Source organism: Mugil cephalus, chromosome 14 (genome assembly GCF_022458985.1).
Source record: "Mugil cephalus isolate CIBA_MC_2020 chromosome 14, CIBA_Mcephalus_1.1, whole genome shotgun sequence".
In the NCBI taxonomy this organism is placed as follows: domain Eukaryota; kingdom Metazoa; phylum Chordata; class Actinopteri; order Mugiliformes; family Mugilidae; genus Mugil; species Mugil cephalus.
The window spans coordinates 7,777,922-8,066,279 of record NC_061783.1 but is presented as its reverse complement, the minus strand read 5'-3'; the positions used below and the strand labels follow the sequence as shown (position 1 = coordinate 8,066,279).

The 288,358-nt window shown below is 41.9% G+C and overlaps 1 protein-coding gene and 2 long non-coding RNA genes across 3 annotated transcripts; all 3 read right to left on the bottom strand.

Moving 5' to 3' along the window:
* Window positions 1-24,728: 24,728 nt before the first annotated feature.
* On the bottom strand, window positions 24,729-40,329 carry LOC125020331. Its single transcript, XR_007114194.1, has 3 exons — window positions 40,267-40,329; window positions 40,039-40,168; window positions 24,729-24,999 (listed from the first exon to the last, which is right to left on the bottom strand). It is a non-coding gene; the product is annotated as an uncharacterized LOC125020331 (long non-coding RNA).
* Window positions 40,330-45,119: 4,790 nt separating this feature from the next.
* On the bottom strand, window positions 45,120-50,130 carry LOC125020262. The gene is made up of 3 exons (XR_007114186.1): window positions 49,664-50,130; window positions 48,496-48,616; window positions 45,120-45,313 (listed from the first exon to the last, which is right to left on the bottom strand). It is a non-coding gene; the product is annotated as an uncharacterized LOC125020262 (long non-coding RNA).
* A 1,368-nt stretch (window positions 50,131-51,498) lies between these two features.
* csmd2 (CUB and Sushi multiple domains 2) lies at window positions 51,499-288,049 on the bottom strand. Its single transcript, XM_047605624.1, has 72 exons — window positions 287,165-288,049; window positions 268,324-268,540; window positions 244,174-244,286; window positions 215,174-215,368; window positions 209,974-210,181; window positions 174,114-174,226; window positions 171,809-171,886; window positions 167,817-167,904; window positions 166,329-166,453; window positions 161,915-162,036; window positions 158,788-158,891; window positions 156,677-156,789; window positions 151,768-151,950; window positions 150,223-150,413; window positions 149,807-149,942; window positions 147,107-147,196; window positions 144,950-145,088; window positions 143,862-144,049; window positions 143,185-143,373; window positions 142,497-142,613; window positions 141,250-141,465; window positions 140,602-140,790; window positions 139,047-139,216; window positions 138,763-138,919; window positions 138,450-138,641; window positions 134,097-134,223; window positions 124,523-124,725; window positions 124,176-124,367; window positions 123,020-123,158; window positions 122,662-122,849; window positions 119,211-119,405; window positions 118,313-118,429; window positions 116,345-116,458; window positions 111,779-111,874; window positions 110,725-110,928; window positions 109,922-110,046; window positions 106,409-106,505; window positions 105,619-105,723; window positions 105,334-105,452; window positions 103,521-103,590; window positions 101,790-101,906; window positions 101,387-101,596; window positions 98,814-99,002; window positions 95,939-96,116; window positions 93,932-94,077; window positions 93,759-93,839; window positions 93,082-93,195; window positions 87,347-87,535; window positions 86,459-86,605; window positions 84,005-84,193; window positions 82,976-83,161; window positions 82,605-82,799; window positions 82,268-82,441; window positions 81,993-82,166; window positions 81,467-81,640; window positions 77,860-78,048; window positions 77,357-77,530; window positions 76,061-76,243; window positions 72,593-72,769; window positions 70,536-70,715; window positions 70,237-70,410; window positions 69,855-70,028; window positions 66,579-66,652; window positions 65,802-65,913; window positions 65,365-65,544; window positions 63,898-63,963; window positions 62,026-62,187; window positions 61,344-61,456; window positions 60,677-60,764; window positions 57,949-58,081; window positions 57,306-57,483; window positions 51,499-56,927 (listed from the first exon to the last, which is right to left on the bottom strand). Exons 1-71 carry the CDS (start codon window positions 287,337-287,339, stop codon window positions 57,324-57,326), a joined length of 10,701 nt encoding a protein of 3,566 aa, XP_047461580.1. The 5' UTR covers window positions 287,340-288,049; the 3' UTR covers window positions 51,499-56,927; window positions 57,306-57,323.
* Between the last annotated feature and the right edge of the window lie 309 nt (window positions 288,050-288,358).

The following is a 288,358-nucleotide window of genomic DNA, read 5'->3' as shown; positions in this document are numbered from 1 at the left end:
TCCCATATCTCCAGCTGATCTATTCCTCTCTCCCTCGCTCGCTCCCTCTCTCTCTCTCTTTCCAGTGCCCCATGGCTCTGATTGTATTACTCATTCAGAGAGATCATCAGTCATTTCCAGTCACCATACAACATGGCTGTATATCATAACAGTCCAGTAACGCGGGAGGAACGGACGGAGAGATACAGAGTGAGGAGAATTGGAAATGGTGCACAAGCAATAAGCAAATGTACAGTCTCCAGAAACACTCGTAAGGGTAAGAGGAGACCTTTAAACCTCTAATAATTAGAATGGCTTTGTTAGGGAGATAGTTAGAAGCTTGTCATAGCTTGCAAAGTTGTAACATACTGGTACATATATTATACTTCTGTGTAAATGTTGAGGAACAGTGTGCGTGCGTTGCTCATCTCTGGTATCACCGACTCTTGCTGAGAAAGGATTCATTCTGATGGTCTGGACACTGTGCTTCACTTATGTAATACAGGCACGAGTCCAAATTAAGACTTCTGAGCTTGAAATGTGACACCAGGCAGAATTCCACAGTGAATAATGTGCATAAAAAAAAAAAAAAAAATCTTTTGAGCTTCACTGAGCCTCGAGGGCTGGATGTAATTACAATATATCAGACTGCTCCTGCCTTGTCTGGAACGCGGTTGTGCTCAGTGAACATCGCCTGTCTATATCTGCACGTGTGAAAGAGTTCGCACGCCACAAACATATGCGTCTGTCAGGCACTGGCGCATCAATGTGCAGAAGCCGTGCTGAGATCAGAGCGTCCACGCACAACGGCAGCGGGCAGAACGGCACTGGCGCCGTCAGGGCATCACAGCGACGTACGGCGACGGTGAAAGTGACATTGACGCGTGCGAAGTTGTGAGAGTGACCGCGCGTGGACTGAAGAAGGTGTCCTCACCAGAATAGCAACAGCACCACATCCAGATGTGACGATGACATTCGGATGACAAAACTCTCTCCCGGCTGAATGAACTACGAGGAGAAATAAGAGGAGAGGGCGTTTTGAAGCATCAGTCCACGTAGAAAGGAGGTCAGGGCGGATGGACGGGTCAACAGAAGTTAGAATTTGACATCGGGGATCTCATTCGATGTTTTTGGAGACCCCTAACCTGTGTGACACGCACATTCTCCAGAACACATTTACCTACACACAATTTTGTCCAGGCAAACTTTTCGACTTAATTTTGACCAAGACAGAAAAAAAGTCCACCAGTTGGCGTTCAGCTGTCAGGGAGAGTGAACCTTGGCAAGAGGAGTGAAATGTTGTTTTAAACAGGCAGACTGAGGACAGCCTGCCACCGAGGTTGGGTCATCAGCGTGGTCATTAAGCAGACGGTAATGGGCCATGAGAGAGGCTGTTCTGCCCTGGCACCGGGCCGGCCGACCTGCGGATCACACCACCATTATCGGCCGACGGATCGCGCCATTATGCCCTTGATGGAGGGGAACTCTGGATACGTCTGGAGGAGACCGAAAATAGTCACAGTGTGCTGCAAATAGGCAAACAAGCCACAAGCAGGTGTGAGAGTGGGCGCACTCATGCGCATATTCACAGACACACAATCTCATTCTCACACACAGTGAACTGTGTGGACGTCCTCATTATGGAGTTGGTGTCTATTCGTGTTTAAAAGTCTGGATTTAGTAAAATATCATCAGGCTGAGCTCACGCCCACCACAACTTTGTTTGGTTGTTTTTTTTTTTTTTTTAAATTTTTTTTTTTGTTAGCCTCCTCTCCTGCAGTGGAACACAGGTGCAGTTTTGTATTGCACCTGTGTTCCACTGTTCTTTTTATTCTGCTCTTATATTTCATACCGGAAAGGTAAAGGTTACGGACATCTGCATGCAGCCGGGAAGCGCCGAACGTGAGGGACTGTGGAGAGAAAACAACACAAGGGCCGTGAGTGAGAGGATGACAGGGAAGCGCTCGCTATTACAAATGCTAATCACAGTAACTGTCAACCCAGCCACTCACTCCTGCCACTCTTTCCTTATTTATTTTATTTCCCTGCCACAGACTTGTCTTTGCGGGTGACTTCCTGGCAAGAAATGTATTTCTTTTGTCTCGATGCCTAATGAGGCAGTTGCATGAGAAGCAAGAAGCAGAAGAAAACAGATTTGAAGCTGTAAGATTGTCTCGCGAAAAGACATAAACCATCAACCCAGATCTGTGGTAGTCTAGTGTTCTAGCCTTCTCCATCTGCTCATCATGTTCCCATCCCATCCTCAGCATCAAGCCTGTTGATAGGGCAGTAAACATAGATTTTCAGATTTTACATAAATCAGCTGATCATCCCTTCTTCAGTCAGATATAAACAAACCAGGCATAACATTGTGACCACCTTCCTAATATTGTGCAGGTCTCCCTTGTGCCTCTAAAGCAGTAGTGACTCATCAGAGAATGGATATGGGTCTTCTGAGGGAAAAATCCACCCCCAAAAAACATAACCCGCGCCCCTTATCTCGCATAATATCCGTCCACATTTCTGATGGCCAAGCATGTAGCCAGCAGACACTGCAACAGTCATTAATCTTAGAGTGACTTTCCTGGTGGGAGATGGGGAATTGTAGCCTGTTATGTCTCTCTCCACAACTACTGAGTGCTTAGTCCCGCTGCCAGCCTTGGTCCAAAGAAGCGAAGAGGAGGCCGGTCTCGATGGAGAGGGATGTGGGCAGCATATGCCCACAGCAGCTCTAGGACAGCACACAGCGCGGCAGTCGGCCAGACAAACTGCGCCGAGAGTCGTACCCGCCCGGCCCACCGGTGGAGTTCATTGATTTTCCGAAGCATGCGCGAGGGACTCTACATTTGGTGGGGAGATGATACGCACAAGGGGTGGGGCATCTCTTTTCCATTTCCGAGTATCAAAAGACGGTTGATTCCACAGAGCTGTGTTATTCCTTCCCATTTGATCCGAGCCTCCCCTCATGCAGTTTGCTTCATCTGTTTTCCTCTTTGTCCCTTATTAGGCTTTCATAAAGCACACGCTAAATCTTTTACTGTAATTGCCAGCCAACCAGTCAGGGCAGGAGGTCTGGACGTGCCACCATCCGCAGCCTTTTGGCCAACTATTAAATTACTTGCCAACGGAAACTGAGTTAGAATAGAAAAGTTTCAGCACCACAAGGAACGACTCCAGCTCATCTTCAAACTCAAGGAACAATGAAAATCAGTTAATATCATCCAATACACGACACTTTAAATGTGTGAATCCCTTTTAATAGAAGCACAAATTTACCTATTTGCCCATGATTTCCTTAAATGCGGATTACCCCGTATATTTAGAGTCCTGGTGATCTAAAGGATGCACTGTAATTTACACACATGGGATCAACATTTGATTTATATGGCCAAACATACAATCTGTTTCTTCAAATTAAATTAACTCCAGACTAAATGTTTTAAAATGCCCACGTTAACAGTTTATGGGAGACCAAAATTAATCATGCATGCTTTTTTAGTGTTCAATCAGAATGACTGATCTGTCTGTCAGCGGCGGAGACGTTCAGAGGTGAAGCGGTCTTTTTACGTCGTAGTCCCACCATGCCCTTGTATTCTGACCTGTTGTTCAACCCATCAATTACCTCCCTGTTTTTAAACTCATCCACACTGACCACAGAATAATAAAAAAAAGACAGGACATACTGTAGTCCAGTGCATGCACGCACATACGAACATGCTGTTGCATACATGTGCTGTACACACGCTTATGAAACATGATTAATGATCAGGCTAGAATAGGTTCACTCCTCTGTATCTCGCTGTTCAACCCCGGACTGATTTCCCCTGCGTGACTAGAGTACTTTTAAGCTTGTGTGCAGCCGCACTCGTGTATTCATGTGGAAAATGTTCTCTGCTTAAATGTTCTATTCACCCAACACTATAATAAGGGTGATTATAACAGAACAAATCCCTTTCTATCTTTTTCAGGGTCTTACCCCAACATAAATGCTGCTTATGCCTAAAAAGGTCAATAAGACCAAAACAAAAAAAAAAAAGAAGCATTAAATATGATGAATTAATATATAATATATATATAAAAATTGGTATTTGATTTCTCAGCAAGAATCAGCTCTGTACTCAGCTAGCAGTATTTTCCACTTAGACAGGAAATATACATCTAAAAGGAAATTAACCAATCACTTATTTATGAAAATAAAGAAGAACTATAACCAACGTGATTTTTTTCCGACGTTGGATGAGAAAACCATTGGAAGAAACTAGTCTGATTCAGTCTGATTCGAGTAATTGTAACCTATGACTTTAGAAGTCTGAATGTTTTTTTACCTTTTTACCAAACAGTTGTTGCTGTTGCTGCTGTTTCCCATGCCTCCAGTCTTTATGTTTGCTAAGCCAACAGGACACTGGCTGTAGCTTCATAAATAGCATTAGTGTTACTAATCTACTGAAGTAACTCTTAAAAAGAGAATATTTATTCTCCACAACTGCAATTTAAATTAATAAAGTCTTGAAGTCAGATGTTACAAACACATTATGCATTACAAAAGTCCATGAAACATGAATCAATAAACTGGCATAAAAATAACATGGAACATGAACTCTTATAATTTAGTTCATCATTTTATCTGCATCTCTTTGCGCTAGAGGTCTTATGTAACAACTTACCCACATCCTTGACCCTCACGCAGCAGAATGCTTCCACAATTTCCAAAGGCATAGAAGAGGCCTTCAACACAACTGATCCTCGAATCTCACCCACAGTATGTGCAAACGGTAAAGAATGGGAATGAACAGATGGACAAATATGAAGCGAAGCTGTGAACTGGCCTGTGCCCAGTATATAATGGATCATGTCAGTCATAAAGCGACTCCAATATACAATGAACCGAGGTCAGGTTGTGTCAATTCACAAGTGAGCAGCTTGCATTTTGAGCAGCATTCAGCCACAGCAAGCTCACAGCTGTTAGAGTAAACTGTTTTCCTGAGAAGGTTTAGCTGAAGAATTAACTTCCCCACTGATGCATTTTGTTGACCTTTCGTGGTGAGGGTGGGTGATTTGTGTACCGCGTGTCAGCCATCTCTTTCATTCTCCAACACAAACATGACAATGAACAGCTAAATTAAGACAACTTATTGTACACGTATATACAGACACAGAGAGACCCATGGCAACTTGCCACATACTCACACTCTATAAGTGGACCTTTAGAAAGTCTCTGCGAGAAAGCCATTAACTGAGCTATGATGCTTGTCACCCCGCATTTGATCAATGCTCGGATTTTAAAGCCTCTTTTAAAATGTCACATCTACTTAATATCACATTATTCACCAGATTGAGTCCGGGCCTTCAAGGTTTTTCATGGCTTCTAAAGCGGTGGATATTCTCTCTCTTTCGTGAAAATCTGCAGGCAAATGTCACTGGAATGATAATTTGTATATTGAGCATTGCATCGGGGACTCCGTGCCATTTTTAAATGTCCTTTCCGAATGCTGAATGGAGGTAAAATATGTTTATGTCTTGAGGTTTTTGCATTTCATACAGAGTAATGAATATTTGTCTGGAAATGTATGTTAAATCCAGGCCTTCAATCACTCCATACGGCGCTGTTAAAGAAAAACGCACACAAAAATGAGAAAAAAAAGAGAGTCTGTTTGCTGCTTGTTTTTTTTTTTTTTTTTCCTCATACATAAAACAACTTAACACTAGAGGGCTCACATGCATTGCTACAGTAGAGCTACTCTTACTTTGAGCATTGGAGCACTGGTTACACGGAAGACTGTCCAACTGACTGCATTACTCATCATGCTTTATGGTGCAAAAACACCGCTTTTATAGACCTGTGGACAAAGAGTCCAGAGATCGGACAGAATGCATCATCTGAATTCATGAGCGACGCCGCGTCATGTCTCATGAAACAAGTGTTTTGGCGGGGAGGGGCACGCAGAAGAGAGAGGCGTTTATTTTTCGTGCGCGCACATGAGGGAAAAGGAAGGAACACCTGACTATATCCGTGCATGTGTACTCCCGTGTTTCCCCGCGTCTAAGCCGTGTAAAGTTTGTGTTTCCGTGTGCACGCTTTACCACACCGCCAAGCCAATCCTACGCGGAGGCTTCGCATGCGTAAAGCCTGAGCAGCTGGTCTCCCCTGTGGGAGTCATTAGCAGTGAAGCTCATCCTTTTGTCACACACTCCAGTGTCTGTCCCTCACCTCTCAGCCCAACCTCAGGGCCCGTCACGTCCCCCCCCCCCCGCACACCTGGCTTTGCTTCCTTCTCCTGACTTCAAGGCTCCGCTGGCTGGCTGCTCCCATAGAAACTGAGCTAGATAACTAGAAAGAAATGGGAGAGAGGAGGGGAATGAGCAAGATAGAGATGGGATGGAAGAAAGGAGAGCTCAGACAGGGGAGGGGCAGAGGGAGAGAATGAGGTCTGTCAGCTCTGTGCAACCTATTATCTCGGAGTCCTGGAGGATGCTACCTCCAATACATGTACCTCTCTTTTTACAGTTGGAGACAAAAAGGAAAAGAGCTCATTCTCATTTTCTTCATCTGCGCCAGTTCCCATGACATTTCCCCAAATCCCTCGCATCCCTTCCACATTCATCCATTCACCCATTTATCCATTCATCGTGACTGCCGTACGTTCGCCAGCCCCCGCTCGCTGCTTCTCTGCACCACGGGGAGAGTCAGTTATATGAAAGCCTCTTCTTCTGTCCTAATCTCACCATGGCAGAGAGGCTGGAGCTGGCTTCGCTTCAGATACACAGACCCCTACTCGCTCGCGTCGGCCCAGAAAAATCTCGGCGCGTAGTTAACGTTGACAGCACGCCAACGTATGCTCCACAAGACCCGGCGTAGTCCCCTTTAACGTCTCGGCTCTGACCCCACTCAACCTTGCGTGTACTTAACGGGATGTAAATTCAAAGAGTTCGCCCTGCCCTTCAGCATTTGTGAAATAGCCACTTGAAAATAGGCTGGTGTGCTAAGAGCCGGGTTGGAGATAAGATCGAGAGTAAGCAGAAGGCTGGGTTCGGGGAGGAGTGCGGTTCCAGGAATTCAATAGTTCTCCAACGGAGATGTCCCTAGTCTTGTGTGTCAGACAGAAGATGAAGTGCAATTGATCCCGGGGGATGGTAGTTTAAGAGAAAAAAAAAAAATCACCTTTCCCGCTGTAGTCCGAATTGAGGGAAATTAATGGTATTTCTAGGCAGGGCTGCTTGTCATTTCTATCTGCGGGACTCATTTGGGATGCTCTAGCGTTCCTCTCAGCAAACCAAGAACATTCATTCCTCACTGGATCCAACGGAAGTCAGCGCAGATTGGGAATGAGCTCCGTTTATGGATTTTCACTCCGAATAAAGTGGCTCATTCCCTCCGAATGGCCATGACCCCAACACAATTAACCTGGCAATTTGTCACTTCCAAGGGCTCCAGCGGGGAGTTTGGGGAAATTGGCCGACTCGTCATCATCCTTCACTCCATGATCAGTGATAAAAGACAGCAAGGATAATTCACATTATTTACCACAACTGAAGCATTATTCCGTTCTCTTCCACAAACTCCTCATCTTCCCTCGTTTCGATTCGTTATGTTTACTCATCAATACGCTGACGTATGAGCACACAGTTTGGTGTTAACTTAAGGATCTCGGTTTACACCCCTTGACAAGCCTGTTAATCGAGTCTGCAACTGCTGCAGGTGGAAGAAGCCGCGCAGGCCGCCCCTAGTGAGTGAATGAAACTACCATTGATTTCCTATGCAGGCACAATGCCAGGCCCAATGCACTGGCACACAGGGCAGATCAGGTGTTAATGAATATCAATGTTAATCTAATGAAAGAGCAGGAGAAAGTAGGGGAGAAGGGTGCGCTAGAAGATGACTGGAGGGAGATCTGCTTTCCAAAGTTACTTTTTAAGGAGTTGAAGGATGTGTGAAACACACATAGAAAAATACACAATTCACTGGTCATTAGTTAACATAACGGTCATGACATTCTAAACAACGAGCTGACAAGTTTCTCTCTGCTGAGAACTTTCACAGTACTAATAATTGCCTGCACATTTGTCTTCCCTGGCTTTCCCTGTTCTTTGACTCAGACACAGAGGGGCTTTTAAGTTATCACTTCATTTTTGTTTGGCCTTATCCTCCTCCAGTGGGGCGATTATCAGATGACAGGGTGAAGCCTGTCGTCTCAGGTCAAAGCAGGCTGTCCTCCCCTTCCTCTCCAACCATTGTTAATTCTCCCCTATTTTACACCATTGATCTCCTGCCTCCCAGCCCAAACATCCAAGCCTTTGTGGATTTTATTTGAAACTGGACTTTTTTCACCCTATTGTTGCAAACATGGTATCGATCCCAATGAACTGCCGACTGCATAAAAAATGAATAAAGAAGCAAAGTTGAGGCACTTAGACAACAATACCATTTACAGTAATTTGTTTCTGTCCACATCCAGTAGTCCAATGCAGTGTAGTCCCAATATGAGCTCAAGTTCTGGTTTATTGTACCAAATTTATTGTATCAAATAACCGCTGGGTGTAAAAAGACTTAGCACATAAGCAGTGTGTGAGGATGTCTGCGAAATAGCAAAAGTTTGATTAGCTTCACAAGGAAAGGAAGTGCTGACATTCCACCAAGGTCCCTCTCTAGACCTGAACTCACAATAGGACACACACAACACTAACACTTAACAATCAGGTAGGTTAAAATAATGAAAACATTGTCTAGTGGGTGTAGAATAGTTAAAGTAAGGAATGTTGATCTTTTGTGCTTTTTGAGATAATGGTGACCGTCATACGAACCAGACTAAAAACCTGAGTTCAGCCACTGAATCATCCCTGAAAGACAATACTAGCCACACTGTAAGCAGTGCAGCTCAAACAAGGTTGAAACTTTCTGCCAAATAGGACAGTCCAAAGAGAACGGTCATGCACAACTTTAAATTAACCTTTAAAGATACCCTGGTGGGACTTTGCTGTTGGTTTTTGTGCTTTACATCTTTTTTCTGTGAAGCCAGCATTCATGAATTAATTACAGGCCAGTCAGCAGATCAGTGGAATTAGTTAAATGACAAGTGGCAAGTGTTTCCAGTCACCCACAGTTACATGTTCAAGCTAAATCAATAGAGACTCACTCGTAAGAACGGCGCTCAGCGGTGCTGCTCCACAGTGTACAGTTACATAAACCTTTGTCCTGCACTTTTTTTCAACTACAAGATATGGTTTAAGATTCTCTGACCAACTACAACATTTAAACCACCGTGGCAACTCGCAAACTGATAAATAAATCAATGAACAGCAACAACTGAACAGGCTCTCCTATCCTGCGAAGGAAATAAATGAGTCTTTGTGGGTTTCAGCATCCCTGGAGAGGCATCCACCACCCCCATCCCTTTTCCACCTGCTTATTTAGCACATGGCTGCAGTGGCGACAGAGCGAGCAGAGCAGCCCAGACATCCTTCTGTACAGTGACGTCCTTCAGCTCCTCCTGGGGTACAGCCAAGCACTTCCAGGTCAGCCGCTAAACGTCCTCCTCCTGGAAGCAGAGAACCCCTTCTCACTACTTCATTCAGCTTCTCTGAGTACAGAGGTGAAGAGGCTCAGTGCCAAATAAGGGTGGGATGAATAGATCATAGTGTCATCTGAAAGCATAAAATAAGCTAGAGCAATTACATGAACATTTTACCTGGAACGTTGTTTGCCAGGCAAAATAATTAGACTTCGTCCCAAGGCAGGCATCAGTGTCTGTAATACATTTCATGACGATCCATCCAAAAATTTTTGAGTAGAGTCTAGTAAGCTATTCAGACAGAATGACTGGACTTTCTGAAAAACAGTCTGACTCACTGCCAAGACCCGGACCCCATCCAAACACACAATCCCACACCTCCCACATGAAATGTTCAGTCTCAAATCAGCCTACCTCATCCTTGAGATCAATCAAGTAAAATGTTCTCAGAGTCAAAGCCTGCTTCGTCCTCCAACACAATCAAAATGCGGCGCACACATCTCCTGCTATTTGTTGGCCAGTTTTTTGGAGGGCAGGCTCAAGTGCTCTGTAAACAGATTAGAATTCCTAAAAAGGGCTCTTCTTTGACTCATAACAGACTGTAATTAGGTTGAAACAACTTCTTCTAAAAACGTATCAGTTGAGAGATCACCCCAGACTGCAGGAGAGAGGAGGTCAGACCTCAGATCGCCGATTAAGGGATGGGCTTATAGCGAGAATCTGCTATTCTGCAAGGCTCCACAAAATTGTTGGTCCATGGAGATGAAAGATGCGAGAAAAATAAGCTGCTCTTGCATACATGCTGCCTTTCTGATATATCAGCTTTAAATCCTTCATAGAGCTTTGGGACATTCACCAGCATCTCATTTATCTAGAGATTTTGTCCACTTTATCCTCACACTGTTTGTGTTAGCATTCAACCACAGCAGGGAAGTTACAACAGGGCAGTAACAACAAGATGTAGATATTCGAGTTTGTCATGAAGCTTAAGTAAAATCTGAGTTAGACTGTAGGTACTAACCAGTGGTGGCTTCAGCCAAAGCTCTCAATTTGTTTCAAACATGCTAACTAGACATTGCATTGGATTGCAATACCAACAGTAACCACTAGATGACCACTAGCATTATTAGTTTACTCAGAGCTGTATATTTTAGAGATTCTGGCCAACTCAAGTCATGAGCACCATGTTTGCTACATCGTAGGGAAGATTCTACAGTATAACCCAATGGGGTGGATGTGCTATGTTGAAATAAATTGTTTATTTTCACCATCAACGGACCTATAAATGTTATTGCTAATGCCTGTCGATATGTAAAAAGCCCTCACTTAAATATCCCAGGGTCTACTTACTTTAAATATCTGAATTGAGCCTGTAAAATCCTTTGTAGCCCGATCGCCTCATCAGTCACAGAGCTGTTTACCTTCTCCTCTGTCTCCCGTGTTCATCTATCGCTGTTAAAAGAAAACAATAATAAATACTCAGAAATAATGAAAATTAAACTGGCCCTGCTGTTATTTAGCATTACCATTATAACATTAGCACGCTAGTCATAATAACTTAGTAGTAACCGAGACAAAGTTATGTGTCAATTAAATTTGTCTATCTACATGGACATAAATTACATGCACACATGGGTTTCACAGTAAATATGACGGTAGCTGCTATTTTTCCAAGCCTTTAGTCTAGATAACTAGCTAGCATAAGGCTAGGTTAACTTCAAACTTCATTCATTTGTAAAGCGGTGTTGGGTGTATCAAGGTACACATTCATGATGGTATGACTTTATTTTTCCTATATAAAATCTTAACAAATGTTGAAGGGGGAAACTGACATTTACCTCACATAATAGGTAGAAATCAGTTGCCATCCAGTTCTTCCGTTTAATCTTATACTCCCATAACTTTCTCCGTTTTTGTTCACTCCTCCATTTCCCCCATGTTTTCCTGATCCTGTGCTGGAGCCGTAGGCTGAGCACTGTGGCATATTTGAACTTATAATCCAATTTTATTCTTTGTTATTGCCACATCTCTGTGGGTGAATAGTGGTTAGATGTATCTAACATGGCACCCATGAAACATGTGACCAGCACAGAACCAATCAGCATGGTGGGAAAGCTCAGACGGTTTATTCCCTAGTTGGCTAGACTCTCTCTAATATATGGCTCTGAGATCACTATTTTTATACACCGTGTCAACTGCTGACGTCACCCAATCACCAGATTCAATACAACCCGTGCATACTTATCTATTGAAACTTTTCTTGTCTCTCTTTCACCGAAGCAACCATTTTGTCCCTACATCAACCAAAGGTCAAAACTATTCTATGAAACATAGCTCGTTTCTTATTTGATTATATTTGGGGGTTCAAGGACAAAATGTCTACAACAGTCACTGACAGTTAGCCTAAAAACAATCGCTTTCTTCTTCTGGTGGTGGCGCATTGTCCAAAAGCCCCAGTGGAGAAACTAACTGAGGTTGGTGGTTGCCTTTACAAGGATCCATCTGTCTAGTCTTCCTTCACCCTATCACCACTGCCACTCCCAGCTTTCACACAAACCCAAGGAAAGAGTTTGGGGATTTGACTCAGCCGAAAGCTCTCCGGATGAGGAAGTCAGCGAGTGTACTTCTTGACAAGGCTGTACCCCATCGTACCCAGTCGCCCCACCCCACCGCATGCACAATCCACCCTCCATTCACATGCCTGCATTATCCTAAGCCAAAGCATCCGAGGTGTGTGTAGCGTAAGTCTCCGCAGTGCCTTCATGAACAGATAAGGGCCACTAAAAATAACCGCTGTGTGTGGAGAGATAGCCAGGCATTAGGAGAGGTATCTACGGCGAGCAGTCAGCAAAGTACCGTCTCCTTTAATTCTAAGTACAGTAAAAATAATAATAAGAAGAAGTCGGATTCCACAGACCCAGTCACAGACACCATTTTACACAGAAACAGATTTGATATATTCACTTAGAACAGTTCTGTGTGGATGTATTATCAGTATTAGTCTGCCCCCAAAAGAAATAGAAAAGGAAATACACAAGAAAGTGACAGTTCAACTCACAGAGTATGTTAGTGGAAAAAGCCCAGCCATAATCAGGTTCATGAAGATCATGTAAACATACATTTACTATGGTATTCTGAAAATAAAAATTAAGTTTAATCCACCCATATTTTAACACAAAATGAATCCCCACCTACCCAGCTATGAGAAATAGTATCATCTCTCATCACTAGTAAAGTCAGCTGTCACGCGAGCCTATCCAGGTAGTGGTGCATATTATTTCATCCAACTTAGCTGTATGTAGGATCATATCTTAATACTCAAACAGCAGAAGTGTGTCAACAAGTTTCCCGCTGCTCTGACGTATGTTAGATCCTTTCGTTAAACAGAAGTTGATCCTCGGAGGGAGGCGTGTACCGTCTGCACGCACAGGGCCGGGGCGCCGTATGGGGAGACTAGTTGCGCTACGGTTTTTACCCATGCATACAAAATACCAGGAGCACAGCTGTGAGCACGCACACGTTCTAATGTCCCACTAACTCACGGGGCAGCAGCTATTCTACTGTACCCACATAACCTTAAGTTACATGGAGAGATAAACTGTGAGGGAAAGGAAGGCAGATCAGAAATGTCAGGCTCTGAGCACGAGTCTTGTCTTTCTTACCCATCTAATTCCCCACACATTATCCACTCTGCGTTCTGTTCTCTGGAAATATTACATGGGCAGACAGACATAGACTAAAACTGTGGAATGAGTGAAGCAGCTGAAGAAAGAAAACAAACTCGCTTTATCTAGGGGCTTATCAGGAGAGGAAAAGTATGAAATGTATCGACTCGTTCCATGGGAGTCTTAACCTCTTTGGACCTCATGAGGCCAAATTTAATCCCACATTAAAAATGTCATCTTTTTTTATTTAGTTTAAAAGTGGCCTGACCCTTTATCAGCAGCAATCAATTATTCACTGTCAAACACGAAGTGCTGATTTAGCTGACTATGTTTTACTTTACTTTAAAATCCTCCTTTCAGCGAAAAACATACTTTTTAACGGGTCACAAGAGGTCAAACCCTGGTAAAGACTCTCCTGACTGAGTTTTATCTTCACTTTTTTCCCACCTGTTTTTGTTTTTTACTGATCCACTGCCATTGCTGCTTCTACATCAGTTCATCTTCCTGCTCCACTTCTACTGTTGTCTCTTCCGTATCTTCTTTAAATGCACTTCTTCGGCTAAATACCTTCTTTGTATTCCACGTTTTACCTGTTCTCCCATTCCCCTTTCAACTCCCACTTCTTAATTTTTACTTCCATTTCATCTACCACCTGCTCATGCTTATTTTTATCTTCCCCAATTTCTACTTTAGATTATTAGCATTCCATTTTCTCTTCCACTTCCATTATATCTTCTGCCAGTGCGCCTCCTTCTTCCTTACCCTCCTATTCTAATTTATTTGCTTGTCTTCAACTTTTAGCTGTCATTTTCTTGTTCTTCTGCTTTCACTTCAGTTGTTTTACCTTGTTTTCTTCCACTCTTACTTTTTCTACTTCCTTTTCCTTTTCTTTACATCCTACTTTCTGTTTCTCTTGTTCCGCTACTTCCACAAGTCACAAGCATCATAAAACCGATGAATGTAGTTTTACTGTGCTTCTCTAAATCGCTGCACCCCTCCAAACATTACATTCTCGTGATAATAAGGTACATTTTCCCTCCAAATTGTTCCTTTACTGTTCTTCTTGTAAAGGTACAGACTGATTGCACATTATACAGTTCTAGCTGGCACAAACAAGGCTTAAACTTCCATTTGACAGGAATCAGATTAGGTCTGCCGAGGCAAACATTTAAACTATTTCCATTTCCTTCAGATCTTATGTAGACCTCCACTATTTGGATTCATATCAAGCCAAAGTGGGTGTCAACTCATCGTTCACTTTTCATCTTAGCCGGGATATGGATGGAAAAAGATTACTGCGGATGCACTCGCCCAGCCTTCCCCGCCGGTCCGGCATTTCATCTCTCAGTGTGATTAAATGGGAGACATTCACACCCGATTTGTTAATTCATCAAAACCGTACCTTGTGGGATACAGAGGTTGTATTAATCACATTTTGGGAAAATTCATATTGGCTTGCATAAAGCTCAAACAGGCATGCATTACAGATTAGTCTTGTGGTGAAGGTGCCTCACCAGAGACTCATCGTGTTAATATATTACCCCAGTTGCAAGGTCTGAAGTGAGAGAGAGTGCATGTGTCTATTGGCGTCAGTGACAAGCTTTACAGTGAATACAGATGATGAACTTAGAATACCAACCAGATCTACATATGCCCTTTTGGGAAGTAGCTACAGCCAATTTGTGACACAATAAATGGAGTCAGAGATGTGAAACCTCCTGATAGGTGAACTTTCACAGCCCTCTCTCCTCTTTGGCTGCAAACAGTTGACTGTAATCAGACTTGGAAAGCAGCGCCTTGCTTGCATTCAAGGAGTATTTAATTCCCACAGAGTAAGACAAAAGTGGGGAGTTGTTAGCCATCTTGTTTTCCTGTCTGTTGTCATCTAATTTGTCTCATAACTAGGTTTTATAACAGTCATTAGAAGGTAAATCCCCTTGGCTCAACTTGCCACAGTAAAGCAGTGGCATTCAGGGCGTGATAAATGGACACTCAACACTGGTTATTATGATGAATGGGAATTTCACACTGGTAACAGTGCCAGGTATGGGAGGAAAAAAAAAAGTACCACTGAAAGAAATTCCTCCTAAAAGTGCTGCCAATGGCAAATTGGAAACTGGTGCCTACAGGGTCAGCTGACATGCACAGTATTGGCTTTTATTGGATTGTTGGACCAGCTTGAAGTTAGGCCAGAGTCCAGGGGGTGGCTTTGACAACACATACACTTCTTAAAAAAAGAAAAGAGAGAGAGAGAAAGAAAAAAGTAAAGTAAAGCCTAATACCTCTAAAGATAGATGGGCGAAAGAGTCAATAAACAGATCAACTGTTACCATGGTAAGCACAGATTAGTGAGGGTCCATGGTCATTTAGCTGGGCCTTGTGCTGCAGACATGGATGTAGCCAACCAGCCAACAAATACATTACACCAACTGTATCACGATTAGATAAGTACATGAAGGAGGTCGAGGGTCGGAGGGCTTGTGGTGGTGGTGGGAGGGGGGTGATGATCAATCGGTGGTATGAAGCAGTGGAGAAAAAGAAGAGCAAGAGGAGCTAAAGGAAGAGGAGGAGAGGGAGGAGCAGCGTAGGGCAATTTAATCACAACCATCTCATCTGGATAATAAGAGAAAAGCGAGTATAAATAGTGAGCGAGAGACTAATGGAACTCATTTTAGGAGAGTATTTAACCTATTTCAGAGAGAATCCAGGGTAATCAATTAAAATCGCTTTTAGCTCAGGCCCCAACTTTAATTACTCTTCAAATGTGATTATTCTCTGACATGCTACCTTCCTAGAAATAGATACAGTATTAGCTACATAAAATGTTGGCTCTTAACCAAGGCTGTAACTATAGAACAGATCCAGATATTGCATAAGGCTAACAAAGCGGGATGTATGCTATTAGTGACTTTGGTGAAGTTATTTTTAAGTCGCCGTGTAGAAGATTTGTCACTGTGCAGGACTAAGCTGTCATTTGTGTGGGGGTTTTCCACTGTCATGATTCAGAGGCAGTCTGCAAGAGTCGCAAAGAGATGGAGTTAATCCGTCAGCAACAAGAGCTGCAGGGGTTCTCAAGTCCAACATCAGCACTCTTTGGCCAACCTGGCCTAAGCAAGACTAATACTAATAATCCTGGTTAGAAAATATCAAGCCACACAATAAAGTCATTTTCAAGAAAATATGTGATTAGTCCAATCAGTAGTAAGTTGGCATGCTTCCATGTTGTGATCCTGTAGGCTGAACTAGGTTTGTTGTACCAGAAAACCTGAACATAAAAATAGTTAGCTAACCTGCTTTTCTTGCTTTGTGATAGAAGTTATTGTCTTCTGAGGTTACCCTCAGTTTTCAATTCACACACCCAGCAATATAAAAACACAGGCAATATACCATACACAAAAACACTTCCAAAGAACCAGAAATAGCAGATGAAATAACTTGAAAGAGTGGGAATCAGTAAGAAAAAAAAATAGGATTAAGAAGTATCTGACATCCTTGCAAAAATTGCAAAGGGCTAAGTACATAGATAATTAAAGAAGATCCTAAAGAAGAGGTAAATAAAATGGCTCAGCCATCCATGAGTCTGGTGGATCTGGGAACGGAACTTGACTTGGTCATGAAAATGAGTGACCTATGTGTCTGGCCTGAGGGGTGTATTGGCTGTATTGGCTGTACAGTGTGTGAGTGGTATCTGAGGCTATCTGTTTTCCTGGCATTGTGGTAACTGTCAGCAGCTACTGGATTGTTTGGGAATAGTGTCAAACACTTGTGTGGGAAAAAGTGCAGATATGGAGAGAAGCTCTGTTTTAATATTATGACTGTGTTCAAATCATTTTCTCCTTAAAGTGTGAAACTTAAGTCCTTAAGATATCCTCTTCTTTTTGTATCTATCACCTTGGTTTAGACTGAAAGATCTCAGCATGTAGTGGATGGATGGCGTTAACACATTGCACATCGTGGTCTCCTGATGATGAAGCAAACTGACTTAAGCTCTGACATTTTCTGCAGCAACAAAAGTGGGTCGACAGGTTGGTTGACATAGGACATAGGGATATCGAGTGGATTGGCGTAGAATTTTGTACAAACATTGGTGTCCCACTTAAGATGATTTGTCCTTCCCATCAACATCAGCATGAGGTGAACATTTCATTGGTCCATTACTGGTTTTGATCGGCCTCTAAGAAGCACGCTAACACACTGAACCAGCATGGTTAAAACATGGTAGTCATTTTAAATGGAGAACAATTTGAGCAAACTAATGGCCATAAAATGTCTCTTGAATTCATTACTTCTGAGATGCTGCTTATTATCCCATAACCAATCTGGGAAGCGATGCATCTGGGGATAACAAGCAGTGCTTTAGAACTCAATAGAAATGTGGATATTAAATAACAGGCATCTGGGACAAGGCTGCCATTAAAAACTAGCACTTCTAACACTAAAAACTAGCAACTTAAGTCGAAGAACGAAGAGTTGAGAGACTTACTCAACAGTTTAAAATCACTACATTGGCTTTGTTTAAAAGGTGTCCGTTTACCTGCATGCAACAGAATACAAATGGAAAGAAGAAAGATTCTTGTAAACAAACCTTGCCATACACATTCTGTATATTCATATATCTGTTAAGAGATGATCCCATAGCATAACAGACCGAGACCCTTTTTTTAATAGTAATTATGTTTGACCTGAGCATTCATATTTAAACGCAATTACATGGAAAAACCTAAGGACTTTGGACTCAAACTCTTCAAATATTGGGTTGAGTGGCAGCCCCTGCATGAAAGCTGACCTGTGTGAACTGTGACAATAGAAAATCAATTCCCCTCAGAGGATGTCACCAGGCAGTTAAAACCACAGCCTACAGGTGTTTAGTCAATATGTTCCTGCTGTCCCCTGAGCACAAGCAGAGGCCTGTTCGAGCCACAGTGCCGCCCCAGCTGTACGCCGGTTTGTTTGACAGTCACCCCGACGCTAATCCACTGCTCTTGGACTCTCTCAGAAGAGGGAGGGGGGGCTGAAATGGTTGGAGGGCACACTCGTGAAAATATGCAACTCCGCACTCACATACAGTCCCAGAGAGACTGTACGTAATCCAGAAACACGTGTACCAACATAAAATGCACCACTCCATCTCGGTAACCCGCATACGCAAACACGGCTGCAACGTGTACATATTAGAAAAACATCATTCTGTCTCATTCGATGGATAAAACAAGACAGCAGAACGGGAGCTTTGATTCAGAGTTTTTAGCCTTGTAAAGCTCCCTGTCATCTGTCAGATGTGATGAATGCGAGAGCAGAAATTTCACTACAGGCTGGATCGTCCCGCATCGTACATCTCTCATGCAAACCCAGCTCGCCCCCCGTTTCATTCCGTCACAGAGTGAACGAATGAGTGATGCGAAGCTAAATCACTGACAGTGAGAGAAAGAAGTTAAGGACACCAGCAAATACACATCTATAATCAATATTTATATATTAACAACGAATCAAATAACTGCTTCTACATGAAAGATGGTCACTTTACTGACCAACTTTAATTTACTGATCCCATGAATGCTACAGACCGGTGTATGTTCTGGAGGCAGCTTTCAACTAGCAGGCTTTAAAAACAGACCTCTGGATGGAAGTTCACTACACGTAAAGTACAAAGCCACTACGATCAATACGGGTGATCTGCAGGCATTATTTGGAATTTGTATAGATTATTTAAAACTCTTTTACAAGGGGAAGAGGAAATATAAGGATCGTTTGAAGTAGCAACCTCATGGACCCGGGAATGAACAGATCTGGAAGAAAAAAAGCACTGCAGTTGTGAGACAAGACAGTCCAGAAAAAACAAAAACTAGAGAACAGAACATATTGAAAACACAATCTAAAATTTTTTATTTATCCAATATTTTGTGAGGACACTGCAACCACCAACTGGTTGTTGTGACCACTGATGAACTCATCTGATTCTTTTTACACACTCCTGGCTTATGGAGCAAAGTTTTATGTCATTATCCTATCGTGCTTTTATGTGTGCTCATGCCAGATCGCATGTGAATCATGTTACCTTCCCTCTGTCTGCAGCAGATCACGTCACTCTTGGGACAGGAAAAGGTTGCTTTGGTGTGGGATTTCTCCTCCTCTATGACTGGTGGAAGTCGTCTCGGTGGTCACTGGTCCAGTCCCAGGTCAAAATGGTCTTTAAAGCACAACTTTAACAGAGGAAGTCTGGAAGAGCTTTGCATGGTGCGGCCATTATATTTTCCACGAAATGTGTTTTCAATCCTTCGGTAACCTACGGTGTTTCACGTTACTCCGGCCTTCACCGCACAACCCATGTTTACATTCTTGCAACAACTAGAGACTTACATTGTAGATACATTTCTAAGTCTGGAGGAATCCTGTCAATTATGCTTCCAGACACTTATATTATCAGTATCATCATGTCAGATGCAAAAGCTCTTAGTGGACCGCAATCAAAACCTCTGTTTGGTTAAGTTCCAGGCGTTCCATGGTTGTCGGTAATATCATTCCCGATCAATACTGGAGCAATTCCCAAAGATCTTTTGTCCCTATTCATTATTCAGGCATGAACTGCTTAGAAATAGGGTCTATGTTTAAAAAATACCCAGATTTACCTTTACAAAGTTTGAGCCATAACTACTTGGTTAAGTTTTGGATGAAGTTTTTAGCAGTGGATATACATACATATATCTTTTTTGATTATAGCATATACACAGATCAGCCACACCATTATGACCACTGACAGGAGCATACAACATTGACCATGCTGGCTGCACACATATATCATTGATCAACTTGTGACAATACACGTTCTGTTGGGAAACTTTTGGCATGTATGTGGATGTTACTTACTTGCTGCAGAAAAAGTTACTTACTTAGACAGAGTAGCACCCACCTAGACCAGACCAGACCAGACCAGACCAAACAGTTCAAAAATGAAGAACAGCACAAGGTGTTGACCTTGCCTCCAAATTCACTCGATCCCAAAGTGATCAAGTATCTGTGGGATGCACTGGAACAAGCCTGATCAATAGAGAACTCTCCCCTCAACAAATAAAACTCAAAGGCCCCACTAACAGCATCTGGTTACCACAGAACACCAAACCCTCAGAAGGCCTGTGTCCATTTCCTGATGATTCACGACTGTTTTGGAGGGAGATCTACACAATATTAGGAGGGTGGTCATAATGTTATGTGTGATCGGTGTATATAATCAATATATAGTATTAAGTGCCATGGCCAATGGGAATAAATAAAAACATGCCTTATGGTTCCAATGAGTAATTTTTGCAAGTGTAATGTGTTGCTCTCCGAGCCTAAACCCTCGACTCCCTCCAGCCTCGCATCAACTAACTCCTCCTAAAACTGATTTAAGTGAACAACCATGGCTGCAGACACACAGCTGTCCACACCCATCCCACCAAATGAGCATCCTGTGACTCAGAGATGGCTCGACAGATGGATAATATCCCTGCTGTTGGTGCCTCGCTGCCGGCCGTGGGGTAGGAGTGTTTGATAAAGGCATGTCAAAACAGCTGTAGAGTTCCCGGACTAAGAAGTCCACACTGGGGAGGGCTAAGATGATGTCTGCCTCTGCGCCGCCTCATGCATGATAACAGATTGTGTGTTTTCCTTCGAGGTGCTGAGAGAAAGAAAGAGAAATAACACGCTTTTTTTTTGTTTTTTTAAACACAAATAATGTATTGTTATGATTCCTAGAAAGAGTAATGTCATTAGTTTGGTTGGAGTCCTAGAAAAACATGCTGACTAACTGTCTCAGGCGACCTTGCATCCAGTTTGAGTGTGTTTATGTGTGTGTGTGTGGGAGGGGGTGATAATAAAGAAAAGGTGGGGGCTTCTATAGACGCAGAGCAGCTTAAGTTTAATTGCTTGTGGTGGCAGTCAAAGTCAATATGCTGGTCAATGGCCCGTGCATCCCGCAGGTTCATTTCCCCATAATTACTCTACATGCGCCTGGTCAATGCATAAGTCTGTCATCATTAAAATAATAAGAATGGGGTGGGCAAGGAGCAGGGCAGGAAGAATGGAGGAACGAACGCAGAAGAAATGCATGAATCAATACTGCAGACAAGAGGAAGGGATGGCCTGGCACAGCACAGGAGCTGAATTAAGCGTTTGGCCGGTCTGTGGTTTCCGCTCGACGCACATGATCCAGGCAATACAGTGTACATGTGCCATCACACACATGTGACCAGATGCATTTACATGACACAGTTTCAGAAAAGGGTTTGAAAGAAAGAATGTTTTTTATTTTTTCAATAATCACTTTATGGCAGTATCTGCTGTTAGCAGCTTTATTTTATGCCTTTTTATTATTATTTAAATGGACCTAAATGAAAAATCGCACACACCGCCGACCCAATTATAATGGCTGGAACTTTGGTATATGACGGCACATACTGAATGACAAGACCTCGATAGACATTGCTATATGAATAACAATCCATGATGTATTTTAATGTAACTGCCAAAAGCGTTTCTACCAGAGGCAGCGAACTGAAAGCCCCTTTTTCGTCTGGTGATAATGCAGAAATTTGATCAGATTTGCTTCCCTCCATTCAGCCCCCTATAATTGATTTCATATTTTGGATCAAAATACTTGGATGGAAAGTCGTTTATTGACAGAAACCTAATAAGCATTCCACACAGCAGCAGCTCAGCTCATTACAGCTGAACCTGCTGGATTGTGGCATAATGCGGAACAAATAAACAAAAAAAAAGAAGGAGAAAAGAAAGTGAGTCTGCACACGTACACACCTGCACACGTGCACGCCTGTGGGCGTGAGGTGGCGCGTGTCCTCGGTGGCGCAGCCATGTGTTCTACAGTTGCTGAGTATAATCCTCGGCCTTTAGCGACTGCCCACGGGTCTTTCAGAGACGTCTCACTTGATTTAGAAACAGGTGGACACACTTTGATTAGCTTGTTAAAACACACCTGCTACTGAAGGGCGAGGCATTAAATGTGCGCACACACACACACACACTCACACAGGTACACACACACATGCATAATACACATGTGCACACAGGCACTAAAAACGTGGGCCTGTAGAGCCAAGATAATTATTATTGGTGAAAATATTAGCTATATTAAAAGGTTTTAACAGTGAAATAACTGCAACACTAAGCTCCCTAATACCTATGAGGCATAATAATATGCGGGAAATAGAAAAAAATGGAACAATATACAAGGGACTTGCTTCATTTTTTTGTGCTCTGCTTAGAAAAAATGTTGGTGCTCCTTTTTCACAAGTTAACTATTCAAAGCTCAGCTGCCAGGCTTTAACCAAAACCGAAAAAAAAAAGAAGCTCGCTCCCATTTGAGCAGGTCCCCACTGGCTCCAAGTACGTCTTAGAATTAATTTTAAGATCTCACTAATCACTTTTAAAGCTCTTCGTGGTAACGCCCCTGGCTATATCAACGACCTTTTAGTACCACACAGAGCAGCATGCACCTTAGGATCGACTGTCTGCACCAGGGGCACAGCTGAAAACAAAAGGGGACAGGGCATTCAGTATTAAAGGCCTCACGGCTGCGCGGCGATCCGCCCGAGGAAATCAGGTCAGCTGACTGCGTGACCTCCTTTAAATCTCTCTTTGTGATGTCAGCTCCAAAAGGAGAACAGAAATAAAGATTTTTATCATTATTGGTCTCTTAAACTTCCCTATGAGTGCCACGGTATTACTTTTATTTCCTGTTGCAAGAAGAATTTGCCCCCTGAATGCTGGATAAGCTCTCATAATTCTAATATATCTGCGCTGACAAATTGGAGGAGATAAAAAAGACATCTGCTGACCATCTTTTTGAACAAGTCACGTCATGATTTCTTTAGCAGTAAAACAAGTGTGAAAGCAGAGGCAGTATAGCTGTTCAGATCAAATCAACATGCATCAGTACTGCGGGCTTTAGAAATACAGCATACGGCTTGTTTTTTAGCCTTAAGCCTTTCGGTCTTGTTTTTATGATCCTTAATATCCCACTGATGGCTTCAGGCAGTTTTACATATTTATTAAATTGGTACTACTACACCTATTTTACCGCATTTCTTCCTCACATATTGGAAACGCTGTCCTTAACTGCAGATAAAGAAAACGCAAATTCATGAATTATGCAGACTTTTGCAGTCTGACAGAACGGAATCAAAACTGCAGACACCAGGCCTCACGATGGCGGCATTACAATACGTTAATTAAACTAATAGATGGTCTAATGATTCAGCACGCACCGTGCGGTTTTTATGGTGAGCCGTGATGTTCCCATTGGCTGCCTTTAAAAGGCACTGGAGACATTCTCTGCAAAAGCATTTTATGATATGCCAGCAGGTTAACAGCTATTTGAGAGCCCATTGAGTCACTGTTACACTTAAACGTTCTCAGACATGAAACACTTCAGTCGGCCTTCACTTCAGTTAGCAGCACGTAAATGGCCACGTGTGTGTGTGTGTGTGTTTTTGTGGGGCTAGTTGAGCTTATACAGTTTTGCAAAGTAATTTCCCACCATCACCAATGGGATAGGGGCAATTGAACCCTGGCACTTCATGTTTTAAATGCTCATTTGTGCATCAAATGTTCCTTCGGAAGATAATAAGACACCATAATAGAATTATATGGAAATGCATTACATGGGAGGGAACCCGGCACATGCAAATGTTCACCTCTTCTCCCCGTGTCACCCTACAACACATCCTGTTTCTCAGCTATGTGCCGGGTCCGTAAAACCTCTCCGCATGAATATTTAATGTAACACTCATGTAATGCAGATTCAATTGTGTTTTATTTTCCCCTCTGCCCGGGCCATTATTTTGCCAAGTGCTGCGACTGATCTCGGTGAGAGTTGAGACTCACTGGTGAGAGTCCAAAAGCTTTGGGTGCACACGCACGCATGCACGCGCACGCACGCACGCACGCACGCACGCACGCACGCACGCACACACAGCAATTACCACAGTGACACAACTTGAGTGTCCCAATGCAGAATATACAAGAGGGCAGAAAGTGATTTTATGCATGGTTTAGCATTGTTTTTAACGGTCAGATGTTAATGTTAATGTATTAATCATCATGCAGATGCTTTTTGGGATGGAAGGAATTAGATAAAGCCATCTTTTATCTACGTAAAGATTCTTCGTTGTTCAGGTTAAAGGTTTACAGGAAGTAAAGGCAGCATCTATCTATCTATCTATCTATCTATCTATCTATCTATCTATCTATCTATCTATCTATCTACCTGTCACTGTCATAAATCCTCTTTTTTGTTTCCCCCAGTATGCAACCCTTTATTTGATCAGACATAACGAAGAAGAGTGAATATGCCAATGACGCACTTGGCAAATCAGGTAGTTAGGATGTGGAAATCAATTTTTAGTACCCAGTTTATTTTTTTTAACTGCAGTCACGAAGGAGCTGCTACTGACTAATCAATGACACTGATCACGCGTCTGTGGTAAGGTGTTATTTCTTTATTTGTTTATTTTTTACTCTACAACATTTTGGTTGGTATTTTAGTTGGTACGTGTGTTTTTTCTCCCAAGATAACGGATTCCCAAATCCGTTATCTGCAACTCTGAACTCGTAAGCCGTGAGCAGGTGAATGCACGCCACAGAAGAATCGCATTTATATGCTAGCCTGCGATTTAGGGCTTTGAAACAGCAGATGGGCAAAATGGTGGACCCAGGTCTGTCCAGGTCTCTGACCCTCTTCTTCTTTCTCTCTGCCAGCGCTCTCCTTGCCAGATTAAGGAGTGCCAGGGAGTTTGCCCCTTCCTCCCCCTTGAGGGGTGTCTCTGTGTGAGGTGGCGAGGGCTTGGCACGGCAATCTGTGGAGCATTGGAAGCAGGGGTCAGCATGTGCAGCTAGTGCCCTGCGGCCCTGCTATATCCAAACCTCTGTCTGCTTTGGCAAAAGAAAAGAAAGTGTGAAGAGGAGAGGGAAGAGGGGAGGGGGACGGATAAACACAGAGTCTACAGCCATGCCAGCAGCTCTGTGCTGCTGCACATGGGCACATTAGTGCTTTGAGCTAAAGCAATAATATCAACATGATAATATACTCGCAGTGGCAAGGCTGCGTTAACCCTTTACCGTATGAAGGTCCCTGTGATGTCACCTATAGGAAAACTGGAGAAAGGTTTTGAAGCTCAATATGAGTGGCTGTTGCTGGCACCACCTTGGCAGGACTTGACTATCTAACCTAACTTCTGACTGACTCAAAAATGGGCAGGCAGGCAGGTATTTGACACCAAGGCAGTCAGCTAACAACCCGTAAGAGCACCCACCCGTCACTCAAAGTGTCCAGGCTGTAAACATGTTTTTTTTTCTTTTCTTTTTCTCTGTGGTGAAGTTGGGACTGCAGTGCTAGCTTCAGTTTAGTTTCTGCCACAGACATATATGACCACTGGCAGTGTCCACATTCAGATGTTTTTTGAAGGTGCGAAATGTGTCACGTTCATACACGTGCTGAGGAATAATTAGAAAAACTGAAGATCTGACCACACGGCAAAGCTGTCAACGTGGAGGCAAAATCAAAGGAAGGAAAAAATTGGAAGGGGTAACCCCTGCAGCCCGTGAGTGACCACATTTTTATTGACTCTGACAGCTCTTGATATATTTCGTTGCCTGGGTCTACAAACAAACAAACAAACTTATTCGCGGATAGCCCCTTGAGATGAGCCACCTCGTTTTTGAGGGGGTCAAACATAGAAACATAATACAACGCAACAAGACAATCACAGTACAACACACACAATCACATACAGCATGCATAAGGCTCTTGATCCCCAACTCCTTATTTATTCTATAGAACAGCAAAAGAAGACATTACCATCAGAAGCAGTTGCAAGATTTTTTTTAAGAAAGTTAAATAGTAAGTTCTTGAAGAGGCGTAATAAAACCATTGATCTAATATTGGGTATATTGTTCCAGTCCATTGGAGCTTTAAACTTGAATACACACCTGCCAATATTTGTATTGGTTTTAGTAACAGAAAAAATAGTTGTTGAGTGTCAAAGAGTATATGGATATATGTAAGGGATCGGATATTGTTTTATGAATACGCATTTGCACCACCCATAGTCATGACAGGCACACTCCTTGATGGACTGCTTCCATCAAGGAGTGTGCCGGAAAACCACAGCCAGACCCCCTCAGAAAGGCCCATGTCCATTCTCTGATGAGTCACAACTGTTTTGGAGGCACAAGGCAGACCTACACAATATTAGGAAGGTGGTCATAATGTTACGCCTGATCTGTGCATGTGTAATCAATATTTTTTTTTTTCATGAATACATCAATAAATTTGCTGGAGGAAGCCATTCATGTAAGATGTCTCATGATCTCTCACTGACCAGGGAGGTCTCGCACGTCTCATTACCGTTAAATAATGTGAACATCCCTTGAGGCCACGGTGCTATCCACCGCTTTACGGAAACATTTACCTTAATATTAGTATGCATGTTTCTGTGTGCCCCATTTGGAGCTCTCCATCAGCCCCGGGGAGCAAATCAGTAGGTCAACTGGTTGCTCTATATTATCTGCAATGAGGCACGCGTACGGCTTCTTGGATGTGGGTCTGACAAAGGTTGCAGCAGGGTTGATGCGGTAAAGAGCTGCACCATTTTTGAAATGGGATCAGCTCCAGTTATCTATTCGCACCACAGCACTTTTGCAGGGCTGGAATGAATGACATTAGCTAAGCATGTTGCTAAGTCATATCGTTCCTGGGCTCGCTGCCCGTAACAACGAGAAGCTTTTGTAGTTTTAACGGGTCTTTTTTGATGTCGGGGGAGATTTTGGAGAACTCTTCTTGAAGAATCCCCTTAGCTGTCCTGAATACAGTCTAAAAATAAAAATCACATAATATAAAATATAATAATAAAAAAAAAACATTTGTGCTGAACTCATTCTTAACGTGAGTACAAAAAGATGAATGCTATTTGAAGTATTTGAAGTCATTAGTGTAATGATTTAATTATTTATGAGTGCCTAGGCATAACTTTGGATAGGAAGAGCTTTCAAGATATTATTGAAATGAAATGCAAATGGTTTTTTCCTCTCGGTGCACGAAGCACCCGGAAAATAGGTTTTCAGTCTGCTCTTTTTGTCTTGATGCATGGGAGCGAATATAAGATTTGTGTACATCTTCCTTTGTTCTATTTTCATTTCTCCTGACTTTAGCTGTCCCCCTCCCTCTGTCCCAGTCATCCCCAAGCGTGTCAGACCTTTTTTTGTGCCACTTTACTTACCCCCTACTGCCGTGCCTGCGTGTCAACACGACTCTACATCTTGTGTCTATATATATATATATATATATATACATACATACACACATGCAAAACAAAACAGAGCAGATTGGACAGACATGTCACCGTCTGAGAGATTACCTCCATTTAAATCCAAAGAGAAGGAGTGACTCTGTTAAGTCTTCTTGATTTCTCCTCTCTCCAGCAGAGCCTCATCGTACGGACAGACATGCTGTGCTGAGCCTTTGCCGTGATATCCTTCATTTTCTGTGCTGCTGCCTGGTACTTTTATTCCCAGGATGTCAGTGAAGTTGCCAGTCAGCCTGTACACATGCTGATTCCTTGGTTTTCTGCCCCTCCGTGATCGAACACTGGGCATAATCCTCTGTGTATGTCGCTCTGGGCTCAATCATCTGGAATGACGGAATTAGAGGGGAACACGGCAGAGCACATTACCTGCAGGGTAGAAGAGCAGCCTTCTAACCTGCACAGCACCTGCATGTGAGCCTCAACACCGGTGTGTATTTTGCTGTTTCTGCTTGCCTTCTCTCCTGAGTACAGTGTTATTCTACAGTATATTCTTGCTGTGTGTGCGTGAGAGAGAACTTATTTCCACCTGTGCCGTAATCACAGCATAACTTACTCCACAATGTGGAATTATTACCTTAACCACCACTCAAAGTCATTCACTGCGCCCGTACGTGGCAAATCCATAAGTGACATGGGCGGGTGACGGAGTGATGCACGATTTGCGCGGAGGTCACAGAACGCGCCGCAGAGAGGATACGACAAACAGCATAATTTCCACATTTCCTCTTTCATGCCGCCTCCTGATGTGAAAAATGCCTCTCTGGAATACATTTGCATTTAAGATAAAAGACAAAAACAAAAAGTAAACCTAACTACTTACAATATTTCCACTCAGGTTTCTCAGTTATTATCTGAAACAGACAGTAATAGATTTGTAAGAGAAGCAGACCTCTCATTTCTAAACAGCGCCAGTCAGTTTAGCCTACGGACATGTCAACTATTTTGCATATTTCCTCGCCCTCAGGTGATTGTAGGAGCATAAATATCCAAATGGATCATCATATAGCATGTAGCCTACATGCTATATATACAGCATCCTACATGCTATATATACAGCATCCTAATGCTACATGTCCCAAGCGAAAAGTGCAAAACTTCGCTAGGTCCAGGTCTTGACACAATTTTCATTATTATGCAAATGCTATTGACATTATATAAATAAAGCTTGAGCTCCTCCAATTGGATTATTGGAAACAACATAAGAAAACATTCTATTTTGTCTTTTTTCTCAAAGTGCATGATCATTTTTGTTCTTCTTCTCCTGGGTGGCCCTAATGCTGTTCCACCTCCACCAGCTACAAGGAAATGTTGGATTATACACTGTACTTGTTTTTTATCTACTTATTTATTTATGTTTTTACAACTCTCACTATCCCACGGGATCGTTTCAGGGACATGGCAGCTGGGTACGAAATGTATCCAAAAAACTGACACTTGAAAATGCATCACCATTACATGAACTACCTAAACACTCCTGGTCCATAATTAAGTACAACAGGCCTTAAAGTCAGATATGTTTGGGGACAGAGCAGTTTTGGAGTAACTGCCAAGCTTTCCCCAGGTTCTCAGCTTGATTCAGCCCTCACTCCTTCCCAGCTCCAATTTTATTCAACCGTTTCTAATTATTAATTATACTAAACATGGAGACAGAATCAGTCAGGATCTAATTCCAGAATTCTGCACGTCTCTAAACCACAGGAAACGTCAAGTGTTTAAAAGCTCCGTTTTACTCTTTGTGAATATCAAATTTGCTTTACTCTGGAAATTTGTTCTGTCAAGTTTATTATAACAGGAAATATGCAGCGCTGCTGCTTAAATCCATATTCAAATTAACGGACAAATGGAAACAGGAACAATGAAAGCATCTGTTGTTGCAGCTGGATGAACCATTTTCTTTGAGGATTTAAAAATAAAAATCATTATATCCCGTGATACAAAAAGTATTTTGTTATCGGTCCAGGTAGAATATTTGGATTTCGTCCAGGCTTTGTAGATGCGAAGATGAATTGAATTTCATTTTTTTTTTCAATGACGCTTGCGGCATTGTCCAACACAATGAAGCCGCACAGATATACTACAGAGAACTGAATTTTAATTGGAAATTTGCACCTCCATGGTACCCAGTGAAATGGTGTAGTTAGCCATTATAATTCTCTTTGGCTGTGAAAGTATGGATAAATACAGCACGATGGAAGCTAGTTGGCTGGACAGGCTGTTTGGAGCTTATGATAGAGCAGACAACCTAGTGCTTATAATATTGATCTGACTTTTTCCTTTGTTCCACAAAGATCATTAAAACTAAAATGAGCCCAGTGCACACAGTTATACTGGATCAATTCCGAAGCTTGACAGCACAGTAGCCTCATCTGATAAACAAATGCGAAGAGGCATCAGAACAATTCACTGCAAACACATCAAACTAACATCAAATTAGATCTTTGCATCTGTGCAATATCCTCAGCACTCAGTGCAGCAAACCGGACTCTGTCGGCATCCAGGACATCCACAAATTAAGCTTGAGAATCTACGAGGAACACTTGATTATAAGGGGGAGGGAAAGGTCAGGCCATTCATCACTCACATACCTGGTCATTACAGCAACACCAGTGGAAGCTGTGACAAATGAACCCCTCTCTCTTTAATGGACCTGGTATTCTGGTATTCCGAACGCGCGATCCAATGCGACTTGGAGTCAACAAGTCACATTCATTCACTGTAGAGAGCTGAAAACACTCGTAACCTCTTCAGCCATGATCTGGTAATTAACGAGCACCTACTCAGAAGCAAGGCTGTGCAACGCATGAGAATCTGGGAGGAAATGGACGAATAAGAGAATAAGCATCGTGTCGTTATGGAACCTTTAAGAGGCCCTGTGGAAGGAGTGCATGGGGAAATTTCACACATTGTTCTGCCGCTCCACTCGTCTGTCGTTTCACGTTTCCTTCTTATTTCTCCCGGTTTCCATCTGTGTGCAAGCTCGTTCCGAGCTCGTTACCGTGTGTGTCATGTCAATTTGCATTTTGTGTAGGCATCTGGAAAAATAAAATAAGCAAGTCTAATGCTTTTAAAATTGTAGAGCCGCAGATCCTGTTTCACCTAAACATATCCCGAAATCAAGTGGGAAAAAAAAAAAAAAAAAAAAAAATGCAGTTATTTTGGCAGTAACTCAAGCCGTTCACACAACGGGCGAGTTATCAATGAGTGGACGGAGCAAAGCGGTTCCTCCTGGGAGCTTGCATTTTCCCAAACTCTCCCACTGCTTTCCCGTTGACAGCGCTCTTTGCTCTCTGGCCAAGCCCCAAACACAAGAGCGAGCCCCCAGTGGCAGTAATTACTGCACCACTCAACCAAAATGACGAATGAACTAATGTCACAGTGGCCCGGCTTGCTCGCTCGCTCCTCTCTTCGCTCCGACGGCCACACATTAGAGCGCAGAGGTCCTCTCACTCCCGTCCACACACAAACATAATAAAAGTTTTTACTGCAGGAAGTCAGTTGTAGAGAACAGGTGAAGGCTATGACGGCTGAACGCGCCACCTTTTGGGGACAGAGACTCGGAGACTGTTAAGAAAAAGAGAGAGGGGAGGGAGGACGGGAGACTGTTAGATAGCCTGTCAGAAAGCAGGCAGCCATGTCCGCAGCAGCAGGGTCGTATGCCGAACGCTAATTACATTGATGAATGGCGTTGGCTTCATGTCACACTACCAGCGATTTACAGCCCCGGTGACCCTCGCTACCACCATACGTGAAGGACAAAGCACGCAGGGCGCAGCGGAAAACAGAAAGGGGGGAGACAGATAGAAGCTCTTCCTCTAAATAAAGAGAAGAAGAAAGATTTGATTCTTGTTGACATTACCCGCCTGTATTATCGCCATTTCATGGCGCCCACAAAGCTAATTGAATCCGCGCCTCCACCCTGCACTGAATCCTCTTTACTGCCGACAGAGCCACCTTCATTACATTTTTTTTTTCTCCCTTTTTCGCAACAGAACACTTCACATTTGACATATGACTCATTCAAACGCGCACACAAACAGAAGATGAGACGCGTTCACGCGGCTTCATTTCCACCGTGGCCCACGCTGACGAAAAACGCATGATACATGTGTACTGATCATGTGCGCGTTAGATAAATGGGGAGGGGTGGGCTTCTTGCAGGGGATAAATTTGCTCATGCCATGTAAGGACTGAGATGGGAAAGGCTGGGATGTGTGATTATATGAGAGTGAACCAGAATGAAAAAAGAGGGGAAAATAAGAAATAGAGAATACAGAAAATAAGAAAAAGAATACTATTCATGCTGATGTGTGTGTGCCTGCCTTTTGTATAGCCAAGCGAAAGCAGGGGTGCCCTGTGATTGATTCTCCCTCTGTTTCCTGGCATACGTATCATCAAAGGGAGACGTGGTGATCTTGAATACAATTAAGAAGGCTCAGCTTTGACACAACTGTAATCAAACAGGCCACGGGAGAAGAAATGAGGACGTCAACGCCGACTGCTGCATTCGCACTTTTATCTATTGCCCTTTTCCCATCCCGTCAGTTTTCTGCCGATGTGAGGGATGCACGCACAAAATGGGCTGGGTGACAGGTCTAACTTATCAGCTCTGAGGCATCTAGCATCTGCTCTGTGAAATACCTTTTGGAAAAAGTGAAAGACTCTTGATAAGTTTTTAGTTCACGCCATGCAATAGATGGTGTGTCTAGGGTTGGTATGTGGTTCTTGGTTCTTAAAACAACATTGTATTACTTTACAAAAGGGCCATTTCCAGCAAAATAATTATGTTTTATGTTGTATATTTGAAAGATTACACATTATACTGTCATTTAATACACCTTTTAAATATGTAGTTACACAGCAGTTAATACTATTGACAGCTAGTCACCGCCAGACAATTTTCCAGATACATATCAGAAAACAGGAACAGAGATGCTGTGATCCAAGCCTTCACTGCACAGCTCTCCATTTTGCCATTCTGACATCCACATACCCCTGAATGAGCCCATTTACAGAGCGGATCACAAGCTAAGATAACGCGGAGCTCTAACTCCAACTTATCCCAATGGCAGCAGCAAGCTTCACATTTAATGAAAGGTGAGAGATCACAGACAGGAAATTGAGCTGAGTTAGCTGCAGGAATTTAAACAGAAGACAGTTGGCACCGGAATATTCACAGCAAAATATAGAGAGAAGATTCGGTGTTCATCCTCTTTGTTGGACCAACATTTAAATATGAGAACTACAGTACTCTGGATGAAGTGCTTTGGGCTTATAAATCACTTTGTAAACTGATGTGCAGTTATTGGCCAGTATATCTAGTTGGCAGAAAAATAATGAAGAAAATCGTACTCAGTGAGATATGCATAAGATCAAATTTGCAGTCTCATTACCGGCAAGAACTCAATAACAATCTATGCCTATCAGTAAATGTTCAAAATGTTCTCACTTTGTAGATGATAGTAAGTTGCTAGTGTATCTAGTGTAACAACATGTTGTTTGGCTGCCAAGTAGTGGCGATTTTGCATTGGAAATTCTGGTGGGCCAGGCAGGAAAATCCAGATCATAATCAATACCCTCACAAAAAACACAGTAGAAAGTGAGGGGACAACAGCACCTGACAAGATGTGACGACAAAACTGCAGCTGAATAACGCCATCAGACAAACAAAGCCAATCTGACGACATTATAATTATATCAATAGCGCCACCAAACGGCAGTGTTCAAAAACATGACAACAATAAAAACACAATGCAACACTCATGGTGTGAATGGCGCACATCCAATACACAGCAATCAGTATACAAAGTTACTAAACACAAGATACTACAGCCAAACATACATCTCAGCTCCAGACAGGTGAACAGCGCTGTATACGAGCATGCACGCCCATCAGTTCACCAGTGCACAAAACTGCAGGCCATCTCAGCTGTGCCCCACTGAGTGGAAACAGAGACGCAGCATCAGGCACAACAAACTCTTCACACACAACTACACTACAAAAAGAGTCTACAGAGGAAATTGCATTCATCAGATGTGGACATTTTATTGGGAGCAATCTTTATTACTTATTAACTTATGTGCAACAACATTTTAAACACAGGAAAACTTGTAAAGCTTATATTCCTCGTCTGCACAGCAGCGCCCTCTGGCACCTAATGCAAAAAATTGTTTCTCAAGACAAAATGAATATTGAAAGCAAATTTCAAGACATCATAGCCCGTCATGGGTCACGCGGCTGGTAAATGAGACAGATGAATGAACCAATTTATTGATCTACGTTATTGCCTGGGGTGAGCGAGCAGGTCACCACCCACTTGTCAGTGGTCATATTGAAACCATTCATCAATTGTTTAAAAGGCTGAGGTTAGAAAATGAATTAAATATGCCTCTCTACCTTCCTCTTGGAGGAATCTCCAGCATTCACAGACCAGATGAAATATGGTCCCTCCAGTGAACTCTCGGTCTACCTATGGGTTGCCATGCCTGGTAAACATCCATAGGGAAGAGCCCAAGAGGCATTCTAACCAGATGCCCAGACCACCTCAACTGGCACCTTTCGAGCAGCTACTCTACTCTGAGCTCTCCGTCTGAGCTACTCACCCTATTTCTAAGACTGATCCCTTCAGAGGAAACCCATTTCAGCCACTTTAATCCATAGTCTCAGTCCAAACTGCTAGCACATGTCACTTGTCAACAAGACCCCAAGATACTGCAGCAACTCAAATCAGATTCAGAAAGAGCCATCCACCATTTATCACATTAAACATTTTTTTTCTTCTCAAACATGCATTAACATGAAGTGAGCAACAGGCAACTTCCTGCTGGAGTATAATGGCAAAAAAGACTACAAATCTATATGAAAGGTAGATCTGGGGAACAACAAAAAACAAAACAAAACTCCACCATAGAGGAAGAGGACAGCCACACCAGACTAAATCTGTTTTTCTTTTACCAAAGCAACAGGCTACATAAAAACTGACTCAGAAGCTGTCTCCTCTCCTTGCAGCAGAAAATTCTGCAGTAGAAAAAGAGACTGTATCTTAATTCACTGACCAAGCAAGAAATGATGTGAACGCTTCAAAATCATCCCCGAGATGATGTCTTTGCCTCATCTTTTCCAGTCGCTGCCAGAGTGATAATGATTAAAGAGACAGACGGACCACTTTGGCAAAGGGTGGGACACATAAAATAACAGTAATTAATGCATTTAATCAATACGGCAAATAGCCACGTGTAAATCATGTACAATAAACCTCCACATACTGTGTGATTATTGGTGGGTTTTGGTTTACTATGTAGCTTGACCGTGGGATTTTTGTACAAACTGTGCACAGTTAGCTGCTTACATCATTACTTAAATGGACAGGGAGAAATCTGCACGGTAAGGAACATGAACATGGCTCATGCTGCTACTATGCAATTTCTGTTTAGCAGTTTAAAGCCTCCGCCTCTATTGTTTAACAAAGGAAATACTTGTAGTCGCACTGCTCTAAAAAGCAAAATGATGACTCCTAATGTAACCGTTCTTTTGTAACTAAAGGAGAAATGAAAGTGGCACGGCGAGTTTGCTGTACACACAAGATTGTCAAACTAATCATTAAAAATAAGCTGAGCTATATTATACATTTACTCAATTTTACTTTTTTTTTTGCATGGTGAATGCAATATATTAACATTGTTTCTTTTCTTTCATATTCATTCCACTCACTTCTCAGAGTTTAGCACGGCCTCCCCATGCTCACTCTGTTTGGCTCTTCATCTTCTTTCCATCTTTGCTTCTCCTCAACCAACAGACAAGTTCAGCAAGGGAAGGCCCGTTGCTAGGCAACAGCACAGAGTGTATGATTAAAACTTTGATTTCCAATCTATCACCTGAGAGACTGATGTGGCTTCCTCTGATGCACTGTAGAGCCGCTGGGATGGACTCGTGCACAGCAGCTCAACACGTGCCAAATGAATCTTTACTGTGAAATGAAACATTTGGTTCTCATGGAGCCGAACTACCTCATCTTCAACCAGCCTGACATTAAACTGCTACACGTTTGGAGCGCTGAGAACTCGTGGCCAACTAACTGGGTGCAATTTGGGGGTTTGGGAGGAATTTGGTTCCTGCTGTGTTAGATCTGAGCTTCAAATGCTGCTGAAAATGTGACATTTTGTCAGTCTGGCATGCTTTGTCCATTGTGCTTTGACTCTAGAAAAAAGTAACGCTACTTAGGTTACAAGTCAAGATAAAAGACTGTACAAAAGCCTCACTCAAGTATACTTTGTTGAACGACAACAGCCACACCGATGGAGGTGTTACAACCGATTTCATCACTAGGACTGATTCTAATCTTTCTTATGTTCTGCTTGACTATTTGAAAGAGGAACGGAGGAGGAAGAAATAGATGTAGGTGTGTGTGTGAGAGAGCGTACATTTTCAGGTTCCCAGATGATGAGCAGTGTCAAGGCACCCTAACAGTTTGGCCCCAGGTAATTTAGTGATACATGAATGACATATTTATCCCTGGCAAGGGATGTCTGTTTAAAAAAAAATGACAGGTGTGTGTGTGTGTCTGTGCGCTAGCCATCCAAAGTTCATCTAAATGCTCCCCTCTGGCATCCCTGGCTCTGCAATAGGTGGGAAATCTAATCTACAGGCCAGAGATGATAAGATGGTGGCACACAGAGGTATGATGAGCCAAAAACTCAGATGAGTTGTTGAGTTAAGAGGAGTGAACAGATTGGGACAGGGCAATCTTATTGGATATATATATATATATATATATATATATATATATATATACACACACACACACACACACACACACACACACACACACACACTTTCGTATTGAATTGAGATGATGTGCCATCTTATTGTATATCTTAAATATGACGTGTTAGACGTTATTGTATTATACACCACCAGTCAAAAGTTTGGACACATGATTTTTTTTTACTAAAAAAATAAATAAAAAAGTTTTGAAAACTTGGTCCGAAACTACAACCACAACTGAAGTGCTGCTGTTAGGAGGATGCCAAACCAACAGGCAACCCTAACCTTTGAGCTATGCTGACCGATCAGAAGCCTCAAAAAATGAGCTATTACCAGTTCCAGCGGGCTACCGACAGTAGTGGGAGTTTTGGATCAAGTAGCACTGACTACCAGAACTTATGTCTGGCAGTGTACAAGACCGCCTCATGTGAACAAAAGAAAGCATGGCATCCACTCTGACATTGTAAGCCCAAACAAAAGGAGTTTCTGACTACCTCCACCCTGGAAGGAGTTTTCCAAAGGTCTTGGATTCGGGGACCTAAATCTGTATTCATGTGTGGACAAGAGTATTAGCAGGGCTGTGCAAGTGCTGAAATCAAACAGGAAGGAACCTGGGCAAGAGGATGAATGAACTCTGGCAATCGCCAACATCAGTGACGTGTGTGGTCATGGTCGAGTGGTCAAAGCCAGCAACCAGGAGTCAGCGGGAAACTTTAGAACGACAAAGAGGCCATTCAGTTTGCTGAGGAAGGCTGTGAGGTGGAGCCGAATGCTCCCAGAAAATAGTGAGGAGAACTTTGAGCATTTCGTAGAACACCAGCAACGAATGTGGTTTGAGGTTTATTAATGTTATGCAGTAGAAATACTAACAAGCTTTCTGGTCATTACTAGATAGCAGACACCTTAAACTATGAAGTGATGTGCATAGCTTTTCACTATTCTGAGATCAAGATCACCTTGGTGATCAGGCTACAACAGAGATTTTGGCATGTGGCCAATCAAAACAGAAAAGTCTGTATGAACTGTCTTATTAACTATAAATGTTATTTTTTATTTTTTTTTTAAAAAGTACACATCAATGCAGAGGAAAATAATAAAAGTTTAAAGAGAAATGTGTGAAACCCAATGTGATTTTATGTCATAAATAAATGTTTCTAGTGTTTCTATGCTATACCTGTCTTGTTGCTTGCAGTCCTTTGGTCTGCTGCGCTAGCCTGCAGTTAGCTACAGCTGCGTTTTGCTGAAGGAAATTAACTTTTCTGTTGTGGGCTGACGCGCAAGTTCGTTTTCACACATCAAATTCTGTTTTTCACTCTATGTTGGTTGTATCTGTTGGGAAGATATACAGAGATCAGTGGAGACAGTGGACAACAGAAGCCTTAGGCATGTCTGCGGTTTTCACTCAGTCAGTCGACTCCAGGGAGCGGGACAGGGAAACCCTCAGCAACACAGGAAGCCGGAAGGTGAGAAAGGGGGAGTGAGGACAGGCAGAGAAATGTCTGCAATCACTTTTTTATTACGTGTTTTCACTGTGGGCTTCTGTCTGGGCCGTGCTAGGGGAGGAAAAACGGCAGATGTATCAACACTCGGAAATAGCCTACAGACAAAGATGAAAGAAAACCCATTTGGACATGTTCAAACACACAGGCCTGTATTTACAGAGGCATGCTCCTGTGTATCTCTGTCTAATTCTCAGAAATGTTTATTTAATTGTGTATTGATTTAAAGGTTTCTTGAAGGCATACACAAACCAAGTTCACCTAAAGGCTAAAAGGAGTGTGGGCTGCCAATACTTGGTCATGTGATGCTTTACATTAGTACACTGGAGATACGGATGACGTATTTTTCTTAAACTTACATATGTAAGTTTAAGAAAACCCCAAACCTTTTAAAATCTGAAACATACAGTATACTAAAGTAAAATAGCTGCCTGTGGTTTTACTAAATGGGATTGAGGTAAACCAGCTAAAAAAAAAAAGGCAGTTGACTGACTCTTCAAAGTTTGTCACTGTCTGAACGGTGCTTGCATGTGACGTGTGATGAAGACTTGAATTTGTGGCTGAGATTGCTAAAGTTACTGAAAAGAGGTGTGTGTTAAGTTTCCATCACCACTGACCAGATCTGGAGCCCATTACTAACCGTGACTACAGCAGTTATTTGACCCACCTTCCAAGTGGAACTGATAGCAGATGTTGGAAAGTGTTAGTAGGTTTCTATTCCACTGTGTAAGGGGCTTTAGATCAATTTATAAGACAAGTCACAAGCGAGAGGTTACCTAACTGACTGAAAAATGAAGCCAGTGCCGAAGTGACAAAAACTGCAGACAGTCCCGTAGACTCCCGTAAATGTTAAAATACTCTTTATAGAGTAAAGAGTTAAGAAATAAACATGTTTGCAGCCAAAAAAATTGGCTTTGGTCTCTATAGTCGAATTCCACGCTCATGACAATTGTTTGTGGGGTTTTATGTAACATGCCCATTTAAATTGAACCGAGCCTTAAATGTAGGCATGGCATTTTAGTGACAGTTAGGTGCCTTGCCTCTCTTGTGATCTACCTCGTTGCTAATTAAGTCAGTAGTTGGGCGGAGTCAGGGACTGCCAAGATGGCAGCTACCATAGCCACCACTATAAGCTTCAAAACTACCCGTCACATCTTAACGCACACTGTACTGTCACAAAGGCCACCAGAGCTTTTGGTTTGTCAGAGTAATGAAGAAGTTGCCTCAGGGGTCTTCAGTGTTTTTCAGGCCAAGGACTCCCAAACGGATGCTGAGATTAAGAAGAGACCCCCTACCTACTATATGTGTGTGCTATATTTAACTCGGCCTAGTGCTACATGTGCAACAGTAGGGTGGCCGGCCATGCAACAGTCGTAAACATGAACATACCTGACATAAACATACCTATATATACCATGCACTGTTAGCTTCTCTTCTGCTAATATTGAATCGAGGGATTTCCCCTGGGAACTGAACAGGCTCTTGGGCAATTGCGGGAAACCTGTCAGAGTCAGCGTGTAATATGCAGCCTTGTGATTGGCTGCAGTACCTCCGTGGACCCTTTGGGGGTCGCGGACCCTCTGTTGAAGACCTATCCATTACATTCAAGTGCAATACACTTCGCAACACGTCTACTCTGAGATGACTGGAGTCGGTGGAGTTTGCTCTCTTTGATATCTGCATTAATATGTGATCTGCAATCGCAACTCATGACTCATTCCCATTTTTTCCATGCTTTTAATGCCATATAAACCCTTGTAAAGAAATTCCTGGTACCATCCTTTGATAATAAGTTTAAACCAGTCAGCTGACTGTCAGAGTACTTTTTATAGAAGGTAATATATAAGATACAAGCTTGCGTGTCAGCTTGATCAAATCGTCATTGTCCACTGGCTTTAATCACAAGTTATTCATGTCTCAGAAAAATGTCCGCAATAAAAGTCCTGTAAAGTGGAACTGTTGGCTCATCAGGTTTCTTTAGGTGCTGCAAAGTATATAGCCTAAAAGCACTGGTTTCACGGTGACAGTAAAACACGGTCAGGGTTAATGCCTTTATTTCACTGCAATTACACGGTGACTTTTAACAGTATCAAGATTATTTCTTTGCTCTACCTATAATGCTTCTAATATGTCATAAACTCTTATCCCTTGGGAAATTCTTACCTAGATATGTAGAAAAAAATGACAATATGTACCAAGAAGAGAAGCCTTGTTGTTATTCCCTCTGTGCACAGTAAGCCACATACGTAAAAGAATGATGGTAGGTCTTACCTGTCCCGTAGGAACTCTGGGGTTCGTCTTTCACTCCCGGCCAATCCCTGCTTCTGGAGGAAATCCACACATCTTTCCTCAGGCCTTTCCTCAGTACTAATGAAACTGCAGGAATGCAATTGCAGAAATGCTGTTGGAAAACAGACAAAGAATTAAACAAAGAAGTACGTTTATGCTGTAAGAACATTTTTGGTAGACTTGAGTACGAGTGAACGAGTCTTTACTCACACTTGTTTCGGGTGGTTTGAGTAGTTGCTCTGCTGCAGCTGTTTCATCCTCACTGGGGCTGACTGGTGGCAGAGTGTGATTGAAATGGAATGACTGATAGTTTGATTTTAGAAATACCTAGAGCTGAACAAAGCACCATATCCAGCGGGCGTTGCTCCCTTAGAGATCGGTGTTTATTCGACCAGCCTCTGACAAAAGCAGCTGGCTGGAAGCTTTTTCATTACAGCGAGTGTGGTTGATTGTATTTTCTCCTCCACTTTCTGAAGTGTCTAAATGGAGCCGCTACAGCGTATACAGTACTCATCGCGTTAGAGCCATCACTAGGCGCCGCCACGAGTCTATTAAGCTTGTCAGCTTCGACGAGACAAGTGGAATCTACGAACAAATCTGATTTTTTACCTTTAAATATCTCTCTTCCTGAATGCCAATCTAAATACAGACTCTCTGTAGTTTACGGATTGTTCTAAATCTGTCATCAACGTTTAGTCGCCCTTGCCAGACGAGCAAAGAGAGAGGCATGTAGTCACGGTTTAAAGGCACTGGGGAAATCAAAGGCTTGGCTCTATCGATGTGGATTTTGGCCATGTGAGAGGTTGTAAACACACCAAACTGCCACTCTCAAAGTAACTACACTTAAAAAAAAAACAGTTAATCAGATGTAATGTGCATTAGAGACACAGGCAGAAAAAGAGAAAGAGCAGTTCATAAGCCGTCTCATTTAGGAGCGTTATATTAAGATGGAAACTGACCGGTAGTATCATGGAAACATTTCTCAGTCAGCTTTCTCATGGCTGATATGGATAACGCCAGAAGACGAGTGTTCAAACATGGCGAGGCTTACTCCGGGAACATCTGAGCTCCCCTCTGTTCGACATCGCCAACGAAGTATTGGGCAGAGCGGAAGCCCCACAGTGTGTCCTCACTTTGCTTTACAGATTTATGCATGAGCACACAGAGTACGGTGCACTGAAAAAAACATGCATTGTGCCATAAAAAATGCATAGATGAACATGAAGTATACATGGAGAAGCAAAAACACTGTTTTACATTACAGTATGGTCATTGAGATAGAGTCACATACCGCACAAAATATAAGCAACACTACGCATGGAGACAATCAATGTTGCCTGAAACCATGCTTGAATATTAGAAGCTATTTGTCAATTATCAAGCAGGTTTTTTTTAGCAGCGGAGCACAGAGAATTAAGATGATGGACAGTAACCTGAGGAAAAAGAAGAAATCCACATTAGCTCAGATTTAACGCCAACAGGAGGCCGCCAGGGGTCATAAAAGGCAACGCGTAATAACAGAGGAAAACATGCAAACTGATTTCGTTTGCTCGAATCTTATAATCACCTCCCCACTACAATACCTGAAAAAATCCGTAGCCACAGGGATTTCTCGCAGAATAGCTTGGATCAGCTGAATTTAATTAGAGCTGTCTTAAATATCCCCTAATCTCCATAAATAAGTGCACGCTTTACGAATGCTTTATTCATAATTTATCTGTTCTCCACTGTGAGGGAGCACAAGTGCCGAGAAAGCCTCATCAGGAACGAACAATGGGGCTCATCTGATTATGTGACTGACCCTACACAAATCTGATTACTAACCCCCCGACGCCATTTCGTTCCCTCCAAGTCGCGCATTGTGCGAAAGGCACGAGAAGTGAGGCTGGAGAACCTGGGGAGAACCCCACGCAGACACAGGGAGAACATGCAAGAAAGGCCCGAGCTGAACCCAGACCTTCTCACTGGGAGGCATCAGCGCTAACCAGTGTTTACATATGCAGAAAATATTAAACGCAATCAAATACACAAATTATGCAGATATACAGTAGTAGTAACAAATTTTGTTCTTGTTATCTTAAAATGAGCGTTTCATATTAGCAGAGGAGGCAGGTCCTCTTCCACTGATCCCCCCATGTTTTTACAGTAGCCCAGAATAGACTTGCTAAACACTCGCTCTGCAGACGTGTTTTGTCTCCTACATGCATGGAAGCGAGAGTTGAGAGAAGACATTCAGATGCACTCCATGACCTAACTGCAAGACGCCGAGAAATCCTACACTCTGGTTCTTTAAATACCAAATCAGAATAACCCCACGTGCTGCCACGCAAGACAGAAGGAAACACAGGCAGGAGAATATTTATCTTTTACAGAGCAACAGCAGCAAACTTATTTTAGGTAATGGTGTACACGTCATTCTGCACCCCGTGCTCCTCGCTGTAACTTTTCTTTTCCAGTTCCTCTTAAATGGAAATACTAATATTAAATGATACCGCGGTGCGTTTGGAACACTGATTATTCAATGCAACCCATTTTCAATAGTGGAAAGTTGACTGTGATGGATGGCCGATGGAGAGATGTGAAATAACAGACTAGCGGAACAAGTGATTCACATACTGTAGAAGCGAGTGGTTGAGGTGTGCACTAAGACAAGCTGTTACATGGATTCAGACTGAGATTGAGTCCGTATTTCATGATTCATTCTCAACGTCAAACTGTTCATTGCCTTTCTTTCCTATGAAAACTGCATAATTGACACCAACAATAACATCTGCAGTTAATAACCAGCTGAACTGATTCCTTATGCTCCTCCCCAAATGCATTCATTTATCTTTGTGTATTTCAGTGTTTATTCCAAAATTCATTTAATAAATGTCATTATTTCATAATTCATGTGGAACAGCAAGTCTTCTCAATTATCTCCTTGGCTGCCAACATACATGCAATTTTACACCGGCTCTACGAGGACACAGGAGCACATGCAGCCAGGCAGCATCTTAATATCCTCTTCAATTTTTGTTGTCGAGTTTGTAGTTTTGTCATGGACTGGCGACACCTGGATACAGGTGGTGGTTGGTTTGGTGGTTTAAATACACTTGTACTGACCGTTCTGGGTTCTCTGTCTTTTGGATTTGCCTTTGCAACACTTCTTCTGTGTATAACTTTGTTAAAATGGTAAGATATATTTTCACCAAAGTCTTTTTAATTTAACTAAAAAAGAAAAAAAGAAAAGAAAAACTAAAATTAAATTGTTAATTCATTAATTAATCGTGATTGATTTAAAGAGTTGTTACCTGACTTTTGCTAGATGCCCAAACCAATACTTCAACTGCTGTCTCTTTATGTTCATCTAGTTAACAGAAAATTTATCTTAAAACATGTTTTTCAGTTTCCTGTCGATAAGGCGTCATATGATTTATCTGTGACTTTCCAGGGGGCACGGTGTCAGCTGTCGCTATAGCAACATCGCTTTGGAAGCCGTCTTGTTTGCAAAGCTATTCTTTAATCCACTTGTGAAGTGGGACGTAGCGGCATGTAGCGCCTCCCTGTCGTGTGCATATTACCCGACTGAATGAAAAGGCTCTTGCCGTGTCAGAAATGTCACGAAAGGCTGCTGGCTGGGGACGCCGCGTGACACCGACGAACCCGTTCCAGGTTCCAGCCGTGGTAAATAAGAGCTGCAACAGTTTGTGGTTTGTGAACATTTTTAGATGTGATAGAAATACATACAAACAAAAAAAAAAATATCGACTCATGTAAAACAAACAAACAAAACAAAACAGTGCTGTATTGGAATATTAATACTTTGCAGTGTTCCTTGGTTCTGGGCGCCCCAGGCAAAGGAGAACATGTGACTGCAAGAGGGGTTTCTTTCCTTGACTAATTCAAGAACACCCAGTACTGCATGGCTGGATACTGGGGGGATGCATTTTGGCTGTTGTTCACATACTGTATTTATTTTATATTTCTATTAAAAATCAACACATATCAAATTAGCACTGTAATAGTACACTTCAATGTATTCAAAGAATTCTTTAAATGCCCTAAAAAAGCCAATAACATTTCTGTTGTCTAATTTGCAGCTTGCATTGTTTATTCTTTTTAATTGTTAAAAAAAACAGTGTAGAAAAAGAAAGAATATCCCGCAGCGCCGGAAGCCTACAGATGTGATCCGGGCTCACTTGATGCCACTGGTTTAGTGTTAATGGCTGAAGCTGTTTGTCATTCTGTCACTGATGCCAGAGTCAACTTTAATGTTTAAGACGCGCCGATAAGACGAAGGATAAATATTGCACTTTCGGTTTAGATTTACCCAGAGTGCAGTCAGGTCTCACCTCTCCTCCCGCCCTCCTCTCCAGACCTCATTTACTTACAACGCACAACTTGTCGGCTGATTTCCGTGACTGGGCCGACTCGTGCAGCGGCAGCCGTCGGCCGGCTTGTCCCTACAATCAGGCCCGAAGTGGAAGAGCGTGAGCAGAATTGTCGCTTGGTTTGACCCTCATGTGTGACCTCTCGTATGTGTCACAGTCTTCCCCGCGGGACATCTTCCTCCCTAAGCATAGGTGAAGTTGATCAGCGACTCCTGCTTGAATTAAATGGGCCTGCAGAACAATAGGACCCTTCTCTCTCATGATGTGACCTTTTATAGTTGTCAGAGGCTGATTTTTTTGTCGCCTACATCTTCATCATCAGCAACCTTTTCCTTCACCCCTGGTCTGAAGGGGGATGTGCCGATGCCTTGGTGGTGGGTTCGGGACTGGTGGCTACTTTAAATGGATCTTATCCGGCTGCCTCTGGAAGAGGACGGACCTGCTGCACAGCTTCATCCATCCAGACATCAACGCTGACCGATGGATTACCTGCGCTGAGAGCCAAACCCGTCAGCCTTGACTCCTTTTGACAGATGAGATGTCCTGCTTATACTCCCATCTTCCTCATCAATGTTGTGTCATGTTGGAGCCGACTGAACTTGTAGCCTGCGTATTGGTGTGAGGATAAGGCTTCGCTAGTCTGCTCCTCCCAGCAGACAAAGGAGAAGGGTTGTGTCAGACAGGATAGACGATCTATGTTCTTCCTACACCTTCATATGGATGATTAATATTTTTATAAAGCATCCAAAGAATCCAGATTCTTAGAAATCCTTCTAGGGGTGAGTTCAGTTCCATGGTACAGAGAAGTGGCCATGCAATCCAGCAACAATGTACTGCATCCACAGCCTCTTTGAATGGTAGCCCACAAAAGAATCTCTATAGATCTAACAAGATAAACAAACAAGATTGTAGTGACTTCAAAGACTCCTTCAACAATACATTCTTATTACCCAGAACTTAAAAGCCACCAGGGATATGCTGGAGGTTTGCGTGGAAGCACAAGATGCAGGCCGGATAAAATATAGCCCCAGTTACTCACCTGTATGGATAGATCTGAATTTACGAGCCCAGCCTGCCAGCCGGGATGTTACAGGACAGACTGGAGTCAATCACTTTGCCTCTATAAGGCTCCCGTTTATGATTGTCCAACATCACAACTTCTGGTCTACATGTATTATCCCCACAGACTTAAAGTAATAAAGAGCTGTGGCAACCTGACAGGTGATTACAGTAATGAATGCAGTAATAATATCAGCCATATTTCATATGTATTCGTGTTCACCTAGACAGCGAGGCAGTTGAATGATAGGTCTGATTTCAGGGAAAAAAAAGAGGTTGAAAGTGTCTTTCTGTAAAATGTCAAAAAGAATTTGGTCCATTTGGTCATTTCTGAGCTTTAAAACTGTTTGACAACCTCCCAACACCATTTTCTCTCTGTATTAGGTCTCCACCAAGCCCTGAAGGAAATATTTGCCATGTCGTCCCCTATGACACAGTATCATCACAATACACAAATATTACAGATGCAAAAGTGTCACAATATGTTGAGTATTGTGATAAAATATATTGTCATTTATCACCTTAATGTGGAAATCTGGTACTGCAAGTTATGTCCCCAAATAACTAGGAGCCCGTAGGTGTTTTATCTAGGCTGCACTGATACAATATTGTCTACTCTTTAGCTCACACGACCCACCAGCTTGTTGCAGCCTGCGCCTGTCTGCTGTTTGACGCCGAGCAGCATAAAAAGCATCTGTTTAAGTTCACTGTGTGAAAATAACATCTCATTCAGCTTCCTAGCCAATAGCTCTCTTAGGCACTGATTCGATATTAATTACCCCGATAATTACTCAAATGCACTAATGAATCAATTTGACAGTCACACATGGGAAGCCTGCTTGTTTCGCGTTGAATGCAAAGGGAGAGCGAGGGAGAGCAAGAGAGACAAAGGAGGAGCAGAAAACAATACTTCTAAGTGCGCCTCCGTATTTGTGCATATTCTCCAGATGAGCTCCGGGTATTATTATTATTATTATCCCATCATGCCACAGAGCACTGACAGTTCCCTATTAGTTATTGTCCCATTGTTATGAGCCAAGCGTGGCAGTAATTGGAGATTCACTGTTGACTGTTATCATGGAGCCGGGATTTTCTTTTTACTCACTCATTATTTAAGATAATGAGAAGTTTTCTCTCTTTCTAAGACTCACGCGCACATTATCAGTCTGTTTTGTCTCTACGTTCTTTATTCATTAAACCACTATATTATCCAGAATAAAGAATGAATGAGGGAATTATTGTCATTTCTGTTTTTTTTTATCCGCACAAGTTTCAGCCATTTCAGAACGGGTAATGGCCGGAAACAGATGTGTGGAGTGCATTTAGATCACACTGCGGGAGAAAGGCTGATGTTTGTGTTATTTTATGTTCTTAGAGGTTTCAGGACGGAAACATGAACATGAATGTCAGATTAGAGTGTTTGGCTGGAAGATGTTGCCGGCGAGGACTGAGCCCTCTGATGTCTGCTGGTAATTACAGTGAGTTAGCTGTCCCAGGGTGCACTGGATGCCGGAAGTAAGCCAGCCCCCCTGCTGACAAATTTAACTGACAGAGCAAATATATACTTCCTCTCATCAGTCAATCCCTTCATCCTTGGTCCAATGTCTTCTGGGACGGGAGAGGGCGGATTGTGCCTGATATTAGCCAAGGCCCGGGCCAGCACGCTCGGGGGATTTGTGGGGGGTAAACCTCTTGCTTTGATGTCTTCCTGAATATCCCAGCTTGACACAGTAAAACACTGGAAAGCAGGAAATTGGGTGAACTGATCCAAAAGGGACACTCGTTATAACCTCGCTATCAATCGCTCAACAGTAGTAAAACTAACAGATCGTAAGCTGCGCCCTTTACAAACAAGGTTACTATCTGTATTCACAACCAAGATGTTCATATTTGTTTGTTTAAACACCGCATGAGCCTGAAGCTGCAATAACTCAATCCATAATTTCTTTAAAACCACACACAGCCGCTCGGAGAGGAAATCAAGTAAACAGTTCATATATAGTAAATTGAGACGGGGACCTGCGTAGTCCCACACGATCTTTAGGATGAATTGTGCAGGCTTGTTTTGCAGCGCAGCATAATAAGCTCCTCTTATTAAAAACGCAACAAAGGGAACATGGCTGCCGGACACCTGGGTAATTGGAGGAGGCTCAGGCAAAGCTCACTCAAAGACGGATGAATGTACGTCTGTCAGAGTGACGCGTCAGACTTGGTGAGGCGATTCGAGCGTCAGACCTAATTGTCGTCTCGCATCTCTCCGCTCTGAGAAACTCAGGAGACTTCTGAAAAGCTTTTTCCACTTCTCTCGTGATATTAAAAGGCCCCAGGAACGCAATGCGGTGGGGCTGCGAGAGGCCGATGTTGACGGGAAACCAGCTCCTCGGTAAGCAGAGTTAGCATGCTAGCGCACGGACTGGGGGGGTGGGGTGGGGTGGGGGGGTCGGCAAGTGCAATTTACGGTTGGAAATTCAAAGGAGCAGCGATGCAAATAAAGAGAATCATCAGCGAACTTGCGCAGCACTTTAATTCCCAACCCCAAAACCCAAGAGCAAATCCTCCTCACAGCATTCCACTTGATCTTACAAATGACCTCAGATGAGAATAAACCATTACACAGTGCATTTGAGCTCAATCAGATTAGAATATCTGATGAGCTCATATTCAAGACATGGCAGAACGCGTGATACATCAGTGAGAAATCGACAGCCTCTTTTTGATCCTCATCGTCAGCTGGTAATAAACTAGGGCGGCCGTTAATATATATAGTTAACAGCCCACATTAGCTTGGGACACAAACACTCTTTAGCTAACTGGCTGATGTGAAGGAACACTCTTAGTAGGTCAGACAGGGTGACAAGTTTGGATTAATCCCTGTAGGAAGCATGATTGAGAACAGGAGTGAGTAATGACCCTTGTTGGGCTGTTGATTTAATTAATCAATCAAGAAAAAGGCTCTAACCTTGCCAATAAACACACACTCACACACGCATGCATTCATTCATCTGACCTGGGAGGAGCGGTCCCTGAAGCGTTTTTTGATGTGCCGACACGAACAACTGAGAAGATCCACCGCAAGATGCTGTAACAATTTTTTTTTATAACATTTCGGCATAAAGGACCAAAATGATCTGTGAAGTGAGAAGAAAATCGAAAATGAGACATTTGTTTTCCACCAAAGTTATTACTTTACGCGGAATGATCAGCTTCCTCACAATGTATTAGAAATCCCATATATGTATAAAAGATTGGAGCATTTTCACAGCAGGCCATTAGTGCGCAAACACCAAGACAAAACGGGCTGCGAGGCATTTTTATTTTTATTTTCTTGCTGCCATTACCAGCTATGCAGCAGCAAAAATGAGATCTAAGTGCATCTTCCGGAGGCGTACATTTACGTCTATACTGAACATACCACGCATTAAATGATGAAATACAAAGAAGCTTAAACGGTTTTATGACCGTACTGTTGACATCAACGATGTATTATTTAGTGAGTTGGCTTTGAAATTTCTGTTTCCCACTGTGTTTGGAAAACTTCAGATTTTCAGTAACTCAAACATCACCATTAAGCATTAGCAGTAAGGGCCCAGCCCCCTTATATTAATCACCCTAAAATCATAAGACAAACTCTAATCACTTAGTTTGTATAGATATATTTTTCTAATGTTTTATCTGTTTTCCAGTAGATGGCTTTTGCCTCTCTGCTAACATGCACATTCATAACATGACTCAAGCCAGATGAATAAGCAATAACTTACTGCTGCACCTGCAATGTGAACACTATAACCAACATTAGCTCATTGAAATTAAGGCTGAGCGATGTACCCCAATAAACACGTTGATTAACCACTCTTTTAAATTACAGTGACGTGAACTGGATCTGATTTGTCTTCGTGGTTATGTACCAGACAAGTCAGGTCACGGGTAAGTGGGAGAACAGGGTGCACGGCACTGTTTGTGTCTTAACTATCACATCGCTAGCATTGGCAGAAATAATGAGCAATGTCATTAACTCTAGAAGAAAACACCAACAAAGTTTCACTCTTCCCTGCACTTCGTTTGAGTTATGTAAGATCTTTCATGTGCAGATTTCACAAGTTATCTTTTGTTTGAATCTTGTGTATATGCTGCATACACTGTATGCTTTATCCAGAACAGAAACACAAATAACTTACCTCCATTCCTTCCTACTCGTCAAACCAACCTTTCCTTTTTTTCTGTTCCTTCCTGGTCAACCTCAAGCAGCTGTGCCCCCAAGACTTAGTGAGAGTTTTGACTTAGTTGTCTTAGTCACTTAGTCAGTGCGTTTACACGAGACACCCAGATAATGCGAGTGCGCATGCTCCACAACCACTGCGCTGGTGTTTGACCCGGAACAAAAACGTCCAAAAAGGACGTTTTTTTTAAAGCTCTGCGTCTACTGCGTCTACTTGTAACATATCACGATGTTAATTCTGCCAAATAACAGGTGGAATTATCATGGAGCTTTTACTAGGATTTTTTTTTCGGTTATTGTGGTGCATCTCGATTTGAAACTTGCCTGAAACTGGTTGCGAAAGTGCTAATGACGTAGACACCAATTTAGATTTTCGAATCGCTCGTGCACCACAAGTCAATGACGCGACGCGTGGCGACGGATTGGCCGCCATGATGCGCTGAAAAATGTGCAGTCAGATTTTCCACACGCCACGAAGCGACGCGTGTAATACAATCCTTCACCGTGGGAGGCGCTGATGCAGGGACGAACTTATTGACCACTTTGTTACACAACAGAAGAAGACTGTAGGTAACATAACGGGAGCGGCGGAGAAACTATGCGAGCTCGTATGGTGCACCCGCGCATTCATTTCACATCCCTACTCTTATACAAGATTGACAAAGATAGTGCTTGGATAGAAATTGCTGTCACGATGAGAAAGATCGTAGGAAGTGTCAAAAAAGACTGGAAAAATGTGAAGGACAAATTTGGTAGAGCACATTGAGCAACAATTGAATTTGTTTATTTCGAACATGACAGAAATACATTTAAAAGCCGAAAGAAAACCAAAGTTTATTAAAAGGTGGAAGTAAAACCTCGTATCTAAAACGTAACCCATTTCTCACTTGTTTATAAATGTAGGTGAAAACTCAATAAAACTTAAGATAAAGATGTCTCACAAAATGATACACTCATCTTTAGTAGATGTATATAACGTTACGGCTCGTGCGTCTCGCTTCCACTGTTTGCACTCTGGACAGACGCACGTCGCTCTCGCGTCATTGCGTCTACTATAAAGTTATTTCACTGTCAATATCTTATGCAACTTGATAGTGGACTCTAAACAGCTCGCTTATCTGACGGCTGCCACGTTGGGTTTCAAGCTCTGGTTCTGTATATCACCAAGAGATGTGTGTTTTATGTGTTGCTTTGGGTGACAGTTGGGTGCTGTCATGCCTCATCAGCTATCTGCTTAGGTAACACCAGCCACCCTCAGACTCAGACTCCACCTCTTCCTTGGTTTTTGGATGAGGCAGGAATTGGTTGGAGTCAGTCACTGTCGATCACCACAAAAAGCCCAAGTCAGGCAGATCTGTTCCCAACGTAGGGGTTCCAGACCAATGTCTGGCCACTAAATATTTGTGGGTTTACAGGCTACACAATGAATTTGACATTGATCTTTTTGACTTACTTGTACCACACATGACAATGAGCAAATATTCAATCCAAGGATGGCAGTCGAACGTTACTATAGGTGCGCTGTCAACATGTGTTAAGTAGGTCGGAAATGAGCCTAAAACAAATACACAAATACAGTTATATAACAGAAATAAATGAGTGCATACAGTATGGGGACATCTTAAACTCTCATAACGAGTGGAAAGCAGATGCCCTGGCCCAGAAATGAGAAGCTGCACCAGGAACACTGGCTATATGGAACGTCTCGTTACCTCTAGAGGATAATTAAACATGACTTACTGATAATTATGAGCTTGAAACAGTAAACACATGCATTCAATAAACACCCAGATGGAGAGTAGGTTTTATATTTTATTCCAAAACCTTCAAAATAAGTTTCAAGTTCAAGAAAGTAGAATAAGCTTAGACACAATGCAAAGCATCATATACAGACGGATAAAATACATTTTATATATTGCAGACAAGCCATGGTGGGTCTTACATATGTACAGTATGTATGTAAACTTTTATGTACAATCTTTTTTACATATAGAAAAAAGCCTTGTTTCTATTTTTCTTTGTATATATTTATATTTATTTATATATATATATTTATATATATAGATTTTTCATATACTCCCCACTAGCATTTGTACTACAATAATGAAAAAGAAAAACATTTACATATATGTCAATCCGTTTTTTTCTTTTTATATTACAAATGTATTTTCATAAAAATATATCTCTGTACAAAAAAAGGTTTTATATTCGTTAACATATTCTGTTTTCTTAGAGACACGTTCCGTCAGTAGTCGCTCGGCCGTTACAGTCTGCTCAAGTTATGAGTTTGTTTGTTTAACCCTTTTGGTGTACAGCAAGGCAGTGACGCCTTTTACTGTTTTGTGGTTTTGTTGAGGCGCCTGCTGATTTCTCTTATAAGGGGTGGCCATGAGATTAAGTCTCAGAGAAAGATCCACTGGGCTAACTTGAAAATACGTTACAAAGTAAATTTGTGGGATCTTGTAAAACTTTACCTTAAAAAAAATAATAATAATGTTAAATCTCTGGCATCGAAAAGTAAGTCTGCAAATATTTTTGCAATATTATACTCTGGATAAATTTGATTATGTTTTAATTCCAAGGGTAACACACACCGGCAACATCTTTTTTTTTTTTTTTAACCCATTACTGCATACAAACTCTGAGAGAAGCTGTGGGATTTGCAGATATCGAACACAATATAGATTGATAAATCCTGATGCACTCAGTGAAATGAAATACATTCAGTGGTTGTTTAGAAATAACTCCAGTAATCCCATCACAAATCCTTTATCTTACCAGCCCACTCATACTTTCATATACAGAATAAAGTTCACCTAAGCTCCAAGGCTTTTCAAAACACATCTTTTTCCTCTTCTCGTGCTGAAATGGGCTGAATAGTGAAGGCAAATTGCACGGAACGAGCCTGAAACACAGTGTTTTTTTTTCTTGTTTTTTTTTTTTTTTTGCCGTATCCGTCAATATGCGGTGACAGTGAAAGATGGGAGATTACAAATGATGGCTGATGCAGAATAAGTCACCCAGAATAACTGATGGATGGCTCGGGTTTTCAATACATGCACAGCGGGGCCTGTGCCGAACAACGAAAGCTGCAGAAAAATGGGAAGCTTTTGGTCAAGTCCCTGACTGTGTGAGGAAACTCAGCGAACTCAAAGACCATAGCTGTGGTGTGTTTCATTATAGAAGAGATGGTGAGCAGGAGAGAACTCAGAGCTGTGTCTGGCTGATAACGAAAATGAACCTCGCATGAGCAGAGTTTGTCTTAAAATATGCAGCGAGAACCAGGAAGTAGCCGGCCGCTATCAAGAAAGACTCAATTCTAACCCTTATAGCTGGGCTCCATCCACAACTCACTGATCTCCTTTTTAACTGTGCTGCACTTTCTTTGAGAACTTTCTTGGCAAAACCAGATGGGTTAAAAAGGAAATATTTCAGTAGATGCAGCTCCCATTAAGTGAATTACCAGCATGAATTTTCAAGAATGTCTTATTACCTATTAAAAACTTTTCCAACGAGCGGAACTAACACCAAGAACTAATCTTAATTTTGTAATTCTGCCTAATTTGGTTGAAGTTGGGTGATTTTCTTTGGTTGAAAAGGCAAATTTTTAAACTCTGACATACGCACGCAACACAAATCTTTATCCGAACATTTAGGCAAGCACAATCCTTGCATGCTAGAATACAGTACTAATGAGCACATTGCGTATTCAGAAAAAGGAAAAAAAAGAAAAAAGAAAAAGAGCACAGTAAATGGATGGTTACTTGGAAACGATGCTAACAAGCTCAGGTTTTTTCTCAAAAGATCAAAAGCCATAGATGTAAAGCTCGCAGTCTTTCAGTAGACGTGCGTGTGTGTGTGTGTGTCAGGGTTACTTAGCCAGACAGGATAATGATTAGGGGCTTGACCGAAAACCTCAAAAGGAGCTCTAATTTCTAATATCCGACATAACCCCTGAATTTTAGTAAAGAAATGATGAACACAAGCTGTTTCACGATAACACGGGGTTGTAACAAGGCACTGTATTGAAAATAAAGTGCTTATTGGAGATAGAGAATAGAGGAGATAAAAAAAAAATATGCATGTATGAGTTTGGCCCTTTGGAAACATTTCCAAATTCCTCATGAATATGAGCCCTTGTTGATTAAAAAATAAATAAATACAATGTGAGAGTTTCTATATTGTGTTTGTCCACATGCACACTGTAGTCAAATAGAATCACTTCCCTCCAGAGATTGTTGGGGAATCATGGCATACCACGAGAGCTATCCACATTTATTTGCTTAATACTCAATCCGGGTTAATAAAGTGTTGCTCAATGACCGGTAAACGCCGCCATGGGAAGAATGAATGCCGGGGTATAGGCCTTAACAGGAACTAACTGGAACCTAATGAAGCTGTCCACTCCGTTGAAATATTTGGAGCAATTTGAGAATCTAAATAAAAGAAACGCACCGTGCAACAGCCGCATTAAAAAGGAAAGAAAAAAAAAAATACTATGAGAACTGAGTGCAGTGCCTTCCAGATAATGTGAGAGCAAGTGCTCCCCTCCCCCTCCCCTCCCCTCCCCCTCCGTGAAATCTCCAGGGTAATTCAATCGTTTCCTTTTCCATCAATTCACGACCAGAGCAGGCAAGGGGCAATATTCTATCTGTGCTGTCGAGATAAACGGTAGCTTTAAAAGTAATAAAATTGTAAAAGCAATTACCAACCCACGGTGAAACTGATTGAAGGAACAATACAGTGATTGGTTTCAAAAGCCTGGATTTCTATGGGAAATTATGTACTGTAGGTGATTTTAACGACTTCATAAAAAAAAAAAGAAAAACTGTTGATATGGAGGCTGACTTTGACGGCGAAAAACATTCAGCTGTACACATTAATGCGTGAAAACAAATCTATGTAAATTTCCCTCCTGATCTCAAGCAACAAAAACGCTAAAAAGAAGCCAAAGAATAAAGAAGTATCGGACTGATACTGTTGGAGTCAAGCACTGCATAATTGAGGATCTGCCTTGTTAGTGGTAATGGTAAAATGAATTTGGGATTTGCTATGGGTCTGACAATGGAGCACAGCTAAATTCAATTTAATGGCTCAATTTGTTCCACAGAAATTCAAGCACTATTCACCCCACATAGCATCCCCAGGACAGACAGGTATGGGGGTATGACGTGGTAAACAGGGCTGTTTCAAATTCTCATACATGTTTTATACACATAATAAAGGTCACGAAAGCATTAATGTTGTGAATCCTCTCTCTCCATTAGACATGTCGTTCACCAAACGAGGTGGAGAGAGTCCCGCTGTTCCATCCGCTGACAGCTCCCTCCAGTTTTGTACTTTCCAAACAGTATTTTCTCACTATTACTCCCTGGATGTGAGGAGTGTTAGCATTAGAGGCATAAACACCTGTTATTTTTTCTCCCCATATTATGTTCATCATTTTCAGTTTAATGCATGGGAGTAATCGGTATGCCAACGACTCCCCTGTTGTCACAGCTCAGAGGACGCCTTCTGCAACATTTTTTACGACGAGCGGAGACGAAAACAAAACAGTGCTATTTTATTTCAAAGGGATGGAGCTGTCAGAAGTTAACTTGGAGGAAAAGACCTGAATGTAATCCAGAGGGAGCACACCACTCACAGATTCACCGATGCCTTTGACTGAGGGAGTGAGAACATGACCGCACTTTGATCTTAGTTTTCCTAAGGCCAGGTTTAGGGAGCGCATGCTGCAACCTGATCTCAGAGAAGAACAGTATGTACCACCTTTACCCTGGAGAATCAGAGATGCATCTAACACCAGCCTTTCTAAAGAGACTGCTCTGCTGGTTAGCACAGCATTCTGGAGGAACAGATGTGATGAATGTGGGTCCAAAGAGTTTGTCTATCCCTTCCTTGACCTTGATAACATCTCTTTCCTTCATTAGCAAGTTTTCACATCATTTCTTCTCGTTTACCATTTTGATTTGGGTGCATCAGTTAGAGATGTAAACTTGCCTATCCACACGTCCTTTCAGTCTCTGCAAAAACAAAGCATGTAAAAGTGACTGCGTATGAAACACAGCAAACAAAAAGAAAGTGGATGAGAGTTCTCTGTGGTTCAATAGATTGTCAATATTTGTTCTCTGTATATATTTAATCTACTTGTTTCTCCAGGTGAGACCTTCTCATCCTTTGCATTTCTTAAAATAAAAAGAAATATCAATCCAGGAAACAAAACGAACAGAGGAGCTTATTGTATTGTTTGGTTGAATATCTGAGGCCGGGAGATATTTTAGGGATGTGTGCAGAAATACACTCACACGCACTCAAATGCTCCGTCTCACTCACGTGTACACATAAATTCTCTCTTACAGCCCCACTAAGTGCTTTTTTCAGCTCGAGCTACGTTTTAACCCCTGCTCTGGACCTAGCTGCATGGGCAAGCAGAATTTCATTCCCCTCACACATACACACAGACACACAAAAAAAAAAGATATGAGAGTGAGTTAAGCTCAGAAAGTAATGATAGAGTGTGTGTCCGACACGGCCTTCAAAACTCACTGAATGTTTAATTCATCCACAGCCTGAAACCTGAGGCCTTGGAACCTTTCAAAAGCCCCAGGATCAAACTCCATGGGAAAACCAGTTTGGGAGAAGCTGGGTTCCCAATTACTCATCACACAAAGCAAGCTGCGTTTAAAAAAGGACGCAACAAAAAGCGAATGGAAAACAGAGAGAAGGATGAAAGCAAACAGTCCGCACTGTCTCTCCCTCTTTCTCTCTCTGACTCACACACAGGCCAAAGCGAGGCTGTCCGCAGAGCAGTCCACAGAGATCTCCGTTAGCTACAGGAACATTTCCCGACTTAAAGTTGACCGTAAAATTCCCTTTGGGTTTTAGACGGAGGGCGGTGAGAAAAGTCCTCACAGCTTCGCGTCCAGCAGTGCTCCTGCCGGGCCGTAGTTTCAGGTGGAAGCTTTTCCACAACAATGGAAAATGATCAGGAAACCATGTAAAGTTACAAAAAAAGCATTTTGTTGTTGGCGTTTGTTACAGTTGTCTTCACATGGTTTCTTCTTTTTCTTTTTTCTCGTCTCCTGCAGGTTAGAGCCATTGGAGATGTTTCTCGAATGTGTTTCAGCAAATAAAATGATCTTTGTCTTGCCCTCTGCACAAGGAACTATAGATGTCCTCTGTTGGCAGGTAGACGAGGATGTGGTGCATCTCTCTCCTCGTAACTGAATCAAGGGTGGAACACAGGATGAGTGTGTAGAGGAAGGGAGACGGGTGAGGAAAAGGGCAAGGAAAGGATGAAGAAAGGAAATAAAAATACAGAGTAAACCAAAGATGAGAGGGAGATAGATGTAGAAATAACCAAAAGGACGGATGTGATAAAGATGAAGGAAATCAGAGAACATGTAAGTATTAATATAATATTCTAAAAAATACTATTTGTATATATATATACACACACACACACACACACACACACATATATATATAAATGTCTTCAGGGACGGGATTGTGAGTGTTGTCAGTTTTAATACCTTACATGTACGATGGGTTAACTCTTAGTTGTGTGTAACTGGGTCTACTCTCAGAGAAAGGTAACTTACCTGTGGAGGAAGCAGTTGCTATACAGCTGTGCACACTGTGCTGACTGTGAACTCTGTCTCGTTGGCCATGATGTCAGTAGGTTGGATGTTGCGGTCATACATAGGGTTCTCGAACGTAGCTCGTCCGTTCGTGTTCTCATGGCCCACGTAACCGTTGAAGGGAACTTTGGGTCTTCTTCTGAAATGAAAAGAAACCACAAACAATGAGTGGGGGTAGATACTCTAGTATCCCCTCTGCAGCACAGATAAGTGTCATATTATGGATTTGGCTATGCTGGGGCGAAATCCATTTTAATTGTCACATTAGAAGTGAGAGCAACACGCATGGAAAGATTTGTTCCTGACTCATTATGACTTCAATCTGTCTTGCTGTAATGAAGCAGTTTTCTGAGCACGGAGGGGACTTCTCACTATATCACAGAAGCCAGTTCCGAAGTGATCGTATACCTTAGCGGATTACAAACAGATCTATATAGATTTAATGCATTTCAGAGGATTAAAACTTTTACACAAACTTAAGCAACAATCTCTGAAAACAGTCGACTGAAATGGACTCAAATATGCTTTAAATCATCTACAGTATTTCAAGTATATCAGGAGCTGTACACTCAAATAAAAGTAAAGTATAGTCAGTCAACCTCACCTGTGTTTGTAGAGGTACAGCGCAAAGCCTGCAATTATCATGGCTATGAAAGGCACTAGGATGGCTGCTGCCACTGAACTGCTGTTGGAGGCGAAGTTGTAGCCCGGGTTGTCTCTGCTGGGATCTAAGCTCTCTGGAGGAGGAAAAGAAAAGACATGAAGCCATTACTTTAGCATTATTTCAGCATAGGCCATCAGCAGCAGACACCATAATCCAATCTCATAAACACAATTCAAACAATAGGAAGTGGAATCATTCTCTACTCCTTGGGCCAAGAAGGTTTGACGGTGCATTAAGGCAAATAAATAGGAAAACAATGAAATAAACGGACGTGCTTTGGCTGAAGTGGACTACCTGGAGCTCTCCATTCATAAATACAGAACAAGCAGAGCAGCCTAAACGGACTTTTTAAAGTTACATTTTTAAGCTTTCATTTTATTACCTCCTGGGAATGTCAAACTTCATTATCCCAACAATGACTCTTAATTACTGACATTAAAGACTGACAGCTATTAAATCATATCAGATACATGCTCTAATTTACGGAGGTGAAGTCGGCAGCAGCAACAGAGGAGGAGGAGTGACGGCCCACCTGTTTGCCTCGGAATGCCAAAAAACTCCAATAAAGGGCGAGTGACAAACAAGAAGAAATTCAATTAGTGCGTTCAGCGGTGTTTGCCAATCAACCCCCCGCTGCATAAGCGCGAGCACACAAACAGAAGCACAAACGCTCTGGCGCAGGCTAACCGCACTCGCTCCGAGATGAAACAGCAAACGAAATGTCGACGAATTAAGTAGGATTATTTCCAAGACGGCTAACGCACCTCTCTGACTCACGTCCGCAGTTGTTCTTACATGCACTTAAACCCACATATGCACAAATCTCCCGGTGTAGGCCCGGCCCTCTGTATTAATGAAGAGCTGTTTGCTCAATCAGTGTGCTGTGGCAGGGTGACTGAGGGGGGCTGCACCTGCTGTTCAAGCACCGCTCTCATTACAGCAGATTTTCACATCCACTTCCACCGCGCATACACACACTTAATCTATGTTAACACAGCGTACCTTCATGCTCAATTCCAAATTCCTGCTCGCATGTGATCTGTCTTTGTACCCACACTCGTGCTCTTCCGTTTGTCTTGTAGCCAACATGGAAGCCTCCACAGTTGGGGTTTTGCTTTTAAAAAGCTGCTAAATTCCTGTGAAATATGTTAACGTCAGCAGCATTGCCACAAAGGAAGCAGGACTGCTCTGGCATTAGCTACTGAACTGTTCACATTAATTATTAATGTGAGATCTCTGCAGATAACGAGCAGATTAAAGATCTGACTGCAAAGGACTTCTGATGCATTTCAGAGACATGTCACAGAAAATTATTTTTCTTGTCTTCCTTTTCTAGCATCGTTGTCTGAGGAAACTGAGCTACAGCGACATAATGAGAAAAGAAACCAAAAACAACCACAGAAAAAAAACATTTCTTTAATTAACCCAACTAATGACTGGAGGTTGGTCTATTACACTACATTTACTGTATATCAGATTACTATTAAATCTTGAGATGTGAGATTTTGACATTTTAGTGATTTTTTTCCCACTAATTAAAACAGCACAGAAATTATGGTGCATTCGGAAGCTTCCAAGTAATAGGAAGGATCTAAGAGTTTTGAGCAGGTCTCTAAACTGATGTCCGTGGAAAGATAAATAATCATTTAACATGTGCTTTCGGTGAGAGAGACTTCCCAGCTTGTTCCAAAATATGCAATTAATAAAACACACACACACACACAACAAACAGCTGCTCTGATACAGTGGTAGAGATCCATTAGAAACAGAAGCTGTCATAATACTCTACTGCACCCTCAATGATGCTGGTGTTTATTTACATACAGATAGAAAGTGAGATCAGACCTGAAGAGCTGGCAGCGAACACACGGGGAAAAGCATTTTAAGTCCAGGTGTGAACATAACTACTCATGTTACTACCAGGTGTGAACACCAATACTTACGTATACAGGACCTTACAGTTACATATTCTTTTATTTTTATTTTGTGTATCTTATTAGATCCAAGGTGTTTGCAGTTATATGTGCATTAAACCAATATAAAAACAAGGCAGGGAGTGCGCGTGCGCTGACAATCACACATGACTACTTGACTGCAGCAGCCATGCAGCTCCAACAGTCAGGATGTAAGGGTTTCCCTTTACATGAGCTGCAGCAAAAGTTGGAGCGAAGGGGATCACATGGGTAAGATTTCTAGGTCACAAACATGGAGCAAAATATATGGAAAGCTGTGTCTTTTTGAAAATGTTCTATAACTGACAGCGTAGCCAAAGTCATGGAAGGAACCAAAAAGATTGAAGAAGAGATGACATTTACTGTATCAGAGCTGCCGGAAGGAGGGGAAGATGACGCATGCTACACGCAACAATCATCGAGGAGAGAAAATCAGTAGCTGTGTATTTGTGTGTGTGCACATATGGATGTATTTGATTGACTATTATCCATATTTTTCAACCCTTTGCTTCTTTATGCTTGTTTTACGGTAAAAGTGATTTATTTTTCATTTGCAAAAGTAAACGAATGTCAACTCACATCAAAACAGCACAGTGCTATGAAACTGTGCTAAGCTTGAGGACACATTTACGTAAAAATAGTCTGTGATTGACATATAGTGGTTTCCCGGAAACCACTTGGTCAGGTTTCTATTACTAAGTGGACAGCTCACTCACCCAGTCTCTGGAGACCGAATTGGCCAAAGCCCTTCCCTCTGACAAATCCCTGGTACACAAAGGAGTTGGATGAGGAGATGTAGGACACCTAGGGAGAGAGAGAAATGGAAGACAGACACTTTATGTGTCATATCTAGGCTTTACAAAGAAGTGCGGCATCAAAGTGTCAGCAGCTGGTGCACACAGAGAATGAAATATCATGTCAAAGGCTGCTGAGAGGTGCTCTTACAGCTGACATTTAATGTGACGTTTTTCAGCTCAAGAGCACAAACGTACACCCACTAAACCACGAGGCACGTGTGCATGCACAAGAACACTACAGCTTATGGAACTTACACGCACACAGCAGCACACAACCACATAAACTGTGACCTGCTTTTTTTAATTAAATCAGGAATGTGCACATTAGAGGTGCCTGAGGTTGGGGGATAATACGAGAGGAGACGAGTGAATGGGGGTCGGTCGAGTCCTGATTACCAGCCAATGATTTAACTGACATTTTAATTAAAGAGAAAACTCTTGGTGGGCCCTCCATCTCCCTCGAGTGACAAGGTTAGCGTGTACGTGTGCCTCACCGATAAAGGTGGGTGTATTTGTGTGTGAGATGTAACAACGGAGGTACAAAGGAGAGGTGCTGTATTGAACCTGACCCTGGTCTTGTACTTACATGTCCATCCAAAGCCCAGTTGTCTATTTTGAACTTGTTGACAAAGATCTCCACAGGGCCTCTGATCTGGTGGACCTGTAACAGCAGCTGGGCTTCCTCCTTCTTGTATGTACCTAAAAGAAGGTTTCACAGTTATTTGAACAGATAATGTGATAAAGTCCATTAAAATTGTGTCGACCCTTTCTACTATTTCCGGCTGCCCTTCTTTACCTGGTGAGTACACAGGGGGATATTGAACAATAAGTCAACAATACTGTTTAAATTATGCATTTATGACATGTTGTGATAATGAAAACATCAAGCTACACTGACAACAACTTAAATAAAACAGCATTTCCCATTCTTATTCTACAGGTGTGAACACATGAGATTATAAGACTGGCAACAATTATTAGTTTTTACATCCTTAATAAAGCTTCTAAGAACCTCATGGTGCGTATGAAATCAACAGATGAAATTTAAAACTGCTGTAATAAAGTTGAATGTCAATCAGTGTTGCATCAGCCTTAAAGCTGAGTTGTGTGTGTCTGTGTCAGGCTGCATCCTGCTTGGGATGGCTGCTACCATCGAGGCATGCCCAACGATGTTAAGAGATCGGAGACAAACAGGGACGAGGGAGGAGGCAGAGTGCGTCTATGAGTGCGCATTCTTTGAAGATATGATTTGTTTTTGGGGTACAAACCTGCCAGTTTTAGTTCCACTCCACTGTGGTCAATGAGCGTCCCGTTGACCCGGTTGCTAAAGGGTTCAAAGGCAGTGATGCTCAGCATAGCTGGCTGCTTCTTCCCCAGGTACTCGTAGGATCCCCTCCAGAGGGAGTTCTTAGCAAACACACCACCAGGGACTGAAAGACAGACACATGGCAAAAGTTAAAATTTAAGACAGGGGTGCTTTGAAAAGGGATTGTCCTCCTTTGACTCCTTATATGTGTGTCTATATACTGATAAATATGAAGTAAATTTGAAGTGAATCTTAAAAAAAGGAAGCATAAAATAAAATGCAAATTAGACGTGGTTGCATCATCTGGTTTGGAGCAAATAAACTATGTTGCGTAGTATCTTCAGAAGATGGCGGTATAGGCTTACACATGGCTGAAATTAATAAAGAAGTAGAAGAAATAAAAATAGATTTGGCCAATAACAAAGGAAAACTTAGAGGGCTTCAGGGTGTCTTTTAATACAATCAGGCTCAGTACTGTCAAAGAAATTCTAATGCAATATTACAATACACTGCCTGGCAAAAAAAATATAGTGGCCACTGGGATTTAACTAAGCAAATAGGTACGAGTCTCCCATTGGATAATTACTGAATGGCCAATTATCTTTCAGCTGGCAACAAGTTATTTAAGTCCAACTGGTGCAATAAGTAGCTCTCATTTCTTAAACAACCAGGTGGACAAACATATGTCGTAGTTGTGGAAAAGATGGTAGTCTGTTTGAGAAGGGTCAAATCATTGGCATGTATCAAACAGATAAAACATCTAAGGAGAATCCAGAAACTACTAAAATTTGGTTAAGAACTGTCCAACACATTACTGAAACCTGGAAGGATGGTGGAGAACCATCGTCTTTGAGGAAGAAATGTGGCTGGAAAAAAATTCTCATTGATTGTGATCATCACTTTAAATGCTTGGTGAAATCAAATCAAAGAAAAACTACAGTAGAACTCAGCGCTATGTTTAATAGTGAAAGTAAGAACATTTCCATATGTACAATGTGACAGGAACTCAAGGGATTGGGACTGAACAGCTGTGTGACCTTAAGAAAACCACTAATCAGTGAATCTCACTGGAAAAATGGCTTCAATTTACTGGGTAGACTATAGATTAAACTCTGGAGCAATAGAAGAAGGTCATGTGGTCCGTTGAGTCCAGATTTACCCTGTTCCAGAGCCATGGGGCATCAGGGTCAGAAGAGAGACAGATGAAGTGATGCACCCATCATGCCTAGTGTATCCCTGTTGGCACGGCCATATTCCAAGATGAAATTCATGGGATTCATGGGGCTCAAATTGTGACTCTCCCATCATCAATACAGGATTTTGGTGAAAAATTAATGCAACTCTGGATGTAAATAAACCTTGTGACATTGCAGAAGCTTATCGAAATGATACCACAGCGAATGGATGGTGTAATCAAAGCTAAAGGCTAAAGTCTAAGGAAATATTTGAGTGTGAGCCCTTTTTTTTGGTGGCAACTTTTTCTTGTCTTCTCTAGATTCTGAAACAGCTGATCATGTGAGCTAAAAGTAGTGCTCTACGTTAGACCATATTTGTTAAGATGTAAAAATGCTACAAGCCTTTTCTATGGTGATTTGACAAATATTATAAGGAAATCTTATAGAAACCAACAATAGGGAATGGATTATTAATGCCAAGTTTTAGATTTTATGATCACAACACTTAACTAATCTTAGAATGGGAGCTAATAAATACTCTAGATAACAAGGTGCGGTGTGACTTATGCTGACTTGGAGATGAACTCACCAATGGAAATAACTAGAGATGATTTAAATCTGATGTGAAGACTTTAAGTCAGCCTTAAATTAAATCTTACCTGGTAATTTGGAGGGTGGCTCCTGCACTGTCCCCACTGGGCTCTTCCCACTTGGGCGATTATCAGCTAAAATGCAAAACACACTATATCAACAATAGAAAATACTAAACACCATGTGAATTATGTAAAAACATGCAGTGTGTGCCTTTGGATCTTAAGATCTAATTTTATTTAAGGCGTAGGAGCATGTCGCCATCGGCAATTCCTGACGCCGATTAATAACCCCTGAGTCGGGCAGAGTGAGGTCTGTCTGCGACACGACTTCACTCACATGTCAAAAAGCAGCCCAAGTATCCCTGTGGTGTTACAACTAAATCAGAGACACCACTTCAATGGAAGAACTTTAATAATGTCTTACTGCTCACACGGGGCTGCAAGACTACATCACAATAGTAAACATACACCCACACAGGTAAACAGAGTGAAGGGGCTTTACACACAACAGCAAACAGAGACAGGTATATGGACAGTAGTTTATGAGAAAAAAAAACACCTTGTGTAAATGTATACTCGCAGAGAAAACAGACACACACACAAACACTCCCACAAAACTTTACTTTATTAGCTGCCAGTCTTTTGAGCTGCCCTTCTATCACTGCGCCCACAGGCCCTGTTAATATCCTGAAGGTGCTACAGCCAGTTCTTGTCTTCACTCGTAATGGCATGGCCTTAAAATACCCATCACCCTATATATTTCAGGAGCAGGTTGACATGAAATCCATCACACGGATAGCCACCACTAGTACATCTTTGTAATTCGGCCATTAGCATTCCTTTACCCCAGATAATTGTGCGTCAATTACTCTATTTTTTCCCTATATGTATTTAGGTCAAAGCTCGGGGGTGTCTTAATGGCAGCCTATTTATCTGAGAGACCTTGTTAACACAGCCTCACCATTTATAAGAGGTACTTCGCCCAACCTAATCAATGGGATGCATTGGCCTCATCAAGTTTTGCACCCTTGTTAATGTTTCAAAGCTTGTGTGTCGATGTTTGACTCGGAGCGTGGGCAATTCCAACTGTTTGATGGATTGTCATTTAGTGTGGTATGTGTCTGAAAATAAGCAAGTGTTAGCAGAGCTATTCATCAACATTAGTTGAATCACCATTTTCCCAACTCGAGTCAATGCTGACTTCTGGGCTGTGAATCCCAGCAGTTTATGACAATTATGAAAACTACTGATCATACATATGAAGTGTTTAATACATCTGTGCATATTCAAGGGAATGTAGCCCATGTCTGTAGTCCAGGTGTGTCTAAAAGTGTGTGTGTGTTTGTGCTGTGCGACACATCCAAATATCAAGTGGATATGTTAACATGGACTATTATCATTCCACTATTAATCAGAGCAGTAGAAAAAGCAATGAGGGAAAATGCGTGTCCCTGCCTTTGCATATTTTACATCAAGTATGAATCCATGCTCATTTGTGGATGTAGTGTAACCATGAATTTTTATTTTTTTTACCTGCACACAGCGGTGGTTTTCCTGACCAGCTACCATCGGACCTGCAGGTCCTGTGTTCTGATCCTCCAGCCAAGTAGAAACCAGGCTGACACGTATAGATCAGCGTGTAGCCAAGGGATGGCAGTTCAATGGCTCTCACATCAGACTGGGCTGGCAGCTCTGGCTGGCTGCAATGATGGGCTGGAGGAAAAAGGGAAAAGCGACCAAAAAAAAAAAAAAAAAGAAAAAGACAGAAGCGACCAAAACCGAAAAAAGGAAAAGAGAGAGTAATATTTTAGAGAGACAAGTTAATTAGAGATGTCAATATGAGTAGATAGAGAAATAAAAGAGTGACAGATAAGAAAGGAAATTTAAAAGTGAAATAGAGCAGTGGTTGGAGTTATGTTCCCCAATTAACTATGTTGAGTTTATTTTTCAGATGAAGATTGTGTTCTCACCAATGCACTCAGGTTGAAAGCCACTCCAAGTGAGGTTGGGCAGACACGTGCGAGAAATGGAGCCCTGCAGTAAGTAGCCCTTTCTGCAGTTGAAGAACACAGTGCTGCTGATCTGTAAGACAGCACACAAGGTGATTGGATATTACATGTGACACAGAAAGACTTTAATGATATTTGTGGATGTGTTGTATTTCAAAGGGGAAAAAATATATATGTTATCTTAGTTTTAACTCTCTTCAAGTTTGGTGGTATTATGTTATACAGAATTTGTGGCGCAACATGTCTAATAATATATTTTTTAACTTGCATGGGATGGAATTTTTAATATAATGATATGGGGAAAAAAATGAGTAGACATCAACAGCAGGCCCTACTGAGAAGAGAAATCTTGTACGTGGAGGAAAAGAACTAGTAACATTAACAAGTGCTGTATTCAATCCAATTCAGCCACAACAGTATGATGTCAAACCAATATGTCCTGCACAAGGACACTTAAATCACAACAGCTGAATGGAAATCAGTAATGACGCCTTTAATTATTGATGCATTTCTGTCATTATTTGACATGTGGGCACTTCTCATTAAACTCTGTACAGAAAATACATTTGCAATATCAACAGAAATATTGAGCTTAATACTGGTGTCCGTTCTTGAAGCATTAACACTATCCACACGGGCCAAATAAGGTACAGTATTAGAGAAAGGAAACACAAATTGCAGTATATCCATAAAAGAAAAAATGCAAATTCAATTTCCTGTGCGGCTGCATTTTCACACCTGGTAGCCTTGGCTGTTGTTCTGATTTCCAAACAGAGGAGTGCCAGGGTCCCCGCAAGTAGTGTGACTGGGATCTGAAACACAAACACACACAAACATTGTAGTACTCTCCCATTAAAATGGCTCCCATTTAAGATGCAGTAGCATATTCACTCTGGATGTGAGGCTTTTAAAAACATAAACATACAGTGAAAGACATAAAAATCCATCATCCCTGGCAAGAAGAACACAAGGTTCTGCAATGTATGATATGGCCTTCACAGGGCCTTGATCTTATCTTTATGCCGTCAGTCAGCGATCACAGTGCATGAAGAGACACAAGATACAGACGGCCTAAATTAACAGCATAATTGGAAAGCATCCACACTTTACTTAGTAGAAGTAGTAGCAGTAGTAGTAGTAGTAGTAGTAATTAGTCACAGGAACCACTCCCACCTGATGGTTCAGATGGGTTAAAATCTAAAGACAGGAAGTGGAATCTTTCACACCACACATTTATTGGACAACAACATCAAGTTCTCTCTGGAGGACATCAATGGAGATAGTTTGGCCCTCTTGGACTGCACTGTGTTCGTGGAAGAAGACAGAGGCCTCAACATTGAAGTGTATAGGAAACACACCCACAGCGAACGACATCTATTATTCGATTCACATCACTCCCTGGAACACAAAGCCGGGGTCATCAGAGCCATACAGCACTGAGCATAGACTGTACCCACGAGGACAGCAGGTAAGGACATCAAGACATACGCATAGCCCAACTGGGCCTTTGTCAAAGGCTCAAAAAGTTGTCCCAGAATAGACAGAGAGGAGGCGAACAACAACAGGAGGAACACTGTCATCCCCTATGTGGCTGGGGTTTCAGAGAAACTCAGGGGAATTTTCAGGAAAGATTGCACTCCTGTTCATTCCAAACCTGGTGACACACTGAGGCAGAAAGATGTTCACCCCAAAGACAGACAAAACAGAGCAATCTAGTGGTTCAGTGCAGTGAGGAATGTACAGACTTGTACATTGTGGAAACAAAACCACTCCTCAACAAGCATATTCCAGCAGAGGAGAGCCAGCTCATTGGGAAACAACTCAGCGGTCCACCTACACCTGAAGGACAAGGGACACTCCTTAAAGATAACAATGTCCACATTTTAGCCAGAGAGGACAGATGGTTTGAATGGGGAGGAAAGGAAACCATCTATGTCAAATTGGAAAATCCTTCTCTCAACAGGGAGGTGGACTGAGATGTAATATGCCATCAGCCCACAATGCGGTCTAACATCTGTCCCCAAGAAGTATCCCCCCAGTCACAGCTTGAGACTGGAGCTTCGGAGTGACAATGGGTCACTCAAATACCATTCATTGGAGAAAGAAGACAAGGTCAAATGGTCTTGTGCCATGGTCCATCAGGTAAGTACTAAGTTGTTACCAGACACACTAGTCAGAGTGTTGTTTTCTTAACAATGATGAAATTATTTTCTTGAAGCCCCTTTTTATCATGACGACAACGAAACGATAACGAGCTAAACACGGCTCTTTGATGACTAAAACGTGACGAGACGTGTGTGAGTTTTCGTTGACGAAATGCATGACATTGCAAAATGCACCTCCCCACCCCTTGTTTGAACTGAGGAAGCTAGGAAGCTAGTGGAATGAGTGGTGAAACGTCTTGGGGTGAAAGAAACTCTGCAAGTCCAGTTCCCTTTCTTTAGAGTACTCTTAGTGCTTTAAAGTCACATTCACTGTATGGGAAATACTGTTTTTCACAGACTTCGTGTGACTTACGGACTGCCGCAGTGAAGCCCATACATTAGTGTCCCTCTGTATTTCTGCTCAGAACAGCTTATAGCGTAATTATCAGTACGCACCCTCTCTTAATCAACAATTAACAACTGATACGCAAAAACTAATTTCATTATTTCATTTAATGTCATTATCATTTTTTTTATGACAACAAAATAAATCAGTTGATTGCCGAAAATTCATGTGATCTACCCCCCAAGTTGCAGCAACAATTTACAAAGGCTCTCAACATTTTTGGTACATGACATGACGGACCACAAAGGAACCAAAAGATTAAAGTAAGAAAATGTTTTATCAACCTCTGATCAGTCACCTTTAAGTTTGAAAGTTTAACAAGAAGCTGCAACAGCAAGATATTATATTATTAACGGATTAAATCTCACTAAATCTGGGTTTAACCTTTCCTTCTTGTCAGGCATTATGGTTCTTCGTGGATGGTTAAATAAAGCTGCTGATAAACGATGGGTAGGCAGTGGAATTACTCCTGATTTTTAACATAATGAATTATACCTACACTAACCGTTGTGCGGTCAAATGTTTACACAAGGGCATATTCCACAGCAGTTTAAATAACGGAGATTTTTTTTTTTTTTTATTAACGTTTATTTCAGAACACAGTAGGGCGAGTGATTTTAACTGCTTGGCATTACTCTTCATTGTTTTAGGATGCTTAAGGAATGTTTATGGTAGAAGAAGACAATTTATTTTCATGGCGTATGTCCAAAGCAATACCAGGCTGTTGGTACTGGAGCCAGCTGTGTTTTTTTGTTTACCTGCAAGCTGTAAATGGTGCTAGAATCACATTTCAGCAATATTTGCCACATATAAGATGCTCAAAGGGTTATACTATACATGATCATAGACTAGTCATGCGTATGGTGTTTGCCTCAGTTAGTGAAATGTGGCAAATGTGTAGGCCCATGTGCTTTTAGCCAGTTTTTGCCGTGTTTAAAGAAAGACTTTTTTATGCTTTTTTCCACCACAGAGTGCCTTTGCAATCTTGGAGATGCAGGAACTATGTTGTAAATTTGGTGAAAAAAGACCCCCCGGTGCTGAGTTGCATTTCCTGAACAATAGCTTTTTCTACACAATGAAAAACAATTTAATTGAAACTACACATACTTTGCAATCGGTAAAATAAATGTTCAGGGTTGCTTTAATTAATTACAGAAGTTAGAATTGAAAAAGCAAATCGATACAGCTTGTTATCTGGGTCAAATGGGCTTTACATATTTTATGTTTCGGTTGCAAATGCCAATCAGGACGACAAGAGAGCAGAATGCAACACTCAGCCAAAGAGAAGCTTCCCTCGCACTGATCCCTCGCATTAGTGTTATGTAAAAGATACACAATACTTTTGCTTGTCTGGTCTAATTACAGAATTATAGCATAAACATTTATACTACCATTAACAATATTACAACAAAAACATATGATGCAACAAAACACAACAAATGGAAGAACAAACTTAGAGCTCACCTATACAAGAAGGCTGAGTGCCACTCCAGGTGCCGTCATACTGGCAGTATCTCCTGGTTGAGCCAACGAGGACGAGGGGAGGGTAGCAGGAAAAGGAGACAGAGGAGAGATAGGTGAAACCTCGGTCCTCCCTCCTCCCCTGGGCTGGCATTCCTGGGTCTCCACAGAACACAGCTGTGTAGATAAGGGAGGATGGACGAAAGACAGGAAGATGGTTAAATGAGGTAACATCCTACACATGTTGGAGTTAAATTGAATATTTTCCAGTGAGGGAAAACTACTCGACAGGAGACACATATGCTAAACATACTAGGGTAAAGCAGTGTCAAAGATTAATCATGACATGTAATGTAATTGGACATTTCAGCATGGTTCCACTTACGGAAGCACTGCGGTTTCTCTCCACTCCAGTTGCCATTGCCTTGGCACGTTAACACAGTGGGAAGGGACAGCTGGTAACCTTGGTTGCAGGAGTAGCTGATGCTGGAGCCCCAGGTGAAGTCTGTACCAACGACCTGTCCATTAGGGATGGCAGGTGGTGGACCACATACGATCGCTACAAGGACACGAAGCCGCATTAGAGAAAATTTGATAAAGCCAAGACATACACTGAACATGTGTTGTGTCATAAATCCACACATCGGCCCAGGTCATCATTCAGTATGTCCTACAGAAATGTACCTTTGCAGAGCGGTTTGGTGCCATTCCAGGTGCGGTCCTTGGTGCAGATGAGAGAGGACGCCCGGTCAGCGTCCATGGTGAAACCAGGAGAACACTGGAAACTCACTGTGTGGTTGTAGGTGAAATCATTCCCAAATCTCACCCCATTGGTTGGGATTCCTGGGTCACCACAGTTGATTACTAGAGAAAAACATATATAATGAGACACAATTGATCACTGAACACAGACATGAAAGAAAAGGGAAATAGATGAAACCGTCTGCCTCCTCATCATGTCTGAGACATACTATTATTTGATCACTTCATTTTTTTGCATATGACTATACTTATGAGAGCATCAATATTCTGACAAACTATTTAGACAAAGGACATAGCGCATGAATTAATGAAGTGTTATATGCGCTTGACCCAAGTAGTTCACCTCACAAAATTAGCAATCTAATAAGCAGCATGGTCGATGTGTTTTCATGGGCAATTAGCGCTGCATTCACTCACAGAGACCCTCCTTCATATAACACATGTACATGCAGTATATATGTTTAACCCTTCAAGAAAAAAAAAGCTTGTGGTATTTGAATTACCGTAATTCACCAATGGCCACAATTTAAAGTGTGGCTGAAGAAGTTGCACTTAAGTGAAAAAAAAAGAAAAGAAAAGAAAAGCTGCCATTACAGTAATGATGACGCACCACTGCTGCTGGCAGCTGGTTTATTCTTCCGGGGAGACCCAGGAAGAGAGAGTTGTTTGGAAGAATTTTGTAAAAACAAAGTTAGTTTTAACTTGAGATGTCACAAAGGTCTTCCAGACAAAAGCACAACTTCCCAGTGTTCAGCCACATTTTGAATTTTGTTGCTCAAATCATTGTGAGTTGTGGTAATTCAAAACCGTGAGCTTTACAAACAAACAACATGTGCCGTTCCAAAGGGGGGAACAGATTATGCAACAACTGCAGCAGACAATGACTGTGACTATTTCAGCTTTTAGGGTGGAGAAGCATCATTGCTCAGCTGTGCTGTAAGTAGAAGGAAAACCCGGGACATATGACAGTGTGTGATAAGTTGCCTTGGGACAAAAAAGGCATTGTTTAACACAGACATCCAATGTGTTCCAGGAAAATTCTAATTAAGCTGAGGAAACTGGCCTCTTAGAGATGCAGCTTGTCTCCCCATGACTAAGCCACTAAACACACTTGCCACGAGGCTCATAAGATCGAGCTACCTGGAACCACAATGTCTGTCTAGGACTATACGGGGCTGAGATTCTTCTCTTGCAAAATATTCTGCAAAGTAATATCTACAAAATGAGATTTAGTTCCATTAAGTGATAGGTGAAATGGAGAGGGATACAACCAATCTTCTAACATTTCCAGTAACCAGTTTTGTTAAGTATCCCCTTAGCATAGAGATTCAATAGATCAATGGAAATCATTCAGTCAGAAGTGCAGTGTCCAACACGACCCTCCCTCAGTGAACATGTTCTGTCCAAGTGCCTCAACATGTTCCCTTTCACTGCCATGGATTACAGAGTTCTGAAATCCATAATGGTGCTGCTTAGGGCTTTAATCCTCTCCATTCAGAAGAAGCAGGTTCTCTCAGTGACCTCTATTTGCCAGGGTCTCTTGGCTCTGTAAAGCAGCTGTGTGTCTTTTGTGAGACATGATGATAAAGGGCTGTCAGTCAGGCCCGTGCCCTTTGAAATGACCACGGCTCAAACCAATTTCTTCCTACTGAGCCACAAAAACATGTGGGCCATTCACTGCTTAAAGATTCATTAACAGTTACATATAGTCAACATGGCATCCAACATGGCATGTCTTCATGGAGGACAGTACATATTGCGTATAATATCATCTACTTAACATGCATCTCCCTTCTTTGCAAGGTCTGGATAGACTTAGTGATTTGCAGAGTGTAAAGTGCTGTTGTAGCTCAGCAGGGAGGCAACTCAGACAAGAAAAGCATCATCAACTGGAACATCAATTACCATTTAGACATGGACAAACTGAACACTGTATATGGATCGGCTAAAGCTGGTCCTCTGTAAGAGCTGTTAATTACCTGAGCACTCTGGCATGTTGCCGGTCCAGGTCCCATTCACAGTGCAGTGTCGGGTAAGCAGTCCAGTAGAGTAGTAGCCCTCCCTACAGGCGTAAGTGATGGATCTAGAGAAGGTTAGGCCATCGTGAATGAGGATCTGGGAGTTCCGGGGAGTTCCTGGGTTTCCGCAAGAAATTACTAAAGAGAAAAAGAGAAGGAAATAGAAAGGAGTAGGTAACAGTCATATATTGTCTGAATACCAAGTGAGCAGAGGTGAAAGTGCTTCAAGTTTATATGGTGTGACATAGAGAAGGGATATTTTAATGAAAATATAAGAGACCAGAGTCTGGATTATAGATGAGAAATTCTCTTCATCCCTACATTCCTTTCATTTGGTTTTCATCTATTTATTTCCCTCTTTCGTACGATAACCTATAAACAGCTAATTATATGTCACTATCCAGTAATGTATTGTATATTGTATATTAAATCATGTACAACTTCTGGTCAGTGCTCACTAAAACGTAATTTACCGCTAACAAAACTCTCTTGTATTCCTCTCTATAGGGGACCATGAAGGATTTTCTAAGGACCACGTTTCCATTGGCTTAGCAGCTCACCATGCCATATGTTCACACTTTAAATGACTCAATGAATCACATGTAAGTTGCTTTTCCGTGACATTACTTTGCCTCTGTTTTTCACCCACCCATCCCACCACCACTCTCACGTTCCCCTGTGTTCTACTTCATAAGTAACTCTGCTTTGATGGACACATCCTTTGCTCAGAAAATCCCTCGGTGTCTGTCCGGCCGCCAGCGATGGTTCTGTTCATTACAGTCTCCAGCTTGCCCTAAGCCCCTGAGCCCCGTGGGCATCGCCCTCCCATAATGACCAGATGTGGCTTGGCCCTTGAAGTCTGTGCCAGCTGAGAACAGGTGGGCAACCTCAGCTAGTGGGCATACCACACACACACGATGCACACATAGGGCAGAGAGGGAACGACACATACGGAGGGGAAGGAAAGAGGAGGCTGAAGGTTGTGTGAGTAGAGGGGGTTGAGTGGGTGTGTGCAGGGGGTGTTAAGAGCACAAGTGAAATCAGCCTAGGAGACAGGATGACGCTTGCCTCTGAAAAATATACTATATACTAGGATTATGGACAAAATGGTTCATGTGTGTATATGGAGAGAAATACAAGGGAGCTAAAACTAGAACTTCCCAAGTTGGGAATCAAGTAATCAACAAAATCAATAATCAGACAAAAAGTCGAAATAATAATAAAAAAAAAAGTTCTGAAACCCAATATTGAAGCAAAAATAGGCAAAAAATGCCATACTCACACTGACAAGACAATTGATTCAAGCAAATTAAACCATAATAACAATTTAATGTTAAATTGAGACAGTTCATCCTCTTGAAATTAATCTTATGAGCCTCTGTCGGTCGTGGTTTTTCTCCTGCTTGGTGTTCAGGTTTGACTGCAGAAAAAGAAGAACTGCCCTGGATTGTTTTCACATTCTTTATAATGCCTTTGTGCTGCCTCAGCAATAATAATGAATAATGCTGGGTCAAATGGCCCAAATCGATTGGTTGAGCACAAACTGCACATTCAGAGGATCTTTTTTAGGTGTCTGCAGCAGAATGGATGCAATATTGCACAGGATGGAAAAAAAAATACTTCATGGTGCTTAATCAGTGGAGCCAACATTTGGTTGTGTTTTCCATTCTCTCTTGTTTAATCACCTGAAAACACACACACAAAACACAAGCAATATACCTCACGTTTAAACTGAAAAGGAAACATCTAATTATACACAATCTGTGTATGTTACAACTGCAGAAAACAATGATGTCTGAGAGGGGAAAAGCTTTAAATGTGCACTTCAGAGAAGGGATCTGCTGAGATCAGCTAGCTCCAAAAAGGCATAAAAAGGCAATGATGATGAAATATAAATAGCCTACTTGTAAAGTTCACACATTCTACAACATTGACTGAGGCTACAATTAACAACTGGGGTCTAATATCCCAAAAATGTTTACAAAGCTTCGTACAGGACTAATCCAATGTGAGCAATTAAACAAACTCCTGAGCAAAGGAAGAATAAAAGGAGCATCAAAGAAGCACAACGGAACAAAATGTAAGCATCGTAAATATGTGCAAGTTTTCCTCTCCTTTCTTGAGGGTTAAACCGCTGTGGTTGATATTAATTCAGAAGCCCACACGGGAGTTTTCTCCGTGATGACCTCAAACTGCTTATAAGAAATCCCAAGGTGGTTCTAGGCCAGATGGGATATGTAATCCCTCCATCATTTTCTGGGTTTGCTCTTGGGTTTTCAGTCAGACATGTTGAGAATCTTCCCACAGTACATAGGGGAAGACGCCGTGATCAGATTCCTGAACCACTCCGAAGGAGCAGCTGTTCAACTCGAAGCTCTTCCTTGATTTCTAAAGCTGCCCAACCAAAGCCCACAGCCACAGGTGAGAATTGGAACCGAAATTGAGAGCGTCAGAGCTTAGTGCTCACCTTTGCAGTATTTGATGGATGCCGCACCGATCCACCTATTGATCCTATCTCACTCTCACCTCACTCAACATTTATGTACTTTTTCACTTTAGAGGGCGTCCCTGAGAATCTGCTTTTAGAAAAAAAGAAATCACAAACAGAATCTCTGAGCAACACAAGTTGCTTTGTGAAGTTCAACACCAACTGTACTTGGTTGCTAACTTCACTAACTTGTGTACTGCAGACCTACTTATCAGGTCAAGTATAGATCAAATAGCCAGAAGCAGTAATTCCAGTACTTTATACTTCCACAGCTACCACCATACCACCAGAGTTTTATGCAAGAAACACATGTGCATCTCAGGCAGACCTCCTGATACCCCTGAGCTGAGATCTATGTGAGGATGAAGGGATGAAGAGGAGACAAAGTCAAAATCAATTTCCTAAAGTTTGAAATTGCATGGGGTTTAAAGATGGAATCAACCACCCCCTTTTGTAAGAAATGTTTGCAAGAGATCAAAGAAATGTACGGCATTTCAAACCGTAACAGGCCTTTATTTGAAGCAGACTTCTACTGGAGGCAGGCGTTTATTTCTAATTCACTATGATGTGGTATGTAGCATAATAATAATAATAAGAATGAATCTGCATATTTTAGTACATTTTTGAACAAAGCTTTCTTTTGATCTGCTCCTGTTGGTAAAGTTGCTGCTTTATGTTGCAAGTTTTAATTTTTTTAACAGTGCATGCTGGGATTGCACGTCAGAAGATTAACAAAACTGTGTTAAAAATGTTATTATTATATTGATGAATGCATTAAATTAGAGGGGTAGAAATGTGTCTCAACTGAACTGCAGCGTTTTCCCTAGCCTGTATCGAGGGGTCATCTGTTGTTACTATGAGTCAACCGTACCCCCCATTCATTCAGTGAGACCTTTTAATCGCTCCCCTCGTAGCTTGGGATTTATGTGTATGTTCCTTACCATGACACTCGGGCTGTGTGCCCAGCCAGGTTCCGTTCGTCAGACAAGTTCTCTCTGGTGAGCCCTTCAGCATGTAGCCAGGCTCACAGCTAAAGCGGACAACGCTGCCAACGGTGAACTCCTCCCCCAGACGGATACCGTGAACAGGAACACCAGGATCTCCACACAGACCAGCAGAGTCACCTGAATAAATTAAACCAAAAAGAATATATATCCGTGTAGAGCTTAGAACACGGTAATACTCTTGACACAGCATTAGAAGTGTACTCTCCACATGAGTGATGTTGTCATCATAAAATCACCGTGTTAAGGATTAGAACAAGATGTGATTAAAACAGGAACAGGCGCCTCCCTCCTTCCTTACTGCCATCCAACAGGAAATAAAATATTTCATTTCCTCCCTAAGGAGTGACTAGTTTCCCAAACACACTACTTATTCAACATGTAGATAATGTTCAATATAATGGGACTGTCTCCTTCCATTGCTCTGACATCTATTTTGCACCTTGCTTCAATAATTTCAAGTCCTCCTTTTAAAACCACAAAACATTTAGTACTGATATCCACTGCTCTGGCTGCCGACTTTATAAGACGCTGCTCAACATCATTTTAGTAAAGAAAGTCGACCAAATCTTTATAAAACGTCGTTTTTACGGCCTGTTGAGAGAACACTTGCAACCCCTGTGATATATGTGAATGTAATGAATTATGACATAAAACTGCCAGGGCTATTTTACTGTCACACGGCCCGTGCATCTGTGTGGGCGTTTATTTATGTGTCTCTGTTGCCGTCCATGTTTGTGCATTTTTCTGTCACATCTTTGTGTACATATACTTGGATGTGTAGACATTCCCGGGGCTATAGTAAGAGCTGTTAGACGAGAGAAGGGGGACGGGGTCTTAATATTCCTCCATAACCTGACTGTGGTATGGCCGCTGAGGTTCCTCAGTCCAATATGAGCAGATTAAAGGGTTTTATGGGGGACACTCTCTTTGCCCTTGAGGCCTGTGGAGCAGACAGGCAACTTCATCTTTGCTCTACCTACTTTGCTCATTACCTGCTAACAGCTGCCACCCAAACTCTTTATTTTCTGGCTGGCTATTATGAGGGCACCCGTGTGACTGGGCCATGCTATGACACCTGAACTGCATTAGAAGCCATAATAGGGAGGAAAAAAAGTATAATAGCATCAACGTAACATCAGATAAGGAGTCGTTTTCATGAAGTGTTGTCAGGCTTTGCATTTGGCACCATCAGTGTGGGTGACCAGTCAATCTGTGGGTAGTTTACCATACCGGAGCAGTGTGGTGGCGAGCCGCTCCACTGCCCGTCCAGCTGGCACATTCGAGTTGTGTTGCCGATGATGCTGCGCTGGCCAATGCAGCTGTAGCGAATGACCGAGCCCACCGTTCGACGGTCTCCTGAGATCTGGGCGTAGGGAGGCATGCTGGGGCGGTCGCACAGCACCACTGTCCAATCAGAGCGGAGAGAGATATGTGGAAAAGGTGTCCAGTATGTTACACGTTCAACACATTTCCTATGCAAAGGATTCTGTTTCCCAGTAGCCAACAATGCTTCTTATTATATACACTACCAGTCAAAAGTAAGTGTGTCCAAACGTTTGACTGGTAGTGTATGCATTTGTATTAGAATGCTGTGACGGGCACCTACTTTTAGGGACTCAGTAATTGTTTCTTTGGGTGAACTGGGGGTATCACAAGTGTCCAGCTTTTATAGCTTTATACCGCAAAGTGAAATCATGCAGCACCACTCTTAACCAATGCCTTAGTTTACTCACACAAGCATTTGGGCAAAGAGCGGTCCCAGGTGCCGTCTCCCTGGCAGGAGATGGAGCTGGTGCCCAGCAGGTAGTAGCCCGGGTTACAGCGGTATGACACGGCGGTCTGGAAGCTGTAGCGGTGCGGCCCACTGGGCAGTACCTGCCGAATGCTGTTCTCTACATGGCCTGGCTCTGTGCAGTTAACAACTGGAGACAGGAATACAGAGGAGCAGGGGAAATAGAGGAGACAGAGAGAAATCAACATATTGTGTGAGCATGTCAGATTCAGGTTAACAAATGAATTGAATGCAAAAGTTTGATGGCAAGAAAGTCGCGAAGGGATTTTCTTTGTCTTGGACAGAGATATAGCTATCTCGCACACACAGACAGGATGGGTTTTACAAGCACATTTTTTTTTGTCTTGGTGTAATTCTGCCTGTTACTTCCCTCCTCCACCGCTTTCACTCATTCAGCTTCCATCCATCCACCGCAATCTAAATGAAGTAGGAGGCAAACTCCGGAAATAAACATTTGCTTCATTAGAGACAGCCTCCTGGTGGCCGTCGTGGTGCAGAGATGGTGATGGATGGAGAGCTCACAGGAGAAGAGGCACCATGTCAGTTTAGCACCAGATGGAGAGAGTTAGAGGAGAGGAGAATGAGGAATGAGTGTGGGGCGAGGGACAGTGGGGGGGTGTGTGGTACAGAGTAAGAGAAAGAAAGAGGCTGTGATGGCAAGGAATACATTAGAATTCATAAACGGATACCAGCCCAAGACTGCTTAAAGTGTGGGGCTCAGATACAAGGCACAAACCAAACCTTTACGTTGCCTCAACATAGTCGGCACACAGTACCAGAGGATCAGTTTCCATTTAGCCTATGCAGTTACCCACGACTAAATGTGTACCAAAGCTATAACGGCTTCAAAGAGACTGTCTGGGAGTGCCTACACAACCATTATGACCCAGTTTGCCTTGCCAGTCTCGCCCCGATGAGTGTCTCTTTGCTACAGTCAAAATGAACCCATTGTATGCTAATGTGCCTAAAAGCTTGCTCATTTACATGCTCCCAAGCCGGCCAGCATTGCTAAATCAGCCCCCAAATACCCATTATAATGTATTCCTTCCAGTAGTGCGCTGACCTGTGGTGCCACCATTTACAACTTACCGCATAATAACACTACAAAGCATATTTGAAGCAGTGGAGCTGCTTCGGCGTCAGACTTTCCAAGCTTGGAATTCAGTTCTGAACAAATGTGCTCGGGCAACACAGGCTTAAAAGCGGTCCAATAGTCATCTAAAACGACTGACCTCCCGGTGAATTCGTGTGCGTGGCCCAGTGTGCAGAGAGGAAGGGAGAGACAGGGGGCAGAAGTGTCAAAGAAAAAGAAGAATAGAAGTGGAAGGGAAGAAGCGCTTTGGTAATTCATGTCTGTTTGACTCAGAAGTAGGGAACCTGGTCACCTTTTTCTCCTCATGAATACCTGCCAAGTCAGGTCCCAGTAAGTGGCATGTCAGAGGGTGTTTTTTTTTTTCTTCTTGCTGCTTTTCATCGCCAAACACAAATAAACACAAAAGAGTCATCCAAAGAATGAGGCGTTGCTACGACTCAAATTGGTGACTAGAGAGGCATAGGGGACTGGCTGCACTGGCAGTGCTCTCATGCTCTCTGCATTATTGATGTGGCCTACAGACTCATAAAGTTAAAACCAGGACAGTGGAACTCATTACTTTTGTCTGAGGCAATGTTCAGACCTGAGTCTATTTTCTGGAACAGCCAGATGGTTTCCAGAATGATTTCTGTTGATGTGTGGATGGCGAAAAAAGATTATGTATGAATCTCACTTTGCAAAACAGAATTCAAACCTCATTTGGAGGTGATTTAAAACATCACATCTGAACAAAACCTGACAGGCTCCTGGCCACGCTTTAACCCCATGGCTTCCTTCATCTCTCCTTTGCTCTGTATCCTTCTAAAATAAAATCTGAGCTGAGACTAAGGTGAGATGAAAAGGCGCCTCGATTGCTGTAATTAAGGTGATAAATCTGATTGACAAAAAGACCCGTAAGCTACTTATGTCTCCACATGAGCGGTTCTCATCACAACAGTCATCCACACGCACCCTCACACATAAGCAAGAAGCACACGCGTGCACCTCCGAGTCAGCATTCGCACCGAAACAAGGCCAATGCTAATATGATGTCACTACTAGAGCGGAGAGATTTAAAGCACATGTCGGGGAGAAAATCTGGCCTGCTTATGCATGCAGCAGACAAATGTACCTCTTTTTCTTTCTTTCGTTTTTTTTCTGAAATTGACGAAGGATTTCTGCGAGACATGTGCTCTCCCCTTCCCTTTGGAAATGTCTAAAAAAAAGGCCAAATCCTTTTTCTCCTCATTTAAAACAAACTCGTAAGTCAATCAGTCCCTCGTTCTGTCACTGCCTTGTCACATTCAGGGCCCGACCTTGCGAGCAGGCCCTGAATGTGCTTGTCATAAAGCCTTCAGTTAGCAGAGACTTGGAGACAGGCATGAGTGCTGAGATACATTGCTTGTCGCAAAACAAGCAAAAACTGAGCAAAAACCAGGACGCAGGTCTCCAAAGGCTCCTGTCTCCCATACCAGCTCAAGGATCCTGTGATTGTTCTTTCTTGTCTCTGCGTGGTTATTAGCTAAGTTTGTTTCCTTGACAGACAGGTGAACCTTCAAGGGTAACAATGGTAGCTTGGCAAAGAGGAAATAACATCACATGTAAATATTATCCGGAATCTCCACAGACCGTGCGGTTGAGACCGTGGTAATTAAAAAGTCCAGGCTTCTCTTTGGATTTTCATTTCAATTTTCCCATATATGCGTCAGTTAAACTCTTTCTTTGACCCGGCGCCTTTGTGCTTCATCTCCACTCTTTCTGTGATTGGAGTCATCTGTGGTCACAGAAGATACGACCTTGCACAATAGGTAATTTAATACCTACCTGCAACACCAGGAGAGAATACAGAAGGAGAACTGTAGCCAACTGTGTGGAAATGAGCAGTTTGTGTGTGGCATGAAACACAGAAATGACAACGTGGAACAATGTGGTTTAACAGGGATTTTGATATATTGTAATGTAATGCTATCAAACAATTAATTGCACAACCTTGTTTTAAATCAGTTAAAATAGTTTTTTTAGTTCACTATTTGATCCCACAGAAACAGGATGTGACATAATGGCAACCATGAATTGCCATGCCAACAGCGAGGTAAAGAGGTCCCGTGGGGCCGTGAGAACTGTAAAATCATTTCCTTGTATCTGGTGGAGGTAGGGCAGAGCGTAGTAGTAATTATAAAGAAATGTGAATGAGTCTGGAGGTAGTGTGGTTGGGTCATCCCCTCTTAGACCACACTGTGCAAATTCTGGCTCCAAAGTTACATGATAGTGTCGCCTGTAACCCTGTGTTAATAGTGTCAGTTTGGCCAATGAAAGGAAGTGGGGACATGCCATCCATATTTATACAATCTACAGTTCCATTTGGATCTAGCAGTAGACAAGATCAGAGACCCATCTTCCATCTGGTCTTTACATTTATCCTTCAAACTGCAGCTATGATATGAAATTGTACTGTACGCATCAAGTTCATACTTACTTTTACACTTTGGTAGGGCATTGCTCCATTGCCCATTGGCCTGGCACATAGATTTCACAGTCCCCTGCAGAACGTATCCGGTATTGCAGACAAAGCGTACAGCGTCATTTAGGTTGAACTGGGTTCCTTGCGTCATACCAAAGGTAGGGTTGCCAGGGTGACCGCAAGTGATGGCTGAAAGAATCCAAAGAAGAAGAAGGTATTGGATACACATTTGTGCAGTGCATCATTTTAGAATGATGTTATCATCCGTGAAAATAGTGGAGGTATCTGCAATGGTGATCAGTACTGGAGGGCTCAAGCCTAATCACACTCAACTGGCCCTAAATTAGCCATATTAGAGCATCCCTAGATGACACATCATTACAAGTCATTGCAAGAACACTGAAGTTGAGTAGAAAATACTGATTTGTTTCCAGTGATCCAAGTAGAAACCACAAGTCTGAAGGAGTGCCTGGGTCTTTCATCTCGTAGTTTTACCACCCTTGACTGCACTTATAAATACCTACTCTCTGTGGGCACTTACGGACACAGACAGGAGTACGTCCAGACCAGCTGTGATCCTGTTCACAGATTCGCACCGACAAGCCAATGAGACGAAATCCTGGGTTACACTGGTACACAACGCTGCCTCTGTAGTTATAATTCTCCCCGTTGATTTGGCCGTTCACTATTGGCTCTGGGGTGCCACAATGGCCAGCTATGGATGAATAAAGAAGGAAATGGTAAAGGTCACTCAGAATTACTTTTTGAGGCTCACTGCATGGCCTAGTAATCATTTTTGGGTGCTGAAGACCTCACCTAGACACTGAACCTGTGATCCGCTCCAAAGCCCGTTGGACATACACTCTCGTACACGAGAGCCAACCAAGGTGTATCCTGTGTTGCAGGAGAAAATGGCTGTGGCTCCATAGACAGTTAGTGTTCCAATCTTGTTGCCATTTGGTGGAGTCCCAAGGTCCCCGCAGGAGATAACTGAAATAAAATTGTTCTATTTAGTTTTCATTCACTTGGTTGTGGTTAAATCAGCTGTACCTATTATGTCTGAAAATAAGATGGTAAAATAGTTTTTGTTCTATCAGACATGACGTGCTTGTGTCTTTGTGCATAATGTGGTTATAACAATGAAACTACATACTGTCACAGACTGGGCGAGGATCTGGGTAGTTCCATGTACTGTTGGCCTGGCAGCGAATGACTCTTTGGCCTCTGTAGTAATATCCCGGGTCACATATGAGCATCATTATAGCATCATATTGGTTTTGAGTCCCATAGATTAGTCTCCATCTCCCATGTTCCACAGCAGAGTGGCCAATGTCAGGGCAGGTAACCGCTGGAAGATCAAAAACATTATTAATTCAGATTAATTACTTGAACTTTTAACAATGGAGTTTTAATTGCTTGTGATGGTAGCGATTTAAAATGTTTATATAAGATGTGATTTGCTTAGAGTCTGTTTAATTCATAGCAATACAACTAATTTAAACTGAAATTGAGAGAAATACTCACGAACACATCTGGGTGGGGCCTCAATGGGGCTCCACCTCCCAGATTCTTGACAGATCACTGATGTTGTGACCGGCCCAGCAAGACGAAATCCAGGGTTACACTGATAGGTGGCCTTGGCTCCCAGAGAGAAGTCCTGGCCGACAATACTGCCGTTAACAGGAGGCACTGGCATTCCACAGGACATTACTAGAAAAGAAGGATGGGGCATGTAGGTTAGAAATAATGTATACACTGATAAATATCTGCTTGGAAGAACAAGAGCACAGGAAGCAAAGTATATTTTAATAACCGTTTTTGTATGCAGTGTGTCTAGCTCAGGCTTGTTGCACAAACATCCTCCAAGAGCCTGCATTGATGTGCAGTAAACATTAGCTTAGGCCACCATCTGTACAATAGCAAACAACCAAACCTAGAGAGAACACATGCAATTCATGCGGAGATTACACCTGGTGCTGACTTGACCAGACACTGAATGGCTGCCCTGCTGCTCACGGTTTTTGCTTCAGCTGGTTTTGTTAATAAGGCTGTTCAGGAACTAGACTGTAGAGGTTTTTTTTTCTGATGGAATATTGAAGAAAATCAAAATCATTGCCTGTCATCTGTATAATCTTTGTTTTGTTTATTTTCCGTTTCAAACTGGCCAACTCCACACAGTGAAAAATTGCACTTTTCTCTACCATCACAGGTCATTTTCAAATAATGTGCATGGTGACAAGCAAATAACTGTGACCCATAAGTTAAACCAAATATCCACAAAGCACCATCTACTGAAATAACACAATCCAAAGCACATGTCCAGTTAAATAAGACATTCATTTGGTATGAATGCTATGTTCACACTATGAGCAACACCATTATAAAATGGCCAAATGTGAACAGTGTTGTCGTCATTACGTTGTCAACTGTGATCAAGAGACGACATGATGAAATAAACGCACATGACTGGCTGAGACACAACTGGAGCCAGTTTATAGCTTCATACCGCCAGATGAGAACACTGCACTACTCATGACCTGGTGCTATGACTACCTTGGCAAAGCGGCACCGGTGCATTCCACTGGTAGATCCCCTGTGCGGTCCGGGTGCATGTGGCGCTGCTCTGGCCAATAAGACGGAAGCCCTGGTCACAGGTGAAACGCAAAGTGCTGCCAAGCTTGGTACCACTCAGACTGTGCACGGTGCCATTTACAGGGTTGTTTGGAGGGCTGCAGTAGGCCGCTGTGGAAAAATACAGATAATAGGCAAATATAACATATTAATACTGTTAAAACTGAGAACAAAAAGCATAAAAAACTATAATGATGTAGCTGTTGATGAATAGGTAAAAGATTAATGTGCTTTCACTAGCATATATTCCCGGATCTCTTTTGCATCGCTACGCCTGGTGAAGTGAAGGAAGATACATATTAATACAAAAGCCACAGCACAATCTCTTTAACGCAGAAAAACTGCAATCATGAGACAAGGAAAATTGATTAAAGGAAACTAATGCTCTGCAAAGCAAAACGGGAGTTTGTCAGCAGATGCAAGGGAGGATCATAAAAGTGATGGATACGTAATAACAGGAACAAAGTATCTGTTTTTGTTTGTTGGTTAAATTGGTGGCAGCGAGAATCATTTATCATCACAAATGGTGTCAGCAATAGGTCCACAGTTTCAAAAGAAAACTCACAGATCTAAAGTGCCTTTTGAAGATCTCACAATGATGCGGCATTGCTACAAATCTAATGGAGTGCAAGAATGTTTATTTAAAAAAATCACATAAAATATTAAAAAATATATGTGATGTAATAATGTGACAGAGGAAATTGTGCTGATTGTGGATACAGCATCACTGTGAATGCATCAAGATTCAATAAAAATTGCTTCCCGTTCAAGTCAGTGAGGTTTTTTTTCTTCACAAACCAGACAATTTAGTGAACAACCCCTCACCGTATAAAAGCTTAATGCCACGTCAATGGTTAGTAAGTCTTCAGCATTTATGAGATGCTGCTACCTTCCAAAAATTATTCCAGCGAGACAGAGAATTTTCAAGTGAGCCAACAGAACTTTTTGTGACACTGAAGAGATGTTAGATGGAGCAGAAACTGACACTGAGGTTCAGGGAGATGCTACACAGCAGATGTACTTCAGGCTCTGGTAAAGGGTTTTGTCAAGAGAAGCAGTTCAGTTTAAAATTAAAACGTCTTGACGACTCCACTGTCATCAAAGGGAGAATTCTCATTAATGTTTTCATTGACGACTACACGGATAAGAAACAGAAGGAACACGGACCTGAGTTTTAAGTACACACACACACACACAGCGCCACTGCACACATTCCTCCTGCGAATGCCTCTTCTGTCAGTCACAGAAACTGGTGGCTTCTGAGCCACCCTCGAGATCAATTCTTCACTTCTATCTGTGTCTAACTCATTTGGCCCTCTTTCTGTGCTCATCGGTCTTCTTCTGCCTGTTATAGTATAAAGCTTGTCTTGCTGCAATCAGCCCCGCAGCTCACAATGAATCAAATCTACATGGGCGGGTGTCTGGATTGGGATAGATAACAGACAGCAGGAGAAAGAGGGGGGGAGTGGTTGATACAGAAATGTGATGAGACCTTTGGGCAAACAGTAATGAAGGTATGGAAAGAGTCGGGCTGACAGAATAATTGGAGAAGGGGAACACGTCTAAGCAAAGTTAGAGAAACAATAAGAGAAGCCCTGAATGGGGGATAAGAATCAGAAACTGGGATGGAAAAGGGGATGTCTCAAAGTTTGTAACAGAAGACTCGCCCTCGGAGACAAAAGATGAATTGATGAGGAATGTGCCTACGCCACCTGTTTCTTCCACCACACCAAGGTAGCACAGAAGGCCACTCCATATTGACCATGGCACCTTGTGGGTCCTCAGGCATCCCTAAGTCCGTCTGTCACTTAACCTGCTATGGCAAAATCCATCACCGCTAAGAAAACAGTAAGAAAGTAAAAGAGGCCAGAGAAAACCAGGGCACAGAAACAAGCGAACATCCGGTTTGGGAAACTGAAAGCTCCACAGAGAGGAGGAGGGAGACGATTAGTCAATCTGGCTGAGTGCTGTTGATACAGAACGGAGGGAGCCTTTTAAATATTTACACAGCCATAACTCACAGCGAGTTATGCAGGTGTCATATAGCAACAGATCGTTCATGGGAGCAGGACAAAACAGAAGAATAATAAGCCGCTCAAGAAGCGGCGCTCGCTAATTCCCAGGCCCTCGCTGCGCTGTGAGAAGTGTTGCAGATGCCTGCCGCCCCCGTTAGGTTGTCATAGAGATGGGTCATATTTCTAGCTGTCTCAGAAGCAGTCGGCAGCACAAATGTTGACAAAGTGAACCAAAGGCATCACGGATGACATCGAACTTACAACAAGGTCCAGAACCTTAACCACTAGCCACTAGCCATGAAATCACACTAACACAGAAGCCTTTTTATTAAATGCTACTTAATACTTGGTCCTGACTCACCTGAGTAGCGTATACGGAAGCCTTTGTGGCTGGTAGTGTGATCGAAGGACCAGTGCAGGTAGACTTTATTACTGGAGCTGGTGATGCTCAGAGGGCTGGAATAGTTACCACTGAGGGTGACGAGGAGGGGGCTCTGTCTGGACGGACCTGGGTGAAAGAGGTATAGAAAATGATTTTAATTATTTGTTTTATTATTATTTGTTTATACTTATTTTAGGGAAACAAAAGAAAACTACCAACATTTAAATGTTTGATATGAATCACGTTATTCCGCAAAATCAATATATAATTAGCTCTTAATTGTGGGGAAAAAAAAGAAAAAAGATTTAAGGCCAATAATTGGCTTGGCAGCCTCAAGGTTAGCAAATGCCTGCTCCTCTCCACTCGGCAGTAGAAGATAAAAAGCACTTATCAGCATCACTAGTGTATACGACCACCATTTTCTCAGGGCGGCCTGGCAGAGTTGCTGACTGCGCCTCTAATCACATGCAAATGCACAAGGAAGATGTAGATGTTCTGTCACCATGAAAGGGAGCCTGTGTGTGATTTCTGCTGGTGGATGCGGGGAGCTTTGTTAGGGACAGTAAATTTAGCTGTCGGGCTCCTTTAAGCCTTTACATCTGGACATTTGTGAAACTGTGGTCGGGAATGTGTAGAAGGAGCTGGCATACGTATATAGGTATTGACAAAATGACTAAATACATGGTAGGAAATACACAGGTTGTGGCTCAGTGGTTGTGAGTTGTCCATGAACCGAAGGACGGTTTGATCCCCGGAATGTGCCATATGCCAAAGGTCGGAAAGAGCTATATATATAAAAGCAAGACCATTTGCAATTTCCTGATCTAAGTACTTCTTAGACATTAGACCTAAGACTTCTTGACTCACCATCAAATATTTCAAGCTCATCAAACTGACGGCTGGTCTGGAAGTGTTCAATAGTGAAGGTGATGTTGTAGCCTGGCTCCACTTTGACCACCCACGAACAAGACTCAAAATGTGGGAAACCGCTGCCTGGTGACTGGCTCATGATGACGCCTGTGGAAGCCATCAGGACCTCATTCATGGGACACGTCACTGTGGGGAAATGAGAGAGAGAAGGGGCAGAGAAACGAAAAAAACAAAAACATTATTATGAAGTCCAGGGATAAGTATTCGCTTACGTGTAGTTGTTGTTTCATAATTGCACATTCAGTCTAGTGGTTGTTCATTTGTTTTCCTGAATTTAATTTTGCTCAAAGCACAAATTGGATTGGTTAGATCCATATTGTTGCTGGAGGGCATCTCAATGTGACCAAAAGCGTGGCTAAGCTGATTGTCATTCTGGACCTGTTGCTGTCAGAGGAGGACAAAGCTGTCCACGGTAACTCTGTAACCAATGACTCCTCATAGCATATGCAATATTACTGACTTGACATCATCACATCCCCTCCTCTTTGTCAGAGAGTGACAGTTGTGATGCTAACTTGGCAGCTAACGCTCACATCTCCCTTGACGCCCTACCACTGTGGCATCCACTCATCTCCATCCTCTGTCATTGGCATTCATGCGGGACGTCTCTGCGACATCCTTTGACATTTTCTAGTGGATTCTAGCCTGTATTATCAGACAGTACGCAGCAATCCTGTCTGTTGTGTTTTTTTGCTGCAATGCTGTGAGGCCAATCTCTTAATCTGCCAGAGCTGTCTGCATGCACAGTGCACAGTGCTGCAACGCAATGCAACTACATAGTTGTTTTTTGTTCAGTCCTATTGCCTTTGTGGTGTCTGTCTACAGAAGGGGTTCTAGATTGTGGAATCTAATTTTCCACAGCAGAGAAATGTACATAGTGCAATTTCTCAGTTTGCCAGTGACTGCTCCTGTAGCTAGGTAAATGGTCTCTCTTTAACTGTTTTCTTTGACATTTCGGCTTCCGATGGCAACTCTTTGCAGAACATCACTGCTGTTATAGTGCAAAGAATCTTTTCTCCCATACACAGCAGTACTGTTTTAATAGCAACGCCTTGTCTGCTGGACCTCAACAGCTTGTTAAGGGCTTTTAGTGCTAGAAAAATACAATTTCAGCTCACAGAAAAATAATTCATTTACCTTGTCAGACACCAGCCAGAGGCTTTACAGTCAAAGAAAAATGTCGGCTAAGAAAATAAACACTTAAACAATACTTGAAATGTGATTAAACGCCACTTCAAAGCGCACAGGGCCAGGTACTGCCTCCATTCACGTCCATTTTGTGTGTATCAAAATCAAGTGTGGAAGGGAATTTGGCCGGGGACGTGGATGCCCCTGCCGCATTCTGCAATTTGAATGCCCCAGTCTGTTCTGCCTTAGGCTACAGCAGCACTTGGCACGTGAAGGTTCTTCATTACAGTGGAGGAATAGTGAATTCTTCGGTGTAAACTATTTTTTATTTTTTGGTATATGGATGAGCATTGTGCCATTAAGGCAATGTGTTCCTGGGGGAAGAGATTATTAAATATGGTAGACAGACTGGGTTAAACAGTATCTGCAAATAATAGTTTCACTTTGTTTTACTGTGCTCGGGATGTCAGCCAGGTGGGTTTATTGCCTCAGGAAATCTCAGATGTTATCGGGTAAGCTGTCACTCACAGAAAGGCGGCAGTAATTACTTCAGAAATATGGTTCAGTCAAATTTACTTTTTTTTTTGCAAAAACATTGACCCAAAGTTTTTGGTTTTTTTTTTAAGGATGAAAGACAAACACGTAACATCTGCAAATGCTGTTGAACAAAAATAACTATTTGACAGCATGTACAGTAGTATAGCAGCACATACTGTTGTTTAAAATTCTAAATTCTACAAAGTATTTCTGGGATCTAACTCGGGAGGTAAAGTGACAGTAATCTTCTCTGATCCTAAATTTCAAGTAGACATTTACCAAGTCTATGAAATCATTCACAGCCTCAAGCACCTCTGTGGATGCGAGTCAAACGGTTTAAATCCATCAGCGATAGTGAAACTGATTGCCCCTGGAAGTGGCATATAAAATCTTAGAGTGAAGTTCATTAAACGATCAATTCTCCGGGGATGAGATGTGTGTTGTCAGTGACCTTTCAGAAAGCTCCGACGTGTCTCCAAAACTGCCTTCAGCTTGTCTAAGAGTTGATGGGCAGAAGAGATGGGCATGGGCTCTTATCTATAGGCTGCTACTTATTAAACTAATCCACTTTGAAATGAAGCATCACTCTGGCTGTAAACAAAAGGGTACTAGGGGACAAATCTGACAGCTGGGAAAAGGCAGCTTCGACACACAAGGTGAGATCAGCGCCGATAGGGCTCAAAATGAAATCTCACTTTAATGAGACAAGGAATGGAATAAATGGCTGGGAGGAATGGCAATCTGCATCCCTTCTGTTTGCTCACGGTACACAACAGCTTCCCAATAAAAAATGCAGAGGAAAACAAGCACAGATGCACACACATCTGCATCCCTACACACACACACATTTTTTTTTTTACTCCAGTGTGTATGGATGCACTCATGCATAAATCCACAACATATCAAGCTTGCAGTGCTGCTGAGACGCCTTTACTCATGTTGCTATTTAATTATCATAAGCTGAGGAGCGATAAGGAGCTGATTGAAGGGGATGGGCCACAACATAAGCATTAGCATGGACAGGGACCTACCAACTCACAGACGACAGGGATGACAATAAGACGTGAAAAAAGGGCAGCTTTAATCCATTCTGCCAGTTATATTAGGGGGCAGGGGCGGGAAAAAAGGACTCATAATCTACAGAACAAAAAAAAGAGACAGACGAAGAGGCGAAGGAGGCAAAGTGACGGGGATGAAGAAAGCTACTGTAACTAGCTTGGAAACTAATGTGATGGGCGATTATGCAGGTTTTAACCAGAAATCTGTCTGGGGGATAAACACAGGGATTTGGGATCATCAGAGCTCATTGTGTATCCATTAATGAATTCCAGCCACACTGATGCTGCAGCTCCGTGTGTGTGATGCGAGAACTCCCCTGTGGTCTCGGCAGACAGCAAACGCAGTTAAGGGGGTCCAATGCAAGCCAGTGTAATCAAATAGAAGGCAAATCAAATGCTAAACAAACCCAACAGTTTGCTCCAATGGCGGGAAATATAGGAGGCACTGAACCCATTTGCATGACTGCCAACAGTTGTCTGGATTAAATCATGGAAAAAAAATTGTCTGCGTTTACACATGAATGGTGTCGGCTTTTATTTCCCTGCCTGTATGTCAGCTTTTTTTTTTTTTTTTGAGGGGGAAAAGGGGAAACACAACAGAGAAAGACAGATCTGGGTAGAGATCGACGCCTGTGTGTTAAAGTGCGTGAGAATACACAGCGCCGTGTTTTGAAGCAGCCTCAGACAATGACAAAAACAGGAGAGATCGGGAATAAGGGTACACGTGTTATGTAAGAAGGGGAGCTGGATGCTGGTGAGTCAGGGGAGAGGGGTGGAGGTTGGGGGAGGAGGGAAAGCAAAAGATGAGAGAGGATACTGGCACTGAGGGGTAAGCGGCACTGCAGAACCAGCTGTGGCTCCGCCGCCGCTCTCTGGAAGACTATCACGGAAGGACAACAGGCACAAGCTAGACCGGTGTGAATATGTATACAGTATGTACAAGGGCATGATGTGTGTGAATGGGTGTGTTTGCTCGTGAGCGGGGGGAGTGTGGGGTGGGGGGCTGCTAGATGTGCAGGGAGGTTTGTGCTTGTCAGAGCTAGAAGTGGTGATTTGATAGGTGCAGCTGCAGCCAGCATGTCCCCTGCATTTCAATGAGCTGCGCGCTTCGCCTCTTCACTGCCCTCCAACCAAGTCTCTCTTTCTCGCTTTTAAACTCTAGTCCCAGTCTCACTTGCACCGCCACCCTCCTGCTCATTTAGCTGCTTCTCCTTCCATCTTTTACGGCCCCACTCTGGCTTTTTGCTCAACAATCCTGCATATCCACAGTTGACTCAAGCCGCTCACCTCCTCTGAGTGTGTTCGACCCTCTTCCCTCCCCATCCAACCTTCTTCTCTTCCTTCACAATAGCAACAGTTTGTTCTTTTAGCTTACAGCTTTCAACACGTTCTTACTCAACCCATCTTCGTCTTAAGCTTTTGTTATCTCTGTCCTCTCCATCACCCTGGCCTGTGTCTTTTCAGGCAAAGAAGGAGAAAGAGGTACTTTGGAGCAGTTTCTCTGCACTTTAACGAATTGCTCAACAAAAGAGGGATAGATTATTGAGACAAGAGCATGAGTGCAGTTTTAAATCTGAAACGTATTGCAATAAATTCTATTGTCAGTGAAGTATGACACGTTTTCACTTAGTAGGACGGTAGAGAAGGTGAGTGGATAAGAGACAGAAAAAAAAAAACACTTTCGGTCTCCTCTGCACTGCCTCTCACTGGGTGTCCCAGGTCCTTTGTTCCATGTCTTCATTATTAGCCTATACATAGCTATCCATCCCCCTTTATTGCCCTCTTTCTTTATTCTAATTCTTTTTATCTCTCTCTCTTTGCACCTCCTGCTGAGTGCATTTGCATATTTTTCTTATTTAGCACTCTAAATTAGTCACATTTATCAAACTTCGCCTACTATCCCTTGTCCCCAACCTGACCCACAAACAGAATGAGACGCACAACATTTTTTAAAAAGAGAAGGCAAGAGAATGAACGGTATGCGCTTTTGTGATATTGTGTGGCGAGAAGAAACAGAGGGACCCCTCTGTGCATTCACTTTCCTGCCCAGAGGAAAAGTGTTGCACACAATATAGTGTATTATGATGATGCAGAGTGTGGAGCACTGTGCTCATGGAGTCCTCTGGGAGGACGATATCTCAGCATGTAGAGAATGCCACAGCAGCCGCCGTCAGCCTTGCGGGAGCCAAGAATCAGCCACAGAGATGGAAAGCAGCACCAAACAGAGATGTGGCTGTTGCTCCGTGACTATGGGCGAAAAGTGGACCCAGGGGAGCCAGAAATAAGGCAAAACTCAAACTAGTGCATGAGCCTGTGATTAGAGCACAATGATACAGTTTCTACTCCTACAGTATAACCCTCTCCTGGCAGATGAAGACAGTGTTCACCCTTGTTGTGATGTATCTGCAAAACATTGGGATTTGACTTCTTGAAATCTCAAGAGATATGTCACGTAAAAAATAAACCCTATTAAATAAGATATGTGGCAATGTGCACTTTACAGAAGTAAAAGCTTCCCCTCCTGTAGGGATACTCTTTATTACTGCTGAGTTTAGAACCTTTTGAGACCATTGCTTATATTGTGTGCTTGATGCTATAATATATTTCTAAAGGAGCTGTTTAACCATACAGATGGATTATAGTAGGTTCTAACTGTGCTTTGAGCTACAAGAATTCATTCATTTTTTAACAATTTATCAAAGAGGACTTAGTCATTAACCAACATATTGTATATATTTGTATACAATATAATAATATGTCTTAACTGTCATTGTATATGTAATACAAGAGAATAGCAGGGGGGCCATCACAGTGGCAAGGTGACATTATATTATTACACACAGATGTAAAATGACTCATGTATGTTCCCTTGACTTTAAAGTATGGCTGAGAAAAAATGTACTGTATATTACATAGCTGAAATCGTGTTAAAGTCTGAGACACACTCACCATCACATGAAGGTGGAGGTCCCTCAAATTCCAAGTGTGTGCCTAACCGACAGGTCAGGATGCTGTTTCCACTTAACTGGTAGCCTGGGAGACACCGGTAGCGCACTATATCACCTGAGACAGAGGAGAGAGAGGAACAGTTACAGAAAGATCACAGACGGTGGTAAGAATTAAAATAATTGATACAAGCCAAAACAAAGTTTCAAACCAATAAGTGCTACTTTGCTAAGATACTATTATAACAAGGAAGTAATTATGATCCATTATGTATCTCAGGGAAAGAAGTTGATAAGTCGAGATAAATCCCAACTGGGGATCCTGAGGATGAGAAACTACGTTAGTGTCGCTACCTCTGCTTCTGAATAATAACAAGTCAAGGTGGTAAGCAAATAAACAGATGAGGAGAATTAATCTTAAGTGTCCTCAGCAGGCAATTTGCCCCAAATCCCACTGGCCTTTTGACTATTTTATCATAATCATTCAGTTATATCACGGCCGCAATACTTCCTGGTGATTATGTGGTTTGTGATTCAAAGCCAGAGGCTGAACTGACAGTTGAGTTCTACAACATGCTACAAATTCTCAAGTTATGATGGGACCAACATCTAATATTAAACAGGCAGAAGTGCCCACATAGCAGTGGTTGTGTGTCTTTTTGTGACAGCACTAGCACCTACCGATTTTAAATTCTTTGCTTGCCATCAGGATCTCTGCATTAGGAATGATGGGTGGAGGCAGGCAGTACTGCAGTCTGTAAGCTTTAATGAGAGCATCGAAGACAGTAAATTAATACACATTAAAAAAGAAGTAATATATAAAATACAGGTAAAGAAAAAGAAAATGTATGTACCTTGGTAACTGATACGAAACAGTCCACCCTTCTCCGTGTTACTACGGAACCTTATCAGCACCTGATTGGATGTGCTACTGGGTGGGTCATTTGGTTCTCCATCAGTGAACACACCTAGTTTCCTGGCTGTCTCCTGTGGACCATCCCTAAAGGGAGACAAAATGTCACAGGTCAAAAGCAACTTCAAAGACAACAATAGACTGGAGACAACAGCTTCTGTTCGAGTGCTCACTTGTTCTCTAACCAGAAAGCACCTTGAGGCCCAGTGACAAAGCCAAATAAGTCACATGCCAGATGATTGTCAAGCAGCTTCAAGCAGCAGAGTGAAATCAAGCTGCTCTCACCTCATGAAACCCAAAGCAATTACTCGGGCCTGTTCTGGGTGATTATGTTAAAATCAGGTAGAAATTACTGATAAGCGTGGAATGACAGGTCTGGATTGCGTTGCTCCCGCTAACAACTATCCAGAGGGAGTGTCTCTGGAAGGTTCGGCCCAGCCTTGGCAGTCCCCTGGCGTGGGCATGGCCGATTAAGCTAGCTCCCAGATTCCTGCCACAACCATTCAGCTTAAAAACCATCTGTCTTTGGCTGTCAGACTGGGCATGGGAGATTACAAGCAGCTCTGGAAACGGCTGGCTAGGGACTGCTGCCTGACAGCACTCTAGCCAAGCCGCCATTACGGGGCCCATTTCCTTGGCTCAGTAGTTCAGTGGATGGATACACAGCAGTGGTAACTGGAAACTGGGGAACATGATAGTCCCCATCTTGGCTCTGCAGGAACTCACTGGGAAAGATCAACACAGAAGGGGCCGCTTACAGAAGGAGAAAGAATAAGATAGAAAGTGGACATTTGGGTCAACTTTAGCCATGCTGAGTTGAAAACACTCTAGAAATTTGCCACACGCAATCCTCTATGAAAAACAGAGTATAAAGCATAAAACAGAGATGTCACACCACGCCATGTGGATTTTTCACGTGGTTGTCAAGTTGCCAGGTTGGCCAGCAGACAGATCTCCGGTCTGACTGGGAGCTGGGGACCTTTGGAAGCAGTCTCAGAGAGAGGGGATCAACTGGGACGGGCTACCGATGCATGCAGAATCCTATCTCTGGTGCCACATATGGTCCAGCCGTGCATCATGGAGGTGATGAAAGGAGGCTTTACCCCTCAATATTTAGTCACGCATGAAGACATACATTGAGCATATAAGTGTCCCGATACACATTAATATATACACACACACAAGGCACATATGCTTTTTCACCAGCCACATATTCTATACTTTGACTTCCTCTTTATACGCTCAGAGAGAGGCCAAATACAACCAGCTTCCCTGATTACTACTCCTCAGACGGCTGCATTCATTTCATGTTAGTGTGTGCTAATCAGGATAAATTCTTTAATGGCAAATAAACAATACCTTATATTTCCTGTAAATGACACTGCATGTAAAAACACAACTGGAAATGTTTGTTGTGATACGAGGTTCCTACTTCACTTTACGCTCCCTGGTTCCCACTCCGAGCAGGCTTCACAGACACATGTTTATATTACTAAAATGTTACAACATTTGGATAGTTATCAGTGTGGTGAAGCACATATTTAAAAGAAATAAAAAAAGAGGGTCAGAAATGATCAGACAGAAGATAAAAACTAGAGGTGAGGTTATAACCAGCAGCTTATTTGCCACTGTAATGGTTGACAAAAAACAAGGGATACACGTGGTTGGAGGCTGCACCGTGCTTGTTAGCTGCAAAACAAGCTGCAGTGTCACGTGCAAAGTGGATGAAAAGAGAGGAGGTGCCAGGGGAGCAGAAGATTAGCTAAGTGGACCCTGACTCAGTTCTCTGAAGTAGAGGTGGATATTTGGAAAAATATAAATTGAATATGAAGAACATCTTGTTGAGACAGCCTTGACATCTAGGGATGATAACTACTAGAAAACTTTTTAAAATATGATCATGAATCATGAATGTATTTTCCATACTTGTTTTTTTTTCTTTTCTTACCAGACAGTGATGAAGTCATGGGGCCCGTGAACCTGAAGCAAGGTGAAGTTGAGTTTGATGCCGAAGCCAGGAGCCACGCTGATGAGCCAGGAGCAGTCAGCTGAGCTTGGGTACTCCTCTGGATAACCGGGAGAGAAGATGGTGCCATTGTCTGACGTGATGTTCCCGCCACAAGGCACTGAGCGGACGAGGGGAGAGAAACAGGCAGAGTATATAAAAATCACTGGGCCAGGAATACAGCAGGAATTCAGCTGCAATCAGTGGAAAAATGGAGATTTTTCATCCCGCTCTTCTTCCACTTCCCTTCTCAATGTCTCTTCCCTTCACTCCTTCACTCTTCGTCTATTGCCCAGGCGCTTGTCTGAGCTAAAGATTAGCCAGTAAAGCCTGTTAGTAAGTGGGGACTTGGATGGAGTGTTTCGCTAAGATAAGGCCTCAACCCGTTCCCATTGGGGCTAAAGAGAGAGGGGGGGTAAAGATGAGGTTAGCGGGGACTGGGCTTCTGAGAGGTGTGTGTTTATGTACAGTATGTGAATTGAGAGTAGACACACATGAGTGCGTAAACTCTGAGTGACTGAAAAGGTTACAGCATCTATGTCCACACATATGTAGTGGAACCTCACCTCAAATCGGTTAGAACACGAGTTAAACTAGACTGTGTAATATTCCTCAGGAACTCATGAAGTTCTAAGTAAGAAGCCCATCATCCCCACCGGTTCCCCCTAGAACAGCCTCATATTCACTGTGGTGGAGCAGAGAAAATCAGGAAAGAGAGGTAATCGCAGCAGTCCAGGCATCTCAAGCAACCAAGGCAAGGTATGGAGCTAAGGGGCACATCCTCGCATACCTATGGGTATAAGACCCTTCCCAAAGCAGAGATTGCATCTTTTTTTATCCTGCCGTTCCTCTGTCATGTTGTGTGTGTACGTGGTGTGCAGCTGCCTGGCGTAGCCCTGTGGTTGAGTGGATACTCAGTTGCTGCCTCACCTGTTAAACGAACTATCGATTAGACTCATTGATTAAAACCTGGACACTCCATAGAGTTGCACCTCTGGCTGACACATCGACTGGGGAGCTACTTAAGCCTCAAGTGTGGCAGACTATGCATTTGTTACAGTGGCTGAGGGAGAAAAACATGAAATGAAAAATATTGGGATTATTATTTTTTTTTTTTTACTTAAAAAAAAATGTTAATTCTAATAAAAATACAGTACAACAATACTAAAACACTAAAAGCCGTATGGTTGACTTCTCTGTGACACCCTGAGACAGATGTTAAGTCCTCAGCCTCTACTTTTTCAGAGTGCAGGGAACTCAAAATGGCATTTACTCCCTTGGGATCTATATGAATACATTATTTTCACTGAAAACACACCTCGCTACAGTTATATACAAATATAGGAAATGGAAAAGAGTAAATGATGGAGGAGGACATCGAAGGTCAAGCGTAGAGACAAAACAAGGCGTGATAATAATGCCAAGACAAGTAGGTTAGTGCAGGAAAGGTAATAAAAATCAATGAACTTGTGTCTCTCGTCCCCCAGAGAGGAAATCTATGCAAATACTGGTGAGACAGAGAGACTGGAGAGCAGCTGACACAAGTGCAGCTGTTAAAACTGCTGCCACACAAACGTGACTATGTAGTCGCTGAGAGGAGATGTGCAACAAAGATCAGTATTATTACAGCTGACATGTATAGTGTGCACCTTCAGAAACATACCATTAAAGCATGTGGTCAGTGCTGCAGTCCTAAATGTCACGGTGAAAGCAACAGAAAATTCTACAATGAAAGGAAAAACAGGGGCAAATTTGTTTCTTGCGGCAAGTTTAAATCTAATGTGTCAATAAGTCAGCTGGGCACTGTTGTGGTTTTGTTCAGGTATATTTATCCCATTGAGATAGGAGTATCTCCAACCACTTCACCATTACGCTCTCACACCAGGCCACCATATTAAAGCCAATTCAATTACACTCACAGTCAGAAGCACCAGGCCACCCTCTCCTAGCCATTGTGCCATTGTGCATGGCAAACACACACAGGGCAACACACATAAACCCACAAAATGAGCAACCATTACACACATTTTATGAAAAAGAACAGACACATGAACAGACATGTGCAGGCAAGTACTGAATGAAAGCATATATACAGTCACTGCTAGTAGATACACTAAGATAACAGTCCTGCATGGGATCGTAGCACCATGATGGTTATGGTCCAACCAGATGATTTATCATCTTTTGGACACAGTTTTAAGGTAAACTGAACATTAGAACAGTCATGCGTGGGGACTTGTGTCCAAACTTTTGACTGGTAGTGTATATAGTAGATAACTGTGAAAGAACTATCTGCTGTTCTTTCTGCCTTTTCACTGTTGCTCCTTCTCTCCGTCCCATTTATCTCCTCGCCTGCCCATTCAAAGTTCCAGTGTCACGGCCAACACCTCCCTCCGTAATTTTTCCTCGCCTTATTGAATAATCGACGGCTGGAGCGTGAGAATGTGGGTCAAGGACGAGGCGAAAGAAAGCGCACCAATTACTTTTCTTTTCAATTTAGCCCCTCTTTTATTCTTCTTTTATTTGTCTCCACTCCTCTTTAGCATAGTATTGATTTCCATTGAAGAGTACTTTGCTTCATTAATAGGGGATAATAATTCAGCTTAATTACATTATTCATAGTAGATAACCATTATCTCCATGGCCACATTTTGCACTAATGATGTAATAGTTCAATGCACCTTTACGAAGAAGTTGCCATGTTTTTTAGTTTAGGTCTGTGTTCAGTTCAGTCGACCTCTTGTTTTGAACTATTTTATTACAGCTATACAAATGCACTAAACCAGCATTTTATTTATTATTTGAGTAAATCTCTCACCTTCGCAGCGAGGGAACGGGTGATCCCAGTTGCGGGTGGTGCCGTGCTCACAGGTGAGGATGGAATGTCCCGTCAGCTGATACCCAGGCAGACACTCAAAGGAAATAGACTGGCCCACATTGAAGCCCGCACCCACCACAACTCCATTGCGGAAAGGCTCTGGATCGGGACACTCCTGTAGCTCATATGCTAAGGGAGAAAGAAGAGAATTTACATAAGTTGCGGCAAATCAGTTCCCAAGCTGCAACTGTATTAGCGTACATGTAATGAAATGATTGTCAAGAACACAAGAGCTCAAACAGTGGGCAGCAGATTGGTACTAGGCTCTAAAGCATTTGCTACCAGGCTGTGATTGATTTGGCAAGAACCCTAGTGTAATAAAAAAATATGACTATAGCCTATTTGAGCGATATGTAACAGAATTTGGCACGGCCTCTCTATGTTGTGCCTCCCCTCCATATAAGAGCATAAGGGGGAGCTTGTGAGTATTTTTAAGCCACTACAGAGATTTTATTTTTTTTTTCCAGGGGAAAAGTCAGTGAGAGCAGCACACCATAAGAAGTGGAGAGCAAAACTTCCTCTTCAGCTTGCTCAGTGAACTCAGTTTGCCACTTCAGCGGAGAATGACAGCTATCTTCAAGGTGGAGATAAAGTGCCTGCGTTCGAAAGCCAGACTGCAACGGTGGTGGACAGGAGGATATTTCTCCCCAGCATCAGCTGGGCTGGGCTTCTGGGAGACTGAGGCTGGACAGACCTCACCTGTCAACAGAGTCTGAACAAAAGTTCAAACTGCAGACGCCCCAAGAAATGAACCCATCTGTGAATGACCCCAACGCATCGTTTATGTCAGTGAGGGAGAGAGATCAGCTCCTCCAGCTTGTAAATGGAGGCGAGCTGAAAGGTGGGAGTGACATAACGTCTCTGTGGCATTCTGGAATAAATCAAGACTGAACGTCCTGACAGCCACGAAAGAAATGAAAATGTTGCGTCCAAGTGGGTTTATTTCGCAATGAAGGAAAACTAAACAAAGACTGGACGTGATTGAGAGTACATGATTTGGGCGTGGCTGTCTCAGATCACTCATGAATGGGCCTGTCTCGCTGCAGGGAAACAAGCTTATTCTATATGTGTGGTACAATAGCCTGACATAACCAGACTTGGTTCTTATTAGAATATACGTCTGATAACATGGCATTTGAACTTTATAAAGGGGCGTGAGAAGAAAATAGCTCTGTATGCAACTGATTAGTCCTACAACCACCTGGTTCATCCTACAGCTGCCTGTTTGAAGCTACAGCAGCATCAGTTTAAACTCTTTCCACAGACTTATTTTAAGATGTGAATGCTCTGCTACCAGACAACAACAGTGTTGTAGTGAAGCAACCTCAATTTTTATTTTCTACTTTTAATTCTCCTTCATCATGTGCCTGTTGTTCCTTGGGCTCAACCTCCCACTCACTCCTCCTCCTCCTCCTCCTCCTCCTCCTCTTCCTTCTTATGCAGTTTTCACAGGAAAGAAAGAAATGCCACAGGCGGATTTGACTTGCACCAGAAGAGTATGATGCAGTCATCAGAAGTAGATGTGGGTAAATAATTCTTCATTTTTTTTCTCTCTCTTGGATTCAAAACCAGAGCAGGCAGTGAGCCTTGAAGAGCCAGGATATAAATACGACTAAAGGAATTGATTTCTATGGATCAGAGCTTCCCTTTGTAGGAGATAATTCATGCAAATACTGCAAAAGGGGAGTATTTGCAAATATAATGCTTGATTTATATGCTAATGTACACATAATTATGTAAATGCACAATGCTACCTTTCGATGTGCTGGCTCGTTTGTTGAATCACAAAATACAAACTTGTGCCTGTTGCATTTGCAGACAAGGGCAATTTATTCTTTGCAGCCATGCAGATATGCAGCGAAGCCTTTTATTGGCACATGATGAAGCAATCGTTGAAATGATCAACAGTTTTATATTTAAGGAGATTTATAGATCTGGGGAGTTCACAGGCTCGCTGTGCTGATTATTTCGACGGAGTCCCGTCTACGGCTGAGGCAGTAATGTTATGGCTTTACGTGAATAAACCTCATGCCGAGGCGTCACTAATAGCACATGAGAGTACTCGCAGAAATAAAAGTAAACACTCAAGAGATTATGGTTAATCAGTCTTCTTTCATGAAATGTAATTCATCTCTGTGACTTTCAGTCTCACACTCGTCTTGTAATTGTGTCACTTCAGGCAAATAGCTCTGATTATATTACACTGGCTCTGATACTTTAACATTTCAGTCACAGAAAAGATGGTCTGAAGCAGCCTAAAAGCACCACCCCCAGAGAGGAAATTACTAGTTTGATCAATGCAGAAGAAAGTAATTTGTAATACTGATATTGACACAGCTCTGCAATTAGCAAGATTTTATCTTGGTGATTATTATTATGCAAGTATAAATACTTATTAACTATTTAAATGTATTTTCAGACACTATCAAAAGGCTGATCTTGCTCCTGTCTCCTGAATATTTCACGGATCTCCAAGTATACTTTGTGAAACATCATCCTGCATGGATTCTTACCCTGGTACTCAAACCTGAAGCCCGGTTTGTTCTGCGAATGGTCACTATGGAAATATACTGTGGTCTCGTGAGACGTGGTGAGGAGGGAGGAGGGGATATCCTGGCCGCTGAATCTGCCAATCACAGCGCTCGTGTCGAGGGGGCCATTTCGTATCTCGAGGAAATCATGGTTGGCTTCGGTGGAGAAGTTGAGGAACTGTATGTGGGCTCCTGGGAATAGAAAGAGAAGACGCTGTGGAATTTAGCACATGGATGCTCCTAGACCTGAATTAGTATAAACACAGGTTTCTGCAACTACAGTTATTGTCGTTCCACAATCCGGCCAAACACGTTGCTTAATTAAAGGTTCTTCAGTGTGTAAATACCAATGTGACTTTCTGTAAGTGCCTCTCATGCTGCTCACCGTAACCAACTGGCAGGTAGATTCTCCAGGTGCAGTCACTGTTGCTAGGGTAGTTGCCAGGGAAACCAGGACTGAGAATCATTCCCTCCATCTCCTCCCGGATTCCACCACATTGAGCTGGAAGAGTCCAGACAAAGCAGTCATTAGCATCTACACACAGCGTTTCTCTCACAACAAAATATTTGCAACAGTATTGCAAATATGATTCAAAAAGGGTTCTTTGGGATCATAGCAGGAATCTTGAAAATTACAGACATAGTTCGTCAAATTGAACAACAGAATGTGAGTCATTTCATACCTAGATTACAGACTGTAGACATCAGAGACTGTGGAAACCCAAATCCTATAAATGCTTTCATTTGGCTTCAAATTAAATTTAACAAATGGAGACAAATGGAAATAATCAAAATAATAATAAATAACGTCAGTGGTTTTAGTATAAATATAATTTAATTCATTAAGGCCAGATCAACTTTGACACGTACTGCGTCACTCTCATTGCACAGCATCAAAGGTCGGACATCAATTTGCGACCTCATGTTACCTCCATTGAAAATGACTTGCAGCCTGTTGCATTTTGACCGGTTGGGTGAAGACATCAAGACGGTGTATGAAATATACATGACACAAAACACCTGCTGTCAAGCTGCTACGTGTCGTATCTTTTGCTGCTCTTCATCATACTCCTTTAATGTTAAACCTTTGATGGATAGAGAATCTGGACCAAGACTCAAATAGCCAGAAAAAGAATATTGCTTTTCTAGCTTTTTGCAACAAGTATTTTTAATCTAACGTCTAGAAATACTGGGTGCAAAAGGTAACAAGATCAAAAAAGAAGAAAAGTGCAAGTGACGCCACAACTGAAAAAGACAAAGGGATGCTGCAACTAATGGGGAAAGAATTAGCTGAGTCAATGAAAAAAAAGACGGAGGCACCGCGAGCGAAAAAAGCAAACATAGCAAATAAGATTAAGAAATAAATGGGACAAACGGTCTACATAAGTCAGAGGATGGTGAAATCACGCAGAGAAAACCAGGGCCCTGTACAGCTGGGTTTCTGTGAGGACTAAGTGAACGGTTAAACGCTATCCTGTAGTGGCAGAAGAAAGCCTGAGGTAATCAGGAAACTGCTGATGCCTGTAAACACGATGAATCTTTCCCCTGACTTCAACCAATCACAGTCAGAGATGGAACTAATTAGGCGGTAGTAGCTTGTTCCATAAGTGCAACCCGTTTTGTCAAGGCACTTTCACAGGAAGTAACACGTAAAGAGAGGGAGCCTAAAGCAGCTTCTTTCTGTGTATATGCACAGCTTTTTATGCTAGAATTACAAATGTCACTTCAGGAGTGCAAAACCTCCTGCGACACGAACCAGGGAAAGCAGCCTTTGATATGTTTTATATATCTCCTATTTTAAGAAGGATTCAGAAGCAAGGACAAATCTGGCACGTAAGGTGTCTGTAACAGGAAGAATCTTTGACACTGAACTTTGAGATGAGAACCTTGCAATGCAGTAATGTAATCCAATTCTGTCTTTGAAGGGTGGATATTTATGAAAGTCCAAAACAGGACCAGCCTTAATGCCAGGACTTTAGCCCCTTTTACATGTTTATTATAGTTAGCAGAGGTTCTTGCAAGGGGAAAAAATAGAAGATCCTAGAGAGAGACAGAAAGGAAACGGGTGGAGAGAAGTAAGTGGATGCAAATGGAAAAGTAAGTAAAATAACTCTACCTATGCAGAGAGGTGGTGGGTAGTTCCATCGTCTGACAGTTCCAGGCATGCACGTGATGTGTGAGTTTCCCTGAAAGGGAGAAGACAAAAGTGGAACAAAGAAGGGACAATGAATTACTGTCACTTGTCTCTTACTCCAGATATCTGGACCTGCTGCCTGCCGCCACATGACTTCCTGTGGCGACTAAATGACTAAATCCATCAGAAGTGACAGAGGACAACAGAGAGGCGGCATCGCAGTCACACAAAAAGGATTAGAGAGAACAGGCAGAAGATTAGAGAAAAACAAAACCACCTTGATTGTTGCACTGCTAAAAATAAGCAATACAACAGGCATTGCCCTTAAAGTTGTAAGGTTTCTGAGTTTTCCAGCACAGAGATATTTAACCCAATGCAAGATGAATGGACTGACTCAGCTGACCTTTCTGAGAATGTGTCTGTAGTTATAGTATGGGAAGGCCTGGCATTATAATAAGCCATTAGTTGATGCTGCTGCTGGATTCGGTGTCAAGTCTTTTTAACTTTATGATATATTCTTTGACATGTCTAGCCGATCAAGGACTACTACAGCAAGATATGCTGGTAGGATGATATTTTAATTACCTTTTCAGACACTCTACTTAAAGCGTCTAACTGAAATTACAACAGACCTAGTTAGTTATAATCATGAATGTCCTTCTTTATGAAAAACACAACAAGCCACTTGTGAATGGTGGAATATTAGTGAAAGCATGAAGCTGGCCACATGTGATCCGGATTCTGAAGCTCTGCATTACCATAGCCTTGTCTAACCTGTTGAACAATGAAATGTGATTCCAGAGCTAATGTTCTTTATGTTTTTATCCACTTCATTTGTATGTAAATGCATTTACATAATTCTCCAGTTCTCACCACTTGCCACTGCTGCACACACACCAAGAAAAGCAATATTCTGGCCATTTACATGATTGCAAACACCACGAGATAATAGACACAGTTGTTTGACTACCCATCACAAAAGGTGTTTAGAAACTGGTTTAAAATCAAATCGGTTGAAATTCTTCCAGACTCGATGGAGCCCTCTAGGATTTAGATGCCACCTCACAATAATTAAAAAAAAAAAGTTAAAAGTTCCTTGTGGGAATTCAAGACCAACCATAGCATTCCGTCTTTACCTTGCTGCAACTGATGCAGCAGGAGTTCACACAGATGAAAAGGGAAGTCCTCTATCTGTGGAAAAGCTGCTGAATGTATCTGAATGTGTGCAAAGTGCAGAAATTGGCAGTGAATCTGTTTTATTTTTTAAGTATATTCATTATCGCTGTGATTGAGTTGTTTATGACTAAAGGCTATTAAATGCCGTTGCGTTATCATCACAAATACATTTACGTGACAGCAAATATGTAACGTAAACCCTGGTGAGATGAGTCGTGACATTCATCTCGAAATCTATGAAACCGCTCAGCACATTCTGGCCGAACACTTCAAAATACACATATATCTCACTATGTGAGAGGAGAAGCAATACTTATAGGTCCAATGAATGCAAAGCATCAATGACTACTCCCCATAATATTGCAGTCACAACTGAATGGACCATAAAGTTCACCAGGGCTAAAAAAAAAATGTATATATATAATTTGCAAACAAATGTAAAAATGTGCTAAAATGTACAGTATGGCAACGTGGAACAGTCAGTTCAGTTTACTTTACTTTTCTCTGACATTTTACTCTATTTTACTGTAAGTGTGATTTCTGGGGTGACACTGACAAAGGTCAGTGGTTTTTTGTGCCCATTTATAAGTAAACTATATCTTATTGTGGGAGGTGTTACCTGCAGAGTATATCCTGGTTCACAATGGAAAGACACCACATTATTCATCTGAAGACGCTCCCCAACCTTGATGCCGTTCATAGGAACTACAGGCTCGGGACAGTTGGTGAGAGACACGGCTACGAAAATAAAAACAAAGAGAAAGGGAAAACAAAGAAACAAAGAGCAAATAAAGGCAATTCAATTAGGATTAAAAATTGCAAATTACAATGCAAATTTTACAGAACATTGATGTGACATTTAGGAGAAACATAACCATTAACATTTGAAGTATTATTCACTTACTTTTATATTCCAGGCGGAATCCAGCTGCAGACACGCTGATGTCAGAGAAGAAGTGGAGGTAGAGCTGGTTGGAGGTGCTGTTGAGGAGAGCGGGGACCGTCGTGCCTTGAGGGAAAGATTAATAGTAGACTTTAAGAATGCTATCTCCTCCGTAGGGTGACCACAACTAAGTGTATGAGCCACTAGCAAGATTATTTTTTTTAATTTGCTGACTTTAGTATGTGTGTTTGTGAGAGCAAGCAGAAAAAATATTGATTGTGCATAGGTGCATTAGGAAGCAATAATGTAACAGTGTGACCTGCTGGCTGGCTTTTGCAAGTGAAATTATTGAAGTAATATTTTTGGGGTATGTACACTATGGAGTGGATACTAAAAATATCACACGTTAGGTTTCTATAAAAGTCAAGTGGCATTTTTCCTTTTTCCCTTTTCTTCAGACACATCTAATCTTTACTTTTGCTCTTGTTCCAAGTACAAACAAAAGGAGAATTGCTGAGTTGATGTATTCTCACTATGGAGGGAATAACAGAGGCACTCCAGGCAAACATTCCCTTTAACACCGCAAAGAAAAAGCTAAGCTTTGAAATGTAGAAAAGTAACAAGATTTTGCCAGGGGAAGCCTAAACAGATAAGAATTTTGAAAATGTCCCATCGTTGTGTACTCTGAATTTCGATACAATGCAAAACGTGGAAAGTGAAGGGTATGATGTTTTAGAGATAAGTGTTTTTTTTTTAATTCCTTTATGTTTGAGGTTGCACAGGTTACACACAAGTGAAAAGAACGCTATACCTGAGAAGCTGCCAAGCATGGTGTCGGTGTTGTCGCCTCCATCAAACACCTCCAGTGAGTCCCAGTTCTGCTCTGTGACAAAGCTGATTACCTGGATCTGAGGCAGGGAGGAGACAGATCGAATAAAAGGGAAGAACAGGAACCCAATTACTGCAAAGTTGGAAAAACAACAAAAACAATAAGAAAACACTAGTATAGAAATAGAGAGGAGAACGGGATGGGACGCACAAGAGTCTGCATGGACAAAGAAGGGAGATCAGAAATTAGACTAACATTGGTTAATATTGGGGAAGACAAAAAACCCTGTGGAAAAATACACAATAACAACAGACAAAGGGAACATTTATAGTTTGTTCATGCCGTGCAGTTCCTACTTGAAAGGTATGGAGATTAGCCTGACCTAGCTAGTCTCAGTTCTTATAAGAATATGACCCAAATCATGTGATGTATGCTTCTCACCAAATGGTTACACGCAATTTTGCATGTGCTGGCAGAGAAAATGCAAATATATTAATTTAGCAGACACAAAGGGATTTATCAAACCTGAAAGCAATTTAGCTCATAGAAGCTGCATCTATTCTTAACACGTCTGAAAAGCTGTTTGTCCTGTGTGTAGCTGCCCACACATGGATGCTGTTATTGTAGGGAGGAGGAATACATGCATTTTCATGTTGCAACTAAACGTCGCAAAAATTAAACATGAAACACAACATGAAAAACTTGTTTTTTATTCTGTGCTGTGTCTTATATTTTTTGCTCTAACTGGTAATGTGTTTATTTGCCTCTTCAGCAGACACCTTCGATGTAACGGCATCAAATGTCATTTTGCGGTTTCAGTCACTCTCTCAACGTAACACCAATATAGCGCACGCAAAACCCTTATTTACATGCGGATGTTCTCATCCTTAGTCAATCACCCGCAAACCACAGTTCCAGCCCGCACGCAAATTAGTACACATTAGCATACATTAGTACATACTGTATATAATTATGTCACTGTTACTCTTGTGTCCTTCACCACATAAAACCCGCCCAAACCACTTCACTGTCCCGGCAGACCTTTGCTGGGCATGATGAATTCCAAAAAGAGCAACTCCACGACAAAAACTTTGAACTGGCACAGTGAGACGCAGATGCTTCTGTGTCACAGGTCACACCACATGCATGACACTTTTTTGGTTCAGTGTGAACAAGCAAAAGCGGCGTAACGTTGGTCTCCTTTGGAGCATTATGGGGACTAAAGATAGGTAAGAGTAGCCTGACAGAATAATCAACATTTTTTCCCCCAGACTTAAACTACATAAGGAGTGAATTTATGAAATGATCAATGCCACAAAGTTTCTCTTTTCTTTTCTAAAAACCCTTTCAGGATGCTGTTTTCAAGTGGTGGGAATTGGATTTCGGAGAGCATGACAGCAGCGGTGAATGCTGAATGGAGCAGAGTGAGACTTATTCTACTATTAACTGTGGCCACTTATAAGAACAAGATAAAGCTTGCTCTAAGAATTGCTCTCTGAATTCTCACAAAGGTAGTCCGAATGATGGATCCCATTTGGCTATTGAATTCAGAATAAACAATAATGTAGCACATGCTGACCAAAAGCTGCCAGAGCATTTGCAAAATTAAAGGGAATGTGTGAAATGGGCCGCGCTGTATCTTTGCTCTCGATGTCTGAAATTCGCTCGTTCATGCTGCATTCTGTGCTTTCAACTTTTCCCACTCCTTTTCTGTTCCCCCTCGAATCCATTCCTTAGCCCTGTCCTCTGCGTCTGATGGTTATAGATCGGATATGAGCCAATTAAAGGGGCTGTAGGGGCTGTGGTGCACTGGGCTCCCAGGGAGACGAGGCAGATCACAGATTGATCTTTCATTAGGGGGCCACGGCAAATGTGCCAGCACGGCACCTCGCTCCTTTAAGTTCTCTTCTAGATCGTGACACTCCAATCTAATGTGTTTCTGCTAGCTGGTAGAGGGGAGCATTGGACGGAGAGAAAGAGGATGACAGTGCAGAAGAGAAGGAATGTAAAGAGGAAGAATCTGCTGCGGAGTTTAGACACAGCAGGAAACTCTCTACAGCACTTTACGTTGCGGTGGCGCAGGCAGTAACTTTAGCGATCTGAGAACAGGCCTGTTGTGCCTTTTAAATCTACATACAGCGAGCCCTCTGCTCTTACTTTTGGTCAATTTCACCTCAAAGCGATTGCAATGTTAGTGGGAAGTGCGGCTTGCTAAGTACGCCTGTGGGCCATCTCGTGCTTTTGACCTGCAAGGACGGTCAGCTGTAGTGGGGGAGCTAATAGCTGAGGGACGCCACTGAGGTCATTAAACGCACAGGCTGAAGCATACGCCTCAGAACTTTCTGTCAGCCGGATCCTCTGGGACCATGCCCAGGTTCCACACGGTTCCATCCCAAATGCATCAAAGAATAAGAATATGCAAACTGAAATAACTCCCAAGAAAGCCAAGGAAAGTGATTGAAGAGGAAATTATATACACATTTATTTCAGAAAGTGCGATATTAAGTTTCTGATCTGACGAATTCACTTTTTAAATTATACAGACCCTCATCTAGCTACAACTGTGAATGCTGTAACCTGACATAGTGCAGGCTGTTAATAAGCCTTTAGAAAGCTGCACAGATTCCCACACAAGAGCTTGTTGTCAAGACATACAAAGCCTGAGAGGCTAAATGCGAAAGGTAAATAAAATCACCATAATGATGTTCTCTAGAATATATACTACTGGGGTTTCATGTGGATGTGAAACTGGATTGGGAAAAGAGAGATTGTCAACATAAATGAAAATAAATCCCTGTGATTTAACAATTCCAGTTTGACTCAACCGATGCAGACAGATGATTCAAACCCTGCAACCAGGCACTTGTTTCACTCTGTGTTACTGCTTTCAAAATCCCCTTTGATAAGGAGAAACAGTCTCTGAGCCAGCAATCTACAGGCTGGACATGGCAGGCCACTGTAGATTTGTTCTGTGCAATAAGACACATCTGGTGTGTACTTCTGTGAATGGTTGTAAAAGATCTACAAAGAATATGTTTACAACATATGCTGTCTGACTGGGACGTGGGGAGTTTTTCTAACATGGCCGTCATACGTCAGAGTTCATTTGTCATATGCATTACTATGGCAACGAGCGACTGACTTGACCAATATATCAATCCATTCTCCTTCGCACAGTTATGCAACAATCAATTTCTTCAAACGGCGAGCCAATAGTCACAATGCAGAGCTAACATAATGACAGGTTTCTACTCCAGGGAGCCCCATCATGAAATTAAACTGTCATATATCTTTATTTATTTATTATTTTGTGGAATTGAGCATTTTAAACACAGTGCTTGTCTCCTCGAGTGCAAATGTGTTGTGATCCTACTTCGCAGGGATCACTGTACCTTGGTCTACTACTGAGCGTTTTAACTAAAATGATGAATGAATGAATCCTGACTTTCCTCCTGGTGTGTTGATGCCAGGCCTAGAAAAGTCTATAATACACACCTGGATCCCTGATCCTTCAGGAACAGTTATCTTCCACACGCAGTTGAGGCTGTTGAGGTAGGGTTCAGGAAAGCCAGGAGATAAGATGGTGCCGGTCCTGTGGGTCAGATTTCCTCCACATGGAACTGTAAGATAAAAGAAGAGGGTTGACTGTTTGTAACAAGAGTGAAGATAATCAAAACTGAATCGAGAAAGCCTGAAAACCAATTTAACCAAAAGAGTTAAATAGCTACATTTTCAGTTTTGTTTTACAAAAATAAGTGTTCAGGACTAAATTTAAGTAGCGTGGATACGCAACAAGATGTAAACACAAAACTAACCACACAAGCTTACATACAGAAACACCTGAATCAGAAACAACGTAACACTAAGCAGTGTTTACAGTCCTCAGACACTGCCTTCCCAGCTTGCTCTGTGCAGTTCGCATCTGGTGACAGCACAGGAGCATCTGCTTCAGCTGTAAGCTGTGCGTGAGAGAGTGTGTCTTTTGTAAATACATGTTGAGATCACCATATGTGTCCGCGTATGTCTGTGTGTATTTGAGACCCTGAACAGCGCCTGCCACCTGCGTGTCACATGGCTGAATCCCACTGTATCACTGCAGGCAATGGCTTGCAGCCCACGTCTGTGTCGAGACAAGAGTTTGACACTCGAGGCATCCAGCGGGAGCGGCAGAGACAGAGGGAGAGGTGGAAGGAAGTAAAAAATGGAACTGAGAGCAGACCAGCTAGACAGAGGACCCAGGCTAACCTGCGGAGGTGTGTGTATGTCTCTGCTCGCTTGTGTTTTGAGTCATGTCCCACCTATACAGCTGGGTATGGAGCTGTTCCACTGTGCCAGGGCATTGGGAACGGTTAAACATTCAATGGCACTGGATCCCTCCAGCACATAACCTGGACTGCACTCAAAGCGGATCACCGCGCCGACAGCAAAGTTGTTGCCCATGCGCCGACCATTTCGGGGCTCAGGGACTGAGCTGCACTGGGTGGCACTGGTCCGTGGTACGGCTACAGACAGAGAGAAGGATGGGGTCATCACAGGTGACGGTTATTTAACATTTCTCAGTAAAATGTATTGCTTTTGAGCGCTTTTCCACGAGCTGCAACACAGCCTGATGTTGGAGACACATAGTCCTTAGCTTACATGTCTAATATTTATGTTTGTTTTAATTCATTAGAACAAGTTGTTCCCTGTTATTACTTTTGACTCTGTTGTTTTGGATGAATTCATTTCACAGGTGTGAGCTTGTGTCTGTGTAATTTACTCAATCTGACAAGAGATCTCCTGAATACATAAAACAAAACTAAGTAAGTAAACATTTAATTATCCACAGCTGAATCTCACAATTTGGTCAATTAAGTCTTTTTTTTTTTTTTTTAAACAAAGTTACTGTGGGTATTTATTTCAACGTGAGGCCGAACAGATAATACAAAATATCACATTCAGCATGTCTTTGCTGCTCCTTCAGCGTACTTACCATAAAATGCAAATATGAATTATTTATTCATTAAACTTTCTCAAGAGGCGCAGTTGCCTTTGGATATCTGCAGCAAATGTCATTTCTGGTACACTGCATTGTTTAAGGGAAATAACAATTCCGAATAAAAGTCTCTGATAGCGGAATGGAGGAACAGGCTGGTTTAAGCGCAACCTTTTCACCAGAGCACGCGCTTTCCACTGAGGCACACACAAGCACCGCACAGCTGAAAGAGTGGCTCAAGGTGAATCCTTGCAAAATCACTCAGCAAGTCATCTATTATGGAGGGGAGCTGGGGGTGTTCGAACACAGGGAATCCAAAAGGAACAAGGCACAAGAATTTGTTCCTGTGTGTGTGTGCCTGCGTGTTAGATACTTACCCTGGTAGGCCAGATGGAATCCTCTGGAGCTGGATTGGCCTTTGGAGGTAAAGCGGATCAGGATTTGGTTGGAGGTTGCTAATGGCAACGACTCGCCTGAGATGGAGAACGGGGAAGTTGTTAACAAAATGCTGCCTCCAATTTGTTTCCATGCGGGCACACACCGCTTCTAGTTACCTCATTGCCATGTAATCACCTCTCATGAACAAACATGCCCTCCCTTAGAGGGGGACTTATTCTGCGCTTCTGGTGTGGAGGAGAATTCGACTGAATGTGAATCCGCAACGACTGGGTGAAAGAGGACATAGCGCATGTCTCTGAATACGGATATATTTAGAATGCATTACAGGCGAGAGCGAGATATGTGTGTGTGATGTCTTGTTAAGTAGAGTTGGTAATGCAGTGGTTTCACAGAGCAACATAACATGAACATAAGACTTCACACAGTCTGATATGTTCATGGTCTGCACATACAAATGCATATTGACTATTTCAATGATCTTATATAACCAATAATTTACTGTCATTTATGACTACTGTATATTTATCTTCTATTCTTATAGGATAACCAACAATTTTCATCAGGCAGATTGTGACTAAATTGCAGTTCTGATTATTGGCATCGTGTTGAGCCAAGAGGTACAGCAACATGAAAATGCATGATAACTGTAGTTATCATGCATACAAGTGATATAATCTGTGATTAAAAGTTGCCATCATGGTAGTACATAATAGTCGCCTTAATATTCTGCTGGTTTAAAGTGGTGCAGCAAGACTTGCAGGAGCTGGAGAACAGGCTTGCTGTGGCTTTAATTTGAGGGCTGTGTGTGAAATACCAAACCAAATTCAAGGTTGAGGCTTTCAACTGCTGAGTAAAGCTCTCCACAATCAAGCTCCTGCTTACGTTTGGGAAGTCTTAACAGCGTACTGTACAGGCAGTACTCTGGGGTCACCTGATCTGGGCTTACCGGCTGTCCATCTGTCAAAATCCGAGACCTGGGGTGATTGAGCTTTTCTTGTTGTGGCTCAAAGGTTTTGGGACATGAGACGTTTGGCAGAGACGTGCAAGTCCTGTTTTAAATGGCCTTTTGTTGGTGTTTTGTTTGTTATTTGTGCATAAAACTGGATGTCGGAATCCTCTCTCTAAACTTCAACACTGTACTATCACTCCTCCAAGAATATCTAAATCATTCAGTCTATAAATAAAATCCACAGACAGACACTGCAATTACTGCTATTATCTCCTGCTATCCTCATCAGCTCATGGTGCAATTACACACAAGGAAAACCCTCGTGATACAACAACTGTGCTGGAAAATTTGTTGACTGACGTAGGACATGATATAAAGTGTGAGCGTCTCTGTTTCTGCCTCTCTGTCTTTCTCTCAGTGTGCTGCTGACTGGCTCTCTGCAGTGAATCTCATTACTCCGTGTCTGCTTGCTGTCACACTCTAGTGGGAGGCAGACGTGCTTAACCCCAGAGGCAACATCTGTGTGTGTGTGTGTGTGTGTGTGTGTTTGAGTTAGCAAGTCTATCCTGAGCAATCAGGTTTTGCTCTCGTTCTGGTGTGAGGGTTTTCTGCACCTTCTAACTTAGCATCCTGAGATAGCTCAAGTGGCACCGCTTTTGTGATGCGTCATCGCCACGACTGTTCAAGTGCCGCTGTGGGATCCCCAAGGCATGCTGGGTAGTTTATTAGAGGAAGGCCTGTCGCCGCATGCTGTCATGGTGAAAGTGTTTAATAATTTGCTGTGCGGGGCAGGTATTCGTTCAGATAGATCAAACACGTGTCAGCATGTAACTTATCAACCCTCTGGCCCTTCTCCAGCTCCGAACCAGTTTGCCCTTAAACTGATTTCCTGCGCTGGCATGTGAAAGACTCTCAAGGACAGGTGTGACTTTGGCTGGAGGTCAGTGGCCAAAGCAGCAGCTGTTCCCACGCGCTGATTCAGACACAGCAGCCATGGGGCCCAATATCGGAGATTAATTTTCCAGCTGTCACACAACAACACATTTAGAGTTGAAAAGAATTAGCCCAGTGGTAATAACAGGATGTCAACCTTCCACTTAATTAAGACCTATTTTCACCTATTCTCACCCATTTTTTAAGCAGCATGCCAGCAGTGACACAGAAATACTATTAGCAATAAAGAAAGTCAGATTTTAATGTATTCTCTAGTCACGCTGAAAAATTTGCTTTTCTCCCTAAAAAAAAAAAAAGGTTCCAAAATTTGCATTTAGATAAGCATCCTTGATTTCTAGATTCAGTCCTCTTGTCCATTTTGCCATCTTCTCTAATCCTCGCCTTTTACTGGTCACTTATTCTACACTCCCTCATTTGATTGCGTTTGTTGCCACTGCCTCCAATAGCTCATTCATCATTGCCCTTTCAAAAACAGCAATTCACATCACTAGATATAATGGTAATGACAACATAATGCCTTTCTGAGGCTAGTTTAATGTCATATGATTTTTCAAGTAAGCAGTATCGTGGCACACAGCTTCGCGATGTGACAACTGTAATTTATCATGCTTGACAAACTTGTTCTGCCAATTACCTGACCATATATTTAGTATTCATAATGGCAGCTTATATTTACGGAAAATTGATAATTTTCCTGCCTTATGTGGCTGTAAAAGCCGATGTGTATTCAGGCTGAATTGTAAGCTTCAGTGTACCTGCCTGCTCGATGCAGGTACAAGCATCCAGATTATGCCTAATTCATGCTAGTTACCGTGTGCACCAGCTCAAAGGCAGTGTGTGGGCTAAAAATCTCTTTTCCCTTGCCAAAGTATGTCAGCTGCGCTCCTGACATGGCTGGTTAGATGGCTCTGTGAACCCACCGCCAGGAGTCCCCAGTTAATATAGCGTCCTGTTTATTGAGCTGTAAGCTGGATTTTCGGAGGCCGTCCTGGACACAAACCAAAGTAATCATTTTGTTTTTGTCAAGCCACAGGTTGGGTCACGCAGAGACGGAGAGCTGCCCTAATGTCAAACCCTCTTCAAAGGTTCAAACTATTTTCTTTAGTATAATAAAGTTTTGTAGCCATTTATCACATCAATGTGTCAACATAACAAGTGCCTTTATTTTACACTTTGTCAGTTTGCAGATGATAATTGTCTTTCTTTGGATTCGTCTTCACTCTCATACACAACTGCTTTACTTAATTCTTCTGTATTTGTGTATATGTGTTGTAATTATGCTGGACATCTAGATTTACATTTGAACAGCCCTCACTTCATTTCGGTAAATTGGTATTAAGCTCAGATAAAAATAAAACACAAATAAATATTTTTGATGGTTTAGAATGATTACAATAGAGTTAAATGTTAAGTTACAATTATAATCACACTGTTTGTTTTAACTAAAATATATATCTAATTAAATCCATCAGTGGAGGCTGTAAAAAGTATGTAAACTCCTAAGCTAACTACACCAACAAGAAGTACTGGGAACAGGGACAGGATTGGATGTGTTAGGGTTGAAGTAGAGCCCCATTTATTTGACCAACTATTAAAACTCACTTTGTGCTAATATGTTTTTGTTGTTATTGTTTTCCTCAGGGAGATTATTTATTACACTGTTAAACAAAGTGTGTGTGTGATTATGAGTCTGTTATTAACGCACTGTGGTTTTCCATACTAGTGATGTAGATCAAATTACATTGTAATAGGAGAATAGAGCCTACAGTTCCAAAACTGCCTCGACTAGTCAGTCATCCATTAACATAAAAAAAACATTAAATTAAAACCTCTGGTGAGATAAATAATGGCCTTGGTCACTATTTGAGGAAAAGTCTGCGAAGGTTCTTGGTCATCCAGGTAAATGTTTTGAAGATGTTACGCTACTCATCCAAGTAGACTCTTCAGTCTTAACAACTATCACCTACAAGTTTCACCCCGTTCACACCTTTAGACTGGAATCTTGGCCAACAATGGGTTTTTGTGATACCATTCATTGGCGAAACAGTATCAAAACACTGTCCTCTAACTATAAGTAAATATCTGGTTGTCAACAAACTCTAGTGATGCGGTACTTGAGTCTGTCTGCTTATATGTTCTCCCTGTGACGCGTTAAACTGTTGAATTGCGTTACAGCTCATTGGAGCCCACCTGCAGCTGTGACTGCTCTGGCTATGTCAGCAATTTAACTGGATCCGTATAAAAGGGATAAGGCCTAGGCAACATTGTACTTAGTTCCCTGCCATGTAAAAAATAATGGCTGAGAGATCAAATAGTCAGATTTGGAACAAGCTGCTACTGAATAAAGAACAAGTGTGTATGAGTCATTTCTTGCCTACAGTTCCATATAAATAGCTCCTATGTTCTCCATTAAGTACCTGCTGAAATATTCACAACAACCTGAATATCCAAAAAGCAAAACTTGCCACCAGTCCCTTAGAACTGAAGAAGCTACTCGGATGAGCGGTGAAATGTTTTCTCAAAACTCAACAAGTCAGTTGCTTTTTTAAACACTTTTCGGATATTCAATGACCTGGGTGACCTTCAAAGACAACAACCTGAACGTACGCAGGCATCTGATCGTGTGTTTCGGTTCAAGTACCTGTGTGCGCTCCAGACAGTGAGCTTAGGACACGGGAGTGTTGTGTTGCTCCATCGTAAACCTCCACAATGTCATTCAGAGCCGTCTGGAAGAAGGCAAACTGACTGAAGACCACTAGAAAAGACAGACATGGACAGAAAGAGAAGACAACAAGACCGAAATTAGCTAAAATTGGTGACTGCGACAGTTACGCTGAGAGCTCTACAATTCATTTGAAAAATACATATGTACACATATATACATATAAAAAGTGAAGAATATAATCAACACCAATTTCGATCAAAATGCCTTCTTTAAAGCAGGGCGGATAATACAGCTGGTTATGACAACACAACCAAAAACTGATATTACAAGGGAGATCAGCAATCTTGTCTCAGCTTGATGGCCTGTCAGTAGATGAAAGGCTGTGCAATGACAGCCAATCTGTTGAACAATGTGCAGCAAAAGCTCCACTATGGTGCTTTCATCCTTTCAACCCATCCTTTCTGCGGCTATTGCCTGAACATATTCAGCCCTTTCACATTGAATCTATGTCTAGTCTAGACGCGGTAAATATTGCAGGTTAAAGAGAAGGATGAGGAGACTAAGGAAGAGCGGAAGAGGGCAGAGGGGTTGAGTGCCCTCCATTAGGTGAGCTGACGGGACCGTATCTTCACTTGTTCAACATGACTCAGCATCTGTAATCGCCTACTCATCTCCAGCGGTTTACTTTATTTGCACTTCCTCTTCATCTGCGTCAGCGATAAGAGAAACCAGTGGTTGCACTGACACCCGCCCCGTCCTCTGAATTGGGGAAAATAGCCTTTCATTAGAGCTGGTGCATCAGACTAATGAGAAGCGGCAAGAATGGAGGCGAGAGCATTTGTGGCTCTGCACGACAAAGTGAGTCGCCTTGGGCCTCGCTGTCATTTTCTAGGAAAATGCAAATGTGGGCTTTAATTATTTCAATTTCCTCTCTTCGCAGAGTAAAACACGACGCCGGAAGGGTCCAAAAGGAGTGGGTGTCCAGTCGTTCTGGAGCAGCACGGGACCTCTGAATGAGCCTGATGACCTCGAACGTTGAGAATTCTGGGGTGAGGTACCCCAGAGCCAAACACGGCTGCCGATGCTTTTTGTGTAATTTAACAATGATAGGAGTTGAGCTGTCCCCCACAGAGTCATGATGCTGATAATTCACTAAAGAGCCAGAGGCAAGAGAAAAGGGAAGCAGGAGATAAAAGGAGAGAAAGACAGACAGTCTGAGAGAGAAAGAGAAGTCGAGTGAGTGAAAGTAAGGGAAACATGTTTGCTTCTTCAATTTGCATGTTTGAGCTGTGTCACACGTCCACATTGTTTTGCTTTCAGAATAATTTGCTGCTCCTACAGCAGCGGATCACATATTGGAAGCAAACTGTGACCTTTAAGATGGAAATGCCAAAAAGTAGCAAAACTCTGGGAAACACTGAATCTTCCAGACACCAATTATTTTTTAGTGTGTGTGTGTGTGTGTGTGTGTGATAGACACATTCTATGCCTGGTGTGTAAGATGTAGATTAAACTTTATTACAAACCGTAATGTGAAAATATATGTATAGCAGTGAGACAGATGAATATGGAGATTATCAATCACTGTGCGATAGAAGAATATTAAGAATGCATTCAGCAAACCTCTGACCGACGACTAAAACCATTTAATTCCAATCTAAAGAAACAGAGTGTGGGAGCTTTTACAAGCACAAACTTGCTTTCTCCTCCACACTGTCACTAAGAATATTCATGTATGCTCAACCATTTTCCTCCCTTTTCCCATTATTTTCAGCAACAGCAAAAAAAATATTCAGCATCCAGTGCAGCACTTGAGTATAATTTCTGCCTCATTGCATCTTAATTAAGAACAAATAATTACCCACCTTTACACACTCAAACATGCACGATTAAAAATCTGCCAGTGAAAGTGGAACACTAACGCACCGTTCCTCCTCAGCTTACCGTAATCCTTGGGCACAACTACGGAGTACAAACAGGTCCGGGCACTGCTGTAGTTGCCAGGGTAACCAGGAGACAAGACCACTCCCTCTAAACCGGAGTACTGTCCACCGCACGGAGCTGCAGAGAGACGCAGAGATGAGACATGAAGAGACAACTAGAAACAGGACGGGGAAAACAAAGGAGAAAGGTCTGAAGCAGATAGAGGACCATTCCCTTTCTCCCCCCACCTCCTACTTTCATCCCCCTGTCCCATCACTCCTAAATTACTTTTCTTGTCTGATTGGGCTTTGGGTGGAAGATGTCCCTCGTGTTTGCCACAGTGAAATTGCAATGTTTTCCAAGTGTCCATCTGGCTTAGCCTTGGTGTCATGAGGCCCGAATCTCCTCTCCTGGTTAAAGCCCCTAAAAATGCTCTGTGTTGGTGTGTGTGTGTGCACTCGTATCTTGGTGGTGGTGCTGAATACAGATACGTGAATGTGCGCCTTGCTCGTATGAAAATGTGTGTGGTACGAGCATGTCTTCCATCTGACATATAACTGAGGTTTCACACTGCGACGAGCCAGGCTCCGTGGTCTTTTTCCATCTTTCCGGGGGAATATGCGCAGCGTGTGTTATGGGGCTATCAGAGAGCAGTCGGAATGACGTAGGCATCGCTGTGAGTGTGAAGAGAAGATATGCAAAATAAGCAGCTCTCTTCAAACTGCAGATTAAATTAAGGCTACGCTCTCACGTCTATTAATATCACCGAAACCCACACGGCTCTGTGCATATATATACCTGCAGGACAAAGCCGTGTGGAAGCGCTACACGGTCATACATGCATGTTTACATGTGATGGATCTATAAGCACTGATGTGATTTGTGTTCCTAACAACAGACTCCAGATGTCAGTGTTTACCAATGCAGATGGGTTTGGGTTTGTTCCAGCTCGGCTTGCCGTCTCCCCCCATGATGCAAGTGAGCGTCGCGTCTCCCTCTAGCGTGTAGCCGCTGTCGCAGTGGTAGGCGACGGTGGAGCCCAGCTTGAGATCGGTGCCCACCCGCGTCCCATTGCGCACCAGGCCAGGCTCGAAGCAAGACTCCCTAGGGTTCTCTGTGGAAAGAGGTAACACGGTGGAAAATCAGAGACAGAAGGGAGCACATGTTGGTATTCAATAAAGGAGATTTTTGCATCGAGCTGCAGCAGTGATAGCGGAACAGAAAATTGTTTTTCTGCCTCAGGTTACTGATATACTTAGATTTCTGACTTTGCTTCCTTTGTGGCTGCGTTTACTCCTTTCACTCTTTCCTTGCTTCCTGCAACTCTGGAGGAAACTCTTTCAGTAAATATATCTCACTGACTGCCACTTTTCTCTCTAGCCCTTGACGGTGGCCTTTCATCTGTGGCTGCTGGGGTATGTATGGCTGTGGAGACAGACAGGCAGCTGATTGAGAGTGGCGTGGCGCTGGCCCAAGGTCTGCTGACTGCACACAACCGCCGCTCAAACAACGCTTCACTGTGCAGCCAACTAGAGAAGACAATGCACATACGCAAGCTTTCTTCCTCAAACACACACACACACCTATAGTAGCACATTCTGCCAAACTTCACTCACTCACACAGCAGCGCCTCTAACCGCATATCAATCACCACTCCTTACTCCTCAGGCCGTAAGAAAAAGATGTCTTGCTCGATTTACCGTCGCATTGTGTTTAGGTGGAAACGCGGGATGAGGCCTGTCAATTTGGTACACTTCACACCCTTGCAGCAAAAATAAACATAGGAAAAAAATAAATAAAAAGATGCCCAAAGCAATTGAGCTCAATCTTCAACGCGGTCCACTCCGTTCTCGCAGCAAACTTCAATGTTCGATGACTTAACACACGAAAGGGAAGGTCGAATGTTTTCTCTTGTCAGGAAAATTACAGCACTTGACAAAGGAAAAAAAAAAAAGTCTTAAAACAATATCTGTGCAGAAGACCCAAAGTGCCTCAGCACGGATTGGCTGAATAGAAATCTTAAAAAGAGAACACTTTAACGGTGCTCACACTGAATAAGCACTTATCTCTAAAAGTTCAATGGGATGTCATCAAAGAAGACTATTTGCTTCTGTTTAATTCCAATGGTATTCGCAAATGCCATATAAGAGCTGGATTTGTTGACGTGACGATATGACACATCCAAGATATGTTTACATTTTTTTTTCCTATTGTCACCTCATTTTGTTCTCATATTGTTCTGTGTTTGTAGGAACCAGTAAAAAGTTCAATCAAAATTGTAATCCAAATGTATTAAAAATGGAAATATAGCACTTTAGATAAATGACTAGTTTCTCAGCTGAAAGGTGGACACCATCTGACCAAACAGGAGGCGTCCCCTCAGAGCGTCACGGAGTGCTGGGGCGCTCACGTTGGGCAGACATTTGGTCTGTCTGTCACTCAGAGCACCTGTTCGAGACAGGCCGGGCCCTTGCGTATGCTGATTTAGACCTGAACCTTCCCTCGCCATCTCCCCAATTAAAGCGCCACACCTGAAAAGAGACAGCGGAGGCGTGATGGATGTAGCAGGCGCTGGGTATGGACTGACCCTGGACCAAGAGCTAGTCAGGAGAAGGCCGGCTGCCACGATCACCGTGACCGACTTAACAAGCCTCGTCATGGGGCATTTCATAGGTGCGAGTGAAATGAGAGAGAGGCATCATCTGTTTTGAAAAATAGATGATGAGGAGTTTAGGTGACGTGATGCAAAGTGAAAATGAGCCTCAGACTCGGTGAAGGTATTGGATTCGACAGAGAGAGGTATGAGGGCATTTGTATGTGCGTGTTATCTTTGCATAAATGTCCTTGTCGACGTCTGGGTGTGTTATTCAAATGTGGCTCAGCCATGGAAAGTTTTCCAGCCCATATATTTCCCTGGAGAGCCCAATCAAACATGGCCGGAGACAAGGAAACAGAAAAGACATAAAGACTGCTTGGTAAAGAGGATGACAGCACCTCAGGCAGATTGTGTAATGCAATTTTCAGTGTACGAGCTGACCAAATAGTGGCGGGGGCCAACTCGTCAACTCGCTGCTTCCTCACCAAACAGACCCAAAGTCGCAGCCAAACATGCCTTTGTGCCACGTTGTTTGTCTGAAACTGAGGAGGTAATTTATGTATTATTTGGTTATGGTTCATTAGTGTGGAGAATTGGAAGTGGGGTGAGGGAGTTTTTCTGAGCCACACACTGGGTCCATCTGCTCAACCAGATTGGCCATACAATATCACACACTGTATCACACACTGCGGTGAATATTGCTGCGAGTGAGTTAAGGGGTAGGCTCTGTGACGGCGTCTTTCCAAAACGGCTGTGTTTCACTCCATTTATGTATAGCCTGGAAGTAAATTGCAGCTAAAATTGCCTGAACTGCTTATATAGATCAAATCCGGTCGGAACACCAGCCAAGACACAGGGAGATCAGGGTCGATGTGGAATTGGTTAAATGTCTGATACCTTAAGCAGCTCTAATTGAGGCCGTGAGATTTAGGAAGATTTAACACTGTTCTCTCAAGCAAAGCTCCTAACAAAGATGCCCCGGCTAATTTAGAGCTTGTTCGGCGTCTGCATATTTGTTAAGAGAAGGCTTTAACACACAGGCACTGAGGCATTCCACTAGAACCACAACTGTGAACCACAAATGCTGAAAACACAGATGTGTGGTGCCATCCTCAAACCAACTCTCAAGGACGTCTGTGATCATCCTGCACCATGTGTGCAGTGCGGAGCGCCTCACGCAAACAAATAAATTTGGGTCCCCCAAACACTTAACTGCGGTCAGCCAAGCTTAGACGTGAGACAACAAAACGTTGTTTGCTCTAATTTATCAGAAGCCTTTTGTGCAGCTGCACCAATCAAAAAGAGCTTAAGCACACATGCTGCCGCCTCTTTATTTCCATAATTCTTTGTGTTACAACACTACCAGAGGAGGCGCACATCAATAACGACACCCGAGCAGACATTGGCACAAATGGGAGGGTGGTGATCAGGATGCTGCGGCACAGGCGCCCCATTCTTTCACTGAAGCATTTGTCACACCACTAATCTCACTCGCTTTGGACTAGACACAAGAGAAACTTTAAAAGAAACAATCTGCAAGGTCGATAAGCAGCACAGGGTAAATCCACTGTCAGTCTGCCAGAGGAAGATTTTTAAAACATCAATTGTTCAGGGGATAAAGTCACACAACCTATTTAAAAGTCACTGCTTTGTTCAGAATCATAAAAAGACACAGCAAGAGAAAATTCAAGTTTCCACCAACTTTATAGTTTCATACGAGTAGCCAAACACTGTATTTGTTAGACAAGTTATGCCTCTAACCAAAGGAACGTACCCGTGTACTGCAGCACAAATCCGTTGCTGCTGAGGGAAGCATCACTGCGGAAAGCCAGGAAGAGCGTGTTGGAGCTGCTCTCAATGCGATCTGGAACATCCGTGCCGTAGAAACTACCCAACAAAGGGCTCAGGGAGTCCGGCCCATCGTAAATGTGCAAGAAGTCATAGCTGGGCTCCAAGCTGAACCTGGTTACACACATTTACATTAATAATCAGAATAATGATAAGCTAAAAACAAGGTAGCAGCTTAATTTGAAAATTCTGGGGTGAAAGGACAAAACATCATAATGCTATCCAGAAAAATAAGATCAATGGTAGCAATGCTCAGTCAAAACACAAAAGCTACTGAAGCTTACTGGTTGAAGCTCAGAGAGATGACATAGTCCTGTGTGACAGTGACTCTCCAGTCACACTCCCTTCCATGGGGGTAAGGTTCAGGGTAGTCAGGAGACAGAATCAGCCCACTAGGACCTGTCAGGTTCCCACCACATGGAGCTAGAGAAAAGAACACATTTAACACAATTCACTGCACTGAATCTAGTGGTAAATAGCAAACGACAGCTGTTGGCCAACATAGCTGAAAAAGCTCCAAAGAACAAGTTGATCTAATATTGTCATTACCAATTTAAAACTAGTAAGGGTTTTTTCTCTTGTGCGCCTTCACCTATAAGAAGCGAATTATGTTGCTGCATATTCCTATAAGGACTATGCAGCAACAGATGACTGAAATTACTGAGACACAGCTAACACGCTCTGACACTGACTTATCTTCTTCTGACCTGTAAGTGTCAGAGAACTGTCCACCACCTCACCCAAAGATGAACTAAGCTAAGTGCTAATTTAACCAGGCAGCTAATTACAAGGTCTTAATTGCTAATGTTAATTACTGCACATTGGTTTGTAACAGAGCACTGTGTGGGGGATCATATATTAAAAACAAGCTGTACAGACTATGGGACTGACTGAGGGGTCTGCGTAGCTGCTGAGGAGCAGGCTAATCACATCCCTCTGTCTGCTGCAGTGACTTCAGAAAATGTCTGGGGATCGCAGCAATCTGGTTTGCCACTTAAGATTCACTTAAGGACTCTGTTAAGTAATCACGTTAGGAGTATATATTGTCTACCTGTTCCACAAAAGTTGGGAAGGTTTCGAGTAGACTACATTAGGCAGGCTGCAGGGTATGACACGCTTGATAAAACCTGTTTTATTTTCCTAGTCTTCCCTTCCGTTTCCACTGTCTCGTGTTTGGATCGAGTCACTGAAGCATAAGCAGGACTCTTTTTGAAAAAATAAGTTCACAGAGTGTAGTTACACATCAAACTTTCAAGAAGCTGTGTGACTCAGCATATTTTTTGAGGGTAAAGAGGGCAGTGAAAATGTGACCTCAGAGAAAGCTGGCTAAGAGTTACTCAGCATCGGTAATGGGGATGTGACGACTTTCAGATTAGCTTTGATGCTAATCCATGTAGGATTTAGGCAAGATTAATGACGCCATGCTGAGTTTATAGAGACCTGTGCACGTAGGAGGGTCTGGCTGCCAGAAGAAGCGACCGTTGATCTCCGTGCAAGTGATCCTGTTTGCCCCCTGTAAGATGTAGCCAGGATCACACTGGAACACCACATGGTCTCCGGGTTCCCTGCTGTCCCCGTTGCGGGTCCCATTAGTAGGCATGCCTGGGTCGTTGCAGGAGGTTGCAGTAGAGACTGGAGGAGCAAAGGACGGCTTAATAAGTGAAATGACATAAAGCTGGCCTTCAGTTACGACATGAGAAGGAGGGCGTGGGGGTTTCGGTCTCACGCAATTCTGTTTCCACATTTCCGTAACTCCCCCCAATCGGTCTAGTTTCATTGGTTCTCACCAGAGAACTGCAGAGCGAAGCCCTGCTTGCTGGTGAAGAAGTCAGTGGTGAACTGCAGGCTGACGGTGTTGAAGGTGCTGTGAGCGTCTGGGGGAAGCACTGAGCCGCTCAGCTCCCTCAGCAGGACGCCTCCATCCTGGGGCCCATCCCAAATCCTAAGCACGTCGTGGACCTCTTCCGTGTGGAAAACCAGGAAATGCATACTGTTAAAAGATAAAACAAAATACTTCAGAGGCCAAGACAGTAGACAGTCCACACTCTCTGAAATCAATTTCATCCCTATGCCCTTAGCATTAAAATCAAGGTTTTAACAAAGCAACCTTGGACAGACAAAAAGCTGTTGGCACACTTCTATTTGCATTTAATTTTGCTAAAACAAACTGTAGCTCCTCTTGATAAATCAGAATTGTGTTCGTTTTATATACAAATTAAAACTGAATATAATAATAAAGGAGGTACAATATATTTGTACATATGTTTTTTTCCTAAAATGTATTAAATGGTGAGTCAGAGAAAAGGAGGGGGAAATAACTGGATTAAATCATCAGCATTCAAAAGACCATAAGGTAATAATGTTATTACAGAAGACAATATAGGAATAGAGAAAAGACAAAACGCGGTGAAGGCCAAAAGAAATAACGTTTTGCAGTGAATCGGAGATGCCAGAACCAGAGCATTCAATGGTTGTTCCACGGTGTCAGTCAAGCAGATACATCTGCCACAGCATTTAATAGTTTCAGTCTAGACATCAGAAAGATGACACTGTCAAAACATCTACCCTTCACTTTGGCTCAGACAGCTGTCAGCCAGCTGGTGGTCCGATGGATGCGAAACGCACTGTAGCTGTGTACGTGTGTACGTGTGTGTTTGTTTGAGCTGCAGCCTCAGTGCAGTGGATTCATAATGATATATTGCTACCGAGTCTCGTGTGTGAGCATGTGTAAGTATGAGTTTTGGGCAGGCTCTGCAGGACTAAAGGGATAGAAAGTGGTACTGAGAGCGAACAAATGAGAGAGGGATGGTGATGTTGACATGGACCACTCAATATAAAAGGACTTATTTGAAGACAAACAATATTCCCAGTTGCTTTTTCTTTTCTGCAAACAAACCTCAAGATCTAATAAAAAATACAAAAATAGGTCTGGTTTATGTCAACTTATTTCATTTGCACTTAGACTTTCATTCCCCTCTGGAACTGTTGCAGTCCATGCCAGCAAAATGAAAGAAAAGAGTGGAACGCGGTTAGATGAGAACAAGCAGCAATATAAAGCCAACACGGAAGTGCAGCTGTCAGTCCCCATAGACCCTCACGTTGAAATGGACAAGCTTACAGCAGGAATAATCACGATTCCACTCTCGCACAAGAGTGGTTTTGATCCCTTGAGCTAATTTCCTCCTACTTGACAACTGTAACCATATTAAGGCTTTAAACTGTGTATGATTAAACATGGTTGGTGCGAGTGACAAGTGGGTGCCATCACATGTTGCTAGTGGTCTGCGGCCCGTCCTCTTCTCCACTCGTGCTCCACAACAAGAGAGATGGAGTGATTTTGTGTTAATGCAAAGTAGACAGGTGCTATAATTATTATAGTTAGTGCAATAAAAATGTATGTAGGAGTTTTTTTTTAGAAATGCATTTCTAGATATATGTTTATTCTGCTGTTCTGCTATTTTGCAAAGAAACTCAAGCATCCTTATGATAAATCTGTCCAGCACTCACTTCACTACAACATTATATTTTTAAATTCAGTGAATTGAATTGTAATCTCCACAGTCATCCATAGAAATTGTGGTACTCCGTGTGCTTTTAGTATCCTCGTCCCTTCACATGCCTGTGCATATACACACACACACACGCACACACAAACACACACAAATAAAGCCTTAAGCAACAGATGATGCAGAGGAGAAACAGCAACCCACTGATATGTCGGGTTTAGCAACAAGTTCCCACCGTTTCTGCATAATTGGTGTCAGGCTCCGATTCTCATACTGCATGATGTGTGAGCAGCAGCCAGAGGCTACTCGACAAAGTGTGTGGATACTGTATGTAACCTACTTGACAAGGCCCGTTGTAATGTTCGTGAAAGAAAGAAGCGCACCAAAAACAAACAGATCCAGACAGTGCACCACAAGCTATTCACACAAATGCAGACTGAGAGGTATTTTTAAAGGGTAGGCTGTGTTACACGGTCATACACAAGCACCCACGCCTGCCAAACAGATACGTGAACAGACACATGATTAGATTTGGTTCGCACGTTAACCTCCTTATGCCTGAAAAGCAGCTCCATTCCAGTTTTCTAACTCACATCGTCCAACAACAAGCATAAGCTACTGATTGCTTACACTTCTCTTGTTAATATCCATAAAGCATTGATAATGCCATGTGATCATTCAAAGCTCTATGAAAATATGGTGTGAGTACAAAGCAGAAACCCTTTACTAATATAAGTGAGTTTCTGGAAGAGACAGAAGACAGAGTAAGCTGAGCCGTTGCTTATTCTCTGGGCCTCAAGATTAATGGTGACGCGCTGCCAAACTTAAACTAGAGGGCACACATCCGTGTTTTGTTTTGTGGCGCAGACAATCAAACCTTCAACTTTGTAGTCTAGGGAGAGTTAGGAAAGCCTGATTTAGTGGATTTAGAGCAGGCAACAGCCTAAAGATTGGTGGAATTTGTTTCAAACAACTCATAAATTCACAGTTTCAATTGAAAAATATGCAAAAGGTGATCAACTACTGTAGAGGAGTATTTAACTGAACCTTAAATACAACAAAATTTCCAGGAAAAAATATCCCATTTAGCTGAAATACTGTATTCACTACCTCTTATAAAACTGCTGATATTAACTCACTGTGCTCCTGTGTAAATGCTAATTTCTCCAATGGGGAATCAATAAATCCATCCATCCATCTTCATCAGCATAAGCATGGTATTCCCGATGCCCCTCTCCCTAGCAACACAGTCCCACTTGAGGTTTCCCAAGGCAAATTATGGGTCTACGCTGCGGTTGAGCAAAGGGATCAAGGGAAGGCGCCCAGGAAGCAGCCTCACCAGATGCCTAAACCTCCTCAACTGGCCCTTTTGATCTAGAGGAGCAGTGGCTCCACTCCAAGCTCCCTCTGGATGCCCGAGCTCCTTATCCCATCCACCAAGATTTAACCATCCTTTGGAACAAACCCATCTTGGCCACTTGTATTCACAATGCTATTCTTACGGTGAAATACATACATTTATAGCTATAGGTGGGGACTGGAATGGCGAAGGACAACTGATATTTGAAGATGGTTTGAAAAAGGAGTAAAGGAAGCTATCTATAAAAAAATTTAAAAACATTACGTCTCCAATGACAACAAAGTTTGATTAGAGAAACACTGATTTATTTAGAAATGATGAAGCCACTTGGATGGAAGCTCAATTAGCTTTGTTTTAGGAATAATATGACCTGTGTGAAATTTCAATGGATAAGAACAATGTTGCTATAATACCACTTCTGATAATATTACCTAATTTATCACACAAAAATGAACATTAAATATGTGCTCAAATTCCTAGACACAAAACCTAGAGCCAGTACGCTGTAATTATGAATGCAATTATAAATAGTTACAAGGTTGACCTACAAACTTCCCACACTGCCAGCACCCAAAGGTTGTGTTCAAAGGTCTCCATCCCTGTCATGTAAGCCCCTCAGGCAATTGGATGCTTGTTATGCAAATACCGTTATGAAACCCTCAGGTACCTCGATTCCTTTACACTCCGTGTCCCCGTACTCTACATTGAGCGTTTCTCACAAATTGCCCGACATGTATAAAAAAATAGCATTTTTTTTCTTAACTGTCTGCGTGTTCCTGCATAAACTATTAATGTAGATATGTACAGCGTATGTGTGGGTACTGGGATGTGAGTTATCTCAGACAATTTGCACGAGCGATGGCGGAATCAGGCAGTGGTCACGTGTTGGATTCATGCTGGCGCGCTGACGGAACTCATGTTCCAATGCAACCTTCAGGACTGGATTTATGTGTTAAAGCAAAGATGGAAAGGTGGGTGGAAAAACAGACGCGTGTCTAGGAAAAGCAGAAGGTGAGGGAGGGAACGGAAACAAGTCCGGTGTTAATCATTGCTGGGCTGCTGGAAGAAGAGGGCGGTGGCAGGAGGATAAGAGGTTGATGGAGAGCGGAGGAAGCTTTGAAGGATGTAGGGATTTGTGCTGAGCGCTCGAATGGATAGGATGGACGTGGGTTGCATGTTAGGATAATTGTCTCCTTTTATACAGCATCTAAACAGTGTATCTTTCCTTGTCACTCCGAGAGTGAAGGCTGCAGGGCGGGATAAGGAGATAGTGAGAAAGAAACGATGGTAAAAGGATAAGTGTGATGCAGAAAGGATGTTGATACTGGTGTGTAAAAAGAAGCCTGTCGTTGTCCTTCTTTTCAAGAGGTCTCAGTAGAACACATGCAGACCGCACCTTTTCCTTTAATGAACCAATCCTCTTGGATACCCTTTTCTCCTATCCCCGCTTCCTTTATCTGTGTTTAAAGGTTCACACTTACATTCTTCACAGCTAGTCATCTGTGGCTGTCATTTTCAGAGGAACCAGACAGAAAAATGTTGGTTTCCAGTAGAGAAAGTCCATTGAGCTACCCCATTTAACACGCGCACGTGGGGTGAGGTGGAGTGGTTTGGGCCGGGGCTACGAGAGAGGTGCACAACACGGCAGCTTGAGCGAAGTGGAATCACCGCATGCCTCAAGAAGGGAAAGGGAAATTTGTGTCTCAGCGTGCAGTTAACGTTTTGTGGAATCACAGGAAAGCGTGTTTTGAAGTTTACGGCTGAGGGCTCTCCTTTACACTCGGTCCCCTCTTAACAAGATAAAATAGTTCAATCAAGTGTCAGAGGAATCGCTGCGAGGAAATGAGATGGAGAAGAGAGGGATGGAAGAGATTTCTCAGGTCTCTTTTGATTCTGCCTTAACTATTTTGTATTCATATGAGAGAAATAGAGAGAGAAATAGAGAGCGCTGAGACTCTCTCATATGAATACAAAACAGTCTAGCTGCAATCACGAGTCCTGTGGGGAGTCTTCAGAGTAGGTGTATGTGTGCATGAAGATGATAAATAAGTAAGTATGTGGGTGTGCGTTTGGATGCGTGTGGTATGAGGGAACAAGAAGAGAAATACAGAGCATACATACATATTACTCCAACTAGCTGCTCCTTAGACGTAATTGAGATAGTGTGTGTGAAGGCAATCTCACAGCGAGGGCTGACCTCATCAGTATGTGTGGATGTGGCCCCTGTGGGACTGTCCCATTGGGATCATTCATCACGGCGGAGACACGTTCATACATGGTGCTTCAGAAGGGACGGCGCGAACCAGACAGTGAGACTTCAGACCTGAACTAAACCGTGGTCATGGCAATCTCCGTCCAGTTCATTTACTGCGAGCCACATGATGCAAGAACATGTAAGCAGTGTTATCATGCCGATAAAAGAAAGTGCGCAATTATCTCAAGGCAGGGAAAGGTGTGAAACTTGGAAATTAATCCACAAGATAAAAGCAGAGGTCAGAGAACACACACGTCCTTGGACTTATAAGCGTCTCCATTAAACACATTTACTCATTCTTCCCTCAAAACTTTACTTTAACCGTCATTCATGAGCCCCGATCTTTAAGAGGACCTGAATCTAAAATATGCAAAAACAACTCTGAATACCAAAAATACCTCCTTAAAAAGTAAGGGAAAGACAAAAATACCCACCATCAAGACTTAACACTATACAGATGACATATCTTAAACCTAACTAAAACCATTCCTTATCTAAATCTAAATCTTACTCTCACCCAAACCAAATCTTACACAAAACGTAAGCCATGTGTTCACAATGGACTTGCAGCAGTGACTGTTTAAACAGATTTGTGTCCCCACAACATGAGTAAAACAAGAACACACAAATGAAACCCTGTATACAATATGTGCACGTTCATTCGTGACCACAGGATAAATAGGAAATGCGCTGCATCTGAAAAGTGATATATGTGGCTCGTCAACAGGAAAATACACCCAGATTAAATGTACATACAGCATGCTATTTATGAAACAACATTTAGAGCTGACATTTAATTACATTTGACCAAGTCTCTTCTTGAGCTGAACAGCCAGACAGTATTGATGATTTTATCTCCACAGAAATCCGGGTGCCGCTTTATAGACAGTGAACAATGGGGAAACACTGACATGGGACCCACGCTATGTTGAATGGGGTTATGGGATATGACTGTCCAAAATCACTGGATTAGCAGATAATTAGAAACGTATATTTTGCTGACATTGGTTAAAAGGTAACACTGTGGTTATATTCAATGTTTCCCAAGCAGTAGAGTGAGATATTCTAATTTAACCGTGAAATGGAAACTACTAGTTCTCCTTCTTTCCTTTTTTAACCTAAAAACGAAAAACATTTTTACGCTAACACTCCTGGTTCCATTGTTCAGAATACTATGTGGCCTAGATCCCTCATTTGATCTCTGCAGCAGTAACCACAGAATGTTACATCAGTAAAAAGGCTCACTGCCTCCAGTATCATTGCTATCCATACGATCTAATTATTATCTCTTTATTCCTGTTTTCCACTCCGTACCTCCAACCTATTTTCTCTTTCCATCAATAACTCTCGTCATGCAGTCCTTAGGCTTTTTAGTTGTCACTCAGAACAACTTCTAGTCTCGCTCCAACTCAGAGAGGTTTGATTAGAGTGCTACCCTCAGCTACATGACTTGATACACAAGGAATCCCTGGGCTAATGCATTGCAAATTCTTCTCAATAATGAATTGCGTGCGTAGGATCAAAGCCACGGATATGGAGCATACCTTGCAGAGGAATGCCAGGGACCCAGAGGTAGCGGAGGCACTAATGAACCTAAACTAGCAATCACGGGGGACCTAGGAATGTCAGATGTGCGAGCACGCACACATCAATAAAGGCGTGCATACATCACGCAGAGCGCTATGCAAATATATAATGTACAGTGAACAAAAATCTACATATTGTGCAGACTATAATTATTAATACGAGTTTTCATTGTTTTGGCTCAACTCCATCACAGAAGGTATGAATGAAACTGTGACCAAACAGAAGCTAAAAGACTGCAGGTTATGTGATTGCTTTCTGTGTTTACAGTTAAATATTGCTTTTGATTAAATATGACTTGATGTGTCTTTGCACGTTACATTAGATTAAAGTGGGGAAATAATTTTAGAGACAATCTGAAAAGGAGCACGACTCCTAAACAATTTATATTATGTGGAAGAACACCTTGTACTTAAAGGACTAGTGTGAATATAGTTTTCGTTTTTGTTACTGAATAATGCACTGCTTTCATTAGCTGGGTACATGCTTTATGGTACTATACTCCTTGAGAAGAGGATCCTACTTCAGTTTCCAGCCAGCCTAATCCTTTCTTACATGCCACTCCCTGTATTTTTAAATACATGCAAAATTCCAAAAATACATTTTAAAATCAAAGAATGACTGCTTCATATATATATATTCATAGGAAGCGGTGCAAGCACATCATAGTGTGCCATGTTTCTACAGAAGCTAAGAACAGACAAACAAACACTGGCTTTGAAGAAGGTCTTTAGAGTTTTTACACTTAGTACATGGTTGGAAAGGCGGCGGTATGAGGTAGGAGTATTTAGTGGAATCTGGTCTAGATGGCACTTATCAAATATAGTGGCCTTTTTTGAATCTACCATTTCACCAACTCAAACACACCCCATCTTTTAGGACTCAGATGCTCGGCCTGGGTAGTGGCTTAGCAAAGTGTCGCAGCTGATGCTGCTGCAAAGCTAACATGCAGACAGGATGACACAGTTCCCCCGAGCCAGCCGACCAGCTCCAGACTCGTAGAATACTACAGCTAACCGTGCAACAACAGCAGCATATCTTGGTTCCGTGTAACATAGCAAAACGAATGTATCAAGCAGAAACAGAGCAACCTCCGCATACGTCTTCATGTTTTTCAACACTCTGAGGACTCAAACCAGTCTTAGAAAGCCTCACGCAAGCCTGATGTAAAAGCAGAACCGAGCGCTTGCCAGATCACAGCGCCTTTTTCATTTTTTTTCTATTTATATTCGTCCAACCTTTTCCTCTAGGATTGTCGCAAAACAACTTTTCATTTTTGAATTTCTGCATGTTAGAATTAGCCAGATTTACTATCCTTTGTTTTCGAATGGATTTTCCTTTCGTCATTTTCCCGTTCCTGCACAGGAGCCCACCGCTGCTGGTTGTGTCTCTGGTTTCCTATTTACAGAGCCAGGTCTGTGTTGAAACACCACATTTTTATTTCAGTGCGAACACAACCTAAACAGCTGGTGGGCCGTGAGGATGTTCAGGATAGTCTAAGTGTATTGTAACGTCTTACTCCACCTTTAACCCTTCATTAAAAGCCAGCGAGCTAGAATAAAGAGCAGCACACAAAAGGCCTTTATAGGATATACTATATGTGTATGTAAAACTGTATGTTGGGAGGAGACAATGTTCTATTATGATGAGCATGTGACCTTCTTGGAAAACCTAATCCAATTTATGAGCGGAGAGATTACGGCCCTGCCAGTTAAAGCGTGTATTTTGTTGTCTGCCTCTTCCACGTGTTCCTTCATATAAACTATGTACTTATGGATTTAGACATACTCTTCCCGAAGAGCACTGTTCCGTCTAGTATCTAGGCTTACAAGATGATTGGATTCATTTAAATTGCTGCCACATGGCAAAGCACGTACGCAACTGATATATAAGTGAAACTGGTCTTCACATACTGTCTGCTATCGTCAGTACCTTAACGGAGACGCAATAAAGCTAATAACACCAGGTTCCAATAACTGCAAGGACACCTTATTGTTAATAAACCTTAAGTGCGCACTTGAGATACTGCACTAAAAATTTTCAGCAACTTATTATTTTACACGTATGTGTGGGAGATCAAATTGGGTGATCACACTCAAGAGCTGCAGTTGCAGGAGGTGTTCTTGAGGGCAAGGGTAATGGCTGAGCTTTGGATTACTGCAGTGAATCTGTGTGAGAGGAGGCGCCACAAAGAAAAGATAACTGTGAAACAGGAGGTGAAAACACAGAAAAAGAAAACTGAATCTAATAACAGGTTTCTACCTGACTTTGAACAGTTTAATGTATCAAACACCAAAAAATCCTGCACAACGCTTAGGATTCTGTCTGCTCAAAAGACATTCATGAACCTGAATCGTTTGATTTTGTGTTGCCCTGTCTGAAACCTGGAGGCTCTGAGGCACATGGCATTTGCTCTCACCCAGGTTTAACTCGGCTATTGGCTAACAAAAGCCCACTGAAGACTGATTACACAGCAGTCTGCGAAGGTGATGAATACTGCTGCAAAAAAAGGAAGGAGGGGGCAGGGATGGGAGGGGGGCTAAATTGGAAGTATATTGAAAGGTGGTAGATTGAAAGAAAGCCTGTAACAGAACAATGTAATCAGAAAACTAGAAAGTGAACAAAAGAAATAAGGAAACCGAGGGTGTAGCTCAGACCTAATGGTGCTTCCAGGGGCAGCCTCGATGGTCCACATGCAGTGCAGGTTATGCTCGTACGGAGCTGGGTAGCCCGGAGACAGGATACGGCCGGCCGGCTCCTCTTTGATGGTGCCCCCGCACTCCGCTGGAAAAACGAGTGGGCACAGGAGGATGGAGACGAGGGAGGTGAACAAAGAAAAGGATAAAAAATTAATAAATGATACAGCAAGTTCACATACTTAACATGAGAGAAAGTGCATCACCCCGCTTCCAGTAAAGCACATCTCATCAGTTTCCTCTCTTCATTATTAATTATTGACACAGCTGTCAAATGCTCTGATGTGATGAACTCCATCATCTTGTTTGCAATTTGAATGATAGGAGGGAGACCAGCCAACTCAATACACTCTACGTGTCTCCTTGGCTCAACCGTGATTTCATCTCGTGAGAGCTGATGGTCTTGTTGACTGAAAAACACAACATTCAATTTATCAGACTCCCGCTCACTGGAGCTTTTATAGAAGATGTGTTCATTGACATGGCAAATAATCAGTCAGAAAAAAAAAAAAAGCATGTACAGCACGTGTGCGCTGACCAGATGTGTGACTGTCAAAATAAACCACACGATGGGCCGTGAGTGGAAGGCTTGTCATGAATCACTTTTTCATCAGAAGAGTGTCATTCATCAGCCGTGCTCGCGTGGGTGTGCAGCAGTAGTGGTTGCAGCGAGTATCGTATCACAGGTTCAACAAGCCCCCAGGGAAGCACCCAACATAAGCTCATTCTCTAAAAGACTGACACCACAAACTGGCATCTGTGAAACTATGGAGCTAAATCACAGGTAAAAACAGGTTTGTCTAGAACAGTGGGAGAAATAGAGTTTTTTTTTTTCTTTTCCCAAGCCTCGAGTAATGAATCGCTATCAGAAACACTGTGTCACTGAAAAGCAATTTTCAGCCCTCCTTCAATTACCACACCCTGCTCTGAATTGAAAAAAAGTTCCAAAAAAAAAAAAAAGTTCACCAACAACATCAGATCTCAAGTGTTTTGTTCACATTTTGAGGCCATCTTAACTGACAAGAGGACTGTGAAAGTGTTCTCGGTTCGTTTTCCTTCCCCTGAGAGAAAAATAGCTCCTTCAAACAGAAGAAAAGTGGAGGCCTTGGATTCATACTGATGATGATAGTGATGATAATGGTTGTAAAATACATCTGCGACAAGTAGACTGTACTAAAAAATACAGCAGCAATGGCAGACTCAGAGGTAGACACAGACAAACAGAGAATGGGAAGTAATAAATAACACAGGGGAAAGATATCTGACTTAATGCAGTAGTACTCGACTGAGAGGGAAACAGACCATTTGAAAGACACAAGCATAAGCACTTCTCTATTTCTTATGCCTTCTTCTATTATTCTTATTCTTCTCACACTTACACTTCTAACACTTGGCCTTTCCATCAAGCATTATTTGTTTAAAGTCCTTTAAATGGCAATAATTACCCAAGGTCTCCTCTGATCACTATTACTCATCAAAACATAAAGACACAGACAGAGCTTATTCTACACTATATTTTAATAAATGATTGTTATGTCATGTGTTGAAATGATTACACGGACAGAGGAAGTAAAATACAAAAAGAAAGAAAAAAAACTGTGAGCCTATTCATCTTTCCACTCCTGCTGAGGTTTTAACCCTTTTCCACCTTTTCCCACTCGTGCTTTTTCTGCCGAAGAAAACTTGCTGTTTCATGGAGTGAAAAGAGAAGACGGTGATCTATCACAGTGAGACAAAGCCATCTCTTTCTTCTTGCCTTATGACCTAAGAAACGACTGCTCAATGCTGCCACGGCAGTCTAACTCCCTCAGCGACTCTACCCCTTCAATCTATGTCTCCACATACAACTTTCTAAAAGCAACCCGGGCTCTCTCTCCGTCTCAGCCCCGAGGGGTTTTAATGCGTGTGGGGGATCAGAAATAACACAAGACATTTTATTTTACCAACGTGTAAAGCTGTTCTGTTGATTGGACATTAATATGTGGAAACAATGATAACACTAACCCTCTTTCACTCCAGAGCTGCTCTGGGATTCTACCTTGCATCTTTTCTTTTCTGTGACGCTCAGGATACAAACTGTTACTGCGAGTTTCATCTCAGTTTCAATGTCCTTCCTCCCCCTGCTCCCTTTACCCTTCCCACATGTGTCCTCCCTAGAAGAAAATAATCCCACTATTGCAAACAGAACCAGTTCTTCATCTACTCTCAAATTCACTCTGTCTGTTAAGCTATCACCTGCAGTGAAGGGAGCACGGGGAGGACAAACGTGTTCAGGGATATACAGCTTGCTGAATGTTGTTTATACCCAGACATGAAATTACCTGTCAGTTTGGGTTGAAAAGAGAGCTGAGCAATACTATTCTAATCACCTTGGCTGATGTCAAAGAACACCTGTCTGCTCGTTTTTTCTTCGTGGGTTTCTGGCTGGTTTTCTGAGAGACTGTCAAAGTGTCATCAGGGAGAAGGTCCAATAAAATAAATAAATAAAAATTGCTCTGGTATTGTAAGCATGACACTATTTAGGTAGAATGTGTGTGTGTGTGTGTGTGTGTGTAAAAATGTCAATTGAATTTTTCTGAAAAATATACAATGTGTCCTAAATGCACTGTGTAAATTATAGATTTTGTAAATTACATGAACATGAGGACATATCCTGATATCCTGAACTCTCACGGAGGACGGACTTATCGAAACCTTGCCTTTTCTGTTCAAAGCTGCAGTTGATATAGCGAGTCCTATTTTAGAGACGAAATAACATGAAAGGGGGACATTTGCAATGATGATGCAATATGAATATGAAAAGCTATACAGGCCACAGTCATCTGTTGATGAGATAATGCACCGCATGGGGTCCGGTTAAAGCACCACACAGATGCTAAAACAAACTGCAAAGCTATTCACAAAGGTTAGACATCTGCTAAAAAGCTAAAGCTGCTTTGGATTCACAATGTGCCAAATGGTAAAGAAAACACTGTGATTTTATGACACAACCTAATGCTTCTTCATGCAACCTGACATTTTCTTTTTCCTTATCTAACCTAAAATGATGTAACGAGCAGTAATGTAAGGAAATGTAGGACAGAATAACATACACTAGGTAACAACTTACAATATAGCTGATACAACCAATTGTTACAGACTTATGAAGTTTGAAACACTTAACTTGCTATTTTTCTGTCCCACTTCTCTGCACTTTTGTGATACATTAAGCAACTGAAAGATTAATGAAGAACAGTTTATAAAGCTATATCAATGCTCAAAAGCCTAAAATTAGTTGCATGGAAGTCAGCTCAAACTTTCACAACCTACACATTTTTGTAGCAGAAAATGAGTCTACAGTCACTGCTTTGGGAACTGATTATGCTCCAGCAAAGATCTGACTGGGCCCATCAAATTATCTGGGCTGGCTTCATGGGATGATGGACAGAAGATCGTATGAGCACCATGGAGTTCAATTTGTTTAGCTGATTTTCATCCCCACTTTGCCAACATTCACAACAATTATGTGATACATAGAATTCAACCGTATATATAAAAAAAAAAATAATAACACAGAGTGATATAAAATTTGAGGTCATATAACCCACACCTAAGTGGTTATAGGTATAACAAAGGCATTATATGATTAATTCTTTTTGTCACATGCATTTTGTAAACACTGCTGCTTCAGGACTTTATGAAATGTCGTGATGTGAAACAAGAGAGGTCGATTCAGCCAACATTCTGTTTTGATTTTCATGGCCAACTACTTATCCTAAAATATTTATCCAGCCAACATTAGCTATGTAGCAAATTAGCATTTAGGTTTAATTCAGAGAGGATGGGATTTTGAGCTCGCAAAGGGATGTCCACAAATAGTTAGTAGTTGTAAATCAACTGTTATGAAGCTGAATGTAAATTTGCATAAAAGGGATTTGTGTGTGTGTAGAAAATGTTTGCAGCATTAATCATTGAAAAAATGTGCTTTTGTGAACATCTGCGCATTTTGAGCGAAGTTACCAAATAATATGTGACACTGAAAATAAATGAATAATTATGATCCTCTCTTTACATGTGGCCAAGGGTCACTTTAGTTCATATCTGTTTAATGTCCTATTTATATATGAGGAACTACACTACGTCCATGCACAACCCTGGTACCACGTGCCACCCTCACCACCTGCTGCTGAAAAGTAAAAAACTGAACTTGCAATACACAATCCCCAATCAGCAGAAATGATAATTATATTGGCGAATAAACCGATACCTCTGCCAACACTATGGGCACACTTCCCACATCTCCAACCCCTCCTCAGAGGGCGCACAATAACTCACCGATACAGAGTGGAAGGGGGCTGTCCCATGCCCTCCTTTCACCCCGCAGGCATGTGAGCACCTCTGGGCCTTTTAGGGTGTAGCCTGGGTCGCAGCTATATGACACAGAGCTCCCTGCGAAATGACCCTTGTCCTCTCGCTTGTAGCCAAACTGGGGGACACCTGGATCCTCACATTTCACCAGCTCAAAACCTTTGAGAGAGAGTGAAAGGCAAGAGGTGACGCAGAAGAATCAGTGTGGTTATTGTAAAGTGTTAAGAATTAGATGTAAATAAAGGTTATGCTTGTGTGCAGCAGAGACTGCATTACTCACTTGTAAAGTGCAGCTCAAAGCCTTTACTGGTATTATCCGCATTGCTGATGAACTCCAGCCACATGGAGCTGGAGGTGGAGTTCAGGGTCATGTCTAGCAGCTCGTTGCCTGTAAACACCCCCAGCAGGCGAGCATTATTACTGCTGCCATCAAAGACCTGGGAGGGAGGAAGACAGAGTGGGAGGAAACATCTGAATTAAGACGGTCAGGTGTGCACGCACAGATATGCTGCATAAGAAGGCTGCATGCACACGGTGAGAACACGACTCCCAGCGTCCCCTCACTTTGAGTATGTCATCCTCCTCCAGTCTGAAGTCCCGTGCTCGGAGCTGAATGCCTTTGCCAGGCTGCGTCTGGATGGAGTAGATGCATTCGTGGTTGTTGCCGTAGTAACCGGGGTAGTTGGGCGAGAGCAGCACCCCTTGCATGCCAGTCACGGATGAGCCACATTCAGCTAGAGAAAAGGAGAGGGGGCAGAGATGCACGCGGACCGAGAGAGAGAGGAGGAGGAGGAGGAGGAGGAGAGAGGGAGCAGATGGTGGTGTTGGAGAGAGCAGAAGACATGTCAATCGCTATATGCTTGAAACTCAGAGTGTATTTATTGATGCTTTCATGCATAGGGGAGATGGGAGAGGAGATGGGGAGAGGAATACGGTCACTGGCGATACCTAAATGTCATCATAATCACACTGCAATCTGAATATGATCAACGGTAATTTAAACTCTATTTGAAGACTGCCTTTTCTGAATCGCAGCAGGGAAGAAGTGGGAAAACAGAAAATAAATATAGAAATAAAACGAGTACAAAGTTTGCTATAGACAAATCATGGCCAGAATGTAAATAACCACAAATGCAGGCTGACTTTTAACTTTGCAAACGCAGTGAGGTAAGATAAGGAAAGGCAATGGGAGGCATGTGGAGGAAGTTTCTAAAATAAGGCTGAGAAGCAAAAGAACAGGAAACTATCTTCACTGCCACACTTCTGGATTTATCTATAGACAAAAAAAATTATAATAATAATGATAATAAAAGAAAGAAAGAGACTGCAGCATTGAACTCCAGGCAGCTAAACGTGAGCAACATAGGCAAGTGTGTGTTAATAAGTTTATGTCACACATACATAACCAGGCAACGTTTTTAAATAAATCAGATGTATTTTGTGTGTTAGTAAGAAAACACTTGACTGAAATTGTGTTTATTAAAGAGCAATTACTTGCTTCCAATAGAGTGGAAAATTGTAATGATCTACAAATTACTTTCGAAGTTTAGAAATGAACAATAATAATGAAAAATAATAAATGTGCAAGTGGTAAAAATGTTCCTGCTGTTTAACAATGCTTTTAGGATATTAAAAAAAACAACTCACTTGTCAGACGTACGTCAATGACAGCCACAGTCTGTGATTCACCTATCATTAGGAGCCTTAGGGTATAATTCATCCCCATATCAACACATAAATAAAGCACTTATGCTCCATTGCATCAGAAACTCAACACCCTGACCTAGAGCTTTGTGGATTGACCCGGCGTGTTCTGCATGCGTTATCAACAATAATTAACATATGTCAGCTTTTTAATGCCATCCTCTTTACGACTGCAGCGCTATGTAATTTGGACAAAGTCGAAAAGGCTTTTTCTGGGAAGCTATCCAATGGAGAGAAAATGTGGGAGTGAGAAGACAGCGAGGGGAATTGGAAGAGAAACGGCTTATATCTTCTATGTGACTGACAGTTATGTACATTTCTTAATTTGTGAAGGGCCAGTCTGCGTGACGTTGGGGTGGGGGATTCGAGGGGGGAAGGGGTGACAAAAGTCAAAATAAAGCATGTGACCACCTACCAACACACCTTGGCAGAGGGGAGCTCCACACCCGCCTCCTGCCTCCTAAACACACGACCCTCGCTGGACCCTCCAGTCGGTAACCAGGGAAACAGGAAAAGATGAGGGCGTCGCCTACTCCGTATTGCAGCCCCTTCCTGGTACTGTAGGGTGGGATTCCAGGATCCTCACATGGCTCCAATTCATACTCTGGAAAAAAACAGAGACAATACATCATCAATGTTAAATACTGGTAATAAGTCTTTGAAAAGGTTAAATGTTTCCACACATAAATATGAGGGTAAACTTTGTGAGCATCAAAACATCAAACGTCATTTATTAAAACTAATATACAAAGTCCCCAAGGGGATTTTACAAGTTATGAAAATATTCCAAATATTCAAGTCTCAATTCAATTCGGTCACTGCTTAATTTTGTTTTTACAGTTTCTGTGTGGCCTTTCAAAACGTACTTATTTATAATGAACCTGTTACCTTGAAGGCAAAAATGTTGTCATTCACTCTTAACTGCTAATGAAACATTTCCTTAAGACGCACTTAACTACCTTCACGTAACTACACACAGCTGTTACACATGCTAATCCTGCACCGTGACCAACTGTCCCTGATTTCCCCTCTCACTGTTGATCACGACTTCATTTCTTCTCACCAGAGAAAGTGATGTTGAATCCCTCGTAGGAAACGGAAAAGTCGGACAGAAAGCGGATCTGCGCCGTGTAGTTTCCGAACAGGCCGGCGCTGAGCGGGGGAGGCAGCGTGGAGCCCGTCAGCCTCCACAGGGGCTGAGAGAAGCTGCTGTTCTCCGTCACCAGCAAATGGTCGTGGGGGCTCTCGAGGTGGAAGGTGTGGAAGGTGAACTGGACGCCTGGATGAGGAGAAAGGTCCCAACTTTAAATTTATCATCTCTACTCTGCTGTGAAATTTTTCACTTTCCCATATGTGAATGTTTTGCAATGAATATCCAGTATGTGATGTGTTCAATAACAATAGAGGGTATATGCATGACGTGAAGGCAAGTGGAAGTCTCCGTGGTTACAGTGACTGAGTGGCAGAAATTGACATCTGTAAAAAGAACAGATATGGATTTCTGAATTACTAAGAAACAGCTGGAATCCAGGCATTGAAACCTGGTGTTGTGGTTCACATTTAATGTAATTTTTTTGATGAAGTCACACCTTAAATTACTTCTTAAGTTACATTCTGGACGGCTAACATATAAGTTTGACAATGTTGTTATTTTGTTGTCAACAGTAACTATTGTGATTGTACGGCTAATGTTACTCCTCAGTAAAGCTCTTAGCATTAGCATCTTTTACTTAGTTACATTTATCATAACTGAAATGATAATAAACTAACTAAAACTGAGACTAATCCACTTTTCCAAATCCATACTAGTTCGTATGGATCATTGTTGAGTCCAGTTGTCCTTAATTTGATCTGATTTTCCCAGGTCTCTGTATTTACTGCTACATTTCACCATGTTTTTGCCGCTCAGAGGGGCGTGGCCCCGGGTGGCAGCGATGACCCTCTGTGGTCTTGCAAGTTCTGACTTGCAATGAATAATTTGGTGAATTAATATTCAGTGGACTTTAACAATGCATACCACATCAAATCCCAGTCTTCCTGCCGTACTACTTATCACACACACCACACCCGCACAGAGCGAACATCTGCAAATAAGGCTGTATCAATTTGATGTGAGCACTCGACCAAAGGTGACATGACTGGAGAGCCATCCCATGGCGCTGTAGCCCTAGGCCAGCCTCTCAGCGCTCCAGTCTTACAAAGGCAGCTTGTTCGGCAAAATAAAAAGGCCACGCAGTGGGGGGAAATGACATTGTAAGGTAAATTGAATTTGACTGCTGCATGTGTTGACACGGAATTTTCTCGGCTAACCTTTGCCGTGGGAGGTCTCGATTATCCATGTGCAGTTCAGGTTATGCGGATAAAAGTCTGGAAAGCCGGGAGACAAGATGGTGCCGGCGTTGCCTTGGATGTAACCCCCACACAATGCTGCCGACGCGGAGCGAATAGAGAGAGAGGAAGATGGATGAAAGAGAGAAATGAAAAGCAAGCGGAGACGTGAAATCAGAGGGGGCACAGAGGCAGACATAAAATTTCCTGAAACGATTGCAAAACTTGTCTGTGCATTTAGAGTATGGTAAAATGCACTTTACAGGAGGTGCCCTTCAAGATAGCATAAAAAGGAGAGTGATATTATCAATATGACTTCACAGTCGGCAGAAATCAATATGGTCTTTAAATTAAAAGCATTTACAGATGAGGAAAAGGGGAAACATCAAAGGCTAAGTTCACTGCCGTACATATAAAACATTTCTGATGAAACAAAGCAGAAACTTTTAAAGTAAAACAAGAGTCATTGAAAGAAATGTTATCTTGTATGGATTTTATATTATAAATAGCAGTTTAAATGTGACGCAATATGAAGCAAAGTGCTCAAGATGATTTCTCATGTTTTATCTGTAACAACACACAACAATGAATTTCGCTTTAATCCCATTTATGAGAAGGGAGAAATCTGGCAGGGGACCACTCATTTCTAGGTCAATATTCTGGAACATACCATCGCAGCTAGGCAGGGGGCGACTCCACTGGAAATTGGGCTCACACTCTAAAGGCTCTGTGTCACTGAGAGTGTACCCTGCGTCGCAGCTAAATGTCACCAGAGCGCCCACATAGAAGTCGTTGCCGTGGCGCTGCCCATTGACGGGTATACCAGGATCCACGCAGTGATCTGATTGTAACTGCAGGGCTGCAGGGGAAGGGCACAACAAAGAGAACACAAAGATCGATGATCAAAGACAGAGACACAAAACTGTCGGCTCCACTTTAATTAGACTTGTGTCACCGTGGTTTAAACAGGTCAAAGAGGGGCTCGCAACATGTTAAAAGACAACTGGTTTTCATCAATTATTAATATTATTGGAGCTTTGCACCACATGGGAAGAACTTTTTTGAGCGTGGAATTAAACTGCAAGTGACTGGTGGATCGAACAAGTGTGTGTGTGATAAATAAAATTTGGAGCGTAGCAATATGTGTCAAGGCAGGAATATCTGACAGAACAATCTCGACCCATTAACTTTGTAATTATAGGTGTTCTAATAAGTTTACTGTGAAGTTAAGAGCCTGCGGAGATTGTATTTAAAGTCAAGGCTGACAAGTGAAGGGAACAAAGGCTCATGGCTAGCTCTTGTTCAGTCAGCCAGTGTGAAGCAGTTCATCAGGTTCACGAGCCTTACTTTCGTATCGTATACGGAAGCCAATGTCAGAATGGCTCTTGTCAGTGGAGAAGAGGAGGTACAGGAAGTTGGAGGTGCTGATGAGGAACTGGGGGACCTGGGTGCCCTGGTAGCTCCCAATTAGAGGCGACGAGGGAAAGCGGCCATCGCGCACCTCAAGGACATCATAGTTGACCTCAGTGCGAAACCTGAAAACAGGAAAACAAGGTTGTTTTTTTTTTGTTTTGTTTTTGTTTGTGTCACTTGTAGGTTCCACAAAACTGATGAAATTAAAATATGTCATATACAAAAAATAAGAGGCCCGTCAGTGCATGATTTCCCTTTTGGTAAATGGAGGGTTTGCTCGATGAAATTCAGAACTAGTAACTAGTAACAGCTCTATTAATCAACAAAGTATGGGACCAGCTGAAAGCTAAGGTGGAGGAACCTTGAGATTGTGGTGAGTGCACATCTGTAGTATGTCTGTGTGTGTACGCCTGCCTCTGTTTTTTGTTGCCAGGGCCACTTCAACTTCAAAAGCCACAGATAAATTGCTTGGTTTCAGAACCATGTCATCTAAATGAAGCGGTCTGTGATATTTTATTGATGTTACATAAAAATTAAAGGGCAACAAACATTTATGCTGTATTCATTTTGCATGGCGTGGCGAGGGTGAGGATGGGATGGGTTTGCAAGAATGAGCCTTGGTGAAACACTAATGTAGCGTTTGATCCTACAACTGTCAGTCTCTCTCTCTCTCTCTCTGCTTCCTTTACTCTCAAATATCAGGACAAATTACCTCCTCCCTAAGCTCTGTAGTCTCCCTTGACAGACTATCTCCAATTACATATATATGTGTTTACATGCTTGCAGATCTACAGATGTTTAAACTGTGAGGATATCTGAGGATAATCAGGTAAGGGGGTATCACAGAAACAGATCAAGCGCTACAGAAATGTGGCTGGGGTAGACTTTAATTCGGACTGGATCTACTGCACAGACAGGAAATGGGAAGGGAATTTAGAAAGAGAATGCAAGAAGAGAAATTAAGATGTGGATACAAAGATGGCACAAAAGGAAAAAATATGGTTGGTTTCTATCTCACTCACTTGTCGAAGATGATCTTGATGGGGTAGCCTGGAGGAGCCTCAATGATCCATTCACAGTTAAGGGCCTCCTTATATAGTTCTGGCCAGCCGGGGGAAAGGATGATCCCGCTGGGAGCCTTCAGATCTCCTCCACATGGGGCTAACAGAGAAAGACAGAGAGAGAGAGAGAGGAAGAGAGAAGAAATGGAGGGAGAGAAAGAGCAGATAGACTCTGAATTATGCATGTATTTCCCAGATGATGTATGACAATAACCATAGATGAACCCATGCATCAGCTGGGCCCATCCCCGTTTCTTCTAACTGCCAGACTCTATCTAACGTAGACTGGTGACAGCTCACTTTGAGGTTAACCATTTCTCCAAGTAACACACTTGTCACTGTATGTATTACGAATTCCCGTATGTGCCACGTTGTTGTTTTAAATGTATCATCAAGCCCCTCAGACAAAGGCGCTGCTGTCGTCCCTATCAAAAAGAGAAAATGGAACATCTTTGATCGCTAGCACAAAAGACACTGGAGCTCATCGACCTCTCTCCTGCACCCTCGTCTCTGTTACAGCTCACTTTGCCGTGTGTCTCTTTAACTGCCTATCCTTAACCAGAACACACAGGCACAGCGGAAGGCTTCGTTACAGTGCCATCTCCTCACTCCCTTTGAAGTGGAATGATTTAATCAGCCAACTCAGCATACTGAAGGACATCTATAAAACGCATTACGCTACAAACGCAGGGGTATGATAGATGGTCTCGGAGGAATACAAAGCTGCTGTGGCACACGGGGGAAAGTGACATGTTTTAATAATGGTCTCTCCTTTGCGTATCGTGGATAGTGAACCTGATTAGGCTCCTTAGAGTTAGCTGATGTCCGTAAAGGCTGGTTAATGCACAGCTTCGTCATAGCTTAGCCAGCTGTTAACATAAAAATAACATGAACAATCTATCCACATTTGGGCTGTTAAGACACAGTTGTGTTGCATTGTTAGCTAGTTAGTTAACAATACAACATACTGTATACTCCCAGTTCAGTACTTCTGAATCTACAACACAATGGGTACCTTACTAATGAGGTGTCAGAACCTTCAACTAATCACTTAAATCACAAGCTAAACATCATCATTTCATTCAGTGCCAGTAGTGACAGGGGAAAAAAATAAGAAATACATCCACATTGTATTGTTCACAATTAATATTAAATGTTTTATTTTTATGTCATTAGTTTGACTAGTACTTGGTCTCACCTCATGCCGTAGAAGCAAAAATGCTGTTGATGATCAGATACTTTGGTTTGGGTACGATCTTATGGAAAAAGTTGTTTCAAAAGAATAATCAGAGATTTCTTTGACCTAACTTGGGCAAACATATAATATGTAGTGGCGCTGGGCAGCCTATGGAGCTGAAAAATAAAGCTAAAAGCTGCAGTTCCCTTAAATGGCCACTAAAGGGTGGTTCTGAAATTGAGCCAATGTCCAAAAAAGTTTTAAAAAAAGTATCTAATTTCTCTTTTCATGACAGCTTACATTCAAAAACTGTAAGTGAGGATGTGGCAGCTTTGAGTGACAGGTGGATGGTCACAGGTGCTAGTTTCCTAAGCGTCAATCGCCTGCTACACCTCTACTCAGGCTCCACCTCTTTGACCAGAATTAGCTGGGAGTTAGGTGAGCTCAGGCACTGACAAGAAGGCAATGAACACCGCCCATACTGAGCTTCAAAACTGTTATGAGCAGTCCTACTGGTGACAGCATAGGGGTTTGTCAACCTTTATAGTCAGTCAACGCTCTATATCCCTCTATACCCAGCCCCCCCTTACAAAAATTTACTGTATGATCTCAGCATGACAAAAAGGAAAGTAAACGCATGAACTGAGCTTCAAAATGTTTGAGCAGTCTACTGTGACAGCATCAGGTTGTCAACTTTATGTCAGTCAGCTCTATATCCCTCATACCCAGGCCCCTTACTATCTAATTGACTTAATTTCGCTTATGGTCAAAAGTGAAAAGTAATGGAGAAATATCCAATATTGTGGCATTAATTACAATGGGGTGATAGGGTCTCAAAAGTAATCTTCCCTTGCTCACCTTCACAGCGAGAATGCGTTGTCCAACCGTTGCCATCTGAGATGAGGAGATAGTTTGGAGCAGGGTCTTACAAGCCTCCTAACAGGAGGAATGGAATGCCAGCTGAAGGCTTTCACCGAAGCGCTTCCCATTGACTGGCACACCCGGGTCTGGGCACTCATTGTGGCGAAATGCTTTTAGAAACAAGGAGAGGAGATGGTGTTAGGATGCAGGATAAGATAAAGGTTATAACACTTAAACATTACAAAGAGAAGTTGGGTGCTTCAGTAAGTCCTGAAATAACATTAAATTGATGCCAAAATATCCTTCCGATTAAAACACGCCAGAAAAACAACAGATCACCCCTAATTCTCCCAGCATTAATCCTTGTCAGACACTTTTCAGTGCTAATTGCCATGGAGATTCTAAAAGAATTACGAACTTTCCTGACAAAACTTTCTTTTCCGTGGTCAGCATTTAGCAATGCCAACATGTAACGAGAAGAAATTTGTTTCACTTAGTCACATTGATTCACTCTGCTGCAGTAATTCTAGAGGGTGAGTGACCACGCTGTATGCAGATCATCAGTGCCAGATGACACCGCTGAATGATTCGTGGAGTAAACAAACAGGCAAATTGTTTCCATACATCCTTGGAACTTTATCAACCAGAAGCCAGTTAGAGAGACCACAAAGAAATGCAGTAGCACAAGGAAGAGTCATAACCCTAGAACAAGGCGCATAAACAAATACATCACCTGCACCCCTACCTCTCTCACTAAGTCCTTAGCTCTTGTACACACTCAGGTAGTTGACACATGTAGGTGTTGATGAATCCCTTTTCTGTGTCCACTGGACCTAAACAAAGTGCCAGCTACACCTCATCCATCAAAAATATCTTATTTATTAACGTGCCAGAAATTGCCTCAATACAGTTTGGCCTGTCCTTAATTAACATGAATGATGGAAGTTGTGCGCTCAGCCCTGCAACATCCTGAAAACTGTCCTGCAGTTAGATGACACTGTTCTCAGGAACTAACCGTCATCTTCAATTAACTGCTCTTGACACTCATTCACCATGCTGCATCGGTTATTTATTTATTCATCCAACTTGCTAATTAATGCAATAGCCACCATGTGGTTCATGGCTTGTCTGCAAATGAGCTAGGGTCTAGAAGCATTATGGGTACGCTGAGCTATACTGTTTCATCTGGGGCAAAAGTTCAAGAGCCAGTGTTAATTTCATTCTCTTTGGTGGCACCTTTGGCAACATGTGTCAATAAGTGTGTGTTTAAAACACATTGCCCACATTTTTAAGCAGTGTCATGGCTGTGTGACAGGGTTATAACAGTCATGAAACAGTGATTAATTTTTCTTTATTAGTTTGATCGTGGTAATGTTTACTTGCAAAGGAAAAAAAAAAACACATAATTTCACATAATGTGTTACATAGTTTGGTTTGTGAAGGTTCTCATATATCAGGGTCATAGAATGTAAAACTTGCACGACCCACAACTGTTCATAATACAAACCCAGCTGCCCACAAGTCATTTAGAAAGGAAGAAGTGGTGAAATGTCTTGATTTCCTCCCAACAAACCCAACAATTACTGGTATTGAGTGAATACAATTAATAAATCCAGCATTTGAGAATATATACAGTAGTATCCTCTACCAGAGGCCAGGGAGTTTGAGGGTCCTGTGCAGTATTCTAGCTGTCCCTTGGACTGCACTCTTCTGGATTGAGGCTCTCAGGTGTTGTTCCTGGGATATTTTGGAACCACTCACCCATTTTGGGGATCAGTGCCCTGAGTTCTCCTACTACCACAGGGAACACAGGTAACAGCTAACCTTAACCTTTAGCCCTTAACTTTCCACATCCGTTCCTGCTGCTCTTTCAACCCTTGGTACTCCTTTCATGGTACTCCTTTCTGATCTTCTTTCCACATCTATCACCACCACCTTCATGTGCTCTTTGTCCACCACCAGTATATTCGGTTGGTTAGCCAAGAGCTGTTTGTCGGTCTGGAAGAACTGACTGTCTTGCTCACAAGTAAATTAATATATAAAAATAGAAACTGCAAAAATATCCTCTTACTGCTGCATTAAAGTGATGCTCCAAACAGCACCGCAACTATCTGTGAAAAAGCTTTGTGGCTCAGGGTCAGGGCAAGACACTTTGCACTGAGACATTTATTTTGGGAAGTGGAAGAATGCAAAAATCAGACTCATTACACAATAGTGCATTTACAATGAATGCAATAATCCTGCTGCCAAACCCTCACGGCACAGTACAGTATATCCATGAAATGGGTTTAGCGGCATGCAGTGAATGTGTACTGCGTCAGAGTATAAAACCCCATGTGGAATATCCTCTGAAGTCAGCAGCTACCCAGAATAGAATATAATGAGCACTGCTGCAATGTGTCTGTCAGGTAAGGACGCTACATCTTTGTTTAGGTTTTATTTAGATGTCAAGTTTTTATTTAGACAATAAAGACTGGGGTTTTTGTCATTTTTCTATGTGAACGTGTGATGAATGAGGAATGTGTGGAACAGTTTATGTGGGGTGTGGGAGACAGACGCATTGATATGGCAGATGATTCATGAGGCCAATCACTTGTGCTCGCACGCACACACACACACACAAACACACACACACACATATGTACAATGTACAGTATATATATGTGTGTGTGTGTGTGTGTGTGTGTGTACTGTACACAAGCAGAGGGCATCTAAAATACAAAACATCCATTCATGGTGGGATTTCATGATAAGTTGTCAAGACTTTCAAGTTTACTTACTAGTAAATGTGATGTTAAAGCCTCTGTCTGTGTAGGTGTGGTCAGTCAGGAACTCCAGTCGTGCTACGTGAGCACTTGTTGTTATGGGAGGAGGCAGGACATCACCAGAGAAGGTTCCCAAGATGGGAGATTCAGCCTGATGAAGACAGATTAAAGGTTGTCAAAAGACACCAAAGGAATCCCGAGCTAAAAACAAGAAAAAGTCAAGAGTAAACAACTCCTACAGTGAAGTAGACAGATCAAATGGATGGTATGTCCAATTACGGAGACAAGAAGGTTGTTTAGCTCATACACATAATTATACAGACTACTTTTCCTACTGACAAGCACAGTGACTGATGGACAAGTCAATAGAGGAAGTTGCACAAAGAACTATTCAAAGTAAGTGAGAGAGACTGCATATGATTCTGCACAACCTTTCCCCCATCCTTGATGGAGAGGAAGTCAAACTGTTTCTCCATGCTGAGGTCGTTGAAGGCCAGATTGATCCTGCTCTCAGGGTTGGTGATGATGAGCCACACACAGTGCATATTGTTCCCGTACTCCTGAGGGTAGTTGGGAGACAGTAGCACCCCAGACGGAGTAGTAAAGTTGAAGAAACAAGAAACTATAGGAGAGGAAGAAATACAACAAAGAAACACAAAAATGAGTGTTGTTTAGTAGAACTGAAAACATGGGGGAAATCCCATTTACTTTTGCTGACTACGACAAGATGATTTGATTTATTTTATTGAATCTGTGGAAATCCACCTCAAGTCCACCTCACTGCACACATCTAACAGATCGGAGAGGAAATCATATTTCAAAGAACACTAAAACTAGAATGTGTTGCTGTTGTAGCATGAGAACATATACAATGACAGTAACCTTAGGCTTCCAAAGGCCTCATAGAAAACATAAAAAGGAGCTCTATTAAATTCTCAACTTGGCAGCTGAGGTATTCTTTTAGGTACTCTAACTTTTGCAGTGGCTCAAAAACACAAACTCATACAATCACGTGTTCAAACAAGTCATGTGAAATAAAAAAAGGGAATAAAAAAAAGATCAACACCAGAATATGAGACTCAGATGTCACGAGTGACTACATCACTGTTAACTCTTCAGTCCATCACCGTGTAAAGCCTGCCCTAACGTTCTGATTGGCCCGGGCAGATCTTTTCTGAGGCATGATCAGTTCCCAACATTTCCCAACAAAAACTTTGTGTGCGGTGGACACACAATGGGCACAACACCTCACTTTGAGGCGTAATTTCTCTGGACTTTGAAAAATAATTAGGTGCTGACAGTGCTGTCATTCGGTGTGACATCTACAGCTGATGTGACAACATGACCACTTTTGAGCTATCGTGAGTCTTTCCTCCATATATTGAAACACAACAGTGATGCTGGAGATGCTTAATCTCCACTGTGTTCACGGTGTTGACTGGGATATATAAGTGATATAAATGAATGCATTAACTGTGGCACCTGCAAACAGTCAATTACACACTGAGCTGTACATTTAGTAAAGCCTTGTATTTACCTTGTCAACCTCCAGCAATAAATACAAGCTTTGTGTCTACATGACTACAACAGTTTGCTAAATGCTGACTAAATAAACACTGTTTCCAGGTATATTTTGTGCCAGCAAGCTCTCTGTCATTCGATTCAGGGATGTTTATCTAGACACTGCAGTTTTTTGTCAACCTTATTGTCTCATCAATAATACAACAGTGGGTATTATCTGCATGGTCAGCTCTCTATTCCTTTCCCTCCACCTCTAGCTCTCTCACTTTCTCTTTGTCCTTCGCGGTGTTAATTATCTATTAATCCCTCCTATTGTTTCAAAGCACTGTAGGGAAAATCGGATCATTTATTGTGCAGCCCTTCTTGTACTCACCTGCACAAACAAACAGCTATTTATGCACCCATGTGAGTCGTGTCATGTTCTATGTCGATCTGAACAACAACCAAGAACTTACAAACACAGCTGGGCTTCTTTGCCGACCACTGGTTGTTCTTCTGACAGGTAATGTTCTTCTTGCCCACTAGCTCAAAGGCAGGCAGACACTCAAAGTAAAGTCTGTCCCCATGACGAAAGCCCGTCCCCTCACGTTTGCCGTAAGCCGGGATTCCAGGATCTCCACAACTGCCTTGGTCAATTTCTGTGTAAAGCAGTAAACATTTATTATTATATTATTATTCAGTATGCAAAAGACTCATGATGACAATAATAATAATAACCATTATGACAAGCAAAGAAACAAATTTTGGGGAGTCTGTACAGACGACAGATATGTGATGTGAAGACGAAGGATTTCATATTAAATAATAACAAACATCAAGATAATGAAAAGTAGATTTTTGTCTGATCCTGTTATAGTCAAACATTCTCTGATAGTCATATATTCTTTTACTGTTTTATGACTGTAGCCTCCAGAAGTGGACTTGAAAGAAATTCATAACAAAGTTGTTCTGTGACAAACTCTCCAGCGAACCAACACAAAAGCACATTCCTTACCCTCATCCTTGTGGGAAGCACTAAAGGGCACATTACATGAAGAACAGGATGTACTCCCCATTATCTACATCAAGCATTATGTCAAAAGTGTTATTATGGGAAAACTGTTCTTACTGCGCAGGGAATCAATATTGATTTAATCTCTGTGCATTTAGCACAGTGGTATGTCCAGGAATTATTTAGTCTTGCTTGGAAAAATGGCTTGAACCAAATGGAACCAGTTTCTGTACAGCATATATGAAATTGATAATATATCTCAATACAGCAATACTTCCTTGTTTGTTTGTTAACAAATGTTAAGAGCACTAGGACTGCAGAAGAAACTGACTGAGTTCCTGTTTGAAATTCATAGTGTTCATCATGTTTCCCAATTGTTCCTCCAGCCCAGTCCAACAGTTTCTGGTTATTATTTTCAAAGCTATTTAATTGTTCTTATTTTCAAACTCTTTCAACTCAATGGGACATGTGTGAGGTCACTGTGACTGTTCAATCACAAAAACGAATGAGTTCATCCTTCAGTCCCAAAGAAGGTTTATGCCAGAAATTCCTGAGAAGGGTTCCTGAGATATTGATTTATACGAATGAGACATAGAGACATTATGTACGTACACACAGAGAACCTGAAACCCCTGGTTTGGGTGAAGGTCTGTACTACAACATAATTGCATTGTCTTGTTCTTAGATAAAACTTAATGATCTAATAAGATTGAGTCGGTGGCTCAGGTTTTGATAATACTGAAATTGTTCTACTGTCTCATATTTTAAGTTTATTTTGTTAGCCATTAAGTGCCCTGTACCATCTATTCATCCTTCCAATCTCACCAATATTTAATGTATTTCCTCTCTTCCGTTTGCCACACTGCAAATGTACCCCTCCCTTTACTGTCTGCCAAACATCCTGACTGGTGTTGGAAGCTGACGCGTGCATTTTCCGGCTCATACACCTCCATGACCACCGTTCTTCCTTAAAACCACACACGCCAATTTCATTACTGGAAGATTTATGCATCCCCTCTTCCGTTCGCTTACTCCTCTTCCCACTTTTCTGGGGTTGAAGATCGCGGATGGGAATGCTGAGGCATACTATTGTGGCATCTCGATCGGGGGAACACTGCAAGTGAATAAGCACATCCATCCAGGAAATGCTGGCAGGGCCTAATACGATTTTAAATCGCACCAGGGGTGACGGCTGGTATGAATCCATACTCAGCCCTAATGATGATCATCATTTAGGACACATATTTAGACCTCACTGCTGTGTGGATGTATGGCCGTCCTGAGGCAGCCTCATTCACGAGACAACTCATTGATCTTAGATGGAAGTCACCTTTAAAAGGGGGGGATGCTGAAAGCGAGTTCTGAGGTGAGCCTGAAGGGAAGAATCAAGGGGAGGATGAACCAAGGGAATTCGCAAGACTCTGCTTAAACCAAACTTGAAAGGACAAACCAGCTCTAAGAAAAGAGAGCAAAAATGTGTACATACTAATGTAAATGAATGAACTCCCACACACGACCATCTAAGCACATGTTTGTCACCAACTCCCTGCAGGGCTTCTCAGATAAGGCCTCGGAGCCTCGTGGGTCCCCACAATTAGAACTTTAGGGAAAATAGATGCCATAAATAATACTAGTCCTTTGAAGTGTGTGTGTACATGAGCGTGTGTGCATGTTTAATGGAACACGTGTCTCTTGTTATACCCGTGTTTGTGAATGTGAGCGGCTGCATGTATGCTGTGTAGAAAACCATATGTTATACAAAATATACACAGAGGAGGACGGGAATAAAACAGCAGTTGATTCTCATGAATAAGGAAACAGATGTAAAGGCACATTTGTTGTCCTCTGGTTGACATTCAAGAATAATCCAAGCACTGTAATGGGACTCAGACTCAAATTATTGTGAACAAGCACGCTGCAATATCCTGAGGCCTCGCTCGACAAAGGGACTTTATTAGTCATGTTTATTGGTATAACCCAGTCTTGCATACGATGTCTCAGTGGGATCTACAAGCCCACAATCCAACTAGTAAATAAAAAATATTGCTGTGCAACATGTGGACCCACTATAAAGAATAGACAAATATGCAATAACTGTACCAGCACAAACATATCTTTTTCGATATGTAGCCATTTCAGGGCTGATTTGCGAACTGACGCTTAAATGTAACACATGCACGCTCGTTATGAATTGTTTTCTAAAGGACTCCTAAGCCGATTTTATAGGAGGAAAAAAAGGGACTAATACGTAATGTCGGTTATCCGGTACATGTATTTGAGTATGGATGTTTCACACACCCTCAGTGTCAGTGTAAAGTACTACAGCGCCTGGGCTTAGAGCTGCTCATTTGCATTAATGCTGATTTTGTTGGCCAGCATTTCGTTTTCAGAAAAACTGGGGCCACTGCAGAGCGCTCGTGCTCAAAATGCATTGGTGGAGTGGGAGTGTGTGCACTGCAATGACTGTGTTTGCAATTACACTTGATGATCAGGCTTAAAATACAAGTAATTGAGAATGCAAATTAGATTTTGGGTGCTCCAATCTGGGAGGTGAAGTGGTTCAAAGCGTTTCTTCCCCTTCATTAAGTAGAACTCATTGTTTTAATTACACTTTGGTTCAGCATGCTGCTCCACTTTCTCTGTTATTTTTACTGATGAAAAATAAGCATCTGCGGGCAAGAGAGAAGGCTCACAGAGAAGCAAACAGCAGACTTAGAACGGGACCCCTGGCAAAAATACCATACTCACACCCAGACACACAAACCCACTCATACAGTCACTCACACAGGCATGCAGATACATACCGACATAAAATGCTTTGTTAAAGGCTCCCACACATGCACCTAAAGAAACATAATTAAAGAGACACATCCAGACCAGGCAGTAGGGCAGAGGTCTTCAACGTCTTTCAGACCAAAGACCTCCAAACTGATGGAGAGATTAAGTAGGGACCCCCTATCTATTACACGTGTTCTATATTAAACTAGTGCTTTTCTAATATATATAAAAATTATATTATATTATTTTCTTGACAGTTTTAGCTTTAAATATAGCTAAACGCTAATTTACTTAAATATGCTAAATTCTTGTTAATGTGCATTTAAAGAAATTTAAATTTGGGGGGAAAGAATTGCAAAGGAAAATTATAAATAAAAAAAAGACTCCCTGCTGAAGACCTATGCAGTCGGGAAAATGGATCAGCTGTAAATGAATCGGCTCCTTCTAGACAGTTTTTGACCAAAAACTAGTGTCTTTCCCGTTGCGTGATTCCTTAGTGTTCAATTCATCCAATATGATACAAATTCTTCAACTGAAATCTAGTCTGTGGAAGGTGGAACAGAATCTCAATTTGTGGCTTCATTCACTGGTCGCTCTTGATTTCTCAGGACGATTTCACACCTGTAGTGTGTTTGCTCAGGTCTTAATCAGTTGATGAGTTGGTAAATTGAATTTAGTTTTACTCTTGATCGAGTTTCTTTCCTCACTGGGGGAAAAAAAAATCCATGTCATTAAAAAGAAATGAGAACATTCTCTCAGTGCGTTGGTCAGCGTAAGTGTCCAATGAGCAAGCAAGAAATGAATTACAGGAGAGCGTTCCAGTGTTCTGGACTAGTACGTATCTCTGTGAGAAAAACATTGGAGCACAATTTAACATGGAGTAGAGTTGGCATTTGCTCATAACCATGGTAATTATCAGGACGATATACCCGGCAAAGCCACACTAACAGTGAATGCTGCATGCACTTAGAGGAAATGACTCGAATAAACTAAACTGCTTTACACTTTGCAAAGGCGTGTTGCCTTCAGGCGACTGAACTGAAGTGAGCTGATGGCGACAGAGCGATTTAGCTCAAACTTGGTAGGTGGGTCAAAATTAGTTTAGAGCACGTTCACAAACAAAGAGTTCACTTGGGACCTGACTGAGCCCCCTCCTTTCTAGGGCTTCCATAGGGCTGATTTTAATGTGGTTAGAGTTGAATTTAAAAAACAACTCAACTCAAGCTACTACTGTGGCTTGTTTGAGCATGCTTCTCTGAGTGATCCCTGTGTTATTGAAACTAAAATATTGTTGGGTTTGCCAAACCTTCTTGGAATAACTGTCTGCCAGTTTACAGTTTTTTTTCTTTTGTATCATTTGTTTCTTTGTTTGTTGTAGGCTGCTGCTGTTCCTTTTATCTTTTATTTCACATACACATCAATAATAAAAAATAAGCTATATATATACACACACACACACACACACACACACAGATAACCTTACATCTTTTGAAGCTAACTGACCGTCAGCTGAGCTGGGTACCTCAGACAAGTCGAATAAGATACAAAGACTAGCCACCAGGCCGACATCATCAACTCCTTTGAAACTGTCTCACCTTCATAGGACACCTTGAAGCCCTGGGACCCACTGGTGTCATCAGTTTTGAAGTTGAGCCACATCTGGTGACTGGTGCTCACCACGAGGTCTGGAGTAGTGGTGCCAGAGAGCCTGTGAAACAAGATATGTCAACAGATTTCTTAGAAAAGTAATTACATTTTCTGCACAGTGCGCTTGTCGTCACTTTCATAGCCAAAATACGCGTTCCTACTTCCTTAAATCAAATTAAATGCACCTTTGAGCAGCAAATAACAAACCCAAACTACACTTTGAGTTATATATTAAACTATCGGACTTTTCCTAATCAAAGAAAGTGCTTTAGATCTGTTGTAAGCAACTCTAGCCATAGAAACTTTTTTTTATGTCCAAACCCTTTAATTCAAAACAGCTGGGGACAAGAAAGTGGAAAATGAAGGCAAGATCAGTCAATGCCACAGAAGTAATTTAATCCTGTTTGAGAAGCAATTCCACCCAACTCAAATTAGAGAGTGTATAGCTGCAGAGTAAGTGATTAAAGGTTCTAATTTTAGTGACAGAACAAGGAGAACGGAGGGTAAGAGTAGCATCTAAATAGGTTGGGTTCATGATTTGTGTCCATTCTGACAACTTTTGTTAATTTGCTGCCTTTTTGTGTGTGCATGTAGGAGGGAAGTTAAAATGTGTATCGTATCTGAGGTAGGACACAGATTATGGGGCTTCAGGGGAGACTTGCCCTTTGTTTGGTTATTTTACTTTAATAACAATAACTAAATTTTGGGAACTCATTTATCAGATTATAATTGACCTGATTGACCCACATAATTTTATTAAGCTGAATAACATGACATATATCTCTTTTTTATCACTTCTGTGGTATGTGGTATGAACATCTGCCATCTAACTCCAGGCCTGACAAATCTGGTTAGGCTGTTAATAATTTACCTGTAAACTAATTACTGTCTAAAATGTTATCCCTGCTGACGGCCTATTTAATGCAGTTTATCGGCTCATGACAGTTTTGTTATTTCCACTCAAGGACATTATATTCCCTGTGGAAAGTGGCATATTCATACCAAATAGTTTTTTTGTCCGTAATCAAACTATTAAAGCACAGCTTCTTTCAAACGAAAAAAAAAAAAAACAAAAACAAGATTTGATTGGTTGTGACTTCCTGCCTATTAACCTCCACATTTATGGCGCTGTGCAGCAGTGAGGTTACATGCCTCTGACCTTTAAGTAACGAAAAATAATTCCACTGCACACGCTTGCCTGCACCGCTGACTCCCAAAAATATAGTCCTGAGTTTAACAGTGCTGATAGCTGCAGTATATTCTCCGGTCCTAAACTGTTCTAGTTTGTTTGTGTGCAAGGAAGCAAGGGCTGAATTACTTACTCTGCTCTCTCACACACCATAAAGAAGTCCATAAGGGGAGACGGAAACCTTAATTGAACAGATTAAGTCATTTCCAGTGCCTATGTTGTGCGTGGTGTTTGTGTGTTGGGAGCTTATGTGAGAGTACACAAAAAAAAATATTAACATGAGGAGAATCTTCTCACATCAGTAATCCCCTCATCCACAAACGTCTCCCTCATTTATCTCCAACCTCCTCCCGGTTTCCCACCCAGGCAAGGCAGCCTTGCATAAAAATGGATCTATAAAAACTTTATTAATGTGGTAAATTTCAGCACAATTAATAACAACATCCTGTGAATTGTTATGGAGCATCTGTTTGCGCAAACTCCATTAGGGGGCATCAATATGCAGTTTGCAATGCTGCGCCACATGGCTGGGATCTTGATTGTAACGCTGAAAAGGGAGCTGATTGACAATGTGGTGTGACATCTATTTTTCATGCACCACTGTATCAGGTGGTGATGAAATGAAAGAGAAACTGTACAACAGAGTAAAAAGGGCTGGAGGGGAAGGGGAAGGGAGAGGGGTGCTGCTGGGTGCAGGGGGTGGAGGAGAAAAAGGAAGGCGAGAGCTGAGAAAGATGAAGAAGAAAGAGAAAGCAAAATACTGAATATGATTACATGCAACACTACTGGCTAAAAAAATGAAAAGGGCCGCTAGCCAAAAGAAGTTATAGAACATAGGGGAGATTAAAGGAGGTCAAAGGAGACACTCACACGTGGAAGATGGTCTTCTGGTCTCCCACCACCTCGCCGTCCCCCACCGTCAGGGTGTCGTAGCCTCGCTCCAGGTCAAAATCTTCAAATGTCAGCTTGATTACCTAAACAACAGCGGGGACACGGCCAAGACAACCATAAACAACAGATGCTTGAATGCTCCTGAAGCCAGTTCCAGGGTGGAGACCTCTTCCCGTCTGTGACTTTCCAGTCGTCTGTCCATCAATCTATATCCCATCAGTCTTTTCTAAATGTTCGCCTGGCACACTTACTTCACACCAGCTGTGTCATGAATCTTTATCTGATCTCATTCCAATCACAACTCCTGTGTTCTGTTTAAGCAAATTAACAGCCTGGTATAGTCACACAATGTATACGCAACTGTGTGTGTGTATTTTGATACGTCTGACTTTGAGGCTGTTGATTATGAACTCTCTTCCACTAATCAAATATCTGATTGCCTGTCTAGCAGTCTGCATGGTCCCTTCTCTTTGCTCATCAAATCAGCAGGTCGCAGACGCCTTCGTGGCCTATTTAGCCGTACAGAGGATTAAAGCGCACCAGGAGACACATTACAGGGGCTGTCCGCAAGGTGAACATAAACATTAGAAAGGTGACACCAAAGTTTAAAAAAGATTTATGTAATAGATTTCATAAGTGGGGAATAACGCGGGCCGTGTTGCTTCATCTCATTTCTTTGCTGCGGAGAAAGTGGAACAAGGTGAGAAAAACTATCAGTGCGTCCTGGCTGAGGGACGAGAGGGTCAACTCCAATATAGACGAACAAACAAATAAGGCTTAATTAAGATGGAATTATTGATACAAAAATAGCAATTCGTGAGACAAAAATAAAAATAAATAAAAAGCAAAGGGGCCTGCCTTTGTCTCCTACTTTAAATTGGCTGCCACTGATTTCCGCCAAATTCTTAATGTTTTCAGAGGGCTGAGAGAGCAAGGCCTAATGAAAAAGCTTATATAAATGCAAATTGCATTCTGTCCTATGTTAAACCCAGGGCCTAATGAAAATTGCCAAGGTGGGGAGAAAAGATTGATGGTGTGTAGGCAAAACAGGTCAGATCGCTCGATAAATAGAGTTTCATACCACAAACTCATCTCCCATCTGCCAGCCAACAGGTGAGGTACAGAGGGGACAGAGAGAAACTAACAACAACCATATTGTGAGGGAGTTGTGAGAAATCCTCTTCACTGAACAGATAAATCAATTTGTGCTATAAAGATAACATGATTATATCATCAAACCTGAGGGCTCACATACCTTTCCAAAAGTCTTTTTATTTTTTTTTTTATTGTGGGCTGGATTATTTTTTTATATATATATAGTCTCTCACGGGTCCACATTTCCAAAAGGCTACACTCATGCCAGTTGGTGATCAAGTGTAGCAGTAATACCTATGCAGCTTTAACGCCATGGTCATTTCTTAGGCACATTTACCACCATTTACATGTCAATGTGCCCTCCATGTGTAAAGACTATACATGGAGAGCAGTGTTTGTTAGATTTTCTGTGGGTTGTAGGGAACCTCTCAGCTGTTCTGTTGCCTGTATTGCACAGTACAAGACTGTCGCTGTTGCTTAAATATAGAAAACAGTGAACAACAGGGAACGGTAAAATGAAGATTAGCATCCAGGCAGACTTCCACAGTTCTGACCATCCATGTGGGTATTTTTACCACGACAATGGCCAGTAGTTTGTATACATTTAAAGCACGAATATCAAAGCAAAGCTCCTTTATTTAACATCATTAAAGTGTGAACAGAGAAATGCTACTCTCAAGTAAATATTTGGTGTTGGTGTACCAACTGTGTGCAATTATTTTAGTCTATTTGACAGTTTGTTCAATGCATGTTAGAGCCACCGTTGTTTCTTCTGTTCAGGCTGTCGTTGTTGCTTCTGTGTTTTTTTTTTTTTTCCCATGAAATCCCAGACCGACTAGATGAAGATGTAGAGAACAGACCTCTACAAGAGCCGGTGCATAGTTTTGTTTGGGGTCATTGCGAAGCTGCAGAATGACTTTGAGGGCACTCAGATGAATAAATAAGTGACTAAACCTTTTTCCCCAGTACGATATACTTTATATTCTCTGATGGAAAGTCTGACATTTTGCTTGTTCTGGAACAGAGACCCCAGAGTCCCTGACGCTGACGGATAAACACTTGAAAGACTGCCATCTAAAAACAGTTCCATTCAGTGTATCTGGGACATTGTGATGTAGCAGCCCTTGACAAAAAAACACAATGGCAATGATGTCATGAGGTTGCATTTAGGTCATTAGGAGCTTGTTCCAGTCACCTCCATTTACCCTTTCCAGTTTTGCCTCAGCCTCCTGCCTGACCTAACATCTCCTCTGGCTGGGACTATGCAGACGGGCAGGAATAGAAGCCCATTACATCTCTAAAAAGAAAGAACAGCCTCGCTCCATCTTCATCTGGACCAGAGACAGCCTAACGTTGCCGTGTCTGTTTCAGCAAGCTGCCCGCTGGGTATAACCAAGGGTGTGTCTTTGAGTTTGTGCACAAGCAGGCAAAGGGTGGACTTGGGTGGGTAGCCCCTATTTCACCCGGCACAGCGCAAACCGATTTGTAAAACCATCTTGTTTGAGTTCAGGGAAGGATATTTGGCAGGAAAGCAGCTGGGTGGCCTTGAACGCAACTCCAAAGTCAATGGTCTGAACAGAATGGCTATGACACTTTCATGATATCCTCCAAGCATGCACTCAGAACCTCTCCATTAGTCTGCTGTCCATTTCACTCTCTTCTTCACCACAGGTGTTTCTAACAACTCGCTCTGTCATTTGTTGGCTCGGGTCCAGTGTATCTCTCTCCCCCCTTTCATTTTCCTTATCGCTCACATTTTTCAACGAGCAAGCTCCTGTCACATGGTGTGCTCGACAGCCCCCAAAGTGTCCTGTAGCAATTATCAAAAGCATGAAATGAGTCATGTGTGTCAGGGAATCGATTCCTCAGGAGTCCCTAACAGGTACAAACACGTCAATCACCTGCTTCTCAGTTTACTGTTAGCTAAAGACACCACTTAACACGCTGCTGGAAACTGTTGATGATAAGAGCAACGTTTCAACACTCCGCTCCGTTGTTTAATGACTTTTACCTTAGACAGGTCTGTTGCCGTGATGACCCACGTGCAATTAGCATTGTTGTCGTACTGGACTGGGTAGTTTGGAGACGTGATGACACCGCTGGGTCCCCTCAACTGACCTCCGCACATTGGTGCTGCAAGACAAGACATAAAAGGAGGAGAAATATTTGGTTAGGGATGTTTGGGAGGGTTTTCACTCATCCAGGCTATGATATATGCAAAAGAAAAGTTGAATCAAAGGTAAATGGACTTGTTTGTATTTGGAACATCTGTGGGACCTGAAACTCACATGACTGGCGTCTGTAAGTACCAGATACTCAACTGTGATTGGAGGGATTAGTTTTGATAGTTAACTTTCCTCTGTGAATGGTCATTTAATGACCCACCAATGGCCCGAGTCTCCAAACTTAAGGTGTGAACTAGGGGGAAACTTATTGTTTGGAGACAGATGTTAAGAATACGTTGTAACTAGATGTCAAATTGAGTTTCCATTTTCCTTTGGGAAAACCCAACAAGTCCTACTGCCTTTGTTTCAGGTTTGTTTCAGTTTTTTCGGGATATATTGTGAAGGAAAGTTTGAGCACACACTTAATCATTTAGAAATAACAAGATGCAGTATGCATCAATTTCTCTCATGCTACTGGTTGTGACTACATCTCAGTTCAGCCTTTAACTATTCAGATGTCTTGTTATTCTTGCTTGTGACACACTCCCGGAGCACATTTGATATTTTACTTGTTTCCTGTTCAAAATATACCTCAGTGGGGATTCAAAACTTTCAACTCAATCGTTTCCAGGAATCACAGACAGCATCCCAAAGTGCATCCTAATGAGGAGGATCTGCCAAATTCAACTGTCTGACAAGTCAAATAGCTTTGCTTTAACGTGCGGTTCCCTCTGGGTTTATGAAAAACTGCAGCGGCTCATCAGCACAGGTGGTGTTTCATCCAGATTTTCCCATTCTTCATTTCAACACATAAGACATAACACGAGTTCTCGTTTCAATCAGTACACACATTTGAACATAATGGCCAAAGTTGCATGAGTCAAGTGAAAATTTTGCATTGAATTTGAGCATTTTTCACATTTTAAGCTTATTTCCTTGCGTTTTACATGTGTAACTACACTTGAGCTCTGAGTACTGCTGGGATGACCTACTTTTGATACCAAGCTGAATGCTACTCCTCTTACACAGAGACTGCACAAGCATCACTCTTTGGAGAGATGAAGCAGTCTGGCAAGTGCTTGGTAATGATGATTTTTTTGTTGTTTTTTTTTAAATAAACACCAAATTATAAAGTAAAAAGCCACCCAAAAGTGCTCTCTCTGAATTGCTGATTTAATGTGACAGCCTGAAAAACAGGTCAATATAAGAGTCAATCAAACCCATCAATCAACAGGTCTAAAATATGCTGGAGATTTTTGTAAATATTATCAAGCCCTTACACAAAAACAACTAAAAGATCATCTATGATTTGTTTTAAATGGGCCAAATACACACAACTAGTAACTAATCATGTAGAACATGCAGATCTTCTCATTGAAAAAAGTAGGTGAGCAGTTAGAAAACCAAGCTGGAAAGTACAAGGTGACTTTTCTTATCAAGGCCCGAGGCCGTCTGCATGGCAGAACTGTTAAACACCCCTTCAAATTAAAACATTAAGAAAACAGAGTGTGTATGTGTGTACGTATGGGAAGGCGAACCTAAAATATTTTGAAAGTGTCCGAACTAGCCACCCTGATTTTAATGAGTTACATCTAACAGAGCTCCTTCGGGTGTTCGAGCCCCACTCTGTAGCTCCATGCTCCACCCCTCTCCCACCAAATCACCCCTATTAAAATGTAAAAAGAACTTTGGGCAAGTTAAGGGGAGAATAAAGTAATTATTAAGAGTTGTACTGACAGGGAGGGTGACCCCAACGAACACGATCCAGCAGTCAAGGAAGTCGTTAAAGGTATCATATCCTCTTCTACTTTTTTCTAAACATTAGAATCATCATTATGTTTGATACCTCTGGGTTTGACAACAGGCGTGAAAGTGCAGCAGGCTAACCAGCAATCAAATCCACAAAGAAGAAATATTTCTACAGCTTGGTGTAACCAGGGGAAAAGGGAAAGAATGAAAAAAGAACCATGAATTTTATATCAAGAGAATAAATTTGCAGGCGAAGATGAAGTTTTTCTCCTGTGCTAATGATAGTGCTGTTCAGTGTAATGATGACTAATGCTAATTTAGGACACAGATCTTCAATTATCCTAGATGATGTTTAATCTTTATTTAAACACGGAGAAGAAGAACAAAGGCAGAGCACCAAAGGTTAAATGAGGATGATGGAACGGGTATATTCTTAAAAGGGCAATTCACTGACATTGTGGATGTCGAGTGAATCCAAATGTGTCTTTACGCAAAACCAAATAGATGTGATACTCTGGCTTACGCCCAAAATAATCTTTCTAAGAGCTTGACACATTTGGCAGAATCTAAGTACACAGAATGCTTCAGTATGCTCCTGCATTCATCTTGCTGATTCTTTCAGCAGTCACATTATCAATAAATGTCAGTATGCCAGTTCCCCCGCCACTGTCCAAGCTAGGATTGGACACTCATTTGAAATGGCCCGACCGACAACTGTCAGTCCTTGAACTGATGATTGCCAATCTATTTGCAAAGGAGTGTGTGTTCGCTTAATTGTGCTTTTAGCCACAGATAGAACATTATTTAATTATCAGTGTCTGTGAAGGTATCCTCACGCATCTAGCTCATGGTATATCCAAAAGACAAGCTGAAACAAGGGCAGCTGGACATGATGGACTTCTCTAAGTCACCAAGGTGTCATCATTAAGTAGCTTCATTAGTTCTGAAAGACTGGTGGGCAGTTTGGGTTTAAATAGGAACATCTCTATGTGTTGCCCATCTGCAACTAACAAGGGCTCTTACCTACCTACCTACCTGTAACTGAGTTAGCTCTCGTTCTAGCTCTGGAATGATGACCATTGTGATTTTTATGAACCAAATTTTCATTCTTTAATTATAATAAATTGCAAAAATATTAAGATAGCATCTGCCATCTTAGTTAATGTGAAAATAGAATTTTACTGTGGCTACTGTGCACTCTAGTGAGCAGAACTTCCAGAACTTCCAGAACAGGAACTGCAACCTGGCCTTTCTGAGTTTAAAAGCTTCCTAATGTACAATTATTTCACCTCTGAATTGTGATCATGTCAAGTCTTCTATAGATTGTTGACATGGAAACATTTCCCCGATATGTTTCTTTCTTGTTTTTCTCTTCATCAATAAAACTTATGTTCCTGGTCTACCAGTTTATTTTGTGTGTTTGCCATTTTCTAGTTTTCTCATGTGCACTTGCGTTCTCTGAATGCACCCAACAGTTGTGTCTGTCTTTTGGCAAACCAACTGTCTTTGATACCTATCTGACATGCTGTCCCAGCGTCATGATGTCCTCCACTTGTACAGTCAGATCTTTATCTATTTTCCTGACGGACAGCTAAATTGTAATGGCAGCTCCCAACTCTCAGTCCTCTCTCTAAGCAACACATGCATGCACTAATGATCAAGTGACACAGCTGCCCATTTAGAAGCCAAGCATCCAATTACTTATGAACCGCTGGGGCAGTATGTAGTAAAAGGGCTTGATTTTAGAGACTGATCTTTATTACTGACATAAACATACTCAAATTAACAGTGCGACTTGGCATTTTAATGTGGTATTCATTATTTTGAGAATGAGCTAAGGCAAAAATCTTTTAAAGCCGGAACGGCGTTACATTAAGCAAGACACTTCAGTTCAGAGTTTGCTTTCAGATTGGTATGTAAGAATCACCATCAGGAAAAAATGCCTGAAAACATTTTGTTATACATGTTATATAAAATATTAAGGACCTAAACTGAAATAGTAAAATAAGGATCAGTGTTCTGTACACTTAAAAAGTTCCAGCAAGTTAGAAAGTGGCCTGAGTAAATAGATATCATCATTTAAACCAGTCATGATACCAAAAACAGAGGAAAATCTAATTTACTTTGATTAATGCAGTTCAGTGAGGCTTACTTGTGAAACTAAAAACTGAGGACCGCATCAGCACCAGTGAAACTTTTATAAGGAGCCGGACCCCTTCCCCTGTCTGTCACCAAGTGGTCACAAGTGAAGAACATATGATTGATGGGCAGCACCCTGCCAGCGTGACTAAACAACAGGAAGCACAAGAATGCTGGGCAAGGGTCAAAGTCAGGCCAGTCATGGCAAAAACCACTAATACTGAATGGAAAGATAGAGGAAAATGGACTGAGCATAACAGACTCTCAACCAAATGTGAGTTGAGCACCTGAGTCACCTGAGGAATTCAATAGAGGTCACATTGGCTCTGCTTCCATTATGTGCCCAGATGGACAAGAAATGTCAGTCCTTACCTCTGCAGATTGGCCGATCGTCACTCCAGCCAACGTAGCTGTCCGTCACCCTGAGGCAACTGATGCTCTTTGAGCCCTGCAGTTCATAACCCTCGTCGCAGGAGAAATGCACTGTAGCTCCTCGCCTGCAATCACGTTGCACAAGGAAAACATGTCAACACCACAAACCTTTTCTTCTGAAATTTCATAGTGAGGTTGCAGATAAAGTGAGAGGACAAGTTAAAAAAGTATTTACTGGGGGAAAAAAAAACACATATTTTTCATTGCTTTCCTGTCTGTGTTGCTGGAGACAGATGTTACCCATTTGTCTGTGTTACAGTTGACCACCGGCAAAGACAATATGTGTGACAAAAATAAAACTCCACAACCCTGGTACCGGTAATATCACTATCTCGCAGAGGAAGACTATTAGTGTGCAGTGGCTCAAATAGAAAGATATATGTTTTATTGTGTAGGTTTGTGTATTTGGTTTGGTTGCAGCGGGTTCACAGGCCATGACATTGGGCAAAACACTATGTGCTTGCACATTTCAAGATCCAGTCCCTGATTTGACAAGACCACCAAGTAGAATTCACAATAGCTTCTATGTCTATGACCAAATTATAAAAAAAAGCAGAAAAGCTATTTAACATTTCATTTTCAGTGCAGTACGCCAGTGTACACTGGACCATATTCAGATTCAAAATTATTATTCAGTATAAACAATGTGACTTGATTGTCCATTAAAATTAAATAACTGATGAAATTAAAATGGAATTTATAGCAATTTGAAATGACAATGAAATTTGATTTGACAATTAATTTTCAAAGGATTTTTTAAAAATAAGCGCAAAAATAAAAGCAGTAATCCCACCATTGTGTTGCATTGTACAGCTAGATACAAATGTAAAAGTTAAATGATGTCCAACAGCTTTTCCTTTTTCATTGTAATATGGTCATAGCACGTCTGAAAATGCATAAGTATGTGAAAATGAAAAGGAAATTGGATTTTTATTTTTTAAATCTAATTAAATGTTGTGACGGCCTACCCTCTGGGTTCAGGCTGGTCCTTAGGTGTGGCTGCACCTTAGAGGTGGCAGTGGTTAACATTTTAAAACCCAGCTTTCCTGAGAGTCTCTCTGTCTCTCTCTCTTTCCCCTTTTCCCACATTCTCACTCATCCATGCACGTCTTACATTATTTATACACTGCACTACCATTCCTCACTGTATTTTCAGATTGTTATGAATAAATCAAGTGACAAAAATCACATTCCTTTGTGTGCGCGGCTTCCTCTGGTTTGGCGAGGATTGTTTTTTCATCTCTAGATAAAGTGTCTTGTGTTTTAGCACCAGATGAGTTCATTTGTCACCAGAATATATTTTCAACAATCTCTTCAGTGTTATTGTGTCAATCAGCCCCATTATTCTTGTTCAGAACTGTTTGCCTCTGTTGTGTTTACTATTTAATTAGTTGCTCCTCATAATGATCAGTCTTCACTTAATTTCACCTGAAGTCAGATCCTTTTCTTTTTCCTCGATCCGGAATCCCAGGATCTGGACACATGTTGTGTCCCTGCGCCACTCCCATCTGAGACACTAATGAGTAACGACAGAGAGAGAAAATCGTTAAGAGAGTATTGACAGTCCAGACAGTCCTAACTATTATTTTTGTCTCGTCTGACGATATTCCATTAAATTTAATATTGACCTAACGTTTTCTACTGTGACATATGGCACGCCAGACATTTGTGCTGCAGTAGTGGCTTGTACATCCACTCAGATACACTTTGACATGCTTAACGTCATCAGATCCATGTTATTCTGGGGCACAATCCAGCTGGTGCTCTGTTAAATCGTGTCAGTGGGGGCCAAAACTGAGGAAGGTAAAGTGTCAGAAGGGGTCAAATAAACTTGGCCAACCAGTAGAGCTCTGACTGACTGGAATGGGTCAAAGGTCGGAGGGGCCCCATCAACGTGACACCTGCTCACTGGCCAGGGTCTGAGTGTGAGCCAAGTCAGCAGTGGATTTAAAATATGGCCCACAGGTGCCAGCAGAGGTAACAAAAGAAGGAAAACATGGATTTTAATAACTAACACTTGGTGAATAATGAGAGAAGGACAACATTAAAAAACAAAGCATCTGACAAATCTGTTACAGATGTTAGCCTTAATTAATTTGACATGCATTATGTATTTTGTCTATTCCAAATAAAACAATATACTCATCCCTGCATTTGATGTAAACATTAGAATATCCGTATTTAAAGATTTGAGTGTAAAGTCTGTTGTTCTAAAAATCAGATGCCAAAGATTCAAGAAGGTTTAAAAAGAGGCTGACACTAAATGTTTTAGTAAGGGTACAACAAGTAGTAACTTGGGAAGGCGTCCAAGTTTCTGTGGAAGAAAATCTAAGAAATGAACTCCATTATTTTTGCATAACTCTATTTTCTCAAATGTTCTTGTCTTTCCATTAAGGATCACAGGGAGTGCAATAATGTGGGGACAGCAAGAGAAATATGAAGTGGAAAATAATATAAAAGCACCAAATAATGTAAGTTAAAAAAGAGAAATGTTAGTCCTGACTGGCATAAGGTTTAAAAGGAATGTGGGTTGCAGAAGTGGTTAAAAATGTATTTTAAATACATACTTAAACCTTTGAATAACCACTTCTCTGTGTGTCTCTACTCAGGTAACACATACGTGTCTGATGCTTGAGTAAAGCTGAATGGAATAATGAACACTGAGCTCAAACAAAAGATGCAAGAGGACAAGGGCAAAGAAGACGTGGTGAAAAGACTGACCAATGCAATTACCGCTGTCTTTTTGGTATTAAAAGTACATCTGTAGCACTAGGACTGTCTGTCCTTTGAGTCTGTACATTTTCTGACAGTCAGCCGCCTGCCTTTCCTCTGGCCAAGAAGTAGAGAAGAGACAAAAACTTTATGAAACGACTTTGACCAGGAGGTGAGACAGATGAAGCACTGACAGAGCAGTGTCTGACATCTTTTCAGACATACCAGTTGTGGAGACAACACTGTTTTCTTTTTCCAGTTTTTATCACTAATGGAATTCAAAGCAGTATTCAGTGTGTGTAGGTTTGCATGTATTAATCTTAAAGACACGTGTTTGTAATTATGCATAGGTAGAATGCTCAAAGCTTACTGTAGATATGTCTGCTGTTTACTATTCGGCAAATCACTAAAGGGAGTATTATTCCACTTAAACCATGGCCACTTCTCTACAAATACACATCAACGCATTAGAAGTACTTTTATTTACAGAGCACATTTCTAATGCTGCTTTATATTGATGTTTCTTAAATAAAGCCCTTAGGCTTAGCCATGTAGCTCAGTAGATAAAGCAAGTTGTCCATAAAGCAGAGGGTCAGTGTTTCCACCTCGCACACATGGAAGAATCCTGAGCTCCAAGTCACGCGCTCTTTAAACACAAGGCCATTTGACCATTACCACACTGCTCACACAAGGAAGCAATATGCAAAACTGAAGGGTAAAATTTTCACTATTATTCCAATACCACTAACAATGATAACAGTTTACAAATTACTTAAACGAATGAATGCTGATAGTTTAACAGTAAATAGCAGTATTCAAGAATTTCACACAGAAATCTCATTTGTGGGAAAGATTACAACTCCCTCTTTATATAATTCATCACTGAATCTGCAAACCTCAAACCCCAGAGCTTTTCCCTTTGTGGACCATTGGAATCATTATGCTTCTTGTTTTCGACAAGACCTTGAGCTGTACTAGGTGGTAGGTGAATTTTTAATGAGTTTCAGGTCAGACTCTGACACAGGAGGATATTGAAAGCTTACATCTTTTCCGCTTCTGCTGTAGCATTTAATTACCGATTAAAAAGTGGAGTTGTATGAGTGAAACCTGGTGTCTGTAACTGAGCTGAAGGTAGTTATGCTCAGTATCAGTTGATGCCCGCCCTCAGACTTGTCAGGCTTGCTTAGCTGTACATGGCATAAACGTCCTCCTCAACGTGGAGAAAACCAAAGAGACTGTTGTTGACTTGAGGAGAGGTCACCCCGCTGACCATCGAAGGTGCTGCTGTGGAGAGGGTTAGCAGTACCAAGTTCCTGGGGGTGCACATCTCAGAAAACCTTTCCAGGACTAACAGCATAACATCACTGGGCCAGAGGGCTCAAAAATGCCTCTACTTTCTCCACAAACTGCGAAAAGCACAAGTCCCACCCCTCCCATCATGTGCTCATTCTACCGGGGCATCACTGAGAGCATCCTCATTGGCTGCATCGCTGTGTGGTACGGAGGCTGCAGTGAACGCAGCTAGCAAGATCACCGGTGCCCCTCTGCAGACATTTCCCACAGAACCATCAGCACTGCCGGTGACCCTTCCCACCCCTTACATCCCCTCTTCAGTCTCCTGCCAACCAGACTGCCAGGGTGCTGTCTTGAATCTTGAAAGTCCTTCCACATCTCATTCAGGACATCAATATTGCAGGTCTGCGCTTTAGCGTTTCTGTGCATGCTCTGCACTGCACCTTGAGACGGCCTATGTATAAAACTTTCGTACTGTGTCCTAATGTTCTAACTTAACTTTTGTTGGTGCTCTAATTTGTGTTTCTTGTCTGTGTTTTGCTGTGAGTTGCCTGTTAATTGAGATGTTAAATTATATTTATCATGAGTCTGGTCAAATGGCCGCTAGGTGCCGAGACTTCAGTACTGTTTTGGTTGTGGTTACACAGCTATAGGTTAATGGTGGCACATTCAATTAAAAAGGTGAGCAAATAAGGTGAGGTAATTCTAGCAAACCTCCCAACTAATTAGAATTATAAATCATGGGATTAACCACTGCTTACGTGTACGCATGTGTGTGTGACTGTTTGTGTGCAATTATGTGGTACGGTAAAGTATAATTTCTACTTCAAATCTTTGCTGTGGGGGGAACGCCATAGCCACAGGGAAAATGCATATCTGACGAGCACCTACCCAGATATGAAACAACAAATTGCAGTGAGGCAGATCACATCAACAGTGATTGCTCTGAAATGTGTCTGCTGTGCAGAAAATGCAACCTCCTTCTACCTCGGTCAGCTCAATGGTCGGACGCGCCAACAAATCCGATGTCTTTTTCTGAAATGCATTTCAGATACAGCTGCTCAACATTACAACGTGATCTGATCAGTTCCAGTCAACATTTCTTGAAGCACACAGAGAAACTCAACACGGCGGCGAAGAAATCACATCACAGCGAAAACACAGAACACAGGAAACTCACCGGGGTGTAATCATAAGGGTTTGCAACGGGGTAAGGAACAGCCGTGGCTCTGTGCAGTTCTGGCATGAGCTACAAACCAATAATCTGCAGTGTTGTGAGAAACAGTTTCTACTGTGTACCTGCCACTGGCAGGGTTTTCACCCCAAATTTACATTTGTTCAGACTGAAAATATACACAGAAATTCCTCAGGAAAAGAAAAAATGCTTAAAATAAAATGCTAACTTTGCAACTTACACACTGAGATCTTGTGGTGGTTGTCTTTGCTTGGCAGCATCTTTACACCTCGAGACTTGAGCTCAGTCATCTTCTTCACTGTAGAGGAAACATAGTGTAGAGGCGTTGTGAGGCACAAGAAAAGGCAATAATGACACCCACAGAGTCTGCCAGCAGCTAAATGTCTGCAGTAGGTATAATGTATGCTGGACCATACACCGCTGCCCACGGCAGTTATCTTCACATCAGTTTTGACAAAGGAAGTGTAGAAGTGATGATTAAGTTTTGCAATTAACTTTTTAGGACAAAAAAAAAAAACTTAACACCTTCCATTTGTTTTATGTTAATCCAAAAAGTGATGCATTTGGTTCACACTGGCAAAGAGATCTCAGCAATGCACAATTTCTATACCTTATGAAATGAAGGCTGTTTATGTTCATTCAAAAAAAGATGAAATTTAAATTACTAAGTTTGGTGATAATTGCCAAAAAAAAAACAAAAAAACAACAACAAGTCATCTCTGCAAAGTAAGGGCTCATTTAAATGCATATTTATTCACCAATTTCAAAAACACCGTCAGCATTATCTTGTGCTCCTCCTAACAATCATCCTATTTAATTACTTTGACGGTTCCTGACAATGGAACTTTACTTCTTTTGCAAATGTGTTTTCATCCTTTGTTCTGTTTCGGCTGCATTTTAATTCCAAGCTAATCTGAGTCAGGTGTCAGAAAGTCTGGAAGAAAGAATGACTACTGAGGAGTACTTTTTAGATTTGTTTAAAGGGGGAAATAGAATTAGCATGTTTCTAGTTAGGACACTAAGGTGCAGGTTTGGGTGGGCTGTGACTGCTTCCTGTGCCACAAAGTGAAGGACACTGAGGGACAAAAGAAAAGACAATGAGCCAATAAAGATATTGAATCACTTCGTCGCTGTAACAAGCTTCTGCTGTGGGATCATGGGAACTTTCATGATGAGAATGGCTTGTATGGAGTGGGGGATGGCAGAACTGGAGTCAATGTTTAATCTAATTAAAGTATTAGTCTCCCGTCGCCCTCAGATCTTACAAACATATTTATCTCACACTGAACCTATAATCTCAGAGGCTCAGTGGCTTTTCTTTTTCATATTCTTCATTCACCAATCTCTTTTCTTTTTAGTCATTCTGTCCTAGCATCACCTCTGAAATTTCCAGTGGACAACTTGAGGGGAGATCCATACAGATCACCTTATCCAAGCTTATCCTTTTCCCTTCCCCGTCTCTTCTCAGAGGTGACCCCTGAATCTCTTAAGAGTAATGGGACTGTAAGTGGATGCATGGTACAAAGAGGATTTTGTGTGTCTGTGAGCGTGTGTGCGATTACGTGGCACAGATGATTATTCTACAATCTTGTGGGTTTGTTTCTCCTGCAAGCAAAAACAAATGTATTTCCCAAAATGATCAAATAATTTCACTTGCTGCAAAATTGGCCAAATCCTCATATAACCTGTGACTCTTGTTGCTGCCCTTTTGGTAGCGCCTGACTTCACCCAATTCCAAGTCAATTCATAAACAGGCTTTGAGGAACTGAGGTAGCTAGTGACTGTACTTCAAAAAAGTACTTAAATACTTTTGCACAAGGTTGTATCAAACACATTTAGTTGTGCATTTTAACATAAAGTCGATTTTTCAGCAACTGATGTTGCTGCTTAGAATCAACTGACACATTGTCAGACACTGTTAGACTGTAACCAGTTTCTTTACAAGATTTAGCGTATGAATAATTCTTCCATTGTGTGCCAATAACTCCGGGAGAAGGGAATATGTATTCAGCCTAGATTAAAACAAGCAAAATGTACAGTTAAGATGAAAGAAATGTCTTTTCAGTGGTGACGGTTCCAGGAAAACAGCCAAGTTAAAGTATATGTTCCACTCATCTTAAGAAGATGTCACACAAACAGATGTTTGACATGTTCATGTTCAACACAAATGGACAGAAAGTTACCAGGATGAGCCAGTGTTTAGTGTGAAGACGTTTGTTAACTTTTGTTTAAAATGAAGAAAGTTCATGAATAAGAAGAAAGCTAAAGAGCCCATCTACAGACTACACTCATCATGTATATTCCTACTGGTGCACAAAGGAACCTTTCTGGGTCTCCATAAATATTAGGATCCGTCCTTGCGGGGGGACCATGAATATTAAAATCAAATATCATGGATATCCAGCCATTTACAAAGACCTCTACAAAGCTGAACTCAGCACACAAAATAGTTGAGAATATGGACTTGTGGCGGTAAATTATTAATGACTGTCCTTTTGAAATATCAAAATTTCTCCTGATCTCACCTTGGTACTGGGCGCTGAAACCTCTCAACTTGTGGTTTCCATCAGATGTAAAGTGCAGTCGGAGCCAGTTCTTGCTGCTAATGATGGGCGAAGGAAGGTTGGGGCCAGTAAACCTGCAGACATGGACAGAGAGAAGAGTCCAATAGTTAGGACTGTAAATGGAAATGTGAAGGTAGAGCATAGACTGAGGTAATGGTTAGAACATATCAGTATGTACCAATATCATCTCCACCGGCAGTGGTACATCTTCTTAGTATTGCAATTCCAATAAATCTTTTTTTTCAGATATTTCCTTGTCATTCAATTTATTTATTTTGCTCAGGAAAGGATCTAATATACTCTACTATATGAATTACTGTGTGAATTACTGCGGTAAATGCACACAGAATTCCGCTTGTCAGTGTTTTGAAGATTTTTCTGAAACAACTGCTGCCCTTGAAAGACAGTGGCTTTATTTATGCTGCTGTTTTGTGTCATAAAGCAATTAAGCAATCTATCAATTTCCAATAATGTCAAGACCAATGGCAGACAGTAATATATATATATACACATACATACATACATACATACATACATATATATATATATTGTAGAGGCTGGCACAACCTGACAGTCTTCCCGTCGATTGTCTTGTTTGTTTATGGTAATTATGCTAATGTTTCAAAATTAATGTGCCCCTGACTTAGAGATGTTATAACACCACACCTGTAAAATCTAATAAAGGGACGGTCTGGTACTTAAGGGGAGCTGGGATGGTAACAACTCTTAACCAAGCTGCAGCCCAATAAAAATGCAACCATGGAACACCAGCTCTGACATTTACAGGAAAAAAAGGACACTCCTTTTATTGCTCTGGAAAAGGAATAGTGAATTATACTTCACAAACACTTACAGTGCCTCCTGATCTGTATGCTAATTAGGGCCGTTGCTTACCAGGCACTTCTTTAGCTGTTAGGGGCAAAGTCATTTGGGAACACATCAAGTTTTATCTAGAGACACACAAACACAAGCGTGCACGTACACTCCCAACACTCCAACGTATACACCAGCTCACTGAGGCATACATTCAAACAAGTGAATGCGTAAATTCCAATCGCCCCCAGATGTAAATTGCATTTCCCCCAACTGTGTCCACCTCATCTCACTGACCTCGCTATATGCTGAGAGGTACAATATTAAGTACATTTGAAGGTAAACCTCCACCCAGCTCCCACAACCAACAATACGAAACAGAGAGATAGAAAAAATAATTAAGAAAAGGACGAACAAAAGAGAGAGGAGATATGCTTTGCAAGCTAATAACTTGTCTTCTGCGAATGCTAAAACGGACTGACAGCATCACATGGGTCTCTGTTAAATTTGTCTGGGCTTCTGGATGTGGACAGAATCTCCTTTTATTATGCTAAAACCTTTTTTCTTAAGTAAACTCTTGTTGCGGTGGGGCAACTGTCACTCGGCATAGCAGCTCAACTTAATAGTCAAGCTGAAAACAAACTCACCTTGAAAATGGGAGGGAGAGACGGAAAACAGAGCGGGGATGATTTTTCAAGAGTTTTGGGCAGCAGGCAGGACAAACCACGAGGGAGAAATGAGACAACGGGATGAGAGATGGCAAAATGTCAGTGATACGACTTTTTTTTTTTTTTAAGCTACACTGGAAGGAAGCAACAAGAAAATGGAGACAAGTGTGAAAAAGCAAATATGACACTGAGTGCTTTCTCCAGTCTAAGGCTGCTATCGGCATGTCGCTGCTGTGGCCTCCGTTTCCTTGCTTGCGAGTCACTGATGCCAATGACCTCAATCCTTAGTTACAAGACTTCCATTAAAAAAAGATCCACTAATCAAACAGCTATGTCCATGTCACAAACGGCTAAGGTCGGTGTCAGGAGCAAGGCTGTGGCTGACTCCATTTCCTAAATAACAAATGACATCCTTTTATTAATGTGTGAGAGGCAATTATAAAAGACAATGTCAGCGGTGATCACTGGGAGTATGTAACACGTGTGTACTGGATGACATCTGGAAGTAGCACACCATTTTAGACATAATTTGCACGTCATGTTGTTAAGCTTGTTGTATGTCAGTTTGTAACGTGTGCAACGTCGCCACATCTTGGTTCGCCATTATGCGAACCAAGATGTGGCCTGAGTTTTTAACATCCCTTCCTGCCTTGTTTGTCTTTTCACCTGTTTTTCAACTTGATTTTTTACTATCACCATATTTCAGTCAATGCAGCAAACCTGCCAAACCCCCTTACGTCTAATCTGCGCTGGGCGAACATGTACCGAAAGATAGTATTTATTCCAACCAGAGAGAAACGATCACAACAAGTATATCAAAGGTCTGTACCGTATACCAGTCTAAAAGGGCCTCCTTTCAAACGGACCAGTTTGTTCTGACTGCAGTGGCTACGTGAGGCATTTTAGTTCTCACTGGGATATTAATCTGATCATTAGGGCAATACTATGGTCTCTGTTAATGCAGCAGCAGCTCTGAACATTACAGATACCGTCTAAATCTCTGAACAAACATTTTTGCACTGCCCTTCAGTTACACTACAGCTAGGTAAGCTAAGCACTTAATGTAATTTGTTTCATTTAACTGTCACACAAACCACTTTTGTTCCTTCTGATTATATTTTTTTTCTAAAGCAGTAAAGTAAAAAGGTTGAGGTATTAATTTATTTATTTTAATTTTGAAAGCTATTTAAGCAGAGATAATTCGCAACAAATGAAATATAGTGGGTTTACCTGCCTCTTCCAGCGCTTACTTAATGCATTATTAAGGTTGTTGTTATTTCATTCACTGAACATTCAACAGCTACCTCTGACTTTCACAGCAGCACCTAAAGTATAATAGACCCGTAGACAAAGTAATTCAAAAACACGACACACAGGAAACATTCATTAATTTAATCGCGTACACTGCCCATCAATGTTGGCCGTGGCTCTCAATTTTAAATTTGTTTTGAAATATGATGATTAAGTTATTCATCTGATCGGATTAATATTTTGTCCTTCTTTTCAGCCAGGCCTGGAGTTTGCATAGTATAATGACAATCAGGCGGGAATGTGAAGCCATGTCGCATGACACCGGCCTTGATTTACAACGGCAAGTGCAAGACTGATAAAGTGAGTCTACATGTCTCAGGGGATGTTTTATCACTTAAGAGAAGGGGGGAGATAAAGCATTGAGGGGACTCATGTAGTGTCTGGCAGAGGTTGCATTTGGAGCAGCACCACCAAGAAGGAGAGTGCCAAATCACATCTAGCTGTTAACACAGAGCCGGGTCCTGAAACACCCTGCGTACTAAATCTCACACCAGTCAATCACACTATATTATACACACAACTCCCATGTACACACAAAGGTGGCAGGATTTTAATGCAAACTGCTCTGTTCTGTTGCACTGGTCAATTTACTTTTCTTCACAGGAAAAAAATCTAAATTTCTATTTGTCTAACTAAAAACTGATTTAGGATTATTACGGTAAAATGTGGCACCTGGTAAATAACGGATAGGCTGTGCAATTTATACATACTGCATGAATGATGAACCATAATATAATTCACAAGTGCCTTTCCCCTTTTCACTGTCTGCTCCTTCCTCCTTGTTTTGCTTAAAGTTTTAGGGTGAAAGTGACCATAGGGAGCAACAGAAAAAGTCCTGAGCAGGTTGATGGAGGTCTCCTGAAGGGTAATGTGGCTACTTCTATAGTTCCTTTGCACCTCTCTCTCTCTGTCTGGCTGGTCATATTAGATTTATGCGGAATTGTCTTGAGAGTGCAGCGCTAAATAAGTTTCCATTTCCAGGCCCCAAAGCTCCTCAGTCTGAGTCAGACTTTTGATGATTGTCCAAGAAATTTATTTTGGGCAAGGCAGGTGATGGAGGCAGCCAGTGGGGGTATGTAGTAAACTTAACTGTGGGGACTGAACTGTGAGCCAGAGAGTTTTCAGAGTAACATCAGTTTTCAGTGCAGCCCATTTAAGACCATAGGGTTTTTTTCTTAACATTCCATGTTATCAACATTCATAAATAGCCTGAAGTAGTTTAATGGTTATGCAACCTATAAAAACACCGGATTTTAGGGTAAGACAGATTTGCAAATCCCTGTTTCTTAGACTTGTCTTCTCACTATAATAGCCGGATGGAGGGTCTTAGATATATGCAAGACCGGTCAAATCCAATTACATAACACCAGCGCAGAGGTACTTTCCATACTGATGTGATGCGACTTATTAAATTGTTAATGCCTTTCAGGATTTTGAACAAAGGTCATCGTCATCAGGCAATTCAGCAACCCTTCCCAGTTCTTTCTGATTTATATTCATTGTTCCACGTCATCTGTTTTCTGTTCAAGGGCCAAAATGTCAAACTGCTTCGTGCATAATGAGTAATAGGCAGAGTTTGAGTGTCAAAGTTCGCTAACTCCACAACAGGATCAAATGCTGTAAAGCGCCTTTCGTTGCACGAATCCTTTGTGATATAGCGTCAGATAGCCACGCACGTATTTGTGTGTTGCCGTTGGCCTGTGGGGTGGAGAGAGGGCGGATTCTCCATGAAGAACGTTCCCATTAATTGCACCTACTTAGGCAGATCAATCAGAGCTCTGCTCAGTATGCAGGTCCTGTTGCTTACAGCAGACTGGGGGTCACAGTGACTTTAAAGCTAAAACTTTCAGCATTTTAATGAGGCTATGTGGATTATAGCACGGTGCTGCCTATCCAGGAGTGCAAGCGCACACACATGCACAAATTGCCACTAATAATCATTCACATACGCAAACATGTGTGCTGATATTATTAAATTAAATAAAACTTGTTTGCCCTCCTCCTCCGCCATCCGTCCTAAAGCGCGCACACACACACACACACACACACACACACTACATCATTTTGAAGTAAAACTAATCAGTGCGGAAGACCCTTAAGTCCAAAATGGCAGTATAAAAGCTCTGGAGGTGGAGCAGCAGCCGTGACCTTCAGATGTAACAGAGACCAGACATACTCTGGGGCTTTAAATGAACCACCTCTGCTCCAAACAACACAGAACCCTCAACACTATGCACACATTTCTTCAAATTATAACCACCCCGGCAGTAAACATATCAACCTTACACTGTAAGTTGAGGCCAAACTATAAAGAGAGGCAATCAGGCCAGCTATGTCTCATGGGCCAGTGCTGCACTGAAGAAAAAAAAAAGCATTAAAGAGGAGTCTGAAACCGCTATGGATCAAGGTGGTAAAGCTGCAGACCCATCAGAGCCAACATGCCAACTCTACCCATAGACTCCCCTGGTCCACCAGAGCCAATACGTCTGTTCTTCTTCCTCTCTCAGCACTCATGTATTATTCATGGAAAGACCTCTGGCCCCATCAGAAAGCCTTGTTAAATCTTCTGAGGGATTCCTTTCTTCTTCTTCCCACAACTCATTTTCTGCCCTCACAGAACATATGATATGGACACTGATTGAAAGAAATTTCCTTTTGGGAAGAACAATGCACCATCCTTCATGTGTGCTCCCTTCCCTAGCCTATCTGAAGGCTTCCTGCAGATCCACTTGAGTGTTTTAAGTCACGATATTATGAACATAAACAGTAGATGTTAAAACCCACTTCAAGCTCAGAAATAACAAGGCTACATGTCTAAATATCATAAGCAGCTGTCAAACACACGTTCCAATCCAACGTCAGATCTCTTTATCAATGATTACTTGAAGAAAGTAGTTTTTTTTTTGAGGATATATTCTTCTAATTTTAATAATGCGATAATAATGCAAATTAAAGCAAACCTAACTTCTGGCTAATCTGCCATGCTGTTTTAATTCCTTTACCAAAGAGAAATTAATAGTAGCCACTAGGGATGTGGTCTATTAAATAAAATCTCAGTTAACTAAAATTGTACCTGCTCTTTGACGACCAAATTAAATATAGCCTACAAAATATCTGCCCATTATTTCTAAATGAATACATTATGAGCAAATGTCAAATGAGTTAGAAGTGTCTTCATTACACTGTCTGAGTAAAATTGTGAAAACATTTTCGTTTGTGTGATTGGTGTAGCAGGTGGCTATTGTCTAATAAAACTGATGAATACCTACATTTCCCCTTAGAGGAATCAATACATTCTATTTGCCTTTATTTGTTATTCAGCTGCACTGTCAAATCTGGACGGTGGTTACTACCATGGACTTTGATGATCAAGTTGACATGGTGAGTTTAACATAAAAACAAATAAATACAAAATGACTTTAAAAATAATTTAAGGCAAGTTTAAACTTTTGCTATCTTTAAAATGCTATTTGGTAAAATTACTAGACTTTCATCTACAAGCAATTTATCAAAAATATGCATTTACCAGCACTTCAGAGATGAATCTCTGGCTAAATAACAACCAACACCATATTTAGACTGATGCATCGATGGGTCGATATGTGTGTCCTAATTCTGAGAAGTTCAGTAAGCAGTGTCACCTTTCTGTTGCTTTAAAAAACAAAACAAACCAAAAAAAGGTCCAAAAAACCCCCAGAGACAAATACATAAAACGTAGCAAAAAATATGAACTCAGTCAAAGTAAAACATTCACTACCTCTTGTTCCTCAATTGATCCCAGCAGCAAGGTGATTTATTACCCTGGCTCAAAAAGTCAAGGTGGATGTAGGCAAAGTCACAAGGAGATATTGAATAGACTGTGGAAGAGAGCCGATGAGAAAACCATACAGAGCCTAAATTACTTAGATTATTGAATGTTTGACTCCAGTGAAATGACCCACAGAGGCACAAATTACTTGTTTGATGAAGATAACGTCCTCGGCAAATACAGACTCTGTCAAACCAGGGGTCTTTTCTTAATTTCTTCCCTGTTCTGTCAAACTCTGCTGACATGACACTTTGCCATCATCGCCAAGGAGGGCTGAAGAAACACACGCTCACGTTTACGCGCCATCAATCACATCAAAAAAAAAAATATGTGTGCACTTCTCAGTTGGTTTAATCGTCTGCAGGCAGTATTGGATCTGTAGTTAACGGGAGAAAAACAAATGAGTTTCCAAGGTCGCTCTTAAAAGCTGCAACGATAATTGAGCTCTCCCTGTAGATCTATCAAACACAACAATAAACAAATGCCAATAATATCCCAGGGCCGATTACGGGGACATTATCCTTCTCGGCCACAGGAGGCCAGAGGAGATATAGATAGAGAGAACAAGGGGACAAAGCAACTGTCGTGGTGTGACAGAACAGTGCGGTAATCAGTTAACAGAAAAGTTGTAAGATAATCATAGTCAGCGTGTGAATCGTGAACATGAATAACCAAATTTCATCTGCACGTCTAATTTTTTTTATCCGCACATGTAATGTTACCAGTTTCCTTCCCTCAGCCATGATCTGTGTGGTGGAAAAACAAAATAAATTAAGGTGCAAGACCAATTCTGGTCTCAAAGGCAAGTTAATTATTTCATAATACATACTACTATACTAGCATTTTTGTGCTTGTTTGCATGTGATCCATATCATTCCTCTCTGCCTAAGACAGTGGGATTAGTCTCTAGCCCAGTCACAGCCCAGTGCTGGTGCAGTTATAGTGAAGCGGTGGATGGATGAATGCCGGATGAGGGCATATTCAATGGTGTCTAAGTGGTCATTATTCTTACTGTTACATTTATGGCAAACAAATGCTGCAAACAGTCAATAAGAAAACACTCTGACTCATTTACTGTCAAATCTTAATTGTTTTCTTTTTTCTAATTATTTTTATTGCTGATTTGATCCAAAACCATTTGCTCCATCCAAGGTAATGTGTTTTTGTGCATGTGTGAGTGCACTGAATGTGCTCTGCTTGTGCAAAGAAGAAGGTGACTGTGTTTTCGCATGATAAACAGTGTTTAGTACAGTTGCTGGTGCTCCAGCATTCTGTGTGTGTGTGGAGGTCCAAAGGCCTATCATGAAGGCATTACATGTCATTGTAGTAGCTCGAGGTGAGTAGTTGTGCTGGTTGGCTGCTTCACTTTGATGCAGTATGATTTCTGTGCTTCGACTATTGTTTTTTTTATGACAGGCTACATCAGTGTAATAAATCTGTTTGGTTAAAGTACTAAATAAAATATCAGTCTAATAATTTAGGCAGCGTTGTGTGCATTTTGCACAGCAATTGGACTGGAAACGTTTGCTGAAACTCGAGTTAACACACCATACATGATTGATAAAACTGGCACAAGGCCTACCTGGGTTTCAAGGCTAAACTGCTAGCTTACTATACACCAAATGATTGTTTTATCCGGGAATGCAAGTGCTTGCAGTATGCTGACATAAACAGACTTCTGACAATAACTGTTTGGCTCGCAGGACATTTCATACTGAACTGTTTGGGAAAAATACATGTACAGTTGCATCCCTAATGCTTAACAATTACCCTCTCTCCCTCTACCTCCCTCTCTCTCCTGCGGTCTTTGTCTACCCTTGTGGTTCGTATATGAGCTGTTAGTTTTTCAAAGTGAGTCTGAGATGACGCAGTATGTGAGGAGACAGGTGAAACCATGCTAATGATATTGAACCTGGCAACACTGTCAAATCCCCCCAAACACGGTCGGCACACAGCATTCCCTTGATACCACAGCATCCTGAAATAGCTGCACTGTTATGCTAATAGAAAAACAGCTGGGGCTTTTGTGTACCCCTGTGTTGGTATTTATTTGTTCGCGTTTGTGATTACATTTCAGAGCATAGTAACAATTTAAGTCAGATTCTAGTCTTTGAAAGGTCTGTATTGTGTTTACAGACCTGAGCATTCTCTGTTTGTTTCCTTTAGGTCCAAATTCTCCTCAGTATATGACAGGCACATGTTGTGTTGCACTACTGTAGAGATTTATGTGATTATGTTTTAACTTCTACTGATAAATTGTGTTGATGTACGACATACATTATGCCCAAATGACTGCTGTTGGTTTCAGTAAATATACGTAACACTTTACTATCTTTGTGGTTCATGTGGCTATTAAATGCATGCATGATTTAACAGCAGCCCATTAGTAACAGCAACTTACTGGCATTCATAAAACTAAATGGCATATAAACCTATGTTGCTATGCAGTCTGCTCCTGTGCACTTTTTATAATGAACGCATTAAATAATGCAGAGTCAGAATTCTTGTCTTAAAACAATAAGCCCCAAGGCTCCTACATATTAAAGGGCAGTACAGTACATACAGGCATAAAGGCTGACATAAAGTATAAACCAAGCTAATTAACTACAAGTGGGAGAAAGAAAAAAAACAATACAATTAAAAAGGTAATGACCATTCTAGTATTTATGAAAAGGGATATCATACATGTCAACATATCTGTATGCCAGATGTTTTGTAACTATATTTCGATTTTGAAAATATCGATGACTCACCTTGAACGTAGGGGCGTAAACTCATGTTACATCTGATGAAACGTCCTAGTCCCTCCGCCTATATTTTTCTTTCATCAGTAGCACTGCTACTGATGAAAGACTGCTGCATTTGACCTGAACGTTTATGCTCTACTTTTACAGGAGAGGCACAGCTATATTCAGAAAACAATAGTACTCTGCCATCTGCTTCACTGCTCCTTTAAAAGCCTTTAAAAAAATTAAGATTTATACCTTTCAAACCAAACTGAATATCTAAATTCAAACTGGAATAAGCAGAGAATAATACCCATACCCGTACACTTTATTTGACATCAGCCACCTTAATATGCATCTGCTACTTTAGTTTATCTCATATTTCTTGCGGCTGCAACTTAATTTCTTAATAAATGTAGTTATCACTTCCCACTGGAATACTTAACTGTGGTGGATTTCAAGACTCTGAAGACACAGAAAAATAAGACTGAAACTACACTGTCAGTAGCACCATGATGGACAGAACATTTTTGATGTCATTGCAGGAATCAGATGTTTGCTCTTGCGCTACAGTTTAGCAACCAAGTTTGCAGTCATGAAGATCACCTGGTGTAGTGCATCTTTTATGGCATGGTCTCTTCAGACCACTTCTACTTGCAATGTATCCAACATCACCTCCGTGAATCCTGAAAAGTACTTTAATTTGAGGAAGGTGTGGAGCTTCTTTAAAGTAGTGGATGAAAATCATTTTAGTGTAAGTCTTTCTATCTAAGCAAGTTGTGTTCTGTCTTCTGAATTAGTTTCATTGTGTATCATACTGGGAATAATTGTCAAAGTTATCAAAAATGGAAATCCAGTTGAAATGATATGAGGTGTGTGTTTGCCTAACAACTATGCTTTTGAGGACCAAATCTATTTGCTCCTTAAAGAAGGTGTCTTAGTCCAACCCACCTTTAAACCGCTACTGTTAAACCGAATGAGAGGAAATGATTTGAGGCTGTTTATTCGTGTCCGTTTTGTGCTACACCTGGATCATGACAGTACAAATCAGCAAAACTAATAATGTATGTATGCATTCATCTGTTCCTGCCTTCATCAAGTCTTCCTGTAAGTCTCTGACTCTCAGCGTTTCTTTTCAGACTTGAATATTTTTGGAATCCATGGTTTGCTGTATTATGTAACTGAAAAGCTTCAATTTTTTTTGTCACTTGAAATTAAGAAAAGAATTCTTCTTTCTCTGTATATTTGCTCCTCAGCTGGAACATCATAAAAAAGATTAAGATCTATATCAAACTTTCAGGATTGTTACTGAGCTTATTACTTCTGCAACACTTGATAGATGTACAATTGTAGTAAGCAGATGAAAAGCTGCAATATTAGCCAAAAACCTGCTCCTCACAAATAATACATCAATGTGCAGACCTCATATAGCTCATATACTCAGCGGGATCAATGGTTAAACCAAATATATATTAACTGTTCACCTCAATCTTTTTGCTAATCAAATTCAGTGGTTGGGTCCCACAATCAAGTAAACTGACTTAAAGTAGTGCTTCTCAAACTTATCTGGTCATTCTCCAATTTGAACAAGGGGGAATTTTCAAGGCCCACCTGACATAATCGCCCCAACAAAAATCCTGAGCAATTCTACATTTTTAAATTTAGTGAAGAAACACAAAGTAATGTTATACTTCATAACAAATCAAAAATCAATAACACCAAATAACGCAAAGTTCAAAAGAAAATGAAAGTGCAGACGTGCCATCACTTGCATCAAAATCAAAAGTAAAAAGCACAGAAAATAATGAAACACTGTTTGAGTCATTTGCAATCTGTGCAAAAAAAGCAACACAAAACAACAAAGCAAATCCATTTGTCAAGGCAGGTGAGCAAATGAATTTTCCTGCATTAGAGCCTGTTTTCCACTGCAAATCTTTTCAAAACAGGGTGACAATCTTGATTGTGCCACCCTTAAATCATACTCAAGCTTGAGCTGGGATTTGTATTTTGATTTCACCGAAGCAACAGCTGAGAAGCCAATCTCACAGAGATAAGATGTGGCAACAGGTAGGAGAATGCAGACAGCTCCCCGGATTTCCACACGACGCGGCCGCGGCTCTGCAGTAGGTTGCGGCAATTCAAGTCAATGTGAGTGTTTCCACCAGGCACGCTGCAGCACGTTTCAGGAGCATCCCAGAAGCGTGGTGCCGCGTCATTAAAAATTGTGCTGTTCTATTTTTCCGCTTGACGCTTGGAAACAGCGTCAATACGAGTAGATCAAATCTTTCAGGCAGGGAGTCCATCATTGGAAAACAGAGCATCCAGGGTTATTGTCAAGACAGAAGATGCATTAAATTGAATATTTCCTGCTGTGTGTCGTGGCCCACCTGCCATGTAACCATTCCCCACACCATGCACTTTGAGAAGCATTGACATAAAGCTTCAGCGTGATTATTCAATACAACCAAAGCACAGAAAAATAACAAATCTAAATGTAGCCAGTCTCTGACAAGGCAGTACATTGTACACTGTACAAAACACTGGCCTTGAGGCGTAGTTCAGGAGAATGAACTAAGGTTGAAGGACAACTTCTCATGTAATGACCATCAATAAACAGCTTTATGTCAGAGTGGGCCAACAGCCTGTAAAACTTAAATTGCGTCCTCAAATCTTTCTTCAGACTCTCTGGATTCTGCCATCATTAAAAAAATAATAATTTAACAAAAGCCACTGCAACATGTAATGTAAAAGAAGTAGTTTCGATGATCCCAATAGTTAAGCCTCATGGCAATGAACTACTCTGATGAGCAGAAAAAGCATAGTGGTTGGATCCCAAATAGACAGCTGGTGTCCCAGTGGCTTCCCACTTTCATCTCAGTCAGACTCCTGTCCCTTGGGGCGCTGCTGACTCAATAACTCACCATATTACAGTGCATGACTCTTCCTCAATAGCATTGCTTCCATATTCATCTTTCTATGTCTCTTTTAAATTATTGCATTTGGAAAGGCAAAATTTGGAGGAAAAGATTTTTTGAAAAAAGTTGCTTGACAAAGTTTTTATTCTAGCTTGAGGTGGTCATTGCTTTTTACATGAAAATCATTGCCTGTACTAGCTGCCATTGAAGAATAACAAAAACTTTCTCTACCGATAATTTTAAATTTTTTTGTATATGTCAAAGGCAATTGGTTTTGCTTCATTTTGCTTTTTCTTCAATATTTTAGGTGTTTGGCAAACAATTTGTTATGTTTTCCATTAACAACCTATGCTTCTTTTTCTCCACTGAGCAGTGTTAAGTAGCTGTTACTGCCTCCTTCTGGCAACTTTACACAGCCTAGAATATTTTCTAAAAAAACCTTTTTCGTTTTCTTGCGTGGTTTTCTTGGATACAGTTTGTTCTGACTCACTCTAAGGCCTGGAGAGAGTAAAGGAAGGAAAAGACGAAGGATGCAATCGGCAAGAGATGAGTGTCTTCCAGAGGATGGAGAGTGAGTCATCCAGGCACCGAGCACTGCCAAACCCAACCACATCCTCTACTTTCAGCGCCTCCTCTTCTGCATTGTTCTTCCTACTGTCCACCCACACTATGTTTCCCCAAGAGTTCCATGTACTTGTTTTCTTTTAATTAGTTTGAGGGTCGCTGACAAAGCCATTCTATTGTACACCCATTCAAAGATTCCTCTAATGCAGGAACTGAAATGTATGGGATGCATAAAAAAGGATAGAAAAGGCCTTTGTCCATTTGCTGTGTTCACTTGCCTTTTGTCTGAGAGTTTTTGTTTTAACAGAGATTAGAGTTTGTTCTTTCTCTTTTGCCATCGGCCCCTGTAATGCCTCCCTCTGTCTTATCCCACTGCTTATCGCCACTTTTGGGATGATTTGCTATGCAAAGAGATGCCATATACAGAATTATCCACCCTATTCAAAAGAAAGCTAAGATAACTTGGGAGTAAGATGTTTGTGGCCTCTGTGTGTGTTATGTCCTATATTTGGGGACTGGAAAGAACTTAAGGAAAGCATTAGATATACAGACAGACAGTTGGTGACAGACGGTCAAAAATAGATTAACATGTAGACGGATGTAAAATTTTGCTAATCCAGATGTCAGGTTAAGGAAACTGATTAAGGATCATGACAGTGGGCCATTTTCTTGTGTTGGGTCACCGGTGAACATCTGTGGTTCTAGATCTTCCTTCTGTGTATCCCCCCATGTTAGACACTGGTTAGACCACCGTCGATGGCTTTTCAGCCAATTCAGCATGTTCAGTCAACCGAGCAACAATTGGTGAGAGAGACGACGTGGAATGTTTGAGTATATTTAGAAGTTACACATGTTAAAGATTGTGATTGTGCAAAATTATAGCTTTAGTTACAGTATGTGACTAAACATTATTAATTATTTATTTTTTCCATTCATTTTTTCATCTCATATATATATATATATATATATATATATATTTTTTTTTTTTTTTATTACTTTTTTTTTTCATTCATTGGAAGACGACAAATGTTTAGTAGTGAGGAATGTATTTGAGTCATTCTCACTCAACATTTCTGACATTGCTGACATTTCAAGATCACACAGAAGTTTCTCTCTTCTTTTTACAGCTTTGTCCAATCCAAATATTCGAATACAGCTGTATTTTCACAATAACTTGTTCATCTAGAAAGAATGAAGTATAGTTGCTATGACAGTATTTACTGTAGCTCTTCATAGATGTCGAACCTCACAGCTGACCACAAAAGAGTTATGTTAAACTTTGCCTTTGTTGGGGACAATTTTTCTAAATATGTTTGGTTTGTCCATGCTGTAATACCCACATACATGTAACCCATACATATCTTCTCTGTTTGTACCTGGCTGGCCTTCGGCAGATAGATATCTGCATATGAGCAGGGATGTGCTCAAGGTTCCTCCCTGTTAAAAGGGAGTTTTTTTCTTGCCACTGTCGCCCTCAGGCTGCTCTGGAGCCCTCAGGCTGGTTTTGTAAAGCCTCTTGAGACAATTTGTATTGTTATTGATGGTATATAAATAAAATTGAATTAAACTGAATAAAATCTAAAGCCTGAATCAAAATTAAACTCAGACAGGTGTTCTCACGCTAACTAAAAAACATTAATGGACACAAACAGTTCACATTCCACATTTGCATACACAAACATCCAGATGTTTGGCAAAAAGTAGCATTGTATCATAGAGCAGATCTATGGTTAGAAACATTCAACAACACAAAAAAAGTATCTCCTAGACTTGGTACTGGGGTGTGTTTTGGCCACAATCTGCTCAATCTTTTACCTTCCTTCCACATGTTACACTAAACTTCAAACAGCCCAGATAGAATTAAGCCTTTAAGTTATGTGGGCAAAGTGGAAGTGGGCCAAGTTCTTGTCCATTATACAACAGAGAGCAGAGAAATTTACCCTTGCTGACAGAGCCTGATGTCTTTTTCCATTAGCTTTTATTGGTCTTCCAGTCTAAAACCATTCGAGGGAGATAACGTGCACTCATATAGTTTTTTTATGGCTATATACTTTATTCAGCTTAATCTATTTCATGTGTTTCTGCTTTATTTTCTCTGATTGTACAGCCCAATGTTGAGAGAAGGTGTTCGTGGGTAAATATTAATGTCATCAATCAAGTAAAGTGGGGAGAGTAAGCATGGGAAACACCTTGTCCTAGAAGAAGAAAAAGCTTAGACATCACGCATGACTGTGACCGATTTGTCATAAACCCACCATCCAATTAAAACAGGACTCTCCATCTGCTTCCTCCTGAGTCAGCATTGACCTTTCCACCCCCTTTCACCTCAGCCATCGTATATCCACCGCCTATGGCTGCTGCAGGTGTTTGTAACAATACGAAGAAAGAAAGTCAACTTTAACACCCTCAGTAGATTTTATATGAGAAAGACAGTGAGTCACAAATGAATGTATTCCGGTGTACTATAAAAAGCTTTTATATCCATGTACTTTAGATTATTATCTTACAGGGAGTGAAACAAACTATGCAAAAACAATAAAAGCTTCTTATGTGCCTCTTTTACAGTCGTGGTGCTCTTCTTGACTGGTTAAATATAGCTTTGTGTAATTGCCTTGAGAAAAAATAGAGGCAAATATTTGACTGTGGGTCACTGTGCCTCTCAGCTACAATTTCTGGGACATGTCATTTTCTTATTTACATTAACATCCGTCTTCACCAGCCTCATTTTGCCTTGGGCAAAAAGTATTGCAATTGCAGTTTGTCTGAGGGCAGTTTGGTAATATTCAACCTTGCAGTGATTTAAAGTGCGAATAATGTGCAAAGTCAGCCTTTAATGCTGCCTTCGTCAATCTTTTTCTCCTAAAAAATAATTTCCCACTCAGAGATAAACTCAAAACACCTGACCCCGTATTCTCCACAGCACTGAAAACGAACACATAGCGGTTTTTGCAAGGCAACAAAAAAGCAGTGTCCACAGATAAGGTTAGACTGAATGCTGTAAACAACACGCAAGCAACAAAAAAGACACAAAGAAAATACCTCATTGATCTTTCCTAATTAATGTAATGCTCTAGAAGACAAATTCTACTCAGGCACTATACAATGACTCATCTGAAAGTGATTCTTAAAAATAAAGTTTATATAATGTGTCAGGAGCAGAGACCACATCTCTTTGGCTATTTTTACACTGAGCCTGTTTCTGTTTCAGGCAGATTTCCAGTCCTTTGGTTTGCACAAGTGAGCAGATAGTGTTTCCATTCACTTGTGTGTATGTGCCAAGTATATGTGCACTTGTGCTATAAGAATGTACTTTTAGCCAATCTCAGAGGGAAGCACGATGCTCTTTTGCTGTCGCTGACAAAGTTACACACGACTGTAAGATATATAAATATCAAATCTGGGTCCATGGAGGACAATGCAGTGGTTGCAGAATGTTGGCAGACACATCATCCCCATCCTCATTCATTCACCGTTTGGATTAATGAAGCCTTAATAGTCCATGTCACTGGGCTGGGTGGTCACTGACTAGACTGCAAAACCCTTGAGATTCTTCTTTAAAAATATACTGTAGGCCATTATAAAAAGATAAAGCACAGAGTGAGTGATAAAGCACAACTTCCCTCTTTTAAATGCCATAAATAAAAATAAAAAATGTTCTGTCACTTTACAGGTGATCTCTGTCAGTCCCAGGGGAAATTCTAAAGGACAAAAATTGCAACTGTATTGTAAAGTAATAAGATTTCCCTTAAAATACATAAATCATTTATTTGATATGTAGCAAGTTCAACTATGACTGTAGTCACAGACACAAAGGTTTGCAAAGCTGCTAAACCACACACTCCGTGGCAGGTTTAACCATGTTAAATGACTGGTATTAATCCATCTATGTGGTGATTATGAACACATTAATAAGCAGCATGCGAGCCAGCTGGAAGTGAGCACGCCAGGCAGAACGAAGAATTGAAACGGGTGAGGTGAAAGAAAAAAAAAGCTGGAGGGGGATAGGCTAGGGGGAGCTTATTTTCCATAACTGCAAAACAAAGTTCAAACCACTCTAAGTGGGTAAAGCAAATGCAGTGAAGAGTGTAAAAAGAGCAGTTGTTCAAATAAAGACAAGAGCTGCTTTTATTACCACGGGCAGAGTACACCAAACCTTTGTGGCCCTCTGCAACACTTGTGTTTGAATGCTCACAAATCAAGACACTGCCCATCCTCTTCCCCACAAGAACCTTTTGTACATCTCCTACTGAGAGTGCACCGAACATTATACTTTACAGAATATCAGAATATGCAGTCTAACAATCACAATTTGGAAATACTTACAAGAGCCTTAGTAAAGGGCTGACAGATTAGTCACTCTGTTCATTTCTAAGACTGTCCTTGAGAATAAAAAGAAGAAGTGTATGAACTTCAAGTTTGAATCAACACAAAGACATCAACAGAAGCAGAATCACCAAAGAAGGCAAATCTGCCTGAGTAGTCCATGTTTCAGCTTGACTGAAAACGGATAATTATTGAAATAGAGTCTATGAAAGTCTGATTCCAATCATCTCCCTGAACCTCTGTATTGAGTTAGCACCTGCCCATCATCCTACAGGCACATTTTAAATTTTTAAATTTACATTTTTTTAAATGCATTAACAGGTACAGCTATAGATTGCAGCCATAGTAGGTGTTTGGTGAGAGTCATCTTTGGTGGTCATCGTTTGGTGGTCATAGTGAAACATCTGGACCTCTACAGTTGGTACACTAAAACTGCACAGCAACTGATACCAAAAGTCAAAACAGTATAACACCGTAGTAAGTATTACAGCTGCGACATCAGTTAATTGGGACAGGAGTAGACTAATGACACGACAATGATGACACAGTTGATAATTTCTCTCTTATTAACAGTGGATCCCAAACACGAGGGGGTGGACGTGTGAATGGAGTGGCTTTGACATAATTAGTATTACACTGAATGTTCAACGCAGTCTGTTGCCATGACAAGTCACGTTTCATGTTGTCACAAAGATTTTTTTAATTTTTTGATTGTCATTTTATGTTGTGTATTCTTGATGACTTACCACCTACACTTAAATTCAGCCTTAAGCTGAACCTTCACGCCTATCATTAAAAAGACAGGACTGTACAACAATCCAGTCCACAGACACACCTAGTAAACAGTACAGTAAGTATGTTTAACTGTAATCAAAAACATGAGTAACCCTCCATCCCATCACAGTACATGTGATTACAATAGCTTTGACAGAGACCTTGTGTTTGATGTCACTGTGGCCAGACACTTGCTGTAATTTAAGATAATTTCAATGTTTATTGGTAGTTTTTATCCGTTTTTCTGGTTAATTTGAGTTAATTCGCTACATTTTTCTTAAAACAATTGCCCCAAAAGGAACATGGACTCTGTCTGTGCAAATAATGGACTTTGGATCTTGTAAAGACGGATTATAGTCTTAAACGGACTATGGTGAAATATATGAGCACCTTACTCTCACAGAAGATTGAGCAGCATAAATAGGAATATGGAGGCACAGGAACTGAAATTACTTGCTATTCACTCCGTTCTATTTCCACTCATTGTTTTGATCAGTGTTACTTCTCTTAGATTGTTCACTGCTGTTCAATCAAGTTACGTTTTATGTTCAAATCAATGTTTGATTCGATTACCAGTTGTGGAAAAATTCACCACTATCCTGAGGCTGTGTGCCTTTCTTGCTGATTGCATGAAGCAGCGGCCAAGGAATTGATTGAAAATGTAAGTTGAGCTGAAGCGTGTTAATAATTCAACAACCCGCTGGAAATGATAGCACTTTAATAAAATAAAAACATTACATATGTGTAGGCTACTATAATGACCGAATATATACTGAATATAGAATAGGCTTTGGCTTTTATTACTCATTTGATCAAGGAAAGGATAAGTGTTGTTAGATGTTCATCACAGCACAAATTGCTTGGAGTGTACCATCATGTACCATCACCTAATTATTTAGCTTATTTTGTAATGTGTAGGCGTGTAGATGATTTCAAAGACATGTTTATATTGAAATCCGTAGTTCTGTCTCTTGTTGTATTGTTTCTTCTCTTTAAACTTTAAACTTACCTAAAACCTGAGTTTAAGGGAAGTATTTGTGAGAAGGACTTTTATTTTGTGATCAAAATGTGCAGCTCCTCAAATGGCCAGTTGAGGCTGGCTACAAAAGTAAGTCAATCTTGTAGACCGTTTCGTTTAAATGCCCAACTTTATGGCAGAAATAAACACGTTTACAGCCTGATACAAAGAGACTTTTCCTGAGGTCTCTAGCTGTCTACCTACCACTCACACTCCACATCTTTGTCCATTGTGTAATTATCTGAGGAGATGGAGGCAGGCGGGAGGAACACGGCTGGAGCAACCAGACTGATCTTTAAAACATCTCTTCCAGGAGGCTCTGAGTGATGTCACAGAGTGTTCGTGATCTTTATAACCAGTCAACAATCACAGCTACTTCGTGGTCCAAAAGGGCACTTACATAGAGTTAAACTTTGGCGGTGAAAAATATTTGCATATTGCTTAATATTTCAGTGAGGCTGAAGGTTTGTATTGAAAGGATTAAAACAAAATTCCCAACACAAAAACAACATACAAAGAAGAGTATTTTTATAATTCTTGGAATATGTCTGGATGGAATCTTTCGCACATATTATATTTCTATTTTTAAACAATTATGTGAGGACACAAAACAGCAAACAAGGTCTGTCGAGTATACAGAAATACCATTTCCAGACTGCTTTTTCCCCAACCATGGCAACCATTGACTGAACAATGACTAATGTTCCATTTGTAAATGACATCCCAGAAGTCATACCCAATGCACATCATTAACCAGCATTGACAGATACTGTATTATAATGGCAGGGAACTTACATTGTGGTTAAAAGTAAAATCAATGGCATTCACTTGCAGTCACAATCAAAATATGAGAATCTATATTTAATGGAATGTGTGCTAGCAAGAAGGAGCACAGAGACAGAACAAAGAACAAAAAGGAAATAAAATGGGGGCTGTGAGATTACATTTGAAATTATTCCTCCCTTTCTTATTTTGATTTAAAAAAAAAAAAAAAAAAAAACACACAATACAAAAATTCTCACTGGACTCACTTCCACTTCGCTACAGAAATATAAACAGTGTGACTTTAATGCCCTGTCTAAGAGCGTGCAAATATCATCCCACTACAAATGTATCATCATCACTGTGTGCGCTGGAATCCTTGTGTGTTTCTGTCCTGGGATCTACCACAAAGCTCCCTGTGCAGCAGAGTGTACTTGATAATTAGCCTCAAATTCACCACTTCTGTGAACACACACCTGGTTGGCAGTGGGAGTGCTGCCTCAGGGAAGGATGACTGCTGCGAGTGACTATCATCCACTGCCCATATTCAGTGAGGACTCGTGCAGTGCAAAAATAAAGTACTTTTAACAGCCTTACTGTTGAAACAACTTGGGTCCTGGTGCACAGTGACACCCGATAAACACAGATTAGAGAGGTAAGAACCATGTGCCAGAAAAAAATATGCTAGTTTTTGCTACCGATCCTGTATCGATCTTTTATTATTCAGTATTGGCCGATCAGGAAAAAATCTCTTCTTCTCCTGCGGATTCATAAAGCCTTTTCTTGTCTTGCTTGCTAGCGTTCGTGTGTGCTTTTTTTTTTTTTTTTTTGGGTGGTACTGAGTGATAATCTCTTACTACCACCTCACAAAACATCCACATTACACAATTTACACATTTTAGATTGAATTACTTAAATTTTGTCCATTTTGACGCTAGTCAACTACCCTTAAAACAGAAGAAGATGAAACCGCTTTGACATTTACATGGACATGGTTTGAGTACATATGTAAGGTAAGGTACATTGTAAGGTACATTTATATAGTGTATGATGCACTACTGGCTCTTACAAAGACCCTTTGTTGCTGTTACGAGACATAACTGAATCTCAGTTACTGCTGTTGTCATCTTACTGATTCAATGTATGCCAGGCATAGCCATAAAGTAAAGCTATATTCCCATTCAAGAGGTTTACATTGTCTTTCCTGTGGTAGCAGAATGGTTTACCTTGAATGCAACCTGCCAGACCAATTAAGGATCCTGCGACCTCAGCATGGCATTTGTTAGAGCATCATGTCTGCAGGGGCACTCAGCTTACACGTTGTTTTATGCCAGAAAACAGATGTGGATTGCAATGCAGTGTTATATCACGCTGCTTTGGAATTGTACGGTATCCAGTCAGCAATATCACGCACCCACGATGTTTGAAAAGCCGAGGAACAAAATGCTCTCTGACCATGATTTGTTCATGACCATGTGCTTTTGCTTCACCAAAAAAAACATTTTACTCATTTTACTGAGCCAATTTTTAGTTATATTCTTGGAATTGTTATTCGATTTTTTGGTGTTATTAGATGAAAAAAAAAATCAATCCCATCCATAAGCTACGGGAAAATAAGAAATTAAATGTAGTTGCACAAATGCTGTTTGACCTTGGTCTGATCTGAATAGCTGTGCCCATTAATTCTCTCTGTACAGTCTGCTTGGCTTTTACTAATGTTTAGCCGTCTCTCAGTTTCAGCTGCCCCACTGCTTCTGGGGCCCTTCCTCCTCCACATCTCTTGCTCAGCCTTGTTCCGTGTCCTCCCCTCACTCTTCCATAATGGTGCCAATATTTGCTGTCCCCTGACTCTGCTTCTCTGCTGTTCTCCCCTCTCTCTCCTTGCACCTTTGATGTCAGGACCACGGCTAAAGCCTGAGCTAATCTGCCAAGCCCTAACCGGGCCAAGTGTTAGAACCAAGAACATGGCACAGGGGCGAAAGAAGAAAAGATGAATGGTGAAGGGATAATACTGCAGTTTTTTCATCTTCCAGTTTCTTTAAATGTATTACTGTTATGTTTTTGTTGTATTTTTTCAAATGAATTCGCAACTGGGAATATGTTGATCATACCTTAAAAGAATCTAGTGAATAACATAGACTGCATGACTGGGCAAGGTTGTGACAAGTGTAATAAACCCATAACACTGATAGCAGTGCTGCACTTCACTTATAATATATAAAATTGCAAATGTGTTTGACAAAGGACGCATCAAGAAACTTGAAACATTAATATAATTCAATGAATAACACACCATATAAAATGCAATGGCTTGCATCAGTCCAATTAGGGATCACGGTCCTATCAAGCACACGCTGATAATGAACTGATCTAATGAACTGGAAAATAAGACAACAAACAGAAGGAAAGTCCAAAGAAAGACAAGCACAATGAATAAAAAGAAAGAAACAGAAAGATGCCAACAAGGGACAAACTATATCTGCTACCTGCTATCAGCTGCTATCTAGCATCCTCGATGGCTGACCCCCCCATTCCCTCCCTATGGCAGAACACTCCCACAGCAATACAGTTATTGGCACACAGAATAAGATCATGATTTAGCAACAAATAGCAGCAGCCTGTGCAGGCTGTTACTGCACAATAGCTTCACATACTACATGACTTGACCATAGTGTTTTCTCCATCACGTTAAATTCAGAACAGAACCAGTGAGCGACTGGTGTGTTTGCAGAGGCTGGAGGGACGCGGCTTTGGAGAGGGGAGGGAGGGGGAGATTACTTCAAGAGCAACAGGAAAAACACACACACACACAAGCACAACATTGCCGAAATACGCAAAAATATTTGCGTTTCATTATGAGGCCATGGTGAAGTAAATTATACTCCATAGTATCAACATCGCATGGAAAACCCTAATAAACATACAGCACCATTCAAAGTTAAAGCTCTTTGAACAAAATCAAGCATTTCAAGCAAAGTCAATTCAGACAAGAAGAATAAAGAAAGGACACAGCTCTCTGAGTCAGAGGTTATACAGAGGCATTAATCCGGCGAAATTTTTTCTTTAAATAAGTACTACTTTTATTCTGATCAGGGAAGCCACATTTAAGTTCTGACCTGTGTTTAATTTACACTGCAAAGTGAATTTCTAACCAAGGACAGGAATCCAAAAGTTTATTCTCATGTTGCAGGTAATTATCCATCAGCTAGGCTCAGTGACATTACTGGGACTAATTATGAATACAATGGATGTAATGCAGGAGCAGCAACACCAGTTTATGCTGACCTGGTAGTTTCACAATAGCTCTTTTTTTTAACTGCACAAATCAGCCAATGATATTTCAAAGAGATATCATTGTCCTACCTGCATTGTTCTGTATGGTGTACCAACTGTAGCTAATGAGGTCATTTCACCACCAACGTTTTCTTAAATGAAAGAACTAATTTTTATATAATTATTTTTTTATTTTTTATAATAGTTATCAAGTTCACTCAGATATAAAGCTGTACATGCGTTAGTTAGAAGATTAAAAAGATGTAAAATTAAGCACAGAATCCGATGGGAGATGAGAGTGGGAAGATGGCGGTTAGTGTTTACTCACACATTCGTACATTAAGTCAAATAAGGCGTTTGTGGAACGCGTCAACTATTTCATACTTCCAATAAACATTTGAAAAAGTACCAGCTTTTTTGTGAGTCTAGACTGCAGAAACTGAGAACAATCATACAGTTCTTAGGGCTCAGCCGTTCACACTAAATATCAAATAAGGTGCTTTCAGACTGCAGGAACTATGGAAGAAAGTACCACCTGCGTGGGTACATCCCAGCACAAGAGTGACCCTGAGTGACACAACAATTGTTTGGAAGAAAAAACATGCAAACACTAGCAGCGCTGTTGAATAATGAATGAATGAACAATTTTATTCAAAGCCACTAAGGGATGACAAAATGTTAGCAGAGCAAACAACAGCTCTTAACATTATCTTAAAAAGTCCCTGAGTATGCAGTATGTAGTTATCAGAGGAAGTCCACACTATTACTTCTCAGAGACATCATTCAAAAGAAAGCACACAGTGTTGAGAGTCCTCCATTATCCTACACCCATGGCACACCAGAAACATATCATCACGACAGTCAACGGCAGTGGGAACAATCAGAGAGGGGAATGTCATATCGTTGTTTGGGTGCTGACCTTCAGTCTTGACTACTCCCCCTTACTCTCACTGTACTAAACATATCATTTGATGCAGTGTTTGTGTATTTATGCATATGCACAAGGTAGCAACTTCCCTGCATGTTTATACGTGTGTTTTTATATTGAGCTACAATGTAGCCTCCAAAGCTGGCCTTCTGTCAAAGGATCAGCTTTATCCCTGATCCATATCTTCCATGCAAACAGTGCACTAATTAGGCATGCTAAGACAAATCACGCTGTTTTTTCCTGGTTCACTAGCCACGGCACCTTCAGTAATCCTCCGTTATCACACTGTTGGGGAGGATAGTGCAGCTAATAACACTGTGATATTAGCAACACTGATTTCCAAGTGATAGAGGGAGGGAGGGAGGGAGCACCAGACGTTAATTCTGTCTGCATGAGCCCCAGACCAGACTAATCCTTATTTTAATTATTTTTTTTCCTTTTTGCACCATGCCCAAACCTCATCAATGCTCTCTAATCAGAGCATCTAATTAAAAAAAGAGGAAGGGTGGCAGGCAGGCAGCCTCTGTGTCAAAAAAGACAGAGAGGTGCAATGTCAGTAGTAAATGAGCCGCACATTAAGCTGATGCATTGTGCAACAAGGTACGCAAGCATTCCCTCACGCAGGGCGTATCTGTCTGTGTGCTTGACTGTATGTTATCTTCGCAACATCATCAGATGAATAAGCTTGGAACTCTTCGTTACTGGAGCCACAACCAATAATTTGTTGAAAATGCACTCGCTTGCAAAGTCCTGCCATCAAAGATATATTAGAGCTTTGTCAAGATAAAAGTTTTTTGCCTGTCTCTCTGTCTTTGCTTCTGTCTCATTCTGCCTGTTGGGAAAGTGGGATTAAGAAAGATTGCAGTGCTGTGGGATCAATATGATGCTGACACCTCTCTGGCACTCTCCAAAAATCTCTAGCAAAGCAAAAACCCACTTACAGAGGGGGTCTAATGGATCACATAACCACGGTATCGCTTTAGCTTTGACTTAACCCCTGAGGAAGGAAGAGTCGCGTCTGCAATGAGTATAAACCGTTATTAAAAAAAAAAAGGAAAGAAAGAAAGAAAAGAATATGACGCAGGTTCATAACTTATATAACTTATTCCACTATGTCCACAACTTGGCACTAACTTGTGAACTCTGAACAATATCATAAAATGAGACTTACATAATACTACATTAATAGTCTTCCTACAATACAATAAAACTTCTGAAAGCATAATTTAATTTATTTTTTAATCCTTAATGTTAGAAGTTATTATAACATCACAGCAGGTTAATAGGTTTCTTGTAATTGGAAATTTAATAAATTGATACGTATAGGTTACATATTGTTTCAGTCAAACATAAAGTAAGACAAGCTCACCAAAATGATATCATTATCACAAAACTGATGGTCAGCTTAGCAGTCACTTACTGCATCTGTGTCACATGGCTTTCACCACTGCTCCCCTTCTTTAGGAGACTAGTGGCAGTCCCTGAGTCTATACACTCCAACAGGAGCAGTGAATTTGATCATGTGTCTGATTACATTGTCCTGCAAACCCCAAACTAAATACTGGAACAACTTTTAAACAAAACAGATATCTTGCAAAACATCCAGACACTAAACAGCCATTTTCCCCCAGACAAATAAATCAGGAAGATTCCAAACTTTGTTAAAATATAAGCCAAATAATATTAGTTACTTAAATGTAATGTCAGCAAAATAAAAAATAGAAGTCTTCTATCCACCCCCAAGACTTCAACACAACACGTCCATGCAGCAGAAGCATTTACACTTGTGTTCTGTCCTCAAGGTCACTAAACCGCAACTAGTCAGTTGTGTTGTTCTCATTGTGTGTTCACACAAAATTGACAGCAAGTGAGCGGCTCATGTTGGAGTCAGGGCTGATAAATATCGATCAGGACTTAAACTTACTGAAATTGCTGCAACTGAAAAATTCTGCACTTATATTAACGAACAGAAAAGTTAAACTGTGACTGCTGCAGCTGTCCTTGCCGAAGAATATGTTCTGACGCGCCGGGAAAGTGAGCGTAGCGCTCCTGCACCTTAAGCTATCATGTTTCAACTGAAAGCAGGGGGAGGATAAAAACAGGGAACGTGCAAAATTTAAAGTAAAATTTAGTTTTGTACTGTAAGAAGCCTGACCAACAGGGAAAACAGTGAAAACCACTGGGCAGAGGGTTTGTAGGAGACAAAAAGAGCAAGAGTTTGTCTGGTCACTGAGATACGTGAAGAAGGAAATGCATTTCAGACGCAATGTGTAGTGATGTATTTCTGGAGAGGTTCATGTCACACTACGCTGTTGTATCTATGCCATAGAAGTGATGCACGTCTATTAAGTGAAGCTTATCCACCCTTAAAAGACCAGTGCATTCTCTAGTGTGACCTGTCAAGATGTCTGCAGTGAGTCTGCAGTGAAAAAGGTCTATTTCTGCAACTATTCAAACTTGAATAAGAATGTTCTGGCGCTGACTTCTCCTCTGCAGGTTTGACAGTACCACTTTGGCATTCTTACGGTGAATTCCGACACTGCCCGTCACCCTTTGCCTCCTCGCGTTTATTGATGCAGTTGAGAAGAGTTTTTATGGAGGCTCGCTGCCATGCCGCCTGTAATTGCCGGTCGAGGCACGTTCGCAAGAGTTCATAAAGGTTCCTCTGTAAATATATTCAGGTTGGCCTAGTGTCACCTCATACAAAAAGGCAGCCTCTATCTGATGAATGGGAAGAGGAGGGGCGTTTCAACGCCACTCACACAAACACATTCACAGTAGAGGCAGATGAGAGGCAGGGACATGCTCACTGTACAAACTCCCACATGCACACACACGTGCAACCTGCCCTGCTGTCCCAAAGAACATTAAGATATATTACACTCCAATCCATTGAGCACGTCCTTGCTTTAGTTCACCTTGCAGCCTCCCTCATTTTCCTCTCCTGATCCCCCTTTTCTTCTTTCATTACGAACCACAAACATGAGCTTTCCAAGTATTTTATGGTTACGAATTAAGCTGTGATCACAACAGAACCTTCACTCTGAGGGATGGCTTCCCAAATGTTAGGTAGATATCTGATATCTAGTTAGAGCTTGAATGACACTACACATGCCCCTGAATTCTCTCAAAATTGTAAGTTTTGAGAGAATTGTAATGGTTTCCAGAGAGCTGTTTCAGGGATTTAGTAAAACAAGCACTGTTGTGTGCAAACTGCAGATCACTCCAATAGCATCAACACAATGACGCTTGATTCAACAAAAGCAAGCTGATTTGCATTGAAAACACGGGGAATTATTCGATGCCCCTGGCTGATGTTGTCATGTTAAATTACTTGTCAGAAAGGCTCTTTTTTTCAAAGCAGAGGCCACATACGTGTGTGTGTGTTCTTTGTTGTTATATTTGCATCGGTGAAAAGGCGAGGGTTAGAAACAGGGCGGAAACAAAGACTCACCTTAAATGTCATTTAGTAACACATTTATCTTTTTTGTCTTAACAAGAACAAGTGGTGTTGAAACAACCTCAGTCAATCCTGTCTAACAGCTCTTAGAGCTAACCCTGTACTCAAGGGTTTTATTCTAACTCAGAATATAAATTTAGAATTTCAGTCTAAAACTAAAACGACTTGTTGTACATGTCTTCAGTATAACAGGACCCTGTCAAGTGTGCGTGCAGTATGCCTACACACAACCAGATATTAGGGAATGACTTTGCATTAAATGACTGTCCGTACTCGTCCTCTCTGCTCTGCTTTTACAATCTAATTGCCGTTCCCGGTGTCCTCTACCACAGACCACTGAGTGCACAGTGCTCTTGACCAATCAATTTCATATGTAGCATTCCATCTATGCCTCTCCTCTTGGTTCTGCCTGTTCTTTTTTTCTCTCAATCTGGACTAATTATTTGGAATGATTCATTAACTGTTGTGATGTTCCTCACTGCTCTGTGACGTTTAGTGTGGCGCCGTGATTATGTGTATGTTGCATGAGCATGGTATGTACTCAAACTACAAGGCTATCAGGATGCATCAGGGAGTTTGAGGTACAAAAATCTGGCTGAAAACGATGATGTTGACCAAGCAAGTTCGTCAGAATCAATTTCCATAGAGCCAATACTCTCTTTTGATCTTGGTGTAACAAATAAAGGCTCTGAAGCAAGCCATCCTTCTTTAGGGTATTCGTACTTGACCCAGGGAGTGATTGAAGGGATCAAAGTAGGCTGTGCTGAAACATCAGTGGAAGCTGAAGAACAAACATAACAACTGTTTTGACAAGAATGACAGAAGATAGACACAGAAAACAACAAGGGATTAATTGCAGTTGTGACTACATTGATTGTTTGACTGTCAGAGCCAAGCACATACAGTATTACTACACCTTCCTAACTATATATATCTTCACTAAGGTCGCGGGGGGTGCTGGAGCCTATCCCAGCTGTCAGTGGGCAAGAGGCAGGGTACACCCTACTGGAGGGCTAATACAGAGATAAACAACCATTCGCACTCACACACACACCTAGGGTCAATTTAGAGTCACCAATTAGCTTAATGAGCACGTCTTTGGAGGTGGGAGGAAACCAGAGTACCCAGAGAAAACCCACGCAGACACAGGGAGAACATGCAAACTCCACCCAGAAAGGTCCGAGCTGGACTCGAACCCAGACCTTCTTGCTGGGAGGCATCAGCCCAACCTAATTATATATATATAGAGACACGCACACACTTTTATTTATTAGGGCTCAGATTTTCACATCGCGATTATCATGGACAACAGCAATAATGGCAGTAGGCAGTAGGATGGAAGACAACAGGGGCAGATGTAAAACACACAACAAGTGGCAAGGGGTGTTCAAGTGGCACTGAATCTGTGGATCAGGGGAGCCAAAATTAAACTCAGGGAAGGGTCATGGGTCACGACTGTTAATTTTGCAGTGCATTAAGTTAAATATGGGTAAATGCAGCATGCATGTGCAAAACAAATACTATCACAAAATAATTTTGAAAGATGAATGACACTGGTAATCGTGCTTCACATTTAACTTCAAAAAATTACTGAACATCTATCTGGCTTCTTTAAATAAGAAAATAATTGAAGAAATATTTGAAAACAGACACGGAACATTACTAGTCCTTGGGGATATATACTCAAATACAAAAACATTTAGTGCAATAAACTAAGTAACATGGGATAAAACATGCCCAAAATTAAACGCTGTACAGGACAAATCTTCCCCCACTGATCACACAGACTTCAATCATACAACATACTCTGCGATGGAATCGACCTTGGTAAAAAGATAATCGTTTAACCATCTTTTTTTGAATTTCTGTTTGTCTGCGTGCCACTGCCTAACACGCTCCATCTGCATCCTCTCACTCGCTGCTGGTCTTGTTTGCCTCACAGGAGTTGAGCTGGCAGGAGCTCAACAGCGCCACCCTGCCATCAATGTATCACAATGTTATTCTCTGGTCAGGAGTGGAAGTGCACCAATAAATGGTATTTAATGAGAGCAAGAGCAGCAAATGAACGCTGATTCTGAGCACTGACGGTGGGGGAAAAAATTATACAGTGGGCAAGAGGTGGGCCAAATATAATTGGTCGCGAGCCAACAGACACAATATTGAAATTTCACTGTTTAATATACACATATATGTAGGGATAGAAACACTGTAAGTAAATATGATAAACATAGTTCAGGGGATAAGAGATAAAAAGAGAAAAGACACTTGGATAAGAGGATTATTAGCAGGTACATTTTGTTTGTTGTCGTAAAAGTACAACAGAACAGTGGATACTGAGTTATGGGGCTTTTTTTTTCTTGCATAAATGAAAGAACGTCTCTCAAAAAAAGCCTCCAATCCATTTAATGGCCCAGGGTGCCAATGTGCGAAACTCAAAACACAAGTCTGTGTACAAATCATAAGCTATTATTGCATCTGTGGGGCCGTTAAAAGCCACAGATTGGATCCCGACGGTGCAGTGCTTAGTAAAAACAACTAAAAAGACATCCAGCCAGTGCACAGTGATCTAGCCCATTACCTCCGACCTCTGCTTGTTCTTGGGTGTCACTGGAATGGAGGGGGGGTGTGGTAACACATGGCTAGACATGCTTACACAGACACACTGTGATTCAGGCTCCTTTCCTTAAGGGAGCCAGCTTGTGGGTTAGTATAAATATTGCCTTGCAAATTGCCGCGTCTGCTGTTATTAAGCATAACACAGATGATCAATGACAATTAAAGATACATATCGTCTTCCCACTCGCTATGGAAACTGACAGTACAGCTGAAACATGGGTCACCTTGACAAAACCTGTAAGGTCCACAGATTATGTGGGCAAGCTTTGGCCCATTATTTGTCAACCTTGCTCCTTGCCCTGAAAATCCCCTCTCCTCTCGGCAGCTCTTAGCCAGAGCAATGTGACAGAGTGAGTAGCACAGTGCAGAGTGCTTGGGTGAGCCAATCTGCAGCATGGCACCAGGCACCAGGTGCTAGAGATAATGTTCCGCTGGAGAATTTCTTGGCGGCTTGCTCCAAATTCATCATAAATGCTGTTTTGATCGATGTCACGTTGCAGATTGAGTCCACAACCAAGTACAGACAAACAGACTTTGAGGATCCGTTGTGGAGGCGGCTGGCAACGATTACTATTGATTCACTGGTCGAGCAAAGCCTAATAAGCCAGCTATGCTTTTGGATGTTAGCTAACAATGTAAAAGAAAAAAAAACTGCAGAATGGGGGAAAAAAGACATTCAGGGAGGAGATTTCTAAAGCCATTTCACCATATGACAAACATTTCCGAAGAAGCTTAGTGGCAGCTTAATCCATCATCTTATATAGAATGTATATAAAATAACACACAATACCACCACAACTTCATGATTAAGTCTATCTCAAATCTTTGAAATATATCCTGGAGAGTAAATGGATTACTGTCTTCCAAAACCTCTATTATTCATATGTCCACTTTGAGATATAATAAGACTTGCACAACTGATCTGTAGGCTGCATGTCTGAAGTTATTCAAAGGGAGGAGAGTAGTGGAAGGTTAAAAGATAGATGTGTTGGCAGAATGAAAGCATATGTAAGACTAACAGAACTAAATGCAGCAAGATAAGAAAGTTTGATAGGTGTGGCTGATATATTTAACCCCCTCACAGCATGACTTGGGGCCTTTTTTTTTCCATTGTCACTGACGTGATGATCGTTGACAAGCATCAGGGCTTTTCTATCAGACAGGAGACATCTGAGCCAATGTTTATTTCCATGTGAGCTTTCCTGATTCTAAAACTTAGAGGAAAGTAGTTTGGGGCTCTCAGATATGCACTGTGCAATAGATGATTGGGGAATATGTGAGTCAACAGTGTTTGCACAAATCAAAAGCTAATCTTCTGACATGAATACCTTCAGCTGCATTTTAAAACTCTCAAATCTCTGCTGCATGTTGTTCGTTTTGTTTTGGATAATGTGTATGAGGGCTTTTATGATGACAGCAGCACTTAGGGCGAATCACAACAGAAAGTATCATGAGAGTCGATAGACTTTCATTAGACAATGAGACAGAACTATCCAATCAGGCGCTTTATGATACCTACATAGCAGGGAAAGAGAGAGAGAGAGGGACTGACTGAGAAAGACAGAGGGAGATGATGAAGGGGAAAGAAATGCCAGAGTGACGTGACCAGACTAGTGATGTTGCGGTGAATTAAGAGTAAAGCTGCTAAGCAAAACGCTTTCTTTACTCCCAACAGCCGATGAGAGAAACAGGCCACAGCATAAGAAATGGATGAAAAGTGCATTCACAGTAAGAAGATTCGCCCCCTCGACTATCACACAGCATCTATTTAAAACACATCTATGCTAAATGCCCCTGCATGCGCTGGCTGTGCCTGTATTCTCTTGCTGAGAATCGCCGCCCCTTCGCCTGTTCGTGCTTTAAATTGGGCTTTCAAGCAATGAACCTTGGGGAACCCAAGTGGGCAACCACCTCTTCTTGTGCTGCCAGGTCAACAATGTTTAGGATACGCTGCACAATCACTCACTTCCATGCACTCTCTCACTGTGACAATTTATATAACAGGGAATTAATTCTGGCAGCCAATAGCTTGACATGATGGACGCTGCTGTGGAGTCCTGCTGGGTGAGTGTGAGAGACGAATACATCACCCCCATGGTGAACAGCAGTTGGCATGAAGACATTTGCATACATGTGTTAATATGCACTCTCTTAATGATTGCATGGCCGCATGCCCAATGCTGCACACAAATCTAAGGTAAATCGAATTTGCGGTGCAGTAAACTCCAACTTAAGTCTCACGAGTCCTGACATGGAAAAAGAAAAAAAGAAAAAAAAGACTTTTATGTATTTATCTCCACAAAAATAACTCACATTGCTGTAACTCCCATTGGAAACGAAAGAAAACAACCCCCGGACTTAAAAAGCTGTTCACTCACTCTCAGGTGAGTCAACTTCACAACTAATCAATATATATCCAGTGTTCTGTGCTCTCCTCCAACAACTCTTTATCTCTTTCTGTCGTACTTATACACACATACACTGAGACGTGCTCCCTCCCCAGGTTGTGACAAGCCGACACATATCAGCACTGTAGGGATAATATTCTCGCTAAATGTCAGTGTCTCCATTTCATAGGGTGTAAGGTTAAAAGGAAGAGCAGAAAGGATAGAGGCTACCTAGGGGGATCAAAACTCATTGGGCTCTAAGATCTCCTAACATAAAGAAATAGGTTGCATTTACCCAGGGAGCTACGAGCTGTCAGAGATGGATGCATTGAAAAAAGAAGAGAAACAAAATAAAACCTCATGGGAGACAGAGTTTGCAAAAGTTACCATCAATGAAAACAAAGTTTTGTTTTGTAACACTTTCATGAAATGGTGAAATCGTTTTACTGTGATGTGGCATTTTAATTTTAATTATTTTTTTTCTTCAATAGAATGCCTTTATTCATAAAACCAAGGGAACAATGCCAATATTCAAAATTCTTTCAAGTACAGATTCAGGCACTTTGTATTCTCTATTTACAGTATCAAGGTGCTGTGGAGCTGCATTCAACATCCCAAGGGAGCACTGCTGGTAGACGAAAATGCATTGCAGCGCTTTGGAAAACTATTGAGCAACCAAAAATATTATAAGTCAAATAGCAGTGAGTTCCACTTAGTAGCAAGCGGGTGAATGAGGATTTGGCAATTGCCATGCATCAGACGTTGTTTACATTGCCACAGAGTGGATGGTGATGAGGAACAAAATCAATGTTGATGCAAACAGTCTAATGGCAGAGTAATGTGTTTCCCCTGGGCAAGCAACGCCAAAGACATCCTATCAGGGTACTGCCAAACGGAGGCGGAATTCACTTGAAGATTTCACTAGCCCTTCCCACTGCCACATTTAATTCACCTCTCACTTCCTGGTGTCAGTCTTCAGGCCTGTCATTTCTTGGTACCTTTTCAGAATGCTAAGTTTGTAGGGCCGCCAATCAAAGCGCCGGGAGGTACAGTGAACAAGACTGGAAGATCAAATTCAACATATTCAAGCGGGCGATGTCCTTGATGGTGATTGATGGTGTTTATTCTGGTCCATTCGCTTCCTCTCAATGCACATATACAGACACACAATAAGGGGAACAGGGAGCACACAAACTTCACCTGCTTTCGTTTGAGCTTGTGTGGATCAATCAGAGAAGCATGATTTTCAGCCTTATCCCTGGCCTTGCGTCTCCTATTGGATTGCTCAACCTGTCTGTCAGGTATCACTCAATAAAGCTCCTCCATTCGCCTCATGTATAATTAAACAGCCAAGAGGATGGTGGGATGCCAACACAAACATGATCCACAGCAATGAAATTATAAAAGCAAGTTCCTGCATTTTAACTTCACAGATTTGATCTTCAAAAGTATTGAAAATAGGCTATATGGTGATCTTAGAATTCCTAAAATTCTTAAACTGGATTGTAAACATTATTCCCAGTTGACAGCAGACCTAAGAGACAGAAACTCAAGCTTTATATATCCCACAGACCTGACAGACTCCATTAGAAAAAGAGAGAAGGCACAATCACCAAGCTTCACTCTCTAGAAGATTCACTGATCCATTTGCTGAGAGGATACGTGCCTCAGGTCAGCACCATCAAACCACTGACTTGACCTTTCAAACTGGCCACCAGCTGAGAAGTTTTAACTCTTCCAGTCGTCTCCCCACTTCTTATTCACCCACCTCCCCCAAAGGTCCTGCCTTAATGGTTGACCCAATTGTTCCCTTTCTATATTTTTACTGCTCTCTGCGTACTCGAAACTCATTAGATCTGAAGAAACAATTCTGAAGTGAGTGGTATGTAGGTAAAACCAAAGCTGGCATAACTAGAAAAGACTGAAACAATGGAGGCAAGCCAGAATGTCTGCATGGTGACCTCTGTCTCTTGTGCCATTTCCTTGCAATGTGCACAATCAACTATGCGACTTGCTCTATGTGTCGCCTGCCAATAGCCCTTCTTCCCACATTCCGGTCACCCACTTCCCACTGTTTTCTCTTGTTCTTGTTCTTAAAGACACTGCCGCCATGCCATAGGTGCACTACCGCTGGCGCCCCCCAGCAACAATCCGAAACAAAAGACGATGCACTTAACAGAGATTAAGGCAGCCCACGTGACAACAGAGAGAACATCACAGTCTAGGACAATGTTAAATGGGAAAAATGAGTCAGGCTGTCATCTATGGGAGTCTGGGAAGCTATCAACCCTCCATTGGTTAAGCAGAGATTCAAAGAGACTTAAATATCAAGGCAGAATTCTTAGTTTTAATGCCGCTTACAGTCAATCAAATTCTTCTCAGGCAGTGTTTATGCTTAACTACTGAGTTAAAGAGTGAAGCTGACGTGAAGTTTCTAGGGGGCCATCCCAGTCTAAGATGACTTCTCATATATTCTGTTTGAACCTGTTTCCTTTACCAACAGTCCTCTTAACACTTATCTGTGTCTGTCTCAAGTGTTTAATAGCTCAGACAGCGCTACCCCTCGTCCATTCCTGACAATTGCCTGTGGCTGCAACTTAAAAGTCTCCTCTGTCTCACCTTGTTTAACCAAACACACATTCTCCTACACGTTACTGGAACCAAACCTAACTTTTTTTGTTTCACCCAAGAAAAATCTGTGTTTTCCCGAATTATCATAAGAAAATCTTTCCATCTGTAGTCAAACCATGCACACTTTCGTGCTAAAATTAACCCCGAGTGGTAATTGAAGGAGGGAAAAAGTTGCAAAGGGAGTGTGAAAGAGTGTATCTGTTTGCAGTACTTCTTAAAATGCCAGCACAAATATATGGTAATGTGGTTGAACGTGTGAATATTTCTGTGTGCATGTCCACCTGTGCGTATACGTACTGTACTGCATTCGTGCGAGTGTGGGTGAAACAACACTATATGGCTGGCGGTGGTAATCGAGCTCACTAATTACTTCCTGAGCTGAGAGAGTTGTCAGAGAGAGGAGGAGCTGCCACAGATGGTGAGAGACCCACATTGACGCCAGGATATCCTACCTCTTCATCATTAGAGCTGAGCATGTGTGTTAGTGTGAGACTGAGTAATTGAGAGAGTGAGTGAGAGTGTGTGAAGATTGAGTGTTCAAATTACACAGTAAAACCACAAAACACACGATACACCCCACTTAAGTTTGTAAAATGAGAGCTAGGAACCACGAGTCAAATAAATTACTGTTATCCGTCCATTTGCTTTTGAAGACACCACCAGTAGCACTTCTGAGGTAGCTATGATCCAACTCCACAGGCCCTGTCAAACCCTCATCCACTTCCAGCTCATCCCTTCCTCTGAAAGAGTGCCTGAATGCAAGCGGTGCAACGCGACACTCCTCCTTCCCTGCCCCATGCTCATCCCTCTCATTGGACAAAAAGACTGCTGGCTGACTACTCACCACTGTGAAGAACCCTCAGTGCCGCTGACCTCCAGCAGGTCATAGTCGTCCTCCAGCTGAAAGTCAGAGAAAACCAGGGCAATGGTGTCTCCTGGCTCGGCCAGCACTGTCCAGGTGCAGTCAGCGTTGTTGTTATACTCAGCTGGGTAATTGGGAGTGGTGATCACCCCACTCTGGCCCCGCAGAGTCCCTCCACATCCATCATCCGCTGCAGGGAGTGCAGGAAGGAGAAAGTTGTGAAAGGTTCAACAAAACAGGGATCTTAATAAAACATAGGTAACCACAGTAAAATGTAGGAATACTTGAATATGTACGGACAATTGGAGCGAGGAGAGCAAAAGGCTAACGCACATAAACTGCAGCTTAACTGCAGATAAAGGTCAAGTCTGACCTATGAGGGTACTGAAATCCGAGCTGGGAATGGTACAAATAGGAGACCAATTATAAGAGCAATCCTTCTGAAACTGCAGTTCTGGATAGAAACCTTTTGAAGACAAACACTGTCCACATACACAAGCTCCTGGAAGCAGTTCGTTTTAAGATCACAGATTTTTATTTTTTGTTTTTTTTCCCACTGTATTTGTGAGTGTTTCTGTGTATGTGTGTTTATGTGGCATCACAGCAAAATGTACTACTGTAAATGGAAAGGCCACAAATGCAGATTACTTTGAAGTTTAAATATCTGTCTATTTGTCTGTGTCTTTGTGGACACACACTACCAAGCAAGATACAGTTCCACATAAAATTGAGATCAGAATTAAGCTTGAAGAAGGTTGTTGTCCATGTGAGTACTTAATGACAATATCTATGTCAATATCTCAACAAGTCACAATGGATGCTGAGGTTGGTGTGACACCATCAAAACATGGTCTTTAAGCTTTTTATTTAGATTTTTTTTCCATAGTCTTCCAAAGTGTCCCTCTCACACTTGGTTGCTATTTAGTTTCCAAGACAGTGTTGTTAGAAGTTGCCATTAAAATTGATAAAATAGATCTATTTTAAGATACACCTAGTGTATGTCAAGTGAAAACATGGTAACATGTTAAAGTCAGTCTTGGTATTCAGTGTGTCCAGCATGCACAGTTCAAATTTGTTAATACCCATCATGCATCATTCTCTTAAAGTAATAGACTCATGTTGTGGCATACAAGCCAGAAATCCTATATATCAAACATGTTATGTGAAAACATTAATTTGACTGAGAGTCAAGAAAGAAATACAAAAACAATATAGCATTCCTCTAAATGTGCAAAATGTCGTAAGGACATTTTTGTCATAATTGTAACCATGATTAAGCGGTTCTCCTGACAATGATGCAGATGTCTTGGCCAGGTCACACATGAAATATAAGTTTTAAAGCTCAATGAGTTTTACCAGGTTAAATAAAGGATATATACACAGACATGGCAATTCAGCAAGAAAAACTTTTCGAAACTGTGTCATGTAGGCCACACATTATCTTTTCACAACAAGTCATGTTGCATATTTTCAAATTCAGGACCATTAAAATGCTTAATGAGTTAAAGCATATTGTTCCTTTGTCTGCAATTTTTGCCAAAGGCCAGAGAGGCAGCAGACACAGGATTTCAAAATGCCCTACAGCGCCTTTACAGTCAGCAGGATACAAGGCAGACCACATGATGCAACTTAATGCAATGTGCAGGGAAGTGATTAAATTCTGATTAATTCAGATTTGTATTAATCAAAGCAAGCCTTCCCTCCTCGCGGTGGCTTTCAGGAGACCATTAAATAATAAAGCATGCATCTAAAGTGTTGCAAGGATAATTCTCCTGCCCAGCGTCTGATACGTTCATTAAAACTTTGAATAATGTGATCTATTTACTGCAACAGACAGACAGTGCAGAACAGAGGGGACATCTCAATAGATGTTTAACATGATACTTTCACTATAGTATTATTTGCAATGTGTGCGTGTGTGCATTGAACTGGTGTGGGGCTCATTATAGTGGGCAGCCAGCTAGTTGTATGCCGTATTTTAAAGCGAGAGGGAGTTTGCTCAGAAGCATCAGGCTCTGTCTATCATCCATCGTAGCTGTCACCACGGCAAAGCCCCCAAGGGAGGGCGAGGGGGTGTATGGACGAGCGGAAACCTGTGAGGTGTGAACTTCAATGGTAGGGAAACCACGACAGAAGGCCGAAGAGAAGGCGATGACAGGTGACATGCGAGGATGGTCGAGAGAAAAGTGGACAATGAAGAAAGGGAGAGTCGGAGAGAGGGGTGACAGGTGATTGTTGCAGTGGGAGTGACAGGAAGTAGAATGCAGACAGAAGAAAGGACGAGGAAGTGCATTGATATTCCACGCAAGTCTGTTTTTCACACTTGAAGGGAACTCTCCGACTCTTTACTCTCCCCTCACCTTAACTCTCGCCGACTGAATTCTTTGCTGCCACTGGCCTAAGTAAGCTCTCTGTGCAACAACTGAGCTAAAACTAGTCATATTGTGGACCATGAGAAACCTCAAAAAAATAAAAAATAAAAGCGCTGAATATTTCACTTTGTGAGGTGTGCATGCAAGTTATTCAATTTTTTCCTCAGTCAATTGTACACGTCAGACTGCTTCCCACGGTTCAACAGTACATATTTTCAGGCTGTCACTTAAGATGTCATGGTTTTCCATAAGTGTAAGGAGCTGTTTCACTTCCTCTCACTGTCATGGCAACCAACATTGTGGAAATCACTGACGACGAATGCAAGTCACAAAGCATGAATATTTCATATGGACACCATACGGATGAATAACACATTATATACACACCACACATGTAGGTAACTCAAACACAGACAGGTGCAAGCCGACATCTTGAATTGACTACAGTGGATTCTTATTTACAGGATAAAATGAGACAGTTGATCTTGATCCTGAAAAAAATTGTGTTGTGAATTACAAATATGATTCTGACCAGAGTCAAGGTTTGACAGAAAAGACAGTAAAGTGCTGTTAAGATATGTTTGAAAAGGCTCAGTCGGTTACATCTCGACTCGAGCAATGCATTCTTTAGCACTGCACATTCCAAATGGTGTTTGAAAAGAGGTGAAAATAAATTAATTGCCATCACCATCTAGATCTACGGCAGCTCTGGGTAACATGAGGACAGAGAAAGTGTTGAGTCTTACACTTCACTAGTTTTATGAACAACTGCAACATTTATGACTGCCCTTTTTTCTTTTTTCTTTTTTTTTTTTTTTACAGGTAAATGTCATTCGTGTTCATGGATCAGTTCAAACAAGATCAGACAATGTTTGCTTCTCGCCACTGACTATCACATATATTTTCAGAAATAAGACATGGAGAGGAGCAGCTTCGCCCTACCATGTTTGGCACTTTGGTACTTTTTAACTGTGGACTGCGTGTGTCAGAATACAGCCAAGAATCTGAGCGCACACACCAGAGAAAAATAGTTGTGTGGGCGTGCAATGTTGTAGGTATCTGCACTGACATTTAGAACTTGCCAATATAAGCCTGTTCATGGCAAAAAATATGCAGCAACAAAACATAAGGCATATTCATGTAAGAGATGAGAAAACAGTAACGGTATGGCCCGTAAGCACATCATTAGTATGTCAGAAACGATGGATTGATGTCAGATCACTTGTACCGTTACTCAAAGAATCAGTGATGCCGGTAACAGCAAGGAAAACCAATTGATGAGCACAAAACAGGAACTGTTTAACATTATATGAGCTGATCAGTGACTGGCTATCATCTTTGGCCCAACAATGCTGGCAAGTTTGAACTCTCCTGCGTCCAGAATGGTGTCTGTGCCAAAACGTTCCCCCTGCTCCCAAATGAACCACGAGTTCTGCTCCTGCACATATGGGCAGGCTCTATAATTGGAGTGACATTAACAATACACTTATGCATTATGAAGGAGCACTCAGGTGTACACGTTGACTTTTATGTGGCGCTGGGAGACCTCAATTAATCACAGGGGAAATTGCTAGTTTCTAAAACTTGTTGGCGTGTAATTTCTTCTGAAAAGGTGGCATAATCACATCCTTGAGTGCTTGAACAGTTTTTTTTTCTTCTTCTTTTTGTATCCAGGATGGAGCCTGGGTGGGAATGTGGGATGAGAATGAAAGAGCCAAGTTTGCGGCTAAACACCAATTGTAAGTGAATTACAGAGCAAACAACAATGGGAAAGGGGGCGGCAGAGTTTCTGACACTCTCTTGCATGAACTACAATAAGTGACAAAGAAGGGATGACAAAATTCACACAGAACAGTTTCTCGTTTAGGTGCGTAGTACAGGCATGTGTCTGTATGTGATTGAGTGGGTGGGGACTGTGCTGGCGCATGGTGCCCAGCCATGTGTGCTCCTATGTGGGCTTCCTGACTCCCGGCCTAGCCGCAGATGGCTCAGTGTCTCAGCGGTCTGCTCAGCAGGCACACTGACACAAACTATTGGCCACATGGATACACAGGAACACACACACAAGACAGCAAATGGACATACATGAACGCAGACGCGGTTTATGTAACAGTTATGCAAACATGAATTCTGTTAAATTGTATATACACACACAAGAGCATCACCTTTGCTTACAGTGAACTATTTTCAAGAACTGTGTCATGTTGGGTCAGACTACACTCACTGGCAGGTGTCGCTGCCGCAGGGGTGCTTGCTAACTCTGAGGGAACGACAACTGGCACAAGCACCTGACTGGGAGCTAACACATGAGGTCCTGCCATGGTAAATAAGATATCAGTAGAACCACAGAAAACCACGTCAGGTTGTGGGGAGGCATGTACAGGTGGGGTGTGTGTGCTCAATCAAGGGTCACATTAACAGAGAATAAAACATAATTTAAACGAGGTTGATGTGGTTTATTTATTTTTTCCTCAAAAGCAAACTGATTCTCAAACACAAACTGACAAAACAGCGCACAAGCTTTTGTGTTTCACTGTTGCACCCCACGTCCTTTAGACTTGGTCCATTTATTCTGTTTATTTGACCAAAACATGAATTTATTTTCTATTTTTAAATCTAATTAACAAATTTTGCAAATACTCAACAAAATAAATTGTATTATCAGCGACATATCCGTGAGCTGGCTGTCAAACCAGTTTGGTTTGGAATATTGTTCCTGCAAAGCCAGTGGTGTGATCAAGATTGTTGGTTTGAAGATTTACAGATTTAGCCTAAACACATGTTATGATGCCACTGTCCTTCTTACGTACCTCTGCAGTAGGGAAGAGGAAAATCCCAGGCGGCTGTACCAGCTGAGGTGGCGAGGCAGGAGAGGGTGGTGTGTCCCTCTAGCACGTAGCCCGGGCTGCAGCTGTAGCGGATTTTGTCTCCAATATTGAAAGTGGACCCCTGCTGGTGGCCATTCAATAGCTGTCCAGGATTACCACAAGTGTAGCTGGGCAGAGCTGGAAAGGGAGAAAAGAGGGAATGCACAGTTGAGGAAGCAGTTTCCAGCAAAATTGGCACTGTTTCATGTTAGCATCCCCAAGAGCTGAGGTACAGGAAGAGTCAGATGACAGATAACATGTGTGACCCAAGCAGTGATTTCCTTTAAAAACACACTGATAAAACCTTATCTTCCTTGACATGTGCAGATATTTTGGTGTAGTGGCAGGGCTGCCGATAAAATGTCACAATCCATACCATAGTCAATAAAACATAACACAATGATAAGTGCTTCAGATGATTCACTCGTGGATGCCATGTTGACCTCCAGTGCAACCATGTGCTTGCTCATATTGACAGAACCTTGTCCAATTGCGTGTGATTATGTAAATCAAGTTCAGAGGAAGTTCAGCCAACCTCTTGCCTCTGAACCTTCTTGCTTCAGTTCTAATTTTCCAGCCAAGCTAAGCCTGTAGTAAATTGGCTACAATAATATATAGGTGCGAAGCAGGTTAATGGGTTTGTTCCTGCTGCATTTCAGATAATAAATCCTCAGAGTATGACTAGAAGGGTAATGACCAAACATGCATATCACACATATATACACACACACACACACAGTGTCATCCAGCTTACAGCCCCGGTCACACACTCCCACACAGCGAGGGACCTGGCCAGAACATGCACTGGACTTTGGATGAAACTCGGTCCCTCCACAGGGACTGGGCTGAATTCAGGCGAGGACAGAGCGGCTGCTACGCGGCGACACAGCTCACTGGCACCTCGTCTTCACACTCAATGCACATGTTTCCACCCTATTGAATTTGTCCCAGCTTCAAAGTGCAATACAAAAGAAAACACTTCAAAGGCTTATTTGGCTCCCTGGAAAAAAATGTTGATCTTAATAAGAAATTAAGTCTCTCATTCAGTGTGGCACATGCCCGGACAATGATGAATAAGACTGCGAGACTGGCATGTTAAAAGTGGTCAAATAAAATGCACAACACAAAATGTGCATTTAAAATTTTTCCCACTTGTCTACCCTAAGCTACAACTTCCTCACAGCAAGGTCTAACAAGGACAGATCAATCATTGTACCCAACAGTGTATTCCTCAGAGCACGAGCTGTGGAATTAACTGGCTGGCAAATAAATACACTGCAAACAGTTTGTGTCCAGACAACAAACATGACCTCTGTGTACTTGGTTTGCAATCTGTGTGTGTGCGTTTCCTCACAACCATAACTGTGGAGCAGAGAAAGACTCATGCTCACTCACAGCTGGATAGGAATTAAAACAAACAATGTGTCAGAAATGTGCCTAGCCCAGTCCAGTGCTAGTTTGTTTTATATGGGCCTGCACATTTCCAAACCTAGAAACCAACCAGGCATGAAGTAGCCTCCATCCTCTGTAAAAGCATCGTTGGCCAACACCTAGATATGTCTGCCAAGTCTTTGTCGTCACCTGCAACATTTCCCTACTTTCCTAAAGAGGCTAAAATCAGCAGTGGCTCACTTAGGGCAGAAGGCTGCAGCTGCACATTGCACTTCAAGCTACATCCCAATCAGTGCTTTTACGGCAGGTGTTCTCCATCATCTGTTGAAGGCAGAACACCTGCTCACGCACATCAAGGATGCCCTAAGTGACTCATTGCTGATTTACCTTTTAAATACCTGGTTAGTACTTGGGTACTCTCCTTCTGGCCTAATCCAGTACTCGAATGACAGAGTGACTTGTCACTTTTAGGCTCCACTGTGCCATAGCCTTTATTTTGACCGCCAAGGCTGCCTTGTTATTGCTTCCCTCCCATCACTACCAGATTAGCATATGCACAAGGACCCTTTCTGATTTGCATTTTAGCTGCGAGGACTGAGGTATCAGTTACTGCAGCAGGGCCATAGGCAGCCCAATTGTCAAGAAAATAAGTGCCCCGTCCCTGTGATTATGACCAGATAAGGCAGGATCGACACCTTACTCGTGTCCAAAGGTCTTGATCAGTTTACTGAAGCTGGGAGGAGGGTCAGCATAGATGAAATGAAAGGATGGGGGGGGGAGTGAGGTATTGAAAAAGCGCCCACTTTTATTTGTCAAAGAGAAGTGTAACGAACAACATTAACACTGGCTGCATTTCATTTCGATGTGCCACTGCCAGAGAGATGATATTGTACATGCTGGCTCACTGGCACCGGTTACTGGCACATTTAAATGGAACAGAGCCATCATTAATGTTATTAGTTACACCTGTGCTTTTCCACCGACAGGAAATCAGAACGTCTGTGAGAATGGTCTATTTTTGGACAGGGGATAAATGGAAGATGATGATGGCAGAAGTGGGAGAAAGAGAAGGTTTAACCACCGGCTGAGAATGATGGCGAGCGCGTATGCGTGCAAAACAGTGGCAGAGAGAGGGAGAGTTGAACAGGATGACTGATTTGGCTGCATTAAAACTGATTGAGGGCACAGCACTGTCAGAGTGAAGATGTGGAAGCATGGGCAGGCCCGCACTGGGTAAACGTCTGTGTCTGTGTGTGTGTGTGTGCTCGCACGTATGTAATATTCTCATCACACTCTCCATTTCAGGTTATTAGTTTGGGCAGTAAATTAAGTCTAATAGTGCCATTACTTGTGCAATCCACAGAACAGGGCTATGCCTAAAGCACAGAAGTGGCAAATGCAATTTTTTTAACATGCATGAGAAGCATCAGTATTCTTTTCATTCCTACCAGCGTGAATCCGTCACAGATAAAGACTGAGATTAAAAAAAAAACATCAACAATGGTATTTGTTTTGTGTCAGACAAAGTGTCTATCCTGTATAGCCAAATTCAGGAAACCAAGGTAGCAGACCAGACGTTTGAACTAATTTATCATAATCTATTCCATTTATTGCTACAGGCTAAATCCTAAGCACAGTAGGAAGACTGGGCGCTATAGGAAGCGGAAGACAATAAACAACAACAAAAATGCACACAAAGGGGCTTTATAGAAATAACGAGATCATTTAAATATTTCTCAAATGACTTCATATTAATCTCCATTAACATACCTGTGTTCATTAACATGAATTCTCCCACATTTTTTTTTACCTTTTCTTAGGCTTCACTGTGAAACGGTAGCTTCTGCTCTCTGCTTTTTTTGCTTTAGAGAAGAAAGGGTGCGTTCCTTTCGCAAAGTCTTGCCCCTGTCATCACGTGGGCCGCTGCTTCCCAACCCCCCACATCCAACCCGTCATCGGAAGCCCTTAGGTGTTCTTCATGGCAGGTCCATAAGTCAGTGGGATGGGAGACTGTGACACAGCTCGTCCCTGGAGCCCGGATGCTTTAAGCACTTCCACTGCTGAAACGGCAAAGGATGCTCCTCGTCCATCAATGCAGACCCCTCTTCAGCGCACATTGGCTGGTAGCAGAAATATATGAACGCTCTAAAGTGCCTTAACCATATGTACATACACACACATGCAGTCAGAGCAAGCGCAGTGCCATCCATCACAACATCCGTCCCTTACATCATCTACTTGCATTCTTTTAATCATTTCCTTTTCTTCTCACCCCCTCTCATTCCTGGTGACTAGGACAAAGGCAGTAAGGACGATATGAAGCTTGTCTCCTGTGGGATGACCTCTGACCCTAATAAGACTGATGTTCTCTCTTCCTATGTGTCTTCAAGCTTGTTCTTCAATTTGTCATTCTCTCATTCTTTCAGGAAAAGGGAATAGGGGTTTATATATCCTTGTAGACTGTACAACGCATCTGTCACGAAATAGTTCTTATAAAAAAAAAAAGCTTATGCTGCAAAAATAAGGAGATCATAAAAGTGTGGCATTTTATATGGATCTTTTCATAAGACAATGACAAAGGGAAAGCATGTTTTCAAATTTACTAAAAGAGAACACAGAACTTTTATTTGCTAAACAAGTATTCAAGCCCTCTCACTCGATGCCCAGTTGGCAGCAGTTACAGCCTCACATTTGTTGGTTAATGAGATGCAGATTTATGGCCAATCTAAAATTAAATCAACACAAAGTGTGCAAAAACTGAAGGTGTCCGAACACTGTTTGATTTCACTGTTGCGTAGCATCAACAGTACGATGGGCAAAAAATAAAAGAAAATGCTTCACTGCCACATTCTAGGACAGATTCATTTATTGTGTTTCTTCGCTGGGGACAGCTACAAATGTAGGTGGGACAAAGACAGTGGATTAAATCTAAGGCCCCGGGCACATATAAAGTGATTCATTCGTCACTTCGTAGGAGTTGGTCGCTAGAAGACATTCCAGGCTCCTGGAATTTAGCTCCGGTTGCCGAGGTAAATCTCTGGTGTATATCCGATTCCAAATGTTTTTTGACAAGAGCGTAACAAAATTGCTTGTAAATGGACAGAGCAAGGTTAGGCTTTAACAGAGATACTTTACACACTTTTCTTTCAGGTCACAGATGAACCTAATACAGTTTGTTTTGACCCAGGCTGTACAATACGGATCCCCAAGAACTATCAGCATGTAAATTTGGCAGTAGGAAACAAAGTTGCCTTAATGTGTTGACCATGGGGCATTAGTTGCCTAACTCACATCATTCACATTGTTGGATTTTATTAACAGTCCAAGGTGTCTTGCTATCACATCGCTGCTGGTCTCTTCCTATTTGTACGGCCTTAAATCTCCATGGTTTAAGGGAAGGAGAAGGCAGGAGAGAATTAAAGATGGCAAGGAAATTCATGAGCTACAAACATATAGAGGCAGCAGCTGAGGAGACAAGCCTGTTTCATTACACTTGGTACAACATCACTCCGTCTGGCACGTATCAAATAGCAGACGATGATGCCTGATTGACAGTTTAACACAGCAGGACTTCACACAAAAAATGCCTTGAGAAGTACAGAGTACTGGAGCACAAAATGCATGTAGTAGGGGCAAGGAACTGTTTGTTCCTGGTTTGATTTGTCTCACAGGACAACACAACTTTTCCTAGGGAGCTTTTTTCTCTCCTCAGTTTTTTTCCCTGTCAGTTCCATTTTTTTGTTTTACAAAACACAAAGCGATATGAGGGGAAATGGTGGGGAATTGTGTGGGATAGCGATTTCCAATTTTCAAGTAAAAGAGAGAAAGAGAGCGAGAGACAGAGAGAGAGTAGGAAGGAATAAACAGTTACAGGGATGTTGCACTGTCATCAATAGCAAAAAGTGACATTCTGCAGCACCTGGCTCTAAATAAGTTCTAGCAAAAGAGAGCAGGACACCAAAAGACATGACGGCCACACAGTGACTCACACTTTGGTGAGTGAAGAAGTCCAACTCAGCTCTCTAAACAGACAGATTTTATTTTCTGCCTTCAACTCTATGCAGCTATTTATGTACCCACTTCTGTATTCATCTCACTTTGTGTCACCTCACACCTTTTCTTTCTTTCACCCTAAATCCCTCCCTCTTTCCGTTCCATTTCCTGTGCTTCTTTCCTTCCTCAACGTCTTCCTGCTATGCATTTGGAAGTGACATTGCAAGATCGATCCCAACACACAGGTGCATTAGCTCAATAAGCAGTTTCTGCTTTGTCAAGCAGCAATTCAATCAATGCCTGCTGTTCCCTACACATGGGCCGGACAAAAGCTGGCAACTCCCATCACTTCTGGTTAGAGAGGCTGAGGAATGCAGAATGCTGCTTCCCTATAGCTCTTCCAAAAGCTCAGAGTTTTCAGTCATCAGTTTTGAGGGATCACTGAGCTGTCCTGAGTTAATTGTACTAGCTATCATGAATACATATTCTGTATCACTATTTAATTTGATTCTACCTAATATCAGTATGACCGTTAACAGAGAATCAAGTGTTGGGTAGGAAATTAAAACAGACAAATTTGTGGACTGAACCAATGTACAGCATAAAATGTCCTGTATCATAACTGAAATATCAAGTCTATAACTGCATCTCTGTATTATTTTTTTTTTCTATGTTAAAATACAAAAGATATGTATCTGCACAGGGAATTCCATCACTCCCTGAATTAGATGTACTAAATTTCCCTTTGTATTTGCCTTATTATTGCCTATTTTTTAACACACTATATAAGGGTATCACTATGCAAGTATGGGTTTGTGTTTTGTTTTCAGAGGCAGTTAAAATAAGCAATAAGCAAAACCAAATTTGAACTGGGAGACGAAAACCAAAACCAAAGAAAAAAAAAAAGTGAGGTAAAACACATTTATGTGCAGGTAATAGCTAATGTTCCACTGTGTGTTGCTGCCCCAACAGTTTGGGGTTAGGGATCGGGGGGTGAGAATGAGGATCTGAACCTCCGTGCAGTCACAATCATACGCATACTAATGCAGCCTGGAATCAACTCTACATATCCACATTCCCCACGCACACAACAGCAGGTGCAGTAAAAAGGGCCAGTCGCTGTGTGGGAGGCGCTGAGGTGTGAAGGGGAGCTTCATACAGAATTGATGGCTGCCGACAACGTCTGCAAAACGGAATAATGTGCCATTCAGTAGCCATTCACTATATATGAGACTAAACTAAGAGGGATCAGTGAGGAGGAGAGACTTCAAGGAAAGCCAGAAGACAGATGAGAGACAGGATGAGAGCTGGGAGGAGATCAGTACATATGTGTACGGCCTTGACTCTGTCTGGATTGAAGCATCTAAATCCCCCTGGCTTTTCAGCCTTATCTCTCCACTGACATTACTCTTTCAAACAAAACAAGTTCTGTGGTCACAACTGAGTACACAGGTGCACACGAACACAAAATTCAATAGATTACAAATTAATGTTAACTGCACTAGTTTAGTGTGTCTTCCACAACAATTAAAGTATAGTGTTACAACTAAAAATAGTGCAATATTTTTAACAATGTGTGCACTGTCTGCTGCTACAACACTGCAAATAAAGAATTATCTTATCTTAATACAGCATGTCTCCTAAAAATCAACATCACAAAAATGTAAATAGTCTTCAAAATTAACATTTAGTTTGACTGAATCAACACTGCACAATTAATATTAAATCATGGATACTGACCACTGATCTGCTAGCCAGTGCTATCAAACGTAGATGAATGCAACGTGTTACCTATGTATTTATTTTAACTATATATTACTCTTATAGTTCTTCTCACTTTTATAGCATTTTATACTGTTTATGGCTGGCCCTGTTTTGTGTTGTTTTGTCTTGTTTACTGATCTGTACTGTGGTTGGGTGTTTTTGCGAGTGGCAAGACTCCCTGAATTTCCAGGGATCAATAAAGTACTTATCTATCTATCTACCAACTAAAATGTATTTAACACTTTCAGCTTTTACCAACACTTTTAACACTTTTGGTTCCTTTTACAGAAAAACGTATTCTCTTTATTGAAGATATCAAACCACACATGCTTAAAAGTGGAAATTTCACGCAATAATCTGACGGTCACACCTGTGTTAGCCCTTCACTGAAGTTAAAAGAAATAAACCAAGACAATGTTTAGTGACTTCAGGAAATCAGAAGGTAACAAACAAATACTTCAGGCCATTGCATTTTCAAACAAAATGTGATTATCAACACCAGGAAATGGACTGCAGCATGTATACTGTGAATTGGTTATGAGACTCAAAGCAAGAGATGTTTTTTTGTCGCATTTGCAAATTAATTTTGTGTCTTATTTAGCAAAGCCAAAGCATGCCCACACGACTGACACCAGCTGTAACACCTACTCTTGTTTGCAACCGTGGCAGCCTCTGTTTCTCCAACATTAAGATGATTTTCACTCTCATAGTTCAGTGACACCAATTGAAACTACAAGCTAGGAGGCAACATGCCAATTGCATCTGTGTGTGGGTGTGTGCATGGGAAGATGAACGGAGCTCATGAGCACATGACCACATTGATTCATTGATTTGTGTGATTAATTACTCAGCCTATTATATGAGAATAAGAGCGGTAGCAAGGTAATTAACATTTACGTAATTATGTAATGATGATAATAATAATGCATTTTATTTGTGGGCACCTTTCAAAGCACTCAAGGTCACCTTATGAAAACAGCAACGGTGCATAAAACCCCATACGAATAAAACAATGTCCCAAAATAAATTGAATGAAACAAAAGAAATCAGGTTTGAAAGGAGTAGGTGTTCACAAAGAGGTATATTTTGAGTAAGGGTTTAAAGGCCTTGGAGGTGTCATATGAAACACGGTTGTTAAAATAAAAGCACAAAGTGTGAAAACATCTCTAATTATAGATGTAGCTGTGTGTGCTAGGATGTTTACATGTTTTATGATTGAAAATTGACATTTTGGCCTCAGAGTGACACTAAAGAAAAAGCGAGGACCACCAAAAAGCTTTAGCTCCCGGTGAGAATGAGTTAGCATCAGGACATCCTGTTCTACTCCAAAGCTTGATGCCTACACAAAAGGCTGAATACTGTCATCAAATCTATTTACATTGTTCCCTCTCATCGGCTGCATTGGACAAATCTGCATGTTATCTCTAGGTTAATTCATTGACCACAGTGCATTGACTGTGCTGTACCTGATACAGCATTATTAGATGCAAAGTATTTACAGCATATGTACAGTATATGAAATCATTTGAAATTCATATTTTTTTATGCAAAGGCCGACAGAGTATTGCAACATAGACAAGTTAGCATCATTTTTAGATTACATGCCATGTTGGTTGCTGAGCTGCAACACACAAACAGCTGTGTGCAAGACACACACAGGACTCTTAGACTGGTGTAGCCAAACTCAATATCTGGATTACATTATGGGGCATGTTTCAATGAAAACACACAAAAGGAAGAAACTCCAAGCCACCAAATTCAACTCCATGGCACTAAGATGACATGTATGACTACCTCTCTGTTACTCGTCTGTCCACCACTGCATAAAATGTGTCCAAAAATGTAATTTACTGCCAGATCTCTGCTAAAGTATAGTCGGTTGCCAGCAGAGCAACACCAAACACACTTTCTGCTGCTGAAATGGTTCCTGGAATTCTTTCTGAAGGAAAGACTCAAAAAAGAACGCTGATAACTTGAATTGTTTGCAGCCGTAGTAGCAGTAAATGTGCAGTAATCCTTAAATAAGTCAGACCTTGCAGGCTCCATTGATTTGAAGAAGTTGAGAACCGTGAAAACGTTTGTCCTCTTGCCGATGAAAACTATGGAGAATTTGGTTGGATGAGAGAATATCGACCAATCGATCGACCAGTCGACCTGGAGACTATAACCCTCCTTACACCCACCTATCTTGTTTTCCTGCATTTTCAATGCTTTTTCATTCCCTCATGCAATCATTTGGATTCCCCCAGTCTGCAGGTTGCCTTGGCAACAGCAAAGGCCCACTGGAGAGGACACTGTAGAAGGGGAACTGTTGATGCATAAACATGCAAGTTTGCGTGGAACATAATAAAACCAATTCATCTACTTCCCCCTCAATTCAGTGCAGTGAAATGAAATCCTCCAACACGAGGACTATTCATGACTGTACCCTCCTCAATTATACTGTCATACCATACAAGACAGGAAGTAAAGCATTTGTCTCATATACACACAACATATATGAGAAGAATCAACATAATCTCAGTATTATACAGAAAACTTTTCTCCTTGTCAGGTCATCAGGCCAAATGTCAGTGGAAACTAGCCTCTCATTATCCATGTCCATCCTCAATTCAATTTTGTTATCTGACTTGGCTTGATGAAGCAAAGGTACCACGGAGGATTTAATCAATACTTAACCTGCCTCTTCCTTTGAATACCTTCCTTTCTTTCTCTGTCTGTCTTTCATGCTGTCTTCTGTGGTAAAAGGTGAGAAAATCCCAGGTTCACTATACTTCATACCTGAATGAGTGAAAAAAGAACTCTTTGATCCAATAGCACGGGTCTTGACATGTATGGCATATCCCGCAGATGCTGATGTTTTCGTATTATGCTATGCTATGCTATGCTATTATTGCAAAATACTGAATATGTTTTTCATACATAATTTTGCTTTCTTGCTATTTTACAGATAACAGGTAAGATAAGTGACGTTCTCAGTCAAAAAAAAAGGTCGTTCACTACAGAGAAATTGGCAGCTGAAATTATATTTTCCCTGAGAGGTTTGCAAGGCCAAAATTGCAGCTGAAAGCGTAGACTGACAGTCTTCCACCACTGAGTGTAAATACACATTACTTCAAAATAATTTTTGGTGCAAATTTGCATTGGCTTGGTGCTCGATGTGGTTCCAAAGGTTTAAACCTGAGGGAAATACGCGTTGAGTGCTCTGTCTGAGGAGAGCAATAAAGCCAGTGAGGTCTAGCATCAATACTACTGCTCTGGACTTTATGAACAAAACATTATTGATTAAAGCGCTGCGTGCAATTCAGAAAACTTCTCTAAGACTCCAGGATACTTTCATTTGTGATTTTCCAATAGCAACCAATATGACAAGGTCAAATATTGTTTTTATTTAGCTCTTTTTATAATTCTCCACCCTGTGACACAAACACACACACACACTCAAATCAAATTTTGGCTGCTCTGACTTTGAGCACTCTGTTCTAAAATTCCGACTGTCTTTCCTCCATCAATAAAGGTATCACAAATGATCAACGCAAACATATCAATCATACAGACCTTGTAAATAATGCAGTGGCCAGCAGGCTTAATGCAGTTCTATTTTGACTCAACTCTGTCTCGTCTTTAGTCGGTACGCTCCGCTTCTCCAGTTTAATCATCCCGCTGTCTGTATTTCTTATGGTAGGAAGATTTTTTAGGTCACATGTGGCTGATCTGCCTGTGTGGCAGGTGGCAATACATTGCTGTGTGTTTTTAATAGAGAAGAAGCTTCGATTGTCTTTGCTACATGTTACAAAAAAAGAAAAGATATAAAGCGATGGACACGATGTTCCCCATGCAATATAACTGCTTCCATCCATGAGTGAACTCCATTTAGATATTTTGCAGTTGGACTATAATAGGCTACATTTGGCCAGTTTTTGAGCTGCACTTATAAAGGTATGAGTAGTGCAATTATAAAATCCATTAAATTGCTGGGTTCTCGTATATGACTATAGTGCTCTGTTGAGTTATAGATTTTCTTTGGTTCTGACTCACTATTATCATGACAATATATAATCTGCAATAACATGCATTGCCATCCTATATTTAACCTTTCATCTTCTCCCATCTCCCCCTTCCCCAACATTTTTAAATATCGCCTTATTCTATATTACAATTGACTTTACTTGTTTTTTATAGGTTACATATTATGTAACCATCTTAGTTACATACACTGCTATAGTGTTCTTTTCTTTTCTTTACCATCTCTACCCCCAAAATAATCTGGGTGAATGTTTCCTGGTACGTTTCCTTCTTCAAATCCCTTTTCATATTCCCCAAGCAAGTCCCTTCTTTTGATTCTAGCCCTACTGTTGGTATTGTATTGTTCCCGGGAGACATGCCATCGTACAATCACCGTTTGCTTCATCCTTTGTTTACTTGCAACATGAATGAAAAACATTTATCTCGTAACAGGAACCAATAATCGTGGTCTAGGATGAAGGATTATGACCAAATGCATTATTCAGACCCGGCAATATCTGGAGAAGATTTACAGAACTGAAAATCCATATTTAAGCCATTCTGAAAGTGTGTAAAGAAGCTCCATGTTCAGCAGCTAAATCAAGTGGTATTGGGAGGTGGTCCAAGTCAAACCCATAAATAAACCTGGTGCCTGTCTCATTGTCAATCAAACCATATCAGTCAGAAGCCGTGAAGCCATACTTTCGCATTATGCAAAATGCCACTTATAACTAAGGATGCATATGTACTTTTTGATTGGGTTTGTTTTGTTCTTTTCATTGTTTCTTTCTTTGTTTGTTTCTTTTGGCTTTGTTTGGCCGGAGGCGAGCTTCTGGCATGTAGGCTAAACCACTGGGTGCAATGTGTCAATCGAAGCTCAATACCACCAGCAGACGCTGACGTCGACCTAACAGGTGGCTGATGTGGGTTGGACACCATATAATTTAACATTTTCTCTCAAACAAATTAATCTCTCTTTCACGCTCTGTTTACAACTGAACGTGGAGTTTACTTTGAGGACCTCAGTTTGTTGTTTCTTTGTTAATCTTGTTGTCGTCTGTGGATTTAGTAAAAAAGCAAAACAGAGCAGAGGTTTTAAGATGATCCGAGGCTCTACAGGGTACATACCGAAAATCAGTATGAGCCTCACGGGCTAAACACTTTTTTTTTAGACAGTTTTCTCCAGTGTCTTTTTGTAAGTGTATGGAGTATGGCATCTTAGGTTCCAGGGAGTGTATGTGATTAATAATACTGATAAGGAGACCAGCCTTTTTACTCACTGCTAAAACAAAAAAATGTAAGAGCCAAGTATCATCTTTACTTAATCCATCACATATTTGTCCAAGATTGGGGGCTTGTAATACCATCGACCGTCGATAACGTGCATATTTTTTTGTCGTATTTTATCAACAATCCAATGTCTACATTTAACTCAAAAGATGCAAATTTAACTTCCCACCCACTCTGAAAAAGGTAGCTCATCCAAAAATACCCTCCACCACCTCACTCAGACACAACACCTCTGCTTGTTCCTAGCTTTTGCCTCATTACACCAAATAGCAACTGTGAATAAAAGGCCTCAAATAGAGCACGTAGCCATGCCAAATGATGGGTGAGAGACGATCGCAAAACAAACAGGTGCACCTTCGCTTTACGCTTCAGCGGTGGCGCATTTGCACTGTGAGCTCAAGCAAGAGCTTGTCAGGCGCACACAGGCAGACAGTGAGACACAGTGAGGGACACAAATCAACACAAGGATAAACACAAATCAGCTAAAAAGCCCAGTTTCTGTGTGGCTCGTGATGATATTTGTCTACTTCCAAGCAGTCTGTGAAGGAAGGTTTATGTCTCCACGACACCTCCCTGTTGTCTCTCTTCCCGCCAGTAAATCAACCTGTAACGGCCGAACACTTCTATGCTGTCTGCATCAAAACATTGCAACTGAGTATGGCAAACATTGATTCTCTATAAGCGAAGAACTAGAGCAAACAGAGATGACGCAACAGACTGTGTGGAGGGAAAATTATTACAGTATGTGGTGTTTGTGTGCGTTTTTTTCCTACTTGGTTTATGTGTCTGTGTGAGCTATTTGTAAAGGTTCAGCGCTGCAATTCATCACAGTATAGGCTGAATTATTTACAATCCAATAAAGAACAATCCTATATCTAATCAGTAACCACAATATCCAACATACACAATGTGCACTGTATATTAATAGCCGGAGTATTTCCATTAAATTCATACACTGACAAATTTCAAAACGCAATGAAAAACTCTCAGTCAACAAAGATCTGACAACAGCTCCAACTTCCCAGAACAAATGTACTTACTAAAAAATTTGACCTTTGATGTTTAGGTGACTAACAAGTGAATACTCAACTGTCGATAATGTCTGAAAGAGATGAGTGGAGAGAATTGGCAACGGTCGATGGAAGAATCCGGCCTGATGAATGGCTGCGCATTAGAGCAGCCCAGTTAAACGGAGAAATGATTAAATGCAGCAGCCAAGTAGGAGCCGCTTGGTTGATATCAATTAAAGCAATGAGAGAGAATGCACCAGTTACTGTTCATAACCATCGCAGGGTATTTCATCATGGATGGTAACATGCATGCAAGGCAATCTTAATGATGTATTAGATTGCACAACTGCCTAATGATTAATGAGGGTTCATTCGGGAGGCCCATACTGGAGCGTTCAGTAAATACATTTTACGCTGTTAAAAGTTTACTTTCAATCAAACTAATTGGAAAGAATGGCTACTGAAGGAAAGTAAAGCCTGTTTTAAATACTCACTGAGGGGATAGGACCATCATATACTGTCTTTCTGAATAACATTTAACTCCAACAGCCCAACAATTTTCAAATCAATAAGCTAAAACAATCAAATGCCAATACCTTGCCAGATGTAACATATGGCTTCTCGATTGGTAATTCTGCAGACCTACAGAGTGTCTCTGTCCCACAGCGCTAACGCAGAACCCCTGCTAAGCGGTCAATATAGACACATGAAAACATGACAACCCCATCACATCTCCCACCTCCTTGTTTTCACCCCTCACGGTCCCATTTCCTGTCAGTCTAGTCTTATAATTGCTTACTTCACGCACAGTCCCATGCTTCTTCAGGCATATTGCTTACACCTAGCGCACGCTCTTACATCAACAGCTGTCTGTGAAGAAGGCATACGCCAATTAGATAAACAAGAGGCCATAAGTCACACAGCTTCCCATCAAGTGCTACAAAGTAGTAGAGGACAAAAGTAGATTCGTCACGTCAGTCTCAAATGCAGATACTGTACGAACTTGAACGTATCGCGCACACGCGCATATTCAGAAGCACGTCCCAACCTCATCCTCATCTCGGAAACAATGACGCCCCTAATCCGAGGACAATACGGGCACTAATCCACACAAAACAGGGATTGTGTGGAGAGACAAACGTGGGAGCGAGGGAGAAAAAGAGCCAGCACACTAACAAGCAAAAGAGCCTAATCCTGATGAGAGATAGAGGCCGGAAGAGAACGATAAAAAAAGACTGTTAGGGAGGGTGAGATGGATGAAGTAAGAGTGGGAACAGAAGTATGAAGAGAGACATTTTTTTAGCCAGTGAATATTTTAGTTGTAAGGGATCGAATAACATTATTAAGCTGACAAAACCCACCAATGACAGAATCAGCTTTATTGGCCAAATATGTGTGCACATTCGAGGAATTTGACTCCAGTCTCAAGCATAAAAAACAAAATTAAAAAAATAGATAACTGCATAACATACTGTATACGTACATAACATTGTTGATTTTACCTCACATTGCAGGGACGCAATCTGGCAGATGGACTTTGATGTGGCTTTCTGACATTCTCAGCAACTCTGTGTAGTATCTTAGTATCTCTTAGCAAAACATCAAACACTGGCCACGTATCATTGTGACTTTCAAATTACCAAGCTGATCCCATTTTCAAGGAAAAGAAGAAATAAAAACAAAAGATGAGTTAATTCTTGTTTTGGTCAAACAATTCAAAACCCATCATCTAAAATTGAACTTTAAACCAGCAAAAATAGAGTGAATAGTATTTGAATGTCATTTCTTCTAATGCAAGGCTTTGCAATTAAAAAAGAAAACACAATTATAAGAGTCGCTGTGCACATTGCACACAGCCGTGGATCTATTCTAATAATCCTCACAGAAAAGAGGGCACGGTTTCAAAAGGTGAACTATCACCCTTACTTGCAGAAAACTGGCTGATGGAGGTTATCAAGGGCTGGAATTAATTACATCAAAGTCTACAATCCAGAGGGCTGAGCAGATGACATTTACAAGAGGCCAACCGAGGCGCTTAATTACGCACTTTCATAAAGTGGCAGAATTAGTGTGCCAGTCTGGTGTTGCACATAAACAATGTAATAACAACACTGGCAACCTTTTGCAGAAGTCAAACAAAACTGCGATGAAGTGCCCTGGATGGCATTGTATGTGGTCTAAACCAAAGTGCTCTGTCAGAGGAGAAGTGAGAACATTTCAGGTTCCTGGGGTGGTGTTTAGGGGAATGAGGTCCCCGACTAAAAAAACTGTGTGTGTGTTGAGAGAGTTGAGCACCGTGTGCATGAGTAACGCCGCTGCAAATGTGTCATGTGGCGTTCACCGCGTTCCTGTGACCTGCTTTTTGCTATTGCACATCTTCACTCGCAAGAAGATTCGTTCATAACCTCATCCATTTCCTGAGGGCTGTGTGTATTCTCATCTTTCTATTGCTCACACTTCATTCACTGTATGACAACTACAATTTCCCCTTTCCCATTTTAAATGTCTCCTTTTCTATTCTGGACCACTTGATGACCCTCTCAGTCTGTTTTCCTGTGCCTTACCCTTGTCTTTCTCACTATCTCCTGCTCTCTTTGTTAGGATGCAGTGAGGGCTTGCTCTATCGGTGTGTAGTCTGCCAGTGGGGAAACAGCAGGGAGCACAGAGGGCCTCTCACAGGAGCCAAAATAAAGACAGGCATGTGAAAAACACGCAAATGTTCATTCCTCCTGAATGCACACAGAAAACCTAGCACATACACACATTATAGAAGTGCTCACAACCGAATGGTGTTACACCCAGTTAGATTCACTCTAGTTAGATACTCAGGGAACACGACCAACCTGCAAACTCATCTAATGAGACACCATGAAATATCAGCGCAGCAGTGGCCACAGCCACCAAAACCTGTTGATCCGAAGCAAACTACATTGGATAACACAGTACTTTGGCAATACTTATGTATAGGCATTTTCTTTTAACATCTATTCAGTGGAGTGTTCAAACAGTGGCAGACATTTTTGTTCAAGCAGACAACTGTGAACTGTATTTTGATATGTAAGAGTCAAGAAACTTGATCCACTTTCTGTAGAAGTGCAGTAAATGGGAAAGGGATTTGAACTGAATTTATTTTGGATTAATACTGTTTTATCAACTGAGTTTGTCCAGTGAATAATCACTGTCATCTGATGTACATATGTACAACTTGTATTTTAAGCCGCATTTAAAAAATGTCTCAGTGAACTATGTAAAATATTATCATAATACCACAATAATGTATCATAACGTGACTCAAGTATCGTGATACGTAACGTATCATGAAGTCCTTGACAATTCCCACCACTAGTTCAGCATGTCACAAAGTCCTTTGCATTCTCATAAAGGAACAATAAACAAAAGTAGAAAAAACACTGCCATCAGGGGTCAAACGTCCCCATACCAAAGAGGAGTCACGTACTCACACCGGAACTGGGAAAGAAACGTGGGTGGAAATGTTCAGATCCTTAAAGGTCAGGACTCTTACGGCCTTGGATTAAATGTCTAATGACCAATTTCTGACATTGGACAAGAGTTTTTCTAGCTTTAGTGCACATTATTCTTGTGATGTTTTTCTGCGTTGTACTTCATGTTTACATAGCTGCTTCAAAAAACGCAATTTAAGTGCTGTCAAGAGCATGCCATGTCTAGCTGACACAGTGGCACTGTGCCGACTTCACTTTGGAAATAATTTCTCACCCTCTCATTTCCAACTGAATGTAAGAAAATAAAAGAGAGGATAACCGTGCCCTTTCTCCATGAGACCATGAGGTCAAAAATTGTTTTGTTTTTTGTTTTTTAGTTTTGTACAATTTCCTCCAAGGTTAAAGGCATGTATGCAGTTGCCCACACAGGCAGTTACAGAAAGCTGGTATAGGTGGACATGAGCACACGCTCTGAGACACTGCAAACCAACTCACCCAAAGCCAAGGGTTCACAGGGAAGGATGACCTTTCTATGCATGCTCCACTGCGGATGCTATGTTTGAGTGTGCATTCCTGTGAATGGATGCACTTGTAGGGCTTCTGTGTGTGTGTGTTTGTGTGTCTGTGTGGAACTACGATGTGGGAGTAGTGCTGTTTTCCACCCTTTATCTGGAGAGCAAAACAACAACTTTGTCCTGACCGCAGACTAGACCCTGTCTCGCTGCCCATTCACCCAGAAAACAAATGGAGGGCGGGAAGGAATGAGGGTAAAGATCCCCAAAAAAATGAGTGTGTCATGTGGTGCTGTGCAGAGCCGACGTGCCTGGCAATGACTTAGTGGGGCAATGGGAACTGTCAAGAGCTCTCTTAGCTCATGTCAGTTCTATAAAAAGAGAAAAAGAATAAAGAAATTGTGAAAAATAATCCCAAAAAGGCTTAGATGTGGGATTCAATATCAAATATTAACATAATATGATGCAAGGAAAGAGCCTGGAAGGATTTCAACAACTACATCACTCTCTTAACCCAGCCATGCCAGTCATTTTAAGTTAGGAACAATGTACTGGATGATTACACTTGAACTAAGTCTAAGGAGATGCTTTGTAACTTCACTCACTTTTCTGACGTGTGCGCTAAGAATTCAGACTGTTCAGAAGTCGAGACGTTCCACTGTCTCTAGAGAGAATACGGCATAAAGAATACCAGAGAAGTAGAGACAGAAAGGATTTTTCTTCCTCATAATTGTCCTACACTATTCAAAACAGAGACTCACTGATTTAGCTGTAGATGGACTTAAAATATTAATGTCCCACGGGTTACAAAATTCATCAGAGGTTTTCTGGTGCTTTGAACCGCTGAAGAATAGGGGTACGTGAAAGTATGTGCATCACGTTCACTTATGGATTTATGTAAGTGTGTGTTCTTGCTTGGCCCAGAAATGTAACCCCCCCCCCCAGCAAAACTTTTTGAGAGTTAAAACCTGCTCAAACTTAGAAATAGACTATTGTTAGGGTTAGCCACTTAGCTGATACAGTTTGGGTAAAGGGTATGGAAATACATTATGCCAAATGGAAAGTCTGTTTCAAAGATAGAGACATGACTTTGTGTGTGTGTGTGTGTGTGTGTGTGTGTGTGTGTGTGCGCGCTGAACCAGCCTTCATTATGTTGACGGAGAACTGCCGCACAACAATCAGCCATTAATTAAGTGTCAGAAGCATTTAATGGTCAGACATGCTGGCAGCCGATTCCCATGCCAGACACTAATAACAGCCACAATCTGCTGGAGCGGAAGCACTGCTTACCCGGACGCGGCAGACAGGCCATATTTTCCGAGAAAATTAGTAAACGCATACATTAAAATTACAGCCTCAATAGCCAGGCTTACGTTTAACATTAGCTGGGGCCATGTCCTTGAATTCTGAGCATATCTGCATGTCACTGTGCCATTCTTCTTGGAGCAACCCACATATGATATCAAAGGTGAAGAAAGGAACCATTTGTTGCTGGAGAAGTTATTGATCTGCAGTCAGACTAACATTAGAGAGGCATCCTATTGTCACAAGGGCAGCTGTGTTATTGTCAGTCTGACTCGGACCAAAGTTATTAGGACTTTTATGGAAAAAAAAAGTGGATGATTTAGCTCTTGTGAAAAAACAGTGATTCGCTCTGTAACCAATTACAGCTACTGCAGTTATATTTATGAAGCTGGGGTTCTATAGCCACTTACATATGCTGGTATTGGAAACAGTTTTTTAAGCAGACTCAATGCTGTTCTTGCAAGGTCGACCGTTTGAATTAGCACACACGCACACACAGTCATGCACACACAAAAATAAACTTAATGAAAACATTTTGCAAGGCCAGGATTTTACCTTGTACTAAGGTACCAAGCCAAGAAGATCTGGACTTAGTGAGAGCATAAGAAAACACACATACGTTTATTTGTATGCAGAACGTCCTGGTCAAAACTTCACTCGTGGTTTATGGAAATAACACCAGTGAGACACTACTTATGGAAGAGAATATGTTTGTTGACAAAATTTTTAATATGCCTGCAAACACAAAACACTGGGCCATAGCCAGGTCTACCCTAATCTCCAGCTGCAGATATCTGTTCTGTCGAACTCTTACATGGTTGACATTTACAATTCAACAGCTCAATTCCTGAGGCATGCTAGTCATTTTTTTTTTTGGAACTTCATGTTCTGCCATTCAGTATGCCAACATATACATAGACCTATTTGTTGAAACATTTACTTTTGCTCGATATGCTTGATATTTATTATGTATACTTCACACTGGAATAAATCATAAGGAACAGTCAGTGAGATTTGAGGCATTGATCTGGATATAACCAGACAAAATTTGTTGGTGCACTTCATCCTCCTGCTGTCATCATCTGTAAAACATAAGTGAGTCAGTTCCCAAAGCAGAAAACATGACCATGAAATGGTTTGGACAATTTGCAGTTCCTGTTTTTCTCCAAATGTCTGGCTTTCATTCAGTTTTGATGAAGGTTACTTTTGGTCTTATGTACTAATTTTGTCTTGCTTATAGCTTATAATCGGAGGCAGGGTTCTTGCAGTACAGTCTCTCTAATGCTGCTACAGAAGTCTTGATGATGACCTTTGCGCTCTAGACTGGCAGTGGTGACACTGAATATATTCCCCAAATCTATAAATTGCTATTTCCTAGACCTAGTTGTAGTTTACTGTTAACATATTTTGGGTGGGTATTTTAGGTGTTCAAGTGTGCAAATGTGCATGGTGCATTGGTACTGTAAATAACAACACAGCCTTCATTAATAATTGAAATCCCAACCTGTGCAGATGTGAGTCAGAATGATTGCCTTGAGAATGGCCAGCGGAACAGCAAACGAAACCTACATACATATTCCTAAAACATCAAGGTTGACTTCACATTACTAAGGATAACATGAACACACAGTCGACCTTTTTTGCACCAACTATTTTACTCGCCGTAGAGGGAAAATCACTGGTGCAATTAATGACATTAGCAACAACTAAGTTCCATTTATCTGTCCCACAAGGCATGGTAGTGAGCAAGCTTGCATAACAGCCAAGACCAGACAAAAAAAAAAAAAAAAAAACTTGCATACATAAACAGAAACGCCATGTTTAATTTTATTAATTGCACCTGCCCTTTTTTTCTGCTGTGATAGTACAAAACATCTCCTTGTACTATGGTCCACTCTACTTTAAGATCCATGTAAACAACTTGAACATTACGATCAAGGATAGAGGACCCTTATTGGTTTGTCCTTCATCCTTCATCCATCAATGAATTAAGAAAAATCATGCCATGTCTGCATTCTAAGGGCAAAGTAAAACGACATTTTTGATTTTCTATATGAAAAATCTCAGTAGAGAGAGTAAACTTAACTCAGGTGGTATTTGTTTTTCTAATACTCATAATTTAATCTAATTAGAAATCTGTGGACATGAGGCACACATTTGGTTATCCCTGAGCAAAAGCAATGACGGAACAAGCCCTTAACAATCTACAAGGAAATAAACTTCTGTGTAAATAAAAAAATAACACCATCAAAGTAAACGAGGATATGTAGAAGTAATATAATATCCTGGGGGATTATTCTTTCAACCTTATTTTGCGATGATTGCTTAACTGAACATATTCAAATATACCTGTAACTGCAGGTCACAGCGTGTTTGTTAAATCTGTACATTTGTGCTCTGTTTAAGTGTAGACGAAAGCAGAACCTCCTGAGAGGCCTGCAGTTCAGCAATAATCAGCAGAGAGGCAGTGGGAGGAACCAGCTGTAAAATTTTGGCCGACACTAGTGTTTAAAATAAGAATATGGACAGCAGCCGATACTCATTTTACCTTCTCCTTTCTTTTGCATTATTTTTATCCCTGAATTATGGGGAAAAAAATAAAATAACTCAACTGTTGAGCTTCAGCCAACATGGAATTTGCATGAATTCAATGATACAAAATCAATGATACAAATTCAATGAGCAACCATTTGTTACAAAACCTTTTTTCACATGACATGTGAAAATTGAAAATTAAAGCTAGCTATTGCATTGTCCAACATAGAATGGGATTAAATGTAAATGTAAAGGCAATTGCAAAAGCAATATGCATTCATATGAAATATAAATATACAAACTTAAATAGGGTGGTCTGAGTCAGACTGCAAAACCAGTGGAAAACTGATTTGAAACAACAGATACAGGATTTATGACAAATAAAGGTGTTAGTCCTGCCATCAGGGACCAGTAGAAGTGGGGGACAGGGAGCCAAGTGTGTCACGACAAATGCAGCCATGCAAATGAAAATCACACAAGGACGGCTCGTTGGTAGTGCACCAACGTGGCAGTCAACCCAGGATTTTTCCTGGTGTGCCTAATGGCCAGCACACCACTGGGGTCATGTTTCTTTTTTTTAATGGTCTGGCAGTGCAGAGCAGTAACAGACTGGTGGGAAGTAGGATCCTATAGTTTCTGTAATAACTTACTGAGCAGGAGGCGCTCACCTGCCGTTTTGTTAATCTGAGGCCAGGCCAACATTGACTCAACTGAACTGCGAATGACAGGAATGCCTTTTGTGTTACTGGCTGTTTTGCTTGTCAGCTACGGTTGCGTTGAACATCATTACGATCATGATCTCTCGTGATATTTTATGCTATAGTTCGTTGCAGTTCCATCCAACAAATGCTGCCAGGCTCACAAACCCTGAAATAAACATTGATGGATGACATTATATTTTACAATAGGCAGATTGCAGTCAATAAAGATTTAACTGATATTGCTAATTATTAATTAGTAGTCATAATACTAGTAATTCTTTCCATCCAAACATCATTGAGACTACTGAATAAGCAGATGGGAAAGGACAGTTTAAAAACCTGTGTTTCAGAAAAGAGGTGGAGGAAAGACAGGGAAACTTATCAGCATGCAAACATTGAGGCAACGGCCTTCTTGTTTTCACAGCTGAGGAAAGACTGCTGTGTGTGTCCACGCATACACTTTCTCTAATCCCTCAAACTCACTCTAACGTACTCACCTACACTAAACACACCACACAAAGTGCATTTATAACCTGTCCAGCCAGGAGAGCAGTCAGTGATAGACAGGCAGACAGGTAAGCAGTTAGACCAGAAAGAACTACAATCAGTGAACAGTGGTGCTGAGTCTAAGATACCCGAGATTAGTGGAGATGATTCTGAACATATTCACTTTACTATAGACTATATCATTGCATCTCTTCCACAGTCTTTGCACTACCAACCATTTAGAACTTTATACAGTTACAGGCAGCCTAAAACCATGCTGACACTCAAAGTGCCAGTGACTTCTCCAGGCAAGACATCATACCTCAGCAAACTTGGATACCGTACACCGGATTAAGCTCATTTATTTACCAGAGATACTGTAATCGACTGATGCAAATGTGTTTGAATGTTTTCCTATTCTTGTTACATTTTGAGTTACAGGTCTGTTAACACAAAACACACAACAGTGATAATAATGACGAAACACCTTAATTAGTTTCTGAACCCAGTTACTGGTCCCAAAGCGCCAGACATTACAAACAAATGCGCTATACCTCTCAAAGCTTCATTTCATACCGGCGGAGAGATGCAAGACATGTATCCAACCATACAGGCTCTACGTAAAACATACTCTTCCTCATAAACGCTGGTCTATTAAGTATTCACAAAGAGAATAAAGCAACAGCATCTGGACTTGTAGAGATTCTTGGAGACATTGTGCTACTCATCCAAGCAGCTTCTTCACGTTTAAAGGACGTGTGTTGAGTTGGGGTTTAAATAGAAACATCTGCAGAACATCTGCAAGTTGCATGACTATGGTCTGTTAATTGCAAGATACCTAATAACTATCTGTAGTTATAGGAAACTATTTTGGCTATTTTCTACTTTTGTTTCCTTTCCCCACTGAATGGTACTCTAACAATAGGCTCCAGAAGCCCCCACGATCCTAGTGCAGGATTAAGCGGTATGGAAGATGAGATGAGATGCTCTAACAACCCATTATTGGCTCCAGTCTCAAGGTATGAACTGGACTGAAACTTCTAGGGGGCAGATATTTAGACTAGGTCGACCACTCCTGTTCAGAGAAGGGTTTTCAAATTTGACATAGATGGCTTCCTTTACTTCTTTTTCAAACCATCGGTATTCTCTGGCTAAAATGGGTATGTTGTAGTCCTCAAAGTAATGTCCCTTGTCCATCAGGTGTACAGCACTGAACTGTGCAAACTACATTTCTCTGATTTTGCCTGGGTGTTTTGTCTTTGGGAAGTTTCTGCCTCAGTGTATAACCAGGTTGGAAGTATACGGCAATGTGGTGGTAGGTAAAGCCTTTTTACTTATTGTAATTTGTTTACATGTGTTACAAACATATTCTCTATGTCTGTTTTTGTTATTTATTTCTTTTGCACAATAGGTATCATTACAGGCTGTAGTCAGTAACTCTATTCATATAAATTAAGAAAAGACTGGAACATGTGAACATGTAATCAGAAACAATGTAAACTGCTCTTTAGCAAACAATTACTTCCGTACATTTTCCTAATCCTCTACCGAGGCAAACAACAACAACAACAACATCCAAGGAAAGTCTCTATTAGGTGCTGAACATGTTGTAAAACTCACTCAACTCTACCTTTTAAATTACAGACACAAACGGGGCCATAATAGATCCCTGAGTAAAATGTGTATTACGCCCTATGGAGAAAATGAGAACATCAGGACTGCAGGATTTCTATACACTCTCTTTTGCCTCTGTCATCACACTTTCACTTGGCCAACTCCACAACTTAAGGGGACAAGCCTCATTTTTCAATTAGGCACTAGACTCACTCATGCTTCACTGCTCTCTCATCACCCTCATCTAGTCGACCCCCACCATCCTCTCTCTCAATATAATGGAGAGGAGGGAGATGGAAGGTGGGGGTGGTTGAAGATAGAGACACTATTGTAGATCGGCTCAGATGGATGCAGACAAAAAGCTGTGCTGCTGGAAAAACTCCCTCTGCTGCTCTTTTACTCACTTTCAGAAAAGTATGTGATCGCCTATGATGGAATTATTGTTACAGTGAACCCCTCATATATTCGCGGCCTGTTTATTTTATATTATTTTATTAGTTTTTGAAGCCTCCCCTTTAATAATAAACCACAGCAGATAACACAACTGAAATACATTTAAAATTCACCCTAAACTCAGATACAACAAGGGATTTATTTCTGTGGTATAAATATAGGCAAGACTGGTTATAAAGTGTATACTAAACTGTTCCATAAAACATTTGTGCACATGCTTTTTTCCCCTATTTCAGACACCTGCGGCGACTTGCTGAGGAGGCAGACTGATTGAGTCGTGCAGGCTGTGGTTTTTTCTTCGGATGACCCAGTTGGGAGGCACATTGACTATGCAACTAACACACAGACGGAAGAGAAACTTGGCAACACATGACTGGATAATCATCACAGTGCTTTAATATTCAAGGGGGAAAGCGAGAGCGAGCAACAACATTAGGGAAGACGCGAGACGCAACACAATACGGGAGGCACTGAGGATGAAATTCAAGGTGCAGCAGCAATAGGGGCTGAGAGGTACAGAAGAAGAAAAAAAGATGGAGGGGAAAACAGGCAATGGTGGAGCGGGAGGACTGCAGTAAGACACGACGAGATAAGAGTTCCCTTCTGTTCCCAGTAGATATTTTTAGAAGCTCAGCAAATGTTTCCAATTCCGTTTGCCTTTTTTAACCCCCTTCTCTATTGCTACAGATTAAACATGAATAAAGGTTCGGCGAAGAGATGGAGAAGAAAAAGGGAAGAATAAGATGGAAAAAAGGAGTCTGGTGGTTGCCATGGTGATGAGAGGGGAGAGATTCCAGAGTGGTCTCGGCCATTACGCAGTGTGTTGGGGAGATGGACTGTGCAGCACTTAGGCTTATTGCAGTGTAGGCTGAAAAGGAACAGATATCTAATATAGACGAGATGGGCTCACACCAAAATGGTGGATGGTAAGCACAGCCCTAATAAACAGAGGCGGTGGAGTAGTGAGGTTTTACTGCCAAAAGCTGTGCTGAGAAAAGTCAATCAGGCTAAGAAAAAAAGATCACTGGAGAAAATGGAAGGCCATCCAGTAAAGAAATTCAGATTCCCCACACTGAAGAACACCAACATACTATTGAACACAGATAACACATATGTGAACAAAAACAGAGTAAGAGCCTCTCACTGATCCCCTCTCAAACCACTTTATTAGTAACAAAGCCAAGAACAACAGTTGCCATCTCTGGCTAAGCAGTGTATTAAGCCAGCAAAACAAGAGCTAAAAATGGGACGGTTTATATACGGCATTTATATACGTTATATTTACAACATACATATCCACATAAGTAAATTCCAAAAGAACAAAAACCACCTATCACACTTCCCTTGTGAACCATGACAGACGCATAATTCTGATGCGCCACAGCTGTGACACAAACAAAGTGCATTTTGGGTGAGTTGACCCATGCACAGCTGGCATTCTCTAGCAAGTACAATAATCCCAAATTTCATTTCCTGAGGTAAATTTTACACATGCAACCTGGACGTGCACTGTTACATGGGTGAAAAGTAACAAACACCTGATGGCTGAGAGTAAGTAAAACAGAAAACTATAAAAATGAGAAAAAAAAGCCTGCACAAATACAAATCTGCACAAACACAAACGTCAACGTGGACCATTGAGTTCTATAGCTAAACTAAGGATGGGCTTGACATGCAGCTATAAGCAGTGCTCTCTAGGAGACTATAAAATGAGATTATGTAGAAATCCATTATGCACACAGGCTTGCAGTTGCAGATCACATTTCACTGCAATAAAATCGGGTGACTAGTGCAGTTAGAGGAAGGAACCAAGACTGGTCATGTGCAAAGTTATTTGTTTATAAGTATATTTGGCTCAAATGGAGTGAAACAAACTGCTTAAATAAACAACTGTGGAGAGAAGAATACCAAATGAGGAAAGCCTAATCTCACAAATACAGCGCATGTGACAAATTCTGAAGTTACTCAGTAAATCACCACCTTACTAACACTAGAAAGGAGTATCTTTTTGTGCTGATACACAGTGAGCTCAGTGTTCTCAAACTTGTGCCCTGCAGACCACTGTGCACTATCACTAGCTGTGAACTAATCAAATCAAAACAGAATAGTGGCTCAACACCAGTGGCTTCTGGTCAAACCGACTTTGTACAAATCCACACAAAACAGTTTGTCAGCCTCTGGGACATTTCCCCGCTGTCTCACGGATTCCTGGGTTGTTCAATTGCAGAAAAGTTATTTGAAACTTTACACTGCTCCTGGGGGGTCCAGGTGTAAGCTTTCCAAATGATAAAAGAAGAAACTCCCTACTGTGGTAATGAACAGGACAAAATTAAATTAAAACATTAAATCTCTATCTCCAATTTTTTACACAAAAATGAATACAGTCAGTCTTTTAAAACCTGTTCCATATTTTCTTTGTTTACCGTAGAATGCTTGTATGAATGCAATTTCCTGCTGGTTTACCTACGTTGCTGAAACAATCTTGCTGATTTCGTGCCTTGTGTAAATAGCAATAAGTAACCAGATAAAGCAGGTCTTGCTAAAACATGGGAGATTCATTACCTCTGTAGAGAAACAAAAAAAAATAAAGGAGCCAAAGAACTACATAGACTATAAGGAAATTGACAAATATGTTCAAAGCATGAACAAAATATAGTATAATTCAGGTTGTGTCACAAGGGATAGAAGTGCAGAAGTCAATTTTTTGACTTACTGTAACAATATCAATAAAAATACCAATGAAAAATTGTGTTTTTAAGAAGCCTAAGAAGCCAACTGTGGGTGACTGTCTTTCAGTTCAGTTCCAATGAACTGGTGCTAGGATTTGCATACCTCCTCTACTCTATTTCTCACTCTCCAATTAACATTCAGTCCAACCTATAGGGCAGCACCACATGTCAGCACGCTGGAGCCTCTCTCTTTTCCCATGTGACATGGGTCATTGCAGTTGGTTCGCCAGTATCATGTGAGGTGGGTGACAGGTAATTATGGCTTTGCTCTCATTTCCCCTGGCGCTGAAAAAGGCTTCATATCCCTATTCTCCTTGGTACTAAAGCCCCCAAAACATTTACAGCTGTAGAACAGAACTTTTGTCTCCCCCTTAGGGTGATGATAGTAATTACAAAAGAAACATGTCTGTATGACATAAGCTTACAGAATCAAATGTTCCTCATTTATATGAGATTATTCTTAACCAATTGAGATGGTGATTCATACAAAGTTGCAGTAGTTACTCTGGTTTCTCTGAAATACTAAAGGCTGCATTGCTACTGTAGCTCCCATCTTTAGCTCTGGCAAACTGCGAAACATATTGTTACCAGTGCACCAATTACTAAAGCCATTTAACTGAAAAATACAGATTTAACTAGCGCTTATAATCAGCAATGAGTGATCTCACGTATGTTTAAAAGCCATACACTATAGATTTGACTTTATTCACTTAGCCTTACTGATATATTTGTGTCATATACTGTACACTGTCTGAATCTTAAGGAATGGCTGCAAAGCATTAGCAAAACTTAAGCTGGTCAAAGTGTTCAGTCCTTAACAGCCATATGTAGCCATGATTGTGGTTACATAGCAGAAAGAGACACTTACAGTACATCATACAGGGTCAGAAGTTTGACAAAGTCTGACAGTTTTGTCACTAGTGCAAGTAGAAATGCTCAACATCCCTATTCGCTCCCAGTGGAGTTGACAAACTCCACTGCTTGTCTCTTTGCCCTTTTGTCTTTGGTATTATCTAGTCAAACGGTGTGGTCTTAAGCCTCCCAAGTCTCATGATGTTGCTTCAACGGGTCTCATCCCCACGATATCTCAAAAAGACTGACAAACCCCTGTCAGGTAATTAGCCTAATTAGTCACTCACTTGTATTTCCTTCTCCTCCCTAGGCACACCATTTCTCCTGCATGGGATTTAAGAGTGCTATCATTAATATCATTCCGTCATGGGTCATAAAGCATCCCATGTCACCAAGATGAAGTTTCCATTGCAGCCTGGGAAGTATGAGATGATAACCTACCTCATTAGAATGGCTTTAAATAAAACTGTGAATTGACACAATTAGTTCAAAGCCCACTGCTCATTCTGCACTTTTATGGGATCTACAACATATTCTCGCCTTTTCTCTTTGTTTTCTCCCTTTTATCAATGTATTAGAGAGGTTTTGGCTAAGTAGCACTGAAGAATTTTCATTAAGCTAATGGCTGAAAGATACCATTATATTCAAAATCATTTGCATAAATTACTAGCATGATAACAGTGACATAGGAATGAATTGAGGAAACACATCTGAAGTGACGAATGTAGCTTTTTTAAGTACTTTGAGATCTAATGTGAATTTGTTGTATTCACATTTATGTTGTAAGAACATAACATTATTACCAGTGGAAAATGAACAAATAACGTAGAAGTTGCATTACCTTCATATATCGCTTTAAATCCCTGCCCACTGACGGCGTAGTCAGACAGGAGCCACAGTGTGAGTCTGGAGCCTGTACTCACAATGGGTGAAGGCAGCTGGAACCCAGTTAACCTGAGAACAAATGCACAGAAGGACAATAACGGTCAGACAACAAAAAAAAAAAGAAAGGAAGAAAAAAAACAGTAAAATCCAATCAACTGCACAGTTGGTTGCAAGGTCAGGTATGAAGTCCACCTCCATCAAGCCAACTTCCATTAAGCCAGATGTTCCCTCAGGCATTCAAGGCTAACTTTTTGTATAACGAGCCTCTGAATCATCCACAAATTATTAAAATGCCAGGACCCCAACAGGACAGGAAACCTCAACAGATTCCTCTCTATCAGCAAAGACGGACTAATTGCAATTACCATGTATTTGTAATGTTTTAGAAACACTGAAACATGTGGTGGGATGAACAAACAGCTGAACAGACAGCAAACATAAAACTGTCTGAGTAAAATATCCTTTCTAATAACCAACCGATAGTTTGATGCAAAATTCAAATGGTCAAGTCTGAGTCCAAAGGTGATGGCAACTCTTTAAAGCCTGTTGCAATTTTAGTCCAACCGTGGCAGATAAGGACAAACATAGCTTTCATCATTTTATCTGGACATTTCCTGAAGAGCAGCTTTGAAGTTCAGTATGAAAGCCTGAAACAACCAGTGTGTACCACAAGCTGAATGTAGAGATTGACAAAATAACTCACAGTCAATGGAACACACAAGTGAAAACCTTTGAATTTCTGTTGAGCAGTTTTGAAATTCAGTATGAATGAATGAACTCTCGGCTAATCTGAAAATGGGCAAAGAGGGGTAGTTTGTGTGGAACCAAGTCTTGTGGCCAACTTAGTCGTAGTAAGTGTTAAGCACTAATACAAATGTCGATTATCACATCCCAACCACCCAGTAATAAACAACTGCATATGTATATTAAGTAACGTGTTATAATAACTGCACACTACAAAGAATTACTTAATTTGTCATTATGAAGCATCACTCCTACATTCATAGACATTAGTACGCAGATAGAAGCTTAAGTCCTTTTCTCTAATGCTAAGTCAGTTGTCAGTTTAATTTTGGCACATTTTATATTAATTATTGGCTAAACAATGTATTTGTTGTATTGTATCATATTGTAGAGGTTTAGTGTAATATTACTGTAGTTATGTTCTCTGGAAGTCAAAATATGTCTGTTTTGTATCACTGATATAACTGAGCCTTTATATCCACTTCATTGATAGTCATAGATAGTTCTCACTGTAAATGAGCTCACAAAACATGTTTGCTAACGTTCAACACATTTTTACCAGCACTAATCATGGATTACTGTAATACTACATGTTTATAAACCACTTATTAACATCTTTATTCACTTTAACTTTCTAAATGACTCATTACTGAATAGTTTGCCAATATTGCTTATGAATTAAAAAGAAAAGAACTTATAACTGCATTTATAAACTGTTAACTAATGACTATTTATGCATGACTAATGCTTTCTAAATGATGCATTTACTGTTTACTAATACCTTACTAGTAATTTTATAATTTTTTAGTGTGCAGTTATTTTTAAGTGTTACAACTGATCATTCTAATTAATATGCTCGTAACCTAGGGGTTGCCTGTCACATTTCTTACATGACAACACATAATAACATACAGCCGAGAGCACATCTTGAATGAATCCATACCACAGTATCAACACATATTAGTTATGCATGCATGATCTTTGATGTTTGGCCAAGTGGTGCAGGTGCACATGACGCACAGACGCCCCCGGAACATGACAGCAGACCAAAGACTGTGGCAAAGCATTACCTAAATTACTGTGTCCGAAGCACAAGCACGCACAAGTGAAAGTAAATGCAAAAACAGCGTGTCTATTTAACAGTTTAAGATCTATTTCAATGTATAAAGTAGGATTAGATTGAACTTAACTATGTGACAAATTTCTAAAGCAAATCACATGCTATTTGCGTCGCTTTTAGCACTTTAATTTGATCATAAATTGAGCCTTTCTTTGTTATACAAATGATCTTTCTTTCTGTGTCTAATTTTGTTTTTTCAAGCAGCAAATAGCACAATAAACTAAGATAATGTCATTTCACGGTTTCGTGTCTGCGTAAAACTTCGACAAAGTTTTCCTTTGATGTTAACTGACAGCAAACGCCATTAAAAAGCTGCTCTGAGGTGGTACTGTTCTAACCTAATTTTTAATCACGCCTCCATAAAATCTAGCTTCTAGTTGGGGTTTGGGAGGCAGACACCCTCTCGACTTTTAAAGTCAGGCTTAAGACTTTCCTTTTAGACAAAGCTCATAGCTATGGCTGGACTTAACTATCCCTTAGTTATGCTGCTATAGGCCTAAGCTGCTGGGGGACGACAAACTGAGGACATGTCCTCTACTTTCTCTTCTCTGGCCAAAGCTCCTGTCCTCTCATCTCTTATAATTTCTTTTCTATTACCAACCGCTGTCCCCCTTTTTCCCCTCCCCCTCCACCTTTTTGTGAGGGTCTATGGCCTGGGGTGCTGTATATCTGACCTGTGGAGTTAAGCTACATCTGCTGTCATGGTTTCATCAGCCTGCCAAGTATTCATGGCCTCCTGCAGTCATCCACTCCTACCTGGATGAACAATTCTCCAACCTTCCCATGATTCCTCTTATACTCTCAAACTGTCACATAACATCATCAGCTATATCTTGTATTGTTCGATTCTATGTGTTTCCTACAGCCCGATGTATGTCTCTATGACAGAAGTTTGTTTATCTTGTTTCTCTTGCTCTTCTTTCCCCTCTATCTTCTCTGTTTCTACCTGGCTGGCCTTAGGCAGATGGGTCCCTCCATATGCGCTGGGTTCTGCTCAAGGTTTCTTCTAGTTAAAGAATGTTTTTTTTTGTCACCGTTGCCTTCAGGCTCGTTCTGGAGGTTTCAGGCTGTTATTTTTAAAAGCGTCTTGAGACAATTTGTATTCTTATTGAGGCTATATAAGTAAAATTGAATTGAACTGAATGAATAATATCTAGCCATGAATCAGAGGTGTGCAATAAACACGGGCTAATGATGTCTGCTTCACTGGGAGTTTGCCCAATGATGCCCGAACCTGGGCAAATGACTAGGATGTGATGACAAACACCCTTTTAGCATTTTCATTGAAAAACAAAGCAAAAAAAGTAATTTAATGCCATCCAAGAAAAAAAAAACAGCTCTTGATATTGTTAATATTTTAATCTAAGTAAGTGTGTAATAAAAAATTCCAACAAAATAAATTCAAATCATTCATTTAAAAAAGTGCAGTACAGGAGTAACTCCCCTATAATGTCATGGTTACTTCAGGTTTATTATGTTTTTTGTATTAGTAGTAGTAGCTCAAGTAACAGTTAGCATAGTGCTCATTTCCCTTGCTCTTCAATGAAGGCCTTAATTGGTTCACAGTGACCAGCTGTGGCTAATTAGGTATTAATAAGGTGGTCAGCTAGCTAAACCTAGCTTGTTCTTATAGCCTGAGTCTTGTTAAAACGGACAAAAAAAACAAACACTGCATAACACTGGATAGTCATACAACTAACCAGAACAACGAATTATTATACTTATGCTTAGCGGCAAAAGGCATAATCCCTGTTAAATTTGCAACTTTTTCAAGTAAACGCTTCTCAAACGGCGGCCATTTTATTGCACAAAACAAGCAAAAGTTTGCTCCGCCACGCATATTTTAAGCGGCTAACTCGCTAGCTAACATTTCTATAAGAAGTGTTTCACCAAGACATTCGCTGCAAAGGCTAGCTAGATAGCATTATTGATATCACCAAAATCAACATTTATCGACATCAACTTGGCATTTTACCTCATGTTTTTTAAACCAATCATTTATAATCAGGGTTGCCCGTTGAGTTTTCTATGAGTAAAACAGTCTCACCAAATGCTTCGGCTCTAGCTTAGCCTCTAGGTTCGGCTGCATGACACATGACTGCTGCTGTCAGGAGTTTGTATAGTTTGTAGTAAGCAGCATAATTAATTAAGCAGGTCGTCATTGTCAACAGAGCGCACCCTGGTGGTGCGAAGGTAAACAGCACGGAGTGAGCTTGAAGGGGTGCATATAAATAATTATATATATATATATATATTTATATACACTAAAAAAAAATAACCGTATCACTTCATGTTTACCTCAGGTGTATTATCATGTATTATCATATCATATAGAAATTAGGTTGAATTAGGTTAGATTAGGTGATGACTGTAAAGAAGGAAAAAAAAACGTAACAACTATAGATAAAAAAAAATAATAATAATAAATTCTACACACAACTGGAGATGAAAGTTGTTTGCCATGCTTTAGCCTCCAGTAGTGCTTGACAATATAACAAACTGAAAGTTTTCTCTGCGTTTCACTCGACTGCCACCGAACTTTTTCTTTCCTCTCTATTGCTCTTTCATGGCATCCCACAGGGACTTGGGTCAAGGCTGTGGGACTGTGACTATAAATTTCTCATGGGAGAATGTCCCTTCGACAGGTGCCTAGCATGCTTTGGATGCTTCCTGTTGAAAGAAGCCACTTTCTTGCTCGGATAACTTTATGGTAAATTTCTATAAGAGTGTGTTCAGAATATCGTTAATACTCCAGACGTCAGGATTCCTTTGATAAATACAAGTTCACCTACACCAGCGGTCCCCAACCACCATCACGCAAGCCATAGCCAAGATGAGCAAAAAGCATCCCTCTCTGCAGAGCTTCTTTGAAAAGAGGGAAAGAATTAATAGTGAAACAGCAGAAGACGCCAAGTGTTCAGACAAAAAGAAAGCTGCATTTGAAAGGAAATACCATGAGTACGACTTGAACTGCCGGTTTGATTCACACGCTCCAACCCCTCTCTGTAGGAATATGTTGCAACCAGATATCCAACAAGCCCATGAAGTCTTCAATTCATCACACGGAGACAAAGCACCCTTTGCACTGAACGATAAGCCTTTAGGGTGATATAGTACAGCACTAGAGTCATTTTATTTGCTAATATTAAAGGAAACCTTTTTTTTTTTTTAATTGAAAATTGGTCCATGGTGCCAAAAAGGTTGGAGACCGCTGACCGACACCACCACCCCACCTCCGTGCTCTACCCCTTAGTGCAATCTCGTCGGAAATTGGAAGCCGTAGCTTTCTCCATAATGTCTACCATCAGGCCCATCCAGGTCAAATTTCAATCTGAAGATGACACCGAAAAAGCTGCACACGTTCTTTTTTGCAAATTTAAACCCAACTCCCTCATTCTTTGAGCTCCTGAGCGGTTTCTGCTGTATTACTCTGCCTCTGTATCCACGGTCGTTGATCAGATTTCAGAGTTGCATCTGGTAATTCTCCGAAGCAATCCCCTCTGCAGCACCCCGTCGGTTGTTTTTGTTTTTTCTTATTTGTTTCACTCACAGCTACTCAGTTTTCTACAGCTGCTCTTTCTGCGTCTGCCTTCTGAACTTTTTGTCCTCATTCGCGACTCCAACATCATTTGACTTTTGGACGACGTGCTCCGCAGCGGAGGCTGGAAGAGTTGTTTTTTGCTGAACAAACGATGCTTGACCTTTCCTCTGGGCCAGCTACGGCTGTTATTGCCGATTCTGTGGTTGCTTTTAACTAACCAGTCTGAAGGTGACTGATAGCGGATGCCGGGGTCATGTTCACACAGGTGCCGCAGACACTTAGAACTTTCACTAAGATGAGTAATCTCAAGAGAGAGAACATGATTTGCCTCTTTTAGAATAGTATTAATTTGTCATGCTCTGTACGATGGTTTTATCTGATGTCTTAATTTGACTAAGCCTAAAGTTGTGGATGCTCCCTTAGTGACCTTGTGGTTACGACATGGGAAGCTGTGTACACAAAATGTTTGCTGTTTCAAGTGGCAACAACTGATTCTACGCATTTCCTACATTAACACACTAACGTTTGTATGTATGACTGTAAGACTCGTTAGCAGTGTAATAAATTACCACCAACCACTGCCAAATTGCCCCATCTGCTATTCTATTTCCTAAAAAGAACTTCCTAATAACCATTAGTAATGGTCAGCACACTACAGACTGTGTTGGAAACTAGTAGTACAGCTTTGAAGAATTAGTATTTCGTTATTAGGAGGAGCAGCTTTCAGCAGCAGCTTTTTTCAGGTTCAGCCGTTAAACCCATTTAATATGTTTGACACCCACATAAACAGTTGCTAATTAAACAGGTGTCCGCTGTCCACAGGTCGATGCACCTGCGCGCAGACACCAATCTGTGTGTGCATGCGTGTGCCATACATCCCTGATTTATGGATTCTAATAACGGACACCTTCGTTCACCGACTTGTGGCTCATTCTCACAATTTCCCTTCCCGCGTGTTTAATTTTCTTTTCCCGTTCCCACGTGTGGTCTCTTACTGAATCCCGCACTTTGCTATCTTATCACCTCCCTCCCGTTTTTCATCTCTCAACACGAAGAGAGACTTCCGTATTTCGGCTCGTCCTGCAAAAACGCCACAAAGTGCAGCAAAGATTGACTGAAGCAGAAAGGGGAGAGGTCTTTAACACACGTATGATTTCACGTGTCTGTTCACGACTGTCACAGCGGGATGTCTGCTAAACGGTGAGACGCGTGTTCATGTAAATAGGCCCATCGCTGATCGCAAATCGAGTTGGAAAGCGGCCATCTTGATTCAGCGGCGCACTGCGGTGAAGTTAGGAGGCTTGATAGGAGGCTATGATTGAGGGGAGGTAAGAGATGAGCAGCCCGCAGACTGGAAGGGATGGCGGCATCCAAATCATGATCACCTGGCATGAGCCACATATGGCCCTCAATCATTTTTTTTTTTTTTTAAGCAAAGAGAAAACAAAATGGATCCTGCCAGAAAACAACCCTACGTGCGGCCGATTTAATATTGCAATGTGACATGGGATGGTAATGAAGGGAAAGATGTGAGCCATGATTGCTTCTGACTGATACAAAAGAACAGATTTGCAACACAGGTGCCTCGAGTGAGTGGAAATTGAGGAAGGGAGGACGGAACGGAGCGAGGGCAGGGACAAAGAAGGAGACAGGGAAAAATTGCACATCACTGACTGCTTCTATTATTGGGAAAGCTGAGTAATATCAGAAATTAGGTCCTCCGAGGAGAAGAATAGGTGCGTGCGCACATGGCTGCTTCCACGCTGAAGAGCAGCTATATGCTGCATGGAAGTGTTTGCGTAAGCGCATGTGTGTGTGTGTGTGTGTGTGTGTGTGTGGGGAGAGCGGAGGTCTATTAAGAGGGCTTTCCACCTGACTGGCCTCAGCATCATCTCAATGAAGAACCTCTGCATCCAATTATCCCACCGCTGCCCATGGGAAGGAGAGCGGGGTGGGGACAGACAGAGGGGGCAGCGCAGGACAGAGCAAATGTGCAGAAAGATGGAGAAAGAGGAAGAGAGAGAGAGGGATGCTGTGATGAGGAGATGGCAGCAGCGAAGAGCCGGCGTGTGGGAATGTATGAACCCCAACCATGAGCCTGTGTGGAGGATGAGTCATGGCGAGAAACTCCTTCATTAAGGTCTACGGCTATTCAGGGACACATGCTCACACGAACACTCATATGCAGTTTTATTCGTTTGTTTGTTTTTTTGGCGTGTGTGTGTGATCTCTCCTCCCAAATATATGCATGTTTACAGCCATAAACAGACAGAGACTAAATCAGGTCATTCGTCCTTTAATCTCATTCACTCAGTCAGAGTCTGGGTTTGTGTGTGCATATGTGTGTGTGTGTGTGTGTGTGTGTGTGTGTGTGTGTGTGTGTGTGTGTGTGTGTGTATGTGTTCTCAGGGTTGAAGGTAAGCACAGTGCTGATACAGCTGATTTTACCCCCAGAAGGAGGAAAGAGGGAGGATAAAAAAAGAAAAATAGACACAGCAGCAAGATTTTGATGGCTGAGAAGAGGGGAGACGTTAGCCAATAAATGATGGGTGGTGAGAGAGGGACAGGGAGGGCGAGTGCAGAACGGGGGACTGCGTGTGGATTCTTTTTTTTATGTTTTATTTTTTATGTGCGTTTGTGTGCAGTCCCTCTTTGCAAGAACCCACCGTGGTGCTATAACCCGAGTCAGTGGTCAGGGTCAGTGGCCGGAGCTCCGTGAGCTCTCTGAGCTCTCACGTTAACTGACTGCGAACCAGCGCGAAGCCACCGCCACGACAAATGCTCACACAAAGCCCCTGCTCTTTCGTACGTTTCGTGTGCCAAAAAAAAACATTCTCTAAATTGTTGCACTGTTGCCGCCCCGTGTGTGTCTGCATGTGACTCATCGCTGGCTCTGCTTACAGTGGGGAAAAAAGCTGACCCAGCGGAGGTTGAAATGGCACTTCATTCCCGCGCACGATTCGATACCCACCACTTAATAGGAAGTGTTTCACAAGCAATTAAAGGTTACTTCTTTCAGCCTTCTTCCCCTTTCTTGTTGGGTAAGCTGTAATGCTGCGCATCCCTTTGCCCAAGGGCAAAATCTGGCCTTGATAGAGTTGTCTTCGACGCTCTCAGTGTCAGTTAATATTCCTGGTATTTAAAGTGTATTACTGGTAGTAAGGTGTTTTGCAGAGATAGAGGTGGATTCAACTTCTAAAATATTAATGATTGTAAATGAAAGTGAACTAAATCTACCAGATATTTTGAACTCATAATCAGGCTCTATCCAGAGCGCACGCAGTCACCCAACAAATAGGTATGAGTAGACAGCAGCAGCAACAGTTTATAAATCTCATGCACAGCTTCCCACGGATCCCACAGCCCATCAATATTTCAAACGCGAATGATGTCTGTCTGACTCGAACAGTCTCGTTCCTTCAGTCCGCCGTGCCATAAAAGGCGGGGCGCGGCATGCGGCTCCGAACGCTTGCCTGTGACGTCATGAGGTATCTGCATATGGCGGCCGAAACGCGAGCCTCTCAGATGTCTCCGACGCCGAGATAATCAACCACATAATCGACTGAGAGGCACGCCGCAGTGAAGTCATTAACGCGGAGAGAACCCGGAGTCTCTGGAGAAGGGGAGGCGGCGGGAGCGGGAGCAGCGGCGAACGAGGGAGGCGGGAAAGGAGAAGGTGCGAGGAGGAAGAAGATGTGAGTGGGAGTAGAAAATACGAACAGAGGTTTGAGGAGATTCGAACAGATGAAGGGCTGTAGAGTAAATAGGAGCGACTGAGCGGGAGTGGGTGGGGGAGGTTGGCTGTGAAAAACAGACAAAATGTGAAATCTAAACATCAAAATAACTGAAAAGATGTGATATGTGAAGGGAGATAACAACACGATGATGAAATCATCATTTACAACGTGAGAACGTGGATTTTATGCTTCGGGCCCCGTCCACATGTTCAGGTGCTTCCTTATCGCTTTGTAAAGCAAAGGGTTCATTAGCGGACTTTCCGTAATCTGGTTGCCTAGGTAACCATCTTATATATATTTCCCACTTCAAATGTTTCAGGGTGAAACATGCAAAGTATTGTTCGTGTATGAACAGAGCCAGCTCTTCTAGCAGTCACCGCTCTCTATTTCAAAGGAAGATTCCATCACAGAAGCCAGTGCTCCATCTGGGTTCACCCGGCGCTCCAAGCTCGCTACCAGCACCGTGAATTTGGTGCTGGGAACCATAGCTGTGGACCGTGTTTCCGTGCGTAAACCTGTTTGTACACACACCCACTTTGCATGGTTATAGGTGTTTTTCTTCTATCACTGCTAAATAAAAAAAAAAAAACAGTTGCCAACACAACACAGAGATGGTTGTGTTTGTGTGCAGAACATGCAAAACGGCTCTCAAAGGTTGAGTGGGCGTGAATGAGTGAAGAAGTTATGGAACACTATAACGGTGTGTTTACCAGAGATAAGTGCTCCCTTGTCTTAAATTAGATCTATTTCTTAAATCTAATTCTGCTAAAGGTTCGGAGTAAGTATGCCATTATGGCTTACGCAGACGCACACATATTTATTTCCACCAGAGTGTCTACTAGTCATCAAGTGAGTGTGACTGGTTTATCTCCAGGCTATCTCCACTCTATTAACAGTGTATTACATTGCCCTGATGCTATCTGCATCTTCCCAATGAGGCAACATTGTCGGCCGCCCCCCTTTTAAATGGTATTAAGTAAATGGTGTAAAAGTGCATGAATGTGATTTGGTTGCTATTAAGACACTTCACTCCTCATCCACATTGTATGGTTTGGATTTCCCACACATACAAATGTAAATCATACCTGAAATAATCTAATATTGTTGAAAGACATGTATTCCTGGCCTGCTCAGTGATTGGAAGCACTTGATGTAGAATCCTTAAATGAACAACACAAGAGCCTTGAATCAAAAAATACAAATTAATTCTTTGTTCATTTGGTCCCCCTTTGTAGAGACATAAGTCAATTACACTTACAGCAAACAAATCAAGGCTGACAAATGGAACAAGGTGACGTTCACGCGCCGGCCGTGTTTTCCCCTGCTCCGCACAAATCGCTTTGCAATAATCCTCAGGCAGAAAACAATTAGGGATAAAATAAAACTAATTCAATGTTGTGCCACTCTCGCCCCTAGGAAAGTGACAAAGCTAAGTGGTAGCCATGAGATATGCTGTTGTTTACTCGCCTGTGCCAGCGTACGCGTCTGTGTGTGTGTGTGTGGATGGATGGAGCAATTATGACACACACAGAGATGGAGTCAGTGATCAAGGAGAGAAAAAGGACACACGTTAAGAAACAGAAGGAGAAAACAAAGGGAAAGAAATCCTTCAAGAATGAATGGACATAGTGTTGCGCATGAATGATGTAATGGTGCTCGCTGCGTATTTCACCTTACATAGAGAATCTATACTGTACATGAAGATGGATGATGTTACCTGTAGGCTTTGGTCATCACCATCTGGACTTCTAACTTCTGACATGAAGAAAAAATGAGCAAAACAATGAAGAGTGAATGGAGCTGAAGGAGGTGACTGATACTTAGGTGGAGGTATAGTAACCTGTTGAGATACTCGAAGTAATCGCATCCCTAGTTATGAATCATTTGAGGTAAATACTTTAAAATGCATCAATTATAAGAGGTAACAATTGTTATTAATGGTGAAATTAGCTACTGAGACCTAATCTATTTGATTGTACTAGGCTGCAAGCATGTTTATTAACAATGAAAAGTTGGGTATTTTAATATCTTCAGGACCTTGGGGACTGTATCAGTCCCCAAGGGGACAGGGGACTTGTTTGAAACAAGAAGCAAGTGCATTCAACGTAGGTACAAACATTTGTATGAGTCGTCAAGATTTTCAGCATTTTGCCATTGTTGAAAGCGAAGCAGGAAGTGGAAACGACTGCATAAGTTACGGCGTCTATGTCCCGCCCTACCCTAAATGAGCCTTTAGTTTGCATCATTCGATTTGTTAGTGGTTCCTAAAGTGAGGGGCGCTTTCTCTTTTGGAGCAAGGAGCTATTGCAAGATGGGGCAGCTGAATGAGGCTCGCTCCAACACGAAGAGGTTTGTGAAAGAGTTCTCGGCTGAACACGCTGCAGAGGATGAGTCCTCATCAAGCCAGGAAAAGAAAATGTGACGGGGCACATATCGCCCTCGGTTTCACCAGTACAACGCTGGGGGAGAGACCGCAGAGTGTAGTGTGTCTAAAAATATTTCCTTCTGACAGTTTGAAACTTCGAAATAGTTAAGACACCATTTAGAGACACAAACGCGTGTTGTTGTTTTGTTTTTTTTACTTTATAAAAACTGCATCTGTGTGTTCAAATGCTCGACTCTCCTCATGTATATTGTTGCCTATATAGTTGCTCAATGTAAAAATAGGCACAGGATATGGTCTCAAAGACAATTGATGAATCAAACAATACAACCACAAGGCACATCTATGATATATCAAAGGACATAGAGTATCAGCTTAATGATAAGGTAGGAGAAAGACGCTGCTTTGATATTGTAATCTACAAGCGGGGGGCCTTGCAGAAAAACCTGTTCTACTGCTCTGCGTTAGTCTTCACGGTTTGTAAAAAAATGTGACGTTTTTTGAGGTTTTTAACGGGATGCAACACTATAGGATGTAAACGGCAGTTGGCATATTTCAATGCACTGTTTTGGCAAGAATGGATGAGGAAAACAAACATTTTGGGGACTGAACTGATACACTCACTCCCTGAGACCGTGAGTGTTATTTTAAAAAGTTGACTCTGGCTCATGGGACTACATTCACCGACCCCTACACTCTCACTCACTGGATGGATGATTTCGCCAAAGGAGGACACAGAGGGGATGGAGTCTAGTCTGTCTTTATCAAGTGAAGCCTCTCCATCATGAAGTTTTAATTAGTTCTACTTGCAGCAGTAGTATCTAGCAGCAGTAGTAGTTTGAAGGTCCAGTGACGACTACATAAACCGTTTATGACGCATAATGAAAAGAAGACCAGGTAATGTGTTGATTTTTTTCAGTCTAACAAGTATACAGATTTTCATGTGTAAGAAATACAGCTGGCGAGGGTATTATATGCACATTATATGTATGTGGTCACCTTCTCTCCCTCCTTCTACGACCGCTGCATACAGCCAGTGGAATTGTGGTGTGCCAACGTTTTCCATTAACCGGACAGATTGAGGAGCAAGTTTGTTTCACTTCTGCCATTAAGTCTTACATCATGTTCATGTTTGCCAGTTTGTGCTTGGGAGGGTTATTAATGCAGAGTGAATCCCCATCCCCACAAACGTCATTTTAATTTGACACTGAGGCAGCAGAGCGGTATGCTAAGAGCAGAAAGGCAGATTTTGTAATTGTTATTTTGTGAATAGGCTGACAACAGCCTGCTACGTTTGTTACCATGTTTGGGTAGCTGTATTTCCAGGAGTGGAAAAAAATGTGGATGATATGAAGATCTGAATGGACAATCTTTCTTTTTGTCACATCCATAGCAGAAATGCGGTTGGCAAACGATCAGTGGGTGGACACATAATGAATGATGGATAAATCTGGCACGTTGGCAGGGCTTGGAAGTCCAACGGGTGATAAGTTCCCATTCTGAGAAATGCTACAGAAAATACAGAATAATAGTGTGGCGACCATGTGGCCGAGGACCTGTCTATAATAGATAATGGCTATTTTGAGTTTGGTGTGGAAAATACTGAACTGACTCTGACCTTTGACCCATTCAGCATCTTTGGAATTAACTGAAATGCCAACCTTGTCAAGCAGCAAGGTCAGCCACTGGGCTGACCTTGCTAATGCCAGAACAGATTTCTGCAGACATGTTTCTGAATCTTTTTAATCTTTTTTAGTAGCAGATTAGATTTTCTGGATCATTTAACAACTACATTCTTTTGATCATGTCGGTGATTAGTTCTAAATGACACGGAGGATAAGAGGTGTACGTGCAGAAATGCATCCGTGCAGTGCGCGGCTTTAAACGCAAGCCGCGGATGTTTATCCAACCCAGACCTCTGAATCTACAGTACATTCAAAATCTCTCCCTCCCACCGCGCTCTTGAGTTTCCCCCTCGCTCTGCAGTGGGATGCCACTAATAAACTCCAAAACAAGGCTGGGCAGAAGATCTGATTAGCCAGCGGAGCTAACAGGGACACAGTGACCGATGGAGCGCCCAACCAATGCTATTGACTTTCTACCCGCCTACCCTTCTTTTGTTCCTGTGGCAAGGATGATCAAAGAATATAAAAGGAAGGAGGCAGCGTCGGGAACGGGAGAGGAGGAGGTGGCGTGCATTTGTATGCGTGTGTGTGTTCGTGTGTGAGCACTGGATCTAGAATTAGCTGCAGGCTCAAACAAACACTACTCATATGCCATCTGTCTTGCTGCGGTATACTGTCAGAGGATCTCCTCTGACCTTTAGTCACTCTGTGTGTGTGGGCCTTGACATTAATCACTTTCATATTGACCGGATTATTATATTCTATTTCAGTTTTGGGTCACCCCTGCAATGTACAGCACGCAAACTGATTGATTCGCTTCTTTTAAGATGGGATTGATAACACCGAGAGAAACCTTTGACGTTCAAATAAGTAAAAAAAAAAAAGAACACGTGCAACTGGTCACATGCAACAAGTGCCTAATTACATCCCAGGCAAATCCTTTTGACACAGCGCGACTAGTGCTTACACACTAGCGGGCGTGTGTGTGCCTGCGCGCAATACGTGCACTTTATCCATTATCACGTTTCACAAGGTGTTTGGATAACTAATTAGACCGCTATGCGCTGTATCTCCCAGGGATGAGCAAGGGAAAACAAAGGGAAAGAATGAAATCAAGAAAGAGAAACGTGACTGCAGCAACACAGAGGCACATAAAAAAAATAATAAGAAAAAAAAATGAAAAAAGAGAAAATCAACACAGGCTGGAAAAATATGGAAAGGATTTGTCTAAGCTGGAAAACAAATGGTGCACAAGGAGAACGTCTGCGCTTCACAGTCCCATAGATTACAGCTAAAGGGAATGTATTTCTTTTGTTTTGTGGTTTGGGGGGGCAAATACCAAAGATTCCGTGCCACACTTGCTGGCTGTGTTCCTGCTTTTCTGTTCCTGCTTTTCTGTCTTCATTTTCTTTTTTTTTCAGCAGTGCAGTCTGTGGCAGTCAGGAGGCAGATGTTTGTGAAAATTGGTATTTGGATTTAGATAAGTCTGACAAATGAATCCACAAACGGAGCAATCCGAGAAGGCGCGTCAATGGTACTGGTGTCAACTCGCATTTTTGCCAAGCGACTTTGCGCTGCACCTATCCAGCTCTGTCCATTTCCAGAGTCCTTCGGGGCAGATAGTTCAGTAACTTGAAATATCTGATTGAGCGAAGTTAGAACGTAGGAGCCTGCCTATCTTTCACATCTTAACACTTCATTTCAACATCAAATAATCTTTATTGGCTGTGTGTATATTGTTTTGTGCATTTAACCCATTCAAGAGAACTCACATGGAGCAGCCATGTAAGGCCCCGGCGAGTGGTTTAAGGATTTTTCACAGTCCTAAAGCTGCTTTATTTTTTTACTATGATTCCACAAAGTATATATGTGGAAAAAGAAGTAGTTGGGATTACTAGAATCTGGTGAATTAGTCAAAGGTCCTGCAGTCTATGAGGGCACAGTGGTGTCTTTTCTGTCCTAATTTCAGCAGAGCCTATTTCACATATCATCACATTGACAGGTTAAAATCCATTGCTCGTGCATCCCATGCAGCTTCCGACTACTTTCTTACAGTGGGGCCTGCAGTCCCTTTGGTATTCTTTGCACTTTTGTCTGACAAGCGCTATTTATTTCAACCTATTTCAGTAACAAATTTGGCAGTGAAGAACAAACAGGCGGTGGGCTGCAGCAGGTCTGCAGTTCTTTTCTCCAATCATGACTGAAATTGCTCAGCGGGTAAACCAGTCCTCATTGTACCCGTGTGCGCTGCTGGATGTGATTTACTTTTGTTTTGTTTTTTTTCTTTCTTTTCTTCCCAGAACTGCTGCTTCCAGGTATATTTATGGTAAATTTGAATTCATTCTGATGGAGGCAAACACCATCAGCCATCGTGGTGCTCTGCAGGAAATAGGTTCAACAAACCGGTTTCATCCTTCACTCCCAGCAACACGCGAATAAAGAAAAAGTGCGGCACAACAAAAGGCAGCAGGTTATATTTTTATATCTTCCAGAGAGGCGGCAGCTTCAGAGCTTGTGGTACCAACAAATTGGGGAAAGTGGTGAGATAGTGAGAAGTGTGGCGCAAGTGAAAGTGAAAAGGCTGAGAGGAAAGCCAAAGGGCATTACGGATAACCCCTCTCATCCTCAGTGAGGCCACTCAGGAGTAAATTTAGCCACAGACTCATCCGGCCTCGTGCCGAGAAGCGTTTTGGGGGCTCTTTCTTGACAACAGCTATCAGACTCCACAGCCAAACCTTCAACCCCGCTACCTGTGACTCCCAGGTCAAGCTGTCTCAGCACGGACACTGCACACAGTGTGTGCACTATATTCCAGTGCACATTCCCTTTTTTTTTTATTCCCACCTATATAAATCACACAGGTAAAAAATATTTTATTCAAACTTAATGGGCAACAGTGCACATAAGCACAGATTTCGATTTTATACCCATTTTCCCTTTTTTTTGACGTAAAGGCTTGAATTCTTGACGTTAACTCTTTGCTTCTGCCTCAACTTGAATTCTCGCCTTATCTCATGCAGGACAGGGCTGCAGAACTGTTTCTAATAGCTCCAAGGATCTGAACAACGAGGTTAAACAAAAGCAAAGGAAAAAGACCTGTGGAGCCATGATTAAATTATCACTTCAAACTTATGCTAATGTAAAATATACAAACCTGGATTTAACAAATGCTTTTCAACTACCTGCAGTTACGTAACCACTTAATCTTCATGTAGCTTGCATAACAAGATGCTAGGTATAAGTCCATAATTGGTTGGGTATTGTATTAATGAAACACCTGCTGCAGCCGAAACTGTAGCTCCATAATATTCAAAAATGAATCATTTCCACCGCTTCGCAAAATGTGAAAAATTGAATTTTTAGGTATGCTGCTGCATCCTAACAACGATGAATTGTTCGGAAGCACAACAGACGCCGTTTCCATCTGAGGACTGCTCTTATGCACACAAAAGAATATTGACTGTCAAATCATATTTTTATTGACTGTCAAGTCAAATGTTTTTGGAAATTATAAATGTCCCACTGTTGTGGCCGGATCAATTCAAATTTACTGGAATAAAGGGAAATTATGTCAGCAGTGACAAAGAAGAAAGGGCCATGACGAGCCAGATTCCCCCGTCTGTGCCGCCATGTTAACAGACACGTTAGACCTGCAGTGTGCCTTAGGTATTGTAATTGGAAAATTGTGACTGACGTGCTTTGCATAAGTTGTCATGGAAATCAACAAAATGAATTCCCTGCTGTGCGATGAGCGTAACATCCACCTCCCACCATCCCTTTGTTAGGTGGTGTTTATCACTTTACATCATGAAATGCACGGCTTCATCTTAGTTTCTTTCAGCTTCTGTCGGGACAATTTCTCCTGACATTCAGTTATTTAGTAACCTGTCAAAAATTATAGCATTTAGATGTAAAATAACACCGAACCTGTGGTTATTAGATAGAATGTTCCAAGTGAAAAACAAGCAAAGCAAAGCAAAGCAAAAAAAAAAATAAAAAAAATGCAAAGCTGCGAAATCCTTGATTTTACGGCACACAGGCCTTTTCAAAATAAGACATTACAACCTACAGGACCAATCTGTGTAGTGCAAATCTGCTCTACTTGTTTTGATTCTTTTTGTTTTCTTTGCACAAAAATACTACAAAATCAATTAGTTCATTCAAATAAATAATAAGAATTTCTGCCACATAAAATAATGATGTTGACATAAAATCTTAAGATAGTAGGAAAAGGTTCTTTTTTGAGAACTACTCTCGACTAAAACGGGAACACTGAGAGCTACATTGGTATAATTTTGGCTCTAATTTGAAGCTTGAGCGGCTCCACAGGCTGCACGTCCCGGAAACGCATTCGACTCAAATGACCCCAAGCACAGAAAGGCTGAAAATCACACATTTCTCCCTGAACGGTGCGCTGGATATTTAATCTTTTATCGCGGCAGGAAAACATTTCATTTCACGCCGCTCCTGAAGTGCATCCTGTTAAGAGCATTGATGGGCCCTGGGATGGGAAAATGTCAATAGCGGAGCGCGCAATGAGTGATACGCAGGATGTGGGGTATAAATTCCCGGGCATCCAGTTGATTATTTCTCTAATCTGGGCCTAATAATTCTGCCTTACAGGTGCGGGGATGCCATAAATCTCTGCATCGTTTCACTTTTTTTTCCCGGCGCGAGATGATGAAAAACAAACTATCACTCTTCGTCCTGTTTTTAGCAGTCTGTCGTTAAAGCTGGCGTTGATAAGTGGCAGTCTCTCCATTAACGGCCCAGACTCAAAGGAACCATAAATTCAAGTGTGTGTGTGTGTGTGTGTGTGTGTGTGTGTGACCTGTGTGGGGGAAAAAAACAACAAAAAAAACAACCCAAAAGATGACATGTCCACATAGTGTGCATGTATTCGTCTAGATGCTGTTGAATATGACGCTCAATCAACCACCACAAACCGCTAAAACCACGCAGCCTTGTCCCCACACGTACAGAGATTCGCACATCTCCACCTCCTCATTTCGGTATGTGCCACAGATGCCACATTAACATACGAGCATGTGCGTCTCGGGCGTGAACAGACAAAAGTAAAGGAACGTGCGCACGCACACATTAAACACAAGTGCGTCAGAGTGTTTCGCGCACTGGAGTCATTTTCCAAAGTACGCCCCGTGAGAGATTGATGGTCTGGGCCTTCACCAACGAAGAATTATCGCTGTGGCAAGTGTTCAGGCAGGAAACGTCACTGAACGTCACCCGAGCTCACCCTGACCCGCGGCCATTGGCTCTTCGCGAGCTCGACTCACTGACGAACGCCGCGCTCGTTCGCACACGCGACGCGAGACACGGGTGGAGATGAATAAACGCAAGCAACGGATGCAAAATGCAGAAAAGCCTCTGCAACCTTTAGAAATTGTCGGCCTTTTTGTGTATTCTGTGCTGTGTGTGTGGTGTTCATTTTTATTTGTATTCCAGTAAACCTTGATTTTGTCGACACTGACTCAACTTGCTGGGGTGAGCTGTCCATTAGATCCTGCTTTGTGCCTCTGCCTGCTTCCACACACAAATATCCGAACTTGTATTGTGACACGTCAGTCTCGCAGCACAGAGGGGCACAGAGGGCTGAGTGTATTGTCGACGCCATTCCCAGCACCATGCACTAGTGCTCCTTATTTAGGTCCTATCGGGCCTGCAGGCTGAAAATCTGTCCCTTCTAAGCCTCACCCTCCTCTAACTCCCTCCCTCCCTCCCTCTCTCGCTCCCCCACGCTCTCCAGACTGCCGGGCCTTAAGTCCCTCTGTTCCATCCCTCCGTTCCAGTGATGGGAAGGCATGTGGGGAGCCTTCACACACCTCAGCAGCTTTTCCCGGCGCTGAAATGTACCCAGTGTTCCCCCGACTGGCACTTACAAGGTGAAATGTGACACAAAAATGAGAAAAAGATTGCTTCTTACAAGTAAGAAATGTGCACCCTCGCACAGAGTGACAGTGAGTGAGCTGGCGGAGGCTCGGTGTCTCACTTAAGGTCAAGCCGACTGTTGCAGCTCGGGCTCTGTTTAACTGAGAGCGTCGGGGTAACTGGTGTCTAGGGAGGCGTTTCCTAAAAATAACTTAAAAGTCACCTCGTTTGAGCAATAGTTCTTTACTTAGTAAACGTTTATTTTGGTAATGGCCAAAAAAAAGAAAAAAAAAAAAAGATGAGCCAGTCCCTCATGGGGAAACCGGACAGAAAAGTACCGCACAGGATTGGTAAAGTATTATTTAAGCAGAGAAGAAAAATAACTTCAATTTTAAATTGTAGTATTGGTAAAATTGACACAGCATGTGTAGACTGGTAATGTAATGCCGTAAGATATTACCCTTGAAAAAGGAGTTTTCATTGTGTGTGGTCTACTTGGGCTTGGACTTGTTTATTGACAGCAGCAGAATTGAAAGACCTTCAGTGAAAACACACCAGTACATACTTACAGTACGTACATACAGTACGTACTGTCCCGATTATTAGAGTCATAATAAAGTATGTGGAAGTGGAACTTAAACTGTTGTTTAAGTGTTAAATTCACACTGATTCATACATTATTAGTGTACACTACCAGTCAAAAGTTTGGACACTCCTTTTCACTGATTACAGTGCCATTGTGTTCAATAAAGGTGTTTGGCTGGTAGTGTCTATACGGCATTACTTAATCATTAATACATAGTGTATGGACGGAGCTGGTTCTTCTTGTCGTCACCACTTAAAAAGACATTTTAACCTTACAGGATCTCTGGGCTGCCATGCCATTGGTCGTAGAGTTTCAGATTGTGGATTTTTGTTCTATGTATGTTATACATATATACGTTTTTGGTGTTTGGGCATTTTGTCTAGTCTTTGATGCTTGGTGAGATATTTTACTGAAATGAAACACGAGAGAACCTGAAAGGGAAAAATCACTATTTGGATGAGCTGTTAAATCTGACTCCAACTACTGACTGCATTTGTAAGATGTCAGAAGCCAAAAAGGTTGGAAATCCCCAGCTTAATATTAAACAGTGTGTTGTATATTTAAAAGGCTTTTTTTTTCTTTTTCTTTTTTTTCTAAAATTATCATCTTGGTATAACTTGTCAAATAAATGTGGAAGTATAAAATACAAGTATTTTGACCATCTTCACTGATCAGTTCTCACATTATGCCACTGTTTATATAGTTGCTTTCTACCTTTCAGTCATATGTTGGTATGTTTAAAGGAGGAACTTGCAGAAACTGTATGCAGGAAATCCTTTATACTAACTACTTCACTATCTGAGGTTAGCACTGCATCTTGAGTGATTTGAAAACTTTCCATTCAAATGACACAGTCAGACAAAGCCCCACATAGCAGAGGTGAGGGTCAGTCGCTGTAAGGACTAGCATTCATAAGTTTCTGCAGCGAAGCAAAGTAATAACATACGGATACTATAATGTAAATCTGGAGGCGTCTTACCAACTCTCACCAACACCATGGTTTAGTAACCAAGAAAGAGCATTAAACGACAAACATTTCGCCTCGGTGTGATTTAAAAAATAATGTAATAATAAATGTAATAAAATAAACGGAAGCCGCTCGGTACCTGGAAATCAAAGGAAGGAGAAGTCGTAAGAGTAGTTTGACATTTTAAAAAGTTCTATTATTGAGAAGATTAATCTGTTTTTTTTTTCTTCTTCTTCTTCTTTTTCAAGTTGGGCACCATTAATACAAAGTAATCATAACGTTTTATCCTAGGTCAGCAAAAAGACAGGAAGCATCGGGGGAAACAGGTACTCCATTTACAATGTGGTTACATTCTGGCTGGCCAGAAGATGGATAAACTGACAAGAAGAAAGAGCCATTACTGAATCCTTAAATCATACATTCTTCTTCCCCTTTGCTTCTTGTCTTTTAGCTAAATTAGGCCAAGCATCCTGAATCCAGCCCTATAACTTAAGGCAATCAATCATTCTTGATTTGGCAACATCTGTAGTTACTTGTGGCAATGACAGCAGCAAATGTAGTCTGATACAACAGGCCACGGGGTGAAAGGAGACGGTTCCAGCGCCTTCGAGGTGGGAAAATGCAGCTCTTCATCTGGCGCCTCACTGTGGCTCCTCCTCCTTTTTCTACTACCCACCTGTAATATTTCAAACTGCACCGATGTCAGAAAACGCCAGTAACGGCCACTGACCTGTTTTGCTGGATGAATGTTTTGATGAAAAGTAGCAATCCCTGACAAATGTATTTAATTTCCTGCGATTGCTTCATAATAAGAGTCTCTCATTCTGTGATGGATGGCGACTTAACAGAAAGTGATTTCAGCGAAAGATGCATCGTTCATCTTTTCATCTTTCATACCACAATCTCGAATGCGGAGCTTTTCCTAATTGTTCCAGAATGAACAAGCGGTTCGAACATGCAAAAGCCGGTAATGGTCCTTCCACAGAGATTCCTTTAATGGCTCCATATTATCCATTAGTTTCACATAGCCACTTGAGCAAGGCTTGTTCTGCTGCAGCTCAGTCTCTCCCTGTTTGAAGTAACTGATACGTTCCACAACACAGAGGGCGCAAACTCCACTTAAACAGTTAATCGCCGCGCAATCTCTGCAAATGACTGCTCTCTTTAATTAACAGCGATCATACAGCAACGGCATCCCGCGCTCCGGGTTTCTGACTTTTGTCACCGAATGCGGTGTCTCTGCTCTTCAGTTTCAAACAATGGGAATTTCCATCGGTTTTTCCGTCTGCTCCCCAGGTGTCACGAGGGATTGTCAGTTTAATGAAGTGCTGCCGCAACAGACTGACTCATATGCGTTTCTTAAGGAGTGGCTGTGACTCAGGAAGCAGCTACTCCAGGGATATGCGCCGTCACAAACGCACAGCGGTGCCTGCAAAACATATACATCAGTGCACATAGCCGAACTTATTTGTAAGCCGGCGTAACAGCTATTTTCTCGGCTTTGCCGCGGGAGCAAGGAATGAATTAATGGATGCGTAAACAAATCTGGAGAAAAGTGACGGCTTTGAAACACGAATCAAAGGTGATCATTTGAACGCGAGGAGAGGCAAAACATTCACTTCTGATGACTACTTGAGATTAAAGGAAATACTCTGAGCCCTACAACCTAAAGCGCGGCGTGCATGAAAGGCCGATCGGATCCGGGGCACACGCGCACACGCACAAGAAAGAAAGAAAAGAAAAAAAAAGTCGTGCGAGACTCGAAATTGAGAACAGGAAGAAAAGATAAGATATGGGGAGAAAAAACAGGTGAGAATGAAATGAGGGGAGTGAGAAAGAAATTGGAGGAGGAGACGCAAGAAAGATGGAAGGAAAATTACTTCTGACACAAGTGGGAGATGAGAGCGAAGGGAGGGCTGAATTATCAGACGCGCATCTGTGCGTGAGTCGCGTGCGCGCGCGTGTGTGTGTGTGTAGGAAGTGAAAATATACATGTGTGCTCTGACTGTTGACTGGTGAAAGCTGCTTCTAGCTCAATTCCCAGCTACTTTCCAAGATAAAGTTTGAAGGCTCACTTTAACAAAACTCTCCGTCGAGGCGAGAGGAACTGCGGTCAAAGACGAGACAACGCAGGATCCGAAGGAGATCCCTGTTCCTTCTTCTGGAGCTCTCTTGATGCTCAAGCGCCGTCTCCCTTTTCTTCTAATTCATTGTCTGCCCCTTTACTCATTTTCAAAGCTCGAGGACTGAGAAAAAGGGAGCGGGATGGAGGGCGAGAGGAGGACGCTTTTCCCCGTGTCCCGCTGGAGCATCAATATACAACAGGGCCCAGAGGTCCAAGCAGGAGAAAGGCAGAGGAGAACAGCGCAACAGCAATCCATAATGGATTTTCTTCTCTCTTTCATTCGTTTTCTACGGGGAGACGCGGTGGAGCTACCGCTGGCACGAAATGAGAGATTCACTGGGGGGGGAAGGGGGCAGAGAAGGGGTGAGAGGGAGAGGTATCGACAGGGAGAAACGGAAAGGCCGCTGAAGACTGTTGAGAATATTTTTCACATGCGCCCCGAGAGAGCTTCGCGAGGCCAAACACGTAGCAGAAGGCGACAGGACTTAAAAGCGTTGTTGGTGGAGCTTCAGCTGATCAAATGGAGAAACGAGCACTAATTAAGTTAACGTGCAGCCAACAGCCAAGATGTCTGACTAGGTATGGAATGGAAAAACTAATATCAGTAAAAAACGGAAACGCATCGATGAATAGCAGCTCAGCTCAATTCAAACGTTTAGCTCTTTGTATGGCAAGCCCTAACAATGTTTATTTTCTTGCGCGCTTGAGAATACCTTAACTTGGCAAGCATGAAACTCTACAAACCAGAGAGCCGGATTTTCAGATGTTAGCACAAGGCAGCGTGTTTTTTCTGTTTTGTTGTTTTTTTTTCCCCTCTAAGGCTGTTAAATTGATGGTTGTGCAGGAGGATGAGAATGTTGATTCAGAAATTGTTTACTGGAGCCTTCACACTCAAGTGAGCTTTATTTAGTTTTTTCAGTAGCTCTGAGGCTTGAAATGTGCCCAGAAATCCCGGCGAACAACCTTGGATTCTGTCATAGTGTCCGCAGTCGAGCCGGTATCTCTGAATTCTGCCCCTGAACGCGTCGCAGATTTTCTCTTCCACTATTTCAGACTTTTGCCCATTTTCCCAGTTCCCATGCAGTCCACTACCTTCGTTAATAACTCCGCTTTTTCAGTTTAATACCATTCGGGCTTTCATATCACGTTTTTTGCCCATCACATCACATTCATTTCCCCTTTTAATGGAGAAATCTCAACAGTGAGTCCAGCCAATATCGCTGTTGTAATCCGTAATTACAAACGAGAGACAAATTTGATGAAAATATGCGTCAAGCGATCTTATCTTTCTGGAATTATAGCTTAAACAATGACCTTTAACAGCGTAATATCCTGTAACTGTCGCCAAAACAAAATAAATGAACGGACAAATACAAGCAAAACCTTTGTTACCTTGTCCGCAGGTTCCCAGGGCTGGGCGGCCCGTCGTACACAGACAAGATGTCAAAGTCCTCCTCTAGGGCGAAGCCTTGAAACACCAGCTGTATCCGGTTGTGCTCCGCCGCCACAATGACCCATGTGCAGTTGGCATAGTTAGGATAGCCGTACGGATATCCAGGGCTCTCTATTGTCCCGTTGGGATTCTGTAGTGTGTAACTGCAGTTCTGAGCTGTGAAGAGAAAAGAAGAAGAAGGAGAAAAAAAATGAGTTATTAAAAGGCTGTAAGGCATGCTTGGACAGCTAGCTAGAGTGTAGAAGTGTTGAACTCTTCTGCAGCCAAGAAAGGCACCTACACAGATTCTCACACACACACGCCAAATCCACACCCGCAGTCAAACAGTTTGCGCCGAGCGCTGCAACATCCATTATCACCTACAGCGTGCAGCATAAACCATTAATACAGTGGTGCTAAATGGCTCGCCCTCTCCCAGCTTTCCCCCCACCTCCATCATCACACATTTGCTCCCTCACCGGCCCTCCCAACACATTAGTGATAGGTTCCCGTGTTAATACGCAACGTAGCCGGAGAAGAGAGGACGAGGGGACAGGGCGGGAGATGAGGAGGCACACTTTAGCACTCTTTAGTTAATTTTGTTTTAGCAGCCTTTAATGCTGCCTTTAATCTGAGCTTTTTAATTGTGTTGCCATCTATCAGTACAAGGCCGGGTGCGTGAAGGGTGAGCCGTCTGTAAGTTTTTCGACCCCGAGCTAAGTGACTTGTCTTCGACTGATCCGAGCGCGACTGAGGCCTTTAATCAATGTTGGGATTTAGTTGTAATTAATCACTAATGGGGACTGATGTGTGATGGCGCTAACTATATTTTGTGTGGCTCTTCGCGTGGTGAGGGTATTCGGCGTTAATGGAACGTGCATAAAAAGATATCATTTGGCGGTTAAACCGAATCACTCATTAGATCTCATCTCAGCGGTGATGGCCGTCTCCTCCAAGCAAAACAGTTTCATGGGAAAGTTTGGTGAATATGAGCAGTCAGCTGTCTGTCTGCCACTAATGGTGCATGTCCACAGGGCAGCACTGGATGAGAGAGGTCGCGTCCTTTCACAGCACTGGCCTCTTGATGGTCATGCTTTTAGGCGTTGTCACAGCAGATGATTGACTCAACAGATGTCAATTCCTCTTCCGTGACTACTCACCAGCCAAGGAAACAAACAAGCTATGCAGGCCCGAGCCACATATAAAGATGAGCAAATCCTGTTGGGCATTTTAACATGGAGGTCAGTGTGGACTGACTCTCTTTTTGAGCCTACCTCAACTGATCATTTGTGGAGCTGTAGTGTTTTTTTGATGCTTTCCCCGTTGGTTTCATCTTTCAGCCCTGAAGGTTGCTGCATGATACCAACCAGTGATGTTGTTTCAGTGTGTTTTTAGCAGTATTTTCTGACTAAAATCAAAACTTCAGAGAGAGCACGGCACATTGCTAGGGATAGAACTGAGCCTGCCCCACTGCGGTAAGGACTAGAGTCTCGCGGGTGCTATCAAGATTACTCAACTTGGCAACTTGGCAACTTGGCAAGTTGCCAAGGAGAGTTAGGTCACATGGTTCATGGAGAGAAAAATTGTGGCAAAGAGGGTCTGTGTGAAGGATGCGGAGGAAAAAAAAAGGCTCTCGTTTAATTAAGATCAACATGTTTATTTATGCTGCAATCTAAAGTTGAGCATTTCAACAGTTGAGGACCTGAACCTTTGCGTCATTTTTCAACCCCGGAGGTTGCCGCTCGAGCAACACGGTCTAACGACTGCACAAACACTTTCAGACTGCCCCCGATTGGATGCACGCCTGGACAAGTGGGCTATCTGCTCCCAGATTTCAAGCTGGAATTAAGCCACGCATTTGCCAAATCTGCCATCGGTGCCACTAGACGAGATGAGCTCCGCTGGACGCCACTGACTTCCATAAATATAAATGCAAATGTGGAGTGGAAGCCGTGGCAACCATGTGACCATGCCTCATCTCTTGAAACGTCACGTGGTGCCCACAGTATAGCATAGATATTAAATAGACAATGAATGGGCAGCATGGAAACAATGGATTCTGTGGACATCTATCATGAGACAGCAGCACTGTCGGCTTATTGTCTCGTATGCTTCTTATACAAATGATCTGTATTCCCCTTTAGTACTCATCGGCCAGACCCCTGAATCATTATTAAAGCATAATTAGGAGAGTGCAATCGTTGAACACCTGTTACCTACATATCCGACAATACTGAACAACAACAACGCAGCGGATATGATATTCACTTTGTTTATTTACATCCATAGACGAGACTGGGCAAACGTCTGTGACAAATCAATGCATGGAAATGAGCTATACTCCCCGAGGGCATTGAAGAGCAGGAATCTCGAGTAAACACACTGCAGCTTCGAAAACATGTGAAGGGCTGCTTCACTAAGTCCCTCCGGCGGGATACGTGTATTCCTCATTGAACGCTTGTGAAACTTCCATTCACTGCTACTTTGCGTGCACTCTCTGATGCGTGGGACGATCCCAGAGCTCCGAACAATCTGACCAAATTTTCACTCTGCAGCGCGCCTCGCGTCGGAGAAACCAGCAGGGATTTAGAGGTGCCGAGCGTGAGCAACAACAGAAGAAAAATACAAAACAACAAAAAAGAAATTTGGGGCAATTTTATTGCCCCTAGGCCTTAAATAAATAAAACCTTTCTTGTTCAGGGAGGAAAAAGAAATGACGGAAAAACAAGCATGGCCATGGACAATCCCCGGTTTGCCTCATGAGTGCATGCTGCACTTGCTGTCAAGGCAATAAGCCCGGTGTTTAAGATTTCAGAGGTTAAATGCAGCGTCGCAGTGTTTGCGAATAAATGAATAAACGCTTAGCTGACACCCCCACATGCAGGGACACATACAGAGAGACAAAAAAACAATATTAGCCTTCGTGTTCCAGGTAGAGGATCAAAAGGCTAATCAGATTTTTTGCTGTTGTTTTTTTAAAGATCTGCATTGTCTGGCTCACTTCAGCGGCAGCAGGGGGATAATAGCATATCCAGTCACAGTATATCCATCATGACATTGTTGACTCCCTGGGGCCTGCCTCGTCAAAAAAAAAAAAAAAAAAAAGTAAAAGGGGCTCTCAGCCGTCACTCTTGAGCGCTTCACATGCGCTTGACCTCTTCCGAATGATGCCACTGTGTGCGCACTTGAACCCCGGCGACTTGAATACATTGGCGCTATAGGCGCATAGTGTTGCACCGGCTCTTTGTTCGCAGCTCGGGTCCGCGCGCGAATTCTTAGGATAAACCGTGTAAAATGGGATTAAACATTAAGCAAACGTGACCTATATATTGTACGGAGAGCTGGAAATAAGCTCCGCGCTCTTATGCCTCCTCTTTGTGTGCATTCTCGGTCCTCATCTTTAAGCAGTAACAAGAGAGAGGAACAAAATATGATCAAAGCCACAGCTATCGCCAACTGATTTTTCATTAAAGCCTTTAAATAGGCACGGCAAGTGAGGATCCACCCCCCCAATTACCATCGGGTCAATACTAATATCCAGGTAAACCCCTCATATCCACCTCTCCCCCTGATTTTCATATACGCAGCGTGGTCAATAATCTCCTCATCATCCCCTTCATTACGAGGCCTCTGTCAGACAAAATGCCAATCAATGGTCTACAGCAGCATGATGGCGGAGCTTGATGGGGGTCACCGTGAACCGCTTGGCCCTTTGTGTATGTGCAATGAGTTAGCAGGGCGAGCGAAATGGACTGTATTACCAAACAATACCAGGGAGGTTAAAGAGGCCGAATTGTTATTAATCAGTTTCGGGCTCAAAATTAAATTCTAGGCCCTCGAGACGCAGCCAGCTAAAGTGAGAACACCACAAAGCTGAAAAGGACACGAAAGAGGGAGGGTGTTTTGCGACCGTATACAGTCAGGGTGCAAGTGTTGTTACGGGATGGAGCTGGCTGTACATATTGATATATGATGGGTGATCTACCAGGCAGGAACTCATTCGCTGTGTTTTATGGGCACAATTAGGAAAAGAGAAAAAACATCACGATGAAGAATACATCTACCGAGTCTGCAGGAGCTCGGCTGAATGATGTTTTGAAGTGTGAGTACCTGCGCCAAGTGACCGACTCTTAAATCGATAATGATACGTGCAATCTGGGATAAAAGATGGAGCTTTTAGAGGCGATGCTTCCTCCTCTTTCTTTTTCCTTTTTTTTCTTTTTTGTTCTTGGGCTGAGGCAGCTGTACTCTTGCTGAAAAATAGACAGTTGGAATTCAATTGTACAAAAACAGACACATCAAAGTTCGCCCGGAAATGCATTTCTGGGACCATTAAGGACCAACTTACAAAAAAAAAACCCCATCAAATCAAATTTTCATATTACTGAGTGATAACAGGGATGTTTGCCAGACGTTTGCGTGGTCATACCGAATCGGATCTGAACGCGGCCGCTCAGGAAACGGTTTATGCAAGTGAGGTTAACCGAGGTTCTTCGACTCTACTCCCTCTGTTCTTTGAAAACCCTTTGATTAAGTAGATCCCGCACTTGGGGCTTGGTTGAATTATTTAAGCCTCTCCCAGGGTGCATTATGAAATTAGCTGCTGAGAGCTGGTGACCTACTCCGCGGTGTAAATCTGCAGGGAAGAGCCCATCCAGCAGTTGACCCCATCGACACACCATAAAGACCCCATAAACAGACTGCTGGCCGTGCTGTTTCAGCCTCGGCTAGACTACCGGCAAAGTGGAAGGTCGTGTTTTCTCAAGTTGTGTAAGTTCAGGTGCGCCATTATGAATATGGAAGAGTAGCACATATGCTGGTTCAGCAATTAGGAAAATTGTTTTAGCGCATTATTTTTTTCCGCGCGCATGTCTCCGGGAACTGTTAGCGTTGGCTTGTTAACTGCGCTCGGTGTTCGACAGATACATCGTCCAGTGCCGAGCCCACTGTGCCACTGGCAGCATCCGCCTGGCGCCAACCACCTCCGTTGCGCACGTTGCCAAGTCAGTGTACAGGTGTGACCTTGCCGGGGCAGCACTCCAGGTTCTACCTGCGAGTTCGCGTGTGTTTGTTTGTGTGAGCGATTGCTCGCTTCGCTGGGGCAGTTGTTTAGTAGCGGGCGCACACAGTGGTGCGCCGTGACACTTTGATGAATCGACGGTCTCTGTGCTGCTCTCGGGCAGGACGGCAACCCTTCAGAGTGGAGGAAGGAGACAGGAAGAGACCAAAGGAGAATGGGGGGGGAGGTGACAAGTAGACAGCACCTGAACATATGGAAGGGACAAACGAGGGGTAGGGAGTAAAAAAATAGCAGCGGAGAAGGGAGAGAAGGGAGAGAGGGACGAATGAAAGTGTGCCAGAAAGTACACGTCAGGTCAACGAGAGGAAGAGCACCAGCCAATGGGGATGAGTGAGTTGATAAGAGAAAGAAAGCTATACAGTGGGGGAGTTTTTTTTTTTTTTTTTATCCATTTTGCTGAGGTCACAAACATCCACTGTGACATTCACAGCGAGATAGAGCTTAATCTGCACCGTTAGCGAAACCTAGAGGTCTATTTAGAGGGAGGCTTCAGCAGTGAGTGTGTGTGTGTGCGTGTGTGTTTACGTGAGAAAAGCGAGACATGGGTGCACACATGTCTGAATGTAAATGGATCGTTTACAGGCACACGTATGAGCGTAATCTCTATACCAGGCTGAGCGTAGTGTCAGACATCCGCATGTAACTCCTCCACTGGAATAACAACGTGATGACTGTGGACAGCAGGGACATTTCATCACAGCGAACATAATCCCAGCATCACATTCCCATAATACCAGAAAGACACAAACAATGCTCGCAATGCCAAACCGCAAATCTTCTTTCTGAACTTCTGAACTGTTTTTTTTTTTTTTTTGTCTGTCTTTCTTTATCCCTATTCATCTATGTCTCGTCTCCTCATCTGCGATTCAAGTTTGCCTTTGGACAAAAGACGAAGACACAAAGACCATCCTGTTCCGTCAGTCAATAATAGAAGTGTCTGACGTCTACGTCTTCTGCAATGCGAGACGAATACCAAGAGAATGAGACTTATTTTTTTTGACGTTTAAGCACAGACCCTCAGAGTTTCAACACTGTTGTAAGATGCATTGCAGGGCAGGAAATAAAATCTATGGCTTATTTATTTATTTTTTATTATATCTATCATTTACTTTGTCAGTTAATTGATTAAAATTTTAGCGTAAGTCTTATGAATGACTATTTTCACCTTACACTAGATACAGTTTTATTTTACATTGTGAACCTAATCAGGAAAGATGTTCTTGAAACCTTTACAGGGCAAGGAACCACATGTGGTCACTTCAGCACACATTTTAAATTGCGTCCCTGTGCTTCTCACTGAGGTTTGGAAGCATGTGTTTTTCATTCAGCCAATCAGAGAAGATCAGGGAAACATTCTCAGGTCAGCGCGGTCTGCAACGTCCACCTCTGCATGGACACTGAGCACAACTGCTTTATTACATACCCTGAAGAAATGGCCTAATGTTGTCTAATGTGATAATGTGTGTGTTAACAAGTGCCCAAATCAGCTCTTGTGTTCTACTGGTCTAAATACATGTTTACATTTGTTTCACAAAAAAAAAATTCACAAAAAAGTCTTCTTCTGTCCTACAATAACACTGTAGGGTGGAAATTTTGAATTGAATTCCAAGTATTTCAATGAGTGCCCTATACAGGGTTAATGTGCTATTTATTAGGCTAGCTAGTGTTGAGTGGGATTTACACTCAATTGGCAGTTTTATTGGTACTGTAGTGAAAACTAAATGACAGTCTTGCACTAAATCTTATCTTCATGCAAGTTATGTTGTGCAGCATTTTTTTTTTCTCAAATAACTGAGAGAGGCATTGATTTAATTGTGTTTTCATTTGGGAGGCTATTTGGGAGTTGCTATTATAGTGCACTGGCTGTAATGACACAAGTTTCTATTATTTCAGCCACTGGGCCAGGCTAAATGACAGAAACACAACATTTAATTCAATCCAGTTTCACAGCACCACTAGTTGCAGGACTACAATTAGCATTCATTTTCACATGCGTACCTAATAAACTGACATTTCAAAGGCTCATCTGTATTATTTATCTGCAAAAGTTGCTTCAAGCTACAACTTGAAAGTGTTTCACAGTTGCCATACCAGCCAGTGCCATCTGCTGTAGGGAGACTACAATGATTTTTTTTGTGCATGTAAACATCACAACGTGTCCCGTTTTTGAGGAAAAAAGGATTATACCAGTTGGAACCAAATCATACACCGTTTCATTTGAGCATAACATTCTGGTTTCTGACCACAGACGACGATCTGTGCAGGCACGCTTTAGGACACATGGCGCAACAGAAACACAAAAAGGAGTGGCAGTGAAAACGTCTCGCTCCTGATTTACGCCACGGCCGTTGCAGAAGACGGTCTTCGCTTCACACATTGGGTGCTGAACTCTCCAAGGGAGTCACGTCAAATCAAGATAAGTTGCTAAGCTAACGTTGGTGTGCGTGCACAGCTTATATCCTCCGCATTTGTTCACTCATCACTGCTGCTCTGTGCTGCAAATATCACAAGTGCCTGTGAAAACATCACGGTATTCAGTAACCAGGACACTAGTGTGTGCATTGCCTTTGCCCTGACTGACTTATTGAGAGATAAAATAAAGAGTTCTGAAACATTTCAATGACATTCATCTTGTATTTCTCAGGTTTCTCTGTGTTCCATGTAAACATCATATCCTAAATAAGATCAAGACTTTCTAAGCCTCATTACTGGGACACTGGTGTGTATGTAAACACAATCATAACTACAGAGTATGAGACATTATTATTAAATATAAACCTGCAGCTCAGGAGCACCAAAGAAACAATTGAAATCAATGGATTAATGAGATCACATCCAGAGTAAGCCAATGCGCACCGCTGCTCCCACCGTTATGTTGAAGCCATGATAATTATAGTATATTACGAACTACACACTTAAGCATTAAATGAAGCCAAGAGCCTTAGATTGCCTATTCTACAAGTAACCCATCACAAAGTTACAGTTTCTCAAGAGAAGCCATAAACAATTCACGTGGCCTATGAGGGGCAATATCCATAGAAAAATATACATCCCACCGGAGATAATACGAAATAATTTCCAGCTAAATAAGTGGGTTCCTCTAGTTTTATTAGCGAACGAAATATACACTCCCACATATAACCTACCCCATGAGTGCACTTTCAATCGCCAAATGTTTGGTGTGTGTGTGTGTGTGCGCGCCACTAAGTGCCTCCCTGGTGGCAAGATAAACCCTTCCGCCCCATAGATCCTCACATCACCGCCATTTGTCTCCCGACGTGCCGGTGCGTACGCGCGCCTTGAACGCATCGCATTCGAATTAACCTCAGGATGGCCGCCATTAAAATGGAAATGGGCGGGCTTAGCAGCCCTGCACGCCTCCATACGTTAGGCTAACACCCGGGCCGGGACGACACCGCCTGCCATTACAGACAAGGCAAATGCAGCGGAAGGCGCCAGCGATAGGCTTTGTCCCTTTGAGCCCCCGCTTCTACAGGTTGCTTCCACTAGAGTGAAGGGTACATGTTGTTTACCTGAAAGAGAAGAAAAAGAGTTTACACTCCCACGGCGTTGAAAGATCCAGGCCTGGAATGGCCTCCCGCTGCACGAATGTGTCGAGGAAAAATAAAGCAGTGGCTTTTCTAAACACCCACAGAGTGGACACGTACCTCTATGCATTTCTTAACATACTCTCTAAGCCGTAAATAATGAAAAACGTGTCTATTCCACGCTGACAACACCACTGCTAATGATGTAGTGTTGTCCCAGTTGTAAGAGCCGCATCTCAGGCTGTGGCATTTCTTTCAGGGATCTGCCGACGCCTGTGGCGGCACACAGTTAGATGCATGCACATGTGCAAAAAAAAAAAAAAAAAGCATAAAAAGCGCATTGTCACAGCAACATAGCTGGAGGGCCAAATGTGTGGGGTAAGAAAATAAACAACGCCCACGTGTAAAGATTAAGCCGAAGATTTGCGAATCCGAGAGAAAGACAGAGAGAGAGAGAGAGAGCGGCTCAGTGCTAAAACACAGAAGAGGCGTGAATGCAGAAATGCACGTTTCCACAAATGCACGGACACATTCCTGCCCGTTATCAGGGCTGGCAAAAGAAGCACAAGGGACCATGTGTTCTCCGAGAGGAAGAGAAGCCAGGCAGCTCCTTCCAGCTGGGTCATATTTAACCAGCAGTATCATCGTGTCAGCCAAAAGGACCAGCAGCATCTGCATCTCACCCAGTAAAAACACAGATTTAACCGAGATATTCCCGTTCAGGTAGTCGCCATTGTTTCATTTTCCTCACTCCATTCCCTGTTAACCAACACATTTAAATAGCCTTAGTGGTAAGTTGGTGCGAACAACAGATATCCTCACCATCACACGCGCCAAGGTTTTCAAGTTAATCAATAGAAAATAGTGTATTCAGAGTCAAAGACACGACAGTTATCATTAGTCCCTTCCAGACAGACCCCTGTTCTGTCGGGGAGTGAAGCTATTCAGTGTGAGTACAAAATAGGGGCCTGCCACTCACGACACGCCGAAGCTGATGCCTAGCGAAATGCACGTGTGTGCTCGTAGGCGTGCGTTCTTTTTTTTTAATTATTATTATTTCTGTTTCCATGCGCGCTCACATTTCGCCTGATGAGCAGAAGACGAACAAAAAGGAAAGAGTTCAAACAGCTTGACTGCTGCCGTCTCGGGAGCTGTATGTTGTTGCCATGACAACAACGTAACAGGACAATGCACGCGAAGGTGAATCCCTTCCGTCAAGTGTTTCTCAGTACTCGTCGAGCTGGTTTAACACTTCACCTCTAACACGCGCGCACACACAAATGACTGAAACAATTTCGCTTTTCTCATTGATGTTTTGAAAAAGCACAATTACGTGTGACTCTAATGTGTGAAACAGTGAAAGTCAATTATCGCCTCATTTTCATTACCCTCACATCTAAAAGCCCAGCTGTTTGAGTTACATTACACCCAACCTATGCCCAGTCTCACTCACATTCTCTTGTGCATCTGCATCCACATTATACCAGAATTCCACAATTTCAGGACCGAGCAACAGGACCAACAGGTGGTGGGACACGTTAAATGCACAAGAGGATTCCTCTGGGCATCTTGATCTATGTGTGAGGCATTGTTGCATGTTTGATCCTTCTTGAGTCCCGGCAGAACTATTCCACCTCAACTTGCTGTGGCCCACTTTCATTTCAGATCCAGGGTCATAGTTAGCATGGCTGCATGAAGCCCCCCTCTTTTTTTTTTTGTAACTACAACTACAGTTACAGATATTTCCAGTTTGACATACATCGTGTTCAAACATTCTGCATTGTACTGGATGTGGATCCCCTGTATTTGCAATTGCTAAGAAAGACTCTGCCTTTTTTTAAAGGAATTATTGTGAGAAACAGGAGCACTAAGTCCGTTATGATTAGTCGAGATAATATGGACACACTTGCTAGTTCATTAGGTGCACTAGTGAAAACAAATGCATCCTAATACAACAGTCTTGCACTAAACCCTTCACGGCTGTTATCACATTCAGCTTATGCTGAAACAGCAATCAGATTTGGAATCAAGCAGTATAGACTCAGAAGGAAACTATGTTTGAACACTGAAGAGCATGCTGTTGATTTTGCATTTTACTACAAAAACGAAGGTAACGTGAAACAATATGGACTTTTGAGAGGATTTGACGATTCTTTAGTTCATATACGCTCACTAACCAAAATATAAAAGGCATGCCAGTGAAAACAAATGCGCTCTAATAAAAGATTCCTGCACTAAACCTCTGTTGTGACCCTTAATGCTCAGTTCATGTTGAAACTGCTGTAAGACAGGTAGTAATAGAATCATTTAGGAAGTTGTAGTTTGCGGTGCTGTTAAACTGAATTGAATTAACACTAAAGTGTTTTTGTTATTTAGCCTAGCCTGCCGACTAACATGGGGTTGTCAAAATAACACAAACATGTCAGTGCAACACAATACAATTCAGTACTTGGAAAAGAGCCTAGCCTTTGAAAATAAAATAAAAACTGTTGAATCAACGGCTCTCTCAGTTATTTGAAACAAAGGCTGAATATCATAACGTTCATGAGGATAAGATTTAGTCCAGGACTGATGTATTGGAATGCATTAAAAAATGTATCTAATGAACTGGCAAGTTGGTGCTAGCTGATGATATTATATTATTTTTGCTTAATGGACCAATTTCAGGTACAAGATTGTTTGTAATTGCAATTGTTCCATAATCTTCCTTTTTAGTTTGTTGGATGTTTTTTAAAAATAACCTGAATATAAGATAAAATAAAATAATAAAAAAGAGAAATGGAAATGAGAGTTCTTTTAAGATGTTAAGATTCCCTTTTTCTGGTCCACTCCCAATGTACGTCAGGAGATACTTTCCACTCACTTGTACTCATTAGGAATTTATTTCTGCAGACAGAGCAAAACACGTAACATGAGTCAGCACACAGCTAGTGCATGATTAGGTCAAACTGGGCATCAGACACTTTGAGGCTGATTACTCCAGCAGACACACTTTACACACACAGATTTAAACTTGCCAGTCTAGTTAAACCCTAGCAACAAACAACCTGACAGTGAGGTTGCCAGGAAACCAGCGGGTAACGCAGGAGGTTAAAGCTCCTGGCTAAGAAATAGTGCGCCATAGCTGCGTATGAAGTCAGGAGCAGCATTTCCAGACGCGCATTTGCAGACTGATTGCATCACAGCAGCCTTTCTCAAGCTCTTTCAAATGTAGCTTTCTTTTACCCAGGCTACAAAGGGCCACCCATTAGATGCTGGGAGAAAAAGAACAGCAGACTATCTAGAGATCCAAACAGCACCTCCAGACCTCCCTGACCTGCAAGTACCTAGCCTTCGCAGACTGAATCCGCACACCAGACACAGCGATCAGGCGTAACATTATGACCATTATTCTTGATATTTTGTAGGTCTTTCTTGGGCCTCCAAAGGAGTTGTGACTCATCAAAGAACGGGCATGGGCCTTCTGAGGATGGCCTGTGATGTCTGACAACAGAATGTTGCTAGTTGGGACTTTTGGGTCCTATGGATGGAGGGCCCTCTGTGGATCCGACATCTTCTAGTGCATCTCTCAGGCACTTGATCATTTTGGGATCTAGTGAATTTGGAGGCCCGGTCAACACCTTGTGTTGTTTTTCATGTTTTTGTAGTTGTTCCTAAACTGCTGCCATCAAGGATTGCCATTGACACGGGGTGGGGTTGCCTGGTATGAGTAGTAACATCCACATGAATGCCAGTTAGAGTTTAAAGTTAAAGTTTTCCAGTAGAACATTTTATTGTCACGAGATGATCAATATTACGATCACTGCCAGTGATATTATGCCTGATCGGTGCATAATGTGCTAGTTGGTGACTCTGTATTGCGAGCGTCCCTTAGTTGCCTTTATATTTGCCTTTATATCTATTGCTCTTGCTAAGCTATGCTAATGAGCTGCACGCATATGAACATGGCGACATAGTTCCCGCCTAACCCACCGCGTGTTCCAGACTGTTGAACTGTGGCCTTAAATAGATTAAAACACAACAGTCAAGTCTCTCTGCTCAAATAGAACACCTGCTTTTGAGAAAATATTAATGGTTTGACTCCAAAACATTGTCTTTAGTTTGGACCATTACATTTCCAGGCCATAATGTACCATATGCTTAGGCTACAAAGTAACATCTAATGCCTAAGCACTCGACGCATTACTGAACACAGCTTTTTAGTTCTCCATTTTTTATGGAATATCCTAGGTTTGCAATGCCATATACCTAATCTACCTAATATATGTGTATGTATATATTATATATATATAAATTATATATATATTATATATATATATATATATATTATATATATATATATATATATATATATATTTATATATATATTATATATATATATAACATTATATATATACTATATATATATATTATATATATATATATATATTAATTCATTTGTACTGTCTACAGTATAGGAATGCCAGTAAACTTCAACCCTGATCCACAGTCTAAATGTGAGCAAAATACAAAATGGAGCTTTCAAGTGAAGTACACAACCCTCTCCCACACACACACACACACACACACTCACTCACTCACTCACTCACTCACTCACTCACTCACTCACTCACTCACTCACTCACTCACTCACTCACTCACTCTCCCTGCCCCAACCCCAGAAAAAAAAGGACCGCTGACAGATTGCCTATATGTTGAATAGGGTGTATTATAGGAAAGAAAAAGACAAGGACAAGGACAAGACGCCACCTGTGCAGGATCTAATCTCCAATCTCTGGGATCACTGATATCAGATAAGAACAGTGTAAATCAGGACGCTAAAGAAATCCCTGCCTGAGCTCGGTGTCTGTACAAGACAGACAGGGCGTCTATGTCTGTCTTTTACCTTGTGGGAATTTTACAGTAGATGTAGCGAGTTCCTGTGTCTGATAATAAAAGGAAGGCAGAAATCTGAATCAAGATGGAGTCTACTCTGACAGATCGTGGAGATGTAAGGTCTGTTTTCTCCGTCCCTGCGTCACAGCAGTTGTTATGATTGCATATATTCACACATGTGATCCCAGCGAAACTCTTTTCTATTGCAAACACATCAGTAGAAAACAGTCCAGTGAAAACCAACTTCCACTCAAGAATCATTAACGTATTTTCGAGCAAAGCACTTTGCCACAAACCTTCCCACTGAGCGTCCAGTGTCTTTAATGGAGCTCAGCTGCTTAGCTGTAAACGACGGAACGCATATAGTTTAGCGGAAAGGCTCGCAGGAGTGTCTTGCATGTCTGTGACTGTGAAGCATAAGCACTGCCAGAAGAGAGAAACACTGCTCCATTTATATTCCCTAGATAAATAAAACAGCCAAAATATACACTTATGAACTTAATGCCGCGCTCAGGGACACTCTTAGAGTCGTATTAGAAGGAAACAAGAGTATTTTTGTGTTATACTTGAAGTATTGACTTTACAACTTGAGCCACCATGCCTTGTGTCACATTTAATGAAAGCAAACTCTCTAAGTGCAGCAATGCCGTCAACCTTAAATACTAGACGCAAGTGTTTTCCAGAGGATTTTTGCTTTCATGTAATTATTTGAATTAGATTTTCCTTATCATCTCACCAGGCCACTTCAGTTGTGAAATTCTTCAAATGTGCATTTGGCTATAAATTCATAAGATCCAAAAGTGTATTTTGTGTTAAGCATATGGCAGCTTAAATGTGTTTAGTTTATTTCTTCTTCGATCTTTTTTTTTTTCTTTTTTGTCGGCGGTGGGAAGTGTGCAGTGTGTGTGTGTGTGTGTGTGTGTGTGTGTGTGAGAGAGAGAGTCACTGTGTGGCTGTGATCACTATGACGAAGCACAGTGACAGAGCTCTGGCCATCTGGAGACAGATGACTGTGTGAATCACCAGAGGGGAGGACGGAGGGGGAGAAGTGGAGGGACGGAGGGAGGATGGAAGGAGAAGGTGCAAGGGGGAAGATGGGGAGAGGAGCAGGTTGACACATCGGCAGGTGGGTGGGGACAGACTGGGGCTCAGGAGGACGAAGCGTTCACGGTGTCTGAAAGCTGAGAGCGCGCTCACCTGTCCACACGCACACAAACACAAAGACAGACACACAACCTCTGTGTGTGCTGGCTAATGACCTGCTTGTCAGTGCTTTAGTCCAATCATCCTAGAGTGAATGGAGGAGGCAGCTCACAAACCCAACCGACCACACACATACATGTGCCCACGAGCTTACTTAAAAGCTGTTAGGTTGTTGAAATAGGACACAACTTGAAACCTGATAAGAGAATGAGCCATCCAAAAATTGTCCGATGTAAAAAAGGCCCATAAAACATAGGGCCGAGATCTTTCAGCTGCTGTAAGCTTATCACCCGTCTACTCCAACAGCCTTCACCTCCCTCAGCTTCGCATTTCTCCTCTCAGTCAGTTGTTTCCATTCTGTTTTCCCTCTCCAACATGACATCTCTAAGATCTCCAGCTTCGTCTTGAGCACCGCTCACTCTCTCCACCACGTCGCAGCTCCTTCTCCTCCGCTCAAGGAAGGAAAGCAACGCCATGGCAATACACACCTCGTTTGTATTCCACGTATCTATTGGGAGTAAACAGAACATGTCGTCTGTTTCTCAGAACCTGTTCCCTCCTTTATTGCTCAACGGTGAACGGGGAGAGCAGATGGGATGTAGGAAGCAAGAGAACGTGCAGATAGAGGAGGATTCAGATATCGGTGTGTATAATAGACGGGTCATGAGGAAATACAGAGAACTCTGTTGGTGTTTGCTAAGCTGACAGGACTTACATAAAGCCAACACTGATATTTTTGTCATAAGCTTATCAGACCATCTCCTCTATATCTTTTCAATATCTCAATGCACATTTGTCAAATAAGCACCTCAGACAATTCATACTGGTGTTTTACAACAGGAGAGACGATTTTGATTAGTTTGATTATTATTTCCTGGTCGTGAAATGTCAAAAATTGGATTCCCATATTGAGAATAGACCTATTCAGACATGCGTTTTGTCCAAGCAACATACCAGAATCTGAAATATATAAATCAAGTCAACTCTCGTGTTCTAGTATTTGAAAAATGCGTGGGAAAAAATATTATAATGGTGTATGGAATGCACAAATTCACTAGAAAAGTGATTGCAGAACTCGTATGATGTGATCTTACGGGCTCTAGAGTCTGGGCTTAACTAAGAGGTCGTAGCCCTGAAAACGTTAGATTCAGCTCCAACTTAGAAAGCCAGGGCGCCGTACACGCCGCAGAGGCTGCTGGCTGGGGAGCTGTCCCTGGTGCTGAAGGCCACTGGCTGAGAGACTGATGCTGCCGCGGCTGTCGCTGTCTGGGGTGCTGAAAATATCACCCCGCTCCCAGTTTTGGAAATCCCACTGGGTCATTAGAGGCAAAATACAACTTTGAAGCGACAACCCCTTCAGATAAAAACCGCAATTCCAACGGTTACATTTCACTTTTGTGTCGTATTTTACGCAAACATACCGTGAAATAATTAGATTATAAACTGCTAAATCAACTGCCTACTTTCCATAATGTTGCAACAAAACTTAGATGCATGTAACCCTGTTGTGGGAGGTCTTTTTGTGTGTCTGTGTGTGTGTTATGAGACTTGCAAATGACTTCCCGTCACGATTTCTTTCTCACATTCTCCGTGTCATTTTCTTTAGGAGCCTCATGACAGCGCGAATGCAAGCACATGTCACAAAGTAAAACGAGATAAAAGGGAAAGAGGGCATCAAGAACTCCAGTCCTGAAAAAAACATTGCCGCAAGTTGCATCATGAGCACAACGCCGAGCTTCACATAAAGAAGAGCGCGGCTGAGAGGAGAGCGCGAACGAATCGTGATCTTGCGCGCAAAACGGACACGCCGAGCGGCTACCTCATGCGCCAGCTGACGAACGAGTCGGAAGCCAGATAGGCAACGCGCGTCGTCCATAATCAGCCTCCTCTGCCCTTCTCCTCCCTCTCCTCTCTCTCCGGCCTCAGCATTCTCTCCCCTGTGCGTTTAAATGAATGGAGGTTGATTACCGCTTATTGAGCGACGACGCCACTGGGACAGCTGCTTTTGATCCCGCGGAGACAGCGCTCCGCTCTCTTCAATGTGTCTTTGTCAGGAACCTTTCACGCATATCCATTGCCCCTGGGAGCCGTATTAAGAATACAAGAGAGTCTGGAAATTGTTACATGATAAATGAAGATAGTAGAAAAGCACAACTGCGTATCTAAGAAACGTATATGACACATAGTTTTGAGTACACCCTGCAGTAGCACTTTGTTTTGGACAATATCATGTATTAACCACTGCGTTTGTGAAGTGTTGCTTTGGTTTAATAAAGTATGCATACAGGGAAAGCCACGAACACCCGGCCTCCTCTTCCTTCTCCGCACCGCCTCTCAGCATATAGCGTGAGGCTCTGGTGCCGCTCAATGGGAGGATGGGGCAACTGCTGGTGGCTGCAGCACCGAGGGACGCGCCACGCCATCTCAGTGTGTGATATTCGAACATATTTATTGACACCGTTTAAAGTAAATGTTGTTACAAGTGGGGTAGACGGATAGTCCGGTCTCCACTGCTCTTCGTAAATATCTGCAATAAGTCAGAGTCGCTTTATTGGCTCCAAAAGTAGAGTCAAACGGCAATAGAGTGGGCAATAAAGAGCTCCCCGGACGCAAATAAAACAAGCAGTCTCCTACGAATATAGCCCCAATGAGATTTACTCCAGAGAAAAAAAAGTAGGGGGAGATTTGTCAGTATCATTAGGACTGAGCTGAGCGTGTGATAAACCCACGCATCGCCGGCGCAGAAGCCCATTTGGGTGGCTGATGACACAAGTTTGATCAAAAGTGGGCGAGAGCGTGGGAGCTGCTGGTGGGAGACAAGAGGGTGGGTGACGCTCAAGCTCAAAGCGCGCTCGTGCAGATAGTTATAGGAGACGGCGGGGCCCCGTGCTGGGTGACGCCACAAAAAATGCCCACTCTTTCGTGGAGCATGAGCTGCCCAGCCAAAGGTATGAGTGGGCAAACGCGGAGCCATGACTCACTGTCAAATTCATATTGTGGCCGTGGCAGTATTCTTGGCTTTTGCTAAAAATAGTGCCCGTTCTGTGGTGCGGAGCCAAGACAGTGATAAAACGGTTGGCTTTCTTTGCCAAAGGACCTGCTCGGGATGGCAAAAAAAAAAAAGAAAAAAAAAAGAAAACGAAAAAGAAAAAAATCACTGCGGCACGAGCTCTAAATAACACCACAAGCTTTTTATTCATTTTTCATTTAACGGAAAACCAAATAGGTTCAAATTCCAGGAACGCATTACGCTCCAAAGACAGCAATACCACAGCGAGGCGGTGATGATAATCTGTTGAATGCGCGGCTCAAGTTGCAAGGTTTCCATTTGCAATTAATCAAGGGGCAGAAAACACAGCGTCAGTTAATTAGCCCCCCACCCACCCTCCACCACATACACATGCACACATGCACACACGCGCGCGCACACACACGCGCGCGCGCACACACACACACACACACACACACACACACACACACACACACACACACACACACACACATTCAACACAGAGACAGAAAATAGACAGAGGGGAAAAGGGAAGGAGAGAAACTGCACATGGATGTTTCTTTGGCAAGTTGAGAATGTGGGGAATCTAAGAATGGACGGTCTAAAAGAAGATCACACGCATGCACTCAAGCTTTTGGACCCTGATCGGCATAATAATCAGCTTAGACCGGCTTGACCACCTTAACTCATTTCCTCACGCTGCACTAATGTTGTGTCTTGACCCGAGGAACTAATTTGTGCATGAACCAGCACACGCACAAATATGTGGCGATCCACTCAAACTCATCTCATCCATCCCTGTTACATTCCTTCAATGCAGCGCATCAACTGAGGAGAGGCAGGAGCTCAGTTGCAGCTCCCCAGGATCCAAAATAGCCACCAACCAGCCACCTATTAATAACTTTGAGTGGTAGAAACAGCGACATCGCAGCGAGGTTGAGCCCGAATGCGCCTTTATGGTATGAGTGTGTGCGTGATCCTGATGCTGATTTGCATTCAGTCAGGGGCTCGGGGAGGGTGGGCGGTGGAGTGGGGGCAACCCTGCTGCATTTTGCATGTCTTCAGCTGTAAAGAGGGGGACTTACCCTTTACCGAGGCGGCCAGCAGCCCCATGTACAAGAGCAGCACCCGGCTCCAATGGTGCGCTTGCACTCCCGCCTTCATTAGAGCAAAAATCCGAATTCCGTCCCCTTTCCTGTATGCGCATTCCGGTCTCCTCACAAGTCCAGTTGCTCCGTCCCGATTTGAAGCGGCGGTCATGGCAGGGCTTTTTATTTATTTATTTATTTTATTTTATTTTCTCTCTGGTCTGGCCGAGGCGCTATGAGTTCTCAGATGGTCAGAAAAGGGAGATTCACTCGGTATCGGCGCTGAGAAAAATCCCAATGCATGGAGGAGGCTCGGATCTCGCAGCTGGACTGAACCATGTCATGCGGGGACCGAGGGGTTCAGAGTCTCTGTCTGAGAAGATAGATTTCACACCTAAAGGGGGGAGAAAGAAGAGGGGAGGCAAGCCAAAGGGGGGGTGGACGTATTTCAAGTGGTCAGTGATCTACCCCTGACGAGTAAGAGAAAAAAAAAGAAATCACGAAAATCCCTCATCCGCTCCACGTAGGTGAATGATATTAACGGACACAAGCCCCCAAACCAGGAGATTCCCGTTTCAGTTTCTCCCGCAGCACTTATTTGTCCCTCTGTCTAATTGATCTCCAACAAGCATAACAGCATTCGCGGTGTCCGATAATCCACGTTTCAGCCGGGATTCGAAAGAACGAGCGGCGCATGGAATAAGGTATCCGGATCCAAGAAAAAAAACAAACCCGCCTCGTTTTAGAAGTTCTCAGCCAACGTCGGAGAGTAGTCGGGGATCTTGTTGTACACAGAGAAATGTGCAGTGTGTATTCCCAGTATCGCAGCGCTTGGCCACAGCGTCGTCTCGGGTCTGCGCGACGCCAAGATTCAGACTGCAGACCTGCTCCTTCTCTACGCGCCTCGCTCTCTCTCTCACTCTCTCTCTCACTCTCCCTCTCTCCCTCCCTCTCCCTCTCTCTCTCTCTCATCCCCTCCCTCCCACTCTTAGCATCCTCTCCAGTCATATCATATACCCCACATTTTCCAAAGCATGTTGGGGAATATCAGTTCACAAAATATTTAGGATAATCTTTTTCGTGCGTATTTGTGCCGTAAGGTCATGGAACTTTTATTTCTCTTCTCTGGAAATCTTAACCACTAACCAAAACGTATAATAATAATAATAATAATAATAATAATAATAATAG

Excerpts from the sequence above, each read along its gene's own strand:
- csmd2 (XM_047605624.1), bottom strand. The coding sequence starts at position 287,339 with ATGACCGCCGCTTCAAATCGGGACGGAGCAACTGGACTTGTGAGGAGA. Across the intron at positions 134,224-138,449 it reads CCCCCTTCCACTCTGTATCG|CGGAGTGCGGGGGCACCATC; the intron begins GTGAGTTATTGT and ends TCGTTTTTCCAG. Across the intron at positions 105,724-106,408 it reads CATGCTTGGCAGCTTCTCAG|GCACGACGGTCCCCGCTCTC; the intron begins GTATAGCGTTCT and ends CTTTCCCTCAAG.